This window comes from Amphiprion ocellaris, chromosome 1 (assembly GCF_022539595.1).
Source record: "Amphiprion ocellaris isolate individual 3 ecotype Okinawa chromosome 1, ASM2253959v1, whole genome shotgun sequence".
Lineage (NCBI taxonomy): Eukaryota > Metazoa > Chordata > Actinopteri > Pomacentridae > Amphiprion > Amphiprion ocellaris.
Genome location: NC_072766.1, coordinates 39,069,897 through 39,358,254, shown reverse-complemented (window position 1 = coordinate 39,358,254; position 288,358 = coordinate 39,069,897). Strand labels below are relative to the sequence as shown.

The window sequence follows — 288,358 nt, the reverse complement described above, 5'->3', positions numbered from 1 at the left end:
TCGGCTGAGCTGGGCTAAAATACAGAGTGTGTATACAGAAAACTGGTGTCAAACATTCTGCACAAAAGACATTTTTGAGTTCTCTGTACTTCTAGTCATGGTTGTTCTGTTTCCATAGAGGTGCAGGACTTTATATTGAAGTGAAAAATGAGCCCACAGTGAGTAAAAATGATTTAGGAATCTGCTTTGAGTTCAGAGGGTTAAAACTTGCATAATTTTTTGTACTCTTTGGAATTAAATTTCCAGAAGCTGTAACATAGCGCCACCTTAAAATTAATATCCACAAAGAGTATCCACTCTTCTTGATCAGTATAAAAAATAAGTCCTGGAGCTCAGGCAGATTTTTAACAACACACTTAACAGCTTTCCAACTCTTCAGGATGCAGCACCGTTACCGCTACGCTGAGTTTCTTTTCATTGTCGGTTCATAGTAATTTAGGATACAGGCCGCATCCTGGACTGATCTGAGAAGTTAATGAGGAAAAAATACGATAATAGCAGCATTGTGGAAGTGAGCCCAAGGCCAAAGAGAGTAAACAAGCAGCAGAAATATAATACAGACTATATTTAAAGGAGTCCTGATGCACAGAACTAATTTCTCAGCAGTGATTATAGAATGGAGAGAAAAGAGTTGAAACCTGTATTTGAAATAAAAGTAACCCTGAGAGGTAAATTATTTTTGACATTAGTTGTTCATGCAGAAAAACAGACATGCTGTTCCTGTGTTCTTGCAAAAATGACATTTATTAAGGCACTGAGAAGCAAACTTGATGTAAAAGTAAATGTGCTGCACTTATTTAACACAGACTCCTGATTTGCTGAAGCATCCTGTGTACCTTCATTTCATTCCATTTCTGGAATCACTCTTAATTTCAGCTGCTTTAATCTGCACAGATGTTCCTCTTCTGTGCTGTGTTGTCGGCAGGCGATGTTCAGGCTGGTTCTGTGGTTATTTTCAGGTCTTTTCAGGTCGGTTATTACACTGAGATGAGTTCAGTTGACCGTTTCAGGCTTCAGTAACCTCCTGCCAGTCAAACAGAAATCAGTCTTTTACTGTCGCCTCAGTCTGAGCTCTGGAGTCATGCTTGTGAAAAGAGAATCTCACATAGAGAAAATCAAAGTGACTTTTTTGATTTTCAGTCTGATAGACGTCACTAAAATCACAACATACATCAGTAAGAACTTTGATTTATAGACCAACAGGTGTAAATTAGTGTATGTTGTATTTATGTTGCAAATGAGTGTAAATAGAGTGGAAACAGCTCCAAAACAAGGAAGTGAAAGAGGCTAAAGTGCTCATCAGAGCTCAGTGGAAAAGCAAAAAAAAAATCTCTGCGAGTTTTTTCATGTTAGACATCATTGGTACATAGCAGCAGTTGAGTTTCTTTCCAAATGTACTGTAAATTTTAACTGAATTCTTAGAAAAAGGGGCCAAATATGTGAATTTATGCAGGTTTCCATTCACTCCTGTTATGTGAACATTAAGAGTTGATTTATAAGAAGCAGGTGGCCCGAATTTTCCAGTCAAGTATCACTGAAGACAGTTCCTATGCAACCTTGAAAGAGTCTTTTTCCGAAAAAGCTTGTCTAAAAAGACCAATAATGATTCAATGTTGAAAAACAATAAAAGGAGAAAATGTCCATGGGGGTGACGGCACTGTATACCTGCTGGAAAAACTGTATCTGAGCATTGATATTAGCATTTAGCTACTAGCTGAATCCAAATGCAGCAAACCAGTGCAAATTGCATGGCTAAACACTCTTGTTTAGGTAATTTCCAGATTTACATTTGTGAATTAAACAAATTGAAATAAATTTGATAAATCGCAAATAATTTTTTCTGTAAAATCATGACCTGTATGCTATCACAGGTATTTAAAAAATAGATCAGATGTGCAAAACCTCCAGCTAAGCTAATTTAAGTTGGTGAATATTGACCAAAAAGTGACCAAACAATGACATTACTAAACTGCTAACCAGACTGAAATGCCTTTTTGGAATAAACCAACACACTGAATTCCAAACTGGCTGTTCGGCAGAGATTGTAAATCCAAAAACAGGGAAGATTTAAAAGCACTTATTCACACAGTAAGAAAAAAAACGTTTTTTGTACATTTGAGTGAGGATCAGAGCTCTGCCTCCTGGATTTGGTTCCTTTTGATAAGAGAGTCATTAGAGGGGGCTAGTTTAATCAATCTCTAATCAATTCTCTGCACGAGTGTGTGAGTGTGTTGGGGGTCTGACTGGAAGGCAAATATCAACCCCCCTCGCTTCCTCTGTAGTTATTATGGCAAATTGCTGCATTTATGTGACTGAAATGCATCAACACATTTCACTAAACATCTCTCTCGTGTGCCGTCGCCCTGCTGCACTCCCTCATTCAACACGTCAATCACGCCGCTGCGTTTCTTCTCTCCACCCACCATCATCACCATCACCATCAGCAGCTTCTTTCCTCCATCCTTCTGTCTGCACACAGCAGCCTTTTCTAAGCTAAAATCAATATGATATGGAGTGTGGCCACTTGCCTCTCAGCTGCCGTCTATCGAAGTGATTTTCACACAGACAGCCACTTTTATATTTGACTTAGCCTCCGAAAGCCTGCACAGGATTTCTCCTGAGAGAAAACTTGATGTAAAGGGATAATAATAATCATAATATATATGCATTTTAATATGAAAAAAGCTGCTATACAATATTAATAGATTCCACGTTACTTTGCGTGTTCTTTTGCCCATTAGTTTTCTAATACTTCTTGAATGTAACATGTGTGAGCTACTGGATACCTTTATTATTCCCAGGCCTCTCTGTTTCCATTATTTTTAGTTTTTTTTTTTTTTTTATCTATTAGCATGTGCTAGAAATAGGTACAGTTAGATCTGATGGAAAAGGCTCATCTTCTTTAGGGAGCTCTACAAGAGTTGGGATACATACTGTTCCGTATGTGGAGGACAACCGGCGAATGTAAACAAACCATCTTCCTCGTATAGCACAGCGTATTTGGCCGCTCGCCAACTAGTTCCCACGCGAAATTTTTCAACATCGCAAACGCCATATGTTGGAATGATGGAAAAAGACTTTATTAATAGATTTATGGGAGATGGCGACGTAACCACGAAACGCCGTAGGTCGAGAACATCGTAAACCAAGGACCGACTGTATATGTAGCCCTGTGATAGACTGGTAACCTGTCCAGAGTGTCTCCTGTCTTCACTCTATGTCAGCTGGGATAGACTCCAGCCCCCCGTGACCTGAATGAGGATTAAGTGGTGTATAGATGATGGATGGCTGGATGGATGGATGGATGGATGGATGGATGGATGGATGGACTTGCCACATATCTGTGATTGAGCCAATCACTGAGGAGCATATTGCCAACATGCAATTCCATTTTGTCTGATGTCTGTTCAGAACATTTACAACATCTGCATGATGATCCTTTGAGAAATAGAGTTGATATTTACTCTGCTGCCAGCTCTGGTTTTGTCTCTGAGGTAAAATGTGTGATTCTTCTGAAAGATTTTCTAAGTCCTCAATGTTAACTCCATCTGTTTGCTGTTTGGTGCGAGTGTAAATGAGTGTAAATAGAGTGGAAACAACCAAAACAAGGAGGTGAAAGAAAAACAGCTGGATTTAAATGCAGCAAACATATACTCTTGCAGCTTTAATAAAAACACGCACTCATGTCCAAGTTTCAAGTGTATTATGACTGTGGAGATATTTGTATCTTAGCTGTAAATTTGTACGTTCAGTTCACTGAGAATATTTTTGTTTACTCTAGTGCACAATGAACTACAATTTCTGAACAGGCAACATTTCAATTAGCTGTCCAAAGCAAGCTGCTGCGTATCCCGTGTTTGCTTCAGTTTGGTTTTCAGGAAGACCAAACCATCGTTTCTGAGCCTGAAATGTAAAGTCAGATGTTTAAATGCTTCATAATGATGGTGATTACATGAGAGGCTCAAACTGGGGTTTATGTCTCGAGGTAATTTCAACACTCGCTGTTTGTTGTGGAAACATCTTTTCATCTTTATCTGAGCTCAGCACAAACACGTGTTTAATAGAAACTCGTGGACATATAATCACGTTTCCATGCTATCATCAGCATCAGGACGAGTTAACAGAAACACAGAGAGAGATGTTTGTCCTCACAAATGTGATTCTGATTGCAGTATGTTATGATGCTTAAATGATTCTCTTTATGCGACGCTGCTGTTCACTAATATGTTGCTCTGCTTTAATGGGCTGAGTGGTGAAATCATTTTCCTTTATTGTTGAGCTTGTATGTTTCCACACAAACAAAAGTCATCCAGTTATCATCAAATTCCAGCTTCCTTCAGACAAGTTATTTACTTCACGTTGTTATTTAACAATACATGCAGGAGAGTATATATTTTGATATTTTAACTGGTTTGGAACACTTTCAAGGTCTATGTCAGTATTACAACTGCAAAATAAAACTACATGGATAGGATGTAATTTTGAGCAAAAAGGCTGATAATTTTCTTTATTTTATATTAACTATTGTTAACAAATTCAATGGAAACAGTCAAACCAGAAGTGCTATGTATTTGTAGCATTATGAATGTAAAATATTTCATTATCAAGTGTGATATTACTCATTATCTTCGTTTAATTGCCAGCCTTCCTTTTGACTGTTGTATTCTAGCCTTGTTTTAGTTTACTTATTTCAGTGTTTAATTATATTTTTATCTTATTGCTTTTATACTTTTTAGGAACTGCATTTCTCATGTTATGTTTGCTTAAAACTACCATGACCAGATGTGTTCTTTAGAAAATTACTGTCTTTAAAACAAATTCAATTTAATATTCTATTTAATTTTTTATTTTTTGGCGAATTGGCAACACTTGGATTATATTTATGGCTTTAATTGCTCCCAACAGTGAAAAACAACATGCTTTTCTTACCTTACTTGTTGCTCGAATAAGACAACAATCCTAACCCCAGTTCGCCGGTGAAATCAAATCATTTGTGGCGGAAAAATCACATTTTTATGGGTACAGTGAGCGAGGCCTTTAGCTTATAAGCTGCAGTGCTGCAATATGCAGATAAAAGTAATGTATTTTTGACATAAACAGCTTCATAATGAGCAATATAAACAGACTGAAGCTGAACTCTGCAGTGGTTATGGTCCCCGTCATGTTCCTGGTTTTCCCTCGTGTTTCCTTTTCTTTCCTGTCTGTCTCACCGTGTTTGTCAGTGTGAGCTCCATGTCACTGCTTGTTGTGGTTGCGGGTTAGTTTTACCTCCTTCCTTTGTGTGTTTTCCCTCCTCTTTGACTGTCTGTCCCGCCCTCATTGGTTTCACATGTATCTCCTATAAGACTATATATAGTCGTGTCTCTGTCTTTTACCTGCCAATCCACCGACCTGAGTTCCTGCTCAGATCTTCACCGTGTTCCTCATGTCAGTCTGGTTTGTGCTGAGTTTAGCTGTTGTGTCTTTCTGTTGTTTTGTGGATTTTTTTCTGCCTGTGGTTGTTCTCCATTAATTTGTTGCCCGTCTAGTTTTCTGCTTTGTTTAATCCTTTGATGCGCAGTGTGGGTCAGGAGATACCCATTTTCCATTGGAGTTGGCTCACTTTTGACCCATGTTGGCCATCAAAGCGTTGACGTTTGGTTTGATTCATTGTTTGTTCATCATACGTGCTTGTTGGTGTCCGGCCTTTCAGTCCCTTCTATTTAAGATAAGATGTGGATAATACAAAATGAAAAGGAATATCAGTAGAAAAATGAAAAAATAAATTTAAAAAACAAATACACATAAGTACTAGTTCTGATTTCTCTGTAAATAACAGCGTTGCACATATTATTTCATGAATAGAAATACTGATTGAGGAGTATTAATATTGCACAGAATTAATATTAATTCATTTGTCTGTCAGTAGAAAAAAAAAATGATTTTGCCCATATTCTCATATGTGTAGAAAATTCGACATTACACAGTTTTTAAACTGAACTTCAAACCAAAACAACAGTTTGTCTAATCAGTTTAAAATAAGCATTAAGACTCTATAAAAAAATATACAAGGAAAACCAAGTAAATGCAAGTATATATAAATAAGTAAATGTATAAATAAAATATATTTAAAACAAAGAATTATTCTTAGAAACTGCAAGGCCCATGCCTTATATGGTATATAACTAAATAAAAACATTTACACTTACATGCTACATAGTAGATGAAGGCAAAATACGCGTATCTTTCAGTAGGATATGGGGTCGAAAATACAGTGCTGTGCTTATTCTTATAGTTTTGATTTTTCAGACTATTTCTTTATTAATACTTAATTATGGTGCACTAACATCAAACACTCAGTTTGGCACAACGGAAAGAGATCTTGTGAATGTTGTTCGTGTCCAAACACATTCGTCTTGTCAAACATCAGAGACTTTTTGGGAAATCAAAGAACAGAAAGATACCTGATTACTGCTTGTGTGTCTGTATCAGCAGCATGAGTCCAGGTAAATCCCAGAAGTTGTACCTTAATCCCACATGAATCACGACATATTTATGTGCTGATCAACTCTTTTGTCTTCCTTTCTGTGTCCGTCTCATTTTTCTCAGCCGGCTTCCCACATCACACCGACCACACTCCAAACGTGTGTTGTGAGGATCATTAAAAAGCGGTGAGTGTTTTCATTGCCATCCCAGCTCCTTTTATTCTCTTTATTTTACGAGCTGCAGGGTCTGATTCAGCAGTGGCACCGATTCGTGCCAAAACCGACGGAGGCGAAATTTATCTCTGAGTGGAATGCAGAGTTTCCGAATAAAACCCAAACAACACATTAGGTTGTTTATGGTGAGTAGAACCTGAAAATGAAGGAAGCAGCCCACACAGAGTTCACACCCATCGAGTTCTAGGCAACTTTAGTTTGGCTTGTTTTTCTGTGTTTGTAACTCCAAAACCCACCCCCATGCTTAAAGGCATATTATATTCAAAAAATCACTATAGGTGAACCATTTATCAGAGCCAGAAACTGTAAAAACTAGGGAAAAAAATGGCAGATTTTTTCCATTGGGAAAATTTATCAAATATTGGCTTAAAATTGTGATATTTCATTAAAATCACTTTATTCTACATAACTCTTAAAAATTAATGAAAAAAACATGTACAGTAACCAAATTATGTTAAAAAAAAAACCACAAATAAATCTGCACAAATAGTGGCTCAGCTGTGATCAACATTCATGTGGCAAAAAATCAGGAATTATTTGGTTGAACTGCAGGCTGTGTTTACACCGAACCAATAGGAGACACGTAAGTTTCTAAATGTCTGTAGTTTGTGGAGTCAAATTTTTTTCCAGCAGTCATATCACCTATTTTTAAAGAAGACATTTAAAAATTTTTGTGGTTAAATTATTTTTATTTTTTTTCTGATTTGTGGCATTTTATCTGTGTCATGCTGTTTAGCAGACATTTTTGAGTTCTCTGTCCTTCTGGTCATGGTTGTATTGTTTTCCATAAAAGTGCAGGTATTTATATTGTTGTGAAAAATGAGTCCACAGTGATGTAATATGTGACAGGAGCAAAAAAACGGACAGAAACTGCTGGCACACCATCACTTTAGATTAGTTTGAAGTGTTTTCAACCAAGTCCACTAACAAATTCCTTCATACATATTGGGTGAAACTGTTGCTAATAAACAGTGCTATAATGCTAACATGTGTCTTTTATTCTAGTAATTGTGCTCAAATATTAGGTCAAATTTATTGCAGAGATCTGATATTATTAACTAAAATATTCAAAGTACACCTGAGTTAGACCTGTAATAAAACTTAAATGAGTTTTTCTACATATTAACATAGAAAATCAATATTAAGTCTGGAGTTCTTTCCCTGTAGACCCAATCTGTGAAGTCAAAAGGTAAAAGTTCATCAAAACTTTGTCCAATAAACAAGCAGACTAAACATTTCCACTCCAGTTTGGACCACAATAAAGCCAGCTCCACTTTTTCTCAACTCTGCCCTTTTCATTTTCTTTCCACGTCCCAGCCCGTCTATAAATTCTCTCGAAGTGCTCTGCAGCTAGTCTTTGTCGCTCTGCTGTTTCTCCATTCTTCTGTCCCCGCAAACACCCTCCATCCATGGAGCTGTAGCTGGAATGACGCTTGATTGAATTACAGTAAAAATATCGATCTGTGGCTGGCTGCAACACTGAGCAGGTCTCCAGCTACACTGCCAGATTTTCTCTGTGTTTCAAGGTCTGCTTTTGTTCTTGGACAGAGGGCACAAAGACCGCCTGGAATTAAATTATAGTAATACGATTACAAAACTTGGAATTTGGGAAGACTGTTAGTTAGAGGAATATTTTAAATATGATTTCATATAAAGTTCCTGGAATGTCAGGGTGTAAGCAAAGTTACTTGTGATTAGTTTTGGTCCAGATAGCCTAAAGTTCTGTTTATTTCTTTAAAAAAACATGTAATTCCTCCACTAAGGAACGGTGGAGTTATGGGATGATAAGCATCTGTCTGTCTGTCTGTCTGTCTGTCTGTCTGTCTGTCTGTCTGTCTGTCTGTTAGTAACATTACTCAAGAAAAGACTAACGGATTTGAATGAAATTTTCAGGGAAGGTCAGAAATGACACAAGGACCACGTAATTCGATTTTGGGAGTGATGCAGCTTATAGTCTGGATCCACAGATTTGTTAAAGATTTCTGTATCATTGCCAGATAGCGGCACGGCTTCACAGTAACCATGACAACAAGTGAACACTACGTCAGTTACCTGCTGATGATCACATGATTGTGATCCTGCTAAAAATCGACTGCTATGGACTTATCAGGACTTATTCATCGAAAATGATACAAGGAACAATTGATTAAATTGTGGGGGTGTTTTCATCCCATCAATTCCTGCCGCCTGCTACATATTTAGGTCACGTGATTCGGTATCTGTAACATACACATGCATAACACACGCCTGTGCTCAGCACAACGTCATTTTGTTTGTGGGTACATCTATATTAAATGGACACATTCTGTGGTGCCGTTATTTCTGATTATCAATAACTAATAGAAAATGCTGCATTTCTGACAATGCCATATGGAGGAATGAACAGCCTTGCCGGAGAACTGCGTTCTCTGGGTGCTTTTCTTGTTTATACTTGTTTATTTATCTATTTATGGGGGTGTTCTATAGCTGACAATAGAGAAATGACAATAAAGTGAGATACAACTAAAGGCAGCAGTGTAAGCCTGTGTAACACAGATAATTTTACAATTTTTTAAAACAAATTCACCTTTTTTCCCCCTATTTTATAAATTATTCCAGTATAAGTGTGTCATACTACTCAGAAGACATGAGTTCCCTCTACTTCTTCTAGCCTTCTGTGCTGTTTCCATAAACGTGCATGAATTGATATTGGAGTGAAAATGAGTAAAAATGTAAAATAGGAGCAAAAAACGTCCAGAAAGTGTGTTTTACATAGTAATCTGCATCAAAACGAATAAAATGCAACCTTAACAATGTATTTTTGTCTGATAACTGTACAAATTGATAATATATATTTGGATTGTAGCTTTAAATCAGATTTTTTTTTTTTTTTTTTTAAAAACAATTTTTTAAAAAATTATTAAATACTGTAATTTTCGGCTTTTGGTTGGACTGTACCATTTAGCTTGCAGCTTAGATGCAAAATGCAATCGACAATATTTAGTTTTTCATTGAAATAATGTCTGTACTTTCATACATTTATTCGTTCCTCTAACTGTTCATTTATTTACCAGTCTATAGGATTTATTTGAGGATTTGTATCAGTATACACACATCCTGAGGGGAAATGGAAGGCGAGGAACACTCAAATATGCATTTGAAGGCTTCTACTTTATGTTTAACGTGAACAACAACAGCAACAATGCACCGGCCCATGGCTCCGGTCGATGAATAATGCTCGCATTCATCTCCGAAGCCTCCGAAAATAGGGCAGCTGATAAATTATAAATAAATTTTGGCGTGGTCAGATGTGCTATATAATATATAATGTGGTTACACCACTGGGACCGTGGCCAGCTGCAGGCTGCTTGTTCCAGGCGCTAATGGTACAGTCCGACCACAAGCACAAAACACACTGGAACAGATTTTGATTCGCTTCCAGTCAATGCTGCAGCTGCGCTTTGGTGAAATGCAAGTCAAGAAATCTTCCCATCACGCTGAGCTGTAGACTGCCCTCGCTCCTCTGATTGTGTCTCCTTCTTTGTCAACATTCCAGATCAAGTACAGATTAATGTTCACATCTTAAATGCAAATGATCCCGTCCATTGCAGTTTTATGTACAATAACAAACTACAGAGTTCACAGCTGTCACCGAGCAGCTTCAGACAGCAGAGGAGCTCAGAGAAAAAAGATTTACAGCCACGGAAATAATTATTACACCAACTGTTGTTTTCTTTACAAAGTCTACACAACAGACCTTCAGCATTGGTAATTTATAGCGGTTAGGTATTTACAGCATTTTCTAAAAGACACTAAAGAAGTTCATGATGTATTGAAACAGTTACACTAGATGGCAGAAAACTGTAAAGTCTACAGATGATCCAAACTAAATTAAATGATCACTCAACTGTGTCTAAAGGAAAGAAGAGGGCAGCCATCTTAGCCCTGAATGAAGAGAAATACACTTGGGGAGATGTCGCTATCTGGCTTGAAGTCAGTAAAGTAGCGTCCATTATGACCTTAAAACGAAAATGGGGTTTTGTTAAAGCAAGAACAGCAAAGAAAAAGGCAGATAGCAGTGCTTACAGTGGTTTAACAAGAAAAGCACTCAGAGAACGCAGTACTCTGCCAAGGCTGCTCAGTCGTTCATCATTTCCAACAGCTGAAATCTTGTGGCAGAAATTACGGCAACATAGAATGTGGCCATTTAATATAGATGTACCCACAAACAAAATGACGTCGTGCTGAGTACAGGTGTGTGTTATGCATGTGTACGTTATGTACGGATACCGAATCACATGACGTAAATATGTAGCAGGTGGCGGGAATTGATGGGACTCAGAAAAACCCCCATAATTTAATCAATTGTTCCTTGTATCATTTCTGACGGATAAGTCCTGATAAGTCCACAGTGGTGGATTTGTAGTAGGATCACAATCATGTGATCATCAGCAGGCAGTTGATGTAGTGTTCACTTGTTGTCATGGTTACAGTGATGCTGTGACGCTATCTTGCAATGATACAGAAATCTTTAACAAATCCGTGGATCCAGACTATAAGCCACATCACTGTCAAAATCTAATCACTTGGTCCTTTTGTCATTTCTGACCTTCCCTGAAAATTTCATGTAAATCCATTAATGCATTTTTGAGTAATGTTGCTAACAGACGGACAGACAGATGTACACTACTTAACTTCTCCATTCCTTAAGGGAGTAATAATTATTTCCAGAGCTGTATTCATCTGTGACTATATTGTTTGATTGACTATGTTTTTTTATGACTTGTTGACTATTAGAGTATATTATCATAGGAAAATGATTAGAATACACTTTGATGCATTGATGACTTAAAACCCTCCATGCTCAAAAAAATAATTTAGAGTACCTTTGCTCATAACTTAAAGAAAACAAGAGAAAAAATGTCTTACTCATTGATTAAAAACATTCTTTTTATGAGATGTGTTTCCGTATTGATGTTGGTAATTGCAATTCGCAAAATTTCTTTGTTCAAACTCAATTCCAGTTGTACTATCTTACTAAAATTGGCTTTATAACTTAATTTTTCTGTATTTTCAGGTCAGGATTTCCTCTACCCACTAGAAATGCTTGGACGCATTTAGATGTTGTGTTAGAGAACTTAATGGCTAAACAAATGTAAAATAAATGACATTTCAGGCTTCAGGTTGATATTTCCCAAAGACAATAGGACCTGTGTTCAAATGCTCAACTGCAGTTTAAAATAATGGCAATTAATTGCCTAGCAATTTTGTTGTAGAACTAATTAATTTCTTAAAAGCTAGAACAAAACACACAAAGCTAAAAATGTCTGAAGAAAATCTAATTAAGATAACTTCATTTTTAAATGCTCTGAACTTTAAAAAAATAAAAATCAGTTCATAATCATGCACATTACGTACAACGCTTCTTATATAATTTTTATGAACAATCAACTTAAAAACATGTTTATCTGACCAATCATTAACGATTTTTTTTAAAGAAAAGTTCATGAAAGAGGAAAAGCTAATTACACTTCCATCTCAAGTTGTTAAAATGGAAAAAATAATGATGCAAGCTGTTGCATTATTTGTTGTTGTTGACCTGAAAAAAAAGTTATTGGTCAGTCAAGCACATTAAGTACACTTTGAAAGTTTTAATCCACAAATAGACTAAAACTAACTTCACAAATGAACCTCCTGAATTGCTGACTAACAGAACAAACCTACAGTGGAAATGACAACAAGAGTCCCTGATAGTCTCTGTTGTGGAGGTGAAGTGTTATCCATCAATCAATCAAAGTTTATTTCTGTAGCCCTTTACAACAAGCCAAAGGGTGACCAAAGTGCTTCAAGGTGAAAAACAAGAGAATAACTTAAAAATAATGCAGGAACTTAAAACAGGACAAACAATCACACTCGAACTCCCACCTTCGGGCAAATTTAGAATAATCAATTGTTGTGTGACGACGACAGAATGGATTCAGAATGAATGTTGTTGCTTCACTAGTTGTTATTGTGTGTGTGTGTGTGTGTGTGTGTGTGTGTGTGTGTGTGTGTGTGTGTGTGTGTGTGTGTGTGTGTGTGTGTGTGTGTGGTGATTCATTGAAACAGGCTGCTCAAGAGGAGAATGATTAAGTCATGACTGCTGTGTTTACAGCTCCTCAGCACAGCTCTGCTTATTGTACCTATAAAACCCTTTTATCATTTTATAACCTCCATGAAAAAGAACACACACAGACACTGCTCTGTCTTGAATGTTCTCCATATCTCAATCAAAAAATAGCACGAAAACCTTTATAGCTTAATGATTTTTATCTCCTGTAGTTGTTCCAACTGTTTACTTTCAGCAGAGGTGTGTATGTTTTTGGCTTTTGGCTTTTGGCTTCACCCCAAACTGAGAACTTCTACAGAGTTATATGTATTTGCTTGACTAGATACCCATTTTTTCCTCCTCTGCCAGGCTGGGATGATAGAATTGATTGAGGGATACAGAAGGAACTTGTTCAATTGCTGTTCCACCGCAGTTATCTAATCTTCCAGCCATCTCTGAGATGATGAGTCTGGGGACAACGAAGCCACTTTCCTCCTCTGACTGAGCTAATCTAATTGTGCTCTTATCCTGCTGCTTCCTGCCTCTTTACCTCTGTTTGCCGTCCATCTTTCAGAGGTGGAGGCTGCAGTTTCCAGGCTGCACTCGGTTATGTTTGTTTATCTGTTTTTTGTAATCTGAATCTCATTTTCATTGATCGGTTATGATTATGTTTGTTTCCATTTTCTGCCACATGCACATAGTTGCCAGATTTAATGTCTACTATGGTTCCTAACAGTGATGTTCTGATTTTGTTTTGCTCCCAATCTGATGCCTAATACAATTTTCCTAGATAATATTCACTGCAACTATTGTAGATTAAATGTAGTACCTGCTTCCACCATTATTATTTAATTGTAGTGACCAGAGGAGGTAGGCATTTCTGTGTTGGCAAGCAGAGTTAAAAATGGTTTTGATCACCCTGACATCTCTAGTTCTTAAACAGAAAAAAGTCCAGCATTGGTGGTTGATAGTAAAAATAAAAACCATTTGAGTTCATTTTTGTGGTGTCTTCAAATGACCTGCTTTACTGTTCTGCATCTGATTGAACAGATAAAGCCAAAAATTTAGGTTTATATTGTGCGAGTACTGCACACTGTAAAGCCCATATGGTTCATACATTCATTCCTCTATAGGCACAATTACCTAGTTTTATATTGTGGTCTGTAGCTATTATGTTTATATACTGTATTGTATTCATACCACCACTGTTCATTCTTTTCATAGTGTAACATACTGTATACATCCTTACTGCATATAATGCACGTTAACTGCTTGTTTTGCACCTCTGTTTAGATGCTAAATTGCATTTCCTTGTCACAGTATTTGTATTTTGTGCAATGACAAAGTTGAATCCAATGCAATCTAAAATTCTTTTTTTTAAAGTTGTAGAAATGAGCCTAGATTAAATAATTATACCAGTTGGGTAAACAAACAACCCAAGACCACTGAGTAGACAAATGTCATACTGGCAAGACCAAAATGTTGGAGATAACCTAAAGAAAGATGCAGGTTTTCTCAAAAAAAAAAGTATCTTTAGAGACAATAGCTACATAATTTAGATCATTTCTAATAATTACAAGAAAAGCATTCACAGAGCGTAGCAGTCCGCCAAGGCTGCACTGTCGTATGATTTCTGATGGCTGAAATCTTGAAAAAATCTGTGGATCCAGACTATAAGCCACATTACTGTCAAAATCTCATCACTTGGTCCTTGTGTCATTTCTGACCTTCCCTGAAAATTTCATCCAAATCCGTTAATCCGTTTTTGAGTAATGTTGCTATCAGACAGACAAACAGACAAACCAACGCTGATTGCCACATTACTCTGCCTTGGGGGCATAATAATACATTTTATTTGTATCGTGCTTTTCTGGGCATTTAAAGATACTTTACAGGTAAAAGGCAAATAATAAAAACAAAAAACAAATAAAATCAAGAGCATGTATAAAAGCATAAAACTGTTCAACATTTAAAACATTCTTTTTTGTAGGTACAGTTGAGAGGCAGATGGGAAAGTAGGAAAGAGAACAGGGTGAAGACATGCAGTAAAGCGCCATGAGCTGGAATCAAACCCAGGCCGCTGTGTACATGGGTCACTTACTCAACCAGTTGAGCTATCTAGATGCCCATTTAAAGCATTTCTGTCTATTTGAGTGTGCTATGTGCACGTTTTGGATGCTGATGTGTCATTTATGTGCATCAGAAGACTCTTTCATTATATAAGCAGTAGAGTTTTACTATCCGAGTACAGACAGCTGCCTCTCATTGGCCCTCGCTTCACCCTGATGGTGACGATGTGGTTGGTTCCCTCCACCCGCTTGATCAAAACCACCCAGTGTGCAGAGAAGCAACATGATCTGCTGCTGCAGGACCGAGGAGGGAATCCAACACAAGTCTGCAAAATGACAGGGAGAGAGATTTGGAGGGGAAAAACAAGCGTCACACAGAGAGTTTTATTAAATTTATAAAAACACAGGTTTTTATTACACTTTGTAATGACTGAGGAAATCAGAGTAACGTTTCCTGCGGCAAAAACAAGGCACTAACTGATGAGGTTATTGTACAGATGAACTGTGTCAACAAACTAGACTGCTTAGACTCATGTTAACACATGTATGTCATAAATTCCTTCCCACCACTACACTCATCTGGCCCAGGGCTTCGTTATTATCTTTCTAGTTTCACTTTCTGGTCAGGAGGAGCTGTTTGCAGTGCAGGTCATCAAGCAGTTTTCTGCAAAAAAAAAAAAAAAAAATGAATAAAGAATTGGCAGGATTCCATACGAGGAGCCTCTACGTGCTAATATTTTGACCCTGCAGCCAGAGGGATTGGAGAAAACCAGCTTTACAGTCACTGCTGACAGGGAGGTAATCATCTGTACTGGAGTCTGTTGTTCTTCAAAGGCCCTGCGTCCATTTTTAGCCACATGTCGTCTTTGGAGTTTATGATGTCATTCCGGCGTTGGCTTTCAGGCTCCTCTTTTCAGTCCCTAATTCTGTTTTTAAAACCTGCCATTAGAAAACCAGGGGACAGGGAAAGCAAACCAGTGATTCACCCCCGTTTGGAGCAAGACGATACTTCCTGGAGTTTAAACGTGTGTGTGTGTGAGAGAGGGGAAAAAAGATTCAAAAAAAGAAAAATCTGCAGAGTGGGGACAGAGAAAAACAAATTGAGCCAAGATGGATTTGTAGGTGAATACAGCAGAGATGTTTTGATGAAAGACTGAACTCAGAATGCGTGTGTTAGAAAAGAAGATTGATCTCCTTCTCTGCAAGAAGAGTTTTTTAGTCCTAAAATGTTCAAACATTTGTTGAAAAGGTTTAATTTGATATAACAAACTAATCAGGTGCATTTGACCCAAGAAAATCAGGGAATGACATTCACTGTTTCTACAATGCAACTTGCTTTTTTAGACATTACCAGTGTGACATCCATGTAAATGTCAGAAATAGACAGTGACACAATGGCCAAGTGTTCTCTGCTGGTATCATCACTGTCACTTGTTGTGATTAAAAATGGACAGGGAGGTTTTTGAAGGTAGAAGTTTGGCTTCTAAATTAGCGTCATGAAATGATCTATTTTAATATAAATCATGATCTTTTTTTAACCCTAACCAAGTAGTTTTGCTGGCCTGAACTTAACCAAAGTGTCCCTGCATGCTTGCTGCACCAAAACAGCTTCCCCCCTGCACTGTTTTGCAGGGGCACCATCACTGCATCCTGGGCTTAGTGCTGCCCAAGTTTATTTTGGTTGGTTTAAAGAAATAGAAATAAGCCAAAGCATTGTTTTCCCTCTGTGTAACAGAATGGTAATGGTTGATAATCAACTGCGTTTTGTGTGTACAATTATTTTAGTGTATTTAATGCTGCCATGCAACATTGTGCTGTCATACTTTGAATAATTTTGGAGTTAGGGGAACTCAAATTACATAGGGGTAGGTTAAGACTTTTTTTCTAGCAAATTTAAGCCCTTATAACTTAAGAAGAGCAGAACAAGAGACGGACATAAAATCTTTAGTTATAATGTGGTTATATAAGAATATTGTGACATAGAAGAAATCATGACTAGACTACATGTAGCTAAAAATGATGATCAAAATCCACTTTTAAAGTTTTCTTGGGTGAATTATGAGAAAACAGAAACACATCCTGCATTTCATTGCTTCTTTCTATGACTCTGTGTCATATATATGAAACCCGTGCAGTTTTGCTGTTAAAACTATGATATATCCCAGAATATTGATGCTCAAAGTTGGTGACTAAAAATGTGTTAAACAAAAAACCTGACTTTGGCTTCATGACACGTGATGGATGTTGAATTGAAATGGTTGTGGATTTCAGCAGAGTTTAAATGTTTTTAATCCCCGAAAATTCCGCATGGCTAGCCTCTACTTATGAAGTTATGAGAGGTTAAAAATGATGGAAAAAGTACCACAAATTTTTTATTTTTTTTTTAAAAAGTGAAATTTCAGCCCACCTCTTTATGTACTTTGAGGGCCTCTGAGCAGGTCAGGTGGGAACTTCTTACAGATTTTGTTGGTTTTATATGGACTGCCTGGACAGTTATCACCAGAGGAAATAAGAACATGAATAGTTTTATTCATCTTATTTGTAATTTTGGTGAACTAGGACTTTAACGCATCTGTATTTATGGACCTATAACTCCCTCTGCTCTCCTCACCGCCTCAGAGCCCGTTGCCTGATTTCCATCTGTGTCCGCTCACATCGCCACCAAATGTGACATGTTGATTGGTTAATGATGACTGATGGAGGCTGTACGGGAGTCTAGAGCAGATTTGGGGTCAGAGTCGCTCCTCTTGTACATTGTGGAGATCCAGCGTACAGTATAATCCATCACGCTACTCTGGTCAGGCTTCAAGATGCTCCAATCATGTTTTTGCCAAAGCTCCAGCCACGAGTTATAGCAAGACAATAAATCTCATTGTGTCCTTAAACATTCTTTCCTTCTGGGCTGAGAGCACAAGTGGAAAATTCTCTCTTACTGCTGCACGATCAGGTGAAAGAAAAGAGAAGAACGCTTGATTTTGTATTTTTTCCACATTGTGTTTCCCATCCATCACTAAGCAGCAGAGAAATACTATAACTGAACATCTGTTTCAGGTTGGACACCACATGGACGGATGGAGAGAAGCTGGCTCTGGGGGGATTTACAGAAACAAAGAGATGAAGCAGGTGATCCAGTCTATTCTGAATTAAAATCATTCTGTCGCCTGACAAACAGGTTTCTAAACGTCTAAATTGGAGTTTATGTAGCCCAGATTAATTAAAAACACGCTGTTCATGTGAAGCTGCAATTCTGTCTTCTTGACGTTACATTTATATCACTAATCTGCAGCAGTCAAAGGTACTTTCTTCATTAAACTTTAAAGTTCAACAACAGAGCATCTCCTGAGGAAAATCATGTGAATTATGTTTCTATGTGAACCTGTTCTAATAACGTGTCCTTAACAGCAAGCACATTTAAGAACAAACGCAAAGCAGTGGTTTTTATCTTCATATTAAGGAAACATTTTAAACCAACGCATCTGGGAGTGTTCACACTGCAAATCTTTCACTGCAAACATATTTCATTCGTGCAACATCCAAAGCCTGAAGCAAGATTTAGCATCTTAGGCAGCTGGGCACCGACACAAGACGAAGGTTGCGGAAAAGTCTTTCTCCTAGTCAACAACAGAAGAGGTCACACAAGTCGGCTTTTTCAGTATTTAAACGGAATCAAGTGATTTTGCAGCCAAAGTGTTTTGTACACCTAAAATACATTCCCAGTGAACATAACAGACACAGTAATAGGTTTCCTGCAAAGCAAAACCACACACAGCTTACCTAAAAATGTAATATACAGCAATTTCGATGCATATATCCCTGTGAATATATGAAGACTTTCTTGCTATTTCATGACTTCAGAAAAAGCTGTCTTGTGCTTTTCTTTTCCCTGATCTTAAATGCAGGCTAATGCAGTTTTCACCGGTTTCGCTAAAAGAAGACAATAGACAGAGCACAGCTTGTGCTGAACGTCTCTGGCAGAGTGCTGACGAGGACAAAAGACAATGAACACATCACACCTGTCTTGGCCACCTCTCACTGGCTCACTTTTAGTATAGCATTGATCCGAACATCCTGGAACTTGTCTTTTTAAAGGCCTCGCATGGCTCCCGACCAACTGACATATCAGGCTGCCCAAGAGATCGTAGTCGAGCTCTCAGTTTCATGATCGGCGCACAAGAGTCGTTTTGTTTTCTAAAAGAAATGTGAGAAAAAAATAGTAGAGAAACTTCCTGATCTGACACTTATTCATGCATAGTTTTCCAGCTGTTGGATTGCATAACTTTTGACTGATGCTTATTTATTGCTCTCCTTTTAAATGCCCTTTTTATCTTCCGAAAGCCCTTGCAGTTGCCAGCTTGTTTTCATTTGTTCTCAGCTTCCTGGTATCCGACTGATTTATTGTAAAGCATGTTGACGTACAAGAAACAAAAGAGCAAAAGATGCTATAAATTTAGTTGATTGAAAGGTAAAGAACACCTTGGTGATTACTCTAGTTGGCTTCATGTCCCAAGAGCCTCTTGTTGTTGAATGAATCCCGAAATCCAGCAATTATCTTCTTACTCTTCTTTTCCTTTCTTTTGTACAGTCCCTCGTGGGACAGTCACACCGAAACACTACAGCTATAATGTCTAGAAAACCTTTGTTTTCCTGCAGAGTGCCACACATGGTATATATTCTCTTCTTACAACGTTTAAAACTTTGGTTTACACAATCACAGACCTGCACGCACATGGAACAATCTGCCATTGGCCTGTTTAAAGACTACGTCATAGCAGAAACAAAAAACAAGTTCAATTGAATGACAAAGGCAATCTTCATCGTGTGTGTTTGTGTCAAGTTTCATGCACATGTACATAGTCTGATACCTTTTATGCTATGGATATATTATTTATTTCACTCTCTTTATTGAATTTGCCAAGTTTGAGTCAAAAGTTCACTTTCACCTGTAAAGACCATGTATATCCTGTCAGCCTAGAGTTTCCAAGGACTCCTAGAACTCCCAATTTTCTATGATGGAATTACTCCTAGAACTCTGAACTTGATGGAATTATTGAAACACATGAATCATTGTCGCACAAAAGCAATCAAGCATTTAGTTTCTTTCACAGATTTATTATAGATCTTCTGGAAATGTGACATTCTGGTCTGATCTGTTGGGTCAAAACTATACATACAGCAATGCTAATATTTGGTTAAATGTCCCTTTGGCCATTTTTACCTCAGGTGCTTTTGGTAGCCGTCCAAGAGCTTCTAGTTGTATGTTTGACATCTTCTCTTGACAAAATTTGTGCAGTCCAACTAAATTTGTTGTCTTTCTGACACCCCATGTCTTTCTTGATGTAGTTTAAGTCAAGAACTTGGGGAGGCCAGTCTAAAACCTCAATTCCAGCCTGATATAGCTATTTTTAAAAAATACTTTTGATGTGCGTTTGGGGTTGTTGGCTTGTTGGAACACCCAGATGCATCCAAGACTCAGTCTTCTGACTGATTATTTTAGGTTTTCCTGAAGAATGTGGAGGTAATCCTTCTTCATTATTCCCTTTACTTTGTTTAACGCTCCAAGTCCACTGGCAGCAAAACAGCTTCAGAGCATAATACCGCCACCACCATGCTCAAAGGCCTCACATTCTTGCCTCATTCTTGCCTCTGATGATTGGGGCCAAATACTTTAATTTTTGTTCCATCTGACCACAGAACTTTCTTCTAGAAGGACTTTTCTTTGTCCATGTGATCAGTAGCAAACTTCAGTCGAGCCTTAGGGAAGAGTTTCCTTTTTGCATGGCAGCCTCTCAGCTCATGGTGATATAAAGCACACTAAGTGAAACTAACAAAATTTGATTAACACAGCTTTCTACATCACCAAAATCAAATTCTAGCCACTGTTACAGGGGTCATTGGAAACTCAAGACTGCCATCATTCACATAGTCTTTACCAGTGTATGTAAACTTCAGTTCACATCCGTGTATACAACAGATGTATCCCAGCATACACAATAATGCATACAAAAAGCCTTTGACACTCATCTGCAACCCCAACGCACCACTCCTACCAAGACAAGCTAAAGCAATGTAAAAAGTGCAATAATAAAGCATTCGCAATATGATATTTTCATTTTTTTTTAAAAATAAAACAAAAGTACAACAGAGACCATAGTAAAACAGGATACAATAATTGTCCATATTTTCTCAAAATTATCACATGCTCCTTTTATGGTGAATTAGACTTTCGCTTATTTAAATGAAGAGTAGCACCTTTAAACACCGGGACATTTGAAATAACTTTTGATTTTATTTTCAATAAACAGGTTAAGACTGTTTAAAACAGGAAAGTAAATGTAACAGGACTGTAAACATTTAAGGAACAGGCAGCATTCTCCTGGTTTTACACTAAAAATACCAGTTAAGGGATTTGGTGGCCTTCAAGCTTTAAATGTGATGAATGACTCCAGACCTGTACTGATCAGAGCACAGCTAGTGACAAATCACATCCATCATAAATAAGATCTAAAACTGGAGATTTAAAAAAATAAAAATAAAAAATAATCATCTGGCTTTTGGTAAATTGACACAGCTAACAATGTGCAATAGCATGAGAGCATGAGCTTGCTGCCTGCAATGTTTCTTAAACCCTTAAGCCCCAAGATATTTTTTGGATTTTCCGAAAATCACCTGAAATAACATCCTCAAATTCAGTAACAGCTGCAAAACCCTGACGTCAGATGAAACATCCTGGGGCTTCTTTGGATGAAAGACAATCGGGAGATTTTTGAAATACAAGAAGTCTCTATTCTTACCAGGCCAACGTGAGATTCGAAAATATCTCAGCGCTGGTTAATCAAATCCATAAAGTAAAGAGGAAACAACAGCCTTGAACCGATGAGTGGGTGCACACCGATGTCACTGAATATGTTCTAAAACGTCTTGACCTGCACCTGAAAGACCTGAATGTGTCTTTTTGTTGTTGTTTTTTTTTATGACAGATACAGGAAGGAAGAAAGAGTTAAAGTAGTGCTGAAAATGCACAGATCATCTAAACTTGCACAGCTTTTTAGCCACTTTAACCTCATCGAACAACCACTTAAAGCAAAACAACAACTCATCAGGAGATGCTGTAAACACAACTCCAAACTAACGTAGCTCCACACTCCTTTCCACTTCTTAATTAAGTGCACGGCTATGAGATAAAAATTCTAATTTAGTGATTTAGATTAACCTTTTACACAGTATTTTGATGGTTTGGGTTGATGTAAAAATGTTGCAATAATTTAATATTATGTGTAATTTAGATTCCATTTTCTGCATTAGTTAACTTAATGAAATTGGTCTGAAACATACAGTTTTCTTCACTTTACTGATTAAACATTAATTTGATAAATGTACCAACTTAACAACTTAAGTACAAACCACTTAAAACATCCTTTTAAATAATGTGAAATTGCTAGTCGGTATAACTTGATTTTTGAAAAATAATTAATCAACTTAAAAACTTGTGTTTATTCTACCATTCATTAAGTAAGTGTAGTTTATTGGTTGAATATATAATTTAATTAGAAGTTGACATAACTTAAAAAAAATATGCAAACTACTGTGTATTGTTTTGTTTTTTTTAGGCCAGAATTTATTAAGTGTAGACCTTTACTTTTTAGAACATTTGATTGTGTTCATTTCTAAAAAATGTCACTTTGGTTTAATGAATAATTAGAATTATTAATTTATTCTGTGGATTCTGGTGCTGATGTGGAAAAAGTGAAGACAGCTGCTTAAAATAATGCTCCAGATACCCTAATTACTAAATGATGCTGTTTTTTAATGTGGATTATGCACATCTTGGATAAACACATGTAAAGTAGTTTCTCAACCATTGTTTTTAAAAAAAAAAAAAAAAGGAACAGCAAAGTATCAGCAAAAAACTTTTATTTATATAAAAATAGGAACTAAATTACCAGTTGTTGAACTTCCAGACACATATTGGTCAAAAACGTGACTGATTTGACCAAATAATTTTAATATGAAAATTTTCCCAACAGGAAAAAATCACTTCATCAAAGCTAACACAGTCTGCAAAATTAAACAGTTTACCAAAAAGAAAGGAAACTAAATGTTAACCAGTCTGCACAAACAGACATCCACAAGAGTGGACCTTTGTGGAGGCAGAAAAAAAAAAGTGAAACGATGATGACGGGAAGCAGGCGGGTCAAAACGTTCTGCCGCCTCTGGGATCACTGGACTGCTGCATGACCTGTCAATCAGACACTTAGCCTCCTTAGCCCTTTAGGCTAAACACACATACACAGCACACACTGACCCTGTTAAAGCAGCAGAAAGGAAAACAGTTATGGATCGGCTAAAATGATCCTAAACACTCCTTTCTAACGCAAGAAGCTGAAATCCAGCTGGATGTCGATGCTGCTGGCAGCCAGAAACAGAGCAGAGGCGACTGTATGGAAAATTCCTAATGTGTTTAAGTTACTTCATGTGACAGCGCAGAGCCTTTGGTTCCATCTGCTGTTATTCACATCTTGGTCATTGTTTGAAAAAAAAAGTGTGAACTCGAGTTAAATGATTTGGACTCAAGTTACAAACTTGACCGGTGACTTCCCTCAGTAGCTGACGCCTGACAGCAAGCTCAAAGATTTAAAAGTATGTTAATAAGTGTGTCACGTGTCAGGTAGTTTCCTGAATCGACTAATGTTCACACAATTTATTCTCAGCAAGTCAACATTTAATTCCCCACAATCCCCAGAGCCACGACAGCATCCAATCAAACTGCAGAGGAAATCATAAAGCACAAATCATACGCAAAAGATTAAGAAGATGAAGTCTTATTTCTTAAAAACACCATACAGCACAGTGGAATTCTCTTTTTGCATGTCCTAACTAGGGTCTGTACGACAAATCTGCAGTAGATGAAGTTAAAGGCCTTGCTTAAGCACCCAACAGTAGAAGCTTGGCAGTGCTGAGACTTGAACCCTTAACTTTCTGATTAGTAGCTCAGAATCTAGTAGTAGTAGCAGTAGTAGTAGTATTAGTAGTAGTAGTTGTAATAGTAGTAGTAGTCGTAGTAGTAGCAGTAGTAGTAGAGTCGTCAAGCCGTCTTTCCTCCAACTCCTTTCATTGGTGTACAAAAACTACAAGATAGTCAAACAATAAACAAACTGCACTCTGAAATATTTATTATAGTCAGGTAAATATGCACTATGTGTAATTGTTGAAGGGTTTTAATCCATAGAATATTAATTATTTAGGCAAATTCACACCACAAGTAACACTACAAGGTGTAAACCTCAGTATTTAAACTTGTTTGGCTAAACTCATAATGGCAACCTGTTTGCCAGAACGGCTTTTGGAAAATGCAGTAAAACTAAAAATGAGCTTTAACAATATTTTTTAGACTAATATCCATTTGAAACGTACAATAATCTATCTCTGCAGTTCAGTCTAGAAACACCATTGTGATTTTACCATTTTTTCCCCCATGATTTCATACCATATAGGACAATGTAACTTATTTGTCATAAATTTGGGTCAACTCAGTTCACTTTAGTATCAAGTTTAGCCATTCAGTCACCTATGACTCTCTAACTTTCATGTTAAAACTAGAAACTTGGCTGTTGCTCATTTTCAACACACAAGTTTCACGCTTGACAGCAGCAACATTTGTCTTCATAGTCCAAGCTATGAACTATGTCATATAAAGTTGTTTCATGAGGTCATGTGCTGCATATAGCGCTTGTGAATTAGTCTTAATTCTGTGTAATACAGCTCAATAAAGGCTGTCCACTCCGTTAATGACTTTGCTACAGCAACCACAGCTGGCTGTGAGGCGCTATCAGAAGCAGAGGGGTGAGAAGTGACAGGCAGGAAAAGGTGACAAAGGTGACGAGGGTGTGTAACCACAGGAGGAAACCCAGTCTGTGTGCACAAGCCCTATTTTAATTTGAGCTGCAGGCTTCAACCCTGTTTTTTCTCGAGGTCCTTCCAGCTCCAATAGGCTTTTCTGCCTCCTGCAATTGGGCCTGGGACCTTAAGACAACATTGACTTTGGCAGGAGGGCAGCGACTTGGGAAGTGACGGGACTCTTAAAGAAGTTCGCCCTCCTCCTCCTCCTCCTCCTCGTCCACATCTCGCTGCCTGATCAACGTCAGATCACACTCGACATTCACAACAACCAGACTCGCCGCCTGGTGTCCCTGACGGGCCTCCGTGCTGCACTGATGAGGTCACAGACTCCTGCAGAGGTCAGAGCTGATGCAGGAGTCGACGCCTGTGGAAATCAAACGTGTATCGGAAAGAAACTCCTTTTAGACTGGTCACCATGACTTCACCTAATGATCTTTTTTCCTTTTTGCAATTTGCTCCTTATTGAAATGCATACAGATATAAGAAAAACAATAAGACAACAACTATACAGTAGGTCCTCGGTTTACGACGTCCTCGACTTACGGCATTTCGTGGTTACGTCGCCATCTCCCATAAATTTATTCAGAAAGTCTTGTTCCATCCGTTTGCGATGTTAAAACAAATTTCGTGTGGGAACTATTTGGCGAGCGGAGCGGATGAATGTGTCATCACGTGGCGCTATACGAGGAAGACAACTTTGTTTACATTTGCCAGTTGTACGCCACATTGGATTGTGCTACATTCGCTTTCTTTCATCTGTTGTTTTTTTGGAAACTTTTTGCCCTTCATTATGGCTCCCAAGCGTAAGTCAGACTCTTCTGATGGCAGTGCTTCAAAGAAAAGGAAAGCCATCTCCATGGAAGTGAAATTAGATGTAATATATATGACTTAGGTACTTATGTACATACGTGAGCTTACAGCGAAAATCGCATTACGTCGCGCCGTAGGAATGAAGTTCCGACCTAATTTGAGACCCCCACATATATATACAGGGATCATTTACAATATCTTCATCAGTTAGCAAAACTGAGATCAGGCGACCCATTTTCCCCAACGGGAGGCAAATTGTTCCAATTTCTGATTAGTCTTGAACCAGTCTAAAGGTGTATAGTCATAAAACTTTCTAGGGACATTTCACATCCAAATACGTCTTGTCCAGAAATATTTAATTGCAGATTAATTCCAGGAAATATGGTAATGGTTTGCATTTCCACAGTTTCTTCAGCCAGTTTGAAGGCTATTATCATAACAAATTTCTGACAGGGCGTCACTTAGTGCTAATTTTAAGATAACTGTACCATTTTCATTTCAAATGTAATAAATTTTCTCGCTGTGAAATAAAACAGTGATGTGCGACATTGCTGGGAAAGTTTGCAATATATAGTACCATCTATATGTATTCAATGTAGTGGTTTATGTACAAATTATCAACAGGTAGCAGCTGTAAGTTGAATTAAATGTTGAATCTGTCGGTTAAATTAGGACATTTTTAGAGATTACTACTCCAATGACAACACTGAGAACAAGACATCCAGCAGTATTGAAGTAAGATGCACTTGAGAAATATAAAAGAAAGTGGAAACAGTTGAAACCAAATTTTAACCACAGCACCCTAATAAAATACTGTAAAAATACAGTCAAATTCTAACAGTAGTATAGTTTTTTTTTTTTTTTTTAAATAAATGTTAAATACTATAAAATTTGATGCTTTTTGTGGAGCCAAAAACAGGAAATGGGAGATACCAGGCTACTGTAAAAATAGAAAAGAATCAAACACAACTTTTTCACACACTTCACAGTTCTGAATTTGTCAGATAAAACCGAAACATTTTTAGGGGTTACTTTTACAATTCCAGCACTCAGAACGACAGATTCAGTCTTAGTGAAGTGAGACGGTGTTTCATTGGTAGGTCGGATATTACATGAGAAAAATAGTAGGTGTGGGAGTAGTTGAAACCAACTTTCAACCACTGCACTCTATAAAATATTGTAAAATACAGTCAGATTCGAACAGCAGCAACTGCTTCTCCCCTAAAAATGGTTAATTACTGTAAAATCTGATGCTTTCCTTGGAACCAAAAACAAGAATGAGCACGAACAGCAGGCTAATGTAAAAACATTATTTATTTAATTTTGCATGACAGTTGACAAAGCACTATTTGTACTAGTGATTAGAAGAATGTTATTTGTAACTTTACATGAAAAAATGTTTCCAGTCCATATAAATGTAACTTGTTTAATCTTTTTTTTTTTTTTTTTTTTTTTGCTGTTTTAGTGGTAAATGCATTATTAAATGTTAAACATTTACAGGGTTGGTAGATCTCAGTTCTGGCTCCTAAAAATTAAAAATACGTTGTTATTAATGGAATTTGTGCGCATTTTTTTTTTAGCGTTTATGTAATATGAAAGAAAATACTGTGATTTACAGGAAAGTGCTAATACTGATTACACTGCACATACAACACTATATATACTGTGTACAATACAAATACAGTGTATTTTAGGAAGGTGTGATTTAATAAATCATACAGTGTTCAACTATTTAACACAATAAAAACACTGGCAGCTGTGGTTCTCAGTACTTTACTGTAAGACACTATCGGATGTAACAGTCAGTAAATGACCAGAGGCCTTCAGCATCTGACACAAAAGATCTTTTGACTATTTTTCATGTGACTGAAATTCCATTTCTTGGTAAATTGCTGGAGAAAACCTCAAGACATGGTTAAAAAGCAAGTTCAACCTTAGATTCCTTCTGTACACGCTGTAATTCTTTATTGTTGAGCCAAGGCCTGGGTTCTTCATTGAGTGAAAGTAGGGAGAAAGATGCAGGCGCTGCCCCTTAATGGAACAAAGAAAAGATCTGAGGAGTGTTCTCACTTGACAGCCAGATGATAGAAACTGACAACAGAATTGATTTCCGTTATCTCAGGATATCTGACAATCTGTTCCATCCCATTTGTACATGCATCAGTCTCTGCAGCACTGACACCTGCCTGGTGGAGCTTCGGATCGACTTGCCAGCTTGTAATTTTTATTCGATTAGGTGATATCTGCTTGACATTTCTGCCCTGAGAGTGCCATAAGAGGAAATCTCATGAAATATCCAGAATGAATAGCCTGGGAAGCATGAATCTGCTCATGTTTATGGATAAAAGACAACTATGTAGTGAGGCTGGAGGGGGTGACCAAGATGGCCATACTATGAATATCCACATTTGATGGTAGACTTGCCGATACTTGGCATCTAACCATTGGCTGAGGACAAATCGACAGACTGACTTTAATGGCAGCTTTGCAACAACAGCGCTGACAGTGTGTCGGCACAGTGTCAGAATTTGCATAATTTAGTGTTCAGTGTTTTATGATGTGGTATTAATTAATGCCAGAGCTGCATTAATTGATTTTTTGGCCACTTGAAGGAAGTTGAACCTTTTTATTAAAGACTGGCAGCCCCAGAGCAGCATTAGCATTCTTTCAGAGTCGTATTTGTGTCCATATACGAGTTAATACTTAGCCATACGACCACTTTTACCTCTGGCTTGGTCTCCACCAACTCCTGAGGAAACTACGTAGCTATTTAGCTGCAAAATGTTCCCGCAATATCTACTGTTTGGTGCTGGGGAGGTAACAAACTTTGGGTTAATCTAAGCTTTGTTGGATTAATCACGAGTAGAACCTTTTGCAATATACTCAGCCAATCCTTTGTAATTATGAAAGTGAATTTTATTCACTATGAAAGGGGTTTTATTTGAAAGTGGTGCAAATTTGTTGATGTGTTTGTGGGATATTTTCCTTTGCAATTTAGTTCTGACAACATTGGCAGCAAAGAAGAACCTGTGGTTAGTGTGATGCTGCCATCCAGGCCAAACTTCAGAGGACAACCTGATGAGTATCTGTCTGTAGTGGCTCGTCCCCCGTCGAGAACAGAGATTGACACTAAACTGTGGCCTGAACACAGACTAATCATCCTCTCTCTGTTTACAGCACCCAAGGGTGAGCTTTAATGAGGCTAACGGTGATATGACTAAACATACTGCAGCCTTCATCCGTCAGGGAGGCAGCAGGCTCGAGGCTTTTGATGCCTGTCTGAGCAGCAGAAGAAGCAGAATCTCTCCTCCTGTCCTCTCAGATGACTTTGCCGTCTCCTTGCTGAAATATGAAATGTCACAAAGTGTGGTGTGCATGCTTGAAAATGTCACAGATACAACAGCTTGTCGTACACGGATCTGCAAAAGGCTACAGTGAGATTAAAGGGGAATCAAGAACGGTTTTGTCGAAAATAACCAATACAGATCTGAATGGGTTTTTAGGTGCTGCTGACATTTCTGGCTCTCAAAAAGGCCTTGAAATCCAATTTGGAACAGAAACTCCTTCAACATGGTGCAACATATTTTGCTGTCAAGCCAGAAAAGCAAATGTGAAGGCAGTTTTGTTGTTTCTGTAGCCTAGTGATGTCTCAGCCTTTATTCTATCACTGTTTATGCTCTGATTAGCCTTCACGTCTTCTCTGTTGTAAAATATAACAGTTTTTATCATTAAGAAACCACCATGAACTGTGCTTCTCATTGTTGCTGTACTTCAGAGTCTGCAAGTTGTCATTTAGTGCCAACAGTATACAATAGACTCACCATCAGTGGAAAAAAGTATGCAAATCCTTTATTTAAGCAAGTAACACACATATTTAAAGGTTCTCTTGGCAACATTTAGAAAAACCAAGCGAACTTCACATTGTACTCATGAGCGAGTATCCTGGATGTCGGCTGAAAAAGCAACGTGAAGTACACAAGACTGAACGTAATTAATTACCATCATGTTGCCAGACGAGGTCACTAAAGTTATAGTTTGACTCTAAACTATATTTAAGACTTTAGATGTTAGAAAGTGATTATTCTAAGATTCTGTTAAGACTATGGTTTGACTATTTTGAGTTTCGTTTTGTTTTTTTCCTCCATGAATCAATTGCCCCATTGATGTTAGTCTGACTCCCTCGGATGTAGACTGTTGGTATAGGAGTGAAACTGCTTTGCAGTTCACTCATAGCTTCCTCTTACCCGTCTGCTATCTACGTTACCATTTCCAAAACCTCCTTCTCTACAGAAAACAACACCAATCTTCAAATAGCAACCTGCCACACTGAACTCTTCAAGTTTGCCCGTGGACTTGGATTATGCAGGAAATTTTCTGGCTGCAAATTTGACATTTCAGTGACAATGCTGCCTCACTGCTTGCAAATGTTCAACCAAAATTATTCCTCTAATTATTTTTGAGTGAATACTGTTGGTGTGTCCTGTTCTTAGCTGCCCAAGACAGTTTTGATTGGTTTTAAGAAATCCAAACATGCCTGAGGATGATAATGAGGTACAGTCAGACCATTCTACATGGTGCTGCTAACACTATGGAATGGTCTGACCCTGCGAGACCACGTAGTCAGATTGCCAGACCTTTGTTTTTATGCTGACATTTAGTTTGTCCTGGGGTCTGGTTTGTGCTTGTAGGCTATTGTTTGTTGATGTTAGTGGACTCTATTTTTAAGCTAATGCTAGCTAAAAGTCAAAGTCAATTTAAACTTTATTTAAATGAAAATAATACCATTTCAGAAGTAAATTGCTCTTATTCAAAGTCCAAGACAAAAATAAAGTTTTAGTACAGCTATGTGGTCTACAGTGAGACTGCCAAGGGAAGACAGTCAAATTAGATGATATCTTAGAGCAATTCATCTAAGGGGGAAATTAAAGTCATAATATGGTAAAATATAGTGCTTCAGAGGTTACTATTTTTAGCAAAAGGTAACAAATTAAGCCATCCCTCCTGAAAGAGATGCTTACCTTAAAATAATTTTGCTAATCAGTATGTTGGCATGTGCTGTTCCATGAATATTTAAATGACATTTCAAGGCTTTGTGACTATTGCCCGAAAACTTCTCATTTTTAAAGGTGTGACTTCCAGCAGAAGGATGATGCCGTTAGCTATCAGCCTTCAAGATCCAGCACTGGAAACCTTAAATACATATATAAATTACATTTGCGTTTCCTTTGGAACTCAGTTTCCTGTCCTTGCTGTCTCCTACTGCTTTACAGTCGGTGTCCCTGACTCAAGGCTAATTCATGCACTGTTTGGGAGGGGGTGGGGTATCGAGGTGTGACGGCCCCCTCCAAGGTGAGCCCACCTGAGTGAGGAGGACGAAGAGGGTGCGAGGGTGGACAAATCAGAGCAGTGATGAATATGGATGCTGCGGGGCAGCAGAAGCGTATGTCGTCCTGCAATAAAACACCTTAACACTGACACTGCAGAACAGACAGGATGCAGTTTGTATGAAAGTCTGCTCCAAGCACGTAAGACAGAACTGGGTTAATGAAGTTAGAAATGTCAGGTTCTCTGGGAAATTACTTTTTCCACCTTAAAATAGGAGCATCATTAAGGTGCATATTGTTATGTTTTCAAGAGTGCTGCTTCTCTGTGAATTTACTGACACAACAATTCTATGTGACTCTTTAATTGCATTTGTTGATATTTGCTAGATTTCCAGTACACATCCTCATTTCCTTACCTGCAAAAAATGGGTTTTCTCCCTCATTAAATACTTGCAAAGCTTTTTAGAACTTGCAGTACTTATAGACCTTTTCACGGTGTTTTCATTCATTCATGCATTGCCACCACCAATTATAGATATGTGCATTTCCGTACTATCAAGAGACATGCAACTGCAGCCACAATTCTCATTTGACACGGTCAGATTAATGCTACTTATATATATGTAGATTTAGCCATCATCTACCTAACATAAAGAGAAATATCTGGTTTCATTTAGAAGATATTTGCTTCAATATACCAGTTTCTTAGTAGCTGAAATTTATTGTTAACTGTGTCTAAATTGACCAACAATCTGCCATCGCAAAGCGTAGCCAATAAGTAAAGCCAGCTGGATTCAGTAAATTCCTTTGTTACTCCACCAAGGAGGTGATCGACATTGGTTTGTCTGTCTGTCTTAGCAACATTAAACGGACTAATGGATTTGGATGAAATTTTCAGGGAAGGTAAGAAATGACTTCTTTTAGATTTTGGCAGTGATGCAGCTTATAGTCTGGATCCACAGATTTGTTAGAGATTTCTGTATCTTTGCCAGATAGTGGCATGGCATCACTGTAACTATGATTACAACTAAACACTACGTCAGCTTCCTGCTGATGATCACATGTTTGCGGTCCTACTAAAAATCGACTGTTGCGGACTTATCCGTTCGAAATTCTACAAGGAACAATTGATTAAATTATGGGGGTGTTTCCAAGTCCTATCAGTTCCCGCCGCCCGCTACATATCAGATAGGTCATGCGATTTCGGTATCCGTACATAACGTACACATGCATAACACACGCCTGTGCTCAGCGCAAGGTCATTTTGTTTGTGGGTACATCTATATTAAATGGCCACATTCTATGGTGCTGTGATTTCTGCCACAAAATTTTTCAAGATTTCAGCTGTTGGAAATGATATAACAACTGATCATCCTTGGTGGAGTACTGCGCTATCTGAGTGCTTTTCTTGTCTGGGAATGTTCATTTGTTATTCAAATGCGAATGCAAGTGTGCATTCCTGTTAGATTTTAATCTGAAATGCATTAATAGCACAACAGAATTCAAATACAAAAGCTTAGTTTTTGTGGTCAATTTCAAATTCTGAGCCTTTTGTAACTGATTTGTGAAATAAATAGTTTTTAAATCTAAAATGCCTTGTTTATTTTATATTTGCTTTTATCATAAACTCCAGATTTCATTTAAAAATACAACAAAACATATTTTTAAACTGAAATTTACAGATACTACAGATAGCTGTTTCTTAGAATTCTAAAAAAAATTTCTGGATCTTGACAAACCATTCGGACTTCAAGTTAAGTTTTTTGATTTACATTTTGCTACGTGTTGCCTCTGAGACCATAATCTAAGAGAAAATTCTCATGTGATAATAAAATAACTACACTATAGTGTCACAAAGTTGTGTCTGGTAATAAAAAGGAAACACTAATAAATCTTTAATAATAAAAGCATAACCTCTGTGTTCATTGTTCTCAGACCTATAATCCTGGGCCTCCATGAACCCATCGAACCGTAGGCGTGCAGCTATATCATCCCTGTCAGGTGTGTCTTTATCGCCAGGTTCAGGTGGTTGACATTGAGGTGTGTATCTGTATTACGGTTATTGGATAATGGGGGTTGCGGTGTATTGCAGGATCCCCACCCCCATCCACTCAGGCAGAGCGGGTCATAACGGCTTCATGGTTAAGCCACAGAGGCCCGGCAAAGGTAGAGGAAGCCTGTCTGAGCTGAAGTCTTCATCAAATTAAAGTTTCCATTTTCCCTTCCCTCTGAAATCCCTAAAGCAGTGCCACGGTGGATCCATTTCACACCTGGAAATAGTTTCCTCAGTGTGTGGGTTCGCGATGGGCTTACAGGCAGGCGGTGGAGGCACGGGACGTTTAAGCCTCCATCAACTGATGGCTTTGTAATTTCACAGCAAACGGCCGCGTCGAGCCAGCCTCAGCCGCCGCCTTCCTCTAATTTTATCACCTCACCTGCCTCCCTCTCCCTGCCTGTTTCCCCCAACAGACACCGGCCTCCTATCTCATTCTGTTTTCTCGAGCCGTCTCTATCTCTGACAGCTACGGACTCTATTAGCCGTGATTGGTTACAGTTCACAGGCATGAAATGATTCTGGGAAAAGAATCACCGAAACCTAAACAACTCACATTAGCCGCAGTGTGAAAGCACCTGTATCAGTAAATGTGGCACATGACGAATAAGTAATCTGATGGTGTCACTTCAAAGCCAGAGAGGAACATCTGTGCTATCTCAAACCTGGCTGTTCAGCTCGGTGTTGCTCTGTGTTCGGTCGGATGGGGGAGAAAATGGAGGGAAATCGCCCCATTGTGAGCAGAGCGGGAATAGCTGTGGGACTTTATCGAAGGTGTTGCTTACAATAAAGTAAACTCCTCTTGTGTGGGTTGTTTGAACTATTGTCAGGCTGTTTAGGATTTGGTGCTTTTTTAAGTTGACAGTGGAGATGTGGTCTGTCGGGTGGTAATGACTTAGAAATCTCCTCCTTTTGCTGCATGTGGAGCTAAATGATGGTTGATGGCCTTCACAGCACAGTGCACCTAAATAAAGATTAGCACCGTATAACTATACTGCACAAAACTATTAGTGTGTGTTTAGTCTGAATGCCAATACAATCAGAAGGAAGGAAGATTTAATTTGAGAGGTGGCACTTTGCAGAAAGATGTAGATTGAGGCAAAAAGATTCAAGGGACAAGGCATGGCTTGCGGTAAGGATAGCTTGTACAATTTTTCTAAGTTGGAGCATTTACAAGTTGTGCAAAAACACCCACATATATCAAAAAGAAGTATTTTCTTTCACCTTGATTTCCCTGGACTTACAGTCACAGGTTTGCTAAATCTACCGTAGGGCTGGCCTGAATAGCAATTTCTGGGCTCCGGATATTCGGCCCCAATTAACGACGAATATCTGAACATTCGGCTCGTCCGACGGAGAGGGGTGTGGGGGTGGGCCTTGAGATGGACACGAAGGTTGAAACCAAATATTTGAATTGTGCAACATCGGCCAACGGGGGAGACGAACAGACAATGATCCGATTGTCCGGAGAGTGGGGGGCTCCGAATATTCAAATTTCAAAATTAATATTTGGATACCACCGTAATGACCGGATATTGGGATATTTGGGTCCAGCCCTAGTCTACCATCATCCGTGAAGGGCTGTGCATTGCCTTTGTTGCCTCTGTTCACTAGTAGGTGTCACTAAAGCGCAGTGACAAGGACATGATCCCTCACTGGCTTCCCACCAACAAAGACAACCCTGGTGAAACTATTGCAAACAAGGTGCGATGGAAAAGTTCAGAGACTGTTTATGGCGCACAGAGCTTATCATGACCACGTATGTGTAACATCTGTGAGCTGTAACTTCTACGATTCTATGTCACAGGCCATGTGACGCCGCACTATCATCGGCAAGACCTGGGTGCTCGTGCAGCTCAACAGTTTGAGCTGGCAGCCCATAAACAGGGTCCATAATCCCCGACCCAGCAGCCATGGGTTCAAGTTAAACTCTGTGAGCCTACCTCCATGTCGACGATCATCACTTGACGTGGGTCTGCAGTTACCATCAAGAGAAGAAACGGCAGCAGTTTCCATTTCCATTGTTTTCTTTCACATTCATGAGGTTCTACAGAAGGAATCAGTCCTCCAGGGCCAGACTGTCAAGGCAGATTTTTACTGTAATGTCCTGAGGAGTTTGACGGAGAACATTTGGTGCAGATGCCTGGAACTGGGTCAGGATTGACCTTGATTGCAAACTGAAGCAGAGAAAAGAACATTAAATTCTCTGAGCCCACCTACATGTCGAGGATCATCACTCATGACTAGAGGTGCGTCTGCGGTTACAGCCAGGAGAAGAAACGGCAGCGGTTTCCATTTCCGTTGTTTTCTTTGACATTCACAGCGTCCCGCAGGAGGAATCAGTCCCCCAGGGTCAGACTGTTAAGGCAGATTTTTACTGTAATGTCCTGAGGAGTTTGATGGAGAACATTTGGTGTAGACGACCTGAACTAGGGTGAGGTGGCAGTAGGTGCTTCAATGCACTGTGCTCCCAGTCACAGTACGGTGATTTTGCTTTTTTCATTAGCCACAACAACTCAACCATTGCTCCACACCCACCCTACTTGCAAGATTCGTGGCTTCTTTCGCTTCCTTATAGCAAAGTTAAAGTTGAAGTGTGGCAGTTTTGACACACTTTAGGAGACTCAAGCTCATCATTGATGGTGCTTGACATGCAGTAAGTGTTACAAGAGTTCAAGAAGCACTGAGAGCATTGAATTACAGCACAAGAAGACTGCTTCACTGGCGATGGCAGCCAAATTTAAATTAGCTTCAGTTTTTTATTTTTATAGGCAGTCTCTTAACTTTTTGATTATACCTCGTAATAGAAATTGCATTCTGGCACAGTGCTGTGAAAAGTGATGTTTACCTTTGATTATACAGCATCAAAACTGCTGAAAGTGGAGCCATGCGTGATGCCTCACCAGCAGCAGCTTTTCAACAGTGTTAAAGTGCTTTATGGTGGATTTTCCCCGAAAGCCCACATTCTGCCACGACAGAAATTTCCAGAGATATGGAGCTATCCTTGCCATAATTAAACACTTTATAGAGATTAAGAGTTGCGGCAAAGAGATATTCTTGTTTTTACAGTCTGACTTATGTGTGTGTGCGAGTGAGTGTGAGGGAGCATGTAATTCACGGACTACTGAGGGCGGAGCGCGTGGGAGATTTAGCAATGATTTAGTGCACGCAGTCATAGCTGTGGAAAAGTGGAAATGTTTTCCTAAGGCTCACAGCACTTAACGGACGTGGGTCACATTCACAAACACATAACTCACATAAACACACCTGATTTTCATACCTGCCGGAGCGCAGCAGTAATGAAGTGTGGATTGAAAAGCATTTGATGTGAGAACCTGGCAATTATATACGTTCACACACAGTCAAACCTACTATACATACGTTTACAGTTCCATGTACTGTAACTACACCGTATTCCAGCATTTGTAGCTGTGGGATATCTTGAGCAGATCGCAGCATGCCTGGACTGTGGCTGCACTAACGGTGATGACAAATATAGTGGAGTGAAGGGATGCTTAACTTTTCCACTGTCAGTATATTTTAGCCCCATCTTCTTTACAGCCACCTCCCTGCGGAACTCATCTGCTGCACACTTCCACCTGTAATCATCTTTCATCGCTCCAACACAGTGTCATAAATCCACCATAAAACACTACAATGCCTGCAATTTGATAACAGCAAATATGAGTGTTTTTGAATGTTTGAGTTGAACCTCAGGTTAAGATATCAGTCTGTCATAAAGAAGGGTTTTTACCAAGAAATGCTAATTAAGTTTTTAGCAATTTTATGCAAGTATTACTTTTAAAAATACAAGTGGTTTGTAGTATCTGGAAACTGTCGCAGGCTAATTTATGTAACAGGCTGGTTGTTTTAAATTAAATCCAGAACTTACTCGATTTCAAGTGAGTTCTGGATTGATTTGTTCCAGAAACTGAAGAGAAAGACAGTGGCATTTTGTCCATTTATCTGGTATGTTCTAATGATGGAAGTTATAAGCTGTATAAGACTAGCTCTAAGATCATGGCACACTTGTGATTTGCAAAACTACTTAGCCAGTTTAGGCATCTGATTACTGGTAGACAAAACATGCCATTAGCACCATTCCCACTCCATTTCTCCAACAGTTACTGCCATGCAAAGATGGTTGTGACCTTGTTTTTATCTACTTTCGCAGTTTTCCACATCAGCTTCTGAAATGGTACTGATCTCTTAGTAGCTATTTTGACAAGAATATTTGTGACAGTGTGGCAGCAATGACACTTTGTAATTGAGGATTCAGTCTGTAAGCTTGACTTTAAAACTTTCCTCCATTTGGTTATCATTGTGCCAACTGACCCTGTCGTATCTCCATACTGCCCCTTTACATTAGATGCACATTCTGTCTTGCACATGCATTGATTTCTGTTGTCATGCACATCTGATGCTCCGAACAGATGTAGGACACGCGAAGCAGCCATCATGTGAATGCATGCAAACTAATTAAAAGCAAGCATATCTCAACTTTTTGTCAAAGGCTTGGCAGACTGAAAGCAGCAACATGACATGAATCTGTCTTTAGAAACATTAGACATTGCGAAGTCAGGAAACATTGCACAGCCGCAACATGTTTACCAGGTATTTTCTTCAGGCAGGCGATAGTCATTCGTAAATATGCTCAATGAAATTTGCATGAGGTGAACCAATAAAGAGTGAAGATAAATAATGGAAACTAAATTGTTTGGCCAGCTTGAATGCTTTTAGTCAAACAGATAAACAGAATTCCTCACATTTCCTGGTCCTTTTAGCCATTCAGAGTCAACCTTCTTGAGATCATTTTGACTTTACCATTTGACATTGAGCAGCAAAACACATTTTAGTCCCTATGGGGCTAGTACATCTTCTTTGGAATGAAAGCATGGATTTAGTCTTTAGGTCTTCTGAGGGACTCACCGATGGCACATCATCCATTTACTGGATATATTGCATCTACATCCCATGGTTTGCATTGTCAAAAGACTCTGGAAAACCACCAACTAGAGAAAACACAGTTTAGCTTATCAGGAGCAGTTTGAAGAGAAGTACGTTCACCAAAACTTTAAATTTTTAAATTTCATTGGGAAAAAAAAATTTGCATTCATTGAATGGTGTAACAATGTTCTCCAGGTGAAATTGGCTTCTACAGCGTGAACACCTATTTCTAAAATCCTTATAGTTTTATACACCACTGGTTTGTAAAATTAAACTGAAAATGTTTTCCCATCGTGAAAATTGGCTCTGTATGTGATTTTTCAATAAAAATGCGCAATGAGCGTAATCTCGTGGTGGCCAGAGGCAATTTCTGAATAATTTAGACTTTAAACCGCCTGATGCTGCTCTATCACCTCATCACAGATTCAGTCACGGAAGCAGGTCACCAACCCTCATCTATAATCCACATAGGGTTTTCCCATCCATTAACACCATTCCTGCTGAACGCATGCAGGACTTGAAAACCAACACAAATTACATGAGGACATGTTTTTGTGGGAGGAGGTTGTTGTTATGTTGGGATACATTCAAGCTGAATTTTTTCATATTATTTTGCACAGCTGATGCGACTTTATAACATATTTCAAGTCATCCTGATCAGTTTTGGCCAAATTGTCATTATTTGCTTCACTGTAAAGCCACTTTGTTCTTGCGTGTCAACAGTACAACTACTTCATACTCAACAATCAACCACCAAAGGTCTAAAAACACAACACCTAGCCTAGAAACACATTGCAACCACTAAAAAAAATTATGTCCAGTGAATAATGACAACTGCATCTTGTAAATACAACCTCTGGTATCTGAAATCTAGCAGTTGTGAGAAAGCTGTCGTACAAGATAAAGGTTTCATGACTGCAAAAAAATCTTCCTCAATATGAGATTCATCCCATAATTATATACAGTATACAACAAAAGTAAGTACACCCCTGAGCACAATAACTTCAATGTCAAGTGACTTGAAATTGCATCACCTCTCACTAATCACAGTATTTCAAAACTAGCAAGTGGAGTTTTTTGTCTACGTTAGATACGTTAGAAAGACTGTATTTAAAATACATTCCCCAAAGTAGAAACTCAGTGCAACAAATGTGAATACTCTGACTTACAAGTTAGAAAACTTGTGATAACTGCAACAAAACTGAGTAGACTTGTGTTTTCCACTTAGCCTAACCACAAGAACATGGTTATAAATAAGCTGTGAACACCAGCACTCAGTTTTAGACCTATGGGCTCCGTCTGTATGCATGTCTGCATCATGGCTGCATAAAGATGGAAAACATAGGGGAAGATTAGGTAGCAGCTAAAAAATCAGTTGAAACCGAGTTGCAGCAGTAATAAGCAGCTAAAGAATGAGCAACAGTACCACTAATCAGTCTGTGACAGCTAAGACAGTGTGAAGGACAATGCTAGACGTTAACCTCTGCAGATGGCAAGAAAAAATCAATTACTTGTTCTTCAGCACTAAACTGCAAAATTAAACTTTGCTTAAATGCATGGAATGAAGCCCAATTAACACTGGGAGCATATAATTTCATCAGATAAAACCAAGATAATTAGTTCAATGCAGATGGGGCTCCACATCAGGATTACCACAGTGAATACATAGTCCCCACAATGAAGCACAGAGGTGGGTATGTGATGATATGAGGCTACATGAGAGCAAATGAGTTTCTTAAGAAGAAAGGAAAATAAAAACTATGACCTGGTCAAGTATGTTGCCTGACTGGAATCCAACAGAACACCTTTTGGGTACTTCAAAGAGAAAGGTAGCAGAGCACAACTCTTCCAGTGAAGAACAACCGTCTCTAGAGAAGGGCAAAGCATTTCTCCAGAAATTCCATATCTTCCATGCCAAGGAGGACTGAGTGCAAGAATGTTTACTTCCTAGATGTTTCTTTGCATAGATTGACTGCAGTGCACTTCTTCAACTTCAAAGTGAAATTCAGAACTAGCTTAATTTAGCTAAACTCTGCAACAGATAAAAAGTATTCTGAGATTTTGGAATTTAAAACGGGGAACTCATCTGCCTGCATAGCTGCCTGGCTGCAATCATGATAAATAACCACAGAAAACGGGAACTGTGGCAGAGACTGATGCAGCTGTGCAAGTCGTTGTCATCTAGCTCTTAAATCAATACGTTTCTTTAATAAATGTGAAAAAATGGCAAATTAACGGCTCCCAACACCTGCTGCCTCAGCTTTCATGTTTGTGCATGACTAACTGGTGAGGACAAACACAAAGCGAACAACTCCCTCTCCCAAGAAGAAATTAGATATCACACACACATACAATGTCAGGCTGAATGAATCAAAGAACTGGCAGTTCAGTCAGATTACCATCATTAACCTTCCATGCTGGTCGGAATGTCTCATCTGTGTTGCTTTTTATAATGGTGCATGTATTCAAGGGGAACCTGTCACAATTAACTGATGCAGCTGGTGGAAAACTGCCTCCAGGTTCAGCTCCTTTATTGGAGTCTTGATCACAACATGTTGGTAGGTAAAATTATTATTCAAGTGTAATTTTAAGACGGCCTTAAAACAACAACACGGATGGTCGGTGATGTGAAACACCAACATACAAGCCCTCATGGCGTATATGTGGTGTGTACATTGGTTTGGGTGGAATATTGGGCTGGTTGAAGTGAATATTTCTAGATGAAGTAATGAAAGGTTGCGCTTATTCAAACATGGACGCTGTTCTGTTTTTAGCAGTAGTGTTGCGCTGGATGTGGTTTCTGCTACGTTAAACGGCTATAATAAGAATAAAGAAATTAGTTAAATATTTGTCTTTATGTAATCACTGCCTTTCTCCAACTTGGGATTTCAAGTGGCTGCACCAATCGCGCACACACATTCAGGTTCACTCAAAGAAAGCAAGGATGTTGTTGCCTAAATGTAGGATTTATAAATGTTTTTGCAAAATTCCATGGTAATCCACTCAAAAGTTGGCAAAAAAGGGGGTTTTCTGACTGACTGAGGCACTAGGGTGGTTAAAAAGGCACTGCAGCTGCAAATCAACAGCAGCACATCTCTCTTTTTGCATAACAGAATGTGCAGTTAGCAAGCACACCTGCATTTTGTTGAATGATGAGCGCTACCTGAAAAGCAACACCTGTGCTCGTGGAAAACCACCAGCCTGGTAATCATGAGTGATATACAAAACTGTTGCGCAATGTGCTTTGCCACTGAAAACTACCGCAGGATTAAATACAACTTAGACGTTAGTTCAGTATCCCTCTAAATGTGAAATATGGTCACCATTTTCCCTTCTGCTCCTGAGTTATAGCTCAGTTTAATTTCTATAAAAGTGTTTTTGCAGAACATTATTATAACATATAGGAGTTGACTTTTTGGATAAAATACTTTTTATTCTATTAGACGTTTGTGTGAAATGCTGTCATAATCAGCGTGCGGATTCTAGAGTTACGGGCAAAGATGTGTTTATTGGCGCCACAGCAAAATTGTCCTTTGATGACTAAACTTTAATTAGTTTACGGATAAGTCCAAGGGAATGTTTGTGCCAAATTTGAAGAAATTCTCTCAAAGCATTTCTGAGATATCGCATTCACTACAATAGGAAACCGGAAGTACAGATCATACAAAACATCTTTGCACAGCTATCACCAGCACTGTGTCCTTAATACAGTCACAACGAGTGACACAAAGTAGTAATTTACTTTTAATATCAGGGTAGAACATAGACTGTTAACACAAAACAGATTAGCTTGAAAGAGCACAGGATCCAAGCTCATAAAGGTCAGATATGTGCTTGAACATCTGTACAAAGCACCAATCACTGTAAACATGCCAATGAAAAAGAAAACAACTTAATTATAGTATTTGTAACATTCATTATTATTATGTGAAAAGCACAAAGTTGCCAGCAGGGTTGTTTCATTGTCATTATAATAACCGGCGTCATGATGAATCACACAAAATCACATTCAGAAGGCTGACATCCAGTGAAATGTTCTGTCAAAGAAAATAACTGTGAATGAGATCAAAGCCCATTTGATGTAATTTATTAAGCTTTAGCGTACATTTAAAAAGTGCATAATTGAACAGATCAAGGGATGATCGCTTCTTGTTTCTTTGATGTGCCTTGCTAGTTCTGCTCACAATGTGGATTTATGAATCCTGAATACTGGGAGGGAGAGTTTAATATCTCTTTATCTCTTTCTGCCTATTCATCTTTTACAAAAATTGCTCCTTTGAGACAGGTTCAGACTCGGGTCTTGTGCAGCTTCTAGCGGACTCGTCCCCCGTGTGCGGGACAATCACTGACTATTAAGGGACTACTGGCAGGAGAGAGTGTGTGATAATTTGCGAGTATGTAAGTGTGTGGGTTTTGGGGAGGGTTTTGCCACAGTAGAAGTTGTAACATGTAATCTATCAGCAGAGGCAGAAAACGAGCCTAAAGGGCTTTTGGGAGTTTTGTGAGTTTCCACCTTTAGAAAGAAACTGCAGCAAACATAATCCTATTCCTAGAGGGCAAGAGGAGACCCGAGCAACAATAAAGACAGACAGAAACAGAGAAGAGAGCGAGGGAGCAAAGTGAGAATTTGTCATGTCAGGACTTTCGTTTTTGGGAATATAGAGCTTTAAAAAAATCTGTATCACACATTATCATAGAGGAATGGATGTAGTTTATTGGCCTGCCCATTCTCACTTTGTGTTAGGATTTAACAAAGCAAACGCTGGCATTTTGTGGTTAAAAAAAACATGTTGTAGATACAAAGATACAAAAGTCGTCGGCCATTGTTCCATAAGACATTCCTATTCATAGAAATTAGAAAATTACTAAAATGTTTGACACTTGCTTGAGGTGGTTTAGAATTTTTCCGAAAGCACTTAATACGCTTCATGAGAGATGGAAACTCAGTTTTCATGAAATTCAACATTGACACACATTACTGACCAGCTGATTGTTCTTCTTTTGTTGATGACTTAGCCCTATTTATCTGTCTCAGATGGACAATTTTATTTGGTCCTTCTTCTTCTTCTTTTCAATTAGCAAAGAGCGGGTTTTGTCCCTGGCTTCTTCAGCCAAGAACAGCATAGCATATACTGCCACCTCTTGACCACACAACACAGACTAGTTCATTCTCTCCAAGGCGGTCCATGGAAACAAGCCTACAGTACGATTTCTTTTTTCTTCTTTTAATGATAATTTAAAAGTTTGCCTCAAAATTTCTTAAAAGACTACTACGAACTGCCTAGAATTGTCCGCCATAATGTTTTTGCAGTGCTAGGTCAATGGTTGTGGGGAATGCAGTTGGAATCACTCTGCTTCCACCTGTTGGTTAACCCTTTGGTCAGTGTGCAGATTCCACGTTTAATTCTCAGGACTCTTTTGATGCCCTTATGTTTCCATTGGTGCCACCAGAAGTTCAGAATTTTCACTTAAGTAGCCCAGACCTGTCACAACAGCACCATGTTAGCAGTATAGAACGGTCTGCTGCACCTCATTGTCATTCTGCTATAGGGGGAAAATGCTTCAGTTCCTTTGTATTTGTGTAGGCCAATCACAATCATCTTGGGTGGTGCTAGGCCCAGGATGCAGCAATGGTATACCCTCAAAATAGTGACGGGGAATAGTTTTGGTGGATAATTTGCATGCACTATTTCACACATAAAGCTTACTGCACAAGAAAAAATTCAGCAAAACCTGAAATTTCCATTTTTGGCGGTTGTTCTTGTTGTGGTTTTCAGTTGTAAATGGGATTTTGAAAATGGTTGCATACAGATAGTAGGAGAGGACAATGCCACATTAATGCACGGATTATAGGTTTACGAGTATACCTAAAGTCTACATCAAGCAAGTCAGGCTACTTCTTTGGTGAAATATATCAACATCCATTTGATGCACTGGCACATCGCTAAACATTGCACAGCACCAACATGAAGTCTTCTTTCTAGTGAAATATCAAGGCTGTCCTCCCATTAAAGACCCACTCCAGTGAAAATCAAGTTTATTTTCCTTGTTGAGTCCATATGTTGGATATAGAGTACTACTACTTTGAAACGGTAGAGTACCGAAGATAATCTTAAAAACACATATGAATGCAACAAGCCTAAGAAAGCAAACCTGTCAACTTGCTATGCTATTGTGTAGAATAGTTTTACAGCGTTTGAACAGGTGATGGGTGAGCTGCTGTGCTTGAGATGTTGAAAGGGTGTGTGGAGAGAGTGGTAAGGATTTCATAGATCTGGACATTCTAGAGAAGGCAATGATGTGGAGTCACATTACACCATTTTCAGGTAGGAAGGGTTTGTTTTTGTTGGAAAACTTAATAAATATGTAATCTTCAGATGCAGAGATGAGTTTTGACAGGTTTAAAGAATGACTGGAGAGGAACTTTAAAAGAAACCCTGTAGTTTGCTTGTGCAGGCAGCTCATTGCAACCCATGACCATAGAAATTATAAGTCAAGCAAGCGATGACGTGATAATAGTTATATAACAACCTTAACTGTATATATTATTATAACCATGATAACAAAGGTCTTCCATTTTAACCCAAGTTCTGATCTTTCTGATCTAACCAAGCAGACTTGATAAATGTTGATGTTTTAAGACTCCCATCAGAAAACAGGGATAAACAACCTTTGTAGTTTTTCAGATTTAAGGACTTGAAGGATTGGCTTGCCTTTAAACTGCATGATACAGACATTGATTTCCGCCTCAGGATGAACTGTAATAACTTTAGTAATCCCCTTTACTTTTCCTTTAAAACTATAATTACATCAAAATTTAAGCTGTTTATTTTTAAACTGTTTGGGATCAAATACTTGCAAAGCTAATTACTTTTCCATACCCTTCAGTTGTACTATGTGTTCTGTCCTAATTAGTAAATCCAAGCAAACTGACGTGTGAAGTTAAGGTAATAAACATACAGCGGCTAAACAACAGCATGCTAGCATTGTCGCAATGAGCATGTTGGCATGCTGATGTTACTTTAAAGAACCAGTATAGCCTCAGAGGGCTGCAGGAGAGGCTGTAGACTCTTGTTATTCTACATTTCAGCTTGATCTCCCCTGCAGGCATGCTCTCAGTTTCACATTTCCTGTATGACACCGATATGACATGGATATGTGTGAAGTGCAAATAAAGTGATAGTAATTCAACAGTTTTGCCAAAACAGATGAGTGTTGGAACACATGTTTACAGTGAGAGTGATCTGTAATCTGTTTATCTTTGAGGTAATTTGAAAAACCTGCACATATCAAACAGCCCGAGTGGATGTTTTCCACTCATCTTTCCTTTCTTCATCCTCAACAGGATGAAGTAATTAATTTACCTGTTTTACTCCAGTAACGATAAACCTCTGCAGACAATGTAAATGCATTTACATCTGATACTGTGTCAGGAAACAGCAGAACACTGGGTGGGATTTTTGAGGACAACTAAAGTTCTTGAAGTCTTTTTTTTTTATTTTTTATTTTTTTTACTATTGGAACTATGAGCTGACTCACTCTTCAAACACTTCCAATACATCACAACCAACAGATTTGGCAAAAAAGTCAGGTGCATTAAGAAAATGTCAAAACTGTGTAAAGGTCCAGACTGTGGAGAGAACTGCAAATTTCAGAGAGACTAGACAGAGTGGATTAAGTAAATGAGAAACTGGCAACTTCTTTCACTCCTCCACTCTGAAGTTTTGGAAATATTTTGCAGACAGACAGACAGACTGCAGTGAAATACATTGCTGCATCTTTAGACACAAACAGAAACAGGATTCTCACTCGTGGTGACAAGAAATAATGCAACATTCAGATGTAAAATGAATTTGCAGACTGGTGGGGAATAATGTCATCATCAGAAATGCCTGTTTATCATTTACGAAGCTGTTATAAGTGCTCTGTCATGATCCAATATAAACACAAAGCCCCAAAGACCAACGGGCCACTCTCTGATGCTAATTTAATACAGGAGACAGAGGAGCTGGACGAGAGACCGCAAGTTAGCTGGTTGGAAAGCAGAGCCGACATGGTCTCGGAGTCGCCCTCACCTCACCGCTGAGGCCAATTTACAGACGTTCATTTCCTCCGGTCTGTCAAAGAGGGCGGTGGGAGCAGGGGGGAGCAGGAGTGGACGGTACGAGGGGAGTAGCGAGGAGAAATAAGCCTAAATGAGACTCCAGGGGATTGGAGACCACAGAGCAGCTAGCTGTGTCCCCCTCTCTACAAACACTGGTGAGGTTTTCCTCCTCTTCCTCCTTTTTCATGGCTCCAGCCTCCAGAACAAAATAACTTCTTCACACTCTCTCTGCCTCCATGTTGACAGAGCTGAGATTAGCATTCAAGCACCGCTAGCAGTGCCCTGAAAATCTGCAGGGTTAACTGTCGCTCCTGTAAGTAAAACCGAGTTTGTGCTCTTCTTCCTCCTAGCCTCGAAGGCCGAAACCTCCCCTACGAGACGTTGTTAAGAATATTGACCCACTGGTACAAACACTGAGAGTGTCACTGAAGACGTCATTGGCTTTATTTCAAACGAATGTCTGCCTTGCACCAGGGGAAAAATAAACACACAGAAGTGTCTTTAGAAATCCACAAGAATGATGTAATTATATGTGATATGACTCGTGTTGCATATCACATTTACCTTGGTTGGAACTATTCTCCCTTCTTTGCTGCTGAGAAATGTCAGCTGGTTTTGACAGCACTAATGTCCAACTTCATCCCCTCCACCTGAGGGTAAAATTTATTTTCTTGTTCTTACGACTGAGCCCATAAAAATCTCTTTATAGGGATTTCTTTATAGTTTCCAGCTTCTCCAATGTGAAAATTTGAGTAATTCTGTTATGGCGGGTGCATGAGCCTCAAGAGCAGGAAATGAGAACAGGCAGATGTTCGGTTTAGAAACACTTTTATTTACACTTGAGGAAACACAAGGACTTCAACCGGAACCAAAAACTACTGTAAGTATCGGAACAAGAAGAATAACTGATCCGCATAAGGCAGAACTGAACGTAGAACCTCTAGTGGCTGGAAGGACAAACTACAAACCAAAACTATGGTTAACCCACTGTTGGTAACACCAAGGCAGGAAAACAAAGAAACAGGGGAAAATACAAAACTACCTAATCCTAGTTCTACCAGTAAACTGCACAAAAACCCAGAAACTCTAACCTATAAATCCATGTGTAAAAGCAGACAAGATAGTACCTTGCATTAGCGGTCTAAAGCTAAACTAGGTCTGGAAAACCTTACTGACTTTAGGGAGGGGGGAATGTCCACTTTGGATAAGGCTCCTTTCAGTCCTTCAGGGGAAAACCTCTTGTTCCCCATGCAGAGACGCAGAGGTGGTGAGTATGGCGTCTGAAGGTAGGCAGGTGGTTTGGAGCCCAGGATGGTTTTGGCACATTCCAGGTGGTACTACATATGGATATTTCATCCATGAATTGCATCCATGAAAATCACACAGGATCGAAAACAAGGGGTAACCTTGGTGAAGTCCAGCCCACTTCTCTTTTGTCTCACATCTAATTTCTGAAATTCTTCAAGCATGACAAGCAAATACCTCTTAAGCCTCAAATAAATCCTCAGTGTTTAATATAACAACTCATATGAGAGTTTTCTAAGCTGCCATCCAATGATTTAAGCTTGATTAATAGAACACTCTGGCATTTGGGGAAATAGTTTGTCCACAGATGAGAAGAGTGGTGCTATTGTCATGGCCAAGCATTAATTATAAAGCTACAGCCACTAACATAGAGATTAACTTATCACAAAGACTTGCCATGAAGTGTACTTTTACACTTGATTTTTGTACACACACACACACACACACACACACACACACACACACACAAAAGATGTAACATGTTTGTAAGTAAGTCTTAGAAGCAGGAAGGTTTTGTTACCTCCCAGGTTTCCCTCCAAGCAACTGTATTGTTGTCTGAAATTGCTTTAGCATGATATATAGGCAATGTATATCTTCATAATTGGTTCCTTATATCAGTGTTTCATTGGATGTTAGTCATAAAAAGCCAGAGAAATATTAATAGCAGACATGACAAGTCATTATTCCAAAACATCACTCTCATATCTCATAGCTTGATGGACTGCAGTCGACAGACAAAATAATAGTTGTGGTTTATTTGTTTCATAAAGCTTTAATGACGTATTTTTCATGTTCTAATATAGTGGCCGGGGCTGACTGTTGGTTCAGAGGATGTGTGTGTGTGTGTGGGGTTGCATTGTGCTGACCTTGTGGTTACAGTAATGACATGTTTAGGAGGACGATGGCGCCAGACAGCTCACTAGACCCCTACCACACTTATAATTCGAGAACAGAATTGTTTCGGCGAGAAGTGTTCAACACACAGCGGCTTGAATAATAACCATGTGAAATCAAACAGTCCAAACAAATGCTGCGGGCCAGGGTGCATGTTTAGGAAATTTTCAGGAATTTAGAGCGGCCGGTTGCAATATTAGACAGTGCAGACAGTGTGTAATTACTTTTAAATATTCCTCTGAGGGATTTCACGGAGTCAGTGTAGGAGCAACAGAAGAAACACTGAGCTTCATGTTTCTTTAAGGTGATGCTTTTCGCCCCTGAGTGAACATGTTGGGGTTTGTTTTCCGTATTTTCATGGACAGAACGTTCATCTTAGGTCATGACCTTAATTGACCTCCTTAAGATGAATTTGAAGATATTTTGACACGGAGGCTGAGCATCTGGCAATCAGGATGGTTTAATCAACCGCAACATCATATATAAGATTAAATTTACTGCTTGCTTCTCGGATCAGCTGAAATTATTTATGTAAAGATTAAGTTCTTTTTCTACTTGGATTTATGTGATTATAGAATTAAGTGGACACTGTTTGGTTAGGTGACGCCTGAAAGTGGAGTATGCGATTTGAATCCAACACGCTTTTTGTCAAATTCAATTAATATCTTTTCAGAGTGTCTGTCTGTCTGTTCTGTGTGCACTGAAAAATAAGATGTGGTGTTCCTACACAGAGCTGCTTTTGTAAATGTGAAACAAAGTGGCTCAGACCAATCCAAACAAAGCTATTTCACCATTTCTTCTGTCTTAGCCTATCCTTAATATTAAAACTAACTTAATATCAACAGTCTTTTTCCAGAATCAGACTCCATTTTTCAGGACAAGATTATCTTAGTATGTTCACTTTGCAGCACAGTGTAAACTTAACTCAGCTTAAGCTCAACTTGACTTAGACTCCATACTGGAGCCTAATGATTTGACCATTGTGTAGCGGTTTCTAAATATATGATAATGAGGATTTCTTTCTCTTCTTTTTAAGAAACATTTACCCCGTAAAATAACCCAAGCCTGTAACCACCTCATCTCATTTTCAACACGAGACACAACCAAACCAAAACCACAAAACAAAGCAAAGATTCCAGTGATAGCAAATAAAATATAATTACATTTTTAAAAAGTGCCTGTAGTTTACGAGTTACATCTGAATCTATCAAGTCATTATACCACGCCAGGCTGCATGTGGCTCCAGAACAAATTTAGTCAGATGTTCCTTCTATTGAGACTAAAAAGAGCCCCAGACTAGTTCAGCAATATCTCCTCTACTCATTGCTTTGTAGGTAACTTCTTCAGTTGTACTCATTTTTGTTGTCAACTCTTTCCATTTCTTAAAACTTTCCAACTAGCTAAAACCTGTAATGGATGTCCGTGCATTCTGGATCTCAGACCTTCACATTGCCAGTGCTGTTCTTTAGAGAGATGGACTTTTTGTTACTTCGCCTTCTATCAGTGTTTCCTCTGGGCAAAAAGTAAATTATTTACAAAATGTCAGGGTAATCTAGAGGAGTGAGTAGATGCAAACTACTAAAGGACCAGAGTGCTCTGGGGATTTGATTGCTTTGAGCTTCATTTTTCATCACAGCATCTGTAAGTGCATCTATAGAGTTAGTTTATGTGTGATTATAGATGGTGCAATAAAGATTCCATGGGTGTAAAAAGAAAGAAAAATGTCAGCGAACCCAAGTAGGTATAGCTCATGGGCTGTTGGTAAATGGTAAAGTCTTTGGTTCAGTTTCTATGTTGTGTTCTGATGTGTCTGCAGCATAATATAATTAGAAGAACTCCCTCTTTAAGTTGCCTGCAGAGAAATGCCAAATAGTCACTGTTGATTAAAGGTCTCTAGTGTGTTCATTTTCAAGTGGGTGTGCAACAATATGGATGTGTCAGCATGTTTGTCTCCCCCTGTGGCCCCTTCCATGTTAAAAAAAATATGTTTTGTTCACGCTGGATTCAGCAGGACAATTATCACTGTGGCCTTTTCTGTCTCTGCTCTTTAGGCCAAGAGATGAAGCATGAAATGAATTCTGTGGCCAGCGGCCGGGCCAGCTGGATTCGGACTGTGCCAACACAATGGCTGGGGCCGGTGCCAGGACACTTATTTGCTTTTGCTATTAAGTTGTTTCTCTTGGTGGTTAATGAGTACTGTCAGCATAAACTCCAGGTTATTATGTCTTTGGGCCTTAACCCCTCAATTTGTCTGCAATTCAGGTTTCAGATATTCCTGGCATGCCCAGCTGTAGCCAAGCTAAGCACGGTCACAAGTGCACTTTCAGTGACTTTCTCAAAAATGTAGATTTCCCTACAGTCTTTCCTGCCTCCTGCACATTTAAGCATGAACAAAAAACAGTCATTGCATCTTTAAAAGTCACATTGTTCATCACAACCGTAGTCAAACTTACCTTTTTAGGTGTAGATATGCTGTATATACCAAATCATGGCTTGATGGAGTGAAATAAGAAGTCCTTAAGTTGATATTTTTCATTTACAAAGATGTGGTGAATCTTCAGGAGAGGTAGAGTGGTGTGGCAGGCGACCAACGTCTTGTCCCAGAATTGAATTGGGCGTCTATTTCGCAAAAAACAATTTCCGAGCGTCAATTACATTGTGGATAGTAGCAGCGGGACAGTTCACAAATGAGTGCCACTGGCAATTGCAGACAAATTTATGAATTCCATCAGGCTGTGTTGTGCTCATATGAGGGCATAAACATTGTGTTTGTTTTCGCCGGTGAAACGTGTGATAATGAACAAGAGGAAATGATCTGCTTTCTCAAATCACAGCTTACAGTGCATGTTGCTAATTTAGCACAGCAAGCCCCTGGGATGCTATAATTATGAGGCCACAATCTGAATTTCCCCAGAAAAATGCAAATTGAAGCGAGCAAAGAGTGCAAATATTCGAGAAACATGTAAATTGAATTGGTTAAATGTAATTAAACATGGTGCAGAACATCGCGCTGTTGCTAAAAACTCTTTGTTCAACATGTAAGGCAAGGACAAACTAAAGTGAAGATTCCAGTCAACTTTTCTTCTCTTTTACGCCAAAGATGAGACTTGTCGAGGTTCATGGGGTCCATTTACATAACAGGTGCTGCTCATCACTCAACAGGTAGGCACATACACCTTCACACTAAGCTGTACACGCCCCTCCCTCCCCCGAGCGCAGGTGTCGAACGTTTTACAAAGAGCAAAGTGTAAACAGGCCCGTCTTTTAGCCGGGAGGCCAACATAAAAGGCCGTTTTGCAGGGTTTTTGAGGCTGCTTTAGAATCGCTCGGTAGCCTATTGACACAGCTGCAGGCCCCACCTTCTGCCCATATCGCCTAAAGAAAAGAAGCTCGCATGGAAGCCTGCATGCACCGCAATCTGTTATTTTGAAAGTTAAAAGAAAATACAAGCGGGTAGAAGATATTCTGAAGAAGCCAGACAAAAACCCCAACAAGCCTTTATAAGCCCCAGAGGATTCAGGGCTTTTGTAAGCAGAAAATTAGGATTCTCTGTGTACACATGCATGCCTGCACACATTTATACATACATGCTGGTGTTTACTGCATGTGTGTGGTTTCGATTATGTGCATGCGATCTTTGTGTGCGCCGTCATTCTCCAGCTGTTGCGGGGGGAAAAAGTGCCATTTGCCTCAAAAGAGAGAAGCGGCGCACAATTACAAGTTCCATTCTGAGGAGCACAAAAAGATGGCAGCGACGGAGCGGCCGGTAGAAAAGACGCCTATTTATAGTGAACTCCTGGGCATTTTACAGACAAGCAGCTTTGTGTTTGTGATGGAACATGTGTATGAGGGAAATCGTCACATAATTACACCCTGTTAGGCGTCTGACCTATCATTTTGTTGAAAAGCAGAAGGGACGATTCTGCGAGAGCTTTGTTATCAACGATGGCAGAGAATTTCAATCAGAAGAGGGGAAAAAAGGGCTTGAATCAAGTGCACATCAATCACTGAGTGATTTGAGCATACACTGGAGTGCATCTCTGCGTACTGTAGAAGGAGCTCTGTGACTCTTGACTCTGGATGTGACAGGCCATATCCACACTCATGTTGTTCTGATTTCTACGCTAGGTGGGGAAAAAAGATCTTTTGGGCACACTAAACACGGCAATTTTACAACGTAGACACACCAGGAAGCAAGATTTTCAAAAACGTTGACCAGATCTGGTGGACATTTTTACTAGATGACTTCAAATCATTTTTGAAGTGAATGAAAAGGCTGAATTTTAATGCTATGGTTGGCCTGAACACACTCTTTCATTTTCTGAATATAGACCATCACATAAACTATCTCCTGTCATTGAAATATGTTTCTGTTTCTGTGGTCAGATGGGTTTAAAATGGTGCAAATGGGTGTCAGTGGAGGAGCATTTAAAAGGGGATTTAGGGATCACACAGATCAGCGACTACTAGCAGGTAAAGTGAATTACATCTAGTTATCATAGCCCATAGAGGGTGTATTAGAGATGGATGTAGCGACCATCATCTTGGTTGGTTAGTTGATTGCCATTTTGAATCCTCTAATTTGGCATTTGGCCATCACCATCTTGCTTTTTATACCAGATGTAACGTGGAAGTACTGTATCTGACTGTACTTACTGTATTTACTAAATTAACACGTGCTGCATTCAAAAAGTCTTGAAACTCAAAATTGAGGTCACAAACTAATTGGAAATATGTTTACAAAAGTTACAATTGGGGCCATTTTCTCATAGACCTTTATACAATCTGACATCTTTTTGCAACCAGAGGAGTTGCCCCCTGCTGGCTGTGAGAAAGAATGCAGGTTTGAGGCTTTACATTTACACTTTCATCTCCTATATAGAATCTATGGATCCTTCAGAAGCGCTACTGTAACACAAATCCCCGAAAACCTTAATCCTGCCTCAGGTAGAAAGGTTTCAGACCAGCTGATATGTAAAAGTTCCTCTGTCCAGCTTTAAAGCAATATTTTAAACATCTAGAAACTTGCATTGTTTACATCCATGGTAGTAACCATCTTCCTTTTCCCTTTTTTTTTGTTGCTGTGATTCGTACCGCCATCTGTAGATCAATAAAACTGTGTACATATAAGTTAATTGTTCACATTCAGAGAAAAAGCAGCAACAATGCCATCTAAATACAGTCTAAAACTTTGAGTTTGCTCTCTATATTCCTGGCTTTTGTATTATTATTTTTTTATGTTAAATAAGTGTTTTTGGTTTGAACTTTCACTTTTTGTTATCCCTCTCCACCTCTGAAGTAACAACCAGCTGAGTCAAATCACATTCTTTGGGTATTTTTGAAGGATTTTCGATAAAATGCAAGAAATCACTGACTGGTTGACATCCGTGTTGTGAAATGGATCACTGGCAGGTTTGGTGAGGGGGATGTAGTTCTGAGGGGATGAACTGTGGGCAGGGTGAGCGGCTCCCCTGGGTGGAGCTCAGTGGATGCAGCAGCACTGAATCATCAGCGGTGCTACGGTAAACATGTGAGCTTTATAGCTGCCCTGGCTTTCAGAGCTGGATGTCAATATTTGGTCCCATTCCTTGTGGTCGCGGCTCTGACGCATTCAGCCAGTGTTGGATTTGAGCTGCAGCCCTCCACAGGCCGACCAGCCAGCAGCGAGCAAACAAGAACGTTCTGCATTACCCAAACACTCATTCCAGCAGCTAACACAATGCTTTATTATCTTATTGCCCCAAACCACAAACCGTTATTAAAAAACAAAAAAAAAAAAAAAAACACTCTTGCACCCGAGATGACTCTTTGAGCTCAGAACAGAGTTAATACAAAAAAACAAAAAAAAATGTTTCAGGGCCGCAGTTAGTGAAATATTTTCTTGTGGAAATCCTGCACTGTTAGATATAATCACACAAAGACCCAGAAGTGACAAATATTTTCTCTGTAGTCTGTTGACGGGTAACTGAGGGAGATGCAGGGGCAGAAACACAACACACAAGAGCCTAAAGCTGCACTAATCTGAGGAGTAATGAGTGGAAAATGCTGATAACCCCGAGAAGGAAACCAGCTCAGAGTGCACATTTAGCTGTCAGCTCTGAATTGTCGAAGTCCTGCCATGAAACTGCAGGAATCAACTTAAATTTTAAGGTAAGATGACTGTGTAATGAATATGACTATCGTTTTCAGACTGGCGGCTTCGATGTGGGAATTCGTGAAAACTGACATGTTTAGAATTTATCCAGGTTACACATTAATTTTGTATTTTTCAATTGCAGTTCATGGATAATATTTCAACATATAGACTGTGCTTTCGATGCTTTATATTTTTTATTCATCTTATTGTTTGATTATCAAATACCTTGTGGTTTTGCGTTTTAAAATTTGCATTTCCATTTAATTTGCATGCACCAAGCAGAATCACGTAATTTCATGTTTCCAGAGCTTGCAATGACAATAAACGCTTTCCGATTTGTAATTCTGTTTTAGACTTGATTTTATTAACATAAAGGCATGGACCCCTGGGGTTTATTTTAAGATTTACCAATTACACCCAAAACTGATGGTTCTTTGCAGCCATTACTAAACTGCCTAGAGGATCTAAAATCATGGTTGGACATTCATTTTCTTTGTCTAAATGAAACAGAAACAGATGTTGTGGGTGTGATTTTTGACAGAGATGTCTCTTCGTCAGCTCCAGCGGGTACAAAATGCTGCTGCCTGACATCTAACAGACAAAGAAACAGGAGCACATCACTCCAGTTTTAGCCTCGCTCCACTGGCTTTCTATCTGCTTCAGAATTGTTTTTAAGATTTTATTGCTTATTTTTAAGGTGTTAAATGGGTTGGCACTTTCTTATTTATCTGAGCTTTTACACGTTCATGCTCCAGTTTTATCACTGAGGTCGGCCAATGAGATGATCCTTAACGTTTCTAGATCCAGACTGAGAAACAGAGGCGACCAAGCCTTTTCTGTGGCTGTATCAAGTCTGTGGAACCGTTTACCTGTTCAGATTAGAACCGCTTGGTCTCTGGATACCTTCAAGTGCCTACTGAAGACACATATTTACTCTCTGGCTTTTAATTGTAGTTGAGCGCTGACACTTTGATATATGGCATTGTTGATCTTGCTCTGTGTATTCCCTGACAGATTATATCTTGTTTTCTGTTTTGAACTTCATAGCACTTTGGTCAACCTTGGTTGCTTTTTAAATGTGAGATATATATATATATATATATATATATATATATATATATATATATATATATATATATATATATATATATATATATATATATAAAAAAGCTAACTTGATCTGACTTGACATAAAGGCATATATGCAGAAATAAAACATCCCTCTCCCACTGCATGGAGATCACATATCACACAAATTATTACCCCCCTCCTCCCCCTGCTGCAACTTCCTTTCTAATTGGAATCCATTCTCCCCACAGGACCGCTGAAGATTCATCATTCAGCGTGAGATCGGCGTATGCGTGCAGTACAACACTTTGAGTAGGTGCAGGATGATTAGCAGCAATTTATCCTACTTTAAAATCTTAATCTCGCCCTCGGAGATAATTCTGCCCACAAAGCCATATCAAAGCTCTTGGCCTCTGGTTCTGTTTCAGTGGCTTTAACAGAAAAGCAGGGTCCCTCCCCACCGTGATCCAGAGCCACCTCACCTCTCCTCAACCCAGGTCTGGTGCGCTGCCTCTGGGTATGGAGCCTCAGAGCCGGGGCCTCTTTGGTAGCAGTAGCCTCCGGCGCTGTGAGTCATAGCAGGTCTGATGGCTTTCAAATGAGCTTCTGAGACGTGATGCCAGCAGGCCAGGTGTGCTCGCCTGTATGAGTGGGTTTGCAGTCTGTGTGCTTTGAAAGAATCTGGTGTGTTTACATGTGTGACTGCGCAGATTTTCATTCACATTATGTACACCTGCAGGAACAAGTGTGTGTTTGCTCGAGTACTGTAGCTGCAGATTTTGTACGGTCATGTCTAACGGCGGATCACTCAACAGAAACCCTGCGAAACATTTCGAACGTCGTCGTGTTTGTATAAAACTCAATTAAAAGCCGACCAAGCCCGAGTAAGAGAAACTGGATGTTTTAACAGGTGAAAGTAATCCCTGGGCTCAGAGAGCGACTCTGATCCAGGGTTAGCATGCTTGTTGCCTGTAAATAAGAGGTGGTTTCACCCACACAGCCTCTTACTAAAGCATTCAGCCACATTAGAATTTCTAATAGCAAAATTTCCAAATAAAATTATTGTATTTCATTAGAATCACCTCAATCAGTGATTGAACTTGCAGAAAATAAGCAAACTTTTTCAACTTTGGTCAACATACACTACTGTTCAAAAGTTTGGGGTCACCCAGACAATTTCATGTTTCCATGAAAACTCACACTTATTTTTCACACAAAGGTTTTCTAATCATCAGTTAGCCTTTCAGCACCATTAGCTAACACAATGTAGCATTAGAACACAGGAGTGATGGTTGCTGGAAATGTTCCTCTGTACCCCTATGGAGATATTCCATTAAAAACCAGCTGTTTCCAGCTAGAATAGTCATTTACCACATTAACAATGTCTAGACTGGATTTCTGATTAATTTAATGTTATCTTCACTGAAAAAAACTGTTTTTCTTTCAAAAGTAAGGACATTTCTAAGTGACCCCAAACTTTTGAACGGTAGTGTACATGTCTTCTGCTGACATCTGCTGAGAAGGAGTTTTCACTTGTATGAATGTGGCTCTCTTTTAACCTGCTACATCAACATGGTAACTGATGCTGCACTGCTAACCACTTCCAGAAGACGTTCTGTTTTGGATTCAAATCAGCAGCAAAAAGTACTAACTTTTCACCATTTTTTTTCATCTGAGGGATTCACAGCTGAGGGAAAACATTTGCAAACCTTTCGAGACACAAGTAATGTGCATTTATTCGCAATCAAAAAAAATAAATAAATGCATAAATATGTTTTTAACTTTAGTCCTGATTTGGTGCCAGGTTCATTTTACACTGCTGGTCCTGCAGCTAAGACAACGCCGAGTACAACAAGAAAACCACTCCGAGAACACAGTACTCCAAGTGGATAAGGCTGCTCAGTCGTATCATTTCCAAAATTTGAAAAAAATGTGTGGCAGAAATCCCAGCACCACAGAATGTGACCATTTAATATAGATGTACCCATAAACAAAACGACCTTATTGCATAACCTAAATATGCAGTGTGTGGCGGGAATTGATGGGACTCAGAAGCACCATCCTTGTATCATTTCCGATGGATAAGTCCACAGTGGTCCATTAGTAGTAGGATTGCAATGCTGTGCTCATCAGCAGGCAGCTGACGTAGTGTTCACTTGTTGTCATAGTTACAATGATGCCGTGCTGCTGTCTTGCAATGATACAGAAATCTTTAACAAATCCATGGATCCAGACTAAAAGCCGCATCACTGCCAAAATCTGATCAATTGGTCCTTGTGTCATTTCTGGCCTTCCCTGAAAATTTTATCCAAATCCGTTCGTCTGTTTTTGAGTAATGTTGCTAACAGACAAACAGACACACCAACACCGATTGCCATGTAACTCAGTGGAGTAAAAAGTGATTAATCTATTTGTATTTTTCACAGAGAATATTAAACAACATTAATTTCACTTTAATTTGGCTAAAAACTAAAGTGATCTCCACATATCCTTCGGCGTAGGACGGTGGCACACTTAAATGTTGAGCATAATGTTTGAATAATGAATTTTAAAGTTTAAGAACTCTGTTGTGCAATTGTCTAGAACCAAACAGCTAAATTCAGTGTGTGTGGGTGGTAAAATGAACATATTAACTTACGCGATTTATCACTTTTCGACCAGCACGCTTCTCTTGGATCGTTTGTAGCAGCAGCGCCGTTCCCTGTAATGAATGTCAATGTTCTTCATAGTTCTTCTTTGTGACAACCTGTTCCTCTCGACTGAAGTAGGCGGCACGTCGTCGGTTCATGGTGTGCCAAGGAAGAGTCATGCGGCGCGTTAAACGCTCGCCTTTATGGGGAGCTCACACAAAGAAAATCTGAGTTAACAAAGAAAGTTGACTACCACCGTCGTGATTTCCATTATCTCTGATTGGGGTGTTTGGTTTTGTTGAGCCGGCTTACATAAAAAAAAGTCTTTCTTCTTAGCACACCTCTGTGACCTTTGAGGAAACTTAGAAAACAATCATCGGGATTGTAGGTGAAATACAAGACATACTGTAAGCTCAAAATGATATTAGTTCAACTTTAAGACAAAAAGAACAAGTTGTGATTGGATCTAAAATAACAGCCGCTCTGCTTTGGAGAATAAAGGCCCTTCTCATTGCGCCCTAAGACAAGCGAGCCTGCGGTGGAAAACCAAGTCTCCGTGCTCGAAAGGCCAACAAAGAAAGCGAGGCGAAAAGCCTGCGTCCATGTTACCGCGTGTGTGTGTGTGTTTGATTCTGGCCACATGTAAACGAGCCCATTGTACGGAGCAGAACACGGAGCGAGCAGAGCGTCCACGAAAATAAACCTCACACAGAAAAGCCCTGTAGTTAGCCGGGCCGCAGAACAGGCTGCTGGGCTCCGAACCACACCACAGCTCAGCTCAGCTCAGCTCAGCTCAGCTCAGCTCAGCTCAGCTCAGCTCAGCTCAGCCAGTGTGTGTGTGTGTGTGTGTGTGTGTGTGTGTGTGTGTGTGTGTGTGTGTGTGTGTGTGTGTGTGTGTGGTGGTACAGCAGCCAGACCGGGCCATGCGGACTCTGGTGTGGTCGGGTTCCCCTGCTAAATTTAATAAGGGTGTCTCTGGTTACATCATGGCCAGAAGAAACAGAAAGAAAGTAGGAAAAAAAGTCCTCCATCAGCAGTATAGTTTTAAAGGAACATTCTGGTTTAGTTTTTTTTAGTTTGCCAAACACTAGAAGTTGAAGTTGCATTCCTGAGCAGAGCATTAAGATTCGCTCTTTTGTAACGCTTGTGCTTAAAGTTCAAATATTTTTTAGTGTAGTAAAATCTGAAAAATTTGTAATTTCTAAGAGATATTTGCCATTATATGAAAAAATAGCGTAATTTCAGGATGATTTTGTTCTTCTGTAATTTTAATTGTTTGAACAACTTAATGTTATTTTGTAGATTTTACCTGTTTTGTTAAGATTACAGATATCAAATGAAATCATTAAAAAAAACAACATTTATTTATATTTTAAGCCTAAAGGAACAGGACAAACCCATAACTAACGTCCCAACTAACATCAAATATCTGTATTTTACATACAGTAGTTTTTTTTTATCGTCTTTAAGTATGAAATTACATTTTTTGTGTGTGTAATTAAATCAGCAAAAATAACATTATTTGACAGATATTTGCCATTATTTGAGATAAAATTATTGTTATTATTATAACTGTTATTTGACAGATTTCCCGTTTTGTTAAATTACAGATAATATCCAGTAAAATCACAAAAAAGTGTTATTTTATAAGTTGAATGTAAAAAAAAAAAATGGTCAAAACTGTACGTAATTTTCACAGTCATTTCTTTTTTCACAATGTGTGCCTAAAAATTTATGCTCTTACTGTATTTAACCCAGTAATTTGCATATATTTGCTGTCATATATATATATATATATATATATATATATATATATATATATATATATATATAAATAAAATTATTTATTTATTTATTAGCATAATGTTTGCATCCTCATTGCCAGATTTTCCGTTTTTTTAAACAAATTGTAACTGTGTTTAAATCAATATTTTACTGATAATAGCTGTTATTTTTGACTTTTTATATTTTAATTTTATTTATTACCATCATTTTAGCACCCTTGCTGCCAGATTTTCCCTTTTTTTGTTTTTTTAACAGATTTTTTTCATTTTTTTTTTTAGACAGTATTCTAACCTTCTACAGTCCAGAAAGCCATTTTTCCATCCATTTCATGCCATTATGGAAACAACTTGAGGTTTCTTGAGGATGTTGCAATCCAGAAGGAAATTCTTGTGCAAGATACCATTCAGAAAAAAAATTAAATGATGTAAGATAAGAAATGCAGAATCTAGAAAGTAGAAAAGTAATGAAATATGTAGGATATCATACTGAAATAGAACAGTCCAAGGTAATGCTGCCAGTTATATTGAAGTAATATCACACATGATAATGAAATATTGCACGTAAAAAAGAAATGTTGCACCTAAAAAAATAGATGAATTATTGCGCATTATACTGACTATCCACAACACAATTGCTAACATAAAGAGCAATGTTAGCATTCATTTGAAGTAATTATTATGTTCAACTGATGACTAGAAGCCCAATATTCACAATTCTGTATTTTTCTTTATGAACTCTGTGAACAAAGTGTGGGTACTCAAACTGCAAATGTGCCATAAAAACAAAATCTAGAGCTTAAAAAAGACCTGAAACCTCCATGGAACTGCTTAATTCTCTGTGGATTTAAATGTGTCACTGACTCATTTCACATCACACATGATCATTTGACAGGTCTGAAAAAAATATTAATTAATCATCCCTAATTGCCAACTAATTAAAGATTTAATTGTTCATACAATGAATACATTCATTAATATCACGTAGATCTGTTATCTTTTTGATTCTGCCACTAGGGCATGATGAAGTTGGAAATTTTAAATTCTATACACAAGGGGCTTTGAAATTGTTGAGTAATTACATTTCAAAATTAACAATTTTGATTAGCTTTTGATTGCCACAGTTCCCTCTATTCATTTGTTTCCAGAGACTGTTTTGACTTTCCTGACAGAACATTTTGTGATCCACCCACAGCCAAACTGAAAATACTGGATCTTTGTTGTAAGTTTGGTCTCCTGACAACATGCAGCAGTTTTTAACCAGTGAAAAGTGTCCTTGAATGCTTCTTAAGAGTCCATTTTAACAGTTTGGCTATTACACTATGATAATGCACTTTTTGAAAAGTAAACACAAGTTGTTCATACTAACAAACAAACAAGCTTCAAGTATCTGCAAGCTGTTTTTCATTTTTAAAAAAATCCTTATACTACTGCAACAACACATCATCAGTATGGTAAAACTGACATACCTATTAAATAAATAAATAAATAAATAAATAAAAGTGAAAATCTGGCAGCCAAGGTGCCAAAACATATGTACAAAAAATGTATTAAAAAATAAAATACAACATTGCAATGTTCAAAAACTCTAAGAATGTTTTTTAGTATTATTTTTACAGTGTAACAATTTGGCCTTCAATAATGCTTTGCAAAAAAAAAAAACATGCAAAACTGGAGAGTTTATATTTCATGCAACATGTGTTTGTGTGTTTTAAGTTACAGTGTAAATCAGTTCATGCACGTTAACATGTATACATGAGAGAGTGTGAGAAAGTTAGAAGCTCAGGAAATTAATCAGATCCCGTGTTAATCTGAGGGAACGTCATGCATATAAGCAGGAGGGAAGGTCATCTGCTTGTTTTACACACACACACACGCACACACACACACACACACACACACACACACACACACACACACACACACACACACACATGCAAATATATACTACACATTGGAAAAAGAGTAGAAAATAAACTTCCAACACCTGCTTGATTTTCTATCTGTGGTGGCCTCTTCATCTCCCAACCCGCTTCTTTATTTATCAGCGGAAGCTAAAGTGATTGGCTCACAGCTGTTCGCCCAGCGCCATACACACACACACACACACACACACAGACACACACACAGACAGACACACACACACACACACACACACACACGCACACACACGCACACACACACACACAGCCACCCTGACAGCCATATGCTGCTCTGGCCAAAAGGTGTCACATACCAGTGGGTGCCTTCCAAAGAGACAGAGAATCTAAAAGTCAGAGGAGCAGCAGTGTGACTTTCTGACACTTTGATGTATTTCTGGAATACAGAACCTGAAAATACTGAAATACTGGGAGACACACAGGAGAAAACAGGATGCTGGTGCAGTCTAATAGGTTGCTTAGCCAACAGAGACAGCATCCAGCGGAAGGGACCTGACATGTTTAGAAATTTTATATTAAGACCATGGAGTGTTTAGTCCATCCATCCATCATCTATACACCGCATCATCTTATTTGGGTGGTGGAGGCTGGAGTCTATCCCAGCTGACTTAGGGTGAAGGCAGGAGACACCTTGGACGCGTCACCAGTCTATCACAGGGCTACATATACAGACAAACAATCACACTCACATTCACACCTACAGGCGATTTAGAATCACCAATTAACCTCAGCATGTTTCTGGACTGTGGGAGGAAGCCGGAGTACCCGGAGAAAACCCATGCATGCACAGGGAGAACATGCAAACTCCATGCAGAAAGATCCCAGGCCAAGGTCGGGATGCAAACTGGGAATCTTCTAGCTGCACGGCGACAGTTCTAACCACTGACCCACACTGCAGCCTGGAGTGTTTAGTTTTTTCTAAAATAAAAAATAAAATCTTTCAAAAATCCCTAAAAGCACAGTAAATATCTGTCCAGAATGGTGCCAGAAAAATATATTTAAAAACTGAGTAATATTGCAATGTTCAAAAATGGTAAAAACTGTGAAAATAACAGTAAATATCTGAGAAATGTTGCCTGTGTTTAAAAGTGTGAGTTTTGACCTGTTTCATTTTTAAATTCATTTTATTTTATTTTATAACAGTCAACATGTATCAATGCAATTAATACATTTTTCTGTAATTTTATTAGACTTTATGTATAATTTAACAAGACTGGTAAAATCTGTCAAACAGATAGTTTAACAATTATTTACCATTTTTCAGTATTCAATTTATATATGCTTTTTCTTATAAACAATAGCAAATGTATGCAAAAATAACAATAGGTTTTGTCTGTTCTAGTACAATACAAAAACAAATTGCTATTTATAAAAAGTGATTTTTTAAAGTGGTTTTGGCCTGTTCTTTTAAGGGTTAAAATATAAATGAATACTTTTTTCTGCAATCTTTTTGATATTATCTGTATTTATTTTTTTAAAAGAGGGGAAATCTGCAAAATGACACAAAAAAGCATAATTAATATATTTTTTTCTGTAATTTCACTCGATGTTATGTGTAATTTTTAAAAAATGGTGAAATTGGTCACCAACAGTTAAATTATTTAGCATTTTTCAGCACTCGATATACATATATATTCTTTTCTTTTAAACAATAGCAAATGTATAAAAAATAATATTTTTTAGTCTGTTTAAATACAATAAGAAAGAACAAATGGCCATTCATAAAAAATGTGATTTTTTTAAAGAGGATATTGCGTACAGTTTTGGCCTGTTTTTTAAGGTAAAAATGTAAATTCATATTTTTTTTCTGTAAATTTTTTGGTTTTATCTGTTTTTAATTTTTTTAAAATAGGGAAAGTCTACACAATGACAAAAAAATATAATTGACAAGTTTTTTTCTGTAATCTTACTCAATGTTATGATTTTTTTAAATGGTGAAATCAGTCAAACAGATTATTTAAAAATTTTCAGTTCTCTCTCTCTCTCTCTCTCTCTCTCTCTCTCTCTATATATATATATATATATATATATATATATATATATATAAAATAATTTATTATATGTATATAGCAAATGTATGCAAAAATAATATATTTTTAAAAATTTTTTAGTCTGTTTAAATTCAATAAGACTGTAAAAGAACAAGAACAAATTGCTATTCATAAAAATCGTGACTTTTTAAAAAGTGGATATTATATACAGTTTTGGCCTCTTTTTTAGGTTGAAAATGTAATTTAATGGTTTTTCTGTGTTTTTTAAAGTTATTATTATTATTATTAGGACCTTTCAGTTTAAAAAAAAAACGGGAAAAAAGCAAAATGACCAAAAAATTACAGTTAAATCTTTTTTTTTTTTTTTTAATTTTCACAGTGCAGACATGCTGTATGTATCTAACATATGGGAAAAACAGGACTTGACATAAAAGACTGCCATATTTTAGAAAGTTTTATGTTCAAATCACAAAGGCAAGGCTATTTTTTCTAATATCACAGCAGATATAGCATTCCTTATCTGGTAGCATCACAATAACTCATGAGAATGCTACAAATTTGTGATGTGATGACTGATATAGCACGAGACAAAACATATGGGTGAGGTTAGCTGGTCCAAGTGGACATTTATCATAGTTTGCATCAGCACCAGGACAGATGTCCCCTAGTTTGCTTTTAGACCAAATTTCATCTTCGATCAAAATCCTCAAACCAAGTCCGTGATAAGACTGTTGAAACAGCTTGTACCAGAGCATACAAATCCATTTTTCCATAGAGATTCCAGAAATTCGAGCTCGGGAATATATTCATGGCACTCAAAATAGTACTACACAAATAAAGTGACATATATTAATATGTTTGTCAGTCCTTGCTTTGTATATTCCAGCTGTGTGTTGCCTCTTTTCTTGAAGACACAGCGAGGAAACATCTGTGCATCCTCCCTCCTAGGTCCTCCAGCAGCTTCCTCCATCCTCAAGATGCGCTTTAGGAAATGAGACGTCCGTTGTTATGATGCACCAAGATCGATTTCCGGGTCACTGGAAGGAGCGTGGAGAAGTCGAGGAGTTCAGGAGGCTGAAATTAGTGAAATGAGACGAGCCTGGAGTCATTCTCGGTGTGTGTGAGACGAATCTGATCCCTGAAAGCCCTCGGCGCTCTGGAGACACGTTCTGGCCCTCCACGGACACATTAATCACAGGTTTAATTAAAAGTCTCCATCTCTTCACCTGGAGACAGGACGGGGAGCCACAGCTGCATCCAGGCCAGCCACCCAGAGCTCCACCCGTCCAGGTCCTGGTCCGGGATCAGGTCGCCGCTCAGCTGCACCATTACTCTGGAAAGTCTGGACTCTGGCGGCTCTGATGAGTTCACATTTAATCACTTTTATTATTCTCGTCGGAGGTTGTGGTTATTTAGTTTTGCACCTTGTTTCTGGAGCTTTATGCTAATATAATTAAGTTCTAATGTCTCTGGTGCTTGAGTGCAACGATCCTTTTAATGCCTCATGCTTTAAACTGAGTGGCTCATACAATAACCCACCACAACTAAAGGAAAGCATGTTCAATGCCACATTTAAGATCAGTCAAAGGCCATACTTCTAGCTGCATTACACTTTATTCCATTCCCTTGCCAAAAAGGAAGTAGTTGTGTGAAGACTGAAACGTTTTAGAGACAAGGATGGACTTTCTTTCTTGATCCGTGTTTGGTCAACTGGACCTTTTTGGACTTTAGCATTCTTGTCCTGTTGGCTTCACACAATCAGCCTTTTGTGAAAAACCCGACAGATAGATCAGCTCAGTGGTCATTTTTTTATTAAGACTTTTAGGAAACACATACCAAAGACTGCAAAAAAAAGTTATCCATGCCTTTATTATTAGAATCAGTGTCAGAAACAGTTTTACAGCCAGATATGTTTACGATAACTTGGTGCTTTAGTGCATAACAGCAAACATTATATGGTTGTAAACAGTCTTCTTTTCAGGGTCTAGAAATGGTAAAAAATGCTGCTGCTCATCTACAAACACCACGAAGGAAGCACAACTGCACAACACCAATTTTGGCCCCTCTCTGCTGGCTTTCTGTCTGTTTTTTGTTGGTTGGTGCCACCTTATTTATCTGAACTCTTCATACCAAGGTTGGAGCACTGAGGTCGACCATCAGACGTCTCAGATGTTCACAAAAATAGACGATCCAGCCTTCGCATCTAAGAACTGCTCGTTGGCCTTTGATCCAAGTTGAGCTCTTCACCTTCTCTTCATCCCTGATTGTGTTCTATCTTCTGTGTTTTTTCTAATTTTATTGTGTTTTTCCTCAGATTTTTGGTTTTATTTTGTTTGATTTTGTCTTGTATGTCGCTATTTTTAATTGTACAGCACCTTGGGTCAGCTTCTTGATGCGCTTTATAAATAGATTTGATTTGACTTGACTTGACTTTGACTTGACAAGGTCAAACCTCGTCTTACTTTCTTGTCACTCGCTGCACAAAAATGGCACAAAATTGTCAGTTTCTGCCAGTTGCAAAACCTCCAAACACATTTTGTCTGAAGCTTTGTCAAGATTTCTGTAATTTCATTTTCACACTATTTCTGTTTTTTTTCTCAGTAATGGCCATTTAATATAGTTACATACTTAAATCTTGCCGAAACATGTGAGGACCAACTTGACTGTTGGTCCTGTATTATGATATTTCAATATTTTATCGCTAAGCACAGTCCTCAAATCAACAAATAATTAAATGTTAAGATATTCCTCTTGTATTTACTATTCATAAAGCATTTTAATAGCAATATGAGGTCTTAGATGGTGTGTAAGGCACTTTATTATGACTAAAATCATTCTTTTGTCAATAATATGCTCATAATTTCCAGATACTTTGAAATATTTGTGCCTCTTCTGCATTATTCCTCTCATCGGATTTTATATTTAGGAATATCCTCTAAAGATACATCTTTGTCATCTACAAACATAGTTAATTAATCTGTAAAACATTCATCATCTTTGTGGTTTTTCACAGGACACCTGCAGCCCTCCGACCGACACACTGTTCATTAAAAAGCTCTGCGTCCAGTCAGGTATGAGTGACGGGTTCAGGCCACTTTTATTGGGAGGAGATGTGATACTGTGATGGATGCTCTGCAGGAGAGTGAGATGGAAGCGTGTTCTGAATGATGATGTCCTGTTTAGAGACGCCGGAGCTCACATCTAAACTAGAGCTGCCTCATAATTAGACAGAGGGGCTCCAAAATCTGCTTTCCAGGGAGAGAGGAGAGGCATGAATGTGTGGACGTTATGTAGGTTGTAGAGAAAAACCAAGCTGTGTCTTCAATATTAGATTTTAATATTGTAACTACTGCATATCACAGCAAACTTTCCAACGTATTAATGCTAAAAATGTTGTTTTATTACTAGAAAGGGCAGGGATAATACCGATAGTAGCACAGAAACAATTCAATACAGATGGCATACTGTAGAAATCTGTTTTTGTCAGTTTTTTAAAAATGTGTCCAATGACCTGCATGCTCAAGTAGCCACGAGTATTTTTGGGAGACTTACTTTAAGCTTCTCTGGAAGTAGCCTTAACTCTCTAAGCTTTGCATTGACATTGAAGCCACGTTCTGCATTGACTCTGAACATCTCGGTTACAGATAATCTGCTTCTTTTTCTTCTGCTGCTGGCATTAGTTCTCTCTGCAGGAAGGCAGAAGTGCAGAAACATAATGAAACGCAGATAAAACAGACAACAAAAGTCACTCCAATTACACAGTAACTAGCATCAGCTGTTGTGAATCTGTTGCGCATCAGATTTGGGATGCATAATAGGCATTGTCATTGCAAAACAGCACACTGGAAAACAAAAAAAAACTGTTAAAAGCACTGTGAAAATGTGACAGCAAGGGTGCCAAGAAAATATATTTTAAAAAGATGTATAATAAAAACTGTCAAATACAGTACAGGGGACAGTGCGCTCTCCCTTTCTCTTCACCCTGTACACATCGGACTTCCATTATAACTCTGGGAGCTGTCACCTCCAGAAGTTCTCCGATGATACAGCCATTGTCGGGTGTGTATCTGAAGGGGACTAGCAGGAGTACAGGACGGTCATCTCTGACTTTGTGGACTGATGTGAGCGAAACCATCTGCAGCTCAACGCCAGTAAGACGAAGGAGATGATCGTGGACTTCAGCAGGAGGAGGACACCCCGGACTGCACCGGTGAACATCCAGGGTTTGGACATTGACATGGTGGACACATACAAATACCTGGGTGTTCACCTCAATAATAAACTGGACTGGACACACAATACAGAGGTTCTGTACAAGAAGGACCAAAGTCGTCTCCACCTGCTGAGGAGACTGAGGTCCTTTGGAGTGTGCAGGACTCTGCTCAGGACATTTTATGACTCTGTGGTAGCGTCTGCTATTTTCTATGCAGTGGTCTGCTGGGGAGCAGGGAGCACTGAAAGGGACAGAAAGAGACTAAACAGAAGGTCAGGAGGAGGTTCTGTCCTGGACTGTTCCCTGGACTCCATAGAGGAGGTGGGTGAGAGGAGGATGTTGTCAAAGCTCACATCCATCATGGACAATCCCTCTCACCCACTGCATGACACTGTGGGGTCTTTAAGCAGCTCCTTCAGCAGCAGACTGAGACATCCACCCTGCAAGAAAGAGCGCTATCGCAGGTCCTTCATCCCATCTGCTATAAGACTTTACAACATCAGCATCACTGGCTGATGTTAACATAAACTGGACTATATCATTACCACCCCAAACCATAAAATTTGCACAGCAATTCTTGCACTGCACATCTTTGCACTTTTAAACTTTATTTTTTTCTTTTAAGTGACTTTATCCTCATCTCTCACCCTTGTATATATTGTAAATATTGTTACTACTGTTCTATTGTTGTTTTGTTCATATCACTACGTCTACTGTTGCATGGGCTGCTGTGACAATGTAAATTTCCCCTGGCGTGGGGAGAAATAAAGGACTTATCTTATCTTATCTTAAAATAATTTAATCATTGTAATTTTAAGGAAGAATAAATGTACTTACAATAATAACCACCATTAAATGACAACCATATAATGGAAATGTGTTGAAGAAAAACAGAAAATACATATTAAAATTTGTATTAAAAACAGACAAAATTATTAAACTGGGTGGAAATTATTTACAATTTAACTTGCAAATTAATAATTTTTTTTTGAGATTTTATTATCTGTTACTCAACAAAACAGGAAAGATCTGAAAAACAACACTTGCTAGATGAAAAAGCTCGTTGTTTTACAGTGTACAACCCCTCTGCAGGGGATAAAGCTGTTTTCATTTTACTGCCAGCGATTCTTAATCTGTAACACATCTGTACTCCCCAAATAAATATGTACAAGACATATCTGCTCAGATTTTTGTCTCATCTGGATATGATTGAGTGCTTTTGTGCATGTGTACTCCAGCATTCTGAATATTATGCTGCTGGTATGAGGTAATGGAGTACTGCATATAACTTGAGCTAACTGATGTCATGTTTTGTTTTAATATTAGGAGGGACACCTTAATCCTGAGCGTCGAACACAGAATTTCATGCATTTGGGTGAATTCTTGCATCTGTGGAAAATGTTTAAGCAGTTTTTCAGAATAAAAGTCATCAGCTGTTTGTGTTCTACTTTACTGAGGGGGGTGTATTCTCTGCATCGCCCCTGAAATATGTGCCTATGATTGCAATGTGTCTCTAATTTCATGTCTTATTAGCCTCTTTAAGTCTCATTACCCCATTTTGTGGTGCAATCACACTGTTCCCATGGCATCCAGTGGTATATTTGCTATTCCTAATGATGATAATGCTTGTAAAAAAGAATATCCTATAATAAAAAATAAAAACCTGGCAGCAAGATCGCCAAAATTTGTATTTATTTATTTTACATTTCTGTAATATTCAAAAGCTGTTAAAAGCTGAAATAAATGGCAAATATATGTAAAATTAGTTTTTTTAGAGATTTAAATACAGTTAAACCGTGTAAGCCTTGCAGTCGTGCATTGTAAGTGGAAAAAAACACAATTTTATGCACAACTTTTTGTGTTTTTTTAAAAACTCAACATGTAAAATAATCCCCTTTCCCAGTAAATTTATTCAACATTATCTCTAAATTATGACAAAATGGAACAATATGTCAAATGACAGTAAATTGATTTTAAAAAATACAGTTTCAGACTCTTAAATAAATCACCTTTTTACAGTGTATAATGACTATAAAAGCGCTTCATGTAAACTTAATGCTAATTGTGTATCTATAAGCATAATGTTTCTGCATCTTTTTTATTAAGGAAGACAACATTTTGTGTACAGAAACTTCTTTTTTAAGTCTTTATTGAAGTAGAACCCACCCCCCATCTACACCCACAGACAGACCATAATGAGTTTATAGTGACTCTTTTGGACTTGACTTCATGGCATAAACTTGTGGTGCAACTACATCATCCCTGCTGGAACTTTCTGTAATGCTAATTGCATTTTAATACAACCTTAATACCCCTCCGGTGACTTCTCTTTTTTTGGTAAATCTGTGGTGCTGAATAATGACTGTGTAATGACCTCATCTCATGGTCATTACACCCCACTGTAAAAACCGCTGCTCTGTCATTTACCTCCAAGTGACAACACAGAGAATCCTTGTTTTGTTAATTTATTTTTTCTTTTTTTTAATCCCTGTGTGAGAAAAAAAACTGATAAAAAGTTTTCATGGAGGTTCAAACTGTTCCGCTTCCAAATTGAGTTTGATTTGAACCTCTGCAGCCTTTTAAAAAGACGTAATTTAACAAATGACACAACTAGAGCAGAGATTTTGGACGAGGCGATTTTTGTCCGGATAGGGGAATACATAGACAAAAGATAAAGACAAAACCTAAAAAATCTGGACAGTGAGCACAGTTTTTGTTTTACTGTGAATTTTAACCACAATATGTGATAATTAATTGCCATTTTTGTTAATTTTCACACATTTAAAATCGGAAATAAAGCGTTGAAGTTAGTTGCCACCCCCCTGAGCTGGTATTTGGTACAGCCCACAGCTCCTTTTGGTGTCTCCAGCGTCGGAACTACAGCACAACATGTTGGAGAGCGAAGCCGAGCTGTTCCCCTCAGAGTTAACTTTTTAATCCCGCTTTTGTCGCCGTTATCGGACCCAGGAGGAGGAAGGCGGAGGAGGAGGAGGTCCGGGGAGAGAAAAAAGGAAGAGAAAAAGTCAGTCATGGTCTGAGGGTTTTTTTTTTTTATTTTGGGGGTGGCTGAAAGCCGGAGCGTCTTCTTGCAAAAATAAAAAGAAGAAGAAGCCCGTTGATATTTAACAGTGCAGAGAGGAAGAAGGAGAAGAAGAGGAGGAAAGAAAGGGGGGAAAGACCGGAGCTGAGAGAGAGAAAAGCGGGGCTGCAAGATGCATCTGGCCGCCGTGGTGCTGTGGGGCGCCCTGATAACTTTCAGCCGGAGTCCAGGTAAGAAAAAAAAAAAAGAAACAATGTCCGTGTGAACGACGCCGCGGATCGGACGTGAAAGTGCATGTGAGCGTGTTTTCTATGAGCTCGTTGTGTTTATGGTGCTTTTTAAATTCGCCTCCTTATCAGATCAGCTCAGTCGGACACCAAAACCCAGCAGCCAAGTTTCCCCCAAATGCGCCATTTACGTGCGTAAAGTAGAAACTGTAGCGGAAAATGTGTCTTTTAGATCTTGTTTGACAACCAGCCTGCAGCAGTTCGACTTATTCTCCTCATTTAACTTGTAAAAACGTTGTTTTTAATCCTACATTTTCACTTTCAGCACGCTATTTTGCACCGTGCACCCTTCTCATCCTTGTACCTGCTGTTGGAAGTAGAGGAGTGGTAAATATTAGTGCTTATATGAGTTTGTGGAGGTGTTTTTCTGATGTTACATGAAGGTTAGATGTGCTGTCAGGTTGCCACCAGCCTTGATTTGATGTGGGTTTTAAACCAGCTAGAATGCTTTTTTCTTTTCTTTTCTTTTTTTTTTTTAATCTATGGCTTGTCTCAGGTGCATAGAAGCTGCAAATTTTACATGAGATGGAATTTTCTGATGGGATTTTGAGCTTTTGCGTGGTTTTATAAGCCAGTAGAAAGTTCTGTGTGGTTGCAAATGAGTTAAAATTGCAGCACAAATATGGAAAATCCTGCATGCCAGACCTGATTTAATGTGGGATTAGATAGATTTAAAGCAGGTAGAATAGTTCTTGGATGCAGTGGAGCTGAAAATGACACACGAGATGGAGATTTTGAGCTTTCGGATGGTTTTATAAAGCCGGCAGAAAGTTCAGTTTAGTTGCAAATGAGTTCAAATTGGTGGATGGAGCACTTCTTTTTCAAGGTAATAAAGAAAATCAGTGCAGTGCGCAGTGACAGCAGGTGAACTGGGCTGTTGATCTATGATAACTCACATCCTGTGTCCCCCCTCCTACCCTGCAGCAGCGCTTGTAATAGGTCTGAGGGATTTCCACCACCCCCTTCCTATGTTTCTCTAACACCTTGTATTTACAACATGTTAGAACAGCCGCTGGAATGCAAGGACCCTAGTGAAGCTATTTCCAAACACACACACACTCACACACTGGGTTTTAGTGTCATCCACACATGGGTGCCGTCGGTGCTCCCTGACATGTCATGAAAACATCCACCTGACAGGACGGCACGAAAATCTTGTAATTGGCTCGTCGGACCTGAGAAAGGAGGTCGGTTGTAATTGCGACGACTAAATGTCACCAGAAGACTGTCTCCTAAATGTCAGCCAGATAAGAGTCAATATCCAATTGAAAACAAAAGCCACCCTGGATGATCTGCGCCCTATTTATAGTTGGTCCTTTCATCCTTTCAGATGTAGTTATCAGCGTTCTCCCCCGCCTCCCCTCTTTATCTGGGGCGGAGGGGCCGGCCTCGTTTGATTATGGACTTGTTCTGTCATAAAGCAATTAAGTCTGCCGGGCCTGTATCATGTCTTAAACACACCATGGTCTACTGTGCACGAATGTGAGCCACATCACGTTGTGTAGCTGCACATTGTGTGTCTTTTTGTGGCTGCTCGATCTGTACATTTCATCATTCTCCTGCCAGAAATTCAAAATTTCTGCTCTGGAAAAGCCTCTGAAATAGCATTTAAACTGTCATGTGATACTGACACAAATGAAAGATTATTTTAGGACTCTTAAAGACTGGATCTCAAACCGCAGCTATCCAGCAGTCGGTGGGGAAACTCCACGAAGATCTGAGGGGGCTAAATATATATTCTTAAGGCGATTAATTGGCTAAATCAGAAGTTGAAATGAAATTCCAGTGGGTCAAAGGCATGAAGCGTTTATCATACTGGCCACAGTTATTGGCAATAAGACGGATATTATGGCTTCACGGGGAGATGAATAAAAAACGGTAAAGGCTATAATTCCTGAGCTATGTACAGTAAATGGCATTATGAAGGCCAGCTGCTTTTCCCATCTGACAGTAGATGACCGAGGGCTGTAATTTATCATGCTGACCGTGTGTGTGTGTGTGTGTGTGTGTCCAACGTGTGCGAGGTCAAGATGCCTTCTCAGCTAAGTCTAGTGGCCTTGCCGTAATGGGCAGAGCTGGACTAATGGCGTGTTGGAGAGAGTGTTCTACAGTTTAATTATGTGCTGTGGGACAGCTCGACCCCTCCGCCCACTGCTGCCATCCCCGTCCAGCTCTCCTCATTTACCCATCAGGTATTGATTGGACTCGGAAGAAGCTGCGGCGTCGCTATCACCGCACGGTACGTCACATTTACAGCGACTCTTACAAGAAAGCCCATCTAATCTGGCAGTGGGCTGAAATTTACAACTCGCACGATGATCCCGCCGCTGCAGGACTAAACCGAGACGATTCCTCTGTATGAATCTGACAGCTGGGCAGCCGTCCAAGAAAAAAAAGAAAGAGAAAAAAAACCCTCCCTCCTTGAGTGGTTGGTTTTTTTGCTGCTGCAGCCAAACAAAGAGAAAGAAAAGAAAAGGGAATGATGACAGTAAAATACTGTGGGCTGAAAAATCTGATTATTTACAACATAAAAATGTCTATTACAATTTTCCACAACTCAAGGCTGTGTTTTCAAATTGGTTGTTTTGTCCAACTAAAACTCCAAAAACCCAGAGGCGTTCAATTTAAAATGTTACCAAGCACAGAAAAGCAGCACTTTCTCACGTTTGAGATGCTGAAAGTGGTGAATGTTTGACATTTTTACTTGATAAATGGCTTAAATTAGTTTCCAGCAGTGTACTACAGCAGAGCCCGCTCACCTCAAATGAAATAAAGAGTGTGTTTGCTATCTGTTAAAAAAAAGAAAAAAGAAAAAGAAATGAGTAGACGTTTAGTATAAAACATTAACCTTCGGGTGATCATGAAAGCATAATATCTGCAAATTGAACCTGCGGAGCACAAAACACTGGAAGTTGTCAGTTAAATGGAGTCGTACGGTTATATTTTGTTCTGGCACATTCTGAAATTAATGAAATTTGGATGTCAAAGGTGTTATTTTGGTGCTGCTACCACCAAAAAGTTGGTATTGCAATGGGAAAAGTTACAAATCATGCAGAGACTTACAGCTGAGATGCATTTGGATCTGTACGGGATTGAAGTAAACGTCATTTTGGCTAATTATTTTAGCAGAAGTGGCACTTTAAATGAGGAAAACCACAGCTGTAAGGCCTGCGTACAGTAGGATTTCTACTGAAGCAAGGAGAAAGTGGCTTGCGTATAAAGGGAGGTGGGGAGTTTTGGCCTTGGATTGGCTCTCTGCCGCCCTTTGTGCCCTTCCCTGCCGCCTGCATCCCCTCGGCGGATTGATTAGCCCCCTGATGTCCCCCCCTCCACATCCCGGACCTCGGCTCCCGGTCGTGGCCTTTCCACACAACCTGCAGGCGTGGTTTTTATTTTTTGCGTACCCAGCAAGCTTTAGAGAGCACAAAATTTACGACTTTGTCTTGCAAAATAGCTCCAACATTGCATTTGATTAAGTGCCCTCAGAGTAATTGTGTTGGTATTAATGGTGTTGCAATGTTGATATTTCCGAATAACTCAGTCTCCAGACAGATTTATGGCCTGCCAGGAGTTGTTTTTGGTACCGATTCTGCTCTGTAGGCGACGCTGCTTTTTTTTTTTTTTTTTTTTTTTTTTTTTTCTGGTTTGATTTGGAGGATGTGGCTGCGGCTTGGGTTTATGAAATGGGACTCTTTTGTCTTTACTCCTGGCAATGCTGTGATTGTTTTATGTGCACATTCACCTTCCACTCTGGCTTTTTTTGTTGCTTTTCAAAGCCGGAGGAGGGTGAAAGTTTCATTAATGGATGGATCTGAGACCGGAGCTGCTGTGTTCGGGCTGATTTTTGTGGCCTGAATGAATGTGTGTGTGCCCTGCGCTAGTTTAGCTGGTTCGGTTGGTGTCGGTCAGGCTTCTGCTTTCACCAGGGGAAGGCAGAGTGGGCCACCTGATACCCCCACTGTGCTTTGTGTGTCTCTGCTGAGGGGATGGAATTGCACCTCCAAGGTAGCAGTGGAGGTAACCTGTGATTACTTGATTCCCAGCCCCCCCCCTGCAACATTCTCATATGGATAAATGTCAGACTTCAGAGCCCCCTCCAACCCCCTCAGCTCCTCTCCTCGTCTTCCTCTACCTTCCTATAAATCACCTGACTCTCTCCCAGAGAGAGACCCCCGGGGCGGGCTTTCGTCTTCGGGGTCGTTTCTGATTTCAGAACATGATGCCACAGCCCCGGGGCCCGTTTCAATTATGCTCGCTGCGCTAATATATGTCACAGATGTCAGCTTTCAGAGCGCACATGCAAGCAAACAAACAAAGTCAGCAGCCACTGGTGGCTCTCGGTGCAGAGAGCAATGATCCTCGGTGTCACAATGGAATTGATCCACTGTGCTGAAGTTTTGAATCTGCTATATTTCTGCTGCTGCGTTCACACACCACAGGGATGTGGGAGACTTTATCATGCTTGTTTGTGTTAATGACATATGTCAGTTTGATGGAATATGAAGTGCAGCTTGATCTTTGAGCAAAGTAAAGCCAAGATGTAGACAAAAAGGACCCTTCTATATTAACTGTTCCAGTTTTTCTGTTTATCACATGGCTGTGGGTTGTAGATTGGGTCACAATTGTATTCTCAATGTTTGGCCAAGTGAACCCCACCATCTGACCCCAAACCCGTAAAAAGAGTGGCATTTTTAATTAAAAAAAAAAAACAAAAAGAAACTAAACTTATGGCATTTATCAGCGCCAGTAAGAGTCAAAATTGAGATATTTGGTGCATTTTGAACTGTCTGACATTCTTTGAACTCACCATGTATGAGTTTGAGTTAAAATAATAAGTTTGGAATAACCAGATTCTTGATCATTGAGCAAGACAAAGCCAAGATGTAGATGAAAAGGACCCTTCTATGTTACCTCTGTGTTTATCACATGGCTTTAGGTTGTAAATTGGGTCACAGTTCATTGTATTCTCAGTGTTTGGCAAAGTGAACTTCACCCTCTGACCTTCAAACCTGCAAAAAGCATGGCATTTAAAAAAAAAAAGGCTAAACTTATAGCATTTGTCAATGGCAGAAAAAAGTCAAAATGGAGAGAATCAGTGCATTTTCCAACTTTCTGGTGTTCCTTGAACTCACCATGTATGAGTTTGAGTTAAAATGGAACATTTGGAATAACCAGATTCTGCATTACTCCGTGCAATCCATAAGTCGTGACTGACTGAGCTGCAACCAACAGTCACGTGACCAAAATTCTGGTACTTTTTGGCTTAACTGCAGGCAGTGTAGATGGGAGACAAACAAGTAAACAAAATGTAAGCGGTAACACTTCTATAGTATGTAGGGCCACCACTTTTTTTCCAGTGGTGGAAACACCTGTAGGCACTTGGAATAATGTTAAACATGTTGATTCCAGGTTTTGTCAATATTTTAAAAATTTATAAATCTAAGAAATTCAACTTTCGTTATTCTTTTTTCATGGTTTATGGCATAATGTCTATTACACTGCACCCAATACATGTTTCAGTTCTTTCTATTTCTGGCTATGGTTGTGCTGTCTCTGTAGAGGTGCAGGACTTTATATTGCAGTGAAAAATAAGCCCACAGTGAGTGAAAATGTGTCAGGATAAATAAAATAAACACCCCAAACTGCTTGGGGTTAAGCAAGGCACTAAACCCCCAAATGGCTCCCAGTGGTGGAGCAGTTGGCAGCTGTGTGAATGAGAGACGGTGTGATGTGATGGTATCACCAACAACACCATAGTCTTTAGAGCATTAACCCAACTGTTGGATTCAGTTTTAGTGCTTTGAACAGAAAAAAATAGTCACTTCTCGCCAGTATGTTCCACAGAAACCTCAGGTAACACCAGAGATCTTGTACTGTCTGTGTTTTAAGTCTTTTGTGACACAAAATCGAGGCCACGTCACCGCGGAGGCTTGGTATTGAAGGGAACATTGGCGTTTTTTTTAGGCCATGTAGCACGAATCTGAGTTCCTCGGGGGTTGCAGATTATTGGAGACTGTAATAAACTGTGGTTCTCTGTCTCAGCGGGGGTCTGCTGTAGAGGACAGAAAGATAAGCAGCGCTGGAGACTCGCTGTCTGAGTGCAACCAGGGAAGGGGGGCAGGGACACAAAGACATTGTGAAGGACACACATGTACGGATCCATAGTAACTTAATTCTCCATTGGTTTCACTCGTAGCTCGCTACAAGAATCTGCGGGGACATTGATGAAATCCTGGCAATTTTGGACGAAGACATTAGTGTGAAATGATCGCGGCATCAACAGATTACTGCGATGAAAGGCCTCGTTCCGTCCAATGTGGTTGCAGCCATGCATGAGAAATAAGCCACTTATTCTTATGCATTGTCTGTGTAACCAAGACATCATGGGATCCTCTTTTTACAGACAAAAAAAAGACGTTTGTCTGATGACAGCGTCTGCATGCTTTCTGTCTTTTACTGAGGGACGAGGGGGAATTTGCGCAACCATATTTCTCAGCGTGTCTAATGGGTTAACTGCAGAGCGGACTGCACACACAAACATATGGTTTGGAGATGACTTTTTGTCTGTGGGCATCAAAACCATCTGAACAATTTTTGAGGCCAGGACAGTTGTCCCCTTGTCAGTTTTGGAGGATAGGGTGTCCAATCAATCTTGGAAGTGAATGGACTCGTTGACGGTTTTATATAGGCAGCAGTTAATCATTAAAATCTTTCAACTGCTTCTTCGATGCAAGAAGTTCTTTTTTAATTACAGTATTTCATGACATTGACTATTAGAACTCCTGGAGGTTTCAGATTTGTCAACACCGTGAATGAATTTACTGAAGAACAGTCTAAGCAAAGTTTGAACTATGGTGACATTCTACTTTATATCCTTCTTCGTGTTGACTTGATGCTGTCATAGTTTATCTTGACTCGCATATGTCTTTCTCATTGGCTACTCAGTAGAATACTAAACATGTTCTAATACGCTGAAAAAAGACAATTGTTGGACCAACTTAAATGAGTTGTTTGGTAACATACAACTGTCAACTTCCCCCAAATTAACATGTAATAATAATGCGACTGATTTAAGTTCGATGTACTTAAATAATTCGATTCCCCTCAAGTCTGCATTGCTTTTAAGGAAACTCAACTTAGCGTTTCCAATTTTCCCAACTTTACTCAACCGCTCAACCTCAATGTGAAATGGAAAAACATGATTTTATCATTATCATTATTGCCATTCTTTCCTTTTTATTTACTCTGAATTCTTACTTGAAGAGTTGCAGTAGAAAAGATTTGAAGAAACACAATGCTGAAGCAGTAATAAATCAAACTTTTGGACTTTATCTCAACTTTGACCACCAGTTTAAAGGGAGAAAATGGTATTTCAAGTTGATAGAATTTGAAAACAGTAGGGCGAAAGCTTGGTTTGAGCTTCATACAGTCAAGGTTTGAAATATAGTTACAAAATTAAGCCGATATGTGTTATTGCAGACTGGTGTGAGTGGATTGATTGGGGGTTATTTTTTAATGTTTTATTGAGAAATTATTTTAGAAGAAAATATATCTTATGATGTTTTTACCTTGTATGTCATTGTGTTTTTTTAAAAGTCACTTTTAATAATTTTACAGGCAGTTTGATAAAGTGATGATTTCATGTTTTAACTCGTGTCAAATTGTTTGATTTTTGTGCTGAACATAACTAAGACATTTTAACAGTTTTACTTTTTATAGTGTGTGTGGTGGTACTGAAAATAGTCCCCAACAAGTGCTATTTAAATCATGTTTGCTCTAACAATAGTACCCCTCTGCTTAAGGAAAACCCTTTAAAACCGTGTTTGTTTGTTTTTTGGCTAATTAAGGATTTATGTCCCCAGTAAAGTGCCACAGACGTGGCTGAGATCTTGGAAAGTACTGAGAGAGAGCGACAAAGTTATTGTATTTTATGTTTTCAGGGTAGGAAACAACTCCATGTCATTTGTGTAAAAAAACCCCAAAAAGAACAGCATTTTCCACATCTGCGAGCATGGCTGGCTGTTAACATCTTTTCCCTCCTCCCACCATGCGGACAAAAAGCAGATTGGGTGAGAGTTCAAGATATAAATAACGCCGAGAGAGACAGAGAAAGACATGCTTCTGTACTAACTGGATGTGGCCTCATTCACTACGCTGAGGTCATGGACAGAATCTGTGTGTTTGTGTGCATACATGCCTCCTGCCAGACTGAACAGCAGCTCACAAACAGCCCATGCAGCCTCGTGTTAGGAGGCAGATGAAGCCTTTTCTGCTAATTGATGTCAGAGCTGTGACTCTGGTTTGTGCTTTTCCCCACAAGATTCATCTTCAGCCCACCAACTCCGGTCCAACACACACACATTCATTTGCAGTAGTATTTGCCTCCGCTTTAAAGGAACACTGCGGTGACGGTCTACTCTGGAGTATCACTCATTCGCTGCCTGTAGGCTCCTAAATGCTTGGAGCTCACTGCTTCCTTCTTCATCTTTGATTCACAGCAGCTGCAGTCATGCCAGAAACTGTCTGTCAGACCACCTCTGCAGTATAATTAATTAACTCCTCCTGTTCGGAGCTATAAGTTCCAAGCTATTGTTGCTTCCCTGGGAAAACAAAGGACAGAATTTTGGTGACACTTGGAGGTGACTGTGTGGGAAGAGAATAGCATATCTATTTTTTTTTTTTTTTTTTTTTTACAGTAAGCTGCAAACTAGGAACTCAGAGCTGCTTGATGCTTTCTGTTCCTCTGCTGCATGTTTTCTAGGTATTTTTTTCCCACATGCAGTTGCTTTTATTCTCATGTGGGACTGTTTTTCCTTCTTCTCCTGATCATATCTTCGTTCCTGTCCTGCACAGCACCTTAAACTCTTACAGATTGCTCACAGTCACCACCCTGAGCTGCCCTGCCCACCGTCTGTTCTCCAGTGGGGGTCCTGCAGATGGGGGCCTGCAGCTGTCTCATAGATTACCTCCAAAAGGTGTCTAAATGGACGCTCCTCCAAGCCTGTATGCACGACACAGCCTGTTCAGACAGGGCTTTCAGGAACACACACTCGTAGCTTCCATCTCAAGCTTCAGATAAGATTAGAGCATGATGTGATTTGAGCCAGACCCCCCACACACTTCACTCTGCAGACTTTCTCCCCAAGGCAATACATGAAGAAACCCTGTTTGTGCATTTTTGCAGGAAATAAACTAGCTCTGCTGCATTTGAGGCAACTCCTGGTATGAATCTGTCACTCAAAACCAGGAAATCTGAGTACTGTTGGTAAAATTTGTGTCCTTACATACAGTGGATGTTGAGATAAATAAAGCTTAGATCACCTCAGATCTCGCCATCCACTCACAGAAATGGGAAGCTTTGTACGCAGCTAATGAACTCCTGTTCCAGCCCATTTTGCAGCTAATTAACAGAACAGTGTTCATAAATTTTAAGAGGATAAATCAGATCACTTGTTAATGGCTGATGACTGCGATTAAGCTCATTAACGTCCAACATTTTTAATCCAGATCTCACATTTAGCCACCGTCTACGTATCAGCTGATGTCGCTGGGCTCCGTTAAAACAGCTGAACAGACTCGGGTGACTTTCTGATCGCGCTGCATGCAGTATGAGCGCATGGAAGATCAGTGTCGGCTTTCCCTCCCACACCTCTCTGGGACTGTACAACTGCAGGGAAGCACCTGTTGCATATCTGATGTCCCTCTAGCTGTTGAAACCAGTGTCAGACATGCTGTATCACCAATGGAATTAAATCTGAATCCAGAGAAATAGCATACAGGCACGCACAGACACCGAAAAAACTTGCTTTCAAAAATCCCCCAAATTCTGCCAGACGCAGTTAAAGAATCAGTGGAATCTCAGCTGTCTGATAGTCCTTAAATTAGAAGTGTCACTTCAGCTTCTTTGAGAAAAACAGCCAAATCTGAGCTAAAAACATGACTATTTCATCAAAATCACCCTATTCTACTTATCTCATTTAATAATTTGCTGAAAACTGTTTGCTCTACCCAGATTCTGTAGAAAAATAAAAATTCCGTGGCTGTCTCAACTGCTGCTAACAGTCTTGGGACAAAAATTTAGGCATTTTTTTGACCGAACTGGACTGAACTGCAGGCTGTGCTTTCACATCACAGATAGGAGACAAATATGGACACAGTTAAAATGTAAATGTCTAAATACCTATAGTATGCAACAGCACCATGTTTTATTAGAGTTTATGGAATTATAGCTGCTCAAGAGGGATTTTTCAGTTCCTTCTACTTCTATAGCTACATCTTATATCTATATCTATGTCTATATTACAATGAAAAACGAGCCCACGTTGAGTGAAAATGTGAGCTGGGGTTCAGAGAGTTAATGCGACACCAACTTCAAAAGACTTCAGAGTCTAATATATGTTGGGTAATAAAGATAATAGTATATTAAAGGAAAGCTGAGAGCTTTTTGCATGAATTTCCTCCCAAAGTTGCTATAAGACACCATATAGATATCATAAATGGGTACAATTCATAAATAACATAAAATAGAACTTTATTGCAGCTGAGTGGAAAACTGTCTTGGTTTACCAAAGAGACATAATCCAAGACTTTTTCAATCAAATGATTAGTTGTTTATTCAATCATGAGTACTTGTGAATTGAATTTCTGACTGACTTACATAATTAGCAGTACGGAAAATACACACATATATATATATATATATATATATATATATATATATATATATATATATCTGAAAGTAACAAATTTAACGTTGATGATGGTCTTGCTGACTCAAGAGACGTTCACTCTCACCTCTGCTGAAATATTTCTTGAAAAGTGAACCATGTAATTATGAATTATAGTCAGTAATCTTGCTTCAGTTACATACTTGGTATTTGCAAAATCTGTGTTTTACTCTTAAAATTGGAATAAATAATTGCACACACTCCCTGTAAAATACTTGTAGGTATCATTAATAGATGAATGCGACTAAAATGTAATGTAAACTAATTCCTGCACCATCCAGAGTGTTCTTTATAGGCTGTTATCTTTAAACATCACAAGAACAGCTTGGTTTGGTTGCTTCTCTGCTGTGAGGTTGTATTTTTCGAGTAGCGTGAAGCAAAATTCAATCAAGGCAGGAGCCTGGGCATAAACGTGAAGCAGACATAACGCAGAATGTTTCCACAGTCGACCAGATTTCACAGAACAGATACCTGCTGTGTCTCTGATGCAGAATTAATGGAAACTGGGACATATCATACCATATGTAGCTGTCCAGCAGGAAGCCGAGGTGTACAGTCGCTGCACTTTTGCTTTCTCACAGTAATTACCTCCGTGTACGCAGAGAGTCACGCTCGGAGAGGCAGCCGAGACTTCCTTGGGGCTCATATGATCTCAGAGTGCCTTTGCCCTTCTAGAGTGACATCTCTCACTTTTGTCCCCTCGATACTGACGCGCAGTGATGTCACCCAAAAGCGTGAGAGCCGAAACCCGACTCCCGACACACACGTGATGCGTTGATGTGCTGGTATGATGCAGGCTGAGCAGTGCACCGCTTTCACCCACATCTTCCCTCTCTGCCATACATCTTCATACTTATTCCGCCGCGCCTTTGTTGTTTTCCGTCAATGCAACCCTACCCTGCAGGCACTAACTCAGCCAAGGCCAGGAGATGAGGGAAATGGAGGTGGCGGTTGCGGAGGAGGGTGAGGGTCTTTATTAAACAAACAGCAAAAGGGCTTTGGAGGCCCCATTGAGGCCTGGAGCTGGAATGGGGACGCGGCTGAAAGCGCTGCACTTCCTAATGAACTTGAGTGGCCCATAGAAGCAGGGCCCTTTTCACAGAAGCCAAGGAGGACAAAGTGTCAAAACAAGCCCAGCCCCTCTTCGTTCAGAGGGGCTAAACACCGCCTTTTGACTCTGTGGAGTGTGGGCATCTGAAGGGGAGGCCATGAGGAGAAAGGAGGGGGAGGCAGAATGTACTTGTTAAAACAATGGCCTCTTAAATCAAGCACCCCCTCCTTGCCTCTCGTCTTCTCCTTAGCTCCTCAGCCTCCGCCTCCCTAACCCCTCCTTGTGTCGCCTCGGCTTCCAATTAGACCTACTCTTGCACAAGCGCTTGAAAGCCCCATATATCGCAGGGGCCTCAAAGGAGAAGGCTTTGGAGTTGCGTCTCTGTAGCAGTGTTGCCTCTATGAAGGGTCTTAGTATTCAGAGGAGAGCCCTGTTTGGGCTCCTCAAAGCACTCAATCTGCCACCGGGGACTTGTGTACCATCATGTCCTCTCCATTCGCTGCCTCCCCTTCTTCCTCCTTTTCTTTTTGCCACTCCACCCCCGCCATTCCTCGTCTCTTCCTCTTCATCCCTCGCTCGGCCAAAAAACCTCTTTCTTCTGCTTGTGACCCCTCCGTTCTCCCTCCATGCTTGGCTGCCCGCTGGGGCCGGGACAGGAGCCTGAGCATGGCCGGGGCCCGAGCGCTCGCTGCCTCCCTTCCCTCAGTTGTTTAGCCATGGATGAAAAGCGGAGACAAATATGTCTGTGGTTCAAAGTCCATCCCGGCAATTACAGTGACTGATTAAAGAGTTGGCCTGCACACAGGCAGCTATGTATAATACTACAACTCCTACTCAGTGTTTCATAACAGCACCTTCAGAATAGAGCTGAGCTGAGCTGCGCCTGATAAGGGCCCATGGCTTGGCTCAGACCGCTGTTTAGGGTGCAGTGATCGAGAGACAGCGCCATAACGGTCCGCGATTGCTTTATGAGCAGTCGGAGTTTATAATAAGTAGCAGACAGTTTCGTATTTGTGTACGTTGAACTGACAAATTGGACGGAGCACAAAGCAACAGTTGAGGGTTCGGCCGCTAAAACCAGAAGCTGAAGAAATCAATCCAGCCGCTGCTCAAATGAAACCATAACTGCTAAAAATAAACAATTAAAAGCCGATTTTGGAGCCTTAGAATAGACTGGCTGCATTCTTAATGACACGAAAACCGTGTGTCGTTGTGCTTGCGTGATTGTGTTTACTGCACTAAGTGTGAAATGTACGTCTGTCGCATCAGTCTCACGACACTGGAGCGCCGCTGCAAACAAAAGCCGTATTGTTTGGTGTTGTTTATTTGCGGGATCATACTCGGATGTCTAATTTACCTCCAACTCCCCTCTCATCTTCACACGCACAAACGGTCCTAAGTGCAGCGATGTGATTACAACGAGCATCAGTTTCGAATGTCAGTGTAAACGGGGGAATGTTTACAAGGCCGAGGCTCCTGACATGTTTGAGCTTCTGATGTGCTCAATGAACAGAAACGTCACAAAATATGAAACTGATTCGTCCGGCTTCGGTTCCGTTGCAGAATTCATTGATTACATTTTATGGTGGTCTGAATCTTTCATTTCTGCCATTGTGATTGCTGCAATGTTGTGTTCAGTGGCTCAAGAAAATGTCCATGGATTTCATGTCGGCCGCAAAACAACACTTCATCATTTAAAGTGTTTCATGGTTAAGAAGACTTGCTAAATGAAAGAGGAGAGAAAGGATGGATAATGAGTCAGTGAGTTTGCCTAGGGATTTTAGTAGCCACTCCTGTGGGCCACAGTCGGTCTTTATGCCTCGAGGCAAAACTAAGGCAAGATAATAACAACAACAAGACTTCCCACCAGAACCAAGGGAACCATCTGCCCGGACTGAAGTGAACTGAAGCGGGCCGCAACAATATTCTGCCGAGAGTGTGCAGTAATTGGGTCAGCATGATTTTCCACTTTTGTTGCTAGGTGGTTGATCTGTGGGGTTTCTATTCTGAGACGCGCCTACTTAAGTTATTGCATCGGCCATCAGGAGACAAATCCATCTATGTTGGGCAAAGTCCATCATCTCATATCGTCCTCGTTTTCACGTAGCCCACATTTAATTTAGAGAACTTGTTCCAAATCAAGTCGTGGCACAAAAAAAAGCATTCTTTCAAAGACTTGTTCCACTTCAATTGTAATTGTTGTGGATAAAAGGCCTTTAACTTTGAGGCCTTAATCTCCAGTGTCCCATCATCACAGATTTAAGCAACACCACATGCCCATATGCGGATAATTGTTGTTTTATTTGAAAAAGAAAGAAAGATTGGCCCTGTAGAATGTTGGGCCGGTCAGTGAGAGGCGTTCTGCGGTTTTCTTATCCATACAGCATGTCTGGAGTGAAGACATGGTTTAGCTTTCCACTTTGGCAATGCAACAACAGTTTGCAGCCTATTGTGTTGCAGAAAATTTGTATTTCTTGCTCAAATTGGACAGTAAAAGAAATCTCAGTGGCAGATTCCCAGAGTGTTCATTGCTCTTTAATTACAAGCTGATCAGGAATACAGCAGAAATGGATGTTTATGTCCAGACCTGGAAAAATGATGCTTCTTATAGATCCTGTCCAAGTGTAAGACTTGGAGGAAGAGGAAATGTGGAGTCTAGTAAATCAGAGCCAGGCCCGAGGCCCAGAGCTGTAGGCTGGATCCGCAATCTGTGCTGTTGAAGGACGCTGATCAGTGTCCAAACGGGCTCATTTTCATCTTTCTTTGTGCTTGGCTGCAATTTCATTCTGCATCATTTCCATATAGATCAAACTGAAATGTACAGCTCACTTCCCAGTTGCAGATCCACTTGTCAGGTGTTTAAAATTGTATTGAAAATCCATTCTGAAAGTTCAAATGTGTATGTAGAAACCATCTGAAGGACTGCACGATGACATATACAGTTTCATTTACGAATCCAGCCAGGAAAAGCAGATTGGATTGGAAGCAAGCATGCTAGATACACTGCTGTCAGTAAATGTGGTCAGTTTTGGTGGGCACTGATAATATGAAAGGTAGTAATGTGTGTGATGGTAAATGTTTTAGAGAGAAAAAGTCAGTTGTCAAGGTGCATATTGAAAATTTCACCCAGAAACATCAGATGTTCACACAATCTGTACTTGAGATTCATGATAACGTCACTTTTAAATCGGGTTGCAGTAAGTGTTTGACCTCTAGCTCCCTGGCCTACTGTTATATCGGTAATTGGCTGTTAGCGTGGCCTGGGGTCTGTGGCCTTCTGCACTGTTCAACCTGCCAGTATACAGTACGCTCTCTGCCTTGTGGAACTTGATTTACGCCACACTGTGTGCACTATACATAAAACAGCATTTAGAACACACGAAGACCTCCTGACAATGTCAGTCAGTGGCCTTTCTGACTGCCCGTCCTCCTGCAGGCTGCTTTAGATGCTCGACTGATTGCTGTAACCTTGGCTGCTGGAAAGAAGGCAGGGACGCACTTCAGAACAGCGCTCGTAAAACACGGTTGCTTCAGAAATTGCTCATTTAATAGGGATGCTGTGTGGGCTTTTTTCTCACTTAAGAGAGAGCAGCGGATAAGACTCAAGGCTCCCGATATTCACATTAACGTTATTCTAACCTTTAGGGCCGCGGTTAGGCTTAATTAGCTTTTTAGAACCACTGATCTGTTTGCTATAAATCCTGCTGGAGCTGTCCTGCACTTCAGCGCCGCTGTAGCAGATGGATGCATTTTAGTTCAGGAGAGGAAAGGTCACGACTTGTGGCTTCAGGATATCAGAGTTGTCTCCCTTCTACACTTTCACAGTCATTCATGGTAAATCCTTGACAGGTGCTGCAGCTTAAATGCGAGTCTCTTTCATGCTGCATTTGTCTCCGTTGTGTTGTGTGCAGTTTTTTTTTATATCGTGGGTGTGTGTATGTATGTGAGACAGGTGCCAGGGTGCAGTCAAGTTGCCTAGCAGTTGCACCAGCAGGCTGGAATAAAAAGATTCAGCTGGCGCCTGGTGCCCACCGTGCTGTAGTCAGATATGTGCCTCTGGCAGTGCGCCACAAAAACACACACCAACCAGAAACCACTCAACTAACCCTGTTAACAAATGCACACTTGTACTCCACCCCCCCCCCACCACCACAAAAAATATCATGCTTTGCATCTTTCTCTGCCGATTTCCTTCCTCTCTTGCTGCCCCGACTGAAGCTGGCACCCCTGGGGGTTAAGGTAGACACTGTCATCAAGCTGAGTGGTGCCAGCCCGTTTTATAATTGGATTTAGTGTTGGCACTCTTCCTTTCTCCCCCCCTTCAGCCAGATAGAATTGATTTATGAGGGAGACCTGGGAGACTGTATGTGACCGGGTCCGGCAAGCATTGCACTGACGGCTTTGTTCTGCTGTTAGCTTCCCCGCTGTCACCGAGCCGAGTGGTGCTGCGAATACCTGGAAATACGCTTACTGCTCATTTAGATTAGTGCCCATGATACAATTTTTATTGCTCCTCCTTATCTGATAAGCTGATTAAAAGTCAGTTGGTCTGCTGGCACTCTTTTTTTTAAATCTATTTTTGTTAGGCTGTTTCCTGGTCAGATCTGAGCAGCTAATAACATTTCTTTTAATTTGGCTCCAGTGTCAGACCTTATCAAAATCAAAGTCTCGAATCCTGTATCAAACCCGGTGATGTTTAGCTTTCGACAGCTTTAACAAGTGAACCTGAAACTGCCAACAAGATCGACATACAAACACTCAATATGTTGTTTTTCTGGCTCATTTGTTGACTGAAAGGAAGAAAAAACTCTGGTGTCTTAACCAATATGGAACCAACTATTGGAACCAAACCTTCGTCGCCCTTTCAGTATCTATTTGAAGCCCGGGTGCCACACAGGCTCTCACATGCCACCCAGTTACTGTAACTCCCCCAACCCTTGGCTTGGTCTCAGGTGTTGGATGTCAGGACCCTGTTTCCTCCTCCTCCTCCTCCGGCTACCTTGGAGGCTTTGGATGAAGGCTATTCTTGGTGGAGGAGCGTTCATTACCACACACTCTCTTTCTTCCCCACGATCAATCTCCCACCCTCTGCATCGAGTGACCTGTTGCCCTTCCGAGGAGGACGTAGAGGTTACGGTGCCTCCACAAACACCTGTCTGACCACTTAAGCAGCGTACAAGCAGCACTGGAATGCAAACAAATCCTCCCCTTACCCTTGAACTGCTTCTGACCTCGGGTTTGTGTTCAGGAAGGGAGCGCAGGTCACGATAATGGGTGGACGATGTACCTGTCTTCCGCCTTCTGGAGCCTCCTCAGAAGAGCAACTGGAGTGTGAAATGCCCTTCATGTGGTCCTGCGTACAATGGAGTCAGTTCTTCAATATCGGTTGGCTTCGCAGCTGTCAGTTGGCCACAAAAACATAAAAGTATAAAGGTGTGGCAGGATGAGAAAGTAGGAATTAGGGAGGGCGGTTACAGCAGGAAGAGATATGCCTCCAGAATATCCTGGACGGGATATTTTTGCAGGTCACGTCTTGCCACAAATGTACACAGAAAGCTGACAATAAGTTTTGTTCTTCATAGATGATGGCAGTTGCATTCACCTGAAGTCAAGTATGAAAGCGTGCGACTCGGTGATATAAACGCCAACTGAACTTTATGATTTGCATAATTTGCACCTATGATTAATGCAGAAAGAAAATGGGTCATGTGGCAACATGTACATAACCTATGAGTTTCCATTTGCTCATCAGCCAGATTATTTTTTACCTTCTGAACATGTCTGTAAAGTGTTTTTTTTTTTTTCATATTTTGGAACACAAATTATGAGAAAAAAAAAGCTTTAAATCGCAGTGTGCTGATGACAAGTCTAGAAAACGGGGATTTGTACAGTCAAGGTTTTATATGTAGCAAAATGAAGGAACCGGTTTTATCAGCTTGTGGGGTGATTCTTCTTCAGACTTGGTTTCTGGTTTGGATGTGTGTGTGGCTGACTTACTACACTATCACAGCTTGGTAATGTGGAGTACTTTTACAGTGAGCTGAGTTAAAGGTAAGCTGGTGTGCTTGAGCTGCAGGTGAGTGGCAGTAGTGTTGTTCCACATAATACAAGGAAATAGGTGTGGTGTTGCTTCTAACCCACTTTTAGGCATAAAAGAGATTATTTTCTTGGAAAAAAATCCTAAATATGTAATTTTGATGATCAGACATCAACTTTAGATGAGGAAATGAAACTATTTTTACCCCTGGTGACCCCACTAGGCTGAAGACCAGTGGTGAGTGAAATGATGGGAGGAAGCATCAAGATAAAACTAAGAAAATGTCCAAGGACCTCGTGCTCTTGATCAGTCAGATGGCTCAGGGCTCACTGTTCTGCAACAGCCACCATTCAGTGCAGTGACAGACTGGCTAATGCAGATGCAACACATGATGCACTTCTGAAACATGCTAATTCACTTGGATCCACTTGAAACGTGCACCGCCGCACAAAGGGCACGAACTTGTGTGTAGCAAAAAAACGTCCTTAAAACTAAACTACGACTTGATTTATTTCTTTGGTCTCTCCAAATTTGCAGGTAGTAAACGAAGAGATCAAGATCACCGTGATGGATTTACTAGGTTACTCCAAGTTCATTTTTCATGCTAAATTAAATCAAATCAGTGGAGAGAGTTGGAAAACATGAACTATCCCTATGGTAACATCAAAAAGATGTTCTGAAGGGCCTACAGTTTATTTCTTAATGTTGTCTTTGTGTTCCTGGGAAGGGTTAAAGGAAAAAGATCCACCTTCTGGTACACTCCTACAACTGTACAACTAATGACCCGTTCCTTATTCTTTGATAAAGTGTTTATGCCTTTGTGCGCCCATTCTTTTTCTTTTCAGTTTGCTTCATCTACTACTTAAGTTTATGGTTTTCTCAATTACCCCGCAGCACTTTAGAAAACTCTCGACGAAGGGGCCCGAACATGTTGAACTCGGCGGTGCTTTGTATGCTGTCTTCCAGAGGACAATGCTCGTAGTGATTATGATGATAACGTAGAAAAAGAAAGACGCCGGCGTTTTCTAGTCAACGAAAAACTCCGAATCCTTACCTTTATTCAAAATGCAACATGTCTCTTTGTGCTGCTGCCTGCTCTGCTTTAATGTCACTGGAGAAGCCAAACTCAACAAGTAAAGTCACATTGGTGCGTGAAGTGTGTTAGAATGGATTTTTTTCCCTTTACGGCTGAGAATAATACCAAATTGATGGGTTTAATTGGAGAGAAAACTGCATTTTTCAGCTCTATTGCACACATCAACACTTTTCTTTTACTTCTCCCAGTGCTTTTGAATGCCCTACTTTGACCTTTTTAAGCTATTTATTTTTCAGAAGATAGGCCGGAATGAAACCACATCGCAGAAAGGCGCCGTGGGTCAGCAAGAACAAAGAGCAGTGACAAGTGTTCACTACAGCTAAGGTTGAGTGAGCTTATTTTCACATGAAAGCGACTACGACATTGAATATGCGGCATATTCTATATTGAATTTGCCTTATTTTGTTCCTAACGAGAAGCGTACCGCTTGTGTTAAAAGCAGCAGCAGCTCAGGGTCTCTGTGCCAGCGCTGAGTCATGGGCGACTTAATGGTGTTGTGCCCTGTTTACTGTGTTTACAATGTCCTTGCAGATATTTTCATTCCTCTGGGAGAGAGAGAGAGAGAGAGAGAGAGAGAGAGAGAGAGAGGAACTTGTTATCTGCAAAGCAATGGCACTATAAAAGGGGGAGAGAGTGAGGAAAGAGCGATGCAGGCTGGGGGAGGAGAGGAGTACAACATCAAAAGGAAGGGATGCTAAATATACTCATCCCTTTTTTGGCTCTACATGTGCATCTATATCTCGCTGTGTGGGCTTCACGAGAGGAAGCCGAGGCATCAACGTGTAACTGATTCACTCTGCTGGGAGGTTCTTGACACAGAAACGTTCCCGCCGTAGGATGCCTGTTGGCGCAGGAATCGATTCCTGCTTCAGCGTTGGATTCAACCTGCCGACATCACAGCTGTGACACAAGCCTGTTGTAAGGATGTATTGCAGTATAGTAATAAAATCAAGTCAAAGTCAGGAGTTGAACCAAAGTGCTTTACGGGTATGACCACAGCGGTGTTTTTGGATGCAACCTTGGACGCTGGATACAACAGGTGTTCTTCAGCTGCGCCTGATTGGACGAAAGCTGAACTTAGAGGTTGCAGGCTCTGGATTTCAAACCAAATCAACATGGCTGCTCATTTGAAAACTCTCTTACTTATTATTAGCTCACTAAAATGTGTTTCTGAAAACATTTGGGGTGAAAAATAAGCCATGCAGCTGCTGAATTTGTCTTGGTTTTGGATCGATAATGTCTAGTTTAAAAGTGTTTCCAAACTTTTCATGGGTGGTGCACGACGCTTGACTCTTGTCAGTTGCATAAAGTCGCTAAACCTCAACTTTATGCAAATGAGAAGCAGACATGATGCCGCATGTCTCATAACACATCACAATGTGACAAGAATGCACTGCATGGCTACTTAAATACACAATAAATAGGAAGCATTGGAGTTACAGATCCTGTGGACACATGTCATGAGAATAACAGGACATATGAATGAAAGGCAATGAAGTAATATAGGTCAGTATGAAAATATACCCCAGGGGTGTAGAAATGTCTCTGTATCAAACACAACCACCCAGATTGTGAACTAGTGGCAGCTGTGGAGGTTCGATCGGCATCAAATCCCCAAAGAAATGACTAAAATAGAATGTGAAGGAAGGGCAAGAGTTATCCTGACTCACCCAAGAGTCTAAACACTTATTCACTCATTCTGTTTCAGTCGCCTTTACTTATCTCCCATCCAGCCACTTCATTACTTTCTTATCCATCACACACACCCATCTCTGTATCACACTGTTGACTTCGCCAAAGGCTAATCTGAACTATTGCCAAACACCAGCTCTCTCTCTCTGTGTTTGTATGTGTGTGTGTGTGTGTGTGTGTGTGTGTGTGTGTGTGTGTGTGTGTGTGTGTGTGCGTGTGTGCAGCCTTTGCGGAGACACTGGGACAGCGTCATTGATAGACTAGCATGAATGTTATCTGCCGTGCCGGACTTTGGATTGAACGCGGCTCAGATTTAAGCAGCAGTTGGCACTGGAAGGCAGGCGACTGGAGGTTTGCCAGGCTTCTCCCTTCCTCGGCCGAGTCTGGCTGTCTGGTCCTTGATGTAACCTTGACTGCGCTGGAGATTGCTGCACAGGCAGACGTCAAGTTCTAGATCTGCTCCGAGCCAGGACCAGCTCGCCAGACTGTCATGCCCAGACAAGAGCCTCTGTCTCCAGTCTGGCCTTACCTCATGGCCCCTGAGGCTGGATACGGAGCCATGGAGCTGCGAGCGGAGGGGCAGGGACTGGGAAACATGTTGCTCATGGTAGCTGAGGTTCAAGCCCTTGATATGCATCCAACTTAGTCTGTTTTTTTGTATTTGCTCAGATTTGATACACCAGAATTATCATACACACTTTTCGAAGCAGCGACTCGTCCAATTTGGCTCAGTTTTGTAACTTGTTGGAAAAGCAAAGAGAGCCCCAGGCAGTTTCCTCCTTTGTTGTTTGTGAGCAGCCAGCTGTTTATAGACTTTATTTGCCTCTGCCTGTAGTCTTGTCAGAGGCCTGCTTTTTTTCCCCTCAGTGGAGGCTCTGTGCTGCCGGCTGTGGGGCTCTCAGATCTTTAGAGGTTGACCTCTCCAAAACACTGGGCTGGACTCGGACACAGCTATGGTCATTGTGCTGGTAGTTAATGATTCTGCCCCTCCATTTTCACCCTCAGTCTCCTTCAGTTCCGCTGCCTCCTTTATAGAGTCAGGAAATGGCTGCCCCAAATGGACGTAACTTCCAGGTCAGTGGACGTGGGGTGAGGGGTCACGGTTGGGTTGAGGCGGACATAAATTCAACGACTGGGCAAGTTTTTTTGTGTGTGATGAATTTGGAAACCTTTCATGGTCACGGTCAGCTCACACACAAAAACACATGCACAGATGTACGTGGCACGTGCATGAAAATATATGAATGTGGGTTTCTGAGCATTCGGAGCTGAGGGAACACGTGCACCCAGCTCTACACTTTTGATTTTTTTTTTTGTGGTTTTCTGTCTCCGCTGTCTCTCCTCCACCATCCTCTGCTCTCTTCTAGCTTTTTTCTCCCGTTCACTTCTTTCTATAATCTCCCTCCTTCTATTCGTCTCATTGCTAAGCAACAATGACAGCCGTGACAGATCTGCGCGTTGGCTCACACAGTGTCACATCTGACTTTAGCCAACCCCCTCCCACATTAACTCACATACACAACACATGCTATACAAGCGAGCGCCCTGCTGGTTTGCAGTTTATGATGCCGAACCCCCAGCACCCCCCCTCCTTGTCCTCACCCTCCACACCGGCGAAAGCAGCTCCCTGGTCAGCACCCCCCACACTGAGGTGACAGGAGGGAAGCGTCCAGCTGGATGGAACTGTTGTGTTCTTCTCCTGAGGGCTTTGATCTTTTGCCCTTCATCCCCCAAATCAGTGCCTGCCCTGCCAGCCTGGAGAGGGGGCTGGACCGCTTCTTGATTTAGCGCTGCCTTCCCTTCGCCCACGGGGACACGGGCCCGAGGAGGCTGGTGAGATATGATGCATACTTGTGCAGGGCTTTGCGACAGCTGGTATAAGGTGGAGGCCCTTTTTTTATTTATTTTTTTTCTGGACCGGCTGCCCCTTGTTCCCCACCCGCCTGCCTCCCTGCCTTAACTTCCCCCTTAGCCAGCACTCGCTCTTGGTTCCTCTTAGTTCCACAGCACAGACTCATTGTCTCTAAGCCCCCTCTCGTCTCTGGGGAGCGGAGGGAGAAGGCTGAGGCTCCCTCTCTCTCTCTCCCCTCCCTCGGTACCCCCTGATCCCGGCCCCATTTTTTAAGGCTTTAAGACTGACCTGTCAGCCGCTCTCTCTTCCCCAGAGTCAATGCGGCCCGGCCCCCTTAAAGACCCATCCACATCGGCCTTCTGTTTGAACAGGCCCCACCAAAAGACCCCTTGTGCTGCCCTTTGTGTGCACATAAATAAGATCAGAGTTAAAGTCCCCGTGCTCTTGTGTCCAGAGACGGGCCCTGTGGGCCAGGAGGACTAATGCCCCTTGGCAGGCCTATTGATCTCAAAGCTCCTCTCAGGACGCTGACCAGCTCTGCAAATGCCCCGATGCCGAGCCTGCTATGTAGAGCTTCCATACAATTGTAACAGGTAGCTGAAACACATGTTCACTATGGTTGGGTGATGTGAAAATATACACTCTAAAACTATCAACTTTTCTACAACATTTCATTAGAGTAGTTCTTGATAGTGAGAAAGAACAATCCCATGAATTTACAGAATTCATGTATTGAAATACATGCACCACAAAGCCCACCCAAAAATATTATACTACATATCACATCAGCAGATTACATACGCTGTGACAGTGATGCCTTCTTACTCCGACTCGCTTCTTTCTTCCTCCTCTTATCTGACTCTACTTCAGCTGGTCAGACCATCGAGCCCATCAAATCTTCGAGTATCCCCTCAGCCTCGGCCTCATCCAGGAAGCTGTCTGTACAGTCTAAATCAGGCCAGATTTATAGCAGGGCTTGGCTAGAGCGGAGCTCTGCTTAAACAATCGTCTGTCTTGTAACTTAAGAGGCAAATAAAAAGGAGATGGTCTCCTGTCCCGGCGTCAGGATGAGATGTCCTAGAGCTGGAGGCCACCGCATGTCTGTACAATGAGAAAAAAGCACAGCCTGCGCCATAAAACTCTGGTCTTTTCTCTTTGACGACAGACTGAGGAACAAGGAAGGAATAAGCGAGCGAGGGTCAGAGAGGAGGAACTCCAACACTGAAGAAAATAACAAATAGAGCGAGGTTAAAGGTCCAGTTGAAGCAGAGAAGAGGGGAAGCAGGAAAAGCCAACTGAAAGAGATGAAAGGCCAAAGGGGCTGCAAAGAGAGAGGGAAACAGGTTATCAAGGCGAGCCATTACCAGTGGATTAGGTGAGCGGAGCTGAGCTTTAGCAGCAAACCGGATTACACAATATCACTGGCAGCTCAGTTAACTGTGTTTAAAGATGCTCGAGCCTTCAGCTGGATGTAGAGAAGCTTATAGTTAGCCAGCTGAAGAACAACATGACTCTCAATGATAAAAATAAGAAAAAAGTGATGATAGTGTTGTCACATTTTTCGTCTTGTTAATTTCCCACATCGTCCTCATGTTTGGGTCTCAGCATTGGTCGCTGTCGTGCTTCTGAACTCTCCAAAAATCACAGGAGGAAGGTTGCAAGATAAGTTCTGCAACATAAGTTTATCTTAATATCAGTTCAAACATTTGCTTTCCTGTTGAGCCATTGTTGCTGCCAGGATTACAAATTAGCGTGGAGTACTTCTGGAGCCTCTTTATCTTTCTTCTGAGCAAACACTCATTGCTTTCTGTGCAAAACACTCAATATTTCAAACAGTAAACCAGTTTTTCTGACGAAACTGGAGGCCTCAACCTATCTATAGATTTGCAGTCTAGCACAGAAATCCAGGCATTTATGTACATGCACATGTTGTTGTGAAAGAGACAATTGTCCAGCATGATGTCAGGAGGTATCGTATGTCCGAGGGTGAGAGGCTGTTTGCTCCGGATCCAAATCCCTCTTGTCATGATGATTACATGCGTGTCGATGCGTCTGGAGCCAATGGTCCACCTGTTCCCATTCCTTCACCATCACAAACCCGACGCAGAGCCTGGCTCGAGCTAGATGGGGACAAGACGTCGCCACTGTTTCGGATTTTTACAGTTTTGTGGCATTGTTGGATTACCAGCCGGTGCCAACTGCTGCAGCAAGATATAATCAAATAGCAATAATACATTTATTTATTAAGAACAGGAAAGGGATTTATGGCTATGGCCGAGTTTGAGACACAAGTTCACACGCGTTTTCATTGTAAGCTCAATAAATACCATGCAAAGACTTGTGTCTGAAAGTGTTTATACCTTCTTCTTAATGGATATATTGGATTGTGGAGGTAAAACCCCCAAGACACAATAAACCTTAGATAATAGTTCATGTTTTTGGCCTCTCCTCCTTCATGAGGTTGTGTTTGGTTGTATGTATGAAAAGTAACCAATGTATTTGTGGGACAAATGGGGGGAAAAAAACCCCCAATCCGTGCATAATGCTTGTCAGATGGTTTTGGAAATTTGCAAAAATTTGCCTCAAGAAAGAGCCTGCAGGTTTCTCAAAGTTCTGGTCAGATCTGAGGCGCCAAGTGAAACAGTCTTTTTAGGACATCCTGGGACATGTTGTGCTGTTTCGCTGCAGCAGCGTTGGAATATTTGTTGCAAATAGCGAAATTCATATCACTGTCAAATGCTATATTTAGAGTTTGCCTGCAAGAGGAAAGCCGGCTGGATTTAGTTTTTTTGGCGGGGCTCTGAAAGATGTTTGGGTCTGGGAGTCTTTATAGAGGAAAACTGCTTTCACCCTAACAGAGTGCCTTTAAGAGAAGAGTCAGTCTTTCTGTATATGTGTGTGGGGAAGAGGCCTTTGAAAAGTGCTCTTTAATGAGTGTGAATAGAGTCATGTCTTGCTGTTTCTGTGTTTCATGTGAGACTCCACCATTTTTCCTCTCTGCCTCTAATCAATCACCAAGCCCCCTTTCCCCTCTCTGTTTTTCTCCTTCCTCTCTTTTCTGTGGGCAAGAGTCTTTTTTTCCCCCCTCTGGTCCTCCTTATGAAGTGAGAGGAGGAAGGTGGTGGTGGTGGTGGTGATGGAGGGGGTGTAGGAGGGAAAAAGAAAGAGGGAGAGTGCACAAAATACAGAGAGAAATGAGAAATGAGAGCATGAAGAAGAGAAAGAGTTCCTCCAGTGTTTTTTTTTTTTTTTTTTTTTTAAAAACATGTTTAATTGTGGTCCAGACTGCCTCGGGGCTTTTGTTAAGGACCCATGGATCCCCACCAGATGGATCCCCACCAGACACTGTGGGTGCAGCACAGGGCCGCAGGGGATTATGGGAAAATTTATGTTTAACCAGTTACAGGCAACATGTATCCAAGTGGTGTCTGCTGGAAAGCTACAGAGGAGCATTAAGGATTGTTTTTATTCCATAGGACATTGTATAAGCTCAGGTGATGGATAAAAATATGACTATTGATGGTGCACACTGTATTATTTGCACCATGTTTACCACCTTCATTGTTGGTGAAACACAAATATAATGTTGGTTTTATGGATTTATACTCACCAAAAAATAATTCAACTTATTGCAGAAAGCTGTTAATTGTGTCACCCAAGAACTTTTTCACCTTCTTAAAAATGGTAAACTGTATGTACGACTAGTTGGAGGTCCCATTAAAACTCCTATATGGGCATTTACAGAACCAGTTTTCTGTGCATTTTTCAGACATTAAGTGTTTTTTAAATTACCACAACTAACTGCAACACTCTTAAACCTATAAAGTCTTTCTGCCTGTTTGTATTAGTTCGTCTGTCACAGGTCAGGGGTGACTGATAGTGATTTTTACTAACTTTTTTGTAGACAACTTATTCTGAATCTCCTGTTATGAATAGAGAGTTTTCATAAAGTAAAGAAAGAAACTACACTGATTATTTCACTGTTAAAGTAGAAATTTAGACTAGTCAATGGAGTTGGAGGGTTTTTGGGAAGATATCTAATTGTTATCTCAACAATTAGATATCTTCCCAAAAACCCTCCAGAATTCCAGAAGTTCTGGGATTTTTACACCATCAGTAGGGTTTTACAGTGTATTCAGTGACTGACTGGAAGCCAGTGTAGAGATTGTAGAAGTGGTGTGATGCGTTCAGTCCTGGTTACAACTCTAGCAGCAGCATTCCGGATGCACTGAAGCTGTTTAATGCTCTTTTTGGGAAATTCTGTTAAAATACCATTACAGCAGGTGCGCATACAGGTGATTTTGTGGTGTCGGTGGGATTTGATTCATGTTGTTGGTTTAGTCCCACTTCGCTGCTCTGTGTCGGCCTCCTGCGAGGTTGGAATGCCTTGATAGGAGGAGGAGGAGGAGGAGGAAGAAGAAGGGAGTATTATGGGGGGATGGGAGTTTGGCGAGTGATCTCTTTCTTGCTCCCAGTATCTCCCTCACACACACACACACACACACACACACACACACTAACACACACCCAGAATGTGGCCGTGCGGTTAACTCCAGCTCAAGTTCAATGTGGCTGAGTTCCGGGAGGCGGCGGCGGTGCTGGATGGACGGACGGATGGACGGATGGGTGGATGATTGGATGGTTGGATGTGTGGATGGGGGGGTTGCAAGGAGGAGCAGTAATTAAAGGGCTTTGGGTAGAGGGGCCCCTGTGCTCTGTTAGATGCATTTCACCCCCACCTCCCCCTCCCCGTAATCCCCACAGGAATAAACAAATTGGGCTTTTCAGCCTGCAAGCTGGGCCTGGGGGCTCCTGTAATGGGATAGACATGAGGTGTGTGTGTGTGTGTGTGTGTCTGTCTGTGTGTGTGTGTGTGTGTGTGTGTGTGTGTGTGTGTGTGTGTGTGTGTGTGTGTGTGTGTGTGTTTGAGACGGACGGACGGAGGGAGATCGCATGTGCGAATATGAGATATGAGAGAGAGAACATGTGTTTCCTGGTCAGTTAAATGTGTGTGTGTTTGACCACGAGCGCCGTAAGTGGCTAATTGCTCCCGGCTCGGTGGTGAAGTGTGCAGACGGACAAAGAGGCCTCGGCTTCATTTACTTAATCCACGGGTTCGATAGCTAAACCAGATTACATCGAGTTATCTCCTGAACACCTGAGCACCCTGTGAGTGTGTGTTAATGAACAGGAAGCAACAACCTGTGTTATTTTTTGTCGATTTGTCCATTTATTTGCAGACTTACCACTGTTTTCCTTCATTTCTCAACATATTTGGTTGCACTCCTGCTCTGTTTACAACCCGATCTCCTGCCTCTTTGGATTCCATCGCAGAGATGCTGCGACATTCCCCAAATCTCATTAATTTAGTCGAGCCGAGTCCTGTTTCCCACCTTTTTATCTGATGCGAGATTGCCTCGTGCACACCTGCTTCCCCGATCGAACTAAACCGCCGCTCTCCCTGTTTCCCCTGCAACTCTTTGATTTTCACGTTCACAGTTTGAACCCTCAGCTGCCGCTAATCCAAATCTCATTGCTGCGACGCCACACACCTCCAAAACGTCCTAATCGGATCAGAGGCGCAGGACCATGATGCCAGGCGTGCAGGCAAATGAAACCAAGCGGGGAAAGTGTATCTAAATCCGCATCTTAAAGCCGGAATGTGCCTTACATCACACGTCCGTCTGTCTTTCGCTTAATGAGAGCAGTTTTGTTAAGCTAATGAGAGCTCTGTGTGTGTGTGTGTGTGTGTGTGTGTGTAGGTGTGTGTGTGTGTGTGTGTGTCGCTGTGTTTGAGAAATTTGCTATCAGGTGGCCACAGCTGATCGGTGCTGAAGTGTGTGTTTTTTGGTTGGGGAGAGGGAGATTAAATGAATCCAGCCCCACTCCTCTTAATGAGCTTCCAGCACATCTCATTTCACTGGCTGCTGCACTTAAAAAAGAAAAGCCCCCCCTCGTCTTCTTCAGTTCAAGTCGTCTTTCAGGCAGCTTGAGAGGGTTCTTCCATGCAAAGCAGCCAATGATTTACTAAAAGGACCTTTAATCATTCCAGGTTTTATTTCTCTGGCCTGTCTGGAGGTCAATATCATCGTCTTTTTCTTTTTTTGTCCGGCACAAAAGAAGCTCTGTGTGTTGTCGGCTTGTTGACAGCACAGAGGAGGAGAAGTTTCAGCCCGCAGGTCTGATGAAGATCAGCAGGTTGTTCATTAAACATCACTCTGAGTCGCAGCCATTTTGTTGTACGGACAGAATCTGGAGACGCAGATGTTTTTTTTCTGTCACCGAGGAAAAGTAGGAGATGCCAAAAAAGAAAAAAAAATGTTAGAAAAACAGCATAGAAGCTGGCATCCTGCTGAAGCCTGTCCTCAAAGCTGCCTTTACTGAAATATCTCTGCAAAACCTCGTCAGAGAGGAAACAGCATCAGCTTTGAATAAAAGAGAGCAAGTTTGTTTACCATCCTCCTCTCCCCCCTCTTCGTCGCCATCATCCTCCCTTCTGTTTGGCTCCCCCAGATGCTGCTACAGTGAATGCAAGATGCTCGCTTTCACCGCACACATCTGATCCCGCAGCTCGTCGTCGACTCATGAAAGGATTCCTTTCGCACGCCCGCCCTCCCCTTCCCACAATCCTCGGCTTCATTCACTTCTTCTGCTCCACAGAAAAAGTAGGGAAGGCTGAGCCGCGGGGTGAGGAGGTCGGAGGCTGCTGGGATAGAAGTGGAAGCCAGTGTTTCTGCTCTGATTTGTCTTTAATCAAAGTGGAGAATATTCCATCAGTGGCGTTGTGTTCCTCTGTTGCTGCCAGTGTTTCCTCCTCCACATTCCTCTCCTCCAAAGCTCAGTGGTTTGCAACTCGCTCTGCATTTATCATCCTCTTCCTTTTCATTTCTAATCTCTAAAGTGGGCTTCATGTGTTCTTGTGTGAAGGTAAAGAAGCTCAGATGCTGCATCTGTGAGAGTCAGGAGGAGGGAGGTGAAGGAAAGTGTGATAAAAGAAGTGAAAGAGAGAAAACTGATAAAAAAAGTACATATTTCTTGTCTGCAAACTCTGGTTCCTCTGCACAGGTACTACTATTGTTGTTTAACATCTTACCTGCTGTATTTTATACGTGAACTTCCTCTCTGGTCAGTGCGATTAGTCATAGATATCTTCTGATGGCATCATTCGTACTTTTTTCAGGGATACGAAAAACAAGAGTTTTGCTGTGAGATTAATGTATGTAAACCAAATGTATACAACAGTAAAAAGATTCCTATATTAATTATCTTACTGATTACTTGATAAATCTAAGTGATTAAAGGATCTTGAAAAGCTCCCTTAGGTTAGTTTTGATATCAAAACTTTGCACAGTGTACAAACTACCTTTTTTTTTGTGGTACTCTAATATTTCCAAAGCTTTTTGGAAACTTTCCCACTGAACCGAGTTGAACTTGGAGCTAAAAACAGCTGATTAAATGGCGTAGAACTTACCACATAAGAAAAGCCTTTTATTACACTGAACTCAACCATCTTAGAAAACAAACAAACAATTGTCAGATTAAAATAACGTTGTTGACCCACTTTTAGCATAATTTTCATGGATTATTCTAACTAGTGATGGCCGCTTTCGGGTCCACACCGATACGCTTTTGTTGTAAAATGTCAAACTTTTGCTACATTCACGCCTCGCATCCACACCACCCCTAAAACAGGAACACTGCAAGCCCTGTTTTAGTTTGAAACCTCTTGAATTGCCTTTTAGTCTGGTCATAGACGCCCACGTTTGCTTATCATTCACCATGTGTCCTTCCTGATTCGTCACGCCCCCATCATGTGACTTCTCCAGAAGTAAACAAAGACATCAGCCTTGAATAGCCGTGTGTAATTCAACGCAGATAATGACTTGCAAGCGTTGCTTACCTTGTTGTCTGTGCTAGCAGCTGTTTAGGCTTTAAATTCTGCTTTCTGTCAAGCTGCTAAGTTGTTATTCATCCTTTTCTCACTGGCATGTGTATGCCTGGTGAATAGTCAGATTTATGTTTTATTTTTCCTGAAATGGTTCAAAAATGCTCATCTGGTGTTGACAGAGCCTGTGACAAAATGCAAATGTGACTTGCTGACAGATGCTGCCTCAAGAGTAATATTATTGATCGTATTTGCATTTTTTTGGGTCAGCCGGGATTTGAACCGGAGACTCACCTCTGTTGACATCTGTGGCATATGGCATGAACCTTAACTGCTCAGCTGTTGGGTCTAGTTGATTCTGATCCTGATTTCACTCATCAAATCCTTGTAAAGGTAAAATAAACAGGGGATTTGGGGCAATCAGGCATGTAATGCTACAATGCTTTCAGTTTTCTTGAGTTTTATTCCACATAATGACCGGATGAGTAAATAAAAAGAACCACTACAACCACCCCAGTTGACTCCAGAGGGTGTTACCACACAATGCAGCCAATGATTTACTAAAAGGCCTTTTAATCATTACATGTTTTATTTCTCTGTCCCGTCTGGAGGTCATTTTCATTGTCTTTTTTTACACAAAAGGAGCTCTGTTTGTCATCAGAGCGCTGACAGCAGCAGAGGAGGAGAGCAGAGAAACCTCAGCGTGTCTGACGAGGATCAGGAGATTATTTGTTAAACATCATTAAAAGTCTCGGCTTTTTTTCCACACTTGAGGAAATGTTCTTCAAGTACGTTTCTGCAGGAATCAGCCGTTCGTGAATAACAGATTTACGTCCAGTTCAGAATTTGTTCTTGGCTTTAAAGCTCACAGAGAGGCAGTGAGATGATGCTTGATTCTTGAATCTGTATATTTTGCAACATACTCTGAGTAATTAGCACTTTCCACAAGCCTTGCAGCTCTACACGCTGCATCATCCAACAATAACAATTATTACAGTTCCACTTCTCAAATCATTGTTATGGCATGTTCGCTTTGCTGATGGCAACAAGGAGGCTGTTTGTGTGTGTTCTCTCGGCCAGCAGCCTGCAGGCATGTAAGGCGGAAGGCAGGCCTGAGCAGGCCCAACACTAACGCCAGACCTCAGGCAGCAGCTCTTCGTTCTTTCTCCCGTCTGGCCCATATCGCTCTGCCCGCATGGCGGGTGGATTAGGAATTTTAGCCCATTGGAGTGAGGACATTTTCAGCTTCTCACACCCCTTCAAATGGCCGTTTTTAGGGTTAAGTTGTGGTTTTGGAATGAGGTTTAGGTAAGTGTTAGGATTAGTGACCTAGTTGTGACTAAGGAATGCATCATGCCAATAAATGTCCCCACAAAAATAGCCATGGAAATGTGTTGCGTGTGTGCCGAAGTGGCTCAGACAGGTCCTTTCTTTTAATCAAGGCTGGCTGAAAACAGACAGGAGTGATTTTAATGTCTTGCTCGCAGGGGGAAGAGCTGTCAGTCAGCTCCGGCAGCCGGCGGCCAACAGAGACTGGAAGGAGGGAGGAAGGAAAAGGTGGAACAAAAACGAAACGATTGGCGGCATAAATAAAGAAAGCTGCAAATTTAGGACAGTAAGATAGGAGGTGAGGCCGCCTCAAAGCAGAACAGATAATTGAGGCGTGTGGGTGTCAGGAGAGCGATTCAGGCCATCGTAACGGTAAAATATTACGCTGTCACTCCATTTGTCCGAAGGCAGACGGCCTCTGAGGCGGCGTTTGTTATGCCTGAGACCAAAACAACTTCATCTAAATGAGAGATGTGATGACGGACGAGCCGTGCTTGCAATGTTGATGCACTGTCAACAACATTATGCTAAAGAATGACCTTCATCTTTCATCTTCTCATCCTGCAGCTGGACCTTGTGTGAAAATATTTCTCTTTACATGAAAATGGAAACTTGGACTTTTTTGTTTCATGAGCTCATTAGCGCCTGACCTGTCAGAAGAATGTTGCAGTTTCAACACTATCGGCATAGATGTCTGCCAAATAGTAACAAGAAGGTTGAGTGCAGAAATACAAAATATACATTTCAGGCATTTAGTTTGTCCATCAGATAGTAGAGATCTTTATCAAAAATGTTCATGCAGCGCATTTACTTTAAAGAAGAACTTATTTAAAACTATGAAGTTTCAGCTCAATTTGCCAGAAAAATTCAGTTTGGGTTGTGCTCTGGATCCAGTTACTAAAACCTCATTTCCCTCTTAATTATAACATTGTACTCACCTCAGTAATTGCTGCCTGCGTTGACATAGAGGTGGACAATCTGTTGAGAAGATATGACGATCATTTAGGGTAAAATCATGATCCTTGGTCTGAATCACAATTCTCCCCATAGATTTAGTTGAACTCGTGATTGCATAATTAGTCGTTTATGTGGCTGCCTGAAAACAATGCCTAAACTCAAGACTAAAGGGCCAAATTCCAAATCTTTGCATCCTGCTGTGACTGTGATTGTATTATGAAAGTTCTTAACCTCTCTGATGCTTCTTTTGAAAGTCGCTGCTAACCAGCTAAATCCTGATGAGCACGAAAATCAGTGCGGGGTTAATCGCTGCATAATATTGCATTCTAATTTCAACAATTAAAAATAAATGAACCGATAATAAAATGCTTTGTAGAGCAGCTGTAGTACCTGACTGCACCACCAGATGGAGCATCTTGCTGTTTATCTAGATGAAAGTTGTTGGTGTTTAATACTGTTCTGACCCAATTAGGTGATTGCTTGGGCTACAGATAGTTCTGTTTTGGCAAACAGCGAGCATTACTGGGGTTCAGCTAGCAAGGGGCACCATGACAACGACTTCTTTGATAGGTAATGCCCTCTGGCCAGAACTTTCGCTCTCTAGACAAGTCGGACACAAGTAGAACAGCATTTTTATTGCAGTGGCTGATGTAACCAAGTCCCTTTCGCCCTGAAAATCAAAAAAACAAAACAAAAAAAACAAAAAAAAAAACTGTCAGTATGTGGAATAATGTTCACTGTACTCTTTAACAATTATCAATTCACGTTGATGGCTGATTGATAAGGCTGATGACTGTTAAGAAAGTTGTTAAAAATTTGCATCCCTAGTATCAACTGACATGGAAAGTTTTATTATATAATTTATCATTTTTAGCCATAAAGCACCCTTAATCTACATGATTTCGCTGAAAAGCAGATCTTATGCAAAAATAAGATTGTTCACAATGTAAGATAAGATTGCGAGGTTGTCATAACTGCAACAAAGTCAGGAAATCTGAGGTGTGAGCTGATTGGACGATTTGGGTCACACTTTCACCATTCATCTTTGTTTTCTTCAACAAATTGCTTTGTCTAAACTGGGATTTTGCATAAAATACTTACGATTGCATTGCTGTTTACATTCTTACCTAGTTAGTTCTATTTTTACCAACTTGGTCAGGACAGTTCCATTAAGACCGATGACAAATGATGCCCCAAAACCATGAAAACTAGACTCAGGTTGTGGCACTAACCTTAAAATACTTTCATTCGTCGTTTCCATCATCCTCCCTCTCTCCCTCTCATTATACTGCTGCCGTTTTGGGTGATGACTTGATCAGCCGAAGCTGCTGTCACGAGCTGACGGGAGGTGGATGTGGTGGTGGGATGAAGGGAGATGGGCCGCATTAAGATTGATGTCTTCATATTCTGAAAATGCCCTGGGCCAAATTAACATTTATTGAGTTACATCCAGATTTCCCTTTTATGAAAGTCTAAAATAGAACAGCATCATCCCAGGCTGATATTAAACAACAAGACGGCGACTTGGGACTAGAAAAAACACAAAAAAAACTCACACAAGCACGCACGCTCTTGATTTGTTTTTAGCTTTTATTGTTGATCAATGGGGAATGGGGAATTTAACTGTGAGAATAGGATTAGATTGTGATTTGATAATTGCAGCATCTACAAATCAGACTTTGATGAGCGTTGCGCCTCCACCTCCTTATGGCAGTTGATGATCCATTAACAGTTGCTGCAAGACTGGAGCGTAATTATTCTCCAGCCAGAGTTGGTGGAGGGGTGGTGGGGGGCGGAAACATAACTGCATCTTCAGCCCGACGCGATGTGAAGGCTGCAGCGGCGTTAAGCTCCCGCAGACTGACAGAGCAAATATTTGCGCCTTCTATTTAAACGGGTAGTTTATTAGGGCGGCAGAGTGGGCTGCTGTCATTTCTACTTTGCAGACGTGTGAAAAGCTTTCTGTCATGTTTAACTTCCCGGTATTTATTTTATTTTTCATCCCCCCACCTTCTCCGTCCCTCCGCCAGAATTTCCCAGTTTAAAGACGGCAAATGTACTCGCATCCTTTGGTACGCAGATAATGGATTATACGCACCATAGCAACAAAACCAGTTAGAGACGGTCTATAATTAGCCTAAGTGAAGCTGTACCTCTCCATCCTACACACTCAGTGGAAAATTGAAAAAGTATGTTTAGTGGGAGTTTTTCACTTTGGTTCTCAAAATGAGTTAGAGAGCTGCAGATTCACTGAGCAACTGCCTGTAATTCAAACAAGAGGGAGATAAAAGCCTGACGTTAAAAAGGATACAGAGTTGCACCTTCTGTCACCTCATTGTCAGACAGCTGTTATTAGGTGATACTAATCTGTGCCATCTTTTCTCAGACTCTTAAGTGCCATTCTCTAATGTATGCATGTGAATATATGCTTTGAGGAGCAGATATGACACTGGAATTGTATTATTATTTTGAGTTTTTTTCTCATTTAATGCCCAAAAGGAGGTATAAGTGTCATATTTTGCACAGGCACTGCTTGATTTCCACTGTAACCTGACCATATTATTACACCTTCAGTCTGCAGAGCTTTATTTTCTCTGAATTGAAACTGCAGACTTGAGTAAATGATTGACTGCAGGAGCTTCTCTTACTCTCTTTGTCAGACCTCCGTGAAGCTATTGCGAGACCCTGACATCTTTCTAGTTTACTCAAATGATCAATCAACCGGACAAGGTTCTGACTCCGCAGACGCCTCTAATTTCCGACAACACAACGGATCTCTGGCACTGCCCTTTCTTTGCCTTTTCTATTGTCTCCTTCCTCAAACAGACAATTGGTTTCTATTGATTTCTCGAGCATCATTCCCAAGATGACTCATCCCTTTCTTTCTCCGGGAGTCTGGGCTCCGTGAGGAAATGCTTTCTTCAGGTTTCCGGCTCCACTTTGGGTGATGCTCGTCAAGGTGGAAGGTCTTGTCTGGGCCTCGAGGCGCTGGAATAGCTACTCACGATAGTAGGTGGGAAAGATTTATAGTGTGTTCTTTCTTTAAGAGGAGTAACAGCATCTTTAGTGGGGCCGAGGCTGGCAAGAGGTGTGTTGTAGCGCCCCTGAGGGCAATTTGGCCTTCCTCAAATGTTTTGTAAGCGTTTGACAGGTGAAATAGTGTGGGAACTGCAGGGAATGTTGCTTTAAAATGCTTTTTGTTGCGCTTGTCGGGGATGTGGAGGTGCCTGGTGAATGCTCAATAGCTCTGTAGGAGCCACTGGTGAATGGTTGAGGGCTGGGGAGAAAATGGCTTCCTGCAAGAGCTGTGCAGATTGTTGCTGAGGCTCCTTCTGTGGGGAAACTGTCCACACCCCCCCCCGATTGCCGACTCCCACAGAGGAGAGCAGAAACAGTGTTTTTTTTTGTCTTTGATTGATCAGACTGACATGTAGTTTGCCTGTTTCTCTGCCTGAACCAGTTGGAGAGTGGCCACATGGACTGATGAGCCACATGTTCTGCTGAAGCCCAGCTTGCTCTCTAACATCCTGCGCCTGGGGAGACTCATGCTATGGAGTTTATTGTAATGGCACCAAGCAGTCTCACTGTCCACACTCATTTTCATTGTTTTCACTATTGTGTTCCATGTGTTGTGGAAATCTCGCATGGGGTACAGTAAATCAAAATCACTTGTAATTTCGTCCCTGACAAATATGCTGTTAATCAAAACCAATAATTGCTTTGTTCACCCACCCGCTCTCTGAATTCGGTCCAAGGCGCTTTTAGGGAGGAAACACCCAGCAGGGCTTTTTCTTTTTTTCAAAGATGGTAGGATGGTTGGGTTGGGACGTGGTGATGGAGGGTGAGTCACCCATGTTTTGATGATTGGGGCAATGAGAAGGTCAAATGGGGTCCTGAGAACCCTGAAAAATGAGGGGCGCTTCCTGCTCCCCTTCGAGTGTTTGTCTTACTGTTACTGAAAAAGACAGATGGGAGAAGACGTCACCAAGAGGGACGGACGGGAAACCAGGAGAAGATTTTCAGGTAGGAGAGCAGGGAGAGGCAACGACGAATGAATAAGAGAAAATGGTTTATGGTGAAGGAAGCGGCTGCTGAGCAATGTGGGTTTTGCGGGAATAGCTTGTGGTTGCTTTTAGAGACGGAGAAAGTAAGGCAGAGAGAGGGATTGTTAGAGCCAGCGCCTGGCGAGGGCCATTGTTCATCCTTCCCTTTTGAGCTGAAGGAGACAGGAGAGTTTCACACGCCACTCGCAGGCATCCTGCTGGGCAGCCCCGGAAGGGGGCTATTGCTGCCGGTAAAGAAGGCCTGGCCATAGGGATAAATTACTCTGAATGGAGGGGTCTGTGTTTGCCGTATTCTCCTCTTTTTCTAAAAGGAGCCAGAGAGGGAAAGAATTCAACCCCAACCACAGGTTGTCCGCTTCGCTTCTGGAAAGGCTCTGCCTTCCAAGTCACCAATTTAACATCCCTCCGCCCCCACTGCCCTAAAAAACTCTCCACTCCCACCTCCTCTGGAATGCTCCGGGGTTTTGTTGTCCTGCAGGGACCAGAGTGGGTGTCTTATAAGGTTTCATAACTTCAGGATGTGCATTTGGGAAAAGGGACACAGTGAATCCATAGAAATTAACTCACAATTTTATCAACAAATGTATGACCTACTTAGAATTAAAGCATCACTTGTATTTATTTCAGTTTGTTTTAAATGCAGCATTTGTAGGATTATCTTTACAAGCCTTTCTAGCTAATGAAGATGACTTGTTTTAAAGGGGTTATTCACTAGTGAAGATTTATGAGTCCATCTTTTATTTTGAAATTTTAAATATATATTCTGCTGCCATATGATGTCATTGTAGTAGTTTTATTCAGATATCAACATCAGCGTTGGCTTTCAAATCCCATTATCAGTCCGACTGTATTTAGATGTGTTTTGTACGACTGGTAATTGGGAAGACTGTTTGCCTGCCAGACTCTGTGTGCACACTGTTCAGACGTGAGTGTGTTTTTTGCATGTGCGTGCTTGTTTGAGCCCTCCTCATAGTTAGCAGCTCATTTTAATGGCTGCCTGTTGTACTGATGTAGAAAACAGACAGGTCAATACACAGAAACTGGCAAACTCTCACTCGGGAGATCTGGATTTTACAAGCCCAGTTTTTGCCCCAAATCCCAAATGTTAACATCATAGAGCGTCTGGTGCCAACATGGAGGAGGTTAGAACTGCGGAGTGCAGCCCTTCATGCTGCGTTAGTTTATAACTGGATATTGCAGAGCTGGACCACAGCGCCTGCTCTCCTCATCCAGTCAAAGCCCATAAAGTGAGTTACAGCTCACCCGCATGGAATAATCTCCTCTTATTACACTTATCCCTTCACTGTGAGTTCACATTCACAGACATGGACCAAATTGAGCTGCTAATACTGATCTGGCATCAGGCGCTGCCATGAGGCCCGTTCAGGAGCTCGGTGCTTGTGCATGTTCTAAATGGGATCGCACTGGCTTTGGTGCCTCGCAAAGCTCTGATGAATGTTTGTACAGATGACAAAAAAGTTTGCAGAGGCACAATGGGTAAAATGTGATGCATACGTACGGTTTGATGAATCTTTTGCACTGATTTCTTTAGATTTATTGGGAGGTGTTGCACGTAGGATTAAGACTAGACGTCTTGGCCCAGACAAGCAGCTCATGTAAAGACCAAACTCCACCGTACTGGACCTGATTCAGACGCTAGTTGCTTTCACTCAGAGCTATAATTTACAACTTCACCAGCTTTCAGTGTGCCGAAGAGACTTGCTTTAAATTGCAGGTGTTTTCAAGCTCTAGTAGACAGACGATTAACCTTCCTGCACCTCTCTGTGTCACTTATTTGGTGATTTTATTCCACCCAGTCTCCGGTTCATGAACAGCAATGTTAACGTTCCTGTTGGTTCAACTGCTTTAATTTGAGCTGAGTGAGGTCCACTGCTTTTACAAGCCAAGAACATGGTTTGGATTTGCCTCCGCACAATAGATGTTTGCAGTGGAGACGAGTTCTTTGGTTTGGGCTTAGCGAAGATGTATTTTCCTGCATAAACCAAGACCACTCCGCTCATGGGTGTTCCTCCAAGGGCTGGATATTGGCACTGATGTCGAGGTTCTGTTTAAGTTTTGATTCAGAGTGTCCAGAGTTTATTGGGTTTCAGCTGTCAGCTTTTAATTTTGTGGATGTCTTGTTGAGACTGATGTTACTTACAAACTTTGATCAAGAAAGTTTTTTTATAGTTTCACAGCTTGATGCAAATCAGATGGCTGTTTTTCAACTGGAAAATGTCAGAGAATTTAGAAAAATAGTTCTCATAGTCCAAGGTATTATCTTAGACTGCTTGTTTTGTCAAAGTGGTGCCAAAGAATGTTTGGTATTTTCTCAATAAATTACTGAAACCAGTGGTCTCTAACTCTTTAGCCTGTTGAATACTGGAAGGCACCAACCTCTAACTGACTGAAGATCTATATTATATCTAAAAAGGGTACTTGGGAAATAAACAGTACTGTAGATATGTACAGTCTAGACCAGGAACCATGATTTTAATTAATCTAATTCCAGATGTTTTCTCTGATGTTGCCTTTTTTCTATTGTTCTCATCATTCTTATCTAAGTTTCTTGCTTGCGAATTCATTACCATCTTTTATGCCACATGAAGGTTGAAAAAATGACAAAATAGTTTTGATTTATCGTTAAATTGACTGATAGGAGGACTTCTACCTAGTAGATTAGTGCAAAAGCCTTACACTTATGTAGAAAATGTAGAGACTGAAAGGTGGATCTTGGGATTTTGATAACTGAGTCACCATAAACAAACTGTAAATTAAACTCCCAACTGTAAAATCGACTCTTCCCAGGAAGGAGCGCTGAGCTCTGGACTCATCCGAGGCTGTGACCTGTGAATCCCTGACGGAGGCCCCTGTTGGGGGATTTTGAGGGTTAAACTGTGGACGGTGGGGAGTTGTGAGACTGTGCATGTACGTATGTGTGTGCATGTACATGTGTGTGGGTGTGGGTGTGTGTGTTTGTGACGGGCGGTCAGTTGGCCAAAGAGTCAATCTGTGGATTAAAGCGAGCTTGGACACCAAGTGCTCACTCAGCACATTACCCAGCAAGTCTAGTGTTCACAGCCAGAGGCAGAGCTCAGAGCTCTGCTGTGTTTTCACTGCGCGCGCGCACACACACACACACACACACACACACACACACACACACACACACACACACACACACACACACACACACACACACTCTAACAATCCTATCCATACCAGAGCCAATGTGTGGCTTTATGCTCCAAATTTTTCACATTCTGCCGTGAATCTGCAGTTTAATCTGTAGAGGCGAACAAAACACAAAACAATGCTAAAGTTTGTCTTCATACTTCATGTTCGTTTAGTGCTAGAACAAAGTATTGATGTTCGATATCCAGCCATAGTCGATCCCTTTCTGCCCTTTCATCTCTGTGGTTCGGTTCAAGCTGCTGCTTCAGCTGCTATTAAGCGAATAGACCCAACTTTCACTTTCTCTGTCTCCTCGCCCTCCTCGCCCTCCTCACCCTCCTCGCCCTCGCTGTTGCTGCTTTCTCACCCACACTTTCATAAAACCACCACGGGAGTCCTCCCACACAGGCTTATGACTGTCAGACCTGCAGCTCTTCATCTGCCTCTCCAAATCCGGCCGCCATCCAGTGCAACGGCTTCATTATCAGCATCTTGTGCGTCTGTTCCTTCGACATGTGCGTCGCCTTTGTGGAAACGCGGTCGTACGAGTTTCCCATTAGGTCATTAAAGCTTTAAAACCTTGCGTCCAACACAGAAAACACAGCGCGTGGAAGTAGCGGTGATGGATCTTTTATGTGTTTTCTCTTTGATCATGAAACAGAGTCCCTTTGTCATTCACGTACTGTATATAGCGCACACATGTTCACGCACACACATAAGCCACATAAGTACAGTGCAGCGGCAGCCAGAGTCATCACAAAGGGCTGACAGTGGTGGAAAATGAAGCGTAGTGCCACACGCTCACCCCTCTCCCTCCTTAACCCTTTCAGACCAACATGTCTGGATGTTTTTTTCTTTTTTTTTTCTTCTTTTTACTCCCATGTTGCCAACCCACATGCCCATCCAGCAGCCATCCACTCATCCCCGGCCAAGTCAGTCTTATCTTTGAAGTGACTTCAGAGAGATGCAGGCTGGCCGTGGATGACACTGTGTGTGTGTGTGTGTGTGTGTGTGTGTGTGTGTGTGTGTGTGTGTGTGTGTGTGTGTGTGTGTGTGTGTGTGTGTGTGTGTGTGTGTGTGTGTGTGTGTGTGTGTGTGTGTGTGTGTGTGTGTGTGTGTGTGTGTGTGTGTGTAGCAGTGACATGATAATATATCACTGTGCGTGTAATTATGTTGTTTTGGCTCATTTCAAGCACATAAAGGACAGTATCCTCCCACATGCTCCTCGGTCACACTTGGTTAATAGGCGGGAACTTGGCTGGTTGTACTTTAGTTGCTTGAGCCACACAACATGCAAGGAATAAGGGTCAGTTTGTAACATGGAATGGAGTAAGAGGCAAGCCAACAACACACACACACACACACATTTGCACACACAGGTCCTCTTGCTGAGTTACGTTATAAGAAAGTGATTGAGTGCTTCGGTGTGATAAGACTGGATTTTTAATGAAAGTCTGAGATGAGCAGGCGTGAAAAGAACCCCGCTGCTGGACCAACTGCTTCACATTTCAGACACTCCCGTGTGTGTGTGTGTGTGTGTGTGTGTGTGTATGTGTGTGTGTGTTTTGTGTGCGACTGAGCAAACCGGGAGGATGAGCTTGTGATGACGGGGCTGTCCAGGAAGATTTTTAGCAATGCTTTGAAGAGTTGGCGTCCTCTCCAAACTTGTTTGTCGGGTACTTTTTGTTTACTTACCGGATATTTTGAACATTTTAAGAATTTGCGCCCGTGTGCGTCTGCTCATGCATGTTGATCCTGCACACTTGTATTTTTTTTTCCCAGCAGGGAGCAACATGTGCTGCTGTGGTTACCGGCTCGCCGCATCAGGGCGGCCTGACCTACAGTGGGCAAATTAGTAGGTGGAGATGAGCCGAAGGGAGAGAGGAAGGGGGGGTTACAGGCAGAAGGATGATGAGCTTTTTGGCATCTTGAAGCTAAGTCAGCGTAACCCAGACCCATCATAACCACAGGGAATTCAGTGAATGTGTTCTTTGAGTTCCTGGAAGCAGCTTTACGGCTTCCATATGTTGTAATAGGGAAAAATCCAGATACAAAAAAGGAAACACGAGCCTGGGAAATGGAGCGTATAACCACTAAAGCGCCACCAATCAATATCTTTATATAACAATGAATGCGAACGGGAAGAAATCCATTGAGAATGAAAAGCAACTCTTCATGGAGTGTTTTAACCTCCTTAAGTTCATTGTTTTGGTTTTATGGAAGGTTTAATGTGTGGTGGAGTCTCATCGCGCTCATCAGTCTTGTTTTCAACAGCAGCGCTGGGCTGTTTTTCTGAGGCGCTTTACGCTACCTGTCCAGGAATAAAAATATTAAACAGATGATGACAAGTCAGTGAATAAAAGGGAGAATTTAGCAGCTTAATATGGCACTAAAACAGAGCTGAAAGGAGAGTAAATATTAGGTTTATATCCATCAAGCGAACAGAAATACAGCTAAAAATGGCTTGATGATGGCTTAATGTATGAATATATTGAAGTGCTCTTGGACTTTTTCTATCTCAGGAATGTCTGGTGAACAAATCACTTTCACTCCAGCAGCAGATATTTGTTTTCAATGATAATGAAGAGTCACAGATCTATCTACAGCTTTTTAAATAACAGTGGAGAGTTGCATTAGTTTAATAATTAGCACCTGGGAGACGTGTAAATTCGGTGCCTGCAGTTCTTCACCATGTCTCACACCTTGTCTTCTTTACTCTCACACTCATATTGCATATTTAACCCTTGTAAGATGAGGTAAACTCAAAATTAGAACAACTTTTAAGCCAATGATTGGTTGCTGTGCATGTGTAAAAATAAGTTTTTAGCATTTGATCTGACCTAGGCTACAACTTACGACTGTTTTCCATTGAAGATGACCTCACTATGATATTCTCGATTAGCTGTTTTGCCCATTAAATGTCAGAAAATGGAGAAAAAAGTCAACCAGTGGTTTCCATAGCCCAAATTCACATCCTCAGATGTCTAGTTTTGCCCACAACTCAATTTATTTTAGTTTCCGGTCATCGAGGAGGAAAGAAACCAGGAAACCTTTTAAATTTAAGAAGCTAGAATAAGAGGATTTTGACTTTTCCCGAAAAACTTTAGTCAAGTTTAATTAATCAATCATCAAAATAGTTGGGAATTAGTTTAATAATTGACAACTAATCGATTAATTGTTACAGCTCAAGTCTTATATTGCTAGTTTATGTTGAATTCTAATCCAAAAAGTTTCCATCTACACTTTATTAACACAAGCGTAGGACATAAAAAGACAAAAATGTGTTAAATAGCGCGGCATTACGGAAAATCATCTTTTGTCCCTCTATAATGTATCTACTTGAGTGAATTACACCTCAAGTGTCCTGGAAGCCAAGTTTAACCTTTAAGGGCTTTCTGCTCTGTTTTGCTAAGCTAAATTCAAAGACTGGAAAAAGTTTTCTGACATCTTTATTGCCGAAGTTAAACAGACTCTCTGCTGAAAAAATACAGTGTCCTGAAATGTCAACTTAGTCATGAGATTGAAGCTATTTTTTGACCATTTTAAAAATCCTCCAGCATGTCTGTGTAATATTTGGGCCAAGAGAAAGCCTCCAGAAAGCCAGACCACTGTTGCACCTCTCTTGTTGGCCGTGAATGACAGTTATTACAGGTGAGCGGCCTTCTCGCGTGCATGAGCGGTCGGGCGTCTCGTTCTGTCAGCAGCCTCACGCGGCGAGAAGTGACGAACGCTTAACACTGTTGCCCGACAGCGAGGTGGGACGCCGGTTGTGTCCATTGTGGTTGTGCAGCGCTGCGCGACGCAATGCGGCGCAGCTGAATGCAGCTGGTTTGGGACAGTTCGGGCTGAACAGTTGCCGACACGCTGAGCCGCAGCTGTCTCTCCCCGAAGCTTTTTACAGCTCGACACCGGCAGCAGGAAGACGGCACAAAAGGCTCCACTTCATTCCTTCCACGCTCCCCTTCGCATTGTCAGCCCCCGAATCTCCCCGCTTATCACTTTTTATAGCTCGCGCCCTGTAAGAAAGATGCAGCTCCGACCCTCCAGGTAGTCTCCAGGGAGGTCCACGCCTAATTAGCTGGCAGCCTTTTGACGTCGTTCAAAGCGCGTGGCCACCCGCTCTCAGGCCCTTTGTGTGTTTTGGCCCCTCGGCTCTCTCCTCGCACTCGTCATTTAACTATTTAATAACAGCAAATTGTGAAACAAGGGGGAAATAAGAGGTGGGATACCACCTGGTTAGATCTGAGACGCCCGCGCCGTGGCGGCTTCCGGCTCGGTTTGGTCGGTGAGACGCAGGATCGCGGCGGCCGGTCGGGTTTAGGCGTGGTGTCAGGAGTGGGTTTGTGGGATCATCTCGGTGTTTACCTTTCGGGGGGACCACCTGTCTTGTTCCACACCAGGCCTGTTTAGACAGTTTCAGGCCATAGTAACCAGCAGTGGAGGATCTTTGGTGGTCTTTGTTTTCTTTTGCTGTGCTGGAGGTTCTTTGTGACTCACACTCAGCAGCAGGTGAAGTTCTGTTCGTCTGCCTCTCTGCTGTCCTGAAGATCAGCCTCAACACCTACATCACCTGTTATTGGACGGACCTTTCTGAGCGGTACGAGCTCTATTGATCACCCAGCTCGTTTCTGCTTTTTGAAGTGGTGGTATGTATTGATTTGAGCACGAAAATCCCAAAAAAAAATCCATCCTCAGCCTACGTGATCTACAAACAAACTTGAAAGCTTGTTGCTCAGCGAGTGAGATGATGTCTAGATGTCCCTCTGCTAGTTTTATCTCGAGTTGGGTTTCTGGCACTTACTGAGGCATACGGTGAAGGGAGATAAACTTGAGGATGAAAGCTTCAGCAGCTCCACAGCTTCTGCACGTTTTTATCACCTGTTTTCAGATTTTTTTTTTACAGTCATCATCTGAATCTAGATATATTTTGTTTCTGAAGCAGTGACACTTAAAGCAGCAACACGCCTGCAGGGACAAATTTTAATTCTGTATATTAACAACCTGAAGCCCAGACAGCTTTTTGGTATTTTGTTTTTGCTCCTGTCATTATTTTTACTCACTGTGGGCTCATTTTTCACTGAACTGTAGTCTGGCACCTTTATGAAAACAGAGCAAGTGTTAGTCAAAGGAGAGAGAACTCAGAAATCTTTTTTGTGCAGTATATAAAAGTTATAATGGCATAAATCATTTAAAGTAAAATAAAGATTGAATTTCTTGGAGCATACATTTTACAAAACAAATAAATAAGCGTGGCATCAACAAGTACAGCATTTTTTCAACTGCCCACAGGAAAAACTGGAAAAATGGTAGCTTTACAAACATTTTAATTTAGTTTCCATACTTTTCTCCTACTACGCAGCCTGCAGTTCAACCCAGTTCAGTCAAAAAGCCTGTGAATTTTTGCTATTTGAATGTTGGCAACAGCTAAGTAATTGTTTACTCCTTAGTTGTGCAGAGGAGCATAGATTTTTTTTGGTTTTAAGAGATTCTTGTAACTGCAGACAGTTTATTTTTGCCACATTTTTAATTACGACACATAGAATAAAGATATTTTGAAGGAAAAATGTGATTTTAAGCCTAGTTTTTTTTTTTTGACAAAAACAAAAGTCACACGATTATTTAATGGATCCTCGGAAAGTAGAAAATGCACCAAATTTTCCTGTTTTTACAATTTCTTGCTGTGATAAATGGTGTGATTTTGATAAGTAAATGTCAAACTGATCTACAGACAAATTCGTGGTTTAAAATCTGCCATTTTTAGATTTCGACCAACGTCTTTTCTTGATTAATTCTAACACTCACCAAAGCACAGACTGTTCCTGTGGTACATTCACAATATGCACAAACTAACAGACTTCTCTTTGTTGGAAGGCTTTCATGGTAACATCAAAGCTAAGTTCAGAAAAGTTAATTCTGTTGTAGTTTGCTGTCAGTTAACCGAAATCTGACATAAGATCAACTATCAGCTCAGCAGACTCTACTCTACCTGCTCCACACGAATTAATACAAGGATGTATTGTTGCTTAACTTGTGCTTCCAGCTCTAAGCGATCCAGTGTGTCTAGAAAACAGGCCAGCATGTGATCTGCTATCTGTGTGATGCATCGGCTTGTCATGCTGGCGCTCTTGAAAGCGCCGGGCTGCCAGGCCTGGCTGCTGCATCGTGTTTGTGAGGGTTTTTTTGTCTGCAGCCTTACATAACAATTCAGTGAGTGATGATGATTCTCTCTTTGCTTCCTGACTGGGTTCACGCTCTCAGCTTTCGTCTGTCTGTTGCTTCTGACACACATTCGTTTCTTAAGCTAATATTTTAGCGTGCTTTGACCTTTAGCGGTGGATGTTTTTTGTTTGTTTTTGCGCCCTTGATCTGAGTTTTTTTGTGGCTTATTTTTGGTGGCAGAGTTACAGAAATGGAACTCATGTTTGCAGTATTTATTGGCTCTTATGAAAAGGTTTTGTAGTGAAACTGCAAGCTTTTCCTCGTGCATGTGGGACAGCATTCACATTGGTCCACACAATGCAAGTGTTTTCAGTATTTCAAGGGCATTTGTAGGATAATTTGTAGCTGGTTTGCCTATTCAGTGGTACGACAAACAATTTACTATTGGCACTGGTATGACAATAACCCTAACTCCACTGCATTACTGAGGAACAAGTGCTTCCTTCTTTGTTATTCCTCTGTGAAAATGCTCAAAGTCTAAAGCGTGTTTTTGCTTTCTGGCTGCTTTTTTTCATCCACTTTAACCCTTGAATGTTAAAACACCGATCATGTTACTGTGCCTCTTGAAAAAATGCTTTCAACTCTGCAGATTGGTTTCATAAAATCATTTCTGCAGCGCGGCGCGGTTGATGGCTTCCTGCTAAACTCTGTAAGTTTCTTTGGCTCTGGTCGCAGCCAGTGACCTCTGCTTTTTAAAGCATGTTTGACAAATGCACGGCCTGTGATGTGGCTTCATGTTGACAAGACTTCTGCTCCAGCTCACAGATTCTAATTTAGCTCGGTGCAAAACCCGCATTGGCGATCTGAATAAAACACACACATGTGCTTAAGGTTACGAATCCGTCGCAGCTTGCAACACTGAGGTATAAACTATCTCCAAGAATCAGTCTTATTGTGTCTAACAGGCAGGTAGTATGATGGTAGGATGGACAACACGCCTCTGGGGTCCGTACGAATTACAGACCGCGCAAAAAAAAAAAATTAAAAAGACAACGTTAAAGACAGGAAGACTCGGATGACGCCATCCTCGTTTTCCTCCCGCTCAGTTCTGGAAGTGAGGAAAAGAAAGAGGTGGAGGAGGAAAGAAAGAGATGCAGCTGAGAGAAGAGGGGGAAGTGTGAAGAGGGGATGGTGGAAAGACAAGAGCGAGGAGAAAGAGAGGGAGAGAGGGAAATGAAAAGAAAGAGGCCATTAATTTAGTGCTGTGGGAGGGATCTGAAGGTTACTGAGCTCTCTCTGCCAGGCCCTCCTGGGTTGACTGATGCCTTTGTGAGGAGGCCAGGAACCACACACACACACACACACACACACACACACACACACACACACACACACACACACACACACACACACACTCATGCGCGCTCCAAGAAAGTTTGGGTTTGTTGCGGCAGGCCAGTTTCAGCAAAAACACACACACACAGATACACACAGATGGTCATTAATGAGCTTCAAAGTGAGAGCAAAACGGGAAACCTTTATTTATTTCCTGTCCTGGTCATGCTCTGCTGTGATGCGTCCAAAGATGTGGTGTTTTTCATTTTCTGCTGCGGTCACAAATCACAGCAACGTGAGCGTCTGGACTGTGTGAATGTCTTGGTGTGTGTGTTTGTTTGTGACTGTATTTTGGGACACCGGTTGTTTGTGTGTGCGCAGATGTGCACGTATTGAAAGGACAGTAAGCACTCTTGACATATGTAATAGTATTTGTTTAAATAAAGTTTAACTGCAGCAGAAAGAGACTAAAGATTAGAAATTCATTTTTGTCCTCTTTGCCAAAAAGTTTTGCTGTTTGAAGGAATTCTCTTGCTATTTGGAAGTTTTAGTTCAGGTTAGCGATTTTTACAGAAGTTTGCTTTAATCCCCTGGAATGTAAAACCTATCGATTAGTTTGGAAAGTGTGTTTTTTTTTTTTTTTTTAAATTGCCAAAATGACACCATTTATCAGACAGAAACTGTAAAAACCAAGACAACTGTCAGATTTTGAACTTTCCGACAATCCTTGAACTGAAACTGCACCGAATCTGAGCTTATAATCGTGATATTTAATTTAAATTACTTCATTTTACATGCCTCATTAACCATTCACCAAAAATAGAGCAGTTGCTCTAACCAGATTTTGTAAAATAACAAAAATTTCCGTGCTTCTCTTTGTGTCTGAGAAGCCATTAGTAACTCAGCTATGACCAAGAGTTAGTGACAAAAATTCAAGAGCTTTTTGAATAAACTGAACAAACAAATCTACTCTTAAAATCATAATATTTCATCAAAATAATTTTATTCTATTAGTCTCATTTAAAAATGTAAGAAATTTTTAAAAAAAGAATTTCTAAAAAGCAAAAAAATCTGCCTTCCTTGACAAAACAAAGTGGCCAATCATGACAGTCGCATAGTAAATATATAAATATATTATAAATAATTAAAGTGGGTTGAACTGCAGGCTGTGTACACACAGAGGAGAGATGCTGTGGAAACAAGGTAAAAGTGTAAGCAGTAGAAAATCTATAGTATGTCGAGTTAGTTCCAGTGTTGGAAAAATGTTGCGCATGTTGACTCCACGTTTCAAAGTATTAGTAAAATAAGTAATCAAATAATTATGTTGGAGTTCTTTCTTTCTCTAGTCATGGTTATGCTGTTTCCATAGAGATGCACGACTTTATATTTTAGTGCAAACTGAGTAAAAAATACATGACAGGAGCAGAAAATGCCCATAAACTGTTTGGCATTCAGAGTGTAAAGCTTTGTTCTAAGAAAAATAACAAAAATTAGAACTAAATCTAGTAAGAAAACAAACAAACAGTGGATGTATAATAAAGAAATAATGCAGGAGAATGGTTGCTGACGCTGGCAGCAGACTTGAGAGTAGGAAAAAGTCTCCCACACTCCGGCTTTACTTATATTTTTCTTTCATTCTGATGACATATCAGCCCTCGGGCCTGCTTCAAGATTTACAGTCAGACTGTAGGAGAAACGTGCTGGTGTGTTAAACAGATACCCCATTCTGGTAACACGTGTGGTGGTGATTAGATAACCACATTTTACCACCGGGGGTACAAAAAGATGTTCAAGAGAAGGAATCAGCTCTTTAAAACAAAATCCAAATCACTTCTAAATCTCGTACGGCATGCAAAACTTAAAAATTTACATAAACAGTAAATTATCCACACTTATAGAGCACCTTTTAACTCAGACTTAACCCTTAACTGTTTATTTAATTGATCTGTTCCAGTCCTAATTTTCACAGCTCTAGCATTTAAAATTACACATCCAAACAAAAAGATCACATCTCAGCGACTTTTTTTTTCAATGATTTTGCTTAAGATGCATCCATACTTTGAGGGACGACTCTGTCAGACAGTTAGATTGACTAAATTATCCATATTAAACACACAAAACTCATTAATTACTTCATTAGTCAATACTCAGTACAGTCCAACAGGGCCGTTATTTGTCACTGTCAGGTTTTTCTGAGGTCGAGGAAGATCCTTTATGGGAAAATCCACCAGATAAATCACTCATCGTTTCTTTTCAAAGACGCTACTTATCGGCAAGAATCTTATCAGACGGAAACATCACATGACGTTACCACACACACACACACACACACACACACACACACACACACACACACACACACACACACACACACACACACACACACACACACACAAACACTCCTCCTCTCTCTGAGGTGCCGAAACAGCTCAAGTTTAACAACTTTGCACACGTATGTTCATAGAAACCTCGTCTCTGTTAAACATGTCAGCTGCTGTACGTTTGGCAGAAGTTATGATTCTGTCACGGCGGAGCTAAAAGACTCCAAACTTGGCCCAGAGTCAGGTTGAAGTCACAAAAATGAGAATTTAAGACTTGACAGTTGAGGCTTTACTCCGACTGGAGATTTCAAAGCGAAGTTTTGACCCAGAATTACACCCCGGCGTGATAACCAAATCAAACTCAGCTGGGATATTTAAGTAAAGCTTGTGTGTTGAAAGGACACGGTCTCAACTTTCTAAAACACAGCTTTGAAAAGAAAAGTTTAATTGCTCTGTCATTTCGTAGTTGAGGGACCTGAACGACTCGCCCTTAATGACTCGATCTGAGAGGAACCGCTCAGCTTATTTTACTTTATCCTCCATCAAAGCGATTTAAGAAGAAAAGACTAAAGAATAAATGTTTTCCAAAGCTGGCATTTTCAGAGCACCAAAATCATCTCCACAATTAATCTGCCTGTTCTGAGTGACTTATAGTCTGGTTTATAAAACATAATAAAACAGGGAAAATGCAATTGACTATGCACAAAATGACTTTACTGAATGTCTCGTTTGTCTGACCCCCTAAGAAAACAGCAGATTCTCAAATTTGAGAACATGGAACCATCACATTTTGGGCCTTATATTCTTAAAACGATGGATTAATTGCTAATTAGAACAACAGTTAGCAATGAGTTATCATTTGATATTGATTAATGGAATAAACAGCAGCAGCTTTTTGGATTTGTCTTGAAGTTCCTAACCTTTTACAATGAGCTTGAGATGATTTGCAGCATCTATAACTGGGGAGCATCTATTTATATGAGCTGTGCTGCTTTAAACCCTCTGAACCTTAAAGGTTTTTTTTTTTGCTCCTGTCGCATTTTCACTCGCTGTGGGCAAATTTTTTGCTGCAATATAAGTTCCTGCACCTCTATGGAAACAGAACAAGCATGGCTAGAAATGCGAGGGAACACAGAAAAGTCTTTAGGGCAGTTAGAATGCCATAAATCATAAAAAGGGGAAAAAAATATACAAAAAATATCAAACAAACCAGAAATGTGCACAAACCTGCAAATGCTTGATTACTTGCATTTTAATATTTTTTTTTCCATACTTTCTCCTATTTACTCTGCATAAGCACAGCCTGCAGTTCAGCCGAAAAGTCTTTTTAAAATGTATTTATTTATACAAAATAAGCAAACTATTTATTTTTGGTGTGTAAATATAAAGTAGAATAAAATAATTTCAATCAATTTTAAGCTTAAATTTGGTAAAATTTTCTGAGTTTCACAGATGAGTAGTTTACGGACTATTAGACATTTTAAAATCCAATAAATCCCTCTGGTTTCTACAGTTTCTGGCTCTGATGGTGTAATTTTGGCAGTTTTTTGAAAGATAGCAAGGCTTTCAAACCCATGTTCTAAGGGTTGAATGAGTGGACAGAAGTTTCATTTCATTTCATTTTCATTTATTCATTTATTTTTAAAATGGGACAATTCATATCGATGTACATTTTCATGTAAATACGATAGATTGTAGCCATATCGCTAATTTCCGTCTCAAGTCCCAATTTGAGATTTCGGTTGCAATTCAGAAACAAGGTTATTTTTTATCTGTTGAAATGACTTGGTGTAGTAAACTTAATCAAACAGAAAATCACATTAAACTGCACTAACCTGATTTTTCAGTGCTTGGCTGAAGTTCTCTAAAGCTTTTGCCCGATGTACTAAAATGGTAACAGAGAGCAGTTAAAGCGGGTGAACACATTTTACAGTAAAAACCAAAACAAGAGGTCAAATCCAGGGGTTAAAGTCGCTGTTTCAACACAAATGTGGATTCATGAAAACTTGTTCCTGAAAATATAAAATGTTGCAGTTGTTGTTTGTCCCAGTGAGCACGTTGTGTTTATTTTTGAACTGAAACTCGTGATGAATAAATGATGGCAAAATGAGCTGGTTACACACAACTGTCAGAATCTCTGTGTGCTCATATGAATTCCAAGCAGCCAGTTTAACCTGAGCGTGCCTGATCATTTCCAACCCTGTCGTCCTCTGTGTGTGCAGGAGTCCAGGGCAGCGCTGAGTGTTCGTGTGGGAAGAACCACTTCACATGTGCGGTCAGTGCGTTCGGGGAGTGTACCTGCATCCCGGCCCAGTGGCAGTGTGACGGAGACAACGACTGCGGGGACCACAGCGACGAGGACGGATGCAGTAAGTCCTGCTTTTATTTGCTCCTTCTTAATTTGATTTGCTGATTTGTCTCAAGTGGTTCGAACCCCAACCACTGGTCCGCAGACCACAACCTGGCCGTGGGTCATTTGGTACCAGGCAGCATAGAAAGAATAAAAACATTTTTTTTTAAATTTTAGTTTCTGCAGAGTCTGCACGATGTCATATTTTGAAAAACGACCAGATCGTCTTCCCATCACTTCCATCTTTCTTTGTTTCCTGCACTTGACTCTGTCAGTTTTCATGCCCGGAAGTGAAATGAAGCCATCAATCTACTAAAATTAAGAAAAAACTAAAGTCTCTGGAGATCTTCTTTGAAAAGATTGAGAGGCTGAGAGAGAAGTAAGTAAAAGTAAACACATATTTAGCAATAAAAAGTAATTTTATTCATTTAGGTTTTGCTTTAAACTGGTCTATGGTGCAAAAAAAAGGATGAAGACCACTTGGTTAGAAGACCAGATGATCTATCAGCTTTTAATTAAAGGCTACTTACAATTTGAAGGTCTCCTTCTAATGTGGCACAAATGTTCACTGAGATTCAAGGATTAATTGATTAGATATTGGTGGTCAAAGGTCACCTGCATCTTAAGGTTGAGAGACTTTCCTTTAGAGTCAGATAGATCAGATAGAGCCATTTATGTTACAGTGGAACAACTATCTCTAGTGGGGTCAGTGTTGCTGCTCTCCTGAGATCCCTTTTCATCCACACCTGGAGTCATTAGTGAGCTTTGATTCATGTGGGTTGGAGGTGACCTCTTGTCCATCCCATTCTTCTGAATACAATAGATTAGGAACACCTGGAGGGAATTCACTTACATTCGAGGATGATCTCTTTCAAATGTGGTAGTCAAAGGTCACTGTGACCTCAAGAAAAAAAACATGTTTTTGGGCTACAATTCAAGAATTTATACTCAAATTATGATGACATTTCACACGAATGTCTGATAGGATAAAATGATAGACAGTATATGTGTCCACAAGGTCGTAATTCTAGTTTTTATTTCACTTGACTAATATCAACACTTTTTCCCTCAAACCCAAGTAATTGAGCTCCTCTGCTGTTAAATGATGCATAAAAACAGGATCTAAAATCTTTCAGAAATGGTGCCTGATTAACAAAATAAGTAAAATAATTTCAAATAAATCCCAAACTTTCTATATTAACTTTCAGCACTTGACATTTGTGATACTCAGTGGTGGAGACACATTTCGATCTGTGCCACATTGGTTGGATTTATTTTGCACTAAAGTAGTTTCTATTTCAAAAGATTTGATGTAATATTAAATCAAGTTTCAAAGATGTTAGTTTAACCAGCTCGCCAGATGTGGTTGTAAAGAAGTAAACTGGCCGCTCTCCACTACGTATTATGCATGATCCCCTTGAGCAACGTATTAAAACTCCCAGCGCTCGGCCAAGAATCTGATTGTTCTTGGCAGCTCCCCGGTGCAAATTTGCGCCTGACTTCTGAATTTTTACTGTAAAGGTGAAAGCGTGCTGAGGCAGAGTTCTCCTGCATAAATTGTGCAGAAAAAAGTAAGGGAAGAAAAATCTATAATGGAGCTCATATGGATCCCATCATCACCCAGTGAAACGGTGAACGGGTCAGCGGTCAGGCGGCGTAGTGTTTCGGAGGCTCTGCGTGGTGTTTGTCCCGTGCACAAAAATGCTCCAGTGACTTTTGGCACCGGGAGAAGTTTGGCTGCGGGGAAATCTTGGCCAACGGGAGAGTTTTCCTGCGGAGCATTTCAGTTTGTCGAGTGGGGGAGATCTTCACGGCTCGTCTTTTACACTTCTGTGTATCGATGTCAGATGTCACCGTGAGCTTCCTCGTTTTCTTTCCAGAGCGGGGAAGCAGATGCAGCTCTTTAGCCGGACCTTCTTCTAGGGCTTTGTGCGGTTGTGTTTGTGTGCCGATATTCTCCGTCCATCAGTCTTCCTCTGTCACATTAAGCTAGTTATGGGGTGGGAGAGGGGACGCTAAGTGTTATTGATCTGCGGCCGGTTGAATGTTCAGCGAGTCCGATCGCCACGTATCGATCGGCGGCGCGTTACTTATTTAAGGAGACACATAGAAGCAGCTGACAGATATCAGAGCATCTAGCTGGACCTTCCTAATCCATTAGTACTGTCTGATCGATCCTCCGTCGCGTTGCTCTGTAGTTCTCTTGGACTTACTCCAGCCGGTGTTGTAATCGCAGTACTAATATCACAGAGATTCATGATGTTGTGGTAGGATGTTGCTACAAAAATGTAATGTACTGTCCTGCTACTGCATCAGCTAAATCAAAAGCTCCATCTCACACTGTAGTGCATGGATCAACTTAATTTAATTATTCAGTCGCGCAGTAGTAAAATGTTCCAGATTAAAATGTATAATTTAGAACCACGGACATGAATTATGCTTATCTGTGTTAATCCAAGCTGAAGCAATAAGTCATCAAATATTTTAATACTTTTTTGGTATGTGTAACATTTTTCACAGAAATGCCAAACCTTCTCTTATTCCTGCCTTTAAAATGTGACAGATTTTTTCTTTCTTGCATATGAATTTTTTTGTCAGATGGTTGTACTAAAAAAAGAAAAAAAAAGTATTTCAAGGTTGTAGTTGAAGAAAATAGTGACAGATAATATTTTATAGCCTGAAGGGTCTCAGGATAGATCACAGGCATTACAAGATGTTTAAACTGTTTAAAATGTAGCATTTGTTTATTAGTTGTTAATGATCAGAAATCACGGCAACATAGAATGTGTACCCACAAACAAAATGACCTTGTGCTGAGCACAGGCGTGAGTTATGCATGTGTACGTTATGTACGGATACCGAATCACATGACCTAAATACGTAGCGGGCGGCAGGAATTGATCGGACTCGGAAACACCCCCACAATTTAATCAATTGTTCCTTGTATCATTTCCAATGGATAAGTCCTGATAAGTCCTCAGTGGTCGATTTGTAGCAGGATCGCAATCGTGATCATCAGCAGGCAGCTGACGTAGTGTTCACTTGTTGTCATAGTTACAGTGATGCTGTGCCGCTATCTCGCAATGATATGGAAATCTTTAACAAATCCGTGGATCCAGACTATAAGCCACATCACTGCCAAAATCTAATCACTTGGTCCTTGTGTCATTTCTGACCTTCTCTAAAAATTTCATCCAAATCCATCAGTCCATTTTTTAAGTAATGTTGCGAACAGACAGACAGACAGATAAACCAACACCGATTGTTGCATAACTCCGCCGTGTTCCTTGGTGGAGTAAAAATTTAATTGAACAAATGCTTGTTTAACAGAATTACATTAATATTTCTCTCTCATGAAGTAATGGATACATTGACCTTTTCAGGCCACTAGTAATGTTTATATTAAACTACTTATTCAGGAAAAGTCACCTCTGACCTGCCCACAAACCACTTTCACTCTCTTTGTGCAATTCGGCACAAGGGTTTGTCAATACATATATTGATTTGCTTTAAGGGATCACAGGCCAGAGAGGTCAGGAACTCTGCTATGGACTAAATTCATCATTGAATCATTTAGTTATTTATGAAAATCGTTCCTGGAGCTCCAGAATACATTTCACCGAAAAACTTCTTCAGTCACTCAAATGTCAAACATATATTTGCAGTTCTAACTTCTTTTGATTGAAAACTGGCTAAAAGTTTCACCTCGTTTTTAGATTTTCTTCTAACTGAAATACACATTCTGTCAGGGGCAGAGCTCTGTAATGTTCACGTGTTTGCTTTTTGAAATGAAACAAAATTGTGTTTGCGTGTGTGTTGACTGAAAATGTGACTCGACTGATCAAATTGATTAAGTCGGATTGTAAAACTGAGGAGTGAAATTTTAGGGGTTTTTAACTGCGTTTTCTAAACATGATGAGAGAATTGATTGATTATGAAGGCACGCTTTCATCACACCGCTTGCACAATTCAGCAGGATCAGGCAGGCGTGCGTGACCGTGAGAATATTGAATCACAACGAACACACACATAGTTGGGCTGAATCGCAGCTTGTGGCATCCAGACTCGGTTTGAACTTTTAACGCATTTATCATTTATACCAATTTAACAATTTCCAGACAACATACAATTGTCCTGACTCTCCCTGGAGGAATGTGCGTGAATGGAGGCAGGGGCAGCTCGGCCGACTGTAACTATGAAGCTATCTGTGTAAACGTCTGATCTAATTACGACGTGGAAATCATGTGGAAATTGTGTAGTGCAGCTGTGGCCGGTCTGAGTGTGTGCTGGCGTCTTGTGCTTGCGTTCCCCTAGATAAAGTTTCATAGGTCCACAGAGACCCAAGTGGGAGTGGAGAAGAGTTGACGAGGGACTAAGACGAGCATGTAAGACTTATAGCCGTGTGTGTGGAATAGGAACTGTATGTTGCTGTGAAGGAGTTGCTGTTGTGTGAAGGTGGGGAGGAAATGGACTTTACAGCCACAGCTTCTCCTCTTCACCTCCCACAACATCCATGTGTTTATACTGGACCACACCGAGTGGAAGGGTGGAAGTCTCTTTGCCGGCTGATTGTAAATCTGTCCTTTAAAAAACAAAATCAAAGGTCCATACTAGTGTGTTTGCAAGGTTTAGCCGCTTCACTGCCAATCCTATATTGCCCATTTTCCTGCTGACAGTTTTTGGATGAATGCTGTGAAGTTTTGGTTTTGGGATCCATTTTTCATGATGTTCCAGACATTTATTGGTGAAACTTCGTCTTCAACTTTGTCTTTGAAGTCTTACCACTTCTTCTACCTTTTCTTCTACTGCTAATATCATTTCTTCTTCTACTTCTAATACCACTTGTACATCTTCTTCTACTGCTAATACAACCTTTTCTACTTCTTCTATGGCTAACAGCACTTCTACTTCTACTTCTTATCCTACTGCTAATACTACTTCTTCTACTGCTAGTACCACTTCTTCTATTTCTACTGCTGATTTTACTTCTTTTACTGCTAGTACAACTTCTTCTACTTCTTCTACTACTTCTTCTCCGTCATCTTCTTCTCCTCCTTCTACATTGTCTTCTTCTGCTCCATCGTCTCCATCTTTTCCTTTTACATTGTCTTCTTTTCCTTCTCTTTCTGTCACCTTCTGCTTCTTTGTTTTCTTCCTCTCCTTCTCCTTGTCTTTCTTGTTGTCTTTCTCCTGCTTCTTCTTCTTCCACATTTCAAAATCTTCTTCGGGTATTCTGAATCATTCCCAGCTCACTATAAAATGCAGTTCATCCAGTTTGCTCTGGGTCAACCTTCAGGCCTTCTAAAAGTGAGATGTATCTATAATTTACTCACTGGAAGGCATCCAGGAGGCTGATAAGATGCTGCATATCATTAGATGGTTTCTTTTTAAAACAAAGAAACATTGGTTCTTCTCCAACATCCTCCTCGATGTCAGAACTCCTCATCTTGTATCTAGTCTGGCGTTCGATAAGGAACTCGGATTGTAAATGTTAAAGTAGTGGCTGCCCTTGTTCCAGCTTTAAGAACTGTTGGGACATGATATACAGCTCCAGGAAGTCCTGTTTGAGCAAAAGATTTGTGCACACACAGTTTTATGATCCCTGAGACGGGATTTACAACTCGACAATAAAATGATAATGGTTAAAGTTGTTGTATCTTTATGCTCAGGACTGATAACATCACAATGGAGTACTGTGTTCATGTTATGAAATCTTGGAAAGTATGTCATCAGTACCATGTAGCCCCATTATGAATGCCAACACGTAGGTCTGGGCATCGTAGCACAGCACCGTTTTGGGTCCATTTCAGATTCTAAAAGCTGTTTGAGACCGAAAGTGAAAGATGCCCTGTGGAGTTTCTCTGCAAGTAAACAGATGTTTGTGCAGATGTTGTGTGTGCACTTGTTTGATTGGCCACCACTGAGCCTTGCTGGATGGCGTCGTGTTGCGAACCGGCAAAATTTCCACTTCAGGCCTAAATTTTTTGCCCGACGACCCCGCGCCTCGGATTCCCCGCTGAGTCGACAGACTGGTCTCATTCTAGTGAATTGTGCTTTTCAATCCAGGACCAGAGTGGATCTGAACACAGCCTCAGATCAAACCCAGGCTCCCCGCCACGGAAACTCATTTTGGCTTCAGGTATACACAATCTCATTCTGTTCCAATATCCACAGTTCATAGCAGTGTTTGAGCGCTGGAAGATAAACTGGGAAATCAAGAGTTTTGCCCTCAGGCTCAATTCGTCTTTTACAGTGACACTCTGGTACAAACAGCCGCATCACTGTCGATCTCGCACTTCATTTTACTCGCACTTGTTCAGCTGTGAAGTTGGCTGACTGTAATTGTCAAACTGTGTACTCAACTGAAGCTCCAGAATAAATCAGTGGAGGAACATGTGGAAGAACTGCGCAGATGAGATTAGCGTGTCAGAGAGAAACAACCTGAAAAGTTAAACATCCCTGATTGTAATATATTTTCAATGCGCCTGAGTGAAATTAAACAGGTATTTATGACAGTATTGTGATCGCCACAGGCTTTTTTTTTCTTTTGCCACGCCTCACTAGCTAAAGAGCAGGAAGAGCATGTTCCTGGGTCACACAACTCAAGGACAAGACACTAATTAGCCCTGATGAAATTTAATGAAGGCATAGCTCACAGACGTTTCATCAGATTAATAACGCCCCTTTTTTCATTGATACAGCTGTCTGAGCTCGGGGGGCGTGCACGCCTCCGGATGGCACATAGGCACACTTTACTGTGTTTGATTGCAGGCCAAATGCATGAGCTGTGAGAGACTCTGGCATGAAGCGCTGCTCCATTAGAGGAATATATGTTTATGTTCTTGGCAGCCAGTTCCACATCCATAAACCCCCATTAGGAGAGGGAGGGGTGCACGCTGCCATTGTGAATCTGGTTCCTATGGAAATGGCAGCGAGGGCTCATTGTGTTGAAGGTTGTGCAGTCAGAGGAGGCAAACAGAAGTGGAAAGTGAATGGAGAAGGAAGGACAGAAAAATGATGCTGGCTTCGTGTTGTGGCCAGCGCTTTCAGCTAAACGTCCTACGGCTTTCCACCTCACCGAGGCCGCTTTTTTCTGGAAATACTTCTGTTGTGAACAGCTTTTGTATTGAGAGAAAAGTCAAAGCAAAATGTGGAAAAGCGTCATTTGGTTTGAAGGTATGAGGAATAGGTGTGGGCGATGAAATAAACTGCTGTTGAAAGCAAAGTGTAATGAATCACGTTTTCAGTTCATCACAATAAAAAAAGATTTCCATCCAATCTTATTACCTTTTCTTGTGTAATTTGAAAAACTCAAACCACCAAATATTTGACTCAAAGGACCAGTGTTCAGGATTTAGGATTTAGATTTAAGATCTCTAGACCTACACTACCATTCAAAAATTTGGGATCACTTAGAAATGTCCTTATTTTTGAAAGAAAAGCAGTTGTTTTTAATGAAGATAACATTAAATGAATCAGAAATCCAGTCTAGACAAAGTTTTGCATAATTATTGGCATCAGCGTTCCATGGCTCACCACAGCTCCATACCTGCTCCCAACATAAATACATTCTGAGCTCATGAAAACACAAAGATTCGGATTTTTAGGTGATTATACGCTAATGAAAACATAATTATGAATAGTACATCCCACTAGTGCCAAAAGGTTTCCTTAAAACCTACACACTGGAACTTAAAATGCTTTTTTTGGTCATTTGACAATTTTCAGCTCTGACTTACAATTCCTTCATATTTGCTGGAGGTAAGATTGAGGATTAAGAACGATAGGTGACACCATAAGTGGTTAGAAGGTCTTGGACACCTTCAGGACGGATTTAAGGACACCAAAAGAACTCACTCTTGTGTGACTTGTGTTGTTAGTAAATTCCCTAGGCGCATATAGCACAGCTATTTAACTATTAGGACTCTGCATTAAAGAGTGTTGGCCATAGCTTTTGAAAAAACACAATTAACACAGCTTCACCTGGAGCATATTTGACTGCTACTTTATTAGCCAGGAACTCTGAAATACCTGAATCTGGACTTGCAGTTTTGTTGCAAACGCTGTTTAGCTTGGACATTACCCAGAAGACATAAGGACATCATCTAGTGGGTATTTATCTTGAATTCAAGTGGAACTGAAAGAAGAAGTCTCAAAAGAACTTTTTGTTTTACCCATTTTTTAACACCTTGGATGTTGTTTTTGTAGTTTTTGGCCATAATTCTACAATTCTAGTGACATTTTTAGCTTCTTTGCGGTGCTCCAAGCTTGTGGTGAAACGTTTAATCATGGTCAAATGATCAGACAAGCTGTAAACAACAGTGTTTTGACATCCCGCTTCTCTGCATTCTACAGGTTAATAAATAGGGAAAATAAAAAGCCATTGTATTTGTGATTTATCTAACCATGATGCAACACTCGGAGCTTTGAATGTGGCTTTGTGAACTCTGCAGATTTCCTGGCCAACAGTTTTATTTATACCGAGCGTGACTTAGGTTTCTGTCTTCTCTCATATCTTATTTGGCTCTCAATTTTCCTGACCTGTCTTCCCAGTTCAAGGCAACACAATTTATTAACACACACCTATGTAGGACGTTCACCACCGCAGCAGATAAGGCGCGATAAGCCGGGACAGCTTATGCATCTTCTGTTTTTCGCCATTCATCTCCTCCCTCCCTCACCGTTTCGGGTCATCCTTCAACTTACTCTCTGCGTTTGGCTTTCGCTGAAGGAAGCGCACACTGTTGGGAGTCCTGCTGAGTTGAAAGTAGCCGAGGTTGTGAGAGAGTAAATGGTTTCGGCTAGTGAGCAGACAGGAGATACATGTGAAGGAGTGTGTGGGTGTGTGTGTGGGTGTGTGTGTGTGTCGTGGAGGGTGGATGCGAGATGAAATGGAAGAGGAAAATCTCTGTTGTGTGTGATTGAAAGCACCGCATGAGGTTCCTCTGCTGCCGGCTCACACGGGCCTGCGAGGTTTGGGAAACGGGTGTGCACTAAAAACTCAAACACTCACACACACTCGCAGGTACATACAAGGACGCGGGTCTGCGGCGCTGACTTGTGAGGACCCTCCTTTCGATGCACCTGAGGATATTTTTCAGGTACAACCAGGCCTCCAGGTGGTGTTACGTTTACCGTATTCATGAGAAGAATTTATTTGAACAACTCACTGACTTGGTATTCGACACTCGGTGACTGTAAATGTTCTGAGGGCTGTGAACTGTCACCTGTCAACGCTGTCAGAAAGAAGAACCCTTTACAAGGTAATCTGTCTACGAATTTGGGGTCCGTTAAAGTGCAAGAAACACAATTATTTACCATTTCTTAACAAGGGGACAACAAAGACATTAAAGAGCCCATATTATACACATGCACAGATTGTTTTTTTTGTTGTTGTTTTTTGGAGTCTTCTAGAATATGTTTACATACTTTAATGTGAAAAACACAAATTATTTTTTTTCATAACCTACATTACTGTACCATCTCTCCTCACAATCTCTCTGAAATGCTTCGTTGAAGCTCTCTATAAGGTTCCCCTTGTAAAAAAAACAAAAAACAAAAAACTTTCTGCTCTGATTGGTCAATAGGCCTGATGGAAGTGAGGCAATATTGGTTGCATCCTGTAGCCCCAGATCTATGAGTATAGAGGTGTAGCTCTAGTGAGAAAATTCAGGGAAATATTGATGGATTTTGTGTTTGAGGACATGCCAAGCTAGCTGCTATAGCAGATGTTATGCGAATGTGTTATATGATGATGTAGATAAGTAACAGAAGGAAGCCTGGACTTAAATCAAGGGATTTCATGCATTTAAGGAGCAGGTTTTTTTGTAAAATACAGCAGCTCCCTTTGGTGTGGACTGTGGGATTTGTAAGTTTGCCGACCTGCAGAAGTGGGGAAAGCCCAAAAAGCATGATAGAAAGTATGCATAATATGAAGAGTTGCGTTGTTTTTATTGTTAAATTTTAGTCCAATTGTCTGTATTACTTTTTTGCTCTTTCTCAGTTGTCCTTTTGTCTTGTGAGTTGAGTTTAGTGTAACACTTAGTGCTTTTTCACACAGAATTAAGGCCAATTAAAGCCCTGATTTGACTATTTTAATTGATTTTCAAGATCTTTCACTGGAAATGCTTGATTTTTCTGACCGGAATCTGGACATTTCTGAAACTCTTAAACGTAAATTAGGCTTTTTGATAGACACAAAATCTGTTTCTGCCATGATAAACTAATGCTAACCCAGGGACAAAGTTTCTTTTATTCTTATCCATAGGTGTCCTTTTGTCTTGAAAGTAGAGTTTAGTGTAAAACTTACCACTTTTAACATAGAAATAAGGCTAATTAAAACCCTGATTGGCCCATATTTACTGATTTTCATGATTTTTTACCAGAGACATTTGATTTCTGAACATTTCTGAAACTGTGAAGCATAAATTAGGCTTTTGATAGAGCTTATAATATGTTTCTGCCTTAATTACATCAAACTATGTAACTTGTCAGTCAGATTTTGAGACAATTAATCGTCAGACTCTGGACGTATTATATTTCAATTTTCACTTTACTTCTTGAGTTACCACTCAATAATGTACAATACCTATGTCTCCGTGCAACAGCACGAATAGAACTCATTACTGTTCATTATACTGTATACTTACATTTGTATTAGATGAGTGCACATTTTACATTTCATGCTTATACTTTCTCTACCTGTGTTTATCTACTGCTTTTATTTGTACGACTTTGAATGGGAGAAGTTTCACCTCGGAGATAAACAAAGTATTTCTGATTCTGATTACACCAATCCTGACCTTTAACCCAAGGACAAAGTTGAATCCGGTCCCCTTTAACAAAACAAGTGAGAGCACCGACCACTGTGTCCTTGCCACAAATCTCCAAAAAGTAAAACCGCCTCTCACAAGGGCATCGATACAAACTCTCACACACACTTTATAAACCTCCAAAAAATAAGAAATGCCCCCTGAGTGCTTTAATCCACCACTTTCTGCAGTCTCGGCCAATCGGAGAGCAGCTGTGACGGCAGGAGCAGAGAAGATTAGGACCCCATCCTCTGCTTCTCTACATGTCACTTTCTCCCAGCATCCCTTCATCTCCTCCCTCCTCTGCACCTCCCTCCGTCCTCGCATCCTTCTTCTCTCTGCCCCCGGCCCACAGGAAACCTGCACTCCCGACTCACTTTTCTTTTGACCCGAGAGTTTCTCATTTATTTCTCACTATGTGGTTGAATTTTGTCCCTCTGCTCGGTTTGTCTCTCTTCCTGTCTCCTTACCTCTTTGTCTCGTCTGGCTCTTTTTCTTTTTTTTTTTTTTTTTTTTTTTTACTTTCCATCGCAGGATTTGACCGTCGTTGTTTGGACACATTAGCATAATCCTCCTCCTCTTTTCTTTCTTTCTTCCTTTCTTCCTCCTCGTCCAATGCTTGCTCTGTCCTCTCCTCCACCTCCCTCCTAAATATTTACTCCCCGCTCGGTAAACGAGGCAGCCACACTTGTTCACACAGAAGAGGACATGATTAGAGGCTGATTGAGGCCAGAGAAAGTGACAGAAGCAAGAAGAGAGACAAAGGGGTTGTTGGTCTGAGGCCCGGCTTTACCTCCTTTGTAAATCTAGCACGGGCTTGTTTGAGTAGCTTTTAAATGCTCTCTGTGTGGTTAAATAGTGCAGAGGTGATGGATTAAAGCTTTTAAAGAATTACTATAATTATTCTATATTACAGGGGTCACTAATGAGGTTCAGCTATGAGTCAGTCCATTTAGGGATTGATATTTTACAGTTTCTCTTAATGTGTTCGATAATGAAACTCAATTTATAAAAAAATAACTTAGGCAAAGAAAATACTAGCTCTAAATGCAGATGGTGTATTTTTGTGATGGTTTTGAATGCAGACATTCTCTTTTTTAGTCTTCTGTGATTAAAAGCCTAAACTTACCCTTGAGTTATATATTGCTGGCCCAAGAAAAACACATAAATTTTACTTTCCGACGTCTGGTATTAGATTCTAAAAACGTATTTTACCTTATATTTTCAGGCATCAGCTGCCTGCTGACCATCACATGATTGCAATCCTGCTACAAATCCATCGCTGCGGACTTACTGGAACTTAACTGTCAGAAATGATACGACTGAGAAGCCTTGGCGGAGTACTGTGCTCTCTGAGTGCTTTTCTTGATAAAAAACTGAAATGTTAACCCTCTGTACCACAAGCAGTTTCTAGGTGTTTTTTGGTACATTTTTACACTCTGTGGGTTCATTGTTAGGATAAAATACAGTCCTGCATCTCCGTGGAAACAGAACAGCTATTGCAAGAAGTAAAGAGAGCCCAAAAATGTCTTTTTTGCAGTATGACGCTGTTATAATGCCAGATGTTGCAAAAAGAGCTGCTGTTGGTTGTTTGAAGCTCTCTTTCTTGCATACTTGCAAAGCTAATAGTACTTGACCAGAGAAAGGCCGAGTAGCCTGAATATAATCCGTAAACAGATGAATTACCTGCTGCAGTTGAGTGTCAAAATGTGAGGAAAAGTGGAGAAATGATGACTCTGTTGAGCCGGTGACAGTTAATCCTAATAGCCTTATAATGTCATAATTAGACTGCATTAGAGGACTTCCTGTCATTCTGCCTCCTAAGAAGAAACTGTGTGGGTTGTGTGGATGACAGCGCTCGAGTGTTACTCACTGGTGTCAAGCACTCAGCACAGATTTGTCATAGCAACAAGCGAAACGTTTCTGCATTAATCTGTCGTGATGGACAGTAAAATGCCTCGTGCAGATGCTGAAAATCTTCACTTGTGCATGTGTGCGGTTCATTCATTAAAACTGCTGCTCTGGTGTATCTATACTTTACACAAGAATCTGTTTTCTTTGTAACATTAAGCTTTGCACTTTCTATATTAGACTTTGTGTTCCACTTCACTTATTTGCAAGCTACAGTTGGAAGTTTAGGAATTTACTACTGATATGATCAGAATATTGATTTTAATGTGCATGTGAAGCTGCACAACCATATATTAGATTCAGTTTGGCCAACTGCAACATTAAAATGCTATTTACACATGAATGCGTTTGTATTTATAGTCCAAAAATGCAAGATTAATGCTGAAATGACTCAAAACTGGGTCATTTTGCATGAAAAGTACCGTATTTTTTTGCATTTTGGACATTTTTTCACACTGCAGTTGTAATATTTTGCAGCAAGTGCAGGACCCAAATAGTTTCTCCAGCACTTGTGCTCATAAACTGTCATTTCCATGTGAATGTATTGGTATTTAGTCCAAAAAAATGCAAAATATACAAAAAATCGCTCTGAATTAGGTCATTTTGCATTTTAAAAGAGAAGCTTTGATTTTTCTGTAGGTTCACATATTTTCACATTGCAGTTCTATTTTTTTGATGCAAGAGCAGGAACCAAATAATTTTTCTACCACTTGAGTGTATAAACTGTCAGTCAAACATGAATACATTTGTATTTATAGTCCAAAAAATGCAAAATATACAAAAAATGGCTCCAAATTGGGTCATTTTGCATAAAAAGTAGCTTTAGTTTTTTTTTTTTGCAATTTAGCATATATTCAAATTGTCATAATATAAACTGTCAGTTACACATGAATGCAGTTGTATTTATAGTCCCAAAAAATGTAAAATTGGGTCATTTTGCTTGAAAAGTAGCATCTTTTTGGGAATTTGCACATATTTTCACATTGCAATTCTATTTTGCAGCAAGTCTAAGAACCATATAGTTTCTCCACCACTTGTGCTCACAAACTGTCAATTTTCACCCAAAAATTGTCAAATATATGATAAAATGGCTCTAAACTGGCTCATTTTGCATAGACAGCAACTTTAGATTTTTGTAATTTCATATATTTTCACATTGCAGTGCTGCTAATTTGCAGCAACTGTAGGACCCAAACAGTTTTTCCACCACTTTGCTCATAAACTGTTAGTCTTTCTACAGATTTTCCAAAACAGAAATTGCTAAAGTAGTAAATAAAAAGATGCATCAACAGTTTTTGGTGAGTTGTTTTGAGCTTTCCACTAGTTTTCTACACCAGTTTATGACTAACGCTGTAAAGAGGTGATCGATTTTTCGCCTCTGGAAGCTAGTAAACATAATTCTGCGATGAATCTTGGGTGGATGTGAGGCGGCGTTGCGGCCGGGACGAGGCAGGAGGTCTGTTTACTGTAGAGGTGGAGGAGGAACGAAGAAAGCCCATCACACAAGCCGCCGCCGGACACGCTGCCAACAAAAACTGTGCTGGCAGCGCCGCGCTCTGCTCTGACGGACTGAAATATGCGCTGGCTACCGACCAGAGCTGCTCAGAATCAGATAAGCCACCTCTGTCGGGATCGGCTATGAGAGGAAAATAAAGAGGGAGCAGAGGAAAAGAAAGCGAAACGGAGTAGAGGGATGGAGGGGATTAGTTAGTCGGCCTCACAGCATGAGGGAGATGCTTTAAATTCTCAGAAATAATGCATTTTGTAGCCTTAAAAAGTGTAAAAATAGTCTGCGCGGTCATGTTTGTAATGTTATAATGAGCCTCGGCGCGCTCTTAGCTTTTAGACTGGAAATGAACTGAGTCAGACATACTGAATGCTTTTCTAAAACAAATTGGATGTCATTGCTCCAGACAGTTAATGACTCTTTTCTTATGCTGCCCATTATATTAAGATCTTCATTTAGGAATTAAAATAAGAAAACAAATCTGGTTCGTTCCATTTAGAATGCTAAATAGCAGGGTGAATTTGGGATTTCTCTCTAGCTGCGGGACACAAAAAGTCTGTTGTAGACTGCAGAAAAATGAAGTAAAGGGCGGAATCAAATCTCTTTACGTGTTAGAAAATGAATACTTCTGAGAAGTGTCACACATGAAGAAATCAGAGCCTTTGGGGTTAATAATCAAGTTCATTAGTATTGTGAATTAGTGGTGGGACTCGATAAAAAAAAAAAAAGTCTAATTAATTATAGGCTTTGTAATGAATTAATCGTGATTAATCACACTTTGGCCAAATAGCAATATCTACCTGTCTGCTACATTCATAGATTCCTTCAAACTCAGAGTGCTATTGTAGTGATTATATGTAACTTTATAAGACTTTTTGTAAACTTTCAATGTCTTGAAAAGTGGTCTATTGTGGGGTGGCTACTAGGGATGGAGGAAATTTCCGATTCTTCGATGCATCGCGATTCGGACGTGGATGAATCTGAATCGATTTACAAACGTCCAAGTTTTGATTATTTAAATCTGTTAAAGTAATACAGAAGGTTCTAAATAATGCAGAACTAAGAAGCATGATACACATGATCTCCGGGACACTTTGGGATGCGCACCTGGAGCGGATACTCCGAAATGCGCAAAGAGTAAAACAAGCTTGGCTAACCGCCACCCACCTTGTCTTGAGATCAAAACAGCTCCTTTTAAAATAAAAGTGTGGAAACACTTTGGCTTCTATGGCGGAAGTGAATTGGACAAGAATCACATTATATGTAATGTATGCACTGCTGCATACATTGGAGTCCAGATACACCATCCTATCCCGATGCTGTTTCACCGACACAGCAATCCCAACACTCTACAATATACATAAATTAAAGATGCATCAATAATCAATTTATAATTGAATTGTAGCCCCTGAATCGTAATCGTTATCAAATCGTGAGGTGCCCAAAGATTCCCACCGCTAGCGGTTACACCGTTAGCCAGTATCAGGACTGGACTATCGTAGCTAACGTTATCTCTGGTGCTAACAGCAACATGTTTTGCATTGAGGTGATACCGTTGGCTTGAAGTGCTGTGGTGATAAGTAAACTCTTTGATGCGCAATTTGCACACAGCCACGCTTTCATCCAAGCTGCCATTGGGAAGTTTTTTACAAGAAAACTTTCCACCCAACAAGCTCAATGCGGTCTCGTCTTCCTTCATTGTTCACCAAACTTTCTTGACTTCACTCAGTGCGTCCTGTGTATCTTTTTGTGGCTGGCAAACAGACTTTAGGTTCATTACCGCCACCTACTGGGCTGGAGTGTGCATCGACGTTACCAATGTGCCAGAAATTTGGTAACTGAGAAAGGTGCGATTAAATGCATTATTCTTTCTTTAATTAATTAATCAAAATTAACGCATTAAAATCTCAGCCCTATTGTGAATAGAGGAGGAACAGTTTCTTTCCATCTTATCTCTGCATATTCTTCATGGTATGACATGAATATCCTTTTTTTTTCCAGCCTCCATATTCCAAATCCCTCACTTCTTATTAGACTGTTTTTTCACTCTCTCGAGTCCACATCTGCTTTTCAGTCTCCTCACTCTCTCGGCTGTCCATCCTCCCCTCCTTTGAGCCGGCGTGATAAGCGACACTTAGGCAGATATATTAGTCCCATTAGAGCCACTCGATTCAGCTGCTCCACAGTAAAGGCGAGGTCATTAACTCCGCTACTGAAGGCCACTTAAAGACGACCACATGCGTCTTCCTAAAGATGCATGCAAGCACAGAGACACGTACGAGCATATGCAAGCCGGATGTGCACATTATTACTGCACTTAATAAGCAATGGAGCTCATTGTTTTCACTTGATATTAAAAAAGAAATGCACATAGAAAACTGCAAAATTGGATTGAAATCTGCAAGAGAGAACACACCAATCAAATTAAAAGGGAGCTTTTTCACCCATTGCATATTTCCTCTGGGGGTATCATAGCAATCCCCATAACCTTTGACTGTGTTTACTCAGGTTTTTGAATATCTGTTCCTGAGAATTTAACCTTCACCTCAAGGGTGAATAAAAAACACTCAACAGGATCGTTTCTTTTCAGAATCTTTGTCCCTGTAACTCTTGATAGTCCAGAACTACCACAAATATTCCATTCATCTATTTTGTTGGGGCCAAGGCAGATATTTCACAGCTGGACAAAGGTGTCTGTGGAAATATTTCACCCAACAAGCTCTATTAAAGGTTTCTTCTTTCACTCCAACATAGATCACCTCACCTGCATATCACTGAGGCGTCTGCTGGAATATTTTACACTGCAGATCTGTGTCTTTATTTCATTCTTTTGGCTCCACATTTGACATCAGGACACGACCGCACACTGATGCATGCACTTGTCTAGCAGTCCTAAAGCATCTGAAACAAATAATATCTGTAACTACTTCTAGGAGAATAAAAGAGGGGGCTATTTTTTAACTAAACTAAGCAGTTTATGGGTGTTTTTTCTCACTGTGGACTCATTTTTCACTACAATATAAAGTCCTGCACCTCTTTGGAAACGGTAATCCATTGGCTTTAAGTAGACATAACTCCAAAATGTACCTTTGTGCAGAATAATAATGTTATAATGTCATGAATCATAGAAAAAGAGGGAAAAAAGTAGAATTTCTTCCAACCAAAATGTCTCTGAATTTTTGTTGTGTGGTTGTTGGTTGCAGCTGAGTCACCAAGAGTTTCTGGGTTGCAGAATTTTACAGAATTTAGTTACAGTAAATCGTTTATTTTTATCCCGAGGAAACCCAAAGTCAGACATGATTAGTTTAAGAAAATAGGACAATTTCCCACATTTTTACAGTCTTTTGCTATGATTAAAAAAAAAAAAAAAAATGTGATTTTAGCCATTTAGAAAAGAAAATAACATGCCTGTCAAACCAGCTGGTGGGTTTTGGGGTTCAGAATTCTAGTGCTGCCACTAATGATTATGTGAATTATTTTTACTACTCTGCTGGTTATGGTGTCAGTTAATTGATTACTCATTTGAATGAGTTAGATGATGATTAGATGATGTTAGAAGTGAGTGTCAGCAATTAAATGTCTTACTGACTCCTGTTTTTAGCGTTACGAAAAAAATGCTCAAACATTCGATATCTCAAGCATCTTTTACTGCACCCCATGGGAAAGTTTTCAAAACGATCGGTATTACACCTGCATTAAAATGTAACATGAACTGAAAAAAGAGATCAAAAACTCAGAATTTTAACAGCATGACTGTTGTCTGCAGCTCAGTCACTGATGGCTTCATGGTTTTGCTGAGAACTGCAGAATTTATTTTTTTATTTTTATTTTTTTTTTACAGAATCCAGTTTGTAGAAATGGTTAATTTTTAGTGAATACTTAATTTGATATGTAGTATTTCTGTGATTTCGACGAAATGTCACAATTTTCCGCTTAGATTTTGTTCATTTGTTCTGTTTTTACAGCTTCAGGCTCTGGATAAATGGTATAATTTTGATGATTTTTTAAAAATTTGAACTTTGAAATTTGAATTAAAAAACTTGACTGAATATAGTCTATCTGTTATTTTCTTCTGTAAAACATCAATAAAATGAGAAGCTCCATTCAAAAATTGCTCCATTTAAAGCAAGCAACATCACACGGCCCTGTGCTGCAATTATCAAAACAGTTTTCTGCTGGTTGATTGAATTAATCAAACAATCAGACTCAAGATTTGGCGGGGTAAACACGAAAACTTCTTCGGTTGCTGTCAAGTTTCTTCACTGGCAGAGGGACTTGTGATGATGGGACTTGCAGATTGTGTGCGTTTGTCTGGGAATGACCGGTGGAACACAAGTGGGAATTCTGGAGCTGGGATGAGAAAAGCTCTTTGGTGAAGGTCAGGATGTCTGAGTGTTCGGACACATGCGAACTCAACTGCACTCTGGAGGGTAAACATTCAGGAAGAGCAGTTTGGAAAGGCTCCAGGGTGTGACTGAGGCAAAGTTTTTGTGCTGCTTTGTCACCTCAGAGTGTCAGTTAGGGCGGTGAATGAACTATCCAAACAAAAAAACAGAAACAGGAAAGATGAGTGTGGATCAGCTGCTATTGTTGTGTGCCAGAGAGGATGTGGACGACAGTGATACGTGACTAATTGAAAACCACACGAGCAGGAAATCCACCACAAAGCAATGTGTTGTGCACCTGTTGTGGCTTCGTGTTTGATGTGGTTTCACCAACGCATAATTCTGTTCTGGACTTTATTATGAACTTGTGAAAATATCCACATCGGGGGTGTCAAACATACGGCCCGTGGGCCCAAAAAGGGCCACCAGAATGTCCAAGCTGGCCCGTGGGACGACTTTGCAACGTGTAAAAATGATAGAGAGGATGTTAACTTTAAATTGTAAATCTGTAAAACTGTAAATTTAAAATGATTTCTAGGTCTTGACAAGTTGTTTCGATCATAAACAATGCATGCAAATGATAAACTGAGGCATGATATTGTTGAAATTGCTCTTATTTTTTTGAATAAACTTCAGTTTGCTCATAATGTTTTGTCATTAAATGTGAACATTTTCAGAAGTGTACTTTTTTTGGCACTAAAACAAGGGGAATTTGAAGTTGTTGTTATTTATATGTTATTATGCTATGATTTAACTCAGGGGTGTCAAACATATGGCCTGCATGCCAAAACTGGCCTGCTAGAGGGTCCAGTCTGGCCTACAGGATAACTTTAAAAGTGTAAAAATTACAGACGGCATTAACTGCAATTTCTCAATGAAAGTAACTGCTATTTTAAATTCATCCACTATACTGCCACAGCTTTTCTGTATTTGTTTTGTATAAATTTTATACACATTTTTACTCATTGTAGGTTATTTTTTGACTGTAATGTGTAAACAACAAACTGAGGCATAATGTTGTTGAAATTTAACTTAGTTTTCTTCCGAAATGTGAGGTTGTTCATATTGTTTTGTGAAAAAAAAATTCATTTAGGGTGAACGTTTCCAGAACTGTACTTTTTTTGCAATAGAACAAAGGCAAACATTTGGAGTTGGCGTTATGTAGAGGTTACTACGTTATGATTTAACTCACGGATGTCAAACATATGGTCTGTGGGCCAAAACCAAACCATCAGAGGGTCCAATCCAGCCTGAGGGATGACTTAAAAAATTTAATAATTACAGAGATGACATTAACTGCAATTTTTCAATAAAAGTAACTATTTTAAAATTGTCCACAACTTTTATGTATTTTTTACGTATGAATTTTATACATTTGCAAGACAGGGCAACAACTTCCTTCCTTAATTGTTCCCACTTTAGTTTGCATGGTGTGGTGGTCAGGATTACTACACAGATGTGGAAATAAATGTAAATTTAAAATAATTTCTAGTTCTTGTCAAGCTGTTTTGATCATAAAGTAAAATACAGGGGGTCCTCAACTTATGTTGTTCCACTCCTCCAGATCGACGTAAGTCAATTTTCGCCGAAAGTTGGAACTCTGGCGAAAATGTGAACAAAGCCGTTATGTGCATCACAATATCGATCAGTTCTTCAGAAAAGTAATGAAGGGCAAAAAGTTAGCAAATGTAGCCAATCCAAGGTGGCGTACAACCGGTGAATGTAAACAAAGCCATCTTATAGCACCGTGTGATGACGTATTCGTCTGCTCCTCTTGCCAACTGGTTCCACATAACCAGTTCCGATGTAACGACGATACGCCATAGGTTGAGGACGCTGTAAACCGAGGACCCCCTGTACTATATCATTGAGTTCCAGATACTTGAGACTAAATGTTTTGTGCCTTTGCAGACACACCGTGATCTGTAAGTTGTAATGTGTAAATGATAAACTGAGGCATCATATTGTTGAACTTGAACTTACTTTTCTTAAGAAACTTCAGGTCGTTCATAATGTTTTGTAAAAAGATAATTCATTTAACGTGAATATTTTCAGAATTGTGCTTTTTTTTTTTTAACTAAAACACAGGGAAACATTTGGAGTTGTGGTTATTTAAAGGTTCTTATTCCATGATTTAACTGGTCCGACCCACTTGAGATCACAGTATTTGGCCACTGAACTAAGATGAGTTTGACACCCTTGATCTATATCATCAATACTTTTGTCAGCCGTCTGCTCAACATGTTGTAAAAGCGATGCTGTTAAAAGTTCACGATGAAATGATTCCTGAAGAGCAGCAAACAGCCCACGGCGGTTAATGTCAGCGGGGTTGTTGTGAGCGTGTTGATGAATGTGCGTCGGCTTCTGAGGAATGCTGTGGTAGTGAGAAGAGCGGCGCTGAGCTGAGCAGAATGTGAGCGATAAGAGAGATCAAAGCGCCCAGAGACCTCATCAGCCTTCCCAGCATGCTCCCTGCTGATCCACCTGATACCAGAACAGGCCTCACCTACTCTGCGTTTATGCATGAGAGGGAGCGAAAGTGGACTTATTTAATATTTGCATACATTTCCTATCTGCCCCAATTTGTAAACACTTCTGCAGTGTGTGTTTATTCAGCGGCGCTTTGCTTATGTCTGCATTTGCGTTTCCGTACGTGTGCATGTTAACGCCGCGCTCACTTCTTCCTCTTCAGATAAGCTGAATTATTTATCGAACGTCGAGAAGCAGAATTTCTTCCTCTTTTGTTGGCGTTTGAGGCCGTAAATCTGCTGACGCCTGGTCAGGGATGCATCCAGAATGCATCAAACCGCTCTGGATGGAGTGAAGGTGACGACAGACTCTCAGCTATCAGGGGAAATCCTGTAGGAGATAATAAATCTGTACGAATTTTACCAACTGTTGAGTTCCAGCTTAATATCTAGGAACCTTATTTTGTTCAGGCTGAGCTTTTGTCTTCTGAAAGGGGATTTTGCAGTCATGCTTTATACTTAAAACGTTAATCTCTAATAGTTTTAGAAGTTGTAAAATATTTACAAAAATGGGGAGTGCTGCACTGGGTCAAGAACATTAGTGTAGGTAGTTTAATAATAAGAAAATAAAAAAAAATTGGATGCTCTTTATGAACAGAGTGTGTGGTCAAGTAGAGATGAAAAAGTAATGACTGTCCTACTTCTCATTAATGGAAATCCTTAGTACTTGTCAGCAGTCCAAAATGTATCCGAGGCGCTTCAGGCACAACATCAAGCAGTTTCTGGGTATTTTTGCTGCTTTTTGCCATATTTTTACTCATTTTAGGTTCTTTTATGACTGTAATACTAAGTCCCGCACCTCAAAGGAAACAGTATATCCATGGCCAAAAGTAGCGAGAACTTAAAAATGTGTTTTGCTAAATATAACAAATGTAAAATGTCATAAATAATAATAATAATTATAATAATAAAAATCTATTTATTTGATTAGACTTTTTCCAAAAACTGATAAGTACAATGTGATTGTCTTCAGGTATTGCCAAAAATACAAACCCCTCAGTGTAAAGTCTCTGAATTTTTGATACATGGCTGTTGGTAGCAGCTAAGTCACTACTAGCTTCGGGGTTACAGCGAGTAGTGCTGAATTTATTTTATTTATTTACAGAATTTGGTTGCAGTAAAGGGTTTGGTTTTGGAAAATTTTGAATAAGACATATGGAATAAAATGATTTTGGTGAAATAGCTTGATTTTTAGCTTAGATTTGGTTGTTTAGCCCAAAGAAACCCAAAGTCAAACATGATTAGTTTAAGAAAATTGGACAATTTCCCCCATTTTTGCAGTGTCTTGCTGTGATAAAAAATGTAATTTTTGCCATTTAGAAAAGAAAATAACATGCCTGTCAAACCAACTGGCGAGTTTTGGGGTTTGGAGGTTTTAATTCAGTAATTATTTTTACTTCTCTGCTGATTATGGGGTCAATTGATTGATTACTCATTTGAGTGAGCTAGTTTTGAAGTTAGTTTCAGTCACAAAATATCTAACTGAACCAAGATTTTTAGCATTATGAAGAAAATGCTCAAACATTTGATATCTCAGGCATCTTTGAATGCACCACATGAGGAAGTTTTCAATGCAGTCTGTGTTGCAACTGCATTAAAATGTAACATGAACCAAAATATATGTATATATATATGTAGCTAATTATATTTTTCACATTATGTCCCTGTATGCTTGATTCTCAGCCGCTCCTGACATAAACTCAATCCAGTGGCTGCCTGGAAGGAAATTAATAAAGAATCTGATGCTGTAATTTAGATAACTGTTTGCAGAGATGCATCACATTTGCATATTAAACCACCCGTGTGGTCGTGTAATTCAGACACAACGAGTTCATCAGGAGGTGGAGATAATCAGAGGTCACAAGCAGAGAGCTCCGTTTGCTTTTCTGCATCTCCGTCTCTCTCTTTGTGTTTCTCTCTGAATAATGCAGGATCCATGCAGGGGTATGTGGGTCAGTGGGGCTTTACTCCCCCTGGAGACCAGCAGAGCCACACCCCGACACGCACACACACTTGTTTAATTCACTCTCTCGGCACTGACTTGTCCGTCTCGCTGTTTAACTCGGTGCGTGACGTCATACATTTTTCATAAAGTCTCCGTTGCTCGGTCAATATTTCATATCTGGTATTGGTACAGGCGGCTGAGTGTAAGGAGTTCGCTGCTCCCCTGCCTCCCTTCCTCTTCCCTACTCTCCCGCTCCCTCCCACCTCCCCTCTCCGTCCCTCTCTGGCCAGTAATTAAATTAGCTCTGTCTGCAGATGACAAAGGGCCAGTCATTCGGGCTCTGCTTAGATAGCGAGTAGCTGCACTTAGAGCGGATATGAAGTTAAGGAGGAATGCGCTGAGCCGAGCTGGTGGGAAGGTGGAGGATGCTCGGGTCCAGTTCAGGCTGAGACCAGACGCAGAATAAATCCTGCTGCATTTACGCTGTCAGAATCGGCTGTTTTAGTGCAGAACGGCGGCCGTGAAATGAGTATAAAGCCTCGTATCTGTGTTCTGGGCTGTGATCAGTGATGGGGTATCTGATCTGTGCTGTTTGTTTTGTCTCGCAAAAACTACAAGGTCAGATTTCACGGGACTTTGCAGAGAGGCAGAGCAAAGACTCAGGAGAAACCCTTTAGATATTGGTGCGAATCCACAGTACTTTTGTCCCTGGTCTCGGTGGAGAACGCACTTGAGTGATCTTCTTGTTTTTCAGTGGAATTATCTGTAGATTGTGGTCTAGATAATGTCCAAAAATAAGAAAAATAAATGTCTGTTGCAGCTTCCAGGGACCGGTTTGCATGTTTTGTTGAAGCAGTGTACCAGATCCCAAAGGCTACCACTTCACTGTTGCAGTTGATGATAAAAACAGGCAAATGTTCGTATTTCTTAAGCCAAAAAACACCGAATTTGGGTCAAAAATGCTTGATTTCAGTTAATCAACTAATCTATTAAATGACTAATCATTGTAATATATTATTCATTGAGACCAATACTCATTAATTGACCATCATCATGATTAAAGAATGTGCTATATTCAGCCAGTTGGGTCTTTTTAACTTAGTTTGATGGTAAATTGGCCAATTTTAGATTACTTTTTAAGTTTTTCATCAAGTTTAGGCTTGTTGCATATACAATATTATGAAATACTGTTGTTTTTATGATGCATTTTCGTGAGACAATGCAGGATTTGACCGATTTAACAATTTGAGGGTACAGTTTCATTTACAGATAGAGCCAATGAGTCTAATCCAATGTGGTTTTTGTTAAATTGAGTGAATATCTCCTCACCAGCTGACTTTCTGTTCTGTGTGTGTGTGTGTGTGTGTGTGTGTGTGTGTGTGTGTGTGTGTGTGTGTGTGTGTGTGTGTGTGTGTGTGTGTGTGTGTGTGTGTGTGTGTGTGTGTGTGTGTGTGTGTGTGTGTGTGTGTGTGTGTGTGTGTGTTGAAAAAGCAATGCTGATACACACCGATGAACCTGTAAATGAACAAATATTAATAATAGTAAAAATCTGATCAATTAGTCCTTGTTTCTGACCTTCCTTGAAAATTTCATCCAAATCCGTTAGTCAGTTATGGAGTAATGTTGCTATCAGACAGATGGACAAACGTACACCAGTCATCTAGAACTCTGTCGCGTTCCTTGGTGGAGTAACAAATAAAATGCTCAGAATTCTTGGGCTCATATGGAGCAAAAAAAAAATTGAAAATCTGGAATGTTATCACTATTTATACATGCTAACTAGCTTTTAGCATCACCAGTCTCTCTCCAGGCTCCACCTTTAATATGCAGGTCATTTTCACTGAACACTGGTTAAAATCAGGGATTGATGCAAAACATGTTGTTCCTTCCCTGGAAAACACAAATAAAACATAAATTCCAGATATCTGGGGGATATAAACTTCTCAAACTGATAATATCCAGCTGTTTTCAAAGGTTATTGCGCTTCACTGTGTCTGTTGCACATCATGGAAGAATAAATATAATTCAGGCCTCCAGCATGGTTTGAGACATGAGAGGAACCGTCACTAATGTGAAAAACAGCAGGAAAATAATGTTGAAGAGGATAAAGCAAAGCAGAACATGTCATAAAAAGTAAAAAAAAAAAAAACAGTACTAAAAAGTGCTCACAGGAACTGTCTTTCCTCGCATCCTCTGCCTTGCTTCTACTCTCTGTCGCAAAGTTTGTCTGTTTTTTTGTTTGTTCCTGTTGACAAACGTGTTGTTTTCTGGCCTTGTTTACCTGCAGTGCTGCCCACCTGCTCGCCACTGGACTTCCACTGCGACAACGGCAAATGCATCCGTCGCTCCTGGGTGTGCGACGGAGACAACGACTGCGAGGACGACTCCGACGAGCAGGACTGTCGTAAGTACAGTTCCTCCCTTTCTCCTGACAGACAAACAAACAAACAAACAGTCATGCCGATAGGAGCTGTCAACACAAACACACACTGAGACCTGCTCTGTCAGGCTCAAGGGGACGAGTTATTAAAGTGGACAGATGTTTGAGGCAGCCGTGTGCAATGAGGTGTTTGTTTGGAGTTTGAAGGTGTTTGTCTGTGTGTCGCAAACACACACAATCGTAAAACACAACACAACACACACACACACACACACACACTGTGGCATGAGGTCAGCACTCACACTGTCACCATGCAAGACATTCTCCGACCTTTGGCTTCACTTTATTCTTGCTCTTTTGGCTTGGGGAGCTAGCTGTGTGTGTGTGTGTGTGTGGCTGTGTGTGTCTGTGTGTGTCTTAGTGTGTGTGTTCTGCCCAAAAATACCCCTCAGCAGCTGCCTGCCAGGCAGAATGTGGCCTGCAGTGGGTGAAGTAAGCAGCGTGTCTATTTCTACACTCGTATTTATGTATCTGTGCATTGCTGCCTGGTGAGTGTTTGAGCTGCTGGATTTCTCTCTTACTGAGGATCATTTCCAGTTAGAAACTGAGGACATTTTTTTTTTTTGGAGAAAGAAAAGAGCGTTTTGTCTCTTTCATGGGGTTAATGTGAAATCCACAAAATGTCAGTGCGACTGGGAAAAGAAAACATCCCATTATTCTGACTTGAGAATGCACTTTTTCAGTGGTTATTTTTAGGTCTACTCAAGGTCAACCGTTGGGGTTGTGTGAGGTTGTACAGTTGCATATGTGTGTGTTTTTCCATTATCAAGGTGCAGTTAGTGGTCAGATTATGCGTCCGCATTTAGACTCTGTAATGACTCGTGGATGTACACTGCAGACCAGCCACTCCATCACGCTGTCACTCAGTTTGGTGATTCGGTTTAATCAGCCTTAGCTCTCTCTAGCCGACAGGAATAGTTCCAGGCAGAGACGACAACACATGGCGGAAAGAGTCCGACAGCGTCCTTCAGCTTTTCAGTGTGAAGGAGTTTCAACCACCGGCATGTCACTAAACTAATTCACAAGCTTTAATCGTGCAAATGTTTCATCATTTCTGTGAAGAGTCAGAAATGTTGGTCTGTTTGCACAGTTAAGGAATTAATCAGTGTGCTCTGAATGTTTGCTGTCCTCCAACTGGAAAGCACATGATTCAGCTCTATTTTACTGGAAGATACACAGAAATCCCAATTTCACTATATTGCTTTACTAGGGATGTCTTATTTCAGTTGATATTAATGATTACTTACCATTTTAATCATCTATTTTTAAGAAAAAACAGAAGAAAAAAGGCTTAATTTGAATTAAACCACTTAAGCCTATTTATGAAATATCTGCAGGCATTACTGCAGACTAGTTCATTTCAGTTTGTATCTACGGGGGGTAAACTGAATATCTTTGAATGTGGACAAAACAAGACATCTGACGATGTCATTTTGAACTTAAGGAAATTAATTTTTCAACATTTTGTGACTTATACATCAAAGAATTAATTGATCAGTTGAGAAAATGATCAAATTAGTCATCAATGGAACTAATCAGGACTTGAATACACAACTTTAACTCAGTATAAAGGCCACATCACCAGAAACTGAACATGTAAGCACTGCTTTGTTATCAGACTCCTATCAGCTGATGCTAACTTGCATCATGTGGTGGCCGAAGATGTGACGTGTGCCGCGAGATTGAGCTGGGACTGTCTGCCTGAGGTGTCTATCCAGGAGGTCAGGAACAATTTGTCTTGCATACTATGGCTGGAATGTGAGCAGATCACAAGATCTTTATTGTGGAATTGGCTGCTCAGAACTGTGGTCTTCAGGTCAGTGGTGTTTGCAGATACTCAGCAACCTGCTGGTGGACGCCTTTAAGCAAATTTCTTAACCATAACGTTGATATATATATGAACCTGATGGACTGCAGTGTCCAGTCACAGGTGTTAAAAGCTCAACTTTAGCATGTCGTCTTGCTAACAGCAGCATGTTACCATAGAGGACAAACACGATTAATGCTGCTCATATTATTTCACCAAAGTAGTATTTTCCCTTTTTCATTTCCTCCATTTATGAAGTAATGACAGATTGATTGATTTCTGGAATATACATGAATTCTTTTGCTAAATTTGGACTGTAATTTAATTCACAATGATGTGTGTTTGCTTCAGTTTGTGCCACAGTGAATTTTTGTGTAATTGTGCCTACTTATATTGTTCCGTTGACTTTATGTAAATCCACTACTAGAGTTAACATGGTAATTAAAAAATAAAATAAAATACTTTGTTGAGATTGTTGATTTGAGTCCTGCATGCTGGTGAGAGATCTCCTGTTAAACATTAACCTCCTGTAAAGGAAGCTTTATAAAACCTATTTCACTAAATTTTAAACTCTTGCAAGGCGAAGGGAATCCAATGTCCTATGGGGCTATTATGTTATGTCGCTGTAGTAGTAAAAAATCTGGACACTGGTATATATAAAGTCCAAAATCCTGCAAGAAAGCAAGTGAAGTAGCTGTAACAAGGCCTTAAAGGGCAGGAGTGGATGAACCTGGTTACACAGGTTTGTCTATGTAGATTCTTAGTCATCCAGGTCTTGGTAATCCTGTGAGCTTCAGTAAAATAGTAATAGTAGATTCTTAAATGAGATGTGAATTGTCTTCAAGAAGCTAAAAAAGACATCCAGTTGCTTCCTACTGAAGCTCCTGAGAACATGGTTACGCTGCAGCTGCATAGTAAAGCCCGCTCGCCTGCAATGACGCCGTGAGGATTTGTTTAGGAACTTTTGACAGGGCTGTTTCACAAAGATCCGAGAACAGATCTGACAGCAAGAGTTTCGCAAGCACACAGAAGCACTTTGACAGCGAGCAGATTCACGGAAACTGAAGGACATTTGTGCAAACAGCAGTATGTCTCAGCGCAGACAAACAGTTCTGAGCAGGAGCAGAGCAGATTTGCACCCGATAAGGGGCTATGCGAGAGAAAGAGCAGGATTTGCAATGGAAAGCATTGCAAAATGTGAATGTGAAATGAAGAAATAATGCTGTCAAATTGAAGAAAGAATAGTGACTTGCTAATTATCACATTAGTGTCTTTACATACAAACAGATAGATTTTGGATTATTCGTTCTCTAGATACCTCATGTGTTGGACTCGGGACATTTTGATCTGTTGAGAAGCACTTAATGAACAACAAGAAAAGCACTCAGTACTCCGCCAAGGCTGCTCAATCGTTGTATCATTTCCAATGGATGAAATCTTTAATCAAAAATAACCTTGCGGTGAGCACAGGCGTTTGTGTTATGCATGTGTATGTTATGTACGGATACCGAAACGCATGACCTAAATATGTAGCAAGCAGTGGGAATTGATGGGACTCAGAAACACCCCACAATTTAATCCTTGTATCATTTCTGATGGAGAAGTCCCGATAAGTCCGCAGTGGTGGATTTGTAGTAGGATCACAATCATGTGATCGTCAGCAGGCAACTGATGTAGCGTTTACTTGTTGTCATAGTTACAGTGACGCCGTGCCGCTATCTCACAATGATACAGAAATCTTGAACAAATCCGTGGATCCAGACTATAAGCCACATCACCGCCAAAATCTAATCACTTGGTCCTTGTGTCATTTGTGCACTTCCCTGAAAATGTCATTGAAATCTGTTAGTCTGTTTTTGAGTAATGTTGCTAACAGACAGACGGACAAACGTACGCCGATCGTCGCATAACTCCGTCGCGTTCCTTGGCGAAGTAAAAAATGAAGTGGCTCAGATTTCTGGGGTAAAGGGCTCAGTTGGAGCAAAAAAAAAAATGCAGCTAATCTGGAACATTATCGCTATCTATACATGCTAACTAGCTAGATAGCAACAATCTCTCTCCAGAATCACAGACTCCACCTTTAATATGCATTTCATTTTCACAGCATGCTAATTGAATGTTGCTAACAGACAGACAAAGTACGCCCATCATCACACAACTCCACCACTTTCCTTGGTGGTGTCACAAAGTCTTTTGGATATCTCCTGTGATTAGCATGAATGTTTGTACTAAACTTCATTGTGATCCGCTGAGTATTTACTGAGATATTTCGACTCTCACTGACTGATTTTACCATCCTTGAAGCCCAGGTGCAACAGGGTGCCAGAAAATTGGCAGATTACTGCTTTAAATGATGTGGATTTAATGAGTATTAACTTTGCCATCTGTGTTAAAGATGAAGGGGCAATTCCCTTCCATCAGTCGGTGAGACCAGGATTAGAGGCAGAGTTGCGCTTTAGCAGCACTTAAATAAAATCTCAACCACAAATGCACGCCAATCACTTTTCTAGCAGAGCTTGAGTGTTTCCAGCAGGTACAGACTATCTGTTGATGATTTCTCTTATCTGTCCATCATTCAGAGATCCTCCTCCTCCTCTGCTGACCCACATTCCGTATCAGCAGCCAGACATTGACTCACTTCCTGATGGGGGTCTGTCTGCTGGCAGCCACTATGAATTTTTCATCTTCATGCCCAGTATATTTTCCTCCCGTCCCTGTTTCCCATACTACTTATTATTTCATGCCTCTGTCTGTGTCTTCGGGTTTTTTGTCTGTCTTTCACCTCCCGATATGTTTTGTTTCTCGGCGTGGTGCGGTAGTCGTACTTCATTATTTAGAGCCGGGGAGAGAGGATCCTCCACGCTCGGCTGGAGCTGAAGTCGAGGTTTTGGAGCGAGGTGTGCGTTTGATCGTGAGATATTCAGAATTCTTGAAGTTTTTAGAAGACGTTTTACAGAATAAAACCTGACACCCGTTTCACCGCACACACATGCAGGGGGGCACGGCGATGACTCCCGGCGCTCTTTGCCCTTTGACGTTTGGCCGCCGTGTGAATGATGAGCATCTCGAGGGCTTGTTGACCTCCAACCTCCCTCTGTTTACCTCGCTGATGGAGGAGGGAGAGACCATGACAGGGACACTGGGAGGGAGAGAATCAATTATTTTCTTGCAAGCTGAATAATAGGTTGAATTAGTGTTTTTCGGTCGATTATCCGGGCAAAATTAAATTTTCATTTGGTTCCACCCAAGGACGTTTGTAAGGTTTAGATCCCTTCCTTTTTCGAAGGAGGGGAGGGCGTTCTGGCGTAGAGGAGGTGGGTGAGCTGAAGTTTAGCCTAGCTTGGCTAGCCTCATAAATAAACGGGCTCGGCTCATATATTTCACATATCAGTCCAGTATTTCCTGTAGGTTGGCTGATTAGTTACAAGAAATTGCAGAAGTACTGAAGGGTTAGCTTTAGGGTTAGGGTTAATGTTAGGGGATGGCCCAACATCACCCTAACCCTAATTCTATACACAGTAATGCCGTGAATTAATTCTGTTACTTACATGGAGTGATTCACTGTCCTGCTCAGTACAAGGCCAGTTTTCAGCTCCTTAATAACCAAATTTACGGGCTCTTGGTCAAAAATTTTGCTAAAAAGCAAATACCGGATGATATTTTTGTAGTCAATTTTTTGTTATTATGCTTAAAAAAAATCAATATGTAACCTTATGAACCCCAAAAACCCACCAGAGGGTTAGAAAGGCATGTATTATTATTATTTATTTTTTAAAAAGCCCAAATTACAGTATTTATCAACCAGAAACTGTAAAAACAGACAGAATCTTCAGATTTTCAACTCTCTGATGGTTGTTGAACTAATCAAAATCCCTTTATTCGGCATATCTCATTAAAAAAATGGCCAGACTGTAAAAAAACACACAAAAAAGATATGCTTCTCAGCATATCAAGAAACTATTAGCTTCCAAAACACGTTAGCCACTGTCATGTGGCAAAGATTCGGGTAGTATTCGGCTGAGCTGCAGGCAGTGTTTATCCAGAGCAGGTAGGAGACGAGAATAGAAACAAATTAAAAATGTAAGTAGTCAAATGTCTATAGTGGCTAGATTCACCATTTCCTTGCCAGCATTTGAAACACTTGGATTCACTTGAGGAAAAAAACCCAAAAAACATCAGAAAAAAAAACAAAAACTTGTTGATTTCCAATTTTTATTCCATTTTCAAAAATGTTTAATCAAAAAGTTTATTTTTATTTATTTATTTATTTATTTTGGTATTCTTACTATGTCAATGCATGCATGAAATTTCTGACATTTTTTTCTTAATTACAACGTTATTAAACAAAGATGGACAGCAATGTGAGACCAGCAAAAGACACCCAGAAACTGGTTTAAACTGAATTTCAGAGGCGTTAAACATTTGAACAGTTCGAAGCAGAGACTATTTGTCAGTTTTGCTTGATTACTAATGAAACAATCAATCAAATGCTAAAAATCATTGCTGATTTATATTCTGTCACTGGAAAAATATTTAATTACGTCCAGCCACTTAGAAACACAGGACTTTATCTTTCAGTGAAAACTGAACCCACAGTGAATAAAAATGTGATGCCCTGAAGCTTTTTGGGGTTAAAGGTGATCTGATCAAGATTTTTGAACACGAGGTCCATTTGAAGTCTCCTGTATCATGTAATGTTATTTATTATGTATTTATATTATTGTATTTATTTATAAGTAGGTAGTCTGACGGGATAAATTGATTTCTTTTTCATCATGTATGTCATTTACTGGGGAAGAGATGGCAGCAGGAGGCACCGTGGGAGGGAGTGGAAGCAGTATGATGTTCATGGTGATGTTCTGCTGGGACACTTTGGGTTCCGGCATTCATATGGATGTTACCTTGATGCATACAGTATCTACACAAAAAGCTGAAGGTGTTTACATCTGAATTCCCCAGATCTCAATCCAATTCTTCATCTGTGGATGTTCTGAAAAACAAATCCACACTTTGGAGGCTCTTCATGTCGTGTCACTGCTCTCAGAAGTGGAGAACAGTATGTGTTTCAGATGTGTTGCTGCGATGCTCTAATACACCCGAGAAAAGATGAAAAATCTCTCCGTAATAAAGAAAATCTTCATCTTTGTCCCTCTTTTCCGTGGGCATCCCTCTGGTTCTGTCTCCCCTTATCTCTCTCTGTTTGTCTCAGCTGTCTAACACTCACAGTCGGCAGTGATAAATTATAGATTACCTCCTGCCAGGGGCCATCCATCACTGGCTCTCCTTGACGAACCTGTTTACTCGGCCCCAGCTCTGTTCGCGGCTGGGCTCTGCCATTGATTGCAGTGGTAACCATAGACGCTGGTGTTTTGGACGTGTGGTTAAAGCAGGAAGGTGAAGGGGTTGTTTTGATAAATGAAAGGGTTTGAAACACTGACTATGTTACAGTGCTGAGAGTTCACGAGAAGGAGTTAGTTCTGTCTGACTGTATCATCAGGGCTGTTTGTATGAATGATGACTGTGCCTTTTATCTCCAGTCTCAAGGTTGACTCTCTAATGAAGCATACACTAACATACAGTAGGCAGCATATGTACTTAAGATATTAAAAAAATGGTTGGTTTGGTAGATTAGATGGGTCTTGAATTCAAAATGGTAGAGAAAAGTGTTCAGTGTTTAACTTGTGTGCTCTGAGATAGTGAATATTTACATTTTTGTATGTTATAAATGGCCATATTTTGACAAGTTCCAGCGAATGCAACACTTTGATCTAGATTTTCTTTTATCTGATGAGCTAGACAGACGTAGAGAGCACTGGAGTGTCGACCTCCTTTTCTTGCATGAGTCAGAAGAACTTGAGTCCAGTATTGTGCTCATAAAGAATGCACTTTATGGCCCATTCAGACCTGGATTTTAATAGTATTTAAAGCTCTCATCCTGTCAAAATCAAGTTTTTTTTACCTTGTTAACGTGTCGTATGGGATTTTTATCTGTACTAGAAGACAATTCCTGAGACTGCACAGTCTCAGTGGCTTCATATGGAACAGAACTAAGAAACCAATCCTGTCAGCTTGCAGGGAGGTGCTTTCTGTATCGTTATTCTTCTTCATTTATGCCTTAATTGTATTACAAAAGTAATTACTCACTGTTGTACAGTGCTTGAGCAGAGACAATAGGTGAGCTGGTGTTATCGAGCTGCAAGACGTGTGGAGGGGTGGATAAAAAAAGAAGCAGGAAATTCGTAGATTGTGCATTTAATGGGAAGCAATGGCAAACGGTTGTATCTAAACTATTTTAAGACCTGAGATGATTATTTTCATGGAAAAATATGCCTTAATATGTAACTTTTTTCTTAGATGTGCAATACAGGCCGCATGGTCAAATTTACAGGACTTCATTGCACAATTTTTGCGCACCTATTTATCCATTTACCACGGGTAAACACTTGTACATATTGTTTTTATAGTGCCCTGTAAATTACCTTATTTTATTTTTATTTTTTACTTTATTTCTTTGACAAATAAAGAACCTTGAATCCTTGGATTCACAGAGATAAGATTTTAGGCGTTCAGACGTTAAGTGTAGGAGCAAATGACAGGCACTTTGTCACCTTTAACAGATGAGCTATAAATGATTCTGACCATTAGAAAAATAGCCCTTTGTTTTGTTTATTTAATTCATGCATACCATGGAATCTGTTTTCACTAGAGGGCAAAATGCATCATTTTTTTTTAGGGTTTTTTGTGTCTTAGGGAAGCAAATCTTGAACAAACTTCTTAGCTGATGATCTGCAGCATTTTTCAGTCAGTAACTGATCAACCGATAACACAAAATGAGCTCAGTGGACATCTTACTGTATTCCAGTGCAGCCGCTTTTAATGTCACTCCAATGGCAGCAGCTGTCAGCCACGGCCGGTTGGCATGACGCTTTACATAAGACTTTTTCATAGTGGCCCTTTTTATTTTTTTTTAGCTGAACTCCCACTATGCTCTCTGCTGCCAACATGAATCCGCCAATAGTCTGACTGACCACCTCCTCTGATTCTTACAATATTGAACAGTAACAGGCTTCAACTGGTGGAATAAGCAGGTACTACAGATAACCCACAATACTGAAGTCCTTTGTATTCTCGGTTAACATATTTTTAATCTGATTTACAACTAATCATGAACATCCCTGGTCCTTCTTGTTTTTTCAAGCGTTTGTCATTCATGTTGGAAAAGTGCTTTACAAGTAAAGTTCTTCTGGTCGGTGACGGTGAAGGCAGCTGCTTTATTGAGCCCTCTCGTCTCTGTGTTGCAGTCGCTGTCCACTGAAGGTTTTTCTTTGTGTTGAGACCAAAGCTCAGGATTCTCAGTTGGTGAGCCTGTTTACAGAGAGAGAAATGTCTTCCTTCACATCAGCCTTTTGCTCTGGAGCTGACATGAAAGGCCACAGTTCCTCTGGAATCAGGGCAGCTTTAGGTGCATGTCAGCAGCGCTCAAGGACGGCATCACCTTCTTGTAAAATATCTGTTCTTTGCTTTTGTTGTATATGTTTCATTTGTCCTCTGAAACCTCTCCTGTTTTTTCTTCCTCTGCAGCTCCCAGGGAGTGTGAGGAGGATGAGTTTCACTGTCAGAATGGATACTGTATTCGCAGCCTCTGGCACTGTGATGGAGACAATGACTGCGGGGACAACAGTGATGAACAATGTGGTGGGTGCACACACAAATGCTAGCATGCAAACAGATGTTTATTCACGCCATCTTTTCATTTGTCTTGTGTGTTTTTCTATGGCAGACATGCGCAAATGTTCAGACAAGGAGTTCCGTTGTACGGATGGGAGCTGCATCGCCGAGCACTGGTACTGTGATGGAGACACGGACTGTAAGGACGGATCAGATGAGGAAAATTGCCGTAAGTTACACAGTCTGTGTGAAATTCTCAAACAAAAAGTTTTATTCATGTAAGCACAGTGAAGTACAGCACTTTTTTAGGAAGTCAAGTTGGGATAACGGATCATGTAGCAGATTTATACTGCGCAAAGTAATGTTTGGATCAAAGAGCTCACTGTCTTTCCCTACAAAAAAATGTGGTTATTTTTAACTTTTAATCCATAATCAAATAACTAATTTATACTTGCCCTCTCCGAACTGACAGAGACATTTTCAAATAGCTTGTTTTTCCCAAAGTCCAAAAATATTTAATTCACAGTGGTTTTAAACAGAAAAGATTAACTTTCTGAACCACAAAACCAGCTGGTGCATTTGAAAGTCATGCTAAAAACATGCTAACAATGCTCCATTTATCACAACAGGAAACTGTAAAAACATCTTAACGCCAAATCATGTCATTTCGAATAATGGCCATAAAGTTCTAAAAACATGTGGACATATGTGTTTTATTCAAGAAAATGCAAAAATTGAAGTGTTTGTAGTAACCAGATTCTACAAAAAACTAAAAATTCTGTGTTATTTGGCAAAGCAGTTGAGCCATTAGTGACTCAGCTGCAACCAAGACTGACATGGCAAAAATTCAGGAACTTTTTGGTTGGATTTAGCTGAACTGCAGGCAGTGTTTACGAATAGCACACAAGGAGGCAAAACAAATTGAGGATGTAAGTAGTAAAATATCAATAGTATGTAGAGTCTCCATTTCTACCCACCACAAAGCTGGTTACATTTAATTTCTATCAATAATCAAATAAGTAATTTATACTTGTGCTTTCTTCTGATAACAGAAAAAGACTAAACACAAAACCGCAAAAAAAATGAAATCTTTCAGTGGGAAACTTAATTGAGTTTCGAGCAGTGGTCATATCCAAAATAATTACATCCCAAATCATTTCAAAACTGCAGTAAGTGACTCTAAAGGATTACATTTTCATATGTGAGTAGTGTGTTATTTGTAAAATTCAAACCATCTCGTCCCTCCCCAGAGAGTCTGTCAAGTCTCCGATCAAAAGCTCATTATAACTCAAAATCATGGCCACAAGAACAGAAGAAAATTTCGAGCAGCTGCACGTTAGCTAAGATCTCTCGTTAACGAGCTTACCGCGGAGCATGTAAACATGTCCTCTGCCTAAATAGAGAGCCGAGCTTCCTCTTCATTTCACGTATAGTTTCTGACAGACTCAGCAGAGAGGCTTCAAAGAGCCTCCGACAGCCAGCTGCTGTGCCATCTTTCCCAGCATCTGTTTGACGGTGTCTGTGTGTCTGTGCAGCCTCAGATGTGATGACAGCCACCTGCAGCGTGGAGGAGTTCCAGTGTGCATACGGACGCTGTATCCTGGACATCTACCACTGCGACGGAGACGATGATTGCGGAGACTGGTCGGACGAATCGGACTGCTGTGAGTTCTTTGCCTGTCAGATTATTTCCAGCGTCATGAAGCCCCAACCTTTGATTTTTGTGTGGTTAAATCTTGAATCTTTAGGAAAAAATCTTCTCTTCTGATAGTGGATTGGTCGGGAGAATCCCTTCATGATTCTGACATCAGAAGATACCCATCCAGAATGATTTGGAGTGTCGTCTTCATTAGAAGTTGTTGGGACTTTGTCACAACCATGTAGGGACCGAGTAGCACGGGCTTCAACCATGGAGCTGTTATCGGAATTCATCATGAATTTCTAGTAGCAGAAATACTGTGACGACTTGCCAAGACTATCACAGGAGCAGTACCCCACTGAAGGGGGCAGAATTTCCTCACAGCTGACTTTGGACAGTTTGTCCGCTTAACAAACAGGCATCAGTGACTGAAACAGCTGTCTATCGATGTTCACCCACCAATGCTAGCACCATTCCTGCTTCCTGAATGGCTCTTCGCGTAGCCATGCACGGGTGGCAGGTGGGTGCCAAAGGGCAGCCTGCGATTTGGTCCGTGACTGCTATTCACAGCTAAGCCTCATATGTGAGGGACGTTCCGCCAGCTGAGGACCTGGTGGATGGGAGTTGTCATCTCCACACCACTAAATGATGAGGATTAAGCTGTGTATAGATGGTGGATGGATGGATGGTATAAAGTGAGGTAAAATAAAATATGATAAAGATATAGCAAGTATAATATAGAAAAACATCAACAAAATATACAAGAGTAATACAGAAGTGTGCAGATGAACAGAATGTGCTTAGATGTGCAAACGACATAAGCAGGTGCATATGAGTTTACAGATATAATGAATGGCGTTAGAATGTAAAATGTCCAGGATGTAAAATGGTTTCGTCAGCAGGCAGAGTGATGCAGTCCTTTTGTGATCTGCCAGACACAGACGCATTGAAAAGTCTTGTTGAAGTACCTAGGAAGGACCTCTTGTACCGTTAGAGCAGCAGGGTTGTATCAGTGTGTTGCTGAAGCTGCTCCTCACATTGTCCACAGTTTTATGGAGGGGGTGGGAGGTGTTGTCCACGATAGCCAGCAGTTTGGTCAGCATCCTCTGCTCCACCACCTCCTCCAGGGTGACCAACTGACAGCTAACAACAGACTGGGCTTTCTTGATGAGTTCATTCAGTCTGTTGGCGTCCTTTGCCTTGATGCCTGCATCCCAGCACACCAGAGCGAAGAAGATGGTGCTCACCACCACAGACTGATAAAACATCAGGAGCATGCGGTGGCATACCTGAGGAAGTAGAGCCGGCTCTGACCCTTCTTGTAGACGGCCTCTGTGTTCGTAGATCACTCCAGCTTGTTGTCCAGGCTCACTCCCAGGTACTTGTAAGTCTGGACAATCTCCACATCAGTCCCATTGATGTAGACAAGAGAAGGTGGAAACTTGTTCCTACTGAAGTCCACCACCGTCTCCTTGGTCTTTATCACATTCAGCTGCAGGTGGTTCTCGCCGCACCATTGCATGAATCATCCTGCATTCATCCTCCCTTCCATTCTCCACACAGCCTAGTATGGCCATGTCATCTGAGAATTTCTGCAGGTGACACGACTCAGCGCTCAGTGTAGGTCTAGCTCTAGTTTGTCCTCTACATTTTACACGGAAAATCTTGAACTTGCTCACAAAGGTGAGCTCCTCAACCCTGGGCAGACGTAAAGCCTAAGATCTAAAGTGCAGACTCTGTGGCAGTCCATGAACAAAACAAAACACAACGGCACACAGCAAAGCGACTGATCTGGCCGGTTCTGCTGGTGTAAAGATCACAGTGTGCTGCTGTCGTCTGCTTGCACACACGTGCACAGCTAAACATGCTTACTCTTCAGGATCCGTGGCAGCACTCCGAACTCTCGCTGAGCACCTTCTTGAAGCGGAGCTGAAGACACAGCTCCTCTAGGAGACCGGTTCTGTTTTAGATGAGAGTGAAGTTTGTTCTCTCCCTCTGGCAGATGTCTCTTCTCTCCCCTTCCACTCCTTTCTGCTTCGCCGACTTTTCCTCACGTCCTCCAGGTTTCTAACTAGAGTTTGAAAGTACATTAGTGACTCATCTGAACAGGAGTTTTAGGCGATGATAGTTGTCAGTGGATGCACTAATCACTTCCTGACCTGGAAATCACCTCCATGGAGGATCTTCCAATTAGTTAAATGCACCTCCAGGACAGAGGAGGGAGGAAACACAGGTGTGTCCTCGGTGGAAGTGTTTTATCATGTACCGTAACATACAAATACGGGTGTCAGTTGGATTTGACGGTGATCCAGTTTTTCTGGCACGTCATAAATAAGACTGACACAAGGGAACGAAGGACTTCTCAGAGATCCAAAGAGACACATTAGCATAATAAAAAGCATTTCACTGATACTCAAGTCGTATAGAAATAAAATGTGTTCCACAGAGATGCATTATGGGGTAGATATTGTTGCATTTAGGAGCTGTTTTCATTATTAATTGGCCTGTTGAGAATTATTTAAAGGTCTTCATTGTTTAGACTGTCATATGTCAGATAAATAAGACAAAGAGACATTATGAAATGGCTTGTTTGTCTGGTCCAAAGTCCCAAAACCCAAGAATAGTTTTTTAAAACAGAAGAGAACCCCAACATCTGCCAGAAGGTTTTAAAGGAATCCTTTTTTTAAATGCTAGTATTACACCTTGAGTGTAAAAACAGAAAGAACTACTCGTGACTTTTGGTTTCATCAGGAAACAACCAAATTTGATCTGAAAATTGAGATATTTTGTCAGAATCACTTAATTCTACGTGTCTCACTTCAAAATTTGCCAAAAATCTAACTTTTTAAGTAACCAGATTCTGCAAAAATCACAACATTCTGCATCCTTGTCACAGCCGAAGTACCATTACTGATTCAGCTGTAAGCAAGACTGACCTGACAAAAAATCTGAAACTCTTGGGTTGATCTTGACTGAACTGCAGACTGTGTATCTAAGTAGTAAAATACAGGGGGTCCTCTGTTTATGATATCCTTGACCTATGGCAATTTGTCATTAAGTCATTCAAAGACAGCTTTGTTTACATTCGCTGGTTGGATTGTGTGGTAATCATGACTTTTCCGAAGAGGTAATCGATTTTGTGATGCACGTAATGGCTTTGATTACATTTTCACTATAACGTGATGCTCGTAAGGGCTTTGTTTACATTTTCGTCATAACGTGATGCTCGTAAGGGCTTTGTTTACATTTTCGCCATAACGTGATGCTCGTAAGGGCTTTGTTTACATTTTCGCCATAACGTGATGCTCGTAAGGGCTTTGTTTACATTTTCGCCGGATTCCAACTGTCGGCGAAAATCAACTTGCGTTGATCCATAGGAATGGAACTCCGACATAGGTTGAGGACCCCCTGTATCTATAGTATGTACAGATACCACTTCCAACCCCCAAAGTGTTGCTTACACCTGTTCATACTTGAAAAATGTTCTATAGCTTGACTTGAAATTTTCAAAACTCTTGCTGTAAAATGAATAATCTAAAGTCAAGTTACATCCTTTCATTTAGCTGTGGTTGTGCTGTTTCCATAGAGGTGCAGTGCTTGATACTGTAGCGCAAAATGAGCCCACAGTAAGCAAAAATGTGACAGAAACTAAAATAAATAGCCAGAACATGCTTGGTGTTTAAAGGGTTAAACAATTGTGAAGCCTCAAGCATTTTTTTCTTAATAACTAAATGATTAATGAAATACTGACGTCATTGCTGATTCTTTTTCTGCCCTTGAGAAACTATCATTAACGTCATGCATCAACCAAAAGTTGAAAAGAGATGTGTTTTGAGAGATGCCTTCACTGTCCAGCTCTACAAAAACCCAGCCTCACTGTCAAACCAACTGTACTTTCATCTCGGCGTTTAGTCTCAATTTCACAACTTGACGTCCCTCCGACGGCAGGTTGAGCTCGGGAACAGCTGCCGCTCGACAGCATCTGTCATAACTGAAAAACACTCCGTTAGATCTTTGCTGTCGCTGCGACTGAGCGAAGCCACGGTCCTGACGCAGACTATCATGTTTCCTTCTCCTCACTCCAGAGACTCTGCCTGCTGCTGACAAATCTCCCTTGCATCTCCCTCCGTGTGTTCTCCCGTCTCAGATTCCTCATTTCATTCGCTCATTCTCTCTAACTGCCCACCACATCTCTCCGTCTCCCCCCTCGTCTCTCCCTCTCGCTCCTACACACTCCAACTCAGTGGTTTCTTTGATGTGTTTATCTGCAGTGCAATAAGCGCCGCTTCAAGGTTTTCGTAACGGCGTTTGATCATCTGTAAGGTCGCGTTATTCGCCCGAGCCGCTCTCTGTTTTCCTCTCATCTCCTCCCACATCCAGGTTTCTTAATTGCTCGCCTTCGATTCTTGAAGTGTTTAACATTTTTCGGAAAGTTGAGCTGGCATCAAAAGCAGCCAAAAAAATAAAAAAGGGGACAGTAGGAAAATGTTTGAAATGGCTGTGGCACGAATTGACAGGAGCACACTCGGTGATTTGTTTGGCTTTTTTTAAAAGTTTGAAACGATTTCAGGAGAAATCTTTTGCTAACAAATTGGGGACCTCATGGTACGTGTTGGTTCAGAGTTAGTCTTTAAAGTCCAACTAAACTCTAGTTTGTGCACACACTCGGGCATTCCTCAGAGGCATAAGACAGCCCATCCTCAGACAGCATTCCTTGGCATCGGCTCTCCAGACACATGAAGGCCGCTTTGTTAGAGAAGAAGCCCCTCTCTTTCTGCCTCGTTCCCTAATGTGAATGCACACACAAACACACACAAACACACACCAGCACACATCCAAAAGCACTCACACTTGCATGCCTCGTTACTGCTCGGGAGCACCGACGCTGCTTTCGGCTGAGCAGATGAAAGAGTGCAGTTGCTGCGTTTGTGTGCGAGGAAGAAGTGGTGAGATAAAGGACGGATGAATCATCTGGGTGTGTGCGGTGTGTTCGTGGGCGCCGATTTTTGTGGCCAATAAGTCTCCGAAACCACCTGCCGTTTTCGTCGTCTCTCTCTTCTCCTGCCCGGCTGATGGAACCGCACCGGGATGCTCCAAGCTCCGCGACATCCTCCCTTGAATTTTTTTTCCCCTCCTTATCTGTCGGCCCCCCAGTGAGCGGAGCTGGCTCATGTTGTCAGGAGGAAACACGTCAAAAAACACACACACACATTTTCACGCGCCGGGATTTAAGATGCTTACGTTTGATTCAGCTTTAATCTTCTCGTCCACCTCCGTCCTCATCTGCTGCCAGTTTGAGCTTCACTTTGATCTGATCACATGTTGAGCTGTAGTGGGAGATTTGAAGGTGGGACAGCTGTGATCTGCAGGCAGAGATGATGGTGCGAAAGCCAGAATAAACTGAACTAATTAACGCTGATGGCAAAAGAAGTATCACGGGTATAAAACACGACATGTTTGCAATTTTTTTTTCCTTGCTCGTTTCTTTTTGAACCTTTCAGGCCTTGGACAGCAAACTAAAAACGATGTAGAATCTCTGAAATGTGCTCGTGGATGAGTTATTTTCCAAAACCAGATAGTAATAGAGGCCCAAACTCAATTAACCTGAGAAGAACTGGATCTGTTCAACAGTCAAAATCACAAACTCTGGCAGCAGCACGATGCTCCACCAAGGAGCCACATTCTTTATAACAATATTAATAAATTTTACTGTTTTTTCTGCACCCCGCAGTTCTGACTCACTCCTGTGATTTTTTGACGCAGTCCGCAAGCTATTTGATACATGGACAGACTCATAAAACAGGTTACACCCAACTCAATCTGAATAAAATTTCAGTCTCTGATGGGGTGTCGGTTACCAGGAACCGAGATGACCTGTGAAAACCTTTAGTTTGTGTCTTTATTCAAATGTGAGCAAACCATTCTCAATAGTGCATTTGTAACTTAAACCCTTTGCTGTACATGAAGAGTACAAAGAAGTTAATTTTCCCTATTTTAGTTGAGTCATTTTTGTATTTTTTGTACACTTTACATAATTTATCATAGCAAGAAGCTGTAAAAACACAAAAAAATTGCAGATTTTCAGCTTTCTGCCAGTCTTTGATTTGATCTCGTGACTTTCAGTTTTTATTTATATATATATATATATATATATATATATATATATATATATATATATATATATATATATATATATATATATATATATATATATATATATATATATATATATATATAAACTCCATCATACAACAGGGAATTTCAGGAATAATCAATCTCCACGTGGTAAGAATTGAAGGACTTCTCGATTGAACTGTAGGCTGTGTTTAGACATCGCAGATACCAAACGTTTTTTAATTCCATTTTTTTCCAGTATTGGTGACACCAGCATGCACTTGGGAAAAAAATGCAGTTTTTTTTTAGATGTCCATAAAACAAATAACTGAAAAAATTCAACTTTTCTTATGTTTTGTGGCATTGTACTTGTGTTATACTACTAAAAAGACATTAAGATCTGTCTACTTCTAGCCATGGTTGTATTATTCCCATAGAGGTTCAGGACTTTACATTGCAGTGAAAAATAGTCCAACAGTGAGTTAAAAGTGTGACAGAAGGAAAAAATGCCCAGATAGATGAAAAACAACACTTGTAGTTAACTGGACCAGGACTCCAAAAGTTCTTTTCAGTTCCAACTTTATAAATCCCACATGACCAGTGGATGATCACACATCATTTGGTACATTTGGCATTTTTCTAATAAAACAAACTTTTTTATTCCAACTCCTGAAAATTGTGACCTTAAAAGCCTTTAAGTGTAGACCTGCAGGTTTAAAAGCTGATAATGAACTGTGTGTCTGTGTGTGCAGCTTCCCACCAGCCCTGCAGATCGGTCGAGTTCATGTGCAGCAGCGGGATGTGCATCAACGCCGGCTGGAGGTGCGACGGAGAGTTCGACTGCGACGACCAATCGGACGAGAAGAACTGCAGTGAGTAGCTGGAGTCCAGAATTTATGAACAAATATGAGTAAAATCTGCAAATTAATCAGTATTAAACATATATTTGCATATTTTAAATCCCCATTTATGTGATTGTTTGGGTTAGTTTCAGTTGTTTATTTGATTTCATGCTTGTTATGGAAGCAGAGGGCAGAAGGAATAACATTTGTGTGTTTGTCCTGCAGCCACGTCCATGTGCACGGCCGACCAGTTCCGCTGCGCAACTGGACGCTGTGTCCGGTTGTCATGGCGATGCGATGGCGAGGATGACTGCTCGGATCGCAGCGATGAGGAGGGCTGTGAGAAGACTGGTAAGACTGCAGTTGTTATTTTATTTTCAGAAGCTAAATATAACACAAGCTTCAATCGTCGTCATGACAACAGCACAGAAAAAAAAAAAAACCCTCCTCTACTGAGAAACTCACTTTTTACATTTTTTGGGGCAAACACAGTTGCTTTTAAAAACCAGACTGATTAGTTTGGCTCTTCTTATGCTGGTGGAAAGGCTCCACTGACGACTGGACAAACTGCAGGAACAGGCCTGTGTTTTTACAATTAAAATGTACAAAGAACAGGCAGCAGAAAGAGGAAGAAGATGGAAAGTTGCTATTCTGTTTTTGGGTACTGTCCACCTATGACCACAGCCATAATGGTAAAGACCTTCCAGATCACTTTGCAGCGACTTTGTGAACCGTGAAAATGTATTTTCCTGAAAGTCCTTTCTGTGTTTGCTTTATGCATCTGAATCCGCTTTGTCGTTTTTCTGGCTGCACAGTTGCATCATAATAAAAATGATTTTACATCATTTGTACATTTCCCTCTGAAATGCTCAGAGTCACACTGGAATCTATGAGACGTTCAAATCATGTAATAATGGATTTAGGAGAGGAAACACTCCTGTTCTCTTAATAAGCATTGGCAACATATTTAAAGCTAAAACATGGTTTTTTGAGTTTATTTCCCAGAATGAAGGACAGAGTGGGAGATTAAGAGTTGTTGCTGTAATTATATTATCTGTGTGTGGGACAGAATGAAGAGGAGGAGAGACAGTTGATGCACACTGGATTTAATGTTGTTTACACTGTAATATAATAATTTTACCAACAGAGAAATTGTTGTTGGTGCATTAACCAGATACACATGTTTTAAGTTAAACCAAAGAGCAGTACATGCTACAGATCAAGGGTGTCAAAGGTGTGGCCCGCGGCTGAATAGTCTCTGAATTTTTGTCACATGTATGTTAATTACAGCTGAGTTATTTACAGCTTCTCGGTTGCTGTGAGAAGCACAGAATTTTTGTCTTTTGACGGGATGTTGTTAAATCAAACGGTTTATTTTTGGGAAATTTTTAAATGAGAAATATCCCCCTTTTTTTAGGTTGGTTTTTATTTTTTGACAAAGCAAAAATCACACGATTACACACATGAATGTCTGAAAGCTGAAAATGTGATAATTCTTCCTGTTTTTTATAATTTGTTGCTGTAAGTAATAGTGTAATTTGGACGATTTTTACAAAAATGACTCGCCTTTTAATGCCACTGGCGAGTTTAGTGGTTCAAAGAATAAAATGCACATCGACGTCACTAAATCTTGCAATTAACTGCAAAGTTTCAACACGGCCAGATATGTTAAAGGACAAATGTTGAGTAAAAGTACTGCAAAGAAATCTCTTTCAGTTGACAGCTGTATATGTTCTCACGACATGTTTGATCCCGTCCCCTCCCAGAGAGTCCTCCATGTGCTCCTGATCAGTTCCAGTGTGGGAACGGTCGTTGCATCGGCCAGAGGAAGGTGTGCAACGAAGTCAATGACTGCGGTGACTGGACTGATGAACATCCACACCACGACTGCCGTAAGCACACTGATAAAACATGTCAACAACCATCTCAACGTCTGCTCTATTTCTCTTTCAGAATATGAAGTAACAACTCATTTTGAAGGGATAATAACAAAGTTGAAGTCATGACACGAGTGTTGAATTTAACATATCTCAAGATGCTGACAGCTTTCATTGCGTGTCATTTGGTTATTAACCCTCTGAACCCCGGGAAGTTTCTGTGTTTTTGTTTTTCTCACTGTCTGCTCATTTTTCACTGCAATATAAAGTCTTGTACATCCATGGAAACAGCACAGCTAGAAGTAGAGAGAACTCAAAAACGTCTTTTGACCAGCATAATGGAATCAACATGTACAATGTTTTTCCAAGTGATGATGTTGTTGTTCTACTGATATGTTGCTACTTACATTTTTAATCATTTAATCATACTTAGCTACACATTTGTGTAAACACGCCTTGCAATTCAGCCAAAAAAAGTCAGTTCTGCCAAAAAAATCCTGGAATTTTTATTGGACATGAATGCTGGTCACAGCTGAGTAATTAATGGCGTCATGGTTGCAGTGAGGAGTGCAGAATTTTTTGTTTTCCACAGAATCTAGTCAGTACACAGGGCATATTATGGGCAATTTTTTAAAAGTGCATGTGGAAGAAAGCGATTTTCAAGAAATGGAGCTTAGATCTGGTCAATTTTTCTGAAAAAATAAAAAGGTCACAGTTGATTAACTCCTGCTTGAATGTTGAAAATCATTTATTTTAGTTTTTACAGTTTCTATTTATGATAAATGCTTTTATTTAAGTTATTTATTTATTTATTTTTTTGGGTAAAGATAGCTTGCTTTTAAAACCTACTGGTGGGTTTTGGGGTTCAGAGGGTTGATGACTTTTGCCTGCTTTTGAAACTAGTCGTAACCTCTTGACATTGATTTTTATTCTAAGTTTTGTATGCTACTGTTCAAAAGTTTGGGGTCACCCAGACAATTTCATGTTTTCCATGAAAACTCTCACTTTTATTCATGTACTAACATAACTGCACAAGGTTTTTCTAATCATCAATGAGCCTTTCAACACCATTAGCTAACACAATGTAGCATTAGAACACAGGAGTGATGGTTGCTGGAAATGTTCCTCTGTACCCCTATGGAGATATTCCATTAAAAATCAGCTGTTTCCAGCTAAAATAGTCATTTACCACATTAACAATGTCTACACTGGATTTATCATTCATTTAATGTTATCTACATTGAAAAAAATGCTTTTCTTTCAAAAATAAGGACATTTCTAAGTGACTCCAAACTTTTGAACAGTAGTGCAAGTAGAATTTTAGGCTTGAAAAGGAAGTTTAAGGTTTCATCTTCTCAGCACCTTGCAAAGAAGATAGATTTAGGCCTATTGGTGGGACTAGAGTGAAGGTTAGGCTGTCAGTTTAATCCTTTAGAACCCCTGAGTGAGGATCAAGAATGTCCAGATACATTCTGATGACTGACTATGCTGGTGTCTGATAAGATATCGCCATCCTCAGGCCTCTCTGCATGTGGGATGAGAATATCCTCACCAGATGAGTCAGATACTTTTTACAGCGTGTGCTTGTATTTGTCCTGAATCAGCATTGCTGTGTTTATGTTCCCGTGATGTTTCCGTGCTGCGAACAGGGCCGCGCTCCAGCGAGGGCAACTGTAACCAGAATAACGGAGGCTGCTCCCAGAAGTGTCAGATGGTCCGAGGACTGGTCCAGTGCACCTGTCACACCGGATACCGGCTGATGGACGACGGCAAAACCTGCCAGGGTAACGCCGTCTGAGTTTGTGTGTCTGCGAGTGTGTACACATTACGAGCTGACAGCAGACTCGGCGTTGAAAGAGAGCGAGCAGGCTGAGGGTGTTAATATTCAGGACCTCTGCGGAGTTTGTCAATTGGCCAGCTGCTGCTTTGTGTTAAACATCTGATAGCTTCACTGACTTCCTAAACATGACGATATTATAAAATGCTGCTCCATATGCTGCCATGCTCTTCATTCCTCGGTGAAAAGATAGTCTTGGGGAAACAGGAAGCATAATGAACATATGAACGCATAATTACGATATAAAACCATCATTAACATATGACAAACTTAATTATAACTAATAATAATAACTTTATTTATATAATGCCTTTTGAAACAGAGTGCTTTATAGACACTCAAGAAGACCACTGAACAACAGAAGGCTGGTCTGTCCAAACCGAAGGAAAACCAGAGAGACAAAATGTGGTAAAAGATTTTCAGAATAAATCAATACAACAGATTAAAACAAGAACCAAAAATGCCACATCCAGGTAAGGAAAAAGAAAAAGTATTAGAAAAGAAAACAGGTACAGGGTACAAAAATAAGGACAAGACTAGAAGTAATAATAGTATATAAACTTAATAAATAAGTAAATACATAGAAGGTAAAAGAGAACAAAACAAACAAATAAAATACATAAAATATTTCAATAGATGATAAAATAACTTAAAAAGTCCTATTATTTAGGATCAACTGATTTTATATTTTCAGGGTCCATACTGACACTAATTATCAATAATCTGGGAGATCAATAACCGTTATTTATTCTGAACTAATATATCTAAATATTTTACAATACCAACATGTGATAGCAAGAATCCTATATTTCATAATTCGGCGTCTTCATTTATTAGTATTGCAATTAAGGATTTTTTTCTACATATTCTGTACAAGAATCTGTGCATTATCCATATTTTTCTACATATAGAATAAACCTGTGCAATACAGTTGCTTTCCGCATTCAGAGGAGTCTGTGAGTAGCTTAAATTTCCACATGTAGAATAATCTATCCATACTTTTTTTGAACTACCGCTTTTGCTGCTGCAACCTGGGATTATCTTATTCTATTACTATAGCTGAATATGTTCAATAAACGTGTACATTAAATGTTATCTATGTGACAGCAGTGAATCTGCCCTTCATAACTGGGCTGTTTCAATAATAAAGGTTACTGTAACTAAATATGTACAACAGCATTAGAAGTGGTAGCGTCTAAGCATTATGTGATGCTATGATGCAGTTACATCTAATATTCTTTGCTGCTTTCTGTCACTTCTTTTGCCCACTGAGGCCAATATCTTTAAGCAATATTTAATATTGTTTTCAGGGTAATTTGTTTGCTATCTAGTAGCTAAGCTGGTAGCATAACTACGGCCTTTAGCTGCTAGCAAAGCCTTAGCTGCTGTGAAAGTAGCTTATGTCCTGTTTTGTGGCATTGGCTGAGATTCTTGTTCAGCTTTTGCAGGTTTCTGTCTCTTCTAGAGAGATTTGTTTGTCAGTTAGAGCAATGATTTATCTATCAAGACATAAATCTAATTTATGTCTTTATGATTCACTGTATATCACTGCAGCAATGACATTTTTAGTGTAACAAACAAAGTGGACATGCACATGCATATAAGACTGTATCTGTCTATTACAACTTCATTTTCAAGAATCAGGAGGACAAAATACGAAGTTAAAAGTTTTTGTTTGGCTAGAAGAATTATTGCAAAGGAATAAGTAAGAAAATTAGTTGAAGAAAGAAAAAAAACTTTAACCTGTCTCTCACTTATCCTATCTTTAACTTCCTAAATACGACCAGAAAATGAAATTCTTTGCTACTATTCACAGTTTATTCCTCTTAGTCAGTTTGTCTGTGTGTCAGCAGGAGTATTTCCAAAACAAATTTCCATGAAACTTCACAGAAAGTGAAGCTTTGGACTGAGACATTATTGATTCGAATTTGGTGTGCAACTGAATCTGGGCTTTGTGCCACGAGTCAGGATTTATTGCCAGAATTTAGAAAATTATAGAGACACATTTGAATTTCCTTTTTTTCCACATTGTAGGAGTGTGTTTGATAGGTCAGGGAATTAATCTCAAATTTAAGTGATGAAAGAAGAACCAGGATGTGTTCCAAAAGCGTGAATAAGTTGTTCCCCTTGCAGCCACCTCTGATGCTTTATGTCCTGAGTTCATTGTTAACCCTGCTGAAGACTGACGCCAACGTCTCCCCGCCCCTCGTGTCCTCTGTGGTCTCTTCCAGATGTGGACGAGTGTGCAGAAGAAGGCTACTGCAGCCAGGGATGTACCAACGCCGAGGGGGGGTTCCAGTGCTGGTGCGTTCAGGGCTACGAGCTCCGACCCGACAAGCGCAGCTGCAAAGCTCTGGGTAAAAAAACCGCTGCACTGCGTTTCATCCTTGACGTGACCACAGTCGAGTCGCCGACGTTTGACCTCCAATAAAAGCACCGTTGCGTAGTGTTTACACTCGCTTCAGCGGTAACTGTATCCGCTGCTCTGCTCCGGGGTCTTGGACTCATTCGGAGGGTCTGGACTAGATTTAGATATGCCGCGGAGGTAGAGTGCAGGCCTGGTACAGCAGCCCATCAATCTGCTGCAGACCAGAGTTAAACCCAGGTCAGGTCTGTCTGTCAGGCACCCGCCAGGACCCAGACCTTCACCCCCACAGATTAATGCTTGCTCTTATTAAAAGTGACCGCTGGGTCTTGCTCAAATTTTTTTTTTGTCTTGTTACTGTTTAGTCACTTTCCAACTTTCACTTGAGGTTTAGCCTTTTTTTCCACTTTAATTCCCATTATCTCCGACCCTCTCCAGGTCCAGAGCCGGTGCTGCTGTTCGCCAACCGCATCGACATCCGTCAGGTTTTGCCGCATCGCTCCGAATACACGCTGCTGCTCAACAACCTGGAAAACGCCATCGCTCTGGACTTCCACCACAGCCGCGAGCTGGTGTTCTGGTCGGACGTGACGCTGGACCGCATCATGAAGGCCAACCTGAACGGCTCCAACGTGGAGGAGGTCGTGTCCACCGGCCTGGAGAGCCCAGGTGGGTGCCGCAGCTGACGGGATGTGGGTTCAGACGAAGGACAACAGGCTCATTTATCACTTTTTCAATTTATTCAACTCTGCGTCTTTCTGTCCAACTGGGTTCTGCTCTCCCTCACTTCATCCATCACCTTATTCCTATATGAATGCTGCCGTATAACATCAATGCTGTTTAATTCTTAAAGTCTGTTTGTGCTTTCTGTCTGTCTGTTATTTTTAGTCTCACTTTTGTTTTCTCATAGCATCAGTGTCTGTTTCCTTTTAAACTCTACTTTTTGGTCGATTTCAACTTTTATTTTTGCCATTTTATGTTTCTTTCTTGTCCATGTTTGTTTTTTTTCACATCTCTTTGTCCCTCAAATTAACTAAATAGATCTTTTTTGCTGTGATGTTCTGTTTACATGATGTGATGTGAAGGTCAAAGAATGAAACTAGTTAAAGATGACACTTAGAGACAACAGTTCAACATTGTAAGAAATTCTTTCTAAAAGACAGAAGATGAGGATCAGTATCAATCTCATGTCTGGACATTAAGCATGTAGCTTTTAGTTTAGCTTAGCATAAAGACTGGAGGCAAAGGGAAATGGCTAGCTTTTGGCTTTTTGAATTATTGATTTTTATAAAATCAGTAATCAAATAAATTTAATGTCATTCTTGCTTCTATTGTGATTTATAGTATGATAGATGTGTTATACTGCACAAAATATATTTTTGAGATCTCTCTACTTCTAGTCATGGTTTCCGTGTTTAATAAATCCATTGTAGGAGAAAAATGTGACAGGAGCAAAAATAGTCCAGAAATTGGCTGGGGTTCAGAGGATTAAACAAGAAAGGCAAAAACTGTGATTTTAGAAGTCAAAAGTATTTTTGTTCTTTTCCTAACTTCCTCCTAAAGGTGTTTTATCAACAGGATAAAGGAAGTTGCATCAGCAAATATTAAGAAGCAGACAAACAATAATTAGGTAGAAAATATTACACAATTAGAACATAATATTCTGTCACAGTTTCCATTAAAGTGAGTACTACTTTAACAAATGAATAAGAAGTAATATAATGTGTTTTCTCTCCTTTAGGTGGACTGGCCATAGACTGGATCCATGACAAGCTGTACTGGACAGATTCTGGGACGTCCCGTATCGAGGTGGCCAACCTGGACGGGACTCATCGTAAGGTGCTGCTGTGGCAGAACATGGAGAAGCCCAGAGCCATCGCACTGCACCCCATAGAGGGGTACGAGTCCAAACACACACACAAACTCCCATAATTCACTGCAGATGGCTCAGAATGTACACACACTCATATATACATATCCCCTCTGGATGTGTCCCAGTTGTAGTGTTGCAGCAGAGCAGGGATTAAAGTTTGGCAGCACAGCAGTACCCAGAGGCGAGCATCTGTGTGGAACAAGTATTTCATGAAACGGGCAGCAGCTAAGACTGTTTTCCTCCCCGGTTTCATATGCTGCAGTTACTGGAGAGAGTTCTGGATGAAGCCCCAGAGAAATTTAAAGCTAGAAAACTCATTTGGCTTATTAGGTGGCTGATTTGCATGTGATAATTGAAAAATATAAAAAACTGAAAAGTATATCTTCCCTCTGAGGCTGGACGGAACAGATGAGTGATGATGAGGAGGACATGAATGTTAGGGACGAGGGAGGCTTCTTTGATTTCAGACATCTGCTGCGTCTTGAATCCAGACAACAATCTGTTTGCGTCTTTGCCACGAGGATCAGCCCATTTCGGCTCAAACAGCGAGTTAACCAACCATGACTGTCCCGTTTTCCTCTTCAGTAAAATCTATTGGACCGACTGGGGCAACACGCCTCGCATCGAGTACGCCAACATGGACGGATCCAACCGGAGGGTCATCGCAGACACACATCTGTTCTGGCCCAACGGCCTCACCATCGACTACGCAGGACGGCGGATGTACTGGGTGGACGCCAAGCACCACGTCATCGAGAAGGCTGACCTGGACGGACGCAACCGCAAGGCCGTCATCAGCCAAGGTAAACTACCACTTGCTAGCTGTTGTTCTTCTCACGTTTGGGTTGAAGAATCACAAAATAGCTCATCTTTTCTGATTATTTCTAGCAACCCAATGGTGCACAGTGAAATTTGTTACAGATGATATTGGGACGTAAAGTCATCCTTTTTGATTCCTTAAGAACAAAGTATAGATCGTACTTTCTTCCTTGATGGATTGCTAGATGTTTGGGGTTTTTAGAGGTGTTTGAACTTCAGGGTCTTAGTTCAAGCACTTCATGAACATTCAGGAACATTGGGGTTGAGGCTTAAAGGGGTGAACATTTCTGGTTGCCTGAGTACCTGCACCTTTTCATTTTAGCCTATCACTCTCAGCCATCTCATGGTCAATCTCTGCAGTAGCTTTTAGAAATCTATTTGTGTGCATTATATCTAGCATTTTGGGCTTTTTTGAGTTTCCTTTGCTACTACTGCTTGTTTCTTTTCCAGCATTGACTCAGTGGTTCCATTTATGAAGCAGTAAATCACAGTCAGCAGCAGCAGGCCTTGAATCTCTTCCATGCTTACTGTTACTGTAATGCTGGTTGTTCTTGGTTTTATATGGTGTTGTTGCGGTATCTGTATTACTGCAACTTCCTGCACTGAAGTGGAGTATTTCACTGTATAGTCACCTAATCTTCACATGGAAACCCAGATAACCAGCAGTTAGATGAACCTTTAGGTTCACTGAAAATAATTCTGGGATCTGAAAAGTCTAGATTCTTCGTAGCGAACTGATACTAGTGCCTAAAAAGTGGAGCTAAAGCTTCCATGAACTCCTTCAAGTATTATAGTCCAGCTCACTGTAGCTGCTTCTTCTTTTAGTCTTTGTCTGTTCAGTGTTTTGAACCAAACAGGTTTAATGAAGACAAAGTTTTACATATTTTCTGTGGCTAATTTCAACAGTTAGGACTCAGCAGCTGCACTTATAAGAAGAAACCCATTACTCGTTAAGTAAATACACAAAGTGTTGTGTTTGCATTAACTGAGGCTGTGCTGCAGATTTAATTACAGATTTAAGTAGGAACTATGGGAAAGACTGTCATAAAGTTGTTAATGGAGATTTGTCAGCCTCGGATGAGATTAGAGAAAACATTGAGGAAACACAGAGCTCAATCTCTCATCATTTGTGGCGATTTATAGCAACCCAAATGTTCAGAAAACACTTTTTAAATTTAATCTTCAAAATGTTACGTTGGTAGCTGCCTTCTTCAGTTTTAATTCTTTTGACCAGCACCCAAGTGAAATGTTTGATACAACATTTTTGAACTCCCTTTCCGTGCAATCTGTGTTTTATCTAACGAGCAGACAATCCTGAAACTCGTCTGTTTTAAATGAAGGTATGACAGCTTTGTAAACACAAAGCCTCGGCAGTTGTTTATCCAAGAACCTCAGAAGTCACTGAAGTTTTTTTCTTTGAAAGCTTCGACTGAGGCAGAGGAAAACAGAAGAGGTCTGGCGGGAGTTCAGATTGTCGGATTTTCATTAATTATCACTCTCACGTGCACAGAAACACGCATTCACAGGGCGATGGATATAGGATGTAGCACACTGACGCTGCTTCATTATGCCATGTGGAGTTAATCAGAGCCATATTTCCATTAAAGAGCTCACACATGTTCCTACTGCTGAAATGCACACACACAAAAGCCATAAATGACAATGTAAAGCGGAACGCATGCCTCTGTTTATGTTGTTGTTTCCTACAGAGACGTGTGTGCATTAAAATAAGGTTTCTGGCAGATATACGCGGCACAGTGCTAATTTGTCACACACATAAACTCAGGCTTGCTTCTGTGACCTCATGCTGCAGTGAGATTCTTTTCTCAGGTTCTCTCTGATAGTTTTCGTAGTTTCCTGCTGCGTTTGTGCTCCTCGTGTTTCTCAGTCAGCAAACTAGCAGCCAGCAGAACATCCTGAGCACTGTAGGTTGGCGGTGTGATGATTTATTCCAGCGGCGATGCTGGACTGGGTAATGGAAGCGTTGCAGTGGCACCGGGTTGTCATGCCGGTTGGTGGGGAATAGGAGCAGACACACTTTAAGGCAGCAATGAAAATCTCTTTAACGTCTACTGGAGGCTGAATGTGGATTGTTAAATCATGCATGTCCCTCTGTACATTTGTCAGATTGTTAGAGCACAACTGATATATCAATATCAGTCGCATATGTTAATATGAAATCTTCTTTTTATAGAACATAATGTAGAAAAAAGATCCTTGGTTTAATTTAGAAACTGTCATCACATAGTTTGTCCAACAGAGCAGCTCTGACTCCACTGTTTGCAAAAATCTTGGCAGTTTCTGCAGCACATGTAGCAGAGAATTCATCACAATTGATCAGATAGTAGTGTTGAATCCGTATTTGTGTTCATGGTAAGCTGCTGACTAGATTGTAGAATACATTGCTGTGAGATTAATATACAGTTGCACGATCATTTCCCTTTTCAATGTAACTTTATGTTACATATTGATACCCAGTATTGGCTGATATATTGATTTCAGAATGTCTTACTCCTTAAAATGGGAATCAGCCACTAAAATCCAAAATCCATCAGGCTCTACAAATTATGTTTTCACTTATGTTAACTGATATACCAGCAGATTTCCACAAAGTTTGGTGAACAGTCCTGCTTTAGAACAAAAAACACAACAGAAAAAAAAAAATCTGATTTTGGATGTGATCCTGACATTGTCATTCCATGTCTTTAGATATTTAGTTCCTGCTGAAACCTGTATATTCTACATGCATGCCAGAAAATGTATTGTAGATTAGCTGTAGTACCTGGTTGTTCCACCAGGAGTCTCTTACTGTTCAATACTGTAGCGACCAAAGAAGGCGGCTACTAACACAACAGAGAGCATTGTGGGGGTTTAGCTAGCAATGGGCCACCATGACAAAGACCTCTGTGACGCTTAATGACCTCTGGCCTGAGCTCATGTGTTCAAGACCAGCTGCTATTGTAAATTATGTATCTGTTGACAGGACAAATGTCCACTGTGATAATTTTGCGTAAATCAGTTATTGATTGATTGAATGCTGTTGATTATTTATTGAAGAAAACTGTTCAAAATTTGCATCCCTAGCTTTCTGCCACAAATTTAGCTCTCCCTTTTCGACACCTGTGTGACAGTGAACATAAACAAAACATTAGATTTAGGCGATGCTCAATAAAACCGATTTTAAGAATGCCTTCATGGGCCCTGATCCACATCATCGAGACCCTCAACTATTAGACAAACATGAGTGCTGAGAGGCTGTAAAGTTAATAGTAATTAAGCGGAATTTAAATTAAAAATCTGTGTTTTCATGGCAAAGAATTCCATTCATGGCAGTTACATAACAGCATGAGAGTCCTGAACATCTGGGGGAGGTGTGCAGTGTGAGTGTCAGCTGACAGACAGGTTTCCAATTTGGGATTTTTTTTTCTTTCTTTCTTTTTTTGTCCTGATGAAGTGAAAAGAGTGTGGCAGCACATCAGTGACCATCAAGAGTGTGAAAGGAGAGAGAGGGAGAGGGGAAATGTTTGATGAGTGTGTGTGCACCATCAGCCCTGTGAGCTCTCCTTAATGACGTGTGCTCTCCGGATAAAAGGCTGTAATTGGCCCTGTCCTTCCTCCACAGCCTCTGTTTGCTCAGACAACACACAGGACAAATGGGACGAGTGTGTGTGTGTGTGTGTGTGTGTGTGTGTGTGTGTGTGTGTGTGTGTGTGTGTGTGTGTTACATTGTGAGTCGCTGTGCCTGGGAATGTTAACGAGCATTTATCTCCCTGCACCTATAGCTCTCTGAGTGGCTGGATGAGAGCCAGCTCCTGGAGCTGGACGGCAGACAGGTGCCACGGATGACTCGGCTATCCAGTCTGCACACCTGTGCACCTCGAGGTGGGGGATGGAGAAGGAGCAGCTACGTCTGCTTGTGTGTGGGCGGGAGTGACTGTGGGTTTCTTTGTATGAATGTGATCTTAGAGTACATCTGCCTGAGGACAAATGTACACTGCGGTGATTTGTCATTCACAATGCTGCATGACAGCACGTCCAGTTTCTCCGTTAGGAAGACCTGCGAAACAACGCCCCCTTGTGGACAGCAGCTCAGCTCACAGGTCTTAATGTAACATCTTAAATTTCACTAAGGCACAAGTATTTTTAGGCACAATTAGAGGTGTACTAGGCATCCTCGGCAGATCAGTCAAGCTCTCAGCACAATTTATGGAAATCTAAGTTGAGATGTCACACTCTCAGAGCTCACATTTCAACCCAAGTATATTGATAGAGGTAAACTTTACAGATTTTTCTTCTGCATGAGTATGAATGTAGCAAATTTCAAGTGTTTTGGTTTTTCTTGTCATCGGGTGCTGCTAAAGCAAAATTCTCAGTCACCACAATCAAAAAGGTTCAGTCTCTGGGTGTCATGAACATCCAAGTTACTGCCTCAGTGTTTTCTGATACAACTACTTGGAGTCGCCAGGTCAGAAATCTAAAATACTTCACTTCAGGGACATTTACTTCAGGAACAGGTGCTCCTGGTTCTGTTCTGTTCTGTGTCGAGATCCTCAGTTTGAACCATTCCACACAAATCCTTATTTAAAAGAACGTAACAATAGCAAAGGTCTAAGAATACAAGCATCTACCATGCCATTCATCTCGCTCATCTACAAACTGCTGCATGTAAATGTGTTTGACTGAAGTCAATATTTGCATTAATTTCCAAAGAAATTCACAGGTAAATAATGCAGTTGGTTGTTTCTCTCTGACCTACATTTGCGCAGGTTGTTAGCATCTATTAGAAAACAAGAAGATGTATACATGCAGCAGCACTCTAGTTTCTTTCAGAATGCTCTAGCTGCCATTATCGGGTTTTCTCCAAACTACGATAAGGGCTTATCCTGGTTTCGGAAATTGAGATGGTTTACATGCACAAAAGCAAAAAGGGACATTTCAACAATAGAACATTTTTTCCTAAACCTTGAGTGTACTTTTTAATATTAAATATTCTTTCGGTGCTTCTTTAAATCCCTCATTGTTTATCTTTTTAACAAGCATAAATCCTCTTTAATATCCAAATTTATAACTATGTCTGATTAGTTTGCATATGTAGAGCTTTTTTTCATTGCTTAGATCATACATATATATTTTTGTTTTGCTTATTACTCCACCAAGATGGTGGAGTTACGTGGTGATTGGCATTTGTTTGTCTGTCTGTCTGTCTGTCTGTCCGTCTGTTGTCTGTCTGTCTGTTAGCAACATTACTCCAAAACGGACAAACAGATTTGGATGAAATTTTCAGGGAAGGTCAAAAATGACAGAAAGACCAATTGATTAGATTTTGGCAGTGATGCAGCTTATAGTCTGGATCCACAAATTTTTGAAAGATTTTAGCTGTCGGAAATGCTACAACGACTGAGCAGCCTTGGCGGAGTACTGCGCTCTCTGAGTGCTTTTCTAGTTTACTAAATGTGTTGCCATTTATATGAGGGCATCACTGTGTTTTTCAGAGTGTAAACTCGTCATAATGTGTAACTTCACAGACAAAATACATGAAAAAAAACAATGATTCTAGCATCACAATAGTTTTATTTGGTTTATTGTTTTGTACGTGACTTCAGTGGAAGCTCAAACGGATAAGATTTCTGAAGGAGTTGTAGGAGCTTCAGTGAAAGCAAATGGACTTATCTTTTTGGTTGTTGAACTAAAGAAGCTTCATGGATTAGAGGTGAAACATCTTAAAGAACCAAAAACAGAAGTCCAGTTGCTCATTACTGAAGCTCCTAGAGTTACCATAATCTGGATGAATCTCCACAGACAGACTTTGCTGTCCATCACGCTATAATCTGATCAGTGTTCTGTCCAGCTGGAGGCGATGTTGTGTCGCTGTTGACCTACAGTATAACAGCGACGGTGACAGATCCAGTGAAGGTGTGAGAGGACAGGGAGGTGCCGCATGTAGGCTAAAGGGGACATAACTGTGAAGGCTCGGTGGGACGTTTGAAGCCCTGTCAGCCTGCAGCTGCTCCTCCAGCTGTCCCGGAAGAAAGGGCCAGGAGGGCTGGTGCTGCTGAGGGCGGAGAGATGACAAGGAAGAAGGTGACCGTATCAAAAGCAGACGACTCGGAGGACGGAAGGGGGTGTACTGTTGTCTCCCTCAGGCTGGGATAAGATCAGAAAACAAACACTCAGCCGGCATCTCTTCACACACACCTGGAGCTGTTTCAGCAGGAAGGAAAATGTGGAGATGCTGGTTAGCTTGGCTGTTTATACTGATTGTTAACTGAAAAACTGCTAGTTTTCTGTTTCCCCTAATGACTGTCAAACTGTTCATTCGTGGCATTTACTGCATCGTAGCATCAAAAGCTGTCCAGTACCTAAAGCCAACACAAAACGCCTGCTCAGATTATTACTCTTCTGTACTTAATCGGACTCATAATTAAATGATTTTTTTGATCCAGAGAAACAGAGAGGAACAAACTTGCTGCCCAGATGGTGTTTCCCATATCTTCCAAAAGTGAAACCAAAATACCAAGGCGGTAATATGTTTGAACAGATGAGACACTGAAACTTTCTTGTCACCAAGTTGTGTAGTGAGTGGGACATTTTCCAGTGAACAAACTATGAAATAGTGACATATTTTTGCAGTTTCTGTACTTCAGTTAATTGATTTCCTGATGCCAATATTCCTTTAACAAGATACAATCCGCCACCGATTTGTAGCAAAGGTTTGAAACGTTAGGAAGCATTCTCAAGAGGTAAAATAAAACACGCTTTTTATTCATCCATGATTTTAAAAGTGCGTTCAACCATCCTCTCATTCCTCCTGCAGCACCAGAAGTGGGTTAAACAAATAATTTGTTGGATAGAAAACGTCTAAATTAGTTTAAAATGATCAGAAATTTTGTCTCGCTGGGTTTATTCTGGAGCTGCACACACATTTACTCTGATCCTCGTGGCTCATTATCATCCTGGTCTCCCTCCAGCTTTAGCCATTTACCACTTGACATTTATGCTTCGCCGTAAAACACTGTCATTAAACGAGCAGCAGTGTTTTTAAGAGCCACGCTGCACCATCGCAGCTCGGTGCTGCTGCAGAAATCACTTTTTCCATCCGTTCAGCGCTCTCATCCAACTGGCTGTGCAGCTACTCCTCTGGAGGCAAAGAGGACTTTAAGTTGGACGAGTGCTGCTAAATGGACATACTGATCGCTATTGGTAAATAAGATACTAATAGCTATCTACACCCTAAACAGTTTGTGAGCTTTTTTGGACAAATTTTGTTTATTTTGGGTAAGTTTGGAGTCTTTCCAGACAAGTTTTGAGTCGTTTTAGCCAAATTTCGAGTCACTTTCAATCACTTCTGAATTATTTTGGATGAATGTTTGCCTTTTTGGACACGTTTTAAATAATTTTGGACAATTTAAAAAAATTATTTAGGGAAAAATTTTACAAATTTTGGACATATGATTTGGACAAATTTGAATTATTTTGGCCATATTGATCAATATTGATAATGAGATACCAATAACTTTCTACTTTACAAACTCTTTCTAAGTATATTTGGAAAAATTTTGTGTCATTGTGGACCAATTTTGTTTATTTTGGGAACGTTTAGAGACTTTTTACACAAGTTTCGGGTCAGTTTGGATGAATTATGAATCATTTTGCAAATGCTTTAATTAATCTTAAACATTTTTAAAAAAGATTTAGGACAAATTTTGAGTCATTTTGAGCATTTATTTGTTACTTTGGACAAATTAGTTATTTTGGGTACATTTTCATTCATTTTTGGGTAGATTTAAAAAAAAAAATCATTTGGACAAATGTCCAAACTAAAACAAAGTTCGATTCATGGTACGATCAGTTAGCAGCTGTTAGATCAGTGGTTCACACCCTGCACCTCACATTTTTTTTAACAGTCATTAAAACATTATAGAAGAAGCAACTCATTTTTAAAACTAAAAATGCAGCAAAAATCACTTTTTTCCATCCGTTCAACACTCTCATCCAACTGGCTGTGCAGCTACTCCTCTGGAGGGAAAGAGGACTTTAAATTGGACGAGTGTGGAGGAGTGTCCCTGAGCAGATGTTCCCACTGGAGACAAATCTGCAGGGAGTTCCCTGTTTGCATATGTTAGTGTTCAGGACATCGATGTGGACCGTGAACACTCTTACTGACAGTTTTCGACACGTCAACCACTTGTAAAATAAGTAGTCCCAGCCTTAATGCACAAGTTCCTCTTATAGCCAACATTTTAAAGGCCCTGGAGCTTGTTTTTATAATCCGCTTCTAATGAAAGCAATGAGGTTTTTACTTGTCAACACTATCGTCTGCCAAAGGTGCAACTGATGACATGAATGATCCTTGTGTTCTCTGTGTTCTTTGCTCTGGTTTTGAAGTGGGTAGAAGCTCTGATAAAGCAGCATTTGTAAAGCTTTTCCCTCTTTCGATTGTCACATTTCAGTCACGGGCTTTGAAAGGCTGGTTCTCTTTCAAAAAAACACCAAAGTTTCACAATTTTTTAGCGACAGAAACTTTGAAAACAGAAAGATATGTTGGATTTTCAACAGTCTTTAAACAAATCATGCACTTCTAATCTTTATGCTAACTAAAATTACCAGAATAAACCTTTGATTCTAATCAAATTCTGTAAAAGAAAAAAAAAAAAATTTGCACTTTTCTGTGCAACCGTGACGACTGTAGCGACTCAGTTAGAACCAACAGTCATGTGGGAAAAATTCTGTTATTTTTAGGAAGAACTGCAGCGTAGAAGAGATAGGAGACAAGTATGGAAACAAATTAATAATTTAAATGGTAATAAATCTACAGTCTGTAGAGTCACCATTGTTTTTCCAGTATTTTTTAACACCTGGAGCAGCTTGGAAAAATATTGTACATATTGATTCCATTTTTTTTCCGATTTTTGTGAAATAAACAAAATTCTACCTTGGCTTTTTCTTTTTTACGATTTTTGGCATTATGCATTTGTTATATTGTGCATTTTTCTCTACTTCCAGCTTTGGTTGTGCCGTTTCCATTAGGTGCAAAACTTTATATTGCAGTGAAAAATGAGCCCGCAGTGAGTAAAAAAACGCCCCAAAACCAATTTTAGGTGGATAAAAGCCCTCAAATTTATATTTCCAATCCACTTCCTAACAACAGCAATGAAGTATGTTGATATTATTATCTGACAAATGTACACACAGCTGATAAATGATTCTTGTATTTGTGTTTTCTTAGCTCCGTTTCAGAAAGTGACATCAGCTCGACTTAACTATCTTGACCTTTAATTATTGCTCATTTAGTCCCACGTTGAAGAGAAATCTCGTACAGCCGCGTCTTAAGACAACCACATTAAGAAAGAAATCCGAAGCATTTACTGTTCTCTTGTTAAACCCACAAACCATATTAAAGGTATTAAAGAGCACCAGCAGATGTAAATCTCTCCCATTGCTGGAAACTCAAGCTTTTAATGTTGTTTTTGGATTAGAGCTCACAATGAATGCACACCTTGTAAGTAGCAGGGAAAATCTGGGATTTATTCCTCTTCAGATGAAAACTTCCCTTTAAAATCTACAAAGTAAATCGAGTTTTATTGAGACAAGAACTGTCCGGTATCAGCGTGACCCGGTTTAAAGGGTGTTCTCGACGTCGCATTTAGATTCTGGACGGAAAAGTCACATTACGCATGGAAAACTGACGAAGCGCCTCTGGTTTTGGATGCTCCGACCACAACTAAAGCAGCTACAGGCCGATGAGAGGCAGAGTAATTGAAAGCAGCTCTAAATGGGGACGGTATGACATCAGCGAAGCCCACAGCGCTGAATGGGAGGATGTTTGGGGGAGTGTTGGTGGAACGAGCCAAATGTAGCTCTTTTCCGTTTGTTGTGTCCACATGAATCACAGGGAATCGTTATTTTTTGCTCATTACGAAGGTGTCGAGATTAACGCCTGTGTTTGTTTACTTTGATGGTTAACTTCCCACAGACATGGCAGCTCGTTCACTCTCTAAAACTGTCATCCAGCCCCTGTTTCAGAACTCTGCGCTCTTCTCTTCTCAGGCCTTCCACACCCGTTCGCCATCACGGTGTTTGAGGACAGCCTGTACTGGACCGACTGGCACACCAAGAGCATCAACAGCGCCAACAAGTTCACCGGCAAGAACCAGGAGATTATCCGCAACAAACTGCACTTTCCCATGGACATCCACACCCTGCACCCGCAGAGGCAGCCGGCAGGTCGGTACACGGCTGCTTCAGACGCCAAATACTGAAATTAAGTTTGGTGAATGAAAGATCTCACATGTTCTACTCGTTTCAAACCATTTTTCACTGTTAGCTGGACACGTTTTAAGTCATTCTGGACAATTTTTTAATTATTTACAACAATTCTTTTAGTCATTTTGGACATGTTATTGAATATTGTTATTGAGATACCAATAACCCTCTAGACTAAACAGTTTCTGTGCATTTTTGTAAAAATTTGTGTCATTTTGGACAAATTGTATTTATTTTGGGAAAATTTGGAGTCTTTTTACACAAATTTCAAGTCACTTTGGATGAATTTTCAATCATTTTGCACACGTTTTAATTAATATTGAACAATTTTCTAAATGATTTAGGACACATTTTGAGTCCTTTTGAGCATTTATTTGTTACTTTGGACAAATTTGAAGTAGTTTGGACATATTGATCGAGATTGATAAATAAGCTACTAATAGCTATCTACACTTTAAACAATTTCTGAGCATTTTTGGACAACTTTTGTTTATTATGGGCAAATTTGGAGTCTTTTCAGACACATTTTGAGTCATTTTAGCCAAATTTTAGCCAAATTTTAGACAATTTAAAAAAAATTACTTCGAGCAAAATTTTACTGATTTTGGACATATTGATCAATACTGATAATGAGATACCAATAATTTTGTACTTTACCAACTCTTTATTTATTTATTTTTAAATTTTGTTTATTTTGGATGAATTTAGTTTATTTTAGGCAAGTTTTGAGTCATTTGAGACAAATTTTGATTCACATTGGATGACTTTTGAATCATTTGAATCAACACGTTTTAAGTCATTTTGGATAAGTTTTAAAAAGTATTTAAGACAAAATTTAACTAATTTTGGACATATTGACATTATTGATGATACTAATGAGATACGAATAACCTTCTACTTTACAAACTCTTTCTGAGTATTTCTGGACAAATTTTGGGTCATTTTGGGCAAATTTGGAGTCTTTTTAGACAAGTTTCAAGTCCTTTTAGACTGACTTTGGGTCACTTTGGATGAATTTTGAAACATTTAGGACGAATCTTTGCCATTTTGGAAAAGGTTTGCGTTGTTCTGAACACTATTTTGTTATTTTGATTCATTTTTGGGTTAATTTTTTTTATTAATTTGGACAAATGTCCCAACTAAGACAAAGTTTGGATCAGTTAACAGCTGTTAGAGTGATTCACACCTCCCCAACCTACAGTTTTTATCAATCTTTAACAATTATAAAAGAAACAACTGATTTTAAAAAATAAAATCCAAATTTTGAAAGAAAAGCAACACAATAGCAGCATGTAAATTCAACCACTGAGTTAATGTAAAGGTGTAAAATGAAGCCAAGGGCCTGTTCATGCTTTCTGTGATTTGAACTCTGCGCAAATGTACACAAACTTCTGTTTATAATGCAATAGATCCACATCAGTTCTCTACAGAGAGGGTCACATTGCTTCTCGTATCGAACACAGAAAAACATTGAATGTTTAAGACAGGCTGTGACTTTGTTGTTTTTGCAGGATATACCAGCTAGTTACAAACTGAACTCTCGCACCATGTCATTCTGATTATTCCTGGGTTGTGTAGAACACAGTGATCTGAAATAGCACAGGATTCCTGGAGAAATTAGAACTCCCTACTGTGTTTGGCCTCCGTCAAAGGAAAATATGTACAAATCAAAGCTCCTCCAAAGTCTGGCAGCGACTATGTCAATTAGAACTCTTTTTAAAATGAATTATGAAGTCGTGGATGACCGAGAATCTACTCGCAGTCTCTGCTCAAAACAAGCATTTGTTTTAAGCACCATTTATTTTTCTGGAACAAAAAGCATGCAGTTGGTATTTTCATAGTGTGGACTTTCCTAAACTTTGGGCTGCACATTAACATCTGCAGAAGGGTCAACATGAGCTTGACATTTATGAAACTCACAAAGACAGAAAGCATGAATTATCCTCAACACTGCAGAGGGCTTTTTCTCCAAAGAACTCGGTAAACTGTGATTGGCATCAAAGATTGTGTCGTTGTGTCAAGAGCATCAAAACAGATGAATTCAAAGCAATGTAATACTCCTGTAACAAACGGCAGCAAAAAAAATGGCAGAAGTCTCTGATAATGTCACATTATGTCATTTTATATGGGTTTTCAGTCAGATTCTAAGTCTTTATGTCACTCAAAATCCACCGACAGTAACCCCAAGTGCTTAAATAAAAGGCAGCTGAGCTTCTTTTTCATTCTTGAAGTGGTGAAACATGTTCAACAAGTAGAAAACGAAGCCCAGCTGCCTCTTATTTAACACTTACGCACTTTGCATGACCTGGATGACTAAGAATCTACACAGAAATATTGACAATAACATATTATTCAATATATGGACAGAGCAGCGCATACTACACTGTGAATAATTTAGCTTGAGTGACCCATTTTTGAAAACATCAAAGTTTGCAGTTTGAAGCAGTAGAATATTTTGTGCAGCAGACAGGAGAATAAAAAGCTCAACAACAAAACATCAACATTAGAAGGTGAAAAATGAGCCGGTTGAGGACGAACACATCAAGCAGGAGCCTTCTTTAAGGATATCATTACACTGAGAGGTGAAAACTCATCTCTCGTGGTGATCACAGATGATCGAATGGTTTGCTGCTCTGGTGTCAGAGCCTGCAGTGAACCGGCCAGTCGAGGTGGTTTATCAGCATGACAGCAAAGACTTGTGTTCTTTGCTAACAAACCTGCTGAACCTGACCTCTGGCCAAGACAAAGTTTTTGTTATCATGCTGATAAAATACTGTTAAAGCCCGACAGGAAGATGAACTGTGAGGAGGTCAGGATCTTTTTGTTTTAGATGAGATTCAGTCTAAGCAGAACTCAAGTAAAGAATCTTCAGAACTCGAGTGAAATCCAGATGCACATTTTTTGAAATTTCGAGGAACAGACGACTGAACTCAGCAGATGTTGCGTCACTGAAAAGAAACACTTTTGGAGAGTATACCCTCTTGGTTTGAGCGTTTATAGACAACACAGTGGAGAAACAGGCGGGTAACATGAGGAGAGAGATGAGGGGATGCCATGAAAAAATGTAATATTTCCACAGAAATCGTTACATGCTGAGTTGTGTGTGTCTGTTTGTCCACCAGGTGGCAAGAACCGATGTGGAACCAACAACGGCGGCTGCAGCCACCTGTGTCTCCCCAGCAACAAGACGTTCACCTGCGCCTGTCCCACCGGCTTCAAGAAGGTCGACCACTACAACTGTGCCAACGGTGAGCTACGTAACAGCTGCAATACTATATATGTGTCAAAATAGACTGAGCATTGTTTATATTTCCTACAATTATTGCAGTTTTACATATTCACTACCGTTTAAAAGTTTGGAGTCATTTAGAAATACCCTTATTGTTGAAAGAAAAGCAGATTTTTTCAATGTAGATAACATTAAATTCATCAGAAATACAGTTGTTAATGTGTTAAATGACTATTGTAGCTGGAAACAGCTGATTTTTAATGGAATATCTCCATAGAGGTACAGAGGAACATTTCCAGCAACCATCACTCCTGTGTTCTAATGCTACATTGTGTTAGCTAATGGTGTTGAAAGGCTAATTGATGATTAGAAAACCCTTGTGCAGTTATGTTAGCACATGAATAAAAGTGTGAGTTTTCATGGAAAACATGAAATTGCCTGGATGACCCCAAACTTTTGAACAGTAGTGTATACATACATAATATTTGGGATTTTTAATGTAGTTTTCAGTGGTTCCTACACCCACAAAAATGTTTGTCACTTTCTTGTCATTTTTAATAACCTAGAAAAAAACATTCAGTTAACTTTTAGAACTGCATCTTTGGTCTTCCGAATCCTCTGACTGCAAGGTTTAAACAGTTCAAGGAGCTAAATTGGAAAAGATAACCCTGTACAGTTAATCAGATCTGCCTGGCAGTCGAGGTGCTGGTTGTCAGAGGAAACTAAATTTCACCAAAAAAAAAAAAAAAAAAAAAAATGGGTTTGTACAGGATTATACTCCTACATGTAAAGTGAGATCTCAATTAATGAAAATATAAAACAAGTTGAATTACACGTTGTAGCTGACGAAGTGCGGAACTAAAATGAATTGTTCTGCATAAATTTTTAATGATTCATTAACTAATGAAACATTTTTTCACCGCACTGTGACAGTTGCACTGCTTGGAATAGAATTATTTGACACTTGCACACCCTGTGGTTATAAAAACATCATAATTTTCCTTTCATCATTCTATGTATATTATTATGTTAAGGGAGGGGTTGTGATGTATGATGTTAATAAGTCACTTTGGTTGGATTTTCCCTTTAAGAGCTGCTAGATGTCTTTGTGGTAGTGCTGTTTTGCTGTGTTCACTTTTGACCCCACTGTTAAACCTAGAAGACTGACAGAAGACCTTTGGTCTTTAATCAGGTCTTGACAAGTTCCTGCTTTTTGCCCGAAGGACGGACATCCGACGAATCAGCTTCGACACAGAGGACATGTCCGATGATGTCATCCCTCTGGCTGACGTACGCAACGCCGTGGCTCTGGACTGGGACTCCAAGGACGGCTACATCTACTGGACAGACGTCACCACCGACTCCATCAACAGAGCTCTGTGGAACGGCAGCAAGCAGGAGGTCAGTAACGTCTACTGTCAGGCACAGAAACCCCATCATTCCTCATCTGTCCTACATTCGTCAGGAGGAGGAGAGCAGCAGCAGGAGACTGCAGGATTTCAGTTTATGCAACAGCGCCATCTGCTGGTGCTGATAGGAAAGTGGAAAAGCAAGTCACGCTCTGTCGAAAAGTTCAGCAGCTTTGTTTTGACTCTCTGAACTCCCAGCAGTCTCTCATTGTTTTATTTGCTCCTGTCACATTTTTTTTTCGTTACAATACAAAGTCCTCTCCCTCTATGGAAACAGCACAACCATGGCTGGAAGGAGAGAGAACTCAAAAATGTCTTTTTGTACAGTACAACACAGTTATAATGCCATAAATCATATAAGAAATACAAAAATAAAGCAGAATATCTTTAGTTACTTGTCTTAAAAGCATTGAAAAATGAGAAATTAACATCTAAGTGCCCACAGGTGTCATAGATACTCAACATAACAGATATTTCACTGCTTTTGTTTTTACTTTATTTCCATACATATGTCCAGTCTGCTCTGTGTAAATATAGTTTGTATTTCAGATGAATAGTTATTGACTTTTTATCACTAGCTGTTTTTCCAGAATCTGGTTTAGTCTGTTTAAAGACAGTTTAAAGATTGTCGCACAGTTGAAACTGTTTCTGCCTCTGATAAATGCTGTTGTTTTGGTGATTAAAAAAAATCCATAAAAGTTAACATGCATCTCAAACTAGGTTTCAGGGTTCAGAGAGTTCAAGCTAAGCTAAGTTTGCTTTGAAGCTCACAAATTGCGCCTTTACCCTGTTCACCAAATATTTCCAAGGATGAATTCATCAGGGACTTTGTTCATTTTTCCCCAAAACAGAAGAATAACATTAAGCCCAAAAACAGTGAAGCTTAAACAACAGTTGTAAGCACAAATCTAAACAGATTTTTGGACTCAAAGGTTTAAGATTCAGCATGACGCTGCCAGTACAGGAGTGAATTCACATCTTTGTTTTCTGTTTTTCCAGGTGGTGGTGGACACCAGTCTGGAGAGTCCAGCAGGTTTAGCGATTGACTGGGTGACCAGCAAGCTGTACTGGACCGATGCTGGTAAACAGTCTCATCTTACATATTCTCACATAAAATACTAATTCCTAAGGGTTATGTACAATCATTTGCATGGCTTATATTTAAACCGGTCGTGTTTTATATGTCAGGTACGGATCGTATCGAAGTTTCCAATGCTGACGGCAGCATGCGGACTGTTCTGATATGGGAGAACCTGGACCGGCCCCGGGACATTGTCATCGACCCGATCGGAGGGTGAGATGTTTATGATGGTTTAAGAACTAACATGTAAACCTGGACGCCACTTGGAAGTCTAATTTGTTGATTCTCTCTCTATAGCTTCATGTACTGGACTGACTGGGGCGCCAACCCAAAGATCGAGCGTGCAGGAATGGACGCGTCCAGTCGCATCGTCATCATCTCATCCAACCTGACGTGGCCCAACGGACTCGCCATCGACTACGAGACCAAGCGGCTGTACTGGGCCGATGCTGGCATGAAGACTATTGAATTTGGCAACTTTGATGGCTCTGATCGACAGGTAAAGAGCGTCAATCCACTTTTAAGCAGATTTTTCTCAGAAATCATTGAAACGTTTCATTCAGTAGTATGAATTGTGTATTTAGTTTGTAGTAATTTGATGAGTTGTTCTTTCTACGTTGAGTTTCACTTTCTAGCGAAGTCAGTTCTGTTTACAATGAGACCATTGCCTCTGTTCTTGCCCACAGGTTTTGATTGGCACCCAGCTGCCTCACCCCTTCGGCCTGACAGTACACAAGGACAAGTTGTACTGGACAGACTGGCAGTCAAAGAGCATCCAGAGCGCCGACAAACTCACGGGTTTGGGACGACACACACTGGTTGAAAACCTGGAGAACCTCATGGACATCCACATGTTCCATCGACACCGCGAGACAGGTCTGTGTTCATCCCCGTAATGAATCAAGAATGTATGGTGCCGTCACGAAGTGCTTGTATTGTTTTGTCTTAGAAACAATGTCTGCAAAGTCAGAATTTCATGTTTATAATCACCTCAGTGTAGGCACTCAAGCCATTTAATTTATCCTCGCTAGTCAAATATGCCTTCATGATGCTTAGCTGTGAAGCAGCCTGTTCTGCTAGCATTATCTTAAACAGCTAAAGTGCAAAACTGTAAAGGTTTAGTTAGCCAAATTTTACTGAGTGGATCTAAATAGGTCAAGATTGTGTCTATAAAAAGCAAAAGCTGTATGTGGTTTAAATCTGGCCGCCATCAGTAAATATAGTCTTGCATCATTCCCTGCATCTCATCTTATGTAAAAATGTGAAGCACCATCTGCAGTTAGTGCTGAAACTGTGTCAAAACGGCGACCCTTTACCTTTTATTTTATTTTGTGGAAGAGGAGGAAGCAAAATCAGTTAAGTAGATGAGCAAGAAGCGACCATTTTGTTGTTGTGGCAGAAAAACCTGGATAATCACCATGCTGTGGCTGAGTGGACAGCACATTGGAACACCCAGACAGACTGTGGGGGACTAATTCCTGGTGCACAACTAAGTGAATTAAATTAAAAAACAAACATGATCCTGCTGCTCCTCACTTGTCGCACCTTTTCCCATTTTGAAACTGGGGCTCTTCCACTGTTGTTTCTTCTCTGGATGGTAGCTGCAGACCCACCTCTCTTCACCAGTGATGATCCTCGACATGAAGTTTGAATCGTCTCAGATGCTGACTGATGCTAAATGTGATGTTTTCTTCTCTGCTCCAGTTTGTGATCTGTGGAGAGATCGCAGTGGTCACAAAAACATGTGGAACACAGGTCTCACTTGACTCATGGTAGTTGTTCCTGCTTGCACATGTTGCACACGTCTGACCGTGACACGCACCGTGAACAGTCCCAGAATGGTTTGATTAACGCTCGTAAATAGGAAAAATCCAAATGAAAAAATGTGTCCTTGTTCTTACCATATTCGACAACATTTTATTTGTTCTCTCCGACTTGTCCCTTAAGACAAAGGAAAACAAAATCTCCTCTCTCCTTTCTGGTTTTTGCTGCCTTTTCTCTGAGCTCAGATCCAAAACCTCTGCTGACACTGGGGGGCTTACAGAAACTGAACTCAGATCATTGGGTAAGAAAGGGAGAGCCTCAGGGGGCACTTGTCGAACTGAAGCCTCACTGATCTCACCGTGCTCCCAGATGGGGTTTCACTGTTTGTCTCTGCAGCTTTGTGTGTTTCGTTTGCCCTAATTTCTCCCACTCTTTGCCTCTGAGCCGACCTAGAAAATGGCGGGTGAACTGAATGTGTATGTTTCTTCCTCTGTAGTTCGTAACCCGTGTGAGGTGAATAATGGAGGCTGCAGCCACCTCTGTCTCCTGGCTCCTGCTCCCAAAGCCTCCAGCTGCGCTTGTCCCACCGGGATCAACCTGCAGACGGACGGAAAGACGTGCACACCTGGTAGGAAGCAACCTCTGTTTACATCTCACAAACATGGGACCAGAAATATCAATTTAGAGGGCATCCTGCAGTTGTTTCTGCAGTGTTTCTCTGTTGTTCATTGAGGACAAAAATATGCATTTTTTTTGTGTTCCTGTCACATTTTTCCTCACTGTGGGCTCAATTTTCACTCCAATATGAAGTCCTGCATCTCTATGGAAACAGCAAGGAGGGAGTACTAAAAAGCTCTTTTATGGAGTATAAGACAGCTATAATGCCATAAATCCTTAAAAATACCAAATTAAGTTCAATTTCTTTATTTGTTTTACAAAAAGCCTGAAATCTCCATATAAAACATTTTTCCAAGAGCCCACAGGTGTAACCAGCATTGGAAAAAGTATTAGCTCTACATACGGTAGAATATTTTTTGTATTTTTACTTCATTTTTAATTAGTTTCCATCTTTGTCTGCTGTCTGGTCTGTTTAAACACTGCCTGCAATTCAACCGATTATTGTTTTAAAAATCTGTCAAAGTTGTTGGTCACAGCTGAGTCAGTTTTTATGTTTTCCATTGTGCTCAGGAGTGCATTTTTTTGTTTTTTATAGAATTTGGTCACTTCAAACTATTTATTTTTTCAACAACAATGTGAAATCAAGTGATATTTATGCAATATCACATTTTTAGTTTAGATTTGGTAGTTGTTACTAGTGAAATTGAAAGTCACACGAGCAGTTCAAAGATGGTTGAAAAGTTGAGAATCTAGCAAATTTCTGTTGTTTTTGTAGTTTCTTGCTATGAAAAATTTAGTAATTTTGGCGATTTTTACTACAATAACTTGTCTTTCAAACCTGCTGGTGGATTCGGGGTTAAAATGATGCTTCTTAAGGTATTTCCACATAATCTGTGTCAAAAAATGAACCACTTACATAACAGACATACGTAACATTTCAAAAGGAAACAGAAAAAACAATCCTTGAAGAATATTTTTTGTAAGCCTGCAGATAAAAGGAACTTTTGATGCTCCGAAGATAAAAGCACGTCAGCCTCGTTTCTGACAGGAAGCTGCTCAAATTTAAGTCGCTCTGTGTTCTGTTTGTGTGCAGGGATGAGCAGCTTCCTGATCTTTGCTCGGAGGACGGACATCAGGATGGTTTCTCTGGACATCCCCTACTTCGCCGACGTGGTTTTGGCCGTGAACAGCTCCATGAAAAACACCATCGCCATCGGGGTCGACCCCAAAGAAGGTTTGTGTGTCTTCCTCAACTTTTAAACTGAACAACTGATGTAAAGATGCAGTCCTTACGTGTCTCTGTTGCACCTCCTTCAGGAAAAGTCTACTGGTCCGACAGCACGCTGAAGAAAATCAGCAGATCCAACATCAACGGATCAGCACAAGAAGACATCATGTCCACAGGTGAGGAAGACAGCTGGTACAGGTACACTCCTGTTCCACTCAGTCGCATCGTCCTGACTCCATCTTTGTTTCCTGTCTAGGTTTGATGACCACCGATGGTCTGGCAGTGGACGCTGTTGGCAGGAAGATCTACTGGACGGACACGGGAACCAACCGCATCGAAGTCGCCAACCTGGACGGCTCCATGAGGAAAGTTCTCGTCTGGCGAAACCTCGACAGCCCCCGAGCCATCGCCCTCTACCACGAGATGGGGTGAGGCTGCTGGACTGTAATAACATTCCCATCAAATTTAATCCTTTTAATCTTAGTGTCAGCTGTAATTCTAGATTTGGGAGAATATTTGCTTTCCTGCTGAGAGAAAGAAAAGTCACAATCATGAGCCTTAAAAATTGTATGCTGCATTTCCTCACCATCCTGAGTCCTTTCTGTCTGTCTCTTCTCCAGCTACATGTACTGGACAGACTGGGGAGAACACGCTAAGCTGGAGCGCTCAGCGATGGATGGATCAGACCGTGTGGTGCTCATCAGTAACAACCTGGGTTGGCCCAATGGTCTGGCCATCGACATGGCCGGATCCCAGTTACTGTGGGCTGACGCTCACACTGAGGTCAGTTGAAGCTAATCAGGACAGTTACAGTTTTTACGTCACAAATTAAAGACAAAAGTTTTGGTCCTCGTTTAAAGGGCTTGTAATATTGATGAACTAAGAGGATTACTCAGTCATTCTGGATGAAAGGAACTGTTCAAAATAGAAATATTAATGTTAACTTATGTCGTCATTTTTAAACAAGTGCATCACAAACAGACGTGAATACATGAAGTTGGCACATGATATGATCACTTTGCAGTTTGTGAATTAAAAAATTAAAGGTTAACCCTTTGAACTCCAAGCAGCTTTTTGCTCCTCTTGCATTTTTCCTCACTGTTGGCTCCTTTTCACTGCAATAATCCAGTCAAATCTATGGAAACAGCACAATTATAGCTAGAAAAAAAGGGAATTGAAAAATGTGTTTTGTGCAAAATATTATATCATAAAGCCTTTAAAAAATCAAACAAAAGTTGATTTTCTTTGATTGTGATTTTACAAAAAATAGAAAAAAACGTTTGTAACATTTTTCCAAATGCTCACAGATGTTACAAACACCAGACAAAAATGGGGGAGTTCAAGGACTGTTAAAAAGTTGAAAATGTGATGATTCACTATTTGTTTTTAAAGATTCTGGCTCTGACAAATGGTGTAGTTTTGACAATTACAATAAAAAATACCATGTCTTTCAATCCTAAAGTGTAAATCCTTTAATGTGAAAGGCGTCAGCTGTTGCTAACCCCCCTCACCTCTCTGGTCCTCTGCAGCGCATCGAGGCGTCCGACCTGAACGGTCAGAATCGCCGAACCCTGGTGACTCCGGTCCAGCACCCGTATGGTTTAACCCTGCTGGGATCCTACATCTACTGGACCGACTGGCAGAGCCGCAGCATCCAGCGAGCTGACAAGAACACCGGAACCAACACCATCACAGTGAGAGCCAACCTGCCAGGACTGATGGACATCCAGGCTGTGGACAGAGAGAGGCCGCTGGGTGAGTCTCAGGCCAGGAAGTTGTTTCATTTTCCCAGAAAATCAACCAAATGTCTACAGGTGTTTCCAACACTGGAAGAAAATGACAGCTCTAAATACTATAGATATTTCATTACTTAGATTTTTTCCTCATTTTTTTCTTATTATATTGTATATATAGTGTATATATCTTATGTCTTTATAGATGCGTTCTCTCGATTTTTCTTACTGTCACTTTGCTGCTGTGACTATGCAAATTTCCCCTTGTGGGACTAATAAAGGATATTCTGTTCTGTTCTATTCTATTCTATTCTATTCTATTCTATTCTATTCTATTCTATTCTATTCTATTCTATTCATACCTCTGTATAAGTATAAGCCGGAAATTCAGTCCAGTTTAGCCAAAAAGTTCCTGAATTTTCGACTGTTGAGTCACACATGGCTTCTAGGTTGTGATTATGTGTCTCTTTGCATCAATCCTTCTGTCTGTGTCCTCTTCAGGTTTTAATAAGTGTGGCAGGAGGAACGGAGGTTGCACTCACCTCTGCCTACCTCGTCCCAACGGCACTTCCTGCGCCTGTCCCACCGGCATCCTGCTGAAGGGTGATGGCCGGTCGTGTGACGACTCCCCAGAGACGTACCTGCTGTTCTCCAACCGGGTCAGCGTTCGCAGGATCTCCCTGGACACCAGCGACCACACCGACGTTCATGTACCGGTTCCCGAGCTGCACAACGTCATCTCTCTGGACTACGACAGCGTGGACGGAAAGATTTACTACACAGACGTCACGCTGGATGTTATCAGGTGCAAACACAAATATCTGTGCGCAAACTTTTATTTCTTGTAACTTAAATTATAGTGATTGGAAGTTTATTATTGTCTGTAGGCTGTTCAGGTTTCTGTCATCTTCCTGGCATCAAAAGTTCCTTTTATATACAAGCTTACAAAAAGTGTTTTTCAAGGATTCTTTTTTCCCTGTTTGAGCTGTTATGCATGTGTGTTATGAAAGTGGCTAATTTCTGACAAGGATTCTTGAAGAGCATCTGTTTGACCCTCAACAGTTGTTTGAAAGGCTTTTTCATTTTGTAAACTCACGGAAATTTTAGCATTTATCATAGCAAGAAACTGTAAAAACAGGAAGGATCTACAAATTTTAAGAATCCAATAGATAATTGGAATAAAAGTACAGATTCTGAATGAAGTTTTCCATTGTGTAGTTGTAGCTGTGCTCAAGTGAGTAAAATGTTATTTAAATTTTGTGGCGAAAGGAAAAAATGCAGACACAGTAACGTTAATTTCATGTTTGCCAGTGCTACTTTTTTCTACCAAAATTTGAACAAATGTACACTACTGTTTAAAAGTTTATATATATTTCACCTGAATGTGTTGTGGCCCCCGTGTCATATAATGACCTTTTATTTTGTTTTTTAGACGAGTAAACCTGGATGGCAGCGATATGGAGACGGTGATCAGTCAGGGCCTGAAAACCACAGATGGACTCGCTGTGGACTGGGTGGCCAGAAACATGTACTGGACCGACACCGGGCGTAACACCATTGAGGTGGCCCGTCTGGATGGAACCAGCCGCAAAGTTCTGGTCAACAACAGTCTGGATGAACCCCGAGCCATCGCAGTGTTTCCCAGCAAAGGGTGAGAGAAGAGAGTGGACTGGGTTTCTCACCCTCTATAAGGAGTTAACAACTAAAAATGACCAAAAGCACGAAAAATCTTACAATTAATCCAAGGTTGTGGACTTCCTGTTGGGTTTAGGGTTTGGGCCCCGTAGACTGTTTTGTGCGCCCTGATGTGTTACATATGTGTACCAAATTTCGTAGACGTTGGTGAAACATGCTGCGGGCTTTATTTGTTAAAATCACTGTAGGGTTGGATATGGCACAGGGAAATTGGGTTTTGGCTCCTAAATTTTCAAGCAGAAAGTACTTTAAGCTTCTTTGTAGTTTTTAAAGATGCGTTAAAGCCAGATAATGAAGTAGCAGAAGAATAAAGAAACCTTTTATTGTTTGTATGATAGAAAGTCTCCTCCTCGTCTCTGCAGGTTCCTCTTCTGGACAGACTGGGGCCACATTGCAAAGATTGAGCGATCTCACCTGGACGGCTCTGACCGAAAGGTTCTGATCAACACGGACCTGGGATGGCCCAACGGCCTCACGCTGGACTACGACACAAGAAGGTCAGAGGGAGAAGCATGTTGAAACACCTGCGTGCCTTTTTTCCCCCAAGAGCCTTTCAGACTGACAACTTCTATCTTTTAATGCACAGGAAAATGAAGCAGGAACTAGATTTTTGGAGAACGTTGTCTATATATGCACTACAATACCATTCAGAATAGTTATTGTAACCTACCTTAAAAACCACAACTTCATTGTGACATATCCAAAGGAAGAGCACCCAAGGTTGGTCCAGCTTAAAAGTAAGAAATTTAGATCTCTGGCAGTGGCTTTGAAACTGAAGTGGTCAAAAAAGTATATTCCAGGATGAATTGCAAACTACAGGTTTATAATTATGAGCCTGCTGAAACTCACAGAAACCAGGAGCAGGTAAGAGTTAGCGTAACTAACAGCTATCATCAGAAATTAAGTAGTGAGAAGTGAGGTTTGCTAATGTTTTGCTACGTCTCCGAGCCATAAAGTTCTAACACATATCAGGTTATAGCACAACTAGAATTGGACATTTGATATTTGAGTATTTATTCTTACCCATAACTGAAACTAATACCCAAAGATCATATTAGTCAAATATATTATATATTATAGGATATCAGTCAAATCTTGCTAGTCTAGCATAAATCAACGCTGCATTTTACGGTGCCACTTTAGAGAGGTGGAAGAAAACTGACTCATCCAGAAGTTTGCAAACATTAAAGAAGGCCTACAGTTTGTGTTTTCCTTGAGCTAAATCTTTCATCATTCTGCAATTACTGCTCCAGCTGACTCTAATACCAGAATCTGCTGCTGATGGTGGACTGAAGCGACTGTGTGCACTAGAGGAACCTCAACAGCTATCAGTCTCACATGGTCCTGACTTAGACGTCCTATCTGGAACGCCATCATATTCTTCTATCAAAAAGAGGTCCAGCCATGTTACGCGTTGCAGATGCAGTAAAGCAAGTCTCCTCACCTGCATAAAACACACCCAGGAATAGAAGTTAGCTCCGCTGTTAGTGTCCTGATGACCCGACAGGCTGGAGTTTGTTCAGTAACGCAGCAAAAGAGACCAACTAAACTGCAGCTGCTTCGACCCTCTACTACTTACTAAAAAGCTTCTTTCTCATCTGATTACAGCCTCATGAAACACATAATATTACTTGGAAACTGTTATTTGAAAGGCTATTTTTTAAGTGTAAATCCAAAAATCCAACCTGCAAGTTGCTCTTTAAATGAAGATGCAGGGAAAGTTTTGTTATCTAATGATCCCTGTGGGCAAATCAGGTAATCACAAGATGATTTTTGTGTGTTTGCGTGTGTAGCTACTGAACATACTGAAAAAACTGTACTTCAGTTAAAGGTTTTGCATGTTTGACAGTCTGGCATGCGTTAAAAAAGGTGCAACCATGCATTGACGTCATGCATTACTAGGTGCAATAATAGCAGAGCATGCAGTGATGCTCCAGGATGTGCAAATACAACAGTTGGATGAACTAAGTCAGGATTCATGCGCAGTGTTTCTATAGATGGTAGTGTGCTGATTAATCTGTGGTATTTCCTGCAGGATCTTCTGGGTGGACGCCCACTTGGACCGCATCGAGAGCTCAGACCTGAACGGCAAATTGCGTCAGGTCCTCGTCAGCCCCGTGTCCCACCCGTTCGCCCTCACTCAGGTACCCTCCCTCCCTCAACCCTCCTCACCCTGAGCTGTCAATCACTGGGCTGACCCCTCCTCCACTCACCTGCTCTCTTTCACTCATCGGCTCACCGTGTGATTCTCACTGGTCGTCTCTCCGTCCTCCAGCTCATGCTGAACCATTCGACTTAACCATTTCTTCTACTTCCCTTCCACTCTGACCCTCATTTTTCTTCCTCCCTCCCCCCCTCTCCCTTCCCTTTCTTCCTCTCGGCCCCCTGCTCCTTGTCTGTGTTTTTCCTCTCCTCTTTTCTTCTTCTTCTCCCTCGTTTCCCCAGTTGAAGCCGGTGTCCTCCCCTCTAACTCCTTTCTCCCGACTCTCGCAGCAAGACCGTTGGATCTACTGGACGGACTGGCAGACTAAGTCCATCCAGCGGGTGGACAAACACACGGGCCGCAACAAGGAAACTGTGCTGGCCAATGTGGAGGGTCTCATGGACATTATAGTGGTATCTCCTCACAGACAGACAGGTAAGGAGGCTCCTGGCAGCTCCGTGGGAGATACCAAACACCTCGTTCTGTTTATTCCTGTGAGAACACTGGTTTCCTCTCTGCCAAAGAATAGATTTTGGTTTATAAAGCATTGAAAGATACATTTCTGATCTGCAGCTACATTATGAACAGTCCAAGTTTTTAAGGTCATCTGGAACTGGTCTACTTCCTGTTTCCAAAGTCAGAATGAAATACAGGGGGTCCTCGACTCACGTTGGAGTTCAGTTCCTACGGATCGATGTAAGTTGAATTTCGCCGTAAGTCGGAACTCCGGCAAAAATGTAAACAAAGCCGTTAAGTGCATCACAATATCGATCAGTTCTTCTGAAAAATCATGAATACCAGTGACTTTCATGCATGTGTGAGTCATTGTACAAGTTATAAGTTAGTGAATGTAGCACAATCCAAGGTGGCGTACAACCAGCGAATGTGAACAAAGCCGTCTTATAATGCCATATGACGATGTATTCATCCGCTCCGCTCGCCAACTAGTTCCAACAAAACGCCGTATATCCTAAAGCGAGGACCCGCCCATAACCAGTTCTGACTTAGCAACAAAATGCCATAGGTCGAGGACTTTGTAAACCGAGGACCCCCTGTATAGGAAGACAGTTGACAGTTTTTACTACCCACATATCTGGAAAAAGGGTCTACTTTAACTCTCAGATCTTTTACAATACGATCTGATATGCCTATGTTGATCCTACAACAGGTGAATTTGCGTTGTTACAACAGCAAAAGGCAAGGCATTTTTATTTGTACATTTCATACACAGGAGTAGCTCAATGTGCTTTACATAGAAACAAAAAACATCCCAACAATAAACACATGCAATTTGAAATAAAATAAAACCTGATTGTGAATAAAATAAAAAAAAGTCCCCCCAAAAAGCAAAACTAGCAAATATGTATGAAGAGAAGCAGCGCAGATAAAAGATTATGAAAAGGCAGCAGTGCAAATGTGTAAGGCACTTTAGTAGAATATATAACTTTTCATCTTCAGTCTTATTTTTCATTTTTTAAAGTGCCTAGTTCCTTTGCTTGATATGCTTCCTAATCTAGCTAATAATTCATTTAACTTATTATCATTTTTGCTATTTATTTTATTCGGCTGCTCTGCCTTTCCTCCTTATGTCTTGCTTTGTTTGCATGTTCTGACTGTCAAAGCACCTTGTGAACACTTTTCTTAAGGGTGCTATATAAATAATAAAATAGAGTTATTATAATATAAAAATGAATAAAAAATATACATAAGTACTGTTGTACTTGTACAGATTGTACAGATTCTTCCATATGTGAAAGGACAGATATTTCATAGATTCCTCTGGATGTGGAAAATAACAATAATACAACAATATTTCTACACAGATTCTTGGGTAGAGATTGCAGTAAGAAATGCTGATTATTGCACTAGAAAAATTTAAAAATAAACCAGACTTTACATAAAAGCTTGTTTCTGATTGTCTAAATTCCTCTGAATGGAAGTAAAATTATTGCACATATCAATAGTATTGCATAGACTGTTTTATGACTAGAAATACTGATCGAGAAGTAAAATATTGCACAGGTTTTTATCTATATCTATATCTTTTAGATCAAGGCTGAAGACTTTTCTGTTTTCCTTTTATTGATCCAAATCTGAGGCTTTTAAATATCTTAAACTGCACTGTAACTTTTACTTTAGTATTTTCTCATTGTTTTCATTCTCTATTTAACTGAAATTGAAATATATTTAAATTCTATATTTGTCTTGATGTTTTTTATGTTTTATTTAAAGCACATTAAATTGCTGAAATGGGCTCTATGAATAAACTCACCTTGCTTTGATGACCAAAGTGCTGAAGCAGCACAAGCAGATGTGGGTGTATGAAATATTCTCCATTCTGTATAATTGGTCTGTCAATATGACCGCTCACATGGCTGGTTAGCCTCAGTTAAGTAACCTTTTCTCGGGTGTGATTAAAGTTTATGCTGAGGGGGTCCTGAAAAGAAATCTAATTCCATTCGCTTAAATGTCAATTAGCTAAGCATAATGGATTTGTTTGAGCACGTTAAATGTGATCTGATAAATGGAAAAATGATTTTGCTTTAGATACCCTCTGGTAATCAGGTTGAATTGCATTTCAATTTGTATCAAATTGCATCACAGTTTAAGAAGGGTAAGACCTTCTTTTTTCTCCAGTGTCACTACTTGACGCCAGTTAAATTAAAATCTCATTGTTCTCATCTGATCAAATGAACCAAACTCTCCCTGATCTCAGATAAACCCCTCAGACTGTAGTTGTGAATGTGTCCTCTCCTTTAATTCAGGTACCAACCTCTGTGGGGTAAATAACGGCGGCTGCACTCACCTCTGCTTTGCTAAGACCAATAGTTTTGTTTGTGCCTGTCCTGATGAACCAGATGGGCGACCCTGTTCAACAAGTAAGTGGCATCAGGAATTGTGCAGTATGTACCTGACTGTGGTAGAATAGAAATAGAAAGCCTTTACTGCCATTATACAAAATACAATGAAATATATACACTATTGTTCAGGGTCAACCAGGCAATTTCATGTTTTCCATGAAAACTGACACTTTTATCCATGTGCTAGCATAATTGCACAAGGGTTTTCTAATCATCAATTAGCCTTTCAACACCATTAGCTAACACAATGTAGCATTAGAACACAGGAGTGATGGTTGCTGGAAATGTTCCTCTGTACCTCTATGGAGATATTCCATTAAAAATCAGCTGTTTCCAGCTACAATAGTCATTTACCACATCAACAATGTCTACACTGGATTTATGATTAATTTAATGTTATCGTCATTGAAAAAAAAGCTTTTCTTTCAAAACTAAGACATTTCTAAGTGACCCCAACCTTTTGAACAGTAGTGTATATATATTGTGAGTTGTAGGTCAGTATTGCACAGAAGTGAGGTCGCTTATGCTGGTTTTGGAAATTGAGATTGTGAAAGAAAAATGACTCTTTCCCCTTTCTAAGGTATTCCCTTGCAGCTGTTAGTTGTCATAATCTTTCGACAGAGGCAGATATTATCTATTCTGACGTGACTAAGCAGACGAGTTGTCTCCATATTGGTCTGTAATCTAAATCTGACCTTCTCCCAACTACAATGTACCTGAAGATCAGAGAGAATCCTCAGAACTGATGCTGGCATTGCCTGCATGTACTGCTGCTCTGTCGTTGTCACTTCTCTTCATATCAGTAAACCTTACTCTCAACCTAAGTCATCTGAGTGTCCAGTGTCTCTCTGTGTCGGCCTCCTCATCCTCATTCTCTCAACCTCGCTGAACTGCCACAACAGAGATGGTTTACATGCACAAATGCAAAAAGGGATAGAACAGAATAAGAAGACTAGAAAGCCTTTATTGTCATTATGCAATATACTACGATACTGTATTCACGGAAGTGACAACAGTGCAGGTTGCAGGTCAGAGTAAAAGTTTCAACAGAATAACTAAAATACCACCAACTTCAAGCATATTCCTGCACTGAGGTTCTTGTCTGCATGTGTTTATCAGTTTCAGGTTACATCCCAACTTCTCCTTCCAGAGGAACCAGCAGCACCCCCGTCCCCAACAAGATCCCCAAAGGTCCAACAGATACTCCACACAGAGGACCTTCACTGGTCAAGTACGTCTGTTTGCTCATTTGAGTTAATTATAATCAAACTAAACATAAATGATACGTCTCTTGAACAAATCTCTGAGCACTTTCTCATTGTTCCACTGAGGAATACGGAGGTAGATGTTTTTGCTCCATCATTACTTGAAAACTGAATGCATGAACAGTTTCAAATAGCATCATGCCATTGAGATTTTCAGTTTTGCATTCTTCTTTTCTACTCTAGCAGAAATAATTGGCCTTGTATCCACCTAAGAGGTTGTAGAATTTTCTCATCCCATAGAGGAGCAGTAAAAAACTCTGAGATGTTTTCGAACTGCATTAAAACAGCAGCTCTCATACTCTTCCCTAAGACTCTAAAAGCAGTTATATTCAATTCACTAAACTCTATCTAATGGTTTTGACTAAATAAAACCCATACAAGTAATGTTTAGTCTCCTGTGTCGCAGTGTGCTGCATTGTATTTATTTTCTAAATCTGGGTTTATTTCCTCTTTTTACAGCTGCACTGACAAGATAAACGCTGAAGGCTGCTTGAACACTGTGGTTACGGCTCCTCACGGTCAGTACATGAAAACGTTTGCTCCACATCAGTTTGTACACTATATGTATTCTTAAAGGAACTTTGGGGAGTTTACATTTACCATCTGCCTGACCATAAAAATGCAATGCATTCATTTTATCCACTTGTCCAGGGAAAACTGTGTGAAAAGTGTGTGAAGTCCACATTTTAGCATCTTACTGACACCCTGTATATACTGTCTATCCAGGAACTATAAACAGAAATCAAATTTTCATGCATTTTGCAAGTTGGTAATGGCTTTTTAATGGATAGAATAAATAGTTTTGGAGTTGTTTGGAGGGTTTCTCACTGCTTGTAGTTACGCTTCAGTAATGTTTATGGAAGTTACAGTAAATATCTGTATATAAAAGATTGATATGAAAGGTAAAGCTGCAAAAAGTGCCTTAGACCTACTTCAGCCAGCAGAGGGCGACTCCTCTGGTTGCCATCCCATCCATCCATTATCTATACACCGCTTATTCCTCACTAGGGTCATGGGGGGGCTGGAGTCTATCCCAGCTGACTCAGGTGAAGGCAGGGGACACCCTAGACAGGTCACCAGTCTGTCGCAGGGCTACATATATAGACAAACAATCACTCTCACATTCACACCTACGGGCAATTTAGAGTAATCAATTAACCTCAGCATATTTTTGGACTGTGGGAGGAAGCCGGAGTACCCGGAGAAAACCCACGCATGCACAGGGAGAACATGCAAACTCCATGCAGAAAGATCCCGGGAAAGCCGGGACGCGAACCAGGGATCTTCTTGCTGCAAGGCGAAAGTGCTAACCACTACACCACTGTGCAGCCCCTCCTCTGGTTGCAAAAAGGAGAAAAATGAATCAACTTCTTCCTAGGTCTTTTACTTCAGTAAACGTTTTCCTTGTGAGTTAATAGTCCCAGATACTAGTTTCAAGACTTTCTGAATACAACATGATGTTGATTTTGTAAATTATGGTCCTATTTAGAGGAAAATAGACGATAAAATACAATAGTGCCCTTGAGTTCTCAGTCAGATCCATGGATTGCGAGTTGCAAAAAACACAAAATGATGACGGGCACATGCCAAAATTGAAGCTTCAAAACAGTAGTTTACAAAACAATGGGTGGCGTTTGCATCCATCTTTTATTTGCAGTGTGTAGTTTCCAGCTTGTAGATGTCATTCATATCAACCCACAAGCTATTATGACAGGGATTTTTCTAAAAGTCCATATATGTGACTTTTCATGAAAAATTCTAAAATGCTTTTCAAGAAAAAGATGATTTAAGGGTGTAATATTATATTAATAAAACTTTATTTTCATAGGTATTTTGAAAAACACAGCTTCACAATAAAATAATAAAAAAAATAACAAAAAACAAACACTTGACAAAAAGGTAGATTTTATAGTGCTATTTTTAATAAATACACAATATATTAATCCTCACATGATCAACCCTTCAGTCATGCAACTCTCAAAGTCTGAGGACTACTTTAATTCAGTATGAAGTAATAAAGTGGCAGAAACAAGCAGAATGAGAAAGCTGTCAGGTTGTAAATGCCTGAGTCTTTTATAACACTATCTTTTGTCCTACATTGACCTCCAAATCTAGGCGACTCAATTACAGAACTATTTCTGATATTAAACTAAAATAGTTTAATGCCATTTCAGTCACAACAGCTTTTTCTGAAACTGTGAAGTTCTTTTAAGCAAAGCTTTAGGACTTTTCTGCAGACATATTTAACATGTTTCCGATCTGTTGTAGGAGAAGGACTTCATATCAGCTATGTGATCGGTGGAGTTCTGACCATCCTGGCGATTCTGATCCTCATTGCTGCTTTGATTATTTACAGGTCAGCATCCTATTTACCACTTAACTGGGTGAAACTACCTACATTTGATACGCAGTGAATAGTTCAGCCATAAAAACCTTGTGGTGTTACTTTCCTGTTTCCTGACAGACATAAAAAGTCAAAGTTTGCTGACCCTGGAGTGAGCAACCTGACCTACAGTAACCCCTCCTACCGGACGTCCACACAAGAGGTGAAGATCGAGACGTCGCAGAAGCCTCCGATATACAACCAGCTTCGATATAAGAAAGAGGTAACAAACCGTCTGGACGCAGAAGAAACCACTCGTGTTTTTCTGCTTAATAGATGAATGGATTTAAGGTGAATCCATGATATTTTTAGAAGATGATCACAGATTATGTAGCTGTATTGTGGGTAACCACAGAGACAAACTGTTTGTCTCTGCTTAGACTGATTGTGCTGAAATATTGTGACACGAGTCGGTCACAGAGACCGACGCTCATCTTCTCTTCACTGTCTCTTCCTTCACTGCAGCACTCTCATCCCTACAACTCCCTCTCTCCCTTTATCTTTTGACCCACTTGTTCCATGGAGAGGTAGTTACACTGCATGGTGGAGCTCTTTCCTCTCTAACTGAGTTGTTTTTTCATTTCCCTTCATTTCTTCTGGCTTTCACTGCATGCAAACTGCTTTCCAAAATGAATGACATCCTTCTTTGGTGCAGTTTGAGAACTCTGTGATCAGCAGCATGTTGGTGTTTCTACTACTTACCAGGGTTTTTTGTGAAAATTACATTTTAAGAGGCAAAGAATACAAAAGAATGGATGGATTTTGTTTAAGGTGCTATATGTATCAATAATAATCTGAATTACCGAATGCTCAAATCAACAGTGGACGCTTTAAACTACCATAAACAACCAAGAGAACAGTGCAAATTGTTAATAGCCTCTATGTTGGAACTTCAATGCAACTGATAGCATTTCTTAGCCCTGTGAGCCCCAACAGTGTCTGAGCATTTTTTGGTCATGTCCAATTTTTTTTTGTCTCTGTGGACTCATTTTTCACTGCAGTATAAAGTCCTGGATTTCTATGGAAACAACATAACCATGGCTAGAAGTATAGAGAACTCAAAACTGTCTTTAGTGCATTTGACACCATTATAATGCCATAAATCATTAATGCAGAAAAACAAAAGTTGAATTTCTTAGCTAGTTGTTTTATAACCCTCCAATATTTTTCGAAGGGTCCACAGAGGTTTCAAATACTGGAAAAAATGGTGACTCTACACACTATACTGCAGACATGTTACTATTTATATTTTGCATTTGTTCATATGTTCAACTGAAAAGTCCATGATTTTTTGTCACAGGACTCTTGTTTCCAGCTGAGTCACTCATGGCTTTTTAGTTGTGGTGAGGAGCGTAGAATGTTTTGATTTTGGCAGAATCTGGTTAAAGCAAATAGTTTAATTTTGGCATTTTTTAAAATAAAATCTATAGAGAAGAAGAGGTTTTGATGAAATATCACAATTTTCGGTTTCCTGAGCGGACGACGCGTCGTAGATGAGTAGTTCAAGGAAAGCTGAAAGTACCACAGTTCTTTCTGTTGTACTAGTATCTGGCTCTGATAAGGAACTTTCAAACCCATTGGCAGCCATTTTCAAATGGTTAAACTCAAAAGTACATTTTCCTGAAGCCCTAGTAGTTCACTGGGCAAAAGATGTTGCTTTTTGCCCAGAGAACTTTTTTTTCCCCAATCATGAAAGTCAAAGATGTCCAATTTTTCTTTAATTGAACCTCATGAGCTAAAGCTGAATCCAGTCCTTTGTTAATTGCAACCCATCGCACCAGCCGTCCTCTAAAATACTTCAAACTGTGTGACTGGGCTGTAATAGAAAATAATATGCAGCTGTTGCTCTATTTGCCCTGAAAAACTAACACTTTCTAACTGTTCTTAGACCATTAAACGTTCAGTAGATTTTCCTCCCAATTACACAGGCTGCTGTTTGTGTTTATGGTAATTATATACCTGTAGCACCTTAATCTCAGAATGAAAAACTAACTCCAGGAGAAAGCAGAGCGTGATTAAAAAATAGCCAACTGAGGCATGGGTTGTGTTTGAAGGTGACATTTTTATTTGGGAGTGTTGTGAAGTTGATTAATCCACGAGGGAAGTCCACCTTTAGCAGGTTTCAGGTTTTGTTATTTATATACAGCTGATGCCAGCATTAAGAAAGTTTAATTATTCTGTAAAAGGGAGGGTAAGGACGAAAGGAGGAAAGAAACAGGCATGTAATAAAGAGTAAAGGAGAGCTGAGTCATGAAACGAGGGTGGATTTCCCCTTTAAATCCTGCCACTCTGATAAGCTAACTGTGTCTCCGTGTCCAGGGGGGAGTGGACGGAGGCTACACCAAGGAGAAGATCCGCATTGTGGAGGGCGTGTGTCTCCTGTCCAATGAGGAGCTTTACTGGGACGACCTAAAACAGATCAAACCGTCCCGAGGCGGCCTGCACACCTGCATGCGTACGGACACCGTGTCCCTGCAGGCCAGCAGCGCCTCGCTAGACGACGGCGAGACGGAGCAGCTCCTGCAGGAGGAGGCGTCCGAGTGCTCCTCCATAACCACCCTGACCCCCTCGGCCATCACCCCGCAGCGTCACGCCCAGCACAGCCTCCCCGACACCGGCTGGGCCTCCATACGCAAACCCTCCACCGAGAGCGAAGTGTGAGGGAGTTCCTGCCACCCTCCGCCGTGCTTTATCTCAGCCATCGTTACCTAATAAACACACCCGTATTTAGAGCTGGTACAAACACACCGAGACGAAATAGGTACAAACGCAGTAACATATGTAAACTAACGGTACATATGAACCTGGTTAGACACAACTAAGCTGCCATAAAACAATACTTCTCTCTGAAACTGGGGCTCCGTCCTACTTGTGCACACATGCAGTACAGTCCTCCCAGCAGCACCCTCAGTGCTACTGCCTGTAGGCAAAATGATAAACTAAGGAGCGCGCTGGAATAAGAAAGCAACAGGACTCTGGGGAGGAAGTGAACAGAGAGACATGAGCGTTACGTGGAGCCTTTTTTAAGGACTCTCAGTGTGCTGCTCTGTGTGCTACTTCACCTTTATTTTTTGTGAACCTTTTTTTTTGGACGAAGCTAAATCGACATACTCCCTGGATGATGTAACCACGACGCTCTCTCTCTCTAATACCACTCATGTCTTTATGAACCCTATTTATGAACTTGTTTTTGTTTTTTTTTTTTTACTTGTGGCGTGGGTTTGCTGACTTTTCAGAGAATGATCGAGAGTGTTCCGGTTTTGTGCAGCAGGACCAGGTTATTCGAGAGTTGTATTTATGACAGTGCCAAAGGGTGGGGCTTCACAGAGTCTCCATGCTTCTTTCTCCATTTACACGTCAATAGAGATTTATCTTCAGTATGGGATGTTGTGTTTCGGAGACCTCAGCGACGACATTTACTTCTGATTTCTTATTTTACGACCTCCAACAGATCAAACAAGAAATTACTGTAACGGGAACTCTCAGTCGGTTGCAGAAGTCCATTCGCTCTCTGCAAAAGTAACCTGAAAGGAGCCTTTTGTTTTCTTTTTTTTAAAAGTTGTAATTCTATCTTTGCTGATCCTTGGGCATAGTAGAAGAAGCCTCGATGAAGTAACAGCCTAAGTGCCAAACATTTCATTCTTTTTCTTCCTTCAGCTATAATATTTATTTTTCTTAGAGGTTTTAAAATGTACGAGACGTTTTCTCACCTACCGCTACTGCTGTTTCAGCCATGCAGATGGTTGAGGTTCTATTTACCAAGATATTACACATACATCTCTGGGATTTCTTCTGGTCATTCATGGGTCTTCCCCACAAACATACCAGAAAAAGAAGCATGTTCCTGATGTTTACTATTTAGATAACTGATTCCATACTGTAGCACTTACTGTTAAAATTTGAAGCTCTTTGTGTTAAAAAAAGAAAAAAATCAGCAACAACTCATTATTTTGCTCAATAAGACAAATATTCTCATCTCTTTTTTCTTTGCAGATGCATGCATTGTTTTAATCAGTGTTGTCCACCCACATGTCCTTTTTCCAGCTTCATTGCTGAGATGTATTCTTAGCTGGTAATAGAGAGTATTTATTAAAGTCTGCTTCAAATGGAAATATTTTCTTTTTTAATTTATTTATTACCATTGCAGTTTAAAAAGTCCAGAAATGGTTAGATTTTTAGAAATTTGCATCACCACAAAGGCTGGTGTGATTTTAAAATTAGAGTTTCACTTTGGCTCTGATTTATTGGGACGGCTTCAGAGGCAAATATATCAAAAACTTGGCACATAGAACTAAAAGTATCTGCTCGGCCAAACAGTACTAGAGGTAAATGAGAACTTTTTTTTCTTTTTTGTTTTGGCAATTTGATCCATCTACTCTTAAGTCTGTAATGCAAAGGTGCACTCACAGTATCTGCCACAGTACAGTCTAACAAATGGGTAACTTAGAAACACTGTGCATGTCTGACCCCGTCAGACAGTGAGGGTTCTAGTTTAGAAATTTATCACTGACAACTTACTGAAAAATGATTTTAATTCAAGTAAAGATATCGTGCATCGCTTTAACTTTAAAGTACCATGCTGTCTGTTTCAACCGTGGTACGAGGAAATACTATATTGCTATATTGACAAATATATCTGTTAGACGTTCTAGAACCGTGTATTTTGAAGTACCTGCTACAAGCTCAGCAACGTTGCTGATTTGCTGCTAGACGAAGCACTGAGGCCAATGAAAGAGGGTCTTGGCAGCTACAAAACTACAGTCTCTGACGGTTGGTTGACAGTAGGCCTCCAGAGCATCACGGCGACCCAGTATCCAATTCTCCTGGCTCACAGTCCCTCCAACTCTGCTGCAGGAATGCTAAAAACTGTACAGATTTTATCATGTGGATATAAGCAAACATTTCTGTTGATATTGCGTTGATTAAGTTGTATAGTCTTTTGTACAAAGGGATTTCATGACCGTTTCTTGACTTGTATTAATTTTACTCACTGGAGAAAAACTTTTTTTTTGTTTTGTTTTGTTTTTTGCTGGATTTATTTTAACCACTGTGTTTCCAAACCTTGTAAATGATAGGGAAGATGCCAGTTATTTAATAGTGCTCTTTTATCTTCTGAAATACTGGTCACATATAGCTGTTGTAAAGTTAACAAAAAGAGGTATTTATGATTTTTTTTGTTTGGTTGTCACTTGATGTGTAAATATGAAAAGACTGTATATGTATTTCCATGGCAGTACTAACAAGCTGTGTTGTGTGATATAGTGAATTATCCCTTTGCTATCTTTTAATATAAAATTGCATTTGCATTTCAATGAAACTTTTGACTCGCTCATCTATGTGCTTATTGCTCTTAGACAAACGTGTTCCTCATTAGACACAGTGATCATACAGCAATAAAGGAGATGCAAATGGCTGCTTTTTGCTGATAATTACAGTCGGAACAATGGGAGGCACAATGTAATCACAGAATCATGGTTTTGGAGGCATAGAGCCGAGTCATCCAACGTTAAAATTAGTTTTTTGCAATTCTTTACAGGCATAATCGGAGATACGTGAAGCATATCAAGTTCATTTATTCAATAAAATGTATAATCAAGGCGTTTGACTTTAGGTCATTCATAAAGCTTGAAGAAAATTAGGTTTAGAGGGATTTTATGTACAGCAGCATCCATCCTTAGACCCGCTGGACAAAATAAAAGCTCCACAAAAGGGGAACACTTAGGCAGAGCGACAGAAGAAAGATGATTTTTCAAGACAAGCCAAATTGAATTTTAGTGTATACAGAGCAGACAATAGCAGTAACATAATTACATTATAAAATGACTTAATAGGTAAAGTGCATAACTTTTAATATCACTTAAATTTTAAGTGCCTGCAGTGAGGGGGAATCCAGCAGCTTCCAGGACCTGCCAAGAGCTGTTTAGGATGTGGACCACAAATCTGAGCCACAAAGACCTAAAAAACAGAGTCCACCACCATACAACATAAAAACACAATGATACCATTCACACAGATGTAGGAGAATCAGATGAAGACAGACACACTATGTACAAAGCTATTTTATGTCATCTGAACTAATAGTACTTGAAAATGCATCTGTTTACTGATGTACACCAGCTTTGTGTAGCAACAGAAAACATCATGAACTGTACAGCCACATTGTGATAAAACCAAAGCAACACAATGAATGTTTTCAGCCTTAAAATAATTACAGCAAAGGTTGTTACAGTGGATACGGGGGCGCCATTAATCCTCAAATACCACACTCTATAAGCACCTTTGGGCTTGCTTCATTGTGTCTTCATTAGGAATACAACTACATTTAACTACGGTAATAAAATATCCAGGATCTGTATGTGCATAGGCGTGGCTTTCAAGGGGAATGCAGGGATATGTCTGCCTCAGTATTTAGAACACATGCAAGTTCCAGGCCCAATAAAAACATGAGGGAGAACATGTATTACAGTCATAACCTGTATTACTCATTATGCCTGGTGTGTGTTTTCACCACAAATTGAGGCAGGAAAGTCATGAACTGGTGCATAAAAAATTCACCAGAACACAGGAGATGAAGTGTTTGATGCCCAGAATACCCCACAGGAGGATGCCCAAACTCCTACGCAACGTGTCAGAATCAGAATCAGCTTTATTGGCCAAGTTTGTGTTCATATACATGGATTTGGCCCCCTTTTCTCTTAAAATACTACTTAATAAAACATGCATGCATAAATGAATAAGGGTAACAGGTTAAAGAAATGAAAATAAGCGTTTAATTACTGTGTACAGTTATAGATGTGAGTAACAGCATATTTGAAAGTGAACTAATTTTACTGAAAATAAGCGTTTAATTACTGTGTACAGTTATAGATGTAACAGCATATTTGAAAGTGAACTAATTTTACTGAGAATTCTGAAGACGGAGGAATAAATAAAGTTATGAACAATAAATACATTGAGCAGACAGCAATGCTGCTGGAATAAAAATATACATTGGAAGGATTTGGAAAGCTCCAGTAAGTACACAAAATATAGAAAAAAAATTCTGATTTTCTGTGTGTTTTAACATTTGCACAACACAAAGACAGGAAGTAAGGAATCTCGAATAAAAGAGATTAAAATAATGCTTAAAATCTAGGTAGGATGAAAAGTTATGTAGTAAAGAGCAACAAACACATTTTGAAGAGTAATTATTAAATTAATTAATATTTCTCTCAACAAGATATGTCGAAATTTTCCATTCCATAAAGTGAGCGTGTTCATGTGACAGGGCTTCAACTTTTCATTGGTTGTTCAGTAGGAAAGCTATTTCCATTGTCCAATCAGCGTTCACCTTCTTTACCGCGTTTGAGCCAATCAGCGATCATCTGTACAGAAGCGCTTATTCAAAATGAGACGAGCGTTTTTCCGGTTTGGCTACAAGAACTGCTACGATGAGCAAGAAAGCAAAAATGGAAGTGTTCAACTGGGAACCAACACTTGTTTGTAAGACTTTGTTGCGTGTTTTTGACTTTTGTTTTGTTTTCAGGTCAGACAGTGCTGCACTTTAAGAAACTGAAGCGAATGCTACACGCTAGCGTTGCTAAACGGCTAGCAGTTAAGGTAACTCGGATTGGTAATATTAGTTTTTAGCTTTAAACCAACGTTGCTGTTGTTTGCTACATTGAAATAAATACTCCAGTTTATTTTAATGTCAGGTAGGTTTGTTTATCTTGCGAAGTTGAAGTGTTTCATACTTTATAGGCCTTATTGAGCTTGGCCACGCTGCCTACTTGTGTTTATGGCTAACCTGCTTGTTTCGCTTGACTACTTTTTATTTTCTCCTCACAGCAGTGGGATTAAAGACCCGGATAAGAGACGGTGGCGGATGATACCGAATGGATGAACCACCTGGCGATCTGATATGTGAACACGAGGTAATCACTAACCCAACAGGCACCTCTACATCCTTAAAGTGAGCTCAAAGGGGAGTTGGGTGTGAGAGTGATGAGTTGCACTAATATGTTGGGGTGTCTGCTGCAGTGGCATCAGCACCTCAATCCGACCCCACCTGAGGACACACAGTGTGCACAGGGGCCATCTGACTCACCCATTCCCCCTTTTACAAGAGTTTTATGCATTTTTTTTCTTTAAATCATGCTGCATGTGGTTCTGCTGAAAACTCTGATATTGAATTATTGTTCAGGCATGATATCAGTTTATGAATGTTAACTGTTTTTTTTTCTCTATTAATACCTTGTTTCTTATTTCTCCCATTGTTTTAGTGAAGTCTAACATCTGCAAGTCAATGGATGCAATGCTGTGGAATTTCCCCAGCTTCCCTCTCCATTCTTTCAAACTGCATTTTCAGCTCAGTTATCTGAAGGTGAGCATTTTCATCCCTGTTATTTCTATATGTGCTGCTGTCTCTCCAACTGCAGGAGAATTATTTTCTGAAACATAACATCTGCCACAAACAGTTAAACTATCTGTCATGTACTCTGATTGAATCAATTTTTCATTAGCTTCAGTTCATCAGCTTGTTTTGGATCCATTAGGTTTGACAAAAACACATTTGTCAGTTAGCTTGTTGACCATCTAAAAATTGTGACCATCTGCTGAGCTTATTAGATGAGACTACTAATACAGCTGCTCACCGTTAGATGAACCAATTTGACTCAATCAGCTTTCTTATTTTAAAATCTGATGTGGAGTTTTCCCATAACCCACTAACTTTTGGTGCCGAGTAGGCAGTGTTGAGCTATGTTGACTTGTCAAGCAAAGTCCCTGATACTGAGGCCACTTGTGTACAGCATTCAGTTATATAGCAAGCACTGCTGGTGTTGTCAATTGGCTGAGCAACCAAAAATTTTGAATGAGCGACAGTGAGTGTAACACAATCATACACTGGTTTACTGGTGTTTTACACATCTCTCAAAAATCTGTTTAACACCACAAATGTAACAGTTGTCTGCAGAGAACATTTCTGATCTTGTCTTTTCTGTTAAAGTTTCACCTTGACATCATCCTGTCTGTGTAATATTCAGTTTTTGCAAATGTAGTGAAAACAAACACGAGTGTGGTGGATTTGTGAATACACAAATTGAAATGTCCTGACCATCCAAGATGTTTCGATATACCATATAGTGTTTCAAACAGCTGCTGGGGAGGTGACAGTGATGAGTTGCACTATAAGGCAGGTTGCTGATTGCGGTGGCACAGCGATCCTGTCCTGAAGAGCCGTGGTGACACCAACATGTGCACAGGGGCCATCTGAGTCGCCTCCCCAGCTGACAGAAAACACGGTGGGTGAATGCTCAAAGGTTTTCTCTTGTCACTTTCTGACCTGCAACTCTGTTTTTATTCTTCTTTCCTCCTTTGTCAGCCTGGAGATGGGGGCGTTTGATGCAGGATGTTTGAGCCATTGTGAACATGACAACCAAAACGTTTGCTTTCAATGAGTGGAAAGACTTGCATCTGAGAGCCGGTGAGCACAAACAGCTTTTTTAGAAAATGAAGTAGATATTTCTCCTTTCTGGATTTGTCCTCTTTTGTGAGTCATTGTATTTATAGTTCAACTCACCAGATGTAGATTTCGAGTACAAGTCTCTCCTTCTACTGCACATTTCATGCCACGTTCTCCTTTCCTTTCACTATTTGTGTCTTACTATTTTCAAAGTCTCCTTAGTTATAGGATGGCAACCACATCTGAGCAGCAACCTACATGCTGAAAATTAAGTTTTGCAGAGGGCTTGGATAATGCAATGGGACAGACTGCTTGTTTGTTTTGGTAAATGAGCCGTTTTAATGCCAGTGCTCACCTCCCTGTGTACAAATGTTCCAAATCACCTCCCTGGTCATTGTTTTGCAGCAGTGTTGTTGCTTACAGTTTTTCTCAATTGATCAGACACTAAATTCCATTCACTGCACACAGCCACCAACTGACTGCACACATTTCTCAAAAACAGGACTCTGCTGTCAAAATTTTGGACACTATTCATGGTTTGCACACAGTTTCCAAAACTCTTGCACTCTTTTTGCAAAAGACTGAACATGTTTTTTTGCTGATTTGAACACACTTTTTCCACTCATAGCACACATTTTTCAAAAAGTGAACACTAGGAAGCACACTATAAAACCTGCTGGGAAGCAGAATTAGCTGTTCAGAATGGATGTCAGAGGAGCAAGAGGTCATGTTGGAAGAAGAGAACGTGGACGACCCAGACCACGGCCAGAACCAGAACCTGGACCTGCCCATGGTCCTGGACCACTTTACATGGTTTGTAAATGTTGTTTGTCACTTCAGTGACATGTCTATACTGGAACAATACAAGCAGTCAGAAATGTTCTGAGAATACTGTAAAAAATCTAATGTATAATTCTGGTTCACAAGTGCTGGTAAAATTACAGAAAGTGTACGACTGACTTTTTCTCTGTTTTGTGTGCGTTTTGAGAGTTTTTCAACTGGATTCTGATGATACATGAATGCATCTATGTGGATGAGGCTGGTTTCAACTTGGCCAAGAGGAGGAGAAGAGGGAGGAACATCATTGGACAACGGGCTATAGTCAACGTCCAGGTCAGCGTGGAGCAACATAACCCTCTGTGCTGCAATAAACAATCATGGAGTAATTGATCATCATGCAGTTCTGGACCAATACAACACCCAGCATTTGTTGACTTTCCTAGATGGACTTAGAGATCTACTGACACGGTGCAGCAGGACGTTTGACAAGAAGATGCAGTTTTTGTTGTTGTCTGGGACAATGTTAGTTTTTACAGAGGACTATTGATTCAGGAATGATTCAATATGAACCCTCAAGTTATTGTGGTTTTTCTGCCACCATATTGTCCCTTTCTGAATCCTATAGAAGAATTCTTCTCTACATGGAGGTGGAAGGTATATGAGCAGCAGCCATACTTTGGGAAAATCTCTATCAATCAGTGGTCTTGGCATGTGGTGATGTTTCTGTTGATGCATGTCAGGGCTGGATCAGACACACTACGTCTTTGTGTCCAGAGAAAACATAGCTAGTGATGTTGATGAGGTCCTGTGGCCTGACCAGGCTGAAAGAATTGATGCAGACGTGGTGTAAATATCTGCATTCTGTACTGTGTACAATACAGTGCTGTATTTATTTATTTTTTTGTATAACATTATTTTTATTTTATAATGTACAGTCAAGCACTGCAATGGACCCTCTGATTCATTTATAGGATGCATTTGTGTTTAAGTTGTCATTTTTGAGAACTGTATAGTTTTTTTACACTTCATGTGAAAACACTGAGAGAAGAGTGTTTTGTATTTAGCAGTGCAGTGTCCTGCTTTTGCTTCGTGTGTCTTAATTTTGAAAACAAAGTTCAAAATTTGACAATAAAGTATGGTTTTGACACACTTGTGCAGTGCTTTGTGAATTGTGTGCTATTTTTCAGGAACAGTGTCTTCTCAATTGAGAAAAACGGTAATGCCTCCTATTGTGATTGTTGTTTCAAAGAAATACAGTCCACATATTTTTGTTTATGACTCTAGTCATGTTTCTATTCTTTTATAGTCAACAAATCCAATGAAAAGACCAAAACCAACAATGAATCTCCTCTATAATGATGCAAAGTGTAATTTTGCTTATTCCTCTGTCACACAGCTTTGATTGTTGAAATTTGAAAATTATCCATTGTCGTACGAAAGCTATTAACTGTAATGTGTAACCACACAGCCGGACCAAGTTGCACTGTATTGACCAAGTTATACTCTATTAATTGTGAAAATAACTATGAAATTTTAATTATGAAGAACAATGGCACAGTTCTACAGACTGTCAGTAACCAGGTTCATACTTCTGGAAGGTGATGGCAGCTTGTGTGTGGGAGATATTATTTAATTGCAGGGTTCAATCGTTAATTAAATTTTGAATTTGTTACAATGCACATTTATTTATTTATAGTTGAGTCTACAGGGCATCATTGTGGAATGGAACATCAAGGACATTTATGTTGCACTTAGTGCCTGTAAGAATTTTGGGCCCTGAATGTTTACATTTTTCAAATTATGACAAAATTCATTACATTTGTTTCTCTGTTGAATTAAAGATACACTGAACCATGCACTTTGTACCATTACATTGTCACTAGTAAACCTAACTCTATTTTGGTGCCCACCTGGCTTCTGGGGGAGGGAGAGTTTTGCCACAGGCTACATTGTGACATTTCTCACTTTGTGATCAGAGAAGTTGTGGACTCTGGCCAGAGCTCTGCATAATACCTACAGTGTAATTTTGTCCCCAGCTGTCAGAGGCTTGGGAGCATGTTGGAGCTTACAGGTCCACGAGTTACAAGGGAGAGAGAAAACGGTCATAGCCTCACTTTTCTAAGTCTAGAACAGCCTGCTGCACAAAATGATCCGGGACAAAGCATAGGATTTATTACGAGAATACATTTATAAAGAGATGTGACATTATTTCTAATACATCAAAAAAAGTTTATACCTCTGTTTTGGGCCCACATTGTAAGGCCACCAAAGTCCAAAGATGCAAAAAAAACTTCAGATGAGAGAATTAAAAGGCAGAACCAGATAATTTTTAGATGTAAAAATCCATTTAGAAATCGACAGCAGTGAATTTATCATTCCATATAACAGCTTGTTGCCTACCTTGACCAGATTATTTAAAATTAAACGGGATAGAGGTTTGATTCAGAGCAGTCAGTTTAAAGGCAGAGCTGCTCAGTCATCCTCTAGGCAGCAGTAATACACAGTCTGAAGGCATTTTCAGTGAGTCAGCACAGACTACGCTATCTGTCCGGCACATTAATTTCTCTTTCTTGCTGTGTTAATAACTTAGTAGATTTCTATTTATAATTCAACAGCTTCCTCGCGCAGGCAGTTGCTCTGTTGGTCACTAATGACCCAGTTAAAACTTTTTCTGGCTGTGATCAGTGGCCCACTTGATAGTTGGACTCGTGGGTTTTCTGGACAACGCAAACTGTCCACGGCAGCAGTTTTCCTGCTATGTTTTCCATTTATTTTGTCCTGATTACCTCCCGAACTTAATCATTGACTCTGCTTTTAAATTACTCCTGTCCTCTTTCTGTCTCTTCCCTACTTTCTCCCTTGTCCCTGCAGGGAGCCTCGTGCCCAGAAAACCATGCCAGCCCCACAGCAGCTGCTCGTACAGTCGCAGGTCACGGCCAAGTTCAGCCAGAACATTCACCTGTTGGATGTATTGCCTGTCATTGATCCCTGAACTGCTGCAGAATGACCTGAAATGGCCCTAAGTAATGCTGGAAGACACATTTCCAGTAAGTCGACTTGTAGGAAAGGATCTAAAAAAGTTGTGTTAAATTTATATTTAAGAACTGGAATTCAGAAAATGTGATGATGATGATCTTTTGGGCATCCCTTTGGTTTTACACTGAAATTGATGTGGAGACATAGTGTCACACTAGAAACATCTACAGGACTGAAGAGACTTCATAATGAAATGTACAGACTCAAGAGTTTCAGTCTGATAAGAATCTGTTCTGTATTCTAGGGCTGGACCCGAATATCCAAATATTCGGTCGTTGTGGTGGTATCCAAACATTAATTTTGAGATCTGAATATTCGGATTCCCCCCTCCCCGCTGTATTACATGGACCTACCAACCCTGATGTAACGCTTCATCTCGCCCATGTTAGTAAACAGAAGACAAAAGCCGAAGGCGGAGATATCCATGCTAATGCTATGCTAATGCTGTCAGACTGAAGTAAGATCAAACGTTTCAAAATTGCGCGGGGGTGAAGCGCATTTTCGACATTAGCTGAATATTTGGATATTCGTCATTAATTAAGCCTTGCTATCCGGAGCCCAGAAATTGCTATTAGGACCAGCCCTACTGTATTCAATAAGGCACCTCTGTGATTTAAGATCCGATTGTGGTTCAGATGATTCATGAGCAACGACAAAATTACAAGCAGACATTTTTGGTAGACTTCAGTGACAGCTCATTCTCTTTGTAGGCAATCCCTGCTTCCTACTGACCTGCCCCTAGGTACCTGAACACCTGTAGGCAGATTCCTACACAGGTGAAAGCACATTTTATTTTAATTTGTTTGATGCGTTTTTGTTCTTTTAACATGGGATGAAAAAACAGACCATTGAGCTGTACTTGCTTTGTCAGTTTTCTCATCTGCTCAGTCTTGTCAATGTTGAATTCTGAAGAAAGCCTGGTGTTTTTTCTCTCCTCCTTTAGTGGGCAGTCAGACAAGGTGTTGGACCAGATGAGTGTCAGATGTGATGAGAACAACACAAACAACCTTGGGAAGACAAGATATTGAAGCTCTACAGCTGTATTGTGAGCGTACTGCTGGTAAGCAAGAAAGGAGGAAGTCCAGTTTTGCTGCATTTATCCTCAAATTTTGTCCTCACTGTCTTGACAGCGAAATAAAAAACACTGTCCATTCGCATACTGTAGTCAATATGCACAAGCTCTGTCACGTACAGTATTTCTACCAGTCGTTTGAGTCAGAGCAGTCGGATAGATCACACTAAAGGCTTTTACTGAGGCTGTTTTGCAGAGGTGACAGTGTCTGCAGTGATTCCTCTGAAGGGATTACACTTTTAGGGATTGCCTTGCATCATCAGAGGCCACAGCTCATCTTAAATATCTGCATGCTCTCTGTGGTTTTGTCAGCCAGCAGGCTCGATTATGGGTGAATTTAGTTGGCAGGGCGCTATGACATGAAATCCATATCATGGCACGCTCGTAGCAGAGTAATAACGAAGGCAATAATGTATTCAAACAAATGTCTGCAAGGTTCTCTCTGTAAGGTAGTTTCTGCAAAAAGCTGCCCTCGGAGGAAATCGTCAGAATGAACCTTTGAGGTGCTGCTGGTCGCCCACAGCCTGGTGTAGCTTCACACAGTATAGCTGGCTGCAGCCACACGGACACTGAAATCACAACTTGACCTTAAGACTCTCAGATATTGATGTACATGTAGTTTCAGCAGGTTTGTTTGTATAACATGAAGACAAAAACAGGAGTGTACTAGAGTTTTACAGTCTTTTATTCAGCAACGGTAAGTCTGAGATCCAGACGTAATGACTAGGTCATCATTTGTGTCAGTTCTGACCTTATTAAAGAGATATATAGGCTGACTGTGAGTGGATTGTATAGAAGCAGTAATCCAGGTTGTGCTGTTGTCATTTTACTATATAAAATCTTAAATGCAGGTTAAGTTTGTAACCACTCATGCTTTTTTTTTTTTTTTTTGTTTTCTTGGTTTAAAGGTTGAATGCAGCCGTTCATCAATGAATGCCAAGACTATTTTCTGCTTGATTCCAATCCTACTTTATTTTCACCAATTTCACACACTTAGATTTTTAGCTCGGTTTTTATAGAGTTGTTCTCACATACACTATAAATATAATTAACAGTTATTTATGGGACTTCTCCATGAAAGAAATGTGTAAAGAGAAATGGTAAACTTGTTGACATATGTAAATTTCTCTTCCAGGTATTGCTTAAACTGCTGAAAATACATTTGTAATCATGAAAATTATGTATTTATAGTATTCTAACCCTCTACTGCCTTAAAATGGTCGACAACTCTAACTATATGACTTCACCTCCTGGTACGGATGAGTTAATCAATCAATGAACATACAAATTGATCACTGCCTCTGTCCTCTCCATACCACACTTACTGCTCGATGTAGGTCGAACTCCTCTTCGACTCTACTCAAACACTGTAAAACTACTCTACATGTTCAAACTGGGAACTGACTTTGATGAAGAACAATGACCCTCAAAGTCCCATGACATAAGGTGGTCAAACTGGCTCCTTATGTAAGAAGTAGTTCCTTATGTTTTTCCCCAGACATTACTATGACTGCTACAGTTTCAATGCAGAGACACACAGCCATGCTGACTATTTAGCTCAGGATGTCTTCTAATATGCTAAAACATACTATATTGGAAAGTTAGCAAGGTTAAAAAGTGGTCAAATTGCAGAGTTTCTGTCCACATGTCTGCAGCGTGTTGGCTGAAAGACTAAAATCTGAACACTGTCCGTACCAGTTGGAGACAAAGGGATCAAACCACCTCAAAAGAACCCCTTAAATACCTCCTGAGACTTAACCAATCTGGCTTTCATAACTGCCTCCTCAATTAGCGCTCAAACCAGCGAGATGAGCAGCTGTGGAGTGTGAAATGACAACCTGCTGCTCTCCACGACTGTCCATCTCTGCTGTACAGTGCAGTTTGAACCACCAGGGGGCAGTTAAATATCAGCATTCCCTCAGATACATGTGGACTGATGCTCTTTCATAATAAGTATATACACTTTATTAGATACATCTGTACAATGTAATGCCGCCAATCTCAACTTTTCTCATGCCTATATTGTTAAATTATTGACATTTTTTAGCATTAAGATCAAACTTATTTGGTGATTTTGCACTCAACTGCATTACGTGTACTGTTATTTTTGTGCTCCTTATGTAAACAAGAATTTAGTATGAGAATACGAGCACCTTTTATATAATGCAGTCTGACATAAAACCACCTTTAACGATCACCTCAATAATTAAACACTATATTGTAAAAGAACATTCTGCACTTTGTAAAGATAGAAATTACGGCAGAGCTGTTGTGTTAAATTGCAGTAGACTGTGCACGTGTTCCTATTAAACCTCCCATAGCAACATTTATGCGTAAGTATCCTTTGGTACTCAGGATATCTATGATTTTGAATGCAAACAAAGGGTCTCTGTCGAAAAAAATTAACCAATTAATATGGTTAAAAACAGTATTTGGATGTAAATATGGAGCACTAACATACTCCAGCTGTATTGCAAAACCTTACCTGTGCCTCTGGTGAATTTAATGCATCTAATCATACAGATAATTTACATTTCCATTGTTCCACTAAATTGTTCCGTCTATAATGGTTGAACATAGAAGGTATGATTCCCAAGAATGTCCTTCAGCAAAAACTCAGCACTTTGGTCACATTCTTTGTACTTGCAGTTTTCTTTCTGCTGCTTTCATTCAGCACTGATCCTCTGAATGAATGTACTAAAGATCAAGCTCTGCTTTCACAGTGTGGGTGTTTTAATACCTGTGTGATTTTTCACTGGTCTGTGGTAATATTTTCTCCCCAATATATGGGCCGAAAAGGTGATATTCTGCTGGGGGGGAAAAAATAAAAGCCTCGCAGTGTTAACCGTTTCACTCCTCGCTGTGCTTTTCCTCTTTACAGCTGCAATATTCCGATTTGTAACAGCCTCACAGTCTATATTGTTTTTCACAGCCGAGTGAAGGTCTGCAGCGAAGTGAAGGGCGCTCATTTGATGTAGAACAAGAGACAAATCAAGTATTCATCTCGTTAATTGTCAACTGACACCAGATTTCATTTCAGAGCGGCACCTCAAAGGTTCATACTTTTTCTTTTTTTCTTTTTTTTTATGCCAACTGCTGTCATTAACTTTAGAGATTGCGGCGCACCATGGGAGTCACTTTAAGCGCTTGATTCCCAGCTTACGTCAATCCAGTTGTCGTTTTTCACCCAAACCCGTCAACATCAGCCACGCTATGGGTGTGTGTGCGTCAAAGAGTAGTACAATGCCCTCCTCCTGGGCGCTTTTTCCCTGTCAGAATGAAAATGACTGTACTAGACTGTAGCAGGAGAGCAGCCTGCTGTATAGTTGCTGTGTGTGCCATGCTGAAATGCTTGATTCAAAGATGTTTTCATGTCTCCTGTGCTTTGAGTGAGTTTTGAGCTGTGATATGATGCATAGTCTGTTCATTGAGGTGTCATCTTTCAGTCCTGTCTGTGGCTACTGCTCTTCCTCCTTTTCTTCACCTTTTTGTTTTCTCGTCTGCTGCAGCTGTTCATTTTTTCTTGTGTGATTTTCAGGCAGCAACAAACTAATCTTCACTTTTGATCATTTTGTTTTTAAATCTTAATGCTGTGCGGAGTTAATGAACTGTAGCATGTTTTATTGCCAGACGAAAGTTCTGAAATCATTTAAAGTCGCAGCAAAGCCTTAAAGACAACCCTGCATATTAGCAGTAAAGAAGTCGACATGCATCTGAAAATTCATATTAAAGTGAAAAATAGGGCTGCTAAACTTACCGATTTGTGGGACTTGCAAAAGATGGAGTAAAATAAGTGGAATATTCAAAACTTTCAGCAACTCTACTTCACAGCATCAGTAAAATATTCTTCATCAAAAGTGCTGTAAAGCTAATGAGGGAAACATATCAAACTTTAGCCATGTTTACACCAGTTCAACAAACTAACTGTTGAACAGGTTGGATTTGTTGTGTAGGACTAGATGTTGCTATCCCTTCTTGCATACATGAGACACCTCAGACTCTGTGGGATGGTCCAGTGAGTGAGGACATCCTCTGGGTTATCAAGTGGACGCCCTCCTTCCTCGGTGTCTCGCTGATAGACCCACGACATCTCCTGAGGGTTCAGCAGTGAATCCCAGCATCCCAGGTTTCACCCCCTAGATGCCATTCACTCACCTGAAGGCCCAGCTGGAGTCCTTTCTCTTCATCCACAGCCACTGATTTCCCTTTTCCAGATCGCCTGCTGGTGGGCCTCCCCCTGTACTCCCATCTCCTGGAACAGCCTGGATGTCGAGGTGGTTACGAAGCCTCTGCAGTCTACTTTGACTGGTCGGACCCTCACCTTCCAGCCTTGCTGTTTTGCATCGGCGGCAAGCTCCATATATCTCAGCTTCTTGCGCTCATAGTAGGGCTGCAACAACGAATCGATTAAAATCAATTATTAAAAGCGTTGACAACGAATTTCATTATCGATTCGTTGTGTTGCGCGGTTCATGCGTCACTCGCCATGTCACTTAGCCATCTACTTCACCTGCAGAGCTTTATCAATGCTGGCTGACTGAAATAAAGTTTAAAAAAAAAAAAATAAAAAATAAAAACTCCACCTGCAGGGCGAGTTGAATAGAGCGAGGTGGAAGTAGGGAGGCAGTATTTTCAAAGGAAAAGTAAATTCAACAAATGAAACATGACCGACACGGAGAAAACAGTTTGACCGAAGTCCTCAAAAGTGTGGGAGCATTTCACACTTCACAAAACAAAAAACATGCAAGCTTTGCAAAAGGGATATGAGATGGCATGGGAGCACCACAGAGATATGTGCATTAGCTTTTCCTCAGGTTTTGCCTCCAGCTCCTGTTGGCTGTGCATGTATTCGATGCGGTGACGACCTGTATTAGTGGAGTGCAAACCACTGGAAATAAGGGTTTCGGAATGCAGTGGTGCCAAAATAGTTTTTCTCTGAAAAGCCTCTTCAATGATAATTGCTTTGTCCATATGAACAGATACCTTCAAAAAAATAATTAGTTGTCTTGTTTTTGAGCAAGAGTCCTGCAACCCAAACGTATTCAGTCTACACTGGTAGATAAGTAGCATGTGAGTGAAAAATGAGTGACAGATCAATCATCAAACTAGTTGACACTTAATTTTTCGCCTAATTTATTAGCTAACTTGTTTCAGCACTTTAGAATGAATAAGATAACTTAATTTCCATAAGTGATGGATCCTTTGTGTTCTAAGTTTAACTGGATTTTTGTTTTTTTCACCAGGTCTGTTGAGGAGAAAGGAAAACTTAAAGGTAGGTAAAACAAAAATTATAAAAGGATAGTCAAAGTCAGCTTTATTGTCGGTTCTGCTACATACGTACACATACAGAGAACTGAAATTGCATTTCTCTCTAACCGTAAAACGCGAAAACTAAAGCTAAAAATTTAAGTTACAATCAAACATAAGAGAAAAACAAAATGACAACAACAGTTCTAATCTACATAAGGCACAATTTAGCCTGTTGTTCAGAACCTGAGTATTGTAGTACAACGGAAGACAAGAGTGCAAATTGGCATTTAGGAGAAAACGTTAAAATGACTTGGTGTCAAACAGACCATGTGCTGTTCCAGTGCAGATCAGAGGTTATTGACCGGAGTTTGTGTATGTGGGGGAAGGGGGTGGTAGAGAGGGCAGAGAGGGGAGAGAGTTCAGCTTCCTGACAGCCTGGTGGATGAAGCTGTTGCTCAGTCGGCTGGTCCTGGTCCTCAGACTCTTCAGTCTCCTCCCTGATGGCAGCAGGCTGAAGAGGTTGTGGGACGGGTGTGTGGGGTCTCCTGCAATGCTTAGTGCTTTGGGAGTGAGGTGGGTGCTGTAGATGTCCTGGAGTGAGGGGAGAGAGACACCCACAATCCTTTCTGATGCTTTCAGGACGCCCTGGAGGGTCCTGCAGCAGGAGGAGGTGCAGGAGTCGTACCACGCTGTGATGCTGCTGGACAGGATGCTCTCCATGGTGCCTCTATAGAAGGTGGACATGATGGGGGCGGGGCACTGGCTCTTCTCAGCTTACGCAGGAAGTAGAGACGTTGCTGTGCCTTCCTGACCAGTGATGTTGTGTTTCTGGTCCAGGAGAGATTTTCTGAGACGTACACACCCAGGAACTTGGTGCTGCTCACCCTCTCCACAGCCGCACCGTTGATGTTGAGAGGAGCATGCTGGGTGTGTCCTCTCCTGAAGTCAACAACGATCTCCTTTGTCTTCTCCACGTTCAGAGAGAGGTTGTTGGTGCTGCACCACCTGGCCAGGTTGCTCACCTCACTCCTGTATTGTGTCTCATCGCTGTTACTGATGAGACCCACCACAGTTGTGCCATCCGCAAACTTTATAAAAAGATTGGAGCTGTGAGCTGGAGTGCAGTCATGGGTCAGCAGGGTGAAGAGTAGGGGGCTCAGCACACATCCTTGGGGGGCCCCCGTGTTCAGGATGATGGTGCTCGATGTCTTGCTGCCGACCTGTACTGCCTGTGGTCTCCCTGTCAGGAAGTCCAGTAGCCATTTGCACATTGAGGTGTTGAGTCCAAGCTGGTCTAGTTTGTGGATGAGCTGCTGGGGGATGATGGTGTTAAATGCTGAACTAAAGTCTATGAACAGCATTCTAACATAAGAGTCCTTGTTTTCCAGGTGTGTGAGGGCTGAGTGGAGTGCAGTGGAGATTGCGTCATTGGTTGAGCAGTTGGTCCGATATGCAAACTGGTAGGGGTCCAGGGTGGGTGGGAGGAGGGATTTGATGTGGTGCATGACTTGCCGTTCAAAGCACTTCATCAGGATGGGGGTAAGTGCAACCGGGCGGTAGTCGTTGAAGGAGGAGGGGGATGACTTCTTCGATACCGGGATGATGGTGGCTGTTTTGAGCCTGCCTCAGGGAGATGTTGAAAATGTCTGTGAAGACATCCGTGAGTTCCCTTGCTGTAGTGTAGAGGACGAAGAAGCATAAAACAGCCTGGAAATACTTAGGTTCACAATGTATGTTACAATTTTGTATCCACCAAACAGACATGAGTAGAGTGAAGGAGAGACATGTCGACAATTCTGACAGCTAGTCTTTCTATTTTACAAAGGTTGTGGCTGGGGGGGGGTTGGCATATGGTGTGCACGGATTGGTTCCAAATTTCTTTAAGTTCTGTAAAAATCAATAACTGAAGAAACATACCTGTTTTCTTTATAGAGTCTTATATTTTTGTTGTACTGCACCGAAAACATGTCTCAGTTCTGTCTACTTGTAGCCATGGTTATACTGTTTCCATAGAGGTGCAAAAATCTATATTTCAGTTAAAAAAAAAAACCAGCCCATGGTGAGTAAATATGTGACAGGAGAGACTAAAAAAACAAACAAACCTGGAAGCTGCTTCAGGTTCAGAAGGTTAATTGTGAACATTAAATGTAATATTAGATGCATGAAATGACTAATTTAAAAGTAGTTAATGACAATGATGCACCTATTTCAGCTATTTTCTTTTGTGAGTGAAGAACCAGCAAACACATTAATGCCACAAAAATAAGCTTAATTTAGTGCACTTTTTGTTTGACCGTAAACTCACACTGTGTGACAGCTTACAAGCTGAAAAGACTTCTGAGATTTGTTGTTTCTTATTTCACTTTGCATTATTTATATTGACTGTTGGTGGAATTGCTCATCTCGCTGAGGATGTAAATTTAATGTTGGTGCTGATGGACGTTTAACAAGTGGACAAAAATACCGCAGTTGCTTTCACACATTCCCACCAGGGATTTAAAATAGGTTTTTTCTCCCTGCCATCTCTCATCTATTTTCCCTACACGTCCCCATAGAAATCTGTAACTCAGCGCTGTGATTGACAGGAGTGCAGAGAACCATCATAGGGAGCTGATCGACTCGACTTTTACCAGAGGCCGGGCTTGTTTTGCTTTTAACCAAACTCCCACAGGAGCAGAGGAACATCCAGCTGCCCACAGATGTTTCCAGAGTCTCGGGTTGAGGCATAAGTCTGTTACACCTGAGAGCGGAGCAGAGATGGGGCAGCTCTAAAAAAGAGATAAATAGGTTTGTTTGGCCTAAGGAGGCTGTCCTGCAGCTCCAGAGGGAACTACACCCTTCACGGTGTTCTGAACACACTCGTACGGGATGCATTAGAGATGTGAGCCAACGATCAAAGGAAGGGTTCATATCCACAGCGGAAATAGCTTCTCTGCTTATCAGGCCATGTCGATTTGTTCAGGTCCTGGAAATGACCGTTCAGGGAAGCGACCCCAGGCCCCGGTGTGCACGTAAATATGTACACGTACTTGTCTACATTACATGTCGATAACAGTTTGGTGTCAGTGATTCATAGCAGACTCTTAATACTTGTTAATGAAGAGGCCCAAATGGTCTAAGGCAGGGGTGTCAAACATGCCCGCTAGAGGGTCCAGTCTGGCCCACGGGATGACTTTGTAAAATGTAAAAATTACAGAGAAGACATTAACTGCAGATTGTAAATTTGTAAAATTCTAAATTTAAAATAATTTCTAGATCATGACCAGTTGAATTGATCTTAAAGTAAAATACTATATTCATTGTTCTTTTGTCATTTTGGGTCTCATTTTTGTAATATTTTGTCTTGTTTTTTTGTCTGACTTGTTTGTCTCATGTTTTTGTCGTTTTGTTTCTCGTTTTTGTCGTTTTGTGTTTCCTTTTTGTTTTGCTTGAGTTTTTGTCTTATTTTTGCCATGTTGTGTTTTTGCTTTATTCATTGTTTTGTCTATTGTTTTTTTTTTTATCTTGCTAGTGTTTGTCTATTTTTTTGTCGTTTCTCACTTTTGTCATTTTTTTTGTCATTTACGTAATTTGTCTCATTTTTGTCATTTGTCCATTTTTTGTCCCTTTGTAACTTTTTTGTCTAATTTTTTTGTAGGGTTGGGAATTTTTGTTTTGTGTCGTTTGGCTCATTTTTTGTCATTTTGTTTCTTGCTTTCGTCATTTTGTGTCTCATTTTTGTCATTTTGTCTCATTTTTGTAATATTATGTCTTGTTTTGTCTCTCTTTTGTTGTTTTGATCATAAAACAAAATACTGTCATTCACTTCCAGATACCTGTGACTAAGTGTTTTGTGCCTTTGTAGAAACACTCTGATCTGAAATTGTAATCTGTAAATGATAAACTGAGGCATAATATTGTTGAAACTGAATTTATTTTCTTAAGAAATTTCAGGTTCATAATGTTTTGCAAAAAGATAATTCCTTAAATGTGAACTTTTTTGCACTAAAACAAGGGAAAAATTTGGAATTGTGTTTTTTTTTATAGGTTATTATGCTCTGATATTACTGGTCCAGCCCACTTGAGATCAAATTGGGCTGAATGTGGCCCTTGAACTAAAATGAGTTCGACGCCCCTGGTATAAGGTAAGCTAATGTCTTTGATTGCTATTCAATCAATAATCCATACTGAACATGTGATGGCAACAGCTTTATTTCAGATTTTCTGAGCAGCATCATGGAAACATTTTCAACTTTTTCCCACCCAGATCAAATTTACAGATATTCTTGTCATTGCTTTAATCGATCAATCAATCAGACTTTTTATATAGTGCTTTTACAGAAATAAAAATGCAATAAAACCCCACCACCACCACAAACTCCCAAACTCATGTTGGGAATAAAGGGGTCTAAAACACATTCAGGAATTGAGGATCAGGGAATAGCTGTTACTTAAATAGAGGTAGAAATAGAAGTCAAAAATTCTAAAAGCAGTATAAGAAATAATAAAAATGAAGTAATAAACTGCACTCAATAGACTAAAATATTTCAATATGCAAGTAAATAGAGAAATCAATACATAAAATTAGTTCTAAGAACAGTAATAATATCTCAATCAAAAGCCTGACGATAAAGGTAGCTGTTGAGTTTGCTTTATAAAATATCAAGTGATTGTGTACACCACAAACAAAACCAGTTTGTTTGCAAGAGCCAATGGGTAATGGAGTAGCAGTTATCTGGTGAAGAGGTGGTGGTCTATCAGAAGTTTTCAGAAAGCCTGAGCAAGCATCTGCCTTGGTCTGTGATGTAGTTACCATAGCAGCAGCAGTGTTTGTGAAAAGCCAGACCCGCAAATCCTACATCATGCAACAGGGCACCAGTGTTGTCAGTTGGGTTTGGCATGTGAAGTACTACATACAGTAAATAAATAGAAGTAAGCCAGTTCTTAACGTATCTTTGCTCGAGCTAGCGCTTTAAAACCTTAGATGCATGTTTACAATCTTTTTCACTGCAGTCAAGAACAAAATAAGAGCTGCAGCTTCACTGTGGGACTGATCCAAATTATCCAAAAAGTTAGTTTGACTGAAAAGCATTTTACAAACCAGGTAAATTTGGTTATTTGCTGAGTTAATCTTATCGCAACCCCGAATCTAACCAGGTGACATCAAAGCGTACATTTTAGCATCACACAGCAGTGAGTAACATTTGAGACGGATGAGTGGATATTTAAACAATAATGCTTTGAATTGTGTAACCAGTTATTGTCTAACACAGTTACTAGTCTTTTAAACCATTTTAAAGGCATTGTGGGTTTGGGTCCCAATGCTTTAAGTGTATTGTCAATTTATGTGACGAAAGATTTCAGTGAAAATGAAGAAAATCTATAAACAATCTCAACATTGCGAAAAGATTATTTGGCACAATGACAAGAACAAATGAAATTTATTAAATTATTCATACACATTTGCTTCAGGAAGAATTCAGCCTCCTTCGCTTTTTTTCCACAATTCATTGCATTTTGAGCTAAATTTTAACAAACACAGTCAATAAGCCATAATGACAAGTGAAATCGTGTTTTTAGACTTTTTTTGCAGATGTCGATAATCTGCAGCTTATATTTTTCTATTTTAGCAGAGTTCAGACCTTTTGTTTGTGAATATCGTATCGTGACCACTGCTTATCAGGAAACTGCTATCCTTACAGTGAAGCATGGTGGTGGCATCATCATGTGAGTCATGTGAGTGCTTCTCAGTGGCCAGGATGGAGACACTGGAGCTAATTTATTTCAGACACTTCCCATCCAACCTGATGAAGCTTGGCCAGGGAAAATGGAATAAACTGACCAGATCCAGGTAAACAAAGTCTGTGGAGATTTAAAGACTCAAAGCTGCGGTGGGAGTATTTAATTAAAAGGTCTGAATACTTTTATAACTAAGAGATTTAAGTTTTAGATTTTTAATAAATTGGCAAAAAAAAAAATTATCTTAAAACAGGTATCTTTGTCTCGATGGCTTACTGAGTTCATTTTGATAGGAAAATTGTAAATTATGAATTTAAATTGTACAAAAGGTCTGAACTTCATTTTTATTCATTTGTTTTTCTTAAATCACTGATGCAAATGATTCGTGTCCACTCTGGTTTGGACAATTTCTCTGCCATTTTCTGTGGGAAAATGAATGTAATCTTTTAAACCAGAATATTTATTTCTCCATATATTACCATTTGGTTCGGTGCTTTAAGTGCTGTTCACGATTACCACAATACGAATGAAGGCCAAACAGGGAACGCTGAAATGAAAAATCCATTATACAAGATGGTTCTGTCTTACTTTTTTTTTAATCAGTTATCTAAAAGTTCAGATTCTTCCAGCAAAGGATGAGCACATCAGCAGTGACCATGTATCCTCTGTGGCATTCTCCCGCTTCCTACTTGTTGAACTGATTTGAGAATACATTCAGAATTCAATTTGCAGCTGAGTCTCTTTTTAAGCCGCCGCATCCCCGCGTTACGCTGCGGCTTTAGATAAGGCGCAATTTTGAATTTTTCATTGTAACCGAAAGAGTTCCTCCCCACGTCTCCTCTGTGGGTTCGCTTCATATCAGATATAATACCTCTGTGGTTTGCAAATACCTGGGAGGCTTCGACAAGAGTGCATATCCACAAACATTTCTCTATATTCATGTAAATGTCTCAAAAAATACAGACAGGAACAGATTGAAATGCTAATGCACCCAACTGTTCCTCACGGTTTCACTTAATGCTGTTTGCTTTGTTTGTATTTGCTCTGGAACAGTGACACAAAAACTGGGAGTGCCTGCATAAAAAATTACTGCAATGAATTTAATTGGAAACCTGTTTTTGTATCTGTAGAAAAAAAGCATCAGTGATACAGATGAGTCATTACTGTTGTCCTTTATCGCTCAAGTTGGTTCGTTTTTCACCTGGAAAACAGCCGATTCTTGTTTTGACTGCTGTTTATCTGAATATGAGGTATCGTAAGGTTAAGCGGAAAGCAGTTAAAGCTATAAACCGTTATTACAGAACAGCTAAGGCCCTTTGGCTGAAGTTCTGTTGGTTTAATAAAAGCAGCATTCCTATATAGCGCCATGGCATTGTAGGTGTTTAAAAAAAAAGCACACAAGGGAGCTCACGAATGATGAGCACGTTTGTATCACTTCAGGAAAACGCAGCTAAAATAGGCGGCTGTGCAACAGATTGGTCATGATTGTGGTTCAAAGGCACGCGATTTATTTTCATAAAGCTTATGTCTTTGGGCAATGAGCGCATGTTCCGATATCACGGCGAAGGCTTTCAGAAGTATTGCAACACCTCACCACTCCGTCATGCGGTTTGCATTTTTATGGTGAGCTCTGTCAAAGAATGCTTTCCACCCCTCAGATTTTCATATGAATGTGGAGCTCGTAAATACATCATGGCTTCTCTGCTGGGAGGTGTGAAGTTACATGTCTGTGGTCGGAACAGGATCGCGTTTTCTACAAATGTTTCCACCAAAAACCCTCGAACAGGTGAATGTGGGCAGATTTAAACACACATATTTATTCACTCTGCAGTCGTCCCATTTTTACTCTTTTGACAGTCAAGCTTCACTTATCCAGGCCCGGCGGGTATTAACTTTTTATCTGAGGCCATCAGAAAGAGAGCCCGAACTTGTCACGTTAATATGCAACAGGTTGCATGTGTAGGAGACGTGTAGCTGTACAAAATTCCTCCTTTAGTGTCAGCCCTATCCTTTTTTACCTGCTTCACCTACAACTAAAAGGTTTCTTGTGGGTGTAAGGAGGGTGATGTTTGCAAATTAATTAGCTTGGAGCTGCAAGTTAGACAGGATGATGAGACATGTTAGCTTAGAGATCCTACGGAATGTCAGGATTCCTAGGAAATGCACGTAGATGTTCACCAAGAGGTAGCTTGGAGGCTTGGGAGTATGAAGCAGTTGTTATGGAATTTCAGCGAGGTGGAGAGAGGATGAGGATGCAGATACACAGATGCACTGGAAACTCAGATGACTTCGGCTGCTTTTAAGGTTTACTGATATCAGGAGAAGTGACATCAACAGAGCAGCAGTTCATGCAAGCAATACCAGCATCAGTTCTGAGGATTCTCTCTGATCTCCAGGTATATATTGTAGTTTGGAGAAGGTCAGATTTTGATTACAGACCACAAAGCAGACTAGTTAGTGGTTTACAAACCACTAAGCAGACTAGTTGTCTGCTTTGTCGTCTGTGATCTAAATCTAACCGTCTCCAAACTACAATATATACCCGAAGATCAGAGAGAATCCTCAGACAACTAGTCTACTTAGTCACGTCAGAATAAAAGCTATCTAATCTTCACTAGAGCAGAACATTCTGGCATATCTTCCTCTTACAGCGTCTGCCTGTCTGAAGACCATTATGACCTTAGAAAGGGCAAAGAGTAACTTTTCCTTCACAAATCTCTCCTTTTTGATTGTAAGATCAAGCCAAAACACTACATCAAAAGGGAAAATTACAAACAGGGAACCCTGGTCAGAGAATCATAGAACCGATCCTGTATCATTCCAAAGCAACACTTCAAATCAAAATACAAATGATGGAAGAACAAAGCCAATGCATAGTTGATGGGAATGCATAGTCAGACCCCTTATCCAGTGAAAAACTGAAGAATATCCATACTACCATACTATATAATATGTCAGAAAAAGATGTATGTCGCAACACATGTCAAATTTAGTATGCTAAAAAACAGTTAAGGTTTTATTATGATCAATTATTGAATCAAACAGTACGCATTTTGTGAGGGTAGCTGTAGTACTTTTTCTTTTACCTTGTTAACTTACCTTATAGTGTTTTGTTATATACTAGCAGATGTATCATTACTGTGCATTTCTGCCTCGAAACAATGATAGTCTCAAAAACAGACTTTTGGGGTTTCATACATGACAAACCTCAGGAACCAACCTGTCAACTTGCAGATCTAGACTTTTTTACTCCAATATTACAACCTGCCTTTGTGTACTGCAGTTTTTCTAATGTTTGAACAGAGTAGTACATCAGCTGTTGTGTTCCAGCTGCAACTATCTAAAGAATACAGCAGTGCAGAGTTACATCTGAGCAATTTTAAGGCTGTAAAGAATTACTTTCATGGGGAAAAAAACCCCAAAATGTACAAAATACAATACAGAGAGATTAGTTTTTAGGGGTTAGAGTTAGCCCATGATTGATGTCGGCCAAATTACATCTGCAACATTTGCAAACTCTCAGTCATTACTTTGCAAAGAGCCAAACATTTCACATTTGATTGTTTCAGCAATTGATATACCTGCCTGAAAAGGTGAAAGCGATTTTAAGATTATTTGTCGGAACTATGTTGTTGGTGCCTGAACACGTGACATAATTTGATAATATTTTAGTTGTGCTGTGTGTGGTTTTTGACTTGTGCTTAGATGACACACAAATGTGGACCAAACTATCAGTACCCTTTGAATTACAAAAAAGAGAAACCGCAATTTGAAAGTGGCATAAAAGTTGGCATCCATCCCTCTCCTTTCCCAGTGCAATAGAACAGACGCATTGCTTTGATTTTTAATGTATGGCAAAGCCTTTTGAGGCAGTCATTGCAATCACGCGCTGAAAGAGGCTTCTACTCATGTCAGCTGGCATTTTGATCCATTCTTAAGCAAACTGCTCCAGTTCTCTCAGGTTTGATGGCTGCCTTTTCTGCTCCTTCTTCACATGTTCAGTTGAATTAAGATCAGGACTAATGGCAGGCCACTTCACAACCATCCGGTCGGTTTTTTGTGATCCATTCTTGGATGCTTTCTTAGATGAATGTGTTGGGTTATTATTCTGTTCTGTTCTGAGCTCTTTCATACTGGACAGAATGCTTCGCTGCAGAATGCCTTGATAATCTTTTGATTTCGCTGTCGTCTGCGCAGATTTAAGGCACCATGTGGAGGGCACAATGTTGACATTGATATGATGTAACTTAACAAAAAGCTAGTCAACTCCAGCCCTGCTTTTTTGTTTTCTTTCAAAAGTAGGGTCTTTTTGGGTTAACTTTTTAAAAAAAAGCTGACATGAGTGCGACTTTTTTCACTGTTTTCAAAGTCATTTTTGGTCTCACACCTGTCTGAGTTGTTGAGCTGCAGTAACTGGGTGGAGACTAGAGGCTTCTCTGTGCACAGCTGTCCAGCTAGCTTCTTCTGTTGCCCACATGTGAGGCGTTTAAAGAACATCAGTACACTGTTTTGTCTGTAGATAAGCAGGTTATGATGAATTGAAGTGATTTGAGAACAGCTTTGTTTACATTTGCCTTTTGCACTGATCACAGGTGAAGTTTCTTTTAGGTTTTCTGCTTTGACTTTGATAGCTTTGATGCAGATTTTGTATATTAGCAGAATCAAGCGAAGGCAGCACCCTCTTTACTTAAATGTGGAAGTGCACTTAAATTTAATGAATAATCCTCATCGCAGTATTGATTTAAATAATTATCATATTGGTCATAATCATGTACCCCTAATCAGTTAAAATGGAAACATTTCAGCTACAGAAATGACCAAAAACATGAGGCAACACGGCTGATTTATTTCACCATTTGAATCAGCACTCTGTATGTCAAGTGTAAAACTAGACCGGAATACCAGTAAAAAGCAAAAAGCATTTTGGATTTGTTCTCCGGTGTTATGCCAAATGATTTGAAAGAATTTGCACTCAAAAAATGTCTTCACAGTTGTCATTTTTCTGTTTTGTTTTTCGCAGATGTGCTTTCCTGCAAAATAGCCCTAATCATTCTTGAATGATTAATTCCTTCTAAATATAGTTATTCAAATCACCTAATGAGAATTCCTGCATTTTTTCATATCACATTATGTGTTACAGTTAAAATAGAATACCACAATGTCAGTGTTTGTTACAATAAGGTGCAGCCTTTGTCTTTGTCTCTTAAACTTCTTATTGGTATTAGCATCTGTGGCCTGGGACATTAGGTTGTTTGGAAATGCTATTGTAGCCTTCACCTTGGCAACTATTCTCTATTTTCTTTATTTTGTTCGTATTCAATGTGGCAACAGTCTACTTGAAATATATTCCACTTATTTATTACCACTTTCCAAGGAGCGTCAATAATTTTTCTCAGGTCATTTTTAGAACATATTGGTGGAACAAGCAACATTACAGCTCTTTTCACTGCTTCTTTTGTTTTACTCTTTGGCAAACAAAGGCCTGTGAGTAAACGTGACAAGAGCTTTAAATTTCACCACTTTTCAGGATGAACAGAGCATTCTTTCAAAGACATACAGGGGAACCAACAACACGACCACATCTGCGTGAATCACAGATGTCGACAGGAGCGGAAGAAGAAATCAGTTAAATCGCTGAGCGTTGTCACTGGAGATTTGGATGCTGAATAGATGTGAGCTTCAGTCAGATCCGGGCTGACATTAACCTTCCCGGCTGTCCCCTCGCCTGCTCAGAGGTCCGTCCGTGATGGATGACCTCTCCCTCCGACACACAATACACACAGCCTTCCCCGCTCATGCCCATTAAGAGCATATCCTTATAACCGGATTAGGAAGCCGGTAATGGAAACTCAGGGAACTCGGCCCCATAATCTCCTGCTTGATACCTTTTGCTCTGATCAATCTTTGTTTGGGTGCCTCGGAGGTAGTTGTGAAATGTCATTGGCAGCAGTTTGAGAGGTGAGGGTGTGTTCATGTGTGCGGTCGGGGATATTCAATGTCAGATGTTGGATTCATTTGTCTAACTTGTTGGCTGTGGATTCATATTGTGCTCTGGCTTGGGGTGTCGAGAGGAGTCATTAGTTATTATCTGTGAAGGGTGTTGCATCTATGATTTATTCGGCGCTGCAGCTGAGATTGTGCTGGTGCATTATACCGTCATTATGGCTTCAAGCGTGACCCAAATTTCCTCTGCCCCCTCTCGCATTGCCCTCCTCTCCTCCGTCTCCTCATCCTCCTTCAGTGACGGCGTCTGAATCCAGATGGAGAGCAGATTGTACCAACGGTGTGACTGCAGCTTATTATGGGCTGCACTGTGAGACCGGGCCAGAGGCAGAACAAGACAGGAGAAGAAAAGAGGGAATTTGGGAGAAAAGACAGCAGATTTGCACAACACAACTTTACAGAAAATACAGTCTGTCTGCAGACATCACAGTTGAACTTGATAACACAGATCATACATGAAGGTTTTGACAGACACGCTGACATGTCGGCATGGCTGCTGTCAAGAAACTGTTGAATGTTCTGCTATTACCTATAAAATACACTGTAAAAAGTATGTTTGAGCTGCAGTTGAAGTGAAGTACTTCTTTGAATCAATCAGTTTTCTGATTGGTGGTTGCCATCTACTTCTCTGGATTCTACCAACTTAAAATTGCACTTTTTTGTCTTTTAAACTAGTCTCCAAATTTCAGTAAATGTCCAAAAATTAGGTTTACTTCTCCATCAGCATTGTGTATCTAATGTCTACGCTTCATCAAATTTTCTGCTGCAACAGTATGATTGCCAAGTAAAGAAAAGGGAAGAATGGTACATGTGCAGATAAAATCGTGTGTTTAACATTTTTTGTTAGGGTAAAGCAAATACTTAAGTTGGAAAGACTGAAAACTTCAAGTTCACTGTCCTTGAAATTAAGTTGCAACAATGCAAACTGATTAAAATGGCTTGATTAAATATACCAGTTATTATTATTTGCTAATTTAATTTGGATAAAGCTCATTTAATTGCTTGTTGCTAACTGAAACAATTTATTAAAGTTGGTCCAACAGTTCTCTTTTTTTCAGCTAACCAGGGTATTTCTTTTTTGTATACAAAATGTTTTTTATAATGTGTACGGATTTTATTCTGACAGTGTTTATTTGTATTTTTTGCTGCTGCTCTTACTTTTAATTTTGATTTTACTGTCAGTTGTGATATATCTGAAACCCATTAATCATAATTAATTATCAAATGTACTTTTAGACGCATACCATAGGGAAAAGCAACAAAATATGGATTCTGAAAGCTATTTCCTCATTTCATATTTTCATGGTGGCGGTAGAGACTGCCAAGACTTTTTCCTTTTTAAATTATCTGTGAGTATTTACCTGGGTTGAGATGCGGTGAACCGTGGAGGTCATTGCATTCATGATTTTCATACTTGTCAGAGCATGCTGTGATCCCTGAAGGTTTTTCCTTTAATTTGCCCCTTGACTCTCTCTCAGAGAACCCTCAGTGATGCTGCACGCTGACATGGATGTAAACGAGTGGCTTTCATTACTACAAGGTTCTGAGTAATATTCAGTAAATAGCTGTTGGATTCAGCTGAGTCATTTGTGTGTTGCCACTGATGAATATTAAAAGGGATGAAAGGTTAAACAGGGAAGAGCAGCAGCGTTGTCTTGTCTTCTCTGACGATTACTGACCAATTCTACCAACTGTCCCTCGTTCTGCCCTCTCAACAATCACTGTACGATACACACTGTGTCATGTAGTCAAATCCCTCCACTGTCTGTTGTTACACAGCACCACATCTCTGATCTGATAAGTCAATGTGGTCTCTTGGTATTTCTCTCCTCTGTCTCACTCCTCTGCTTCCTGTCCTCAACTATTTTTTTGTCCTTGCTCTCTCTCAAGGTGAATCCTGACACAAACAGCAGCAGTGGGAGTCCTGCGCTCGGGTCGGTTGCCACCTCGCGGAGCCTTTCATGCCACACCGGTGACCTGGGAAGCATCCAACCACGTAAGTCAAACGCGAGCAAAGAAACTGTGGTCAGGATTAAGACTGAGTACAGGGACAAACTTTTGCAACTTTTATAAGTTTATTGTACAGGTCGGCAATTCTTCTATCCTTATGTCCTTGGAGTTCACCTGGATGATGACGTTGGCATTTACTATCAATTAAAGCCGGCTTAATTGAAAGAAATTGTTTTACTGAAGAGCAGGCACAAGTGTTATTTAAGAGGCTATTTGCACAGTAGTCGTCTCTTGAGAGAATTGTTTTAATTATGTCATTAGTCGGCTTATCAACAGTTATAAATGTCAAATACACATGGCGCTGTGCACGAGAGAGCTGTGTCACACATCTATTATTGCAATGTTTCACCAGTATGCTGTTTACTGAATGTCATCAAGCCAACTATCTTTTCTTAACTGTTGGTTTCTGGTAATATGTACAAGGTACGAACGGTGTTGTTTGACCATGACGCATTAACAGTATTGAATGTTTTAGAGAGTCGACTCGCTGTAGACTGTGAGGGTGGCTTGTTAAAGCCACACTCCACTGAAAATCAAGGTTTTTGCTGTATAATCCCTATGTGGTGTTTTTTAAATGCGGGGAGACATGAGCATGAGTGAAATAAACAGTCATGTATTGAGTATTTCCATCTTCAGGCTAAAGTGTATTTTTAAAAAAAAAAAAAACACTTATTCAGACATCTGAGGTTCCATATGGAAAGCAATCTGTAAACTTGCTTGTTGATTTTCAGAATTGGATGAGTTCAAACGTGAATGGCTGTGTTACTCCAATATTACAACTTCTCAATAGTTTTACAGTGTTCGATAAGAGGCAAGGACTACATGGATCCACATATTCTAATGGAACCAGTAATGGAGAGTTGCACTTAAGCCAGAAAGAAATAAATTTTTAATGGATAAATTGATCTAAATATATCACTTCAATAAAGAAATCAGTTTTTAGAGGTTTAATAAATGACCAGAGAGAAACTGTAATTGGACAGGCAGTACTTTAGAACATTTTCATAATAACTACCTGTAATATTGACTATAAATCAGAAGAATCAAATCAACTGATAATATACCGACTGTACTTCTATATCAAGGTTATTTGATGTAGGAGTGATTTTTAAGTTGTGCTAAAAATACAAAATGACTTTTTTTATTTTAGCAAAGTCAGATCAAAGAGTTATTTAGCCTTTTGTTCTCTACTCATATCTGCAAACTATTTGTATATTCATACCTGTAGATCTGCATTTGTGGGTCACACGACAACATGACATTGTATCTGCCACTTAAGTTCATATAGCTGACATGTTCGCAACCAGCTGACCTACATACATACCAACTAAACTAAGTATCATTTATTTGAAGTCATATCTCAGGAAATCTCTTAAATACAATATTCTGTCTCTTTTTAGCCGTTTTGCTCTAGCTGCTGTAAATGCTGTACATGTTCACCAGCTATATAGTTGCTTAGTTAGCAATTTTAAGGTTTTCAGAGATAACGTCTGTCTTTCGCTTCTGAAAATGTAGCATAATTCCATTTAAATTGTAACAATACGCTGAAAAATGCTCTGTAGAGTTGAAGGAAACTGTACAGTTGGGTGATAATTTTCTGTAGGAACATTGTATCATTTCCTTTTCCCACTACCTGTAGTTATTTGGTCCAGTGGTACTATAAAATCTTGATTCAAACAGCTCTCTCTTTTTGGAATAAGGCCAAAGACATGTTATATAAATTATAACAATTAGACCAAGATAACATTGGTTATCCAATTATGGCACACATTTTTATTTAGGTTGCTATTTCATCCATTTTTGCAGCTTTTAAACTAGGTAGAATAATAGTGAACTTGTTTAGGGAAGGTTTATAGACTATATAATGATTTGGGTGTATTGCAAATACCAAAGTCACTGTGACATCGTTGATATTAGCTTAAACAGCAGCAAAAATATCCAATCAAACGAGATGTATATCTTTAATTTTCAGACGAATATATTGGTTGACGGCTCTCATTTGAGGACAGAATTGGACTGGACACTGTTTTTGATGACAGTGACACTCAGTGTGAATTTTTTTCCTCCGCTGGGATATTGAGATTCCCCAAATGCACGGGCGCGAAACGGATATTATCCAAAGGATTTCATTTTATTTTTCAATCTCTTGGTTCAATTGCTTTCTTTCATTTGGAGTTTGCAGGTTCAGACAGTGAGTGATTAGGAGGCAGTGGAGTCAAATTGCAGGTGTGTGTTTGGTTTCTCCTTTCAGATCTTGTTTAAAATCCTGTGAGAACCCTGCAGCCCCGTCTCTCTTCTTTAAGCCCCCACATCCAGATGAATCATCACTTCATAGCGCGGATTATCTCCCTGAGTCACTCGCGTTGCTAATATCACACCTTCATGGGCCGGCTGCACTCCTCACGAGGCATTGTAAGAAAGTGCACACCGCATTTTCTTGAACAAAAGGAGCGATGTGAAGCCGAAAGTCAAATAAAGTTGAAGTATTATATTTCAGATAGAAGAATACCGGTGGCCTTTTTTATTTATTTATTTTTCATGCGAGCAGGAATCACCTGAGGCTACAGAATAAAAGGCGGAATAAGGACTGTGTTTGAACAAAAGAACAAGTTTGGAGGATTTTTTCTCTGAAAACAGCCATTGTGAGACTCCAAAAGGGGCATAACAGCTCTTAGTGGGCATTATTATTTCTGCTGACCATATATTGAGCTGATAACTTACAGAATTGCCCGGTATAAAGTCTACCCGCCTTTGTTCAATTTGGAGGTGAGCTGTCCTTCACCCTCGGTCAAGAATATAGAGCAGGTTGTTGTGAGTCAGCAGGGGAACACAGGTAACTTTTTAGTGTCCGGGGAAAGACAGAAACAAGGACACCTGCAACCTTCCCTCAGCCAGGCAGCTACAACATTAAAGTGAATGATGACTTTAAGCAGTATATTTGATGCCATCTGTGCTGAATTGCTGAGCTTGGCAGAGAGATGTGTTCAGATGAAGCTGCCCTGACTGTCAATGAGAAAGTGCACTGGGCTCTCCAGCTTGAGATGCCAGGCCTTCACCCAAGATTTGAGCTGCACTGAGAGCGATAAGGGCTAAATAGATGGCAACGACAGATACAGCCGGGGTCATTTGTTCAGAGTTTGGACAGTGACACGTTTTTTGCAGTTTTGCCTCTCTACTCCACCACAATGAGTTTGAAAAGAGGAAAAGGTGCAGACTTTCAGCATTAATTCAAGGCGTTTAGCAGCAATATTACATTAACTGTTTAGGAATTACAGACATCTGAGAAGCTCAAAAGTAACTGGACAAACTAACATGATTGTAACAAGAAAAGCACTCAAAGAGCGCTGTACTCCTCCAAGGCTGCTCAGTCGTATCATTTCTGATCGCTGAAATCTTGAACAAAATCATGGCAGAAATCACGGCTCCATAGAATGTGGCCATTTAATATAGATGTACCCACAAACAAAATGGCTTTGCGCTGAGCACAAGCGTGTGTTATGCATGTGCACGTTATGTACAGATACCGAATCGCATGACCTAAATTTGTCGCGGGCGGCGGGAATTGATGGGACTCGGACACACCCCCACAATTTAATCAATTGTTGCTTGTATCATTTCTGACACATAAGTCCCGATAAGTCCACAAGTGTCGATTTGTAGTAGGATCGCAATCATGTGATCATCGGCAGGCAGCTGACGTAGTGTTCACTTGTTGTCATAGTTACAGTGACACCGTGCCGCTATCTCGCAATGATACAGAAATCTTTAACAAATTTGTGAATCTAGACTATAAGCCGCATCACTGCCAAAGTCTAATCAGATGGTCCTTGTGTCATTTCTGACCTTCCATGAAAATTTCATCCAAATCCATTAGTCCGATTTTGACTAATGTTGCTAACAAACAGACAAACTGACAAACCAACGGTGATCATCACTCAACTCCGCCGACTCTCCACCTCCTTTGCGGAATAAATATAAGAATTATTATGACTCTTGATTGCAGTCCTTTGCAGTAAGTGACTGTAAATGTGGAACCCCTGGACTTCACCAAATGCTAGATGGTTTTCCAGGCCGTTTCTGCAGCAGCCTTCAGTTGCTCCTTGTTTATGGGTCTTTCTGCTTTCAGGTTAGTAAGTGAAAAGCAGCTCAATTGAGTTGAGGTCTGGTGATGGACTTGGTCATTTAAGAAAATTCCATTTCTTTGGTCTAACAAGCTCTTGGGTTGCTACTGCAGTATGTTTTGGGTCATTATCCATCTGTACTGTAAATGCACCACCCTGTCAGTGCTGCTGCATGAATCTGAGCAGAAAGTATATATATATAGCTCCATACAGTTCAGAATTTCTCCTGCTGCTTCTATCAGTAGACACACCATCAATAAACACCAGTGACCCAGTTTCATTGGCAGCCATACATGCCCATTCCCTAACCCTGTCCCCTCCACTATCTTTGACGGATGATGTGGTGTGCTTTGGATCATAAGACCTTCTTTTCCTTCTCCACACTCTTCTCTCTCTTCAAATCACTCTGGTACAAGTTAATCTTGGATTCATCAAGGCACAACTGGGCTCAGTGTTTGTAGATGTTTACTAGCACAGGATCATCTGGACTTTCTGTTCTTGGGTGTTACCAGTGGTTTGCATCTTCAGGTAAACCCACTGAATTGATTGCAGACTTTGATGATGATACGCCCGCCCCCTTCAGTATTCTTGACTTGAATAGATGTTTTTGTTCATCAAGGAATGAATTCTGTTTTAATCCACTGTCTTTTGTGGTCTTCCAGGCATTTTTGATATTGCTGAGCTTGTCATTATATTCCTTCTTTTTAAGCACGTACCACACAGTTGATTTGGTCACTCTGAAGTTTCAGTTAGCTGTCTTATATGTCTGTTTTGTGTTATACGGCCGTATGAAGGCCTCCTTCACTTGCATTTGAGCCTCTTTGGACCACATTTTTAAAGTTTGCATGTACAGCTACCAAATGCAAATCACTTTAATTTCTCACAAAATAAGAGGAAAGAGTTGCACCCGACCAAATAAATTTCTTATTGGTCAATTGTTTAATTACCGAAAATGGGCAAACTATGGAATCTATGGCAATTTCAAGACGCAAAAATTCTTGGTTCACCACGACCCAAGCACCTCTACTTAATACTTTCAATTAAATTTTTTTTTGTAAATACAAACAATTTTAGCACCTTCATTGTAAATCCCAGCATTTTTGCACCTTGTTTCTTCAACCAGCCCGATTTGCACGACAACTTCAGGTTCTTTTGCACATTGGTTTCCTTATTTTTTTCCTTAAATGTAACATGCGTGAGCTACTGGATACCTGGAATTTCCCCAATGGGATGAATAAAGTATCTATCTCTCTTAGTTAAACCCCTTGGATTAAAGCTGGAAGTCTGTACTTGAGTCACATCTCAATTTCTTCATTTCAAATCCATGTGGTGCTGGTAAAGAGGCAAAAATACAAAAATTACAATTTCCTTTTGATTTAAGACTCAACGTGTTGCCACACATAAGCATTTGCTAGGAATTTGTTGTTCTGTGCTCATTTAAGATGTGTAACCATATAACTTTGCACACGCTCCACAGTTCAGATATGAGGACAATTAAAACTGACCATTAGGCATTTTCATAGGAGGAGAGGTTCACCATTATTTTGCCATTGACTACATATCCAAAACTGAACCCATATATGATAGTTGAACATATATTACAGAAGTAAAATCCATTACTATACTGTTACAGCAGCCTACATTCCTCTGAAAAAGCTTCCTACAGGATTTTTGATCCTGGTAGCAGGGATTTGGTCCCACTCAGTCCCAGAAGCATTCGTTAGTTGAAGGCAATAAGGCCTGGCTGACTGTTCCAGTTCATCCCAAAGGAGTTTGATGGAGTGGAGGGCAGGGCTCCATGCAGGCTACTCAAAATCTTCCACAGCAGACTGACAACACTTTGTGGACCTGACATTGTGCAGGGCTGCATTGTCATGATAAAACAGGAAAGGCCTCAAGCTTTAGCCACAAAGTTGGATGCACTGCATTGTTTAAACTATCACTATGTGTCCAAAATAGCCCCAGGGATGTATGTGGGCAGGGATTTTCACATACGTTAAGACATATAGACAGTTTTTCTTCTCTACAAATGGAACTTGTTGAATGCGGGGGGTGACTGACAGGCATCACCGATGGATACTAACAGCACAAAGATTCAACATTGCCCACACATTGCAGCTGATGTATGGTGAATAAATGAACCTCTTTCAGTGAAGTGAGCAAACCTTCAAAGAATAATTAACTCTGGCTTCTACTTTGCTGCTCAGTGGAAACAGACAGAGGAATGTCATTTACTCCTCTGTACATATCCACTTCAATTTCTCCATCCAGCTTTAAAGTGAAATAAATTTTGAGAGAGAGTGAACTGAACTTGAACTCTGTGTGTAATAACCTGCTAAAGTAGACTGGCATGAAAGTGAAAATTGGGGTCAACTTTGGTTGCCTATTTTAAACTGCATACATTGTCAACTTTTGCAATTGCTGGTATGAGAGAAGTTTCAGATTTGTTCAGGTTTCTTAATTAGCTTTTGTGAGTTACACTGTATAGTAAGAATGCTCATGAATAAGACGATTGATTATGCAGCTTTAAAAAACTTGCTATCCTTCAGAGAGGCCGATGAAAAAATCAATACAAACTAATATTTTATGTATACAGTGGAGTCTAAAATTCAGAATCAGAAATGTTTGGATTTCTTTGTCCTCGAGTGCCCCAATAAAAGTTCAGTGAGGCTGGCCGTGGATGGAAGTCCATGAGCAATCCTTGGTCGTCTTGCATCTTCAAGTGGTTTTTGCAAAGCTTTGAATTCATTATCTTGGTGCAGCATGAATCCTTCTCTGCAAACTAGAGGGTGGAGCACGCCTCTGAAGGATGAGCAGCTACTTTTCCTTGGAGTCAGTTTGGAAGTGCAAATATCCAACTGTCTGTGTGTCACATCATCATCTATTTTCCTTTAAATGAGACCATAATTTACAAAATGAACACCATGCTGTATTTAAAATGTCTTGAAACTACTGATTGAGAACATAAACTCATTAGGAAAATGCTTACTGAGGTAACAGATCAATCAAGAAATAGGAGTGTTTTCTCATAGACGTCTATACAGTCTAAATTCTTCTAGCTACCAACTGAGTCACCCCCTGCTGGCTGTTATAAAGAATGCAAGTTTAAGACACTTTGGCACTTGCTTCACATTTCCAACCCGCAGGCTAAATTAATCTTTTATATACAGTCTATGGATAAAACACTCCCAGACTTGAAAATATTCCAACTACCATGATTCACTGTGGGATTCATACACCATTGCATCATTCCTTCTCCTGTCCGTCTTCTTCTGTTGCAGCAAGAATTCTCAAACTGAGATTCATCAGTAACTTTTCCATCCACTGTGAAAATGCTGGTATGTCCTAACCCACCCCAAACGCTAGTGCTCGTTTCCCCTCCACAGAATTGTTTAGAGAACCGCTGTTCATCATCTGAGAACACGACCAGACAGCTTTCATTTGACAGGGCTTTTGCTGATTTGAGTCGGGTGTACTTTATTTGGCAATTTCTGTATCTGTGATGAAGTTGCTTTTCTATCTCTCAGCGAAAATAAGCTTGATGTATTGATCTTCCCGATGGTGTGCTCACTTTTGGACTGCCTGATTGTGCTTCAGATATTATTGATCTAGTTTCTGCAAAGCATTTTGCACCATGCACTCTACCTTTACAATTCAGTCCATCCTTGATTTGACACTGAGGATGTTGCTATTTGCTGAGATGAACAATTTGACTTCTGATATTGTCACTTAGTTCTGATTCCATGTTCCCCAGTATTATAGCACCACTTAGCAAGGAAACAATGTTCTGCTGGAATCTTGAGCCATATTTTTACTTGTTGAACAATAGCTGTAAGCTGATTTACTTGAAGAAGTCTTTGATGAGGCAACCAGAGTGTCATCTGAGCCCTTAAGGGATACATTTCAAGAAATTTGGGCTCAGAACTGATGTTAATTGATGTCACAAATTTGCTTCAGTTTAGTTGCTAACCTAGTAATCATGCAGATTTTAAAAGTAGTTCTTGTTCATTTTACATGCCACAACTCCTTGTGTCATAAAATGTTCCTCAAACTGGTCAATGAGAGTTCATCAATCTGCCTTTTCCATTTTTTCCTCAAGTTTTTCCTCCTCCACTATTACATTCACATTAATACATTCAGGAGCAGCTCTACTGTGCAATAACAAATTAGCTTAAATTGTCTCTCGCAGGTGTGCAGTAAGTCGGAATAATCTGGTAATGTCTGGGCTGACAGCGGATTCATTAGCAGTATTAAGATCTTTGCTCTGGTGAGAATTTGTTTGTTAATGTTTGGATGCCTGCGTTACCCTCCTGCAGCGGATCACAGCCAGGACCACTCACATGTCAGAAACATGCATTTAAATAGTCTGTTTATTCACAGCAAATACAAAATATATCAACAAAGATACAGATTCATGCATGTTTATACATAATTTAGGCAGTGGTTTTGGTTGATTCCATTCTTGCAGGTGAAAATCATTATCATCTGCAGTCTGTTTTCCACCTCCATAATGACTTCTCTGGTAAACATCCAGCAACCTAAGAGTGTAAAATGTGACACATCAACACTTTGTCTCAGTCTTTGTCTTTTGATCAGTTTTTTGGTCTGCTAGTAGTAGTACTCTTGTCTCCTGTTACTGTTTGTCATCTGCCTCCACCCTCATGTGAGCCTCTCTGACTGTCTGTTTGGATTCTGTCAGATATTTTGTTCACGTCGACCCGTCTAGCTCATTCTGTTCAATCACACAGCAGTGAGATGTGGAACTGCTGCTGGTTTCAGAGCTACTGATACTGCTAATACATCTTCTTCCACAGTTTGTGTTGCAAATCTACATTTCTTGAAATTCAAGAAATGCAAATTTTAAGTAATTTACATGCCATTATCAATTAGTAATCAGTTAGTTGATAATATAATTTAAGTGCAATGGACCCTGTTTTATATGTTAATATAATTCTTTTCATTTAAGGAGACATGGTTGACAATGTTTCTATGACTTAAATGCTCTGGTTGACAGTCATTAACCACCACAACAGTCTTTGTCATGGTGGCCTTTTATAAACTAAAACCCCCATAAACCACCCATGGTCTGAGTGATCACCTTCCTTGTGTCACTATAGTTAAACCACAAATGATATGCAGTAACAACCAGGTACTACAGCCAATGGACAATACATTATCCAATGCATGTCGTGCATTTTCTCCCTCATCAATTAAAAAAATTAGTAGCAATTGATTGATGAACTCCTTAACATCCCTACTTTGTATGTAGTTATGTGCCTCTTTCAGAAACCACATAACTGCATTATCTTTGCTTCACTTATATATACATGTATATTCTGAAAACTTTATGTTGTGTCTTTTTTAAAGCACTTTGGCAAAGAGAATCCGCAAAACATATGCATTCTTCTGTTTTCATGCTCTAACAATACAGCCAGGTCCAAAAGGGGACATGAAGACAATTTATCTCTACCGGATGTTTAGACTGCACAGTGAGGAACTTGGTGAAGTTTTATTTTGTGTCCCTCTTTAGATTTGAGACACCAGGGGAGGGAATTGCAAAAGGAGATCTCCAGAATGCTTGGGCCATCCCCCAGCTTTTTAAAAAGATTTTCTTTTCTTTTTTTCTCTTTTTTTAGAGATATTGAATAGTCCTGTCACAAAGATAACCTCATATCACCTTATGGCAATCAGTTCAAGGCCTCTGTGATAATTATGACAGCTGACAGCTCTGATAGCTGTGACAGTTAACTTTGAAGATTGTATTTTTCCCAGCTGAGCTTTCTGAGCGTCAGACGCCTTCTTTCATCTGGATCTCGGGATCCAGACAGAAGGGCAGTGTCACCTTCATCTATAAAGACAGTCAGGTTTTGGCTGCAGGCCACGGCTTTAGTTTCTCCCTCCGTCATCCTCCTCCTTCGCCAAGTTTAATGCCGAGTCCTGAGATTTCCCTTTTTGTCTGGATGCAGTTGGAGAATTAATTGGTCTTGGTATTTTCCAAGACCAATTAATTCATAGTTTTTGTTGATTTGATTTAAAATAGGAGTTGGACTTGATATTAGCTCTTTTATTTAGTTGTGTTTTTGCCTTTGGAGGAACATCTGACTGTCTAATTGTTAAATGTTCTAATTCCTTTGCCACTTAGTGTTTGGTTTGTTGCTTCATCAGACTGCTGAAAGTGAACTTAAACAGCCAATTCTTGTACTATTCATACAAAACAAAGAGGTGAAAGGTGCTAAAAAGCTCTGCAGAGGTGAGAGGAGCCATGCAGTCAGGTGGTAATTCTCTGTGGATTCATTCAAGAGTGTCACCTTTCACATTACATGGTCTCATTTCACTAATTTCTGCTATAAAAAATATTGGTTTTTGCAGCTTTAAGAAAGCAAAATTGATAATGTTTGTGTATTTTTACTTAGTGGTCAGAATGGCATTTTCCTAATGACCAGAGGACTGAATAGTCCAAATAATTTGTGGTCCACAGAAACCTTGCAGCTCTTAATTAAAATCTACATTTTACTTGCCCCACTGAGTCCCCGGAAGCGTAATTAATTAGTATGGAATTCCAGTTAAGCGGGAGGAGTTTTGTTTATGTTGACGGCCTCGGAGAGAATAACGATACTATAACAAATTTGCGGTGAATGTGCCCGCGGTGCCTCGTCTATCATTCCTTCCATGTCTGTCAGTGGTAAAACATGCGGATTATTCCGACCTGCTCCTGCTGACAAATGTGCGCCGCCTCTCACACTGCCACAGCGGTGTGTAGTTCGCTTCTCATACTTCCTTTCATCTTGTCTAACCTCTCCCCCGGGAGCGAGAGATAAAAATCCATGTGTTGGACATGATTAGCTGTACATCTTGCTTCCTCACCGTACAGTTTCACTTGGGTTGAATCGGTGTTGAAGTGACAGTACTTTTCTCCTTCCCAGCTGGAACTGACAAGAAAGAGGTGACTGCACTGTAAGTTCTCAAAGTCATGAATGTTTTTAAGGATTGGCTATGTGCAAGTATGTAATAACAGAAAGACTTACACCTCTAGTGTGATAAAACCTGTTTTTTTGGCATTAGAATGGCAACTATGTAATTGTTTTTGCCCACTGTGCTCTTGACAACAAATAAATTACAGACGTTAAGACAGGTGAGCGTACTGATGTTTAACTTAATGAAAATGTCTTTGTGTTCTTGTGTTAAGAGAAAAAGACAATTTCTGATTGCAAGGTACAGATCATTGTGAGCTTTAATACAAATCCTTCAAAATCAAAACACTCCATCCCTGTCTTTATTAGGATGTTTTCTGCAGTCGTTTCCTGTTTCCTTATTAGAAAATAAATTCTCTTGTGGAAATTATATTTTCTTTGAGACAAAAACACAACAAATGCATTGGCTTGCATGAAAGATTTATCCTAATGTACATCATTAATGCCATCCTTTGTTTACTTCTGGCTGTATTCACACCGAATATGAAGAAAATTGTAGAAACTGCACAAATGCATTCAGTTGCAAACCTGCAGCTGGAGTCAATCAAATTTGCACTTAACCCTGAGGCAAATTCACAAGACTTCCTGTTATGCATTAGATTGATTTCCCTTGAACCTGAATCTTGCAGGATAGCTGATCCCCTTTCCCAGCCCAAAGGGGAGGAATATTTTATGGACAAGTAGTTGTTTCAGTTATTTTCACACCAGTGTTTGAACCAGAATGCCTCTTGTACCTCAGCAGCTCATGTTTTGGAATAATTTACTCCAAAAAAAAAAAAACACAATTGTTACAGTGTCTGCAGCGATAAATGCATTGTACCAGGCTGTGTTTGCCAAATGAGAGCTTTATCTCAATTTAGCGATATACATTCCTGCCCTCATCTGGGACCACAAACTCTGGCTCCTAACTAAGGGAGTGAAATTGAAAAGACAAGAGGCCGAAATGAGTTTCATTCATAGCTTGTGTGGGCTCACCCTTGGGGAGAATGAGGAGCTCTGAGTAGCCCTGCTGCTCATTTGTACCGAGTGAATGTGACTGAGGTGGTGTGGGCGTCTGATCATGCTGCTTGGACATCTCCCAGAGGTATTCCAGGCACTAGTCAGATTCTCTGGGGCAGAACCAAAACACTGTATGGATTATATGTAACCATTTTTGCCTGAATGCCTCAAGATCTCCTGGGGGATTCTGGAGAACATCACAGACACTGTATTGAATCTACTGCCAAAGCTATCTGGATGCAGCTATGCTGTGGAAACCAATAGATGCATGGGCTTTATCTCGTATAGCAGGTTTCTTTTCATTGTCCATGGCTTTATCATCAGAGGGAAGAGTGAGCTTGTAGAAAGGGGACAGGCTATAGCTATAGCTGCAATAATTAATCAATTAGTTGTCAACTAATACATTTATCGCTAGCTACTTTCATAATCATTAAATTGGTACTTTTTAAAAAGATGATTTAGCCTCATAAATGTGAATAATTGCTGTTTGTATTCCTCCTCTGTGACAATAAACTGAATGTCTTTAGGTTGTGGACAAAACAACACATTTATTATCTTTGAGAAACACTGATAATTTTTTCTTCTCATTTTCTTTACATTTTATGGACCAAACAACTGAATAATTAATTGAGAAAATAATCGACAGACTAATCATCAGTGGAAGTAATTGTTAGCTGCAGCACTAGCTGTAGCAGAACTACAGCTTGCATTGTTTTTCTTTGTATGAGAAGACATTATAGTAGAGTACCAATCTGGCATTTCCCTGCAGGGACTTGGGGCAGGCATGAGGATCCTACACATTTGACTCCAATATTAACTCTGAGTGTGCCAAAACAATGACAAATAGTAGTTAATGGAGGTAAATTGAGTTCTACGTGCAAGTGGAAATTAATCAATGGATTGTTTGTTGTTTTAGCCTAAATAGTGAATTTTACATGGTTGATTCCAATGTTTAAGATGAGTAGACTTCTACTCAGAAAAATGCCGCTTGTTGTCCCCACCAAGTTTAACCAGTCAGCCTTGTCCTCTCTTAATTTAACCATTTAGTGTCTAAACCTGCACCACAATCTTTCAGGGCAGGCCAGAAGTACCTGCCTTTGAGTAGATACTTTTTTCTCCCCAAAAACAGGCTTGAAAGAGCTTCTACACAGGCAGTCCCTGGGGCCAAAACATGCACAATGGATTGGGCTGCACTAAAACAGCTTCATGTTGGACTCATAATGAGTCATTTTTTGAACAAAAGAATCTAAATCAATGCACCGGGACCAGAGAAAACGTCTCATACATTTTTCTTCCTTCACAAAACCTTTTGTTTGCATTACCCACAATGCAACTTAGCCAATACTGATGCTCCTGATAATACTCTAGTAGTGTTTAATGTTGTCTGTAGCATCAGCCTTAAGCAAGGTTGAGGAGCAGCCTATGTAGGCATGTAATTTTTTTAAAATCTTTTCCTCATTTCAAAGGAAGTAGACTCATTACCTGAAGTAGTCTATCATTTTTTATTTTGCATATGCACATATAGACCTCCAGATTGATAACAGACTTTGACATATACAATGGGTGAAGGTCCAGGTTATAGAAAAACGTGTTAGAATGCTTGCTCTACTTGAATCATAGTGTCTAAATGTAAAATATTTCAAAATGTAGAGGCTGTAAACTTGTATGTTAACAGTGTGTTGACATTTACCCCCTTGGCCTTGGTTAGCTGGGCCAGCATGATACCCGGAGGAGAAAAAGTTCAGATGCAAATGATATGAACCTCCTTTGAAAGCACCTGAAAGGATCTTGTATAATCTCACCTCATCCATTACAATGAGTACCTGAACTGCTGGCTGTGCCTGTGGCTTCGCCTAAAGGTGCAGCAAAATGCAGCTGATGACTTCAGACCATCTGTGGCCTCAGAGCAGCCAGAACCCTCTTCTACCTTCAGCTTCCTTTTACCATGAAAAAGTGAATATAATCTGTGCTTTGACTTTCTGTGACCAACAAGGTAATAACAATATACCGGCATATTATTGGCAAAGGACATATGTAGATATTTGACATTACCACAGCCGCTGTGGTAGACACTGTAGATCACGATTTCCTCTGAGAGTCTGCAAACTCCCAGAAAGGCATTATTAAAAGGAGCGATTTATCTAATCTTGAGCAAAGAGCGATGATGCGTGAAACCATGAGAGATGATTAAGCCTCTCTAGTGTCAGGGAGATGGTTCCTGTCACATCCAGCTGCCCGTCTGAATTTAAGACCCTGCCGCTGTGACATGTCGTCCTCTAAACTCTGCACTGTTCTCTCGTTTTCTTTTATTCCTCCCTTTGTTCTTTAATCCCCAGTTGATGTGGCGGAAACACAGATCCATGAAATTAATTGCTGTAACGATTCACCTCGCAGTGGGGGAAAGTGTCAGTTCTAACTTTTTACCAAACTTTATTTTGTCAGTGAGATTGTTTTTCACTCATAAAAATGTCAAATAAGTTGGCCGGTTATTAACTCTCCTTTATTTGCAATTTATCCAAAAAAGATCATACCAGAGAGGCAGTAAAGAAAGATGCATGTCAGCTGATTAAACTAAGTGTCAGTTCATTCAAATAATGATTTCTTTTGTCACTTATAGTGCCATTGATGGAAGACTTGAGCGGTTTTTAACAGTAATTTTTGCGTTTCCTCTGACCCAAAGAGAAAGGCTGAGTTGTATTATCGTACAGTATCATGTTTTGTGTGGTGGACCACGGCTAGCAAGCATCACTGGCTGCTCACACACAAGTCTGCACCGTTGCATTCAGAAAGAAAACTTCTGCTGCTCTGACAGACTGTAGCTCAGATGATGAGTGCAGCCTTGGAATGACAAAGCTGTAACTGCGATCCTGGCTGGATGTATGGCCCTGCTTTGGTTGCTATAATTCTGGCTGTGACACACTCATTTTTAATGGGGGTAACGCTGACACTTGTGTATGCGGTGATGGTTTTGCTGGCTGAACGTTATATTGAAGCTGTTGTGTTGCTGAACTCCTGTGGTGCAGGATGATGTTTTAGAAACATAACAACACATAATGCTGTAACATGCATGAAATCTGTCACAAAATGAAAGTAAAGTCTGAACATGTCTGGGCATATTCTCTGTAAAACATGACCTAATGATAACCAAGAGTGCATGTGCTCCGTAAAGCAACAAGGAAATATGATAACCTGATGTCAAGATCTGACCAATAGATTTAGAAGAGCATAATGGTGTCAGAACTGTCTGTCAGAAAATACACCCTTAAGGCGTGAAAAATGACCAACTCTCACAGCATAAAAGACGATACACAGCTCAGTATCTCTGTTATCTCTGTGCTAATTACTTCTAAGAACTGCTCCTGGATTTTCTGTCGGTAATAAATCCTGCTGCAATTGAATGCCGACTTCTCCTGGCGATTCTTTGCAGATCTTTAAAGAAGCTTTTTAAACATTTGAACGCCTTCAAATCCTCATGATTTGGGACTTAGTTTCCACTTCACTATACACGAGATGAAGGAAGCAAATGTATTTTTCTGTGATTAATGTGAGACTTAATCATTTTACTATATTTAAAAGTTTACTAAATCATACCAGGGAACTTCACCCCACCGTGCATTCATCATCTTAAACCACTGAGTCCAATAAGGGTCTCAGTGGTATCAGGGAAAGCAGAGAAACCCTGTTACCAGAAAACTTCTCCAGCTCGTCCCTGACCACTCCGAACCAACTGGGAGATGCAATAAGTAATTGCATGAGAAGAAAGGAATCTGTATTGTTTTATTGAAATATTGGACTCGTGAATTGCAAAGCCTGTTGGATTATCTGCAAAATACATAGTTACGAAGATGAAAACTCAGCTGCAGCTCATGAAAGGGTTGCAGATGCACAGTTTTCACACACCAACAGCAATAATGCAGAGAAATGCGCTGGTAGGAGGCTGTTTGGAAATTCTCCTTGACATATATCCAATATCACATCAATGCAAAATATGTGTCTTTTGTCTTAGCATGTGTGTTTGCATAATGAGTGCAGAATGCTGAAGGCAGCATGAAGAAAGCAGGATCTCTGTGTATAAATAATACAGCCCAGTGAGATTTCCATTTTCCCCCTGATTGAGTCTGAATTGGAAAAGCATCCTTTGAACACTGGTGAAGTGTGACATCACATTGAAAGGCGGAGGGCACAGTGAGGAGATATATCAAAGAGACCCATCTATCCATTTTCTAAACTGCTTGTATTGCTCAGAGTTGCAGGCGGATGGAGTCTATCCCAGAATGCACTGGGTGAGAGGCGGGGATTCAAGTTGGCAGTTGACGGATACATTTACATGCATTTAAATTAACTATAGGCAACGCTTGACCTAAATATTTGATTATTTTAACACTTTGACTCAAGTGTACATGAATGAGGACATTAGACTACAGTACATCTCATTCAGTTAATGGGTTTCTTGCACTGTTAAATCTGTAAAATGTTTCAACATGACACCCTCGGAATCAGCTGATTTTCTATGCACAATAACTTTGGTATATTTAATAAAGCCATGGAAAGTGTTGCCTTTATACTATACATATTTAGGAGTTACAGGCTCTCAGAAGACAAAGCTGTGGGTTGAAGTAAACTTTTTCCAGCATTTTTGAGCTGTCATAACTTCATAGGTAGACGTTTTCTCTGGTGATTTATCAGAAAACAGATAACACGTCCAGGGTACCGATTCTTGTTTCTATTACTTTATGTCATAGACATTTTTTTTTATTTTTTTTGGCCTTTTTGTCGGCTTTATTGGATAGGCACAGTGAGAGAGAAACAGGAAACAGGGGAGAAGAGTCGGGGTAAACATGCAGCAAAGGGCCGTGAGCGGGAATCGAACCCGGGCCGCTGCGTTGGGGACCAGCCCTGTACATGGGTCACCTGCTCAACGCGTTGAGCTATACGGGCGCCCGTGTCATAGACGTTTAATCAGTGCAGTTTTGCTTTTGAAACTTCAGTTTGTCCCATGATATTCATGTTCAAAGTTGGTTGTAGAACAAATCAACTGCAGAAAAGCAAGATTTTGTCTCGAAGTAGATATAAAGACGATTTCAATGCCTTCTTTAACAGAGCTCAAATGTATTTTTCATCCCTGAAAATTGAATGAGACTGTCTTGTTGATATATGAAGTTATGAAGGCTCAAGAAAACAGGAAAAAACTAATTATGAAAAGTTTCGACCTACACCTATGTACTTTGAGGGCCTGTAACTCGGAACATAATCATAGTATTAGGGTACAATTTCACATGGCATTATTAAATCTACCAGTGTTATTTTACAGTTCTTGTTTTGTGTATTTCTGGGTTGTAAAACATAAATGAAACCATCTCCAAAGCAACACTGATGCGCACCACCTGTAGTGTGAATAGAGCTGCATGCAAATCCACTTTCAAACTGTGACTCGGCTCTACCCAACCTGGAATTGGAAAATTTCAGAGCAAATCACACAGATGACATAATAAATACCCAAGTGTTTTTGAGAGCAGATAGCGTGACGTCAGATTTGTTTCTCAGAGGTCATCCGAACATTAAAACAATTATAGACCCATAAAGATCTTCAGCACATACATCCAATAAAACCACCAAAACCACAGATGAGACCTGCTATAGTGTACTGGCAACATTTCTTTACATAATGAGCCAAGTAGTGTGAAAGCTTACTCCGGAACAGTAAAAAACAAGAAAAATACTCAGAGCGCAGTACTCCGGCAGAATTGATGGGACTTGGAAACACTCCCACCCCCTTCCTTGTGTCATTTACAATGGATAAGTCCACAGCTGTGGATCTGTAGTAGAATCGCAATCATGTGATCATCAGTAGGCAGCTGCCACAGTGTTCACTTGTTGTCATAGTTACAGTGATGCCATGCCGCTATCTCGCAGTGATACAAAAATCTAGTAATGTTGCTAACAGACAGACAATCAGACAACAGACGGACAAATGTACACCGATCGTCACCTAACTCCACTCTTCCTTGGCGGAGTAAAAATGTGAAAGCAGACCAGCAGGATAAGAGTCAGCGAACAGAACCTACAAATTCTGCCAAAACATTCTTTACTGCAGTGTGTAATTTATTGTCTCTAAAAGTGATAGAAAAAAATGTAGCCTGAACTAATTGTCCCTGATTGGTGACAGATTGAGTATATTGAATCTTCAGAAGCAGTGTTTGTGGAGGCAAAGTTCCCTGATTCACACTTTGGGGTTTGTACAATTGAGGCTTGAGGCAAGGTCAGTCTGTTCACTGCTTTGGTTGTGTCTGCGATGCCTCAGGAGTTTTTGTATTGATTGCTATGAAACTTCAATGTCCGGTTGACTTTATTTCACTCATTTCAGCGTGCAGTTTTAGATACCAATTTTACAAAACAAATAGGACACTGTGAGCCATACTTATGACTGACAAACAAGCACTAATGATACAAAATCTTACATTACCTGCCTCTTTCTTAATAATAATAATAATAATAATAATAATAATAATAATAATAATAATAATAATAATAATAATAATAATAATAATAATAATAATAATAATAATAATAATCTAAAATAAATGCAAAGTTTTTTCACAGATCACATGAAAAAGAAATACTAATGCATGCTGAAATACAATCCTTAACAATAATCTTCACAGGAATATTGCTCAGTAACTTCAAAATATCCCGTTATATTTTCCTCACTATGTTTTCTTAAACTGAATAGTATTTGAGCAGCATTTATATTCATTGTCCATTCATTTCCAAAGTTTCACTCCATAAACATCTGCTTGAATGTAGCACGCATGTAGACTTTTTTAAATTTTATTAATTTCGATGAGATAAACTTCTGTAACCTGAAATACCAAGCAGGATTTGAGGTTAGCTGAAGAACCTGAATGATGTTTACATATTTGTTTACCACTACCAGGGTTGCAAAAATGAGAATTAGCCTAAAACTATCTTGAATGATATAGAAAATAGACTACATTTAGAAACACATCAATGCAACGTTACACACAATTTTAATAAACGCCAGATCTACTTCTGCTTTAATGATGGGGAATAGTATTGATCAGTCCATTAACTTCAGTATTCACACATTCTAGCACACTTTCTTTTTTTTGTACCACCTCTCCTTCTTGGCTTTGTAGCCTTTAGCCTGTATTACTTTTCATGAATACCTTATATTTGTCTAGGAATATAATTTGTATCACTTGTGAGAATAAGTGGTTATTAAATACTTTAAGAGATAAGATGAACTTCATTGATCTCTCACCAAGGAAATTTACGTTACAGCAAATGGATACCGATAAGGCCTGAAAGAAGCAGGACAAGAATTACAAAAAGAGCAATAAGGCCAAAAAATAAAGAGAATGTGCAAGCAGGGAGATTTGAAATAGTCTCTCTCCTGCTTTTAAATCAACATAATCTCTAAATTTCACCACGATTCCATCAACTGTGGGTCTGTTCTTTTCCATCCACCTTGTTTATAGATCTTATTGGCTTTTTTGTTGTTGTTTTTTTGTAATATATTAAAAACATTTAATGCTGGGCATGTATAGTACTGTTCAAAAGTTTGGGGTCACCCAGACAATTTCATGTTTTCCATGGAAGCTCACAGTTTCATTCATGTGCTAACATAATTGCACAAGTGTTTTCTAATCATCAATGAGTCTTTCAACACCATTAGCTAACACAATGTAGCATTAGAACACAGGAGTGATGGTTGCTGGAAATGTTCCTCTGTACCCCTATGGAGATATTCCATTAAAAATCAGCTGTTTCCAGCTAGAATAGTCATTTACAACATTATCAATGTCTAGACTGGATTTATCATTCATTTAATGTTATCTCCATTGGAAAAAAATGCTTTTCTTTCAACAATAGTTACATTTGTAAGTGACCCCAAACTTTTGAACAGTAGTGCATGTTCTATTTGAATAGTCAATAAGCTTGTTGACATTTTTTTCATTACATTGTCAGACATCTGAAGGGCACTGCTTAATGTGTGAGTTTTACAAGATGCAAACTTTGGCACACTTTTAACTGTGAAAAGTGCAAATCGTACGTTAAGACGGTTCCTTCCCAAGTTTATACACTGTAAAGAAAAAAATTGTAAATTTCAGGGGGAAAAACTGTCAAACCATGATAGAAAAATCTGTGTTTACATAACACTGAGTCACCATAAATAAATTTATACATTTTTCATTTTTTTTCTTGAAAAAATTATTTTACTACTCTTGCACAGTTTTTAATGGAAAAAAATCCCATAATACGTATAACATCAATATTGTAATTTTTGCATTCAGTTTTTACACTTAAATGTACTGAAAACAGAAACATGCAAATATTATTACATTTATTTCCTGTAAAAAATACAGGTTGTACCAGTCACATTGATGTACTTTTCTGTTAATAATGGACATATGCTTTAATAATTTATGATGGTTACAACTGTGATTTTTGCACATACATCGTGCTAAAAATACATATATCAAATGCACTGTCTGCTGCGCTGTTCATCGAAAAATGCTGTGATATTCATCATTGGTCACACAAACTTTATTTTAGATGGTATTTTCACGTGAATTTTCAAGGGAAAAAATGTTTTTAAAGGTAAAACATTTTTTAACCGTAAAATCTGTAAGTACTTTTCTTTACCATAAATGAAGAAAATGTTTTACGGTAAGTTTATGGTAGCGTTCTGGCAACCACAGCTGTCGGAATTTTACCATATAAATAACAGGGTTTTTTGTCAGTGTAGGACCATGTTGGCAATGATTTTAGAAAATTAAAATGAGTCCATTTTTAAATATAATGTTATGTTTTATATTAAGTCATTAATCAAAATGTGACAGGAGAACTTATCTCACTGATACTCATTTATGTTCATATAATTCTGCATGAAAATTAGAAACATTTGCTGTTTTAAAAAATCTTGCATGTGAGATATTCCCAGAAGGATATTACACGGCCTACATTTACAGAATCACACTTCTAAATGAGATTTACTAGTAACACTCTGACATGCTGTCTGCAGATGAAAAGGATGTGAATATCTTCCCATGAGATGCACACATCCTAAAACCAAACACCCGTCCGTCTCACGTTGTATCACTGTGAATCTAATTAGAGAACAAATCGTCAGTGTGTTGTGGATCTACTGTGGTGGGGTACGAGATAAATTCAGGGTCAGCGGACCTTGGAGTCGCAGAAAAACGCAGCGCATCCCTTACATTTTAATTGTCCGTGCGTCAGAGCGGAGTTGTGGGCTGTTCGGTGTCAGAGGTGTGTGTTGGTGTGTGTTTGTTTAAAGCCGTGCAGCGTCTCTGTCAGAACATTGTGGGCCACAGAGAGTCAGAGCAGTGAAGCCGGCTGGAACACAGCCTCTAGTCTTCACTGACAACGAGCTGCACTCCACTGTGATTACTTGATGGAAAAAAACATAACATTTTGAACTCGTTTAAGTCATCAGCAGCAATTTTTTTTCACTCTACACTACAAGACTCTGACTGTAACTTCTTTTTCAGAGTTTTTGTACTGACCTCATGCTTTATGGTCTTAAATGCACACATAGTACTGCTGTAATTAACTTTTACATAAAGATTTTTTTTATTTGTTCGATTAATAACTGAATGTGAAAAATTCTAAAACTCTGTCACATTCACTCAGCATGAAACTGATCTCCCTGTGAAAACAAAATCTCCAAATACATTAGGCTAAAATACACTGGTGTATGCGTTTTTGGAAATTGGCTAAATCTTACATACTTTGATAAGATGAACTGTAAGATGAACAAATGATAAAACTGAAGATTGGCTAATGTTTCCAAAATATTTAATGACAAAGTTTTATTATGTGTATATATGTGTACATTGTTGGGGCCTGTGGTGGCCGTGTGTGGGGAATGGACCTTGTACAGCCTTTGTGTCTGGATGGCGTATGGAGAGGATTGATTACACCTACTGGAACACTGAGCTCAAGATTCTCACCTGGCACTCATGAGGAGTGATTGGCTTGGAGCTCCAGACCTCCTCCCAGCCCCGGTCCTCCACACCTTGGATTGGTCCACCACCACGACTCCTCCTCCTACAATCACTGCACATGACTATATCTGCAACCAAGACTGTCAATCAGGGCGGCTGGTTTGATGTAACCACTTCACCCTGGTGCCTCTTCTGTCTCTTTGTGATTGTTTGTATTCTTTTATGGTCCTTCGGTTTGTAAGTCACTGAAGGGTGACTACGGACATTTCGAGCTTCTGTTGGCGGCTGCTAATTTGGTGTGGAGTCGTAAGTCTTAGTAGAGACTGGCCAGTTAGCAGTCCGCCAACTTTGTGAGGAAGCGTTTGGTAATTTGAGTCTTTGTGTTTTGTGAATTAAATGTGTATGATCTGAGACACCAGTTTTGCTTAGTTAGTTCTGTGCACTGTTTGTATTAGTTTCTGTTACTTGTGGTGGGTATTGCTTCTGTCTTTTAAATTTGGCTAGGGAGTTTAGTTACTTTGCTTGTGTTGAGATAGTTTTACAAACTCTGTTTGCCTTCGTTTTGTTGTATTTTGTTCTTTGATTTGGCAACATCCACCAGTCTTGTTTTCTTGTTTGATCGCTTTCATGTTCCATTTGCAACTGAGCAATAAATTGCTTTACCTGAACCAAAAATTGTCTGGTTATTTATTACATCCAGCTGACAGTAGACAGTGGATCGCAACAACATAAATCTTGCGTTTGAAAGACTGCTTGTATCTGAAATGTCCAAGTGCTACCCTGGTAAGGATTAAACAAAAGAAGTCTCATGACTTATTGCAACTTATTGTATTAGGAAAATACAAACTGAAACATCACCTAAAACATCACGTCAAACAGCTGATGTTGATGCCACACAGCATGAGCTACATCCTGGTTGTCATCTTCATCTTGTTCATCCGAGTCTAGCGAGGAGGATTCTGGAAGATCAGGAACTGGTAGTTCTTAATCATGAGGTATAGGGCACAGAGCTGATGGAATGGTTGGATACTGCACAGTCCATTTTTTATTTCTTGATATTCCTTTTGCAACTGGCCAAACCATACAAACTAGCAACCACTGCTGTGATCTGTTGGTTCTTGCCAAATCATTGGAACTGCAAAAGGCATAGATTTTCTTTTTTTTTTTTTTTTTTTTTTTGTGGAGCCACTGAAGATTAGTTGCACGTGTTACAACAATATGTGGCCCAACTCTTGCCCTGATCCCCTATTTTGCATCCAAAATAAAGATGATATGCCTTTATCACAACAGCAGTTATACTGCGCTTTTGTGATGCAAAGGTTACCTCACCACAAATATAACAGATGTTATCTGCGTTGTTTACAGTTTCGAGGCATCTCTGGTTCTTCAGGTAAAAAGTATGGGACGATTTGATAAAAGTATCACACATATGACTTAGATCAATGCTCGTCGTGGCTAATGAAATGTATCAAAGTGTATAATATGTCAAAGAGGGCATGTTCTATCAAAACATTAGCATAGATGATCAGGTTCTACATTGCAGAAATGTTTTGAGTGAGAACTTGTAGCTCAGACATATACACATCTTTTCAATTAATAATCTCTCATTACTTTGTATGGAATGTCAATATTTGACTTATTTTTTTCCTTTTTTAGTAACTGAAAGTAGGTAAAGTTTAGTTACTTTTATTCTGGAAGCATTTTGCTTGTAGACCAGTGTTATCAGTGATGATAATACTGGGTAAACTGCATTAACTTTATATTAACAGAAGGAAAGTAAAATTATTTATATATTGAGAAATCCAATAAAAAATCTGAACGTCTACCATTGTGGAAGAAAAATAAAATGTATTGAAACAAAGTAACTTTTGATTAATCCAATTGCAGAAATAATAAATGAAACAGATTTCTTTTAAAACTCCCCTTTTATTGAATCATCGCTGTACATACATCATTTTGTGAGGTCATTAATCACTCAAGGTAATTAAAATTGTTTCTGAGTAGCAATCCACAGATTCACATTTTGTTTTTTAAGACTATTGCATTTTCTTCCCCTCCAATGGCCTGTTTTACCTATGATTTTGATTGTGTTTTTATTTCAAATCTCCTTCAACTGTCAACTCTGCAAGTTTAGGATCGACTACAATGGTATATGTTTTCTGTGAGGTGAATGTAATTTCCTCAGTTGTCATGGTGATTGCCTAATTTGATTAATTCACAGTGACTTAACAACTTCATCAGATGTTCCGACAACTCGTGTAAGATGTTCTCACTGAGGTGCTTCTGTTGTTTTACACTGGCTTCTGGGGTGTCTGTCGTGGTCTTAATTCTGCAGAAACTTCTTAATGACAATGCTGTAAGCAGTCTATATATACGTAAGTTGGCTATTATTACACCTAGCAGACACATAGCAACATTATTTTTCAGTTGTGTTTTAAGTAACATCAGTTGTGTTTTAAGTAACATCATCAAATTGGACAATTTGTATGCTTAAACTCTCTTTTGTCATCGATTAAACCACGAAGAACAGATCTTTGCGCATCAAAGTTATACAAAAACTTCCTTTCTGCATTATAATGGCTTAGCTGAAGCTCTACACCGTTGCTGAATGTGCTTATTATGCTCATGATTTGTCTTCTAACAAGTAAAAACTACCATGTTAACAACATAAAAATCCTTGCTTTTCATCTGTAATGTTCCGCTGTGTCCAGACCCTAATTTTCTAGCTTCTTCTAGCATTTGGTGGCCGTTTAGGCAGTGTGCACCTTTTTCCACTGAAAATACCGCTCGTTGGTTTTTGGGACTCAGAACCCAAACAGTTGCAGGCTTTAAAATAGAAGCATGGAGCTCAGAAATTCAAAACTCTCTATAAAGCCGAAGGGAACAGCAGAAATGGTGGCTGATTCCCTGTGGATCCTTAATTAACTGGTGTCCTGCTCTGTGCAGGTGAGGCTTTACAGCTAATATTGGAAGATTTATTTATTTATTTATTTATTTTGTATGGTAAGAATTGTTTAGAGTCAAACTTTAGTGGTCTTCAGCCTTCATGTAAACTAAGGTGTCGATAGCTTTCCATTATTTCTGCTTCATCTGAATTTGTGCGTGTTGCTCCTGTTTAATGAATTAAACTGTTGATATTAGAGCGAATGGTTTCTACTGTCAGGTATCAGATGTTTCATGCAATATATAAATATATATATATATATATATATATATATATATATATATATATATATATAAACCATTCGCTCTAATATCAACAGTTTAATTCATTAAATAGGAGCAACACGCATATATATTTTTTTCCTTTTTTTCCTTTTTTTAACTTTTGCTGATGTGCAACACATAGTAACTGTTAGCTAACTTAATCCATAAATGTACACTACAGGTCAAACATTTGAAAGCAACTTCAGCTTTCTGTTCACAGTGTCTTTCTTAAAGACCAACATGAATTCTATTGATTTTGGGATATGTTTACTGCATGATCACACTTTGCTTTCATTGATATGCACCATTTTCTTCAATTTACCTTTAGGAATAAATTGATATTACCGGACAATAAATGCTAACAAAAGAAAAGTAGGAGACGAGAAGAATTACAGGAGTCACAACTTTAGTGCACTTATCCATTGGAAATGATACAAAGAACAACTGATTAAATTGTGGGGGTGTTTCCGAGTCCCATCAATTCCCGCCGCCTGCTACATATTTAGGTCATGCGATTTGGTATCTGTACATAACATACACATGCATAACACACACCTGTGCTCAGCACAAGTCATTTTGTTTGTGGGTACATCTATATCAAATGGACCACAGTCTATGGTGCCGTGATTTCTGCCACAACCTTTTTCAAGATTTCAGCCGTCAGAAATGATACAATGACTTAGCAGCCTTGGTGAAGTACTGCGCTCTATGAGTGCTTTTCTTGTAGTAAAAATGTATTCTCATGAGCGACTCTATATAATAATCATCTTTATTTTGTTGCAAAGTACACCAATGAAACTATTTGAAAATGAAAATTTTGTATGAATTTGATCTTGCTTCCAAACTTTTGGCCTGTCAGTTATTTCCATTACAAATCTTTGCACAACAAAAACTTTAAATCTGTCATCTTTAATCTCTGGGCGAGGTGAGATCAACATTTCCTTCACTTCCTGCATGGAATGTTCCTGAGCAACCTTCCTCCGAATACTCACTGTTTCTGCTTTACTGGTTTCATATTTCATTTTAGATACAACACAGTGTGCTGCCCATTCCTAGTTACAAATATCAGCGGCAGCAAATGGGCTCCCATAAATATACAACAGCCTGTAGAGCGAGCTCGGACGTATTTTTCATTGGCGAATTGGCAGTCTCATTGTTTTTATTTTGGGGCGAATGTATGCCCCTCTCACTTTCTGCCTCGTAATGATCTTGAACTTTTCAGCAAAATTGCATCATTAAACTTTGAGATATTTATCAAAAGCAGAGCGCCTCGGTGGAGGGGAGGGAACTTTTCAGTGGGAGGTTGTCTTTAAAATACCGGTTGCCAACTCGTCTTTGGTGGAGTTATTTGGATTCGAGACCTCGGGTGTTGAGCAAACAGCGGTGAGGAGGGGTGAGCAGGTCACAGATTAGGAGGATGGGTGAAGAAGAAGAAGGTGTGAGAGGTGAAGATATCATTAATGCGTACGTGTGTCCCGGATTAGACAGCATTGATCCCAGATGAAGATGTCGGCTTTGGCTGTCTCTATTACTCTTCTCTTCGCTGCAGAAGAGCGTTTAAACATTTCACCTTCGGTTTCCTTTTCGGACACCCAGCAAATTAATCACTCTTCTCTTTTTTTTAATCTCTTGTGCTGCTGTGATTAGTGACAACCATTAGATCTGTTTTGTGTGCGGCTGCTTCTGTTTCTTTTTCCTCCACTGCAGGGTATTTTGTTATTCCAGTTATCATTTATCTCGCCGTGCTGTGCAGCCAAAATATGTATTGTTGTCGTCCAAAGGGCAGATTCTCATTGCACTGGTGTTCAGAAACTACTAGGAAGAGCCGTGACCTATGGCTCCCACACGAAATGCATTCAAGTTGCATCTTTTTTGGACTTGATGCTGGATTCATTTGCATGTCACAGGTTTACATAATTTGTTCCATTAGCAATAAATGCAAATTACACTGGAATTAGCTTGTACTGACTTCTAAAAGAGAACAATTGCAAGTAAAAAGTGAACTCTTGTGCACCTCTTCATGTTAAGTCAATATTAAAAATCAATCCTTTCAGATTCTTGCCATGTTCTGTGAAATTCTTACAATTCCCTTTGCGTCAGATCCAATTTCGCAGACCATTTATGGCATTTTTAAGCAATTACAGCCACTCATAATGTAATTCTCTCTCTATAGTAGGCTTCACTGTTTCTGTAATGGTCTCTATTTCATGCACGGATTTAAATTGTTTTCCCACACTCATGGGATTTAGAGGAAATAAAGGGGATGTGACATCTAAGACAAAGGCTGATATCATGGGTCATCGCACATTACACAGAGGGCAACATTTAATCATTACTTCAATATTGCTTCATCAGATGACTGACTTTTCTAGTCCTCTTAATTTTAAACAATCACACGCAATGAGTCTGCTGAACCCATGTTTGCAACCCTCGGACCTGTGGGACCTGTATTATTAAAATTGCACCGAGCCAAGAATTAATCTGCTGCAAAACTCCATGAAACATTTTCGTTTTCACATGTATCAAACAAAAATTAGATAAAATGTGAATCTGTAGATTCTGATATGCCGATAGGTGGATTTCTCTACCTTTTGATAGATCCATGTTGGCCATTTCCTCTTTTTCTAGACTTTATTGAAGGCTAATTATAGATGCATACAAACGTTTGGGCAAATTGAATTAATTGCAACATTAAAAATGCAAAAAATATACAAATCCAAACAGTCAAGTAACAGCCTGGTAGCCACCATGCTCTGGCAGATCCCACAGCTTACAAAATCTATTTGTAGCCATCTTGTTATTCGTGATTGATAAAATGTCACCCTTCCTTTTAAGGTTACTTGCAGTTCCGAGATATTTTAGACTTTCTTGTACCTTTAGATGTTTCAGGATCTCCCGACAGATTTTCAGTGATGTTCATCTCTGTGAATGTAAGGTCTGCTTTGGATGCTGTTGTAGAAGTCAGACCCTTTTAACTTTCACTTTCTCGACTCACTGCATAACATTTCCATCCAGAACTTGCTGATATCTAGTGGAATCCACTGTTTCCTCTATCCATGCAGTGATTCCTGACTGACACAGCCTCACAGCCATAAATGAGCCACCTGCCTGCTTAGCACTGAGTAACATGTTATTTTCATTAGATGCTGCTGCTTGTTTTTCCAAGTGTACCGCTGTTGATTGTGGTCAAAGAGCTCCACGTTAAGTTTATCTGTCCACAGCACTCGTTTCCAATCATGTGTGGTGTAAATAGCTGTGGCTTTGCGTACTTTAAACATTGACTTATGTGATTAGGTTACAAGTAAAGTGTCCTTCTGATGACTCTTCAGAGTAAACCCTGTTTGAGTTGAACGATGCACCATGTGTCAGCTGAAACTTTCTGCAGCACTTCTGAAGTCATACATTGACCTTCTTCTACCATTCTGCCCAATAAATGTAAGTTTTGAAGGCTTTTTGTCTTAAAGATCTTGTCATGACTTCCACAGTTCACACCAACTGCTATTTCCTAATTATACTTCAGTGAAATCGTTTAGCTTCATTTTAGTTCCACGGCCAGTTGCTTAGAGGAGTCCATGGTTATTAAGAGTTAGAACACAACTGACAGAGCCTGAATTCTTTAAAGCTATAGAACTAGAATCAGCTGATGACTCCTCATGATAATTCTTGACCTCCTTTAGAAGTCCTGAGTCCGTTAATGAAGTTTAAGTTTTGAAATACGCATTTTTTAGAAGAACAGGGTACCCAAAAATATTCACTTGCCACAATCCAAGAGTTTATTTTAAGTTTAGGACAATAAAAAATATCTGTATATTAACATATATATAAAGATTTCAGTGTGCTATTGCTGCCAGTGTTGTATCTCAATTTGTCCAACCGCTCAGACCTTTGCACACAACTTTATTTAATCCTTCTCAAACTGTAAAAATATTCCAATAATGATTATAATAGTAATTTTAAACACTGGGAAATGTGTCCATGCTGCTGGATTGACCCAATGAACTACACAATTGGCAATTTCTTTTAAATCACTTCTTAAAACTCCTTTTATATGACATTGTCTATTTTTATTGTAGTTCTATTTTTATTACTATTCTTAATCATCTAATAGTTTTTTAACTTTATTTATTTTATGTTATTTTTTGCTCTTTTGACATTTATTTATTTGCTTATTTCTATAATTATTTTGCTTATTTATTATTACTATTATTATTAGCACTTTTAGCCTTGTGTTTGTTTTACCCTCTCTGTTCTTTTGTTCCACTTGCTCTTTCATTTACTTTGTGAGATTTTATGATTTTATCTGGTGTTGGTGTTGTACTCTTATTTTGAAAATCTTGTACCATGTTTGGACTTCTATTGTTCAAAGTTCTTCCTGAATATCCCTCTTTTTTTTGCCCTGTCTTTAAAATGCTCTGTAAGTTCTGTTTCTAAAAGGTGCAATAAATATAAAATTATTATTTAAATATATATTCAAACCTTCCTCCCCATAGATCAGCTATCATTCTCAGCCCACCAACATTAGAAATGGTGATAAATAGCATCCTGAAAGCAAAGTATTGCCTTAAGTTGTGCAGACTCTCCACCAGACAGCATAATACACACTTGTTGTTCTACAATTATGCAAATCTGTGCTCTCCAGCAGAAAGCAGCAACTCCATCCAGGGTTGTGCTGCCCTCTCTCCACACGAATCCTCCCTCCTGATGATGACTGAAATGTCAGCCTTGTATTAGGAGAAGAGTCATATCGGTGTCCTGGACATGCAGATGCAAATACCTTTTTTCTTTTTTCTTCCATCATGAATATGGATATTTCCCAGATTTTCCCTCAAATGACTTGGATTTGTTTCCCGCTCTGAGCCCCAGGCGGGTTTAGCGATGACTTGTCGCTGTGGAGGCCATTTCCAGTTTGTCATTCGATTGTTTCTTTCCTGCTCCATTTCCTGCTCTCTCCCTCTTCTTGTTTTTGCCATCTGTGGTCACGGCACTCACCAATCACAGAGCTGAAACGTCTCCCCCATAACTTATTCTTTCTCACTTTCTCGGTCTCTTCCTATTATTTGTCATTAGCGATTCACGTTATCATTTATTTTCGCCTGACAAAGTCTGAGCAATGGCGGTGGATGCGGTTAATGAACGGCGTGATTGGATATTACGAGATGTATGACAACATGAAAATATTGTTTGGAACACAAGTCTGGGAAATAATGGGATTTTAACATTTCAGCTCTTGTCTTCCTGTGATAAATTCTGGCCTTTTCAAACTCCTGGTATGGATGGGGTTTATGAAATGCCACCGCTGTTGAGTTTTATGCTGACTAATTGTTTAGTACAAGTTGCTGTTTATGAGCCTAAAAGTGGATGTTTCTTGAAGATGTGACGAGTCTTGAAATTTGAAACTTTTCTTGTGAAGGCGTTTTATTGTGCAGTTGGTTCTTGAACTGCGGAAAGCAGATAATGATTAGGAAAATCCATTTGAATCATGTTTTAATTGGGCTTCATGCTTTGTACATCTTGCAGCAACATCAAATTCTCTGTTCAGAGACATATCTCGATTGGAAATTGGCGAATGGGTGTTTAGAAGAACCCTGTTAACAGAGTTTTCTCCAAAAAAAGAAGAAGAAAAATGTCACCTTTCAATCCTAAAGCTGTTGGAATCATTGCCTAAAACCCAAAACTCCTAAAACTTGTTCAGGCTTTGAAAACCTTTGGTGATTATCCATGGATTACAGTAATGGTTGCTGTAATTGATTTAAATGTAATGGTTTTCATGTCACATAGTGCTGTTAATGTATGAGCCATTTAATGCTTTCCTTCACTTTTTTATTCTTGGTAACTGGGCTGCTTTAATGTAAAATAACCCATAACTGTAATGTGTCAGAAGTCACTTTGACTGACACCTCTCTCCGTATGAAACCGCTCCAAGGTGCTATATTTCTTGATTTTTCCAGTGTTTGATTTACTCAGAATCCTTTTTGCTTAAGACCTGCAATGTATTGTTGTATTATCGTAGTGCTGAAGGAAAAAGTAGCACAGAAAGTCTGTGTGTCTGGGAGGTAAACGTTGGCTCATGATAAACAGATTTTGCATTAATCCCAGAATAGTTTCTGGGCAACAGCTGCCTCTGTTTTATCTTGTGTGGCTTTTATCTTGATTCAGTGTGAGGAAATGTGTCCTAATTGGTACTGATTTTTGTAACTTTCCATTTTCTAGCCTCCCATCACCATTATTCTTTCTTCTTTTCCCCTAATCATTACTTGGATCCTCTAAATGTCATTTACTCTGTTCGAGGTTATGATGGGTAGACTGAGAAATCGCAGAAAGAAGGGAGTTGGAGCTGTGTGTGTGCTTTTAGAGCATGTCGGTGGCTTTGTTGAAACTGACCTAAAAGGCTTCGCTGTCCAAGATGGACTGTAAGTGCTGCTGGAATATTGAAACAAAGTGGGAAATTTTGGGCATTAATGAGAACCAAGAAATTATTTTGCAGTAGAGAGCGACTGTGGTGATGATAGGGAAGTATCATTGCATCTGATCTTTGCATTCAATCTGGGTTTCTGTGGAGTTACATTAGGCATTCACTTTGAATGCAACACTCTGGTGCAACCTTCTGTCATCGCACTGAAACACTTTGCACATACTCCACATTTTACACAACCATAAATACATTAGACCTGCGTGATATATTGTTTTGACATTGCACATGTGCAGAAGTCACACTGCATGAGGTTTAATGACAAATAAAGCAAATGAACTCAAACACATCATGGTACAACTTTTCTTTTTTACTGAAAAAGGAAAACTTGCATGATTATCATTTTGTTTTTTGTTTTTTTTTTAAAAACTTTTTTAGTTATGTGACGATCGGCGTATGTTTGTCTGTGTGTTTGTCTGTTAGCAACATTACTCAAAAATGGACATGGATTTGGATGAAATTTTCAGGGAAGGACAGAAATGACACAAGGACCAAGTGATTAGATTTTGGCAGTGATGCGGCTTATAGTCTGGATCCATGGATTTGTTAAAGATTTCTGTATCATTGCCAGACAGCGGCACAGCGTCACTGTAACCATGACAACAAGTGAACATTACATCAGCTGCCTGCTGACGATCACATGATTGTGATCCTACTACAAATTCACCGCTGCGGACCTATCAAGACTTTCCATCAGAAATGATACAAGGAACAACTGATTAAATTGTGGGGGTGTTTCTGAGTCCCATCAGTTCCTGCCGCCTGCTACATATTTAGGTCATGCGATTTGGTATCCGTGCATAACATACACAGGCATAACACACACCTGTGCTCAGCACAAGGTCATATTGTTTGTGGGTACATCTATATTAAATGGACACATTCTGTAGTGCCGTGATTACTGCCACAAATTTTGTCAAGATTTCACTCATCAAAAACGATACGATGGAGCAGCCTTGGTGGAGCACTGCGCTCTCTGAGTGCTTTTCTTGTCTATAACTAGAAAGATCAGATGTCCAGTACAACATCATTTTCCTCAGCTTCGAAGATTCTTTTACTCATAAACTTTATTTTTTACACACAGATTGTTGACTTTCTGGCTCCACATGCGCACTGCAAAAAAAAAAAAAGCAAGGAACACGAGTTTGGTTGCAAAAAAAGAAACGCAATGCCAACAGTTGAGATTTAGAATTGATGGAATACTACTCCGGAGGACTACTCCGCTCACAGAAAACAGCCCATGTGGATAAAATCACTTTGTTTCATCTTGGGTAAATCTGATTAGAACATCTTATTTCACCCTTTTCAAACTAACTTGCAGTAACCGATGGAGACTAGAGGCTTCTCTGTGCACAGTCAACCAGCTAGCCTCTACTGTAGCCTGCATGTGAGGCGTTTAAGGAACATTGCTCAATTGTAGTGTCTATTGATTAGCGGATGTTCAATATATTTTAACACATTTTGGGTACAATTGTATTTGTATTTTGCCTCTACACTCTCTGAATTCAGGTGAAGATTGCTTTAAGTCTTGTGTTGCTGCAGCAGGAATGTAGCACAACATGGTAGCATAGCTCTCTTTATTTAAATGTGGAAGTACAATAAAAATATTTCTCTAACATCAATGATTAGTTGTGACAATTAGGATACTTGCTCTCAATATTCATAAAAATAATTGCGATTGTAATTTTTGCCATAGTCAGCTGTATTGAAATATTGTGGTTTCACTAAGAATGACGTTGAGCAAAAACAGGTCAACTCTGTCTTCAGTGTCTTGCAATTGTTGCTGCTACATGAAGCAGTATGACTTGTGTAAAGTCATCTGAAGGCCTTAAAGGCCACATCTAGGATGCCTTTACCAGTGTTACACCATATGAGGAAGGTTTCTAATGGTTTACACATAACAAAACTGTAAAAAGTCTTTTTATTGCTTTTTTTTTCTATCCCCTACAAAATGACCCCAATTAGTTTATAGTAATGACTTCTTTCCAGATAGTAATTTAAGGCTTCTGGGGAAAATTTCTGCATTTTTTCATATTGCAGTTTAAATAGCAGAAAAAAATACATTCTAATATACATTTACAATAGCTTTTTCCATAATATAAACTAAGTAAAGTGTATCGTTTCTTTTTTTCCATGAGTCAAGTGAAAGGCAAATGCTCATCATACTTCTTGTGGATAACAGCTGTCAGCACCTCATTATTTTTTCCATCCCTGTTAATGCTCAGCAGAATGAATCAGCTCCATACGGGACACATTTAGACTGGCTGGTGACCCATATTTATTTATCCATAACACAACTGTCATTGTGTTTGCTTCTCAGAAGCTAAATTCAGACTCTACATATTGTGCGTGACAAAAAGTAAAAAGACAAGATGGATTCCTCTTCATCTTTTTGTACTTAAACTGTGAGGATGCGACTGTCGCATTTGGACGGCCGGGCCTCATTCTGCCTCCGGATGCTTTGTAAAGATGACCAACATAATCTGTGGCTGCTCCGACACCCCATGAAGCTTCATCCCTTCAAAACTGAGGGTCAATCTTCTGTCTGCGCTCCTCTGTCCAGTGCTGTTAAGGATTGCAGGGTATTAAGAGGGATTCAGCCCGCAGAAGGGGCCATGGTATTTACCGAGCAAACGCCGAGGGCAGAGATGGAAATGGCTCAAAATCTGAACCACATACCAACAGAGAAGCAAAAGCAGAGCCCCAGATAGTTGTGGGGTGACAGCAGACGGTGTCTCAAAGAGAGAAATAATGTGGGTCGTTGTGCACATGTAGACAAAAATTAAAAAAGTGGGAGTTCAGCGACACAGAAACAGTGTGATGGAGAAGGCGTCGCTTTGTCATCGTGGCACATTGCATGTAGGTTGATGCGGAAAATGAACTGAATCCAATTTAAGATATATCTAAAGCATAGAATGTGGAGAAACACTGTATAATTCTTTCAGAGAAATATATCGCAGAATGTTCTATGTACGCCACATGTCGAGCATCAACCCAAGGGTGGGAAAGGCTCTTTTGAATCCGTGTGTTAGATTTCCTGCATGTCCTGTCTACAGTGGTCTCTCCTGCAGAGTACCTGATAATGCAGCCAAAGGCCAGTAAATGTCAAATGATGACTCCCCCTCCTGCTTCTTCACAGATCATCCTCCTCTGTGCCAGCCTCTGAAGGTTTCACGCTGATTGAAGTCAAGCCACGATCCCGGCACGTCCAACCCTTACTGCCCAGTGGGAGTGTAAAACATACTGTGAGTAAACATACTTTTTCACACATACACATAACACACAGTGGGATAAAACGTCAAACAGCAACAGTGTCTTAGTTTATCACATCGCTGTAGTTAGAAATCCACCCAGGTCCGTCAATATTTACGGTTTTCCGCCTGTAGTTTTTGGATCAAGCTTCAAACTGACTCCTCATTTAACCATTTTGTGATGCCATAGATATTTTTGCAACAGTAGCTTCATGAGTTGAGTTTTACAGTCGGTTTTTGTGTTGGTTGAAGGTGGATTTATGGTTCTGTGGTGGTGTCTGTGCACACAGAGTGACTATGGAGATACACTTGTAGTAGGACGATTGTGATTGGTTGAAAGTTTGGCTCAAACTAGGAAGGGCATGCATTTGTAAGAGTTCAGCTTGTGATTGGTGATTTAGTCTCACTGGATGTAGACTGTAGGTATAAGGCTTTCCACTGCAATTTCATGTGACTTTCTCCTCCCATTCATCTATTTTTGTTATATAATTTTCAGAATTTACTTTGCTACAGGAAATGGCAACAACAACAACCTCTAATCTAGCAACTTAAACCAAGAACATTTAGAAGTTTATGAGGGGGTCCTGCTGTGTTTTTCCCTGTAAATTACCCATTTTAATTAAAATGCTCTCTTCTCTGCATTCAAATGTTGCACCCAGAACACTATTCCCCATTTGCTGTTTTTCAGTAGCTTCCAAAGATGATTTTGAACGTTTTAAAGAAATGCAAACATGCCAGAACATTTTCCCCCTCTAATGATAATGAGGTGCAGTCAGACCATTCTCCAGTCCTGTAGTGGTAACTGATCCAACGAGATTCGATTTCCCTCAGCACTATGACTTCTGAGATTTCCACTGCAGAAGGAAAATCCAAAGGACAAGCAGTGGCACAGATACAACCAGGAGTAGGCTGCATTTTCAGTTATACCACATATCTTTTGTTGCTCACAAGGGGCAACAGGCAGCTTCAAGAGGTAGCCATCTGTCTGCAATGCTTTGTGTAGCACCAACGCAGCAGTTTCTTTCAGCCTTTTTCTTTGGGTAAACTTCAATAATTACTCGATACATTACCATCAGATCTGGTACAGACTTTCATCAGCTAAGAAGATGAATCGTAATGACTGTTGGTTGCATCTAGCACCACCGGCAGATCAAAATAACCACTTGTCCAACATTTCCAGAGCCTCATTTTCTGTTTTACCAAAAACTTCTGTAAAATATCTTAAAAACTTGATTTGGTAAAGTCAATTTGTTGTTTTTTTTTTACCTTGTTATGTCCATATGGTGTTTTTTATATGCTAAAAGATGCATCATGGGCAAAATGAGCAGTCAGCATCATAGATTAAGATTTCCACTTTGAAACTACATTGTAACGGAGACAGACATGAATTCAATTTCCGGGTTTCAAACCCTTAAGGAACCAACTATGCCAGCTTGTGGTGGAGCTTTCTGTATTGTTATTCTTCTTTAGAATCAGCTTCCGGCTAAATTACTCAAATATTACAGCTTTCCAATGTGTAATCTAGAGTATTTTTGCAGTGTTTGAGGAGAGTTGTTGGTGTGTCTGTTGTGTTTTAACCGTTAGAAACTAGACTAGACTAGAGGAAGCACTGTTGAGGGTTGCATCTAAACCATTTTTAGTTAGGAAGAGATTAATTTCATTTAAAAACAACTTTCTAATTTATAGATATCTCTAATATCTAGGAGTTAAACCAATGACCAGAGAGATGCTTTAAAAATTAGGAGGTGTTATCCCACTTTTTGTAACTAGGACAACCATATAGATATGAGAGCAGACTAGAATTCAGCCTGAAAGCTGCAGAGAGTTTGTTCCCTGTAGGTCAGCCTCCAAGGGACTCCACAGCGCTGCTTGCACCACGTCCTGCTGGGTAGTAGATTGTCTGTAAACCAAGCCACAGCTTTTGGCTCTGGGCTGAAGGGAAGCGGCCCCCCGATTGTTATCGTTGTACACGGGGAGATGTCAGACAGGAATACCGGTACAGATCGGTTTCGGAGCAGCGAGGGGTAGGCGGAAGAGTTGTCGACCTACATGTCTCATTAAGAACTGAGAGGAAGGAGGAAAAACATGACAAAGGTTGCTTCCTCTGCAGTTTGTGACTGACTGTACGAGTGTGTGAAACAGCATCGGCCTGGGATATATTACAGGAATCTCTTTCAAAAGCAGTAGCATATTTGTCGAGGCAGAGCTGTGTGTTATACAGTAAACAGGCTCAATTATATATATAGCATGTTTCTCCTCTTTACCTCCTGCTGCAGTTTTTATTCCTGACTCCACCGTATCCAGGACACGTTTTTTAATTCAAAAATTTCATATAATTGAAATAATCTGAAGGAAATGGATGCCAGCCTTGTCATAATGGAAAGCAGACGTTCTTCCTCGGGCTTCCTTTGCACGAGATCCAAAATTCAAGACTGGCTGGTGTCTGGAAGCAAGTGCATTGCAACCCCCATCTATCCAAGGTTAATTGACTCTTAGAATCCATTTCCAGTACTCGTATTTCTCTGTTGCCTGAGCCGTATCAATATCACTTCATTATTCCAGCAAACAAAACAGCCGCTCCAAACATAACAAACCACATAATAATTTCTGAACCCTCGCTGCTGGTAAGAACTCTGTCTAGACCACCGAGGTGCCATCAGTATCTAGGGGGGAGTTCTCCATCTGCTTGTTCAGATAAAGCTTCCAATTTCATTTGAGTTTCGAGTCGAGCCGCACTCCCGGACAGTGTGAGATCTGCAAAAAAAATAAAGTAGCAAAGACAAGAGCGGGTTGTTGGAAACAAAAGGGAGCTTTACCAGTCTGCCTCAGCTAACCCACCAAATAATTACTATACCAGCATCAAATACACCCTCAGAAAACCAGGAAAGTGCAGGTACTGTGGTGGGTGTTCTGGAGAGGGTGAGCTAATCTTTTGGCAAGCAAAAACTGACAGAGGCCTCTAAGCAGATCTGCCATGGGAACACTTCTACTTTTTTTTTTCTGGAAGGAGTCCATATGTAGGAGCTCTCTTATGTAAATGCATTTTATAATTAAAGTAGTTGGCGGAACAGATTGGGCTCAGGGGTCGATGGCGGTGATGATCAGTGTTGGCCCAGAGGCAGAGCGACGGCAACACGACAACAGTTTCAGATCTCTTTTTCCTCTTCCGGGCTCCCTGTTATCTATCAGGCTGTTCTATTCAGATACATCCATCCGTCTTTCTGTGAATGTGTGTGTGTGTGTGTGTGTGTGTGTGTGTGTGTGTGTGTGTGTGTGTGTGTGTGTGTGTGTGTGTGTGTGTGTGTGTGTGTGTGTGTGTGTGTGTGTGTGTGTGTGTGTGTTGGGATGATGAGGATGGTGGTGGAGTTTGGTGCACAGACGGTCTGGTTCCATTTCTACGGCCCATTGTCCTCCATCAGGCACAACGGGATGTTATCAGCCTCAGCCAGGCTCAACCTCCTACAATGCTTCATTACCTGTGTGTGTGTGTGTGTGTGTGTGTGTGTGTGTGTGTGTGTGCGTGTAGGTGTGTTTGTGTGTGTGTATGTGTGTGCATTTTCAACCCGCAAACAATGCTTCATTACATGTCTCTCCCAGGGCTCCCTTAACATTTCGTCCAGTCTCATTACCCAGTGAGAATCGTGTTATCTGTTCCAGTCATATTTACCGAGAAGACCTTTGCCTTCTAAGAAAGCACGCACATACAAAGACACACACAGACACACACACACGTTTGTTAGTTGCATCTTTCTACAGTCAGTGCTTGTACTAAATAATTACTTGTTTAATCAGTATTTATGTGTACACATTAGACCACACAAGATACAAGATTTGGCACTAAATGTGAATTTAAGATACTTTCAAACATAAATGATGCCACAAAAACTGTTTGTATTTGTCAAATAACTTCAGCAAGACAGAAAACAGCCAAGATCAAGTAGATGTGTTTGGCTTTAAATCGGGAGAAGTTGTCCATGCTGCAAAGCTTTACAGGTTGTTTGGTAGTCAGGTTGTTCCATGCATCTTACAGAAGTTGCCACAGGTGTTTTAGTGGATTTAGGAGATCTCAGTGTCCTCTGTCTCTTTGTTTTGAGGCCATGTTCCTACTATCCCATCAGTGGCAGAGTTCTTTGTTCTTCTTGTCACTGAAGAAAGTTCTTTATGACTTTGTATTTTGAGGGTTGTTGTGGTATTTAGGAGGCAAAGCTTGAGGCCTGAGTTCAAACCTTACCAAACTTTCTGCTAAATGGCTTACTCCAACTTTAAATGCGGAGATTATATATCCGATATACACTACCGTTCAAAAGTTTGGGGTCACCCAGACAAGTCACACTTTTATTCATGTGCTAACATAATTGCACAAGGGTTTTCTAATCATCAATCAGCTTTTCAACATGTTTAGCAGGAATGATGGTTGCTGGAAATGTTCCTCTGTACCCCTATGTAGATATTCCACTAAAACCCTGCCGTTTCCAGCTAGAATAGTCATTTACCACATTAATAATGTCTAGACTGTATTTCTGATTACTTTAATGTTGTATTCATTGAAAAGAACTGCTTTTCTTTAAAAAATAAGGACATTTCTCAGTGACTCTGTACTTTTGAATGGTAGTGTATCTGCTTCTTAAACGTCTGCTTCCATGCCTTTCAAAATGGCAGCAAATGGGATTTTGTGGCAGTGGTTTCCATTGGAAATTGAGGTCTGAAGTTAACCAGGACATTGTTTCTAGCCATACACTATTGGTGAACTTTTTCAAATGTAATTTTGCAGTGTTGTAAATAAGTGGCATTCTGTTTACCTTCTATATCAGGTTGGAGTTTCAGAAGGAAGATATAGAATAGAATAGAATAGTATAGAATATTAATACTATATTGATCCCCAAGGGAAAATTCACTTTACATGTGCATAGTTCATGGATAAATTTGCAGAAATCATCAAAAGAGATTTTTTAAAAATTCATTATTTATCAAAAGCTGTTAGTTTTTCAATTCATATGTAAGCACCTTTAGATGTATTATGAATGTCTCTATTTTTGCTCTTTCTAATGCTGACACATGAGCTAAACGTTTGCTGAAACCTTGTCCGTCTCCTCAGCAGTCAGGTGGTGCATTCAGGTGGATTCTGTCACAGTCTGCTTTCCCCACCTCCTTTCTCCAAATATTCAAAGTGCAGATGAATATGATGGCAGCGCTGGAGGATGCAGCCCATCACATTTAATAAGAATCAGTCAGGTTATCATAGAAGGTGTATTGATCGTTCACATCTGGCCCAGTTACTCGCCTCGGTCCAGATTAGGGATTTCACAGCACAGTCGATGGAAAATGAATAACAAAAACACAGAAATAGTGGGACACAGGGAGTTGGGGGAATGTATAATTAGATGTAATTATTCAGCGTTATGCAATCACTTTTTTTTTAGGTTATTTCAAGGAGCTGTGTGTCATACTGGTGTAACATAAGCTTAATGTTTAAATGAGAAACAGCATCCATTTAGGTTTGCATTTACATAATGCTGAATATTTTACCTTCAGCTTTCCCTTCAAATGTGAACTTCAAGTCAGCACGCAGGGATTTAAAGGCCTCTACTTGACATGCAGTATTTATGGTGGATGTGTTGTTTTCAAATGAACCCTCTTCTGTTTTGCATGTGATGAAGTAGGAAATAAAAACGATTCAGAGGGATTTTTTATTAGAAACTGCCTTTTCTCATAAGCTGCCTTTGACTGAATAATGGAGCCTTGAGCTGCTGAACAGCTGATTGTGAATGCAGTTTTTTTTTTTTTTTTAATAAAGACCACCTGCCTTCTCCACTCATTATGTGCATTCTCTATACGCCATGATAAACAAGCACATTAGAGATGAGCACATCTGCTGACACCTCCTGATATACAAGGTCTTTTCAAGAATTCATTTAGGTGTAGTTTTTTTTTTTTGCCTTCTAAACAGGCCTGGCACTTGAAACGCTGTGCTTCTGGGCTGTGTGCCCTCTCCAATTTAAATCTGTTTGCCTAATTGATGAATGTTATCCCTTAATAAATTGTGACAGAAAATTAATGCCGCTGGTCAGAGTGGGTGCGTCAAGGTCGTGGTGGAGGCTGACGCTTGATGGTTTAATTGGTTTTTACTCAGCTCTCGAGTTGTTTCTAGCCAGACGTAGCATTCGAAAAACCACCCCGATGGCTAATTCTGGCACATTTACTGACATTTTATTATAGCTCCCATCCACCAAATTACCCAAAAGACTGTTCTGCAGCCTTTTAGATTTACTTTGTTAAAGAGAAAATCCATCCCTAGACACTCATACACTTTGATATACAGCATACGGTATCAGTAACCTCATTTTCGATGATTCTAAATTTGTTGGCACGAGTTGGAATTCTGTCAATTTTATTGATTCGCCACATTATTCAGAATGCCTTTCAGCAAAACCCAGAGAAGGGCCATGAACTCCAGGTGTTCAGGTGTTTTTCAAATGAAGGAGGAATGAAGGTACATGTGTGGCAGGATCTACAACAGCAGCCGAGCAGCCAGATACTGTAATTTGGAGACCAAACCAGATCTGAAAGGGAAGTGAGGGAAACTTAGATTTGAGAAATGAACAGAAACAAAGTCCCAGCTAAATGCTAATGTTGCTCAGTGTGTTTGCTGGATGGGCAGCTTTTTGGAAGCAGTTTAATTTTAGCTAATTTGTTGGTCATATGGTGATGGTTTTGATGTCTTCTTGCCCCCGAGTGGCCATAAATCAAATCATGCAGTTTTAAGATTTCAAGAGTTCTGTATATGAGCACCAAACTGCACACAGAATGCTGGAACAGAATCCTCTGGATCACATTGAGTTTGTTTGCCATTTCCAGAGCCAGGACTGAGTACACACAACAGATTTTTGCACACACGGAACAGACAGCAAGTGGACTTTGAGGGGATATTCACTGAATTTGTCAATTACTGTAATATTGTATTGGATTAGAGTCCCATACTCCACCTATAATGGCTTTGGATCAGGCAACGCTTTGGACCTCTCAATCATCAGGTCAGCCAGGGATTCTCTTTCCAGCTCCCAGAGTGTTATTTCAAAAGGCAACCAAGCATTTGCAGTTAAACCGTTCAATTCTTCAGTTTAGCCTGTTTGATATCTATCCTTTTTTCTCTTTCAAAAAACCCTTCATTTCTAGGCATATCTCAAAATTTCTGTAATCACATCTGAAAATAATTATCATATCTTGTTTGAAGCTAAGTGTAAAAATGACTAGTTATGCTTTTAATGTGTTGACTCACAGGATGTAGGATGCTGGTGTACGTTGGCGGATCATTTCAGCTTCTGTATGTGTGTTACCATTTTCAAAATCCATTTTGGCCCAGTAGGGAACAACTGCAACCTCCGGGCAGCAACCCACCACACAGAAAATTTCGAGTTACGCAAAGGATTTGGATGCTCGTCTCCCTGCAAATGCAAATGTTCCATTAAAGCAGTTCCATCCATCACTGTTTTTCATTTTGAGTGAACACACGGAACAGCATCTCTTCCTTAACTCCACCCACTACAGCAATGATTACTTTGAAGAAATAAAAACAAGCCAGAGCTATTTTTTTACCTTTAGCAGAATGATATGAAGGTGCAGCCGGACCTTTTGTGTTCTACAGATAAGCCTGGCTAAGCAAGACTATGCTTGTAACGGTGGTGCTGACAGGTGTCCACGAGTTGCCTGGCAACCTTAGAGTGTGACAAACTCCAGGAAGTGACCTGAAAGGCATGAGGATGGTAATGATTTTCTGAAACTCTAATTATTGCTTTAAAGGTGGAGTCAGAAGTTCTGGAGAAAGAGTTTTGATATTTAGGTAGTTGGTATGTTTAGTGCCAGATTTACCGTCTTTCTGGCTCCTCATTCCTTCCACTTGTAATGTCCAGTAATATTACCATGCATGAGCACAATCTGGAATACAGTTGGGCAGATCTTTGTTTTCCATTTGCAAAGCCAAGGCTGCAGATTTTTGTTTTAGTTGACAAAGAACTTGCTGACTATCAGGAGATATTTGCTGAATTTGTGAAAGAAAGTGTACTGGATTGGAATCACATACACTACCGTTCAAAAGTTTGGGGTCACTTAGAAATGTCCTTATTTTTGAAAGAAAAGCAATTTTTTTTCCATTGAAGGTAACATTAAATGAATCAGAAATCCAGTCTAGACATTGTTAATGTGGTAAATGACTATTCTAGCTGGAAACGGCTGATTTTTAATGGAATATCTCCATAGGGGTACAGAGGAACATTTCCAGCAACCATCACTCCTGTGTTCTAATGCTACATTGTGTTAGCTAATGGTGTTGAAAGGCTCATTGATGATTAGAAAACCCTTGTGCAGTTATGTTAGCACATGGATAAAAGTGCGAATTTTCATGGAAAACATGAAATTGTCTGAGTGGACCCAAACTTTTGAACAGTTTTTTCAGGCCTGCCTCGGCAGGCTCCGGCTAGGGCTCCTCCCTCCTCTGGTTTGTTTTCCTTTTTAGGTGTTGTGTACGGTGGCAGCGGCGGCAGGTGCGAGCAATCCGGTGCATCTGCAGAAACAGGAACAGGTGTGCCAGGACCAATCGGTCATCTACCTCTACACCATTTATTGGGACTCCAGTCATCAGTTCGACGCCGGATCGTGAATGCTCACAGTCAGTCTGTCACTCGTTCTCTCCTGCTTAGCTTGTAGTATTTTATCTTTTAGTAATCCTGCCTTTGCTCTTTTCAGTTTGGACCCCACCTGCTCTGCTGACTGAGCCATCTTGCCCAACTGGACTCATCAAAGCCTCTGCGTTCCAAGCCGACTTCTGGATCACTCCGTCACTCTTCAGTCCTCCGTCCAAATCTCCATCTGCTGTCGCTAGTGATGGTCCTCTGATACCCGAGGCTTCGACACATGCGCTGTAGCTCATGAAGCAAACGTATGGAGCCACTGTGCCGAGGCGTGGTTTGGTCACGTGACTCGTGACGTTTGAATCACTTCAGTGACGTTTGAAGCACTCAACTGCTTCGAATCACCTGATTGGTTCGGTTTGTTATGTGAATCACTCAGCGGGATCGAGTGTTCCGGGATAGGAGATCCCTATTTAGTGTTGTTCATTTGAATTGTTTTTCGCAGAATAGATTGTTTTTTTTGCTGTTGTTTTTGATTTGAGAGTTAGTAGTATGTCAGATTTCGTATTTCGTAGAGAGTAGATAGATAGATAGATAGATAGATAGATAGATTTATATATATATATATATATATATATATATATATATATATATATAGATAGATAGATAGATAGATAGATAGATAGATAGATAGATAGATAGATAGAGAGAGAGAGAGAGAGAGAGAGAGAGAGAGAGAGAGAGAGAGAGAGAGAGAGAGAGAGAGAGAGAGAGAGAGAGAGAGAGAGAGAGAGAGAGAGAGAGAGAGAGAGAGAGAGAGAGAGAGAGAGAGAGAGAGAGAGAGAGAGAGAGAGAGAGAGAGAGAGAGAGAGAGAGAGAGAGAGAGAGAGAGAGAGAGAGAGAGAGAGAGGTTATTTTTATATATATATATATATATAAAAATAACCTATCTATCTATCTATCTACTCTCTCTCTCTCTCTCTCTCTCTCTCTCTCTCTATATATATATATATATATATATATATATATATATATATATATATATATATATATATTCCCAACTCACCACCCCCATGCCACAACACCTGGCACAGAACCTTGTCAGGTGCTTAGCTGACAGACTACAAACCAAAGAAAAGAACAGTTCACTGACTGTTGCTACACTTGTGGCTCTGCAGTTCAAAACTTTTGGATTCACCAATCAGAGTGGCAGCCAGTGTGAAAGAACGTTTAATAACAGAATGCACAACAATTAACATAAAGAATGCCAAGCAGCAGTCATCTACCTCACAAGCACCACCACAGCCTCGTCCTCCACCACCAGCAGCACCTTCCACAGGTATTCTTTTTCTCTTCTGAATAGGGAATGACTGACATTTCTGGTGATGATGATGATGATCTTCAATATTTTTCAGTTCAACTGTGGAGCCTATTAGACGAAGACGCAAGTAGAGCCTGGCAAATGCAAAGCGCCACAGCGAATGCAATTGTAGAAAGAACGGCAGACCCACTGGCTTACTGGGCAACCCACAAAACCGTTTACCCAAACTTGTACAATGGAGCCAAACATTTCCTGTGTACCTCAGCCTCATCTGTGCTGTGTGAACAGGTTTTTTTTTTTCTAAGGCTGGGGAGATAGTGAGTAAAAGAAGGAACTGCTTGAGTCCCAAACAATGTTCCCTGTAATTTTTCATGAGTCTGAGCAAACACACAAACTCCCTGAGCGTCCCTTGGACCACTGTGAGCAACATCAGACGTGTGCACTGTGGTCACACCAGCATCACATCCATTCAAGTTACATGGTTCATTAAAAGAATCAAATTACAGCATTTACATTTCTGTTAAAACACTTTGTCAACAGGAGCCAGTTGAAGGCTGCAGTGATTTTAGTGACACTACAATGTATAAGAGTGAAGTTATTGAATATTTGTCTCTCTTTACTGTTGCAGTGGTTTTGCAAATTGCAGACGGACCCTGTTCACTCCATAGACACCAATGTTATTCCTGTAGCTTGACAGACAGCTACTTTTGATAAAACTGGGCTTGTAGCACATTGTCTGCCTTGCAACAATGGGAAAGATGCACCGTTTATGTTTTGACAACCTATATCTAACGAGTTATTGATGCTGGAAGTCCCAATCTGTGAATATCTTTCCAACTTTACTGAACTTGGGGCCACTACCACCTAAGGAGTGATATATTTAATTTTGAAAAAAGCATTTAGCCATACTTAAAGCTTTAAGTGCTTTATTAACATGGAACTAAAAATTTTGTATTGTTTTATTATCACAGGTTCTGTCTGAAAAGAGGTGGCATCATTTTAAACAGTGAAATCAAACTAATAAAATGTAATGACCAACCAGTGAGCAATACTGGATTCTGCAAAAACATAAACAACTTTTTAAAAAAAAAAATCTAAATCTTATCTTAACACAGTTAATGTATTAACTTATTTTTGTGTGTATGCATGTATTTATTGATTTATTTAGTACTGTTAACATATCAGAGTTTTGAGTGAGTTTTTCTTAAGATAGGCAAAGGCCATTTATTGATTACATATAGGCTCTTAAATGTTTATTAAAAACTAAAAAGCATTTAAAAAAAACAACTTAGGCATTTATTGAGTCACTAAAATACTGTAGAGTACAGACCACATCAGCATGATTATAAGCATCCTCTGGTAAATGAACAACCAGATACTGATGTCTCTCACCATATGGACTTCAGGAGATGATTAGATGATGATAAACTGTGACCTACTGGTTGGGTTCTCTCTGTTCTCATGTTTCTTACATGTTTGTCCCCTAACAGCCGGGTCCTAATGTTTTTAGAGCAACACACCATACTATGACGTTTTTACAATGATGGTTCTACTATGGAACCAGTTTGACATGTTCAGGTGTTCTTTGTGTGAAAACTCAGAGATTTCAGGTATCAGAAGGTGGTTTTCAACTTTCTTTGTTAACTTTCTGCTTCAACTTTAAACTAAATTTCCTTCACTAACCCCGCCCTCTGGACTTCCAGGAAGCTGTGTTCCTATTGGCTGTCCAGGTGGCTGCTTGGTGTTATCAGGAACACCTGAGCAGCTTGGTGTTATCAGGAACACCTGAGCAGCTCAGTGTCTTCCTGCTTTATTTAGCTGCAGACAAACATTTCCTCTGCTTCTCTTCACCAGTGAACTGGGTTTGGTTCTGTTGCTTTAGTTTGTTTTTTAGGCGTTGGTTTGCAGCTTCCAGCAGTAAAATCGTCTTTAATGTGTTTCTTGGTGTGTTTTAGGGCTTTGTACTGGATAGTTGTCTTGGTAAATGTGGTTCTTTAGCCACAGTTAGCGCATGGTGCTAATGTGTGCAGTGATTAGTGGATTTGGTGCAGCTGAGTTGTGTCTTTATCTTGGCTGTAGTGAGTCTTTAGAGGTTTTTGGTCAGACACATTCTGTATTCTTGTTTGTGAACCAACGTTGGTTGTCCAGAAGGTAAGAGTTCCTGTCCTGATTCTCTGTTCTCAGAGGTTCTCTGGTAGGCTGCAGGAGACTTTAGTGTTTGGGTTGTGCTAGTTTGGTTTTTGTACGGTTTCATTTGGATGACTATCTTGAGGCTCCTCCATGTGGTTTAGTGAGGTTTTCTGGAACAGTTCTACAAAGCAACCTGCAGCAGAAGAGACTTTGAGAGTTTTTAGGAAGTTCTGGAGACCAGACTTTAGAGCAGCAGAAACATTTGTCAGCAGTTTGAGCAGGAGAAGGTGAGCTTCAGAGTAGAAATGAGACAGAAACCTTCTTGACCCGTGTGGTGAGGTCCTGTACCAAGAGTTTGAGCAGGTTGTGAAGAGTCTGTAGTTCTTTGGTCTGAAAGCACAAGAAGAGTCGACTCATTAAAGGAGAAAACAGGAGATATTGTTGGTTCTTCTGTCGCTCTGCAGTTTCCAGTTTCCTTAGACTGAATATCAAGTTTATATTTTAAATGATTTCCCCATGTGAGCCCAAGAAGACTTCAATAAACTCCCTCCATCCCCTGGACACAACATATTTTATTAC

General features: G+C 40.1%; 1 protein-coding gene, 1 long non-coding RNA gene and 2 other non-coding genes across 10 annotated transcripts; all 4 read left to right on the top strand.

Moving 5' to 3' along the window:
* Nucleotides 1–70,831: 70,831 nt before the first annotated feature.
* Nucleotides 70,832–212,700, top strand: lrp4 (low density lipoprotein receptor-related protein 4). 3 transcript variants are annotated; one of them, XM_023279730.3, is made up of 39 exons: nucleotides 70,832–71,197; nucleotides 123,156–123,302; nucleotides 148,658–148,774; nucleotides 158,199–158,312; nucleotides 158,398–158,514; nucleotides 159,821–159,949; nucleotides 166,791–166,910; nucleotides 167,106–167,231; nucleotides 168,647–168,772; nucleotides 170,407–170,541; nucleotides 172,826–172,951; nucleotides 173,398–173,628; nucleotides 174,701–174,857; nucleotides 175,418–175,635; nucleotides 185,699–185,875; nucleotides 189,037–189,162; nucleotides 190,336–190,544; nucleotides 191,552–191,633; nucleotides 191,741–191,846; nucleotides 191,931–192,132; nucleotides 192,320–192,509; nucleotides 193,894–194,025; nucleotides 195,109–195,249; nucleotides 195,333–195,419; nucleotides 195,500–195,671; nucleotides 195,864–196,026; nucleotides 196,773–196,998; nucleotides 197,478–197,781; nucleotides 198,409–198,627; nucleotides 199,034–199,168; nucleotides 200,707–200,815; nucleotides 201,117–201,309; nucleotides 203,640–203,753; nucleotides 204,855–204,966; nucleotides 205,460–205,518; nucleotides 207,269–207,356; nucleotides 207,465–207,606; nucleotides 207,849–207,910; nucleotides 209,703–209,840. In XM_023279730.3, the coding sequence occupies exons 1-38, from the start codon at nucleotides 71,140–71,142 to the stop codon at nucleotides 207,888–207,890; spliced, it is 5,451 nt and encodes a 1,816-aa protein (XP_023135498.2). In that variant the 5' UTR covers nucleotides 70,832–71,139; the 3' UTR covers nucleotides 207,891–207,910; nucleotides 209,703–209,840. The 3 variants fall into 3 exon arrangements, with proteins under 3 accessions (XP_023135498.2, XP_023135497.2, XP_023135496.2); XM_023279729.3 differs by lacking the exon at nucleotides 207,849–207,910 and having other exon boundaries at nucleotides 201,165–201,309; nucleotides 209,703–212,700; XM_023279728.3 differs by lacking the exon at nucleotides 207,849–207,910 and having other exon boundaries at nucleotides 209,703–212,700.
* A 2,055-nt stretch (nucleotides 212,701–214,755) lies between these two features.
* Nucleotides 214,756–218,754, top strand: LOC111574907 (uncharacterized). 5 transcript variants are annotated; one of them, XR_008602742.1, is made up of 5 exons: nucleotides 214,756–214,865; nucleotides 215,211–215,296; nucleotides 215,645–215,745; nucleotides 216,745–217,638; nucleotides 217,814–218,754. It is a non-coding gene; the product is annotated as an uncharacterized LOC111574907 (long non-coding RNA). The 5 variants fall into 5 exon arrangements; XR_002746678.3 differs by having other exon boundaries at nucleotides 216,745–218,754; XR_008602730.1 differs by having other exon boundaries at nucleotides 214,846–214,982; nucleotides 216,745–218,754.
* LOC111574915 (small nucleolar RNA SNORD67) lies at nucleotides 215,357–215,470 on the top strand. Its single transcript, XR_002746681.1, has one exon. It is a non-coding gene; the product is annotated as a small nucleolar RNA SNORD67 (small nucleolar RNA).
* Nucleotides 216,529–216,642, top strand: LOC111574916 (small nucleolar RNA SNORD67). The gene has a single exon (XR_002746682.1). It is a non-coding gene; the product is annotated as a small nucleolar RNA SNORD67 (small nucleolar RNA).
* Nucleotides 218,755–288,358: the final 69,604 nt, after the last annotated feature.

Coding starts and splice junctions, on each gene's coding strand:
- lrp4 (XM_023279728.3), top strand. CDS start 71,140: ATGCATCTGGCCGCCGTGGTGCTGTGGGGCGCCCTGATAACTTTCAGC. Junction 174,858..175,417: donor GCACTGCACCCCATAGAGGG/GTACGAGTCCAA, acceptor TTTCCTCTTCAG/TAAAATCTATTGGACCGACT. Junction 189,163..190,335: donor CCACTACAACTGTGCCAACG/GTGAGCTACGTA, acceptor GTCTTTAATCAG/GTCTTGACAAGTTCCTGCTT.